Source organism: Orbicella franksi, chromosome 2 (genome assembly GCF_964199315.1).
Source record: "Orbicella franksi chromosome 2, jaOrbFran1.1, whole genome shotgun sequence".
In the NCBI taxonomy this organism is placed as follows: domain Eukaryota; kingdom Metazoa; phylum Cnidaria; class Anthozoa; order Scleractinia; family Merulinidae; genus Orbicella; species Orbicella franksi.
The window spans coordinates 35,628,075-35,912,589 of record NC_138146.1 but is presented as its reverse complement, the minus strand read 5'-3'; the positions used below and the strand labels follow the sequence as shown (position 1 = coordinate 35,912,589).

General features: G+C 38.6%; 24 protein-coding genes and 2 pseudogenes across 31 annotated transcripts in view; 12 read left to right on the top strand and 14 right to left on the bottom strand.

Moving 5' to 3' along the window:
* LOC145479609 (neuronal acetylcholine receptor subunit alpha-2-like) overlaps positions 1-5,067 on the top strand; it is a 25,500-nt gene extending 20,433 nt beyond the window's left edge. Inside the window, exons 7-10 of the mRNA XM_081458017.1 lie at positions 490-599; positions 1,273-1,353; positions 2,576-2,794; positions 3,486-5,067. Of these exons, the coding sequence (XP_081314143.1) occupies positions 490-599; positions 1,273-1,353; positions 2,576-2,794; positions 3,486-4,302 (1,227 nt within the window). The 3' untranslated portion in view covers positions 4,303-5,067. The remainder of the gene's footprint in view (positions 1-489; positions 600-1,272; positions 1,354-2,575; positions 2,795-3,485) is intronic.
* A 255-nt stretch (positions 5,068-5,322) lies between these two features.
* On the bottom strand, positions 5,323-16,539 carry LOC145479611 (uncharacterized). 2 transcript variants are annotated; one of them, XM_081458018.1, is made up of 16 exons: positions 16,298-16,539; positions 16,177-16,220; positions 15,819-15,882; positions 15,211-15,276; positions 14,581-14,754; positions 13,210-13,349; positions 12,643-12,746; positions 11,809-11,913; positions 11,651-11,718; positions 11,482-11,528; positions 10,911-10,963; positions 10,645-10,728; positions 9,603-9,696; positions 9,168-9,280; positions 7,586-7,645; positions 5,323-6,902 (listed from the first exon to the last, which is right to left on the bottom strand). In XM_081458018.1, the coding sequence occupies exons 1-16, from the start codon at positions 16,332-16,334 to the stop codon at positions 6,794-6,796; spliced, it is 1,362 nt and encodes a 453-aa protein (XP_081314144.1). In that variant the 5' UTR covers positions 16,335-16,539; the 3' UTR covers positions 5,323-6,793. The 2 variants fall into 2 exon arrangements, 1 of the variants encoding a protein (XP_081314144.1); XR_014048437.1 differs by lacking the exons at positions 5,323-6,902; positions 7,586-7,645 and adding an exon at positions 7,741-8,387 and having other exon boundaries at positions 8,437-9,280.
* Positions 16,540-16,568: 29 nt separating this feature from the next.
* On the top strand, positions 16,569-20,451 carry LOC145479612 (GSK3-beta interaction protein-like). Its single transcript, XM_081458019.1, has 2 exons — positions 16,569-16,832; positions 19,156-20,451. The coding sequence occupies exons 1-2, from the start codon at positions 16,650-16,652 to the stop codon at positions 19,369-19,371; spliced, it is 399 nt and encodes a 132-aa protein (XP_081314145.1). The 5' UTR covers positions 16,569-16,649; the 3' UTR covers positions 19,372-20,451.
* Positions 20,452-32,495: 12,044 nt separating this feature from the next.
* On the bottom strand, positions 32,496-47,078 carry LOC145479634 (sulfide:quinone oxidoreductase, mitochondrial-like). The gene is made up of 9 exons (XM_081458045.1): positions 46,793-47,078; positions 41,531-41,701; positions 41,231-41,284; positions 38,843-39,037; positions 37,799-38,020; positions 36,509-36,760; positions 35,976-36,086; positions 35,349-35,416; positions 32,496-33,798 (listed from the first exon to the last, which is right to left on the bottom strand). The coding sequence occupies exons 1-9, from the start codon at positions 46,976-46,978 to the stop codon at positions 33,738-33,740; spliced, it is 1,320 nt and encodes a 439-aa protein (XP_081314171.1). The 5' UTR covers positions 46,979-47,078; the 3' UTR covers positions 32,496-33,737.
* Positions 47,079-47,982: 904 nt separating this feature from the next.
* On the top strand, positions 47,983-63,892 carry LOC145479636 (ceramide synthase 1-like). The gene is made up of 7 exons (XM_081458047.1): positions 47,983-48,193; positions 48,330-48,557; positions 54,067-54,226; positions 55,011-55,191; positions 55,706-55,867; positions 56,738-57,042; positions 59,674-63,892. Exons 2-7 carry the CDS (start codon positions 48,345-48,347, stop codon positions 59,790-59,792), a joined length of 1,140 nt encoding a protein of 379 aa, XP_081314173.1. The 5' UTR covers positions 47,983-48,193; positions 48,330-48,344; the 3' UTR covers positions 59,793-63,892.
* Positions 63,893-69,064: 5,172 nt separating this feature from the next.
* LOC145479635 (ceramide synthase 1-like) lies at positions 69,065-82,092 on the top strand. The gene is made up of 7 exons (XM_081458046.1): positions 69,065-69,651; positions 71,770-71,929; positions 73,184-73,364; positions 74,686-74,847; positions 76,032-76,345; positions 77,809-77,960; positions 80,997-82,092. Exons 1-6 carry the CDS (start codon positions 69,439-69,441, stop codon positions 77,934-77,936), a joined length of 1,158 nt encoding a protein of 385 aa, XP_081314172.1. The 5' UTR covers positions 69,065-69,438; the 3' UTR covers positions 77,937-77,960; positions 80,997-82,092.
* Positions 82,093-85,624: 3,532 nt separating this feature from the next.
* LOC145479603 (folate receptor gamma-like) lies at positions 85,625-94,588 on the bottom strand. 2 transcript variants are annotated; one of them, XM_081458012.1, is made up of 4 exons: positions 94,565-94,588; positions 92,028-92,292; positions 88,492-88,731; positions 85,625-87,586 (listed from the first exon to the last, which is right to left on the bottom strand). In XM_081458012.1, the coding sequence occupies exons 2-4, from the start codon at positions 92,289-92,291 to the stop codon at positions 87,365-87,367; spliced, it is 726 nt and encodes a 241-aa protein (XP_081314138.1). In that variant the 5' UTR covers position 92,292; positions 94,565-94,588; the 3' UTR covers positions 85,625-87,364. The 2 variants fall into 2 exon arrangements, with proteins under 2 accessions (XP_081314138.1, XP_081314137.1); XM_081458011.1 differs by lacking the exon at positions 94,565-94,588 and having other exon boundaries at positions 92,028-92,954.
* Positions 94,589-94,678: 90 nt separating this feature from the next.
* On the top strand, positions 94,679-106,222 carry LOC145479606 (uncharacterized). The gene is made up of 6 exons (XM_081458015.1): positions 94,679-94,755; positions 96,267-96,297; positions 96,454-96,588; positions 98,124-98,312; positions 104,141-104,197; positions 105,133-106,222. Exons 1-6 carry the CDS (start codon positions 94,753-94,755, stop codon positions 105,156-105,158), a joined length of 441 nt encoding a protein of 146 aa, XP_081314141.1. The 5' UTR covers positions 94,679-94,752; the 3' UTR covers positions 105,159-106,222.
* A 22-nt stretch (positions 106,223-106,244) lies between these two features.
* LOC145479607 (serine incorporator 1-like) lies at positions 106,245-110,953 on the bottom strand. Its single transcript, XM_081458016.1, has 5 exons — positions 110,395-110,953; positions 109,142-109,334; positions 108,436-108,632; positions 107,681-107,899; positions 106,245-106,943 (listed from the first exon to the last, which is right to left on the bottom strand). The coding sequence occupies exons 1-5, from the start codon at positions 110,777-110,779 to the stop codon at positions 106,249-106,251; spliced, it is 1,689 nt and encodes a 562-aa protein (XP_081314142.1). The 5' UTR covers positions 110,780-110,953; the 3' UTR covers positions 106,245-106,248.
* Positions 110,954-112,901: 1,948 nt separating this feature from the next.
* LOC145479599 (putative serine incorporator pseudogene) lies at positions 112,902-116,991 on the bottom strand (annotated as a pseudogene).
* Positions 116,992-118,572: 1,581 nt separating this feature from the next.
* Positions 118,573-126,982, bottom strand: LOC145479602 (uncharacterized). The gene is made up of 7 exons (XM_081458010.1): positions 126,492-126,982; positions 124,037-124,064; positions 123,352-123,412; positions 121,853-121,979; positions 120,845-120,925; positions 119,896-120,099; positions 118,573-119,542 (listed from the first exon to the last, which is right to left on the bottom strand). Exons 1-7 carry the CDS (start codon positions 126,768-126,770, stop codon positions 119,300-119,302), a joined length of 1,023 nt encoding a protein of 340 aa, XP_081314136.1. The 5' UTR covers positions 126,771-126,982; the 3' UTR covers positions 118,573-119,299.
* A 3,883-nt stretch (positions 126,983-130,865) lies between these two features.
* LOC145479596 (uncharacterized) lies at positions 130,866-140,115 on the bottom strand. Its single transcript, XM_081458002.1, has 2 exons — positions 140,043-140,115; positions 130,866-137,357 (listed from the first exon to the last, which is right to left on the bottom strand). Exon 2 carries the CDS (start codon positions 137,323-137,325, stop codon positions 133,237-133,239), a length of 4,089 nt encoding a protein of 1,362 aa, XP_081314128.1. The 5' UTR covers positions 137,326-137,357; positions 140,043-140,115; the 3' UTR covers positions 130,866-133,236.
* Positions 138,651-147,835, bottom strand: LOC145479598 (uncharacterized). Its single transcript, XM_081458004.1, has 5 exons — positions 147,671-147,835; positions 145,888-145,948; positions 145,083-145,336; positions 143,541-143,672; positions 138,651-142,402 (listed from the first exon to the last, which is right to left on the bottom strand). The coding sequence occupies exons 2-5, from the start codon at positions 145,898-145,900 to the stop codon at positions 142,244-142,246; spliced, it is 558 nt and encodes a 185-aa protein (XP_081314130.1). The 5' UTR covers positions 145,901-145,948; positions 147,671-147,835; the 3' UTR covers positions 138,651-142,243.
* A 42-nt stretch (positions 147,836-147,877) lies between these two features.
* On the top strand, positions 147,878-159,614 carry LOC145479597 (uncharacterized). The gene is made up of 7 exons (XM_081458003.1): positions 147,878-148,612; positions 150,955-151,324; positions 151,760-152,125; positions 153,048-153,270; positions 155,940-156,049; positions 157,529-157,700; positions 158,983-159,614. Exons 1-7 carry the CDS (start codon positions 148,077-148,079, stop codon positions 159,240-159,242), a joined length of 2,037 nt encoding a protein of 678 aa, XP_081314129.1. The 5' UTR covers positions 147,878-148,076; the 3' UTR covers positions 159,243-159,614.
* A 4,509-nt stretch (positions 159,615-164,123) lies between these two features.
* Positions 164,124-171,976, top strand: LOC145473778 (uncharacterized). The gene is made up of 9 exons (XM_081455074.1): positions 164,124-164,922; positions 165,582-165,878; positions 166,478-166,548; positions 167,058-167,219; positions 167,574-167,635; positions 168,586-168,789; positions 169,237-169,315; positions 169,686-169,743; positions 169,849-171,976. The coding sequence occupies exons 1-9, from the start codon at positions 164,265-164,267 to the stop codon at positions 171,096-171,098; spliced, it is 2,841 nt and encodes a 946-aa protein (XP_081311200.1). The 5' UTR covers positions 164,124-164,264; the 3' UTR covers positions 171,099-171,976.
* Positions 171,977-172,109: 133 nt separating this feature from the next.
* LOC145479595 (uncharacterized) lies at positions 172,110-187,147 on the bottom strand. The gene is made up of 16 exons (XM_081458001.1): positions 186,911-187,147; positions 184,397-184,563; positions 183,824-183,922; positions 182,680-182,778; positions 182,395-182,493; positions 181,645-181,719; positions 180,769-180,808; positions 180,062-180,163; positions 179,249-179,353; positions 178,471-178,581; positions 177,229-177,981; positions 176,718-176,779; positions 176,129-176,341; positions 175,373-175,613; positions 174,621-174,835; positions 172,110-174,154 (listed from the first exon to the last, which is right to left on the bottom strand). Exons 2-16 carry the CDS (start codon positions 184,520-184,522, stop codon positions 173,777-173,779), a joined length of 2,718 nt encoding a protein of 905 aa, XP_081314127.1. The 5' UTR covers positions 184,523-184,563; positions 186,911-187,147; the 3' UTR covers positions 172,110-173,776.
* Positions 187,148-187,518: 371 nt separating this feature from the next.
* Positions 187,519-199,153, top strand: LOC145479601 (uncharacterized). Of its 2 annotated transcripts, none has more exons than XM_081458008.1 (15): positions 187,519-188,169; positions 188,327-188,400; positions 189,264-189,325; positions 191,544-191,600; positions 192,009-192,063; positions 193,610-193,701; positions 194,700-194,813; positions 195,565-195,656; positions 195,741-195,802; positions 196,453-196,505; positions 196,814-196,940; positions 197,043-197,128; positions 197,326-197,439; positions 198,588-198,689; positions 198,834-199,153. In XM_081458008.1, the coding sequence occupies exons 2-15, from the start codon at positions 188,367-188,369 to the stop codon at positions 198,891-198,893; spliced, it is 1,110 nt and encodes a 369-aa protein (XP_081314134.1). In that variant the 5' UTR covers positions 187,519-188,169; positions 188,327-188,366; the 3' UTR covers positions 198,894-199,153. The 2 variants fall into 2 exon arrangements, with proteins under 2 accessions (XP_081314134.1, XP_081314135.1); XM_081458009.1 differs by having other exon boundaries at positions 188,307-188,400.
* A 3,736-nt stretch (positions 199,154-202,889) lies between these two features.
* Positions 202,890-216,356, top strand: LOC145479604 (uncharacterized). The gene is made up of 5 exons (XM_081458013.1): positions 202,890-203,178; positions 209,891-209,947; positions 210,922-211,096; positions 211,764-211,894; positions 213,901-216,356. Exons 1-5 carry the CDS (start codon positions 203,029-203,031, stop codon positions 214,123-214,125), a joined length of 738 nt encoding a protein of 245 aa, XP_081314139.1. The 5' UTR covers positions 202,890-203,028; the 3' UTR covers positions 214,126-216,356.
* A 4,581-nt stretch (positions 216,357-220,937) lies between these two features.
* LOC145469963 (adenosine receptor A3-like) lies at positions 220,938-222,133 on the bottom strand. The gene has a single exon (XM_081453792.1). It carries the CDS (start codon positions 221,952-221,954, stop codon positions 220,965-220,967), a length of 990 nt encoding a protein of 329 aa, XP_081309918.1. The 5' UTR covers positions 221,955-222,133; the 3' UTR covers positions 220,938-220,964.
* A 4,339-nt stretch (positions 222,134-226,472) lies between these two features.
* Positions 226,473-230,539, bottom strand: LOC145469954 (chondroitin sulfate ABC exolyase-like). Its single transcript, XM_081453780.1, has 2 exons — positions 228,406-230,539; positions 226,473-227,936 (listed from the first exon to the last, which is right to left on the bottom strand). Exons 1-2 carry the CDS (start codon positions 230,479-230,481, stop codon positions 226,482-226,484), a joined length of 3,531 nt encoding a protein of 1,176 aa, XP_081309906.1. The 5' UTR covers positions 230,482-230,539; the 3' UTR covers positions 226,473-226,481.
* A 5,563-nt stretch (positions 230,540-236,102) lies between these two features.
* LOC145469946 (uncharacterized) lies at positions 236,103-237,657 on the top strand. Its single transcript, XM_081453768.1, has one exon. The coding sequence runs from the start codon at positions 236,171-236,173 to the stop codon at positions 237,305-237,307; it is 1,137 nt and encodes a 378-aa protein (XP_081309894.1). The 5' UTR covers positions 236,103-236,170; the 3' UTR covers positions 237,308-237,657.
* Positions 237,658-240,513: 2,856 nt separating this feature from the next.
* Positions 240,514-251,271, bottom strand: LOC145479600 (neuronal acetylcholine receptor subunit alpha-2-like). 2 transcript variants are annotated; one of them, XM_081458005.1, is made up of 8 exons: positions 251,207-251,271; positions 249,175-249,283; positions 248,521-248,657; positions 244,833-244,877; positions 244,177-244,286; positions 242,434-242,556; positions 241,779-241,934; positions 240,514-241,645 (listed from the first exon to the last, which is right to left on the bottom strand). In XM_081458005.1, exons 2-8 carry the CDS (start codon positions 249,272-249,274, stop codon positions 241,054-241,056), a joined length of 1,263 nt encoding a protein of 420 aa, XP_081314131.1. In that variant the 5' UTR covers positions 249,275-249,283; positions 251,207-251,271; the 3' UTR covers positions 240,514-241,053. The 2 variants fall into 2 exon arrangements, with proteins under 2 accessions (XP_081314131.1, XP_081314133.1); XM_081458007.1 differs by lacking the exon at positions 251,207-251,271 and having other exon boundaries at positions 249,175-250,666.
* A 708-nt stretch (positions 251,272-251,979) lies between these two features.
* LOC145479593 (uncharacterized) lies at positions 251,980-260,053 on the bottom strand. Its single transcript, XM_081457996.1, has 5 exons — positions 258,581-260,053; positions 255,737-255,786; positions 255,053-255,079; positions 254,683-254,790; positions 251,980-253,540 (listed from the first exon to the last, which is right to left on the bottom strand). Exons 2-5 carry the CDS (start codon positions 255,764-255,766, stop codon positions 253,391-253,393), a joined length of 315 nt encoding a protein of 104 aa, XP_081314122.1. The 5' UTR covers positions 255,767-255,786; positions 258,581-260,053; the 3' UTR covers positions 251,980-253,390.
* LOC145479594 (uncharacterized) lies at positions 257,664-265,713 on the top strand. Of its 2 annotated transcripts, none has more exons than XM_081458000.1 (4): positions 257,664-257,827; positions 262,529-262,570; positions 264,100-264,210; positions 264,912-265,713. In XM_081458000.1, the coding sequence occupies exons 2-4, from the start codon at positions 262,532-262,534 to the stop codon at positions 265,068-265,070; spliced, it is 309 nt and encodes a 102-aa protein (XP_081314126.1). In that variant the 5' UTR covers positions 257,664-257,827; positions 262,529-262,531; the 3' UTR covers positions 265,071-265,713. The 2 variants fall into 2 exon arrangements, with proteins under 2 accessions (XP_081314126.1, XP_081314123.1); XM_081457997.1 differs by lacking the exon at positions 257,664-257,827 and adding an exon at positions 260,179-260,304.
* Positions 265,714-269,236: 3,523 nt separating this feature from the next.
* On the bottom strand, positions 269,237-276,480 carry LOC145479591 (uncharacterized). 3 transcript variants are annotated; one of them, XM_081457995.1, is made up of 3 exons: positions 275,741-276,480; positions 272,619-272,672; positions 269,237-269,455 (listed from the first exon to the last, which is right to left on the bottom strand). In XM_081457995.1, the coding sequence occupies exons 1-3, from the start codon at positions 275,953-275,955 to the stop codon at positions 269,386-269,388; spliced, it is 339 nt and encodes a 112-aa protein (XP_081314121.1). In that variant the 5' UTR covers positions 275,956-276,480; the 3' UTR covers positions 269,237-269,385. The 3 variants fall into 3 exon arrangements, with proteins under 3 accessions (XP_081314121.1, XP_081314119.1, XP_081314120.1); XM_081457993.1 differs by lacking the exon at positions 269,237-269,455 and adding an exon at positions 271,495-271,972; XM_081457994.1 differs by lacking the exons at positions 269,237-269,455; positions 275,741-276,480 and adding an exon at positions 271,495-271,972 and having other exon boundaries at positions 272,619-272,721.
* A 3,674-nt stretch (positions 276,481-280,154) lies between these two features.
* On the top strand, positions 280,155-282,155 carry LOC145473762 (uncharacterized; annotated as a pseudogene).
* The last annotated feature ends 2,360 nt before the right edge of the window (positions 282,156-284,515 follow it).

The window sequence follows — 284,515 nt, the reverse complement described above, 5'->3', positions numbered from 1 at the left end:
CGAATTTAAAGCTGGGGGTAACCCTGCGATGGACTAGCATCCCATCCAGGGGTGGGGGGGGGAGGGTAGAAATACTCCTTGTCGCTTCATGCTACTGAGACCGGGATAAGCTCCGGCCTGATGAGCCACTTTACCTACGGGTTGTGTGCGGTTGTGTTCTTGAGGCCAGACACTTAACTCTCATAGCGCCGCTCTCCTCCAAAAAGTATAAATGAATGATGAGTGAATTTAATATGGGGGTGGAGGTAACACTGCCATAGACTAACGTCATATCCAGGGGGAGTGAATACATCCCTCTAGCCGCAATGAAGACCGGTATAAAACCCAGGTGGTATTTGATGAATGTTAGAAAAGCCAGCTGTGACTTATTTTTTGGCTTTAAAATCAGAATTGGGAATCGCCTGTCCATTCGTATCTAGATAACACATCTTCAGTGTAAACACAGAGGGCGGGAATGGCTGACTGTTTATTTTATTTGTATTGCCTTAGAAATGGAACAATCATCTTCTACGTTGGAATTCGTCTCATTATGGTGGAATCAAGTCAATCAATGTGGATCCTAAACTGGTCTGGCTTCCAGACATCGTGTTGTATAACAAGTTAGTACATCGCTTTATAATAACAAGATCACGAAACCTAGGAAGGCTATTTGGTTGACTATAACATGATGTTATTGAAAACAAATAAAAGGGTCCGTCACAATTGTTGAAACAGGTCAGCTTTATTAATTCCCCGGTGCAACCTAATCAATGTTGCAGACGACGGGAAAATCATGCCGCACGAAGAGGGACTCTGCAGAGAAGAGGCTTAAAGTCGTTGATAACAACTTTTTAAAATTTAGTTGTCAACAATCATAAAACAGCTTCTCCTTTTCAAACTAGCTTTGTTGGCCATAACAAACCCCAAAGTTTGCCACAAACGAGTACGTAAGAAACAATAACGGTAATCTGCAGTGAAGAAAACCAGTAGTACATTTTCAAATTGAAATCCAGGAACTAAAAGCTGGTTTTCATTAGTGCATACATTACCATAAGCAGTAGCAATCACACGCATGCTCAGTAAGGTGCTGCGAAGTAGCGCCTTTTGTTAAGAAATTTTCCCAACAAAGGGGTGGTAATTATCAACATCTCATCGTGTATCTTGCCTTTGCTAATCCTTATACTAACGCGTTAATGAAAGAATATGATGAGGGTCGATAAATCACATATTTAGTCTTGGGAATTTCCTCCGTCGAAACTGTTTCACTGACGCTTGTGATGTTGTTTTTTCCAGTGCGAATACTGGAATAACAAGTGGTAACATGGACCAATTTAAGACCAGGGTAATACTTTCAAGCGATGGTACTAACACCTGGTGAGGTTAAAGCACTTTTAGTTTGTCAGACAGCTTGGTGTTAGAGTGGTTTTCATTTGAGTGTCGAAAAGTAATTGGTTTTGCATCAACTGCGCTACACGATTGGCTGAAAAAACTCGCGCCACTTTATTCATCCAATCAGAAGTAAATCCAGAACCAAACGTTCGCACTCGTTTTCCCGCGCTTCGCGTCAGCTACCTGTACTTACTTCTAGTTTTGATTGGTTCACTGAATTGTTTGTGTCCTTTGACTAGAATGATTACTTTGATTACACTCAGTTGAAAACCCCTCTGATAATGACCAGCTATACACTGAAGTAATATATCAAACACGAAAGACAGTGTTTGACCACATTTCCAAACACCGAGAAGGGAGTTGAAAGTGCGACACATAGCGGAGTATTTTTGACGAGCTTCGAGGTGTTTGGAAATGTAGTGAAACACTGTCTTGAGTATATCTTCTCAATCGAAACTAAAACTAAAGAGAAAACAAAGAATTAAAATCGTAAAAATCTATGCTAATTAAGATCAGATCTCTAAACATCATCACGGTCATGATTTCCTTTGTTTAAACTTGATGAATTATTAATGAGTTTGAGATGGTAAATTGAAACCTCGGCGAATATTCTGCGAGAAAAAGTCAAATAGAATATGCGCTGAGATTCACTGGTTTTAGGGTCTTGTAGTATAATTTCCGGAGGTGAATATCAAGAACTGCAAAATATTGAGATAAAAAATGGAAAATTTTGGAAAGAGAATACGTGAAAGTGCTCGCGTAACTGCTTATTTTGTTTGTTTTTTCTGTTGCCATGTTATCAAATTTTGCATTTCCAGAATGTATATCTTTTATTTTTATTTATTTATTTATTTTTGTTTTGTCATTTGGGGAGGAGAGTGGAAATCAGATTCACATCAATAAATTAAATCCTTTTTTGGCGAAGCTTGTTTGGTCAAGTAGGGGGAACATATTTTTAATTACGGGCCTCGACTGACACGCAACACGACACAAAAAAAAAAAATCTGATTGAGTGTTTCATCGCTGGTTTCATTTTTTGGGGGATTATTGGTTATGTACATATTGCATTTTAGAGAAATTCAAATACGTGTCTTATGCGACCGTATCGCTTTTCCCGGCTGTAAAACCACAGCAAGTACATTCCTTAGGAAGGTAGGAATAACTTTGTGATTTCGCATTTTCTTATTGGTTATTTATTTGTTCGCAGGTATGCTCCAACAATTCTGCGGAGTCGCTGCGCCATCGATATCAAGTTCTTTCCATTTGATGACCAGAAATGTGATCTGCACTTCGGTTCATGGACATATGACGGACTCCGAGTGGACTTACTAAACGCTAGCACGTCAGTTGATCTGGCCTCTTATATGAAGAGCGGAGAGTTTCAAATGGTGGAAGCTCCCGTCAAAAGAATTATTGTTAAGTACAGGTGAGGATCGGTTCCATCTCCGCAGTCATCACTCAGTTATGAATGAGAAACTAATATGAATTAAGTCTAAGAAGTAAAAGAAAACTACAAGACTTGTCATCTATTATGCGGTGTCAGGGACCTTGCCAAGGACGACGCCTAACAAAAAATGGATTTATATTTAACCTATCTGAATCTGCACTGTACGTCAATCGGTCTTAAAAACTTGCTTACACTAAATATGTAATGCCAGTGATCAATTCCAAGAGAAATATGAAAGAGTTGCGGTCGTGGCCTCAGTTCTCCAAAATACGCAGAACTTCAGGTCATTTCTCGTTGTTGATCTGCAAAGGGCGGCTACGAAATGTAGAAAGATTTAAAACGCACGTGCACAGCTATTGGTCTGCTCATTAAACCTTTTATTGGTGACGTTTTCGTTGCCATCGTGGTTTGCTTTAAGCTTCCTAACATGTTGGAACTTAATTCACTGAATTAGCCATCTTACTGACAGTGCTGTAGTAAGCTAATAGATGCAGCCCAGAAAAATACAGTTAAAATGTTCTCGCCCCAGAGGACCCGGGCGAAGGTAAAACATAGCGGTATACCGACATAAGCTTCGGTCGAGCCTTAATACTTAACGCACTAAATTGATCAGTACTACATATAAATAGGGTAATCTCTTAGACTGCCTGTTTTGTGCTTCTCTACTCAGTTGCTGCCCAGAGCCTTATCCGAATGTGATTTACACACTACACATCAGAAGAAAGGTACTGTTCTACTTCAACAATCTGATCGTTCCCTGTTTTCTCATCACGGCTTTCGCACTGCTGACCTTTGTTTTACCGCCTAACACGGGAGAGAGAGTAACGCTTGTGATCACCACACTGCTAGCCATGACTGTTTTCATGCTTATGATCGCTGAGAACACACCGACAACCTCTGACGTCACTCCCTTGATCGGTAAATTCTTCGTAGCCTCTATGGTGGAAATAGGACTGGCACTGATCGCGACTTGTTTCGTTCTTAACATCTACGAAGCCACAGGACCGAGCTCCGAAGTTCCACAGTGGGTGCGCGTTATACTAATCGATATCTTAGCGCCGATTCTTCGTGTAACCCGACCTAAGGAAAAGCCACAGCGAAGATTTAACCCAACCAACATCCACTCGTATAGCCCAATGTTACCCGAACACAACGGAAACAATTTCGAACTGGACGGAAGTCCAAAGGATGTCCTGGTCATCGCGCCGAAGGTCGGCGATAAGGTGCTAACGTCCCGAGACTTCATTAACTCTGTGAATGACAACAACATCCGACATAGGGTACCTTCTTCGCAAGACAAGCTTTTGGAAGGTATCAATGTGCTCACTGAAAGAGCAAAAGAACAGGAAAAAGAAGAAGAAGTGAAGGAGGAGTGGGAATCAGTCGCTAAAGTTATAGACAGGTTCTTTCTGTTGCTTTTCATTGCAACTGTGGCCATATCGACAGCGCTGATTTTCTTACAGCGACCGAGCTATGCCACCATGTAAATGAACTGGGTCCAAGAGTATTCTAAGAGTTTGGGACTGGTGCCCATTTTTCCTCTGTGTGCGAGGAGGCTTGGCTGCATGTCTTTAGTGAAATTGCGAGTGCCTAAGAGATGCTATTGGCAAAGTCACATTGGTTGAGAAGGTTTTCTGTGGTTGGTGAAGAATAAGAAACCTTGGAGAATTACATAAAGAATGAAACAGCTTCACAACGGAATATTAGAAATTGAGCGACCATATTTAGAGTATTGGAGATTTATACGGCGAAATTATTTACGAAAAACGATAGAATTGTATACAACGTAAACCATGAGTGAACCGAGTCCTATTACAGTTACTTGACATAGAGTGATTATCCAGTGTAACGAGAGCAGATATAACCTGATTAATAGTGAGAATTAAGACTTAATTAGCAAATGTTGTTTCGAAATCGTTAGGTTGCAATTTTGTTGGTATAGGTCATATAGCATTGTATTTTAATATCGAGCCTTTCAGAATTTACTGAGGGGTCCGACAAATTTTTCGGCTAGAAGTGTTGAGATTGTTAATTAATGTCCTGTACTTTTGTCTTGTGTAATTTCAATTTTGGTTTCAAATTAACTTAGACAAGAAATCATTGCAGAACAAGACAATCTGGTGTTTACAAAGATAAACTAAAAAAACCACCACAAGTTGTTTAAACTTTTAATTTAAAGAAATTCCAGTAAAGAGCAGTAAAGTCAGTGACACAATTTGACTTATACTGTTTTACATGTTTAAAAGCAAAAAGTATATATCTCTCACGATATTGGCTTTAATGAGTACATACCTTACTTTGAGTTCTTTTCGGACATACACATTAAAAAAAAACTCAATTTTATTAGTTATTAACCAAACCGTAATTCGGTTTATCCAAAAACAAAGCGAAATTTATACCAAAAAGGTTGTTTAACAAAAGACTCCCAGCACAGTTATAGAAATTTAATGCCTATTCTAGCGGGGTTTGCCCGCACTAAAGAAAAAGCAAATCTGGACAATTAAAAGCTTGCGAATATATAAGTGTAGATATGACTTTATCTTAGCGAATGTCCAAAAGTGACCCAGAACTATACGTGTCCTAGTGATTTGTCCAGAAAACCCAAGGTGATTTTAAAATCTGCAGAGTATATGAAAACAACGCACTTCTGGTTTGTAGTGCTGAAAACTCCTTTTAAACCCAACGGCAAGACGGCTGGTCCGTTGTAAACTGTCTAGAGTTGAGATTTGTCCTGTACATGGACACAAGTTGAAGCTTATGGAGCGAGTGCTCTTGGTTTAAAAGCAATGTTGAAGAAGACTCCAGCGTTGCTCGCGTTTGCTTTTTTTGCTTTTGTTTTACCCCCCAAGATGTTAAATAAAATGAAAACTGCACGGTGTTGCTGCTAGTAAACGACAAGATTTATTTTCCTTTTTGGTGTACTCAAGAAGAGTGTTCTGAAGTGAGGGGAGCCTATTCGTCAAGAATCAGACTTTTTCAGAACAGTGCTTCATGTTTCTTAAGTCCTTGTATTTGGTTTATTGGTATTTATTTTGTTTTTGTTTTTTTTTTTGGCATTTTCTGCTTTAATGTTATTCTGACACTTCCTTTCTTGGAAGAAACTTTTCTACACCCTTCAAACCTGATTAAACAAAACACGACAGAATTCCTTTGGAAATTCGGCAGTTACTGTAAAGTTCGTTTTGCAAAAGAACCCCTCTACAGATTAAGAAGGCTTGTGCGGATCAGAACTTCTGAATACAAACTGCTGCCAATATAAACACATATAATATAGCTTAATTCTTTAATTCTCGTCATGTGTTTAAGTTATTTACTGTTCTGACGTCAGAAAGCAGAGTTAGTAACATAGAATGTGACATTTCAAATATCATTAGCTGACATTCACGCAGATAAGATTGTAACACAGAGCTCAAAAGATTATAATTAAAAACAATAGTTGATTTGAATCATTGTTTGGATAGTTTTCCCTTGAACTGCCTCGCTCGATATAATTACCCTGTTTGCTATGAGATCACTTTGAAATACTGAGTGTTACTGTTGCCACTTTAATCTAGGTAACGCTAAGGCCTGGTTCACGCTAGCGACATAGCGACAAAATGACATAAGGGTACAATCACTTATGTCGGTAACGTGAACATCGACATAACGAAATACGGAAAAGATCAGTGTTTTTTCCTTATGCTGTTAAGTTCATGCTGTTATGCGCTGTGTTATGTTGCTATTATGTCATTATGTCAGAATGTTCATACTGCAAACATAACGACAGGACGTCTTTCTTATTTCCTCTATGTCTATCTTGTTATGTCGCCAGTGTGAACTAGGCTCAATAAGCGCTTCATCTTGGAACTAACAAAAATAGCCATGCAACGTACGCGTTGAAGAAAACATACATTGAGAGTTGGCGAGTGCCATGGAAGCAAGAAAGAGCAGACAACTCCACAACGTATTTCATTTTTTTATTATTATTACAAATTTTTTTCAAAAATAAAATTCACTCAGAAGTCCTTCGCCCCTCGTTCTGCTGTTCTCGAGCTTTTCCCTCGTTACCAAGAGCTCTCCTGTTGAGTTGGAGCAGTTCATTCGGTGCCTTAAAATACAGAAGATGGTATCAAATTTTAAAAGCTTGTTTTTAGCAACATTCACTTCCAACCTCTAAGGATCAGATTCTAAATGGGCGAAGAGAAGATCAAACGATCAATGCGATCAAACTTTCATTCGCGTTGAGTTTACCGATGACCTCAACTTTGAATTCTCACGTCCAATTCTCGCCCCTCAGTCAACGAGTAACATGTACCTGTGCTTTGGAGAGGTGTCCAAACCGATAGCCATGAATTAGGCCTAGTTCACTCTCTTGTTCTTGTCGTTACATCGATGTGCTATACACTTATGTCATAAGAGTGAGCCAGGCTTAAACTGAAAGTCACAAGCTGATGCGCGGTCTTCATGGTAGTTTTTTCGAACGCTTGTCAGTTATAATAACAGGTGTAATTTTTTGGTAATCTTTTGGAGGTGATCGCATGAAAATTCAGAGGTGCCAACTGAAGTCTTACAAGTGTAACTGGTTTTGATCTAAGCTGGTTGAAACTGAATTTTTTAACACCATTTTCAGTTGGTTGAACTGAAGATCTGAAAGGAGACGGTGAATTCCCGCTTTATCTTGCTATCAGCGGTTTCGAAACCTAGCCTCGCTGTTGAGTTTGCACCGTGTCGCCACAAACTGTAAAAAGTTGTTTTACAGTAAATTCAAATACATTATTATGCAAGTCTTACCAATGGAAATGTTGCTCGCAAGCCAGAGCGTTTGGAATCGCTTTCAAGCCAGTCCTAGACCTGAAATCACAGACAAAAGGGAGAATTTCCATGAAAACCCTACGATTTAACCTTTGATCTAAGCTGGTTGAACATAGAGACCGTGTTTGTTTAGTAGTCGTTCTCTTAATATTCTAATCCTTTTTTTTTCCTCTGAGCAAGTCATCCCGAATCCCTCAAGCAAATTAAAAGAGAAGGAACAAGAATGTCAAACTCACAGTCTTGAATAAAGTTGACAAACCAGGATAACGCATTACGCTTATTTCAGTAAACAGGTCAATTAACCGTTGCTGTGGTCTTGTATTTGGTACTCAGTTGTATAAAAATCCTCATAGAGCACGCTTTGACCTATCTGAGTAAACGCAAAAAGCAGAGCGTTTTTGTTTCAGCGATTCAAGAGTAGAACAAAAAATATTTAGTTCTTAACCTTTCGAACATTTTCTGGCCAAAGCAATTTGGGTACAGTGGAACCCCGTTAATACGGACACCAAGGGGACATGCCAAAATGTCCGTATTAACGGGGTGTCCGTATTAACCGGGGTCCTCGGAAAAAAGTCAGGGACACGTGTTTTATCGATACAAACACTAAGGCCGACACTTGTACGGCAACACAACGTTTTAATTGTACTGTAAACTACAAATCATTAACTGTGTCACTCTCGGTGAAATTTTGCCTTTGCAACCAGAGCCGGAAAATGGTGAGGACAAAAACGCAGTCGCCGTGCTAAAGGAAAGTCGAGTTATCGGCCACATTCCATATCACCTCGCAAACACCAAAAACCGCACTGGTATAGTCACCCATTTTATTTCACAGCCTACTAATCGAGGATCAGCTGAAGTATGTGGAAACGCAGTTAATCGGGGTGGAGGCCTTGGTATGGCAATACCGTGTGTTTATATTTTTGATGGTCCTAGGAAGCACGTGGATTTACTTGAACAATTAATAGACGTTGGCAACAACCCAGCAATACGAACGGAGGCCGATGCTGATAGTGGCAAGCATAAGACGTCAAAGAGGAAGAAGGCTACAAGCAAGGAGTGTAGCAAAAGACCAAGAAAGTGAAACTTTTGTGTAAGCGTATCAGGCAGAGAACTTTATATAAGGACTGCAGACTGGGTAATGCACCGGAAGAAAGAACTGGTCAAATGCGTCATGCTATTTTATCACTGTTTCATTTAGTAATAAAATTGTATTAACCCGTCGAAATCTGTCATAATTTGACCAGGGTACAAAATCTCTAATTAGCACATAATCATGACAATGACAATAGACAATGCACAGATACAAACAGTGTCCGTAAAGCGGGGTTGACGATGTATAAGAGTTTGTCGCTCGGGACACAGAAAAGTGTCCGTTGTCCGTATTAACGAGTGTCCGTAATAAGCGGGTTAATTTTAGAAAAAATATATGAGCTTTTCGTCGGGGAAAACGAAACTGTCCGTAATATCGGGGTGTCCGTATTAAGCGGGTATCCGTAGAGCGGGGTTCCACTGTAGTTGCACGGTAATTTGTAAAAGTTTATAAGAATGGAAGACTTCTTACCAGGTTGCATTGATCATGGAGTAATGACTGGTGAACGCTCTATCCAGGCACGAGGAGCACATTAACAGCTCGGTCGTATCCATTACTTCACAAGTTGACTTGCAACACTTTATCTGAAAATTATTTAGAAAATAGAAATCGAGTCATAGAGGTTTGGGTGAACGAGGAATGCTTTCAATTGATGTTTCCTCAACTTTTTGGAGTTCTCCCAAACTTTCACGTTTTCAAAATCATTACCACACTGACTTATTTTTAAAGAGTGTGATATTTGTCTAGAAGTATACGTTCTTTCTAGACAAGAGGAGACGATCGTAATTTCAAATGTTTTTTTTTTTTACTTTGAATTAACTTCTATATTAAAAGCGCGAAATGCACCCTGAAAAAACCCGATTATTTCTTGCATAACTCTAACATATTGTATAACGACGTTCCTACCTGTCTCTGAAGCTTGTACGAATAAAGCTTCGTATGACTGGGATATTCCAACAGATGATCAATAAGATGTCCACGACCATCACATAAAACTAATCTGAGAAACAAAAAAACCTAATTGAAAGGGATTGACTAGATCATTAGCACGTAGTGTGTGCCTTGTGACCTCAAACCAAACAATAGCGGAGTTGAAAGCCCTGGCAAATGAAGCCACATTAGTTGACAAAGGTTAATGTCGGAAACATAAACTGACTTGCAAAGTGTTCAGTCGGTTTGTCATACGGAAAACACCGTGTAGCAGTCAGCTCTCAGGCAATACAAAGAGGTCATAATTTTAACTAAAAGGACAGTTCATTAGTCCACGCACGTGCGAATCCATTGTGTGTACTCAAGACAAGACTATCTTCTATAGACCTATGTCAGACGCAGTCAAAGTGAACGAAATTAATTACAAGTACGCATATCAATGCTGGTCAAACGGCGTGGTAAGTCCAAGAAAGTTAGCAACTTGTGTTTATTTGCCACTTGCAATTGGCACAGACTGTACTCGAAGGTCGTAAATCGAATCAGATTTACGAACTTAAATGACATTCAACTAACACCGACGTGGAGTATAAAAGAAGGAGAATGTTAAAAGCATTACACTCCATATACAGCCAAAACTGCCTAGACAGACACCTCCCACGAATTGACACCTCCTTCAAATGGACACTTCCCACAGATGGATACCTCCTGCAGATGGACAACTCCTTCGATCTGAGACACCTCCTGTAGAGGGACACCTAGAAATGGACATCTCCCTCTAATAGACACCCCCAGCAGACGAGCACCTCCCAGAGGTGGACACCTCCCACGGGCAGATACTTAATCAATTCAGGATCCCAGCTACATATAATGTACTTGCAAACACATCGTCTTTGTCCTACAATTATCACCTCTCCTAAGCAGAATGCAACAGACAGCAGTCCCAAAGGTGTCCAGTTACAGGAAGTACATGACTATACATGACTGTACATTAACTGCACTTGTAAGAGCCTTTACTCACCCACACTCAAAACAGTAAGCCAAATTTGACCTCACACCACACTCACTGCACCTGACATCTTTCGATTCTCGAAGCTTTTGGCATCTGGAAAGAAGGGAGAAAATGATTTAGGTGTGCATACACATACCAAATCAGTATTGTAAAACCAGGACGTATTGATACCAGCTGTATTGCTTCGGCAGCCAGGAAATCCATTTCATCAAAAATAAAGAGCAGGGAGGGCTAACACACAATTAGCAAGACTATGGGTTGGTCTAGTCACCCACCTTTTGTAATATTCTTTTAATGAGCTGGAGTAAACTGATCCTTGAGAATTCCTCTATGAAAACAACAGATACAAGCAACTCAGAACATCTGAGTGAGGTGTAACAGTTGGCAAAGCATGTATGCCAATAAAAGTGAATAAATGATCCAATAACCTTGAAATAATTTAACAGGTGACCTTAAGATGCTATCTGTCACGACACACCATGACCACAGATAACTGTTTCACTGGTAAAGAGAAAAAAAATGGGTGGCATGTACCGGTAATAGACATGAAGATTTTATTCATTGATTAGTCCCTGGTAAGTTCTCTCGAAATGAAAAAAACATCTTGAAATCACTATTTTGTAACCTCCTAAGAGAAGATGTGATAAAAAAAAACAAAACAAAAGAAGTATCATGCAGCCACAGACCTCTAATCTTAAATTTAAAGTGTGTGCACATATAATAAAATCAGGCTAAAGCAGCTCATCCAAAAGGAAGACTAGATAAACTAACCAGAGGGAAGCAAATGAAAAGTTGCAAGATATGGAGAAAACAGGAAAACAGTGTATGAATTAAATATAACCACACCTGTTGATTGTGAGGAACCCTGGACTGACCACCATCAAACACTGATTCTACAAAAAATATAGCAAAAGAAAACACGCTGCATCATTTACAACGTGAAAAAATAACATTGGATTCCCAAAACGCTTTTCAGAAAATTTGCTTTCAAAGATAATTTCTATATAGTACATACCTATTGTGGAGTTACCAGTCTTCACAGTGCAATCTTGTGGAAGGTGACCTACACGTTTACACTGCCAGCTGAAAACAGCAAAACACAGATAGTGTATCAGTGTAAAATGATATTTAAATTTGCATCCAGGTTAGTTTTGATGATTTTCTGTAACCTACCATTTATAACTTGACAATGTGCTGATTTGATCTTTATATTTCAGCTTTGTTGAGTCCCAGACCTCTGACTGTTGTACTGGAAGATTTGATTGATAAGGCTGCCCTCTGAAAAGATTCAAGAGGAATCCAAAATTATTAATAATAATTTTTCAAACACTCTTTTACAGCCAGTGGCCTGCTTAAAATGATTGTGCCTACTGTGTCATTTTAGAAAGACGAGTTTTAGTGGGTTACACAGTCATGCGCAAGGTTGGAGTGTCAAAATGAAAAAGGAAGTCCTTCAATATTTAATGAATCAGCCACTAGGTCATTTTAAAAATCAAAACCATCAGACTGTACATGTGCTTGGTTCCTTAGCAACAGAGGACTTTTTCTGTGTCTTCAAAGCCTCATCTAAACATAAGGGGGTTTGGGAGAATTTGAGGCAGTTATGCAAATGTAAGAAGTAGTCGAGGGTTTGCAGGACTTTCAAGAATTCTCCTAACCCCGGCCCCAAGTGTCAAGATGAGGCTCTGTAAACACAAACAAGTCATATTAATAACTAATAGGACTAACCACAATACTAAAATATATCTCAAAAATAAAAGACCAATTTCGATATAATTCAGCCTAACACAATAGACCTTAGTACGAGGCTCTGGGGAATAAACCCCACAAACTCTGTAGTTATTCCCCAGAGCCTTGTACCGAGGTCTATCATTTTAGGCTGGATCTTAATTAATTGAAATTGGTCTATTTGACACAACTATCTTACATACTCTCACCTATTAAAAACACACCTATTAAATATTTTAAACATAATCATACAGCATGCTTGGGGAATGTGTAATATACCTTGACTGCCTTTCCTTACGCTTCTGGCCCGGCACTGTAATTAAAGAAGGAATTCTGCTTGAACTTTCACCAGGTGTTTTTATTGATTTGTCTGATTTCAAGTTCTGTTAAAGAAGTTCACAAATGTACTTTACAATAATTATATCTTTAATTACAGACCTGTAATACAATTTTGTCAATTAAAAAATAATATATTATTAGCAGAGGCAGCGTGGCGGAGTGGTTTAGAGTGCTGGTTTTGTAATCTGGAGGTCCTCGGTTCAAGGCCTTCATCCTGCCACTAACAGGATTTGTTTTGCGGTAGTCCCAAGTTCAAATCCTCGGTCACACTTTCTAAATACATTTGTAGCCAACTGGTCTGCCTCCTGCCAGTTGGGATTTTTAACTGTGTTATGTTTATTTGAAATATTTGTTTCCTTTGTTTCAGTGGCATGACTGTAAACTAGCTAAGCTTAACGCTTATAAAGCTAAGTGCATGACCACTATAAATAAAATTTACATTTTACATTACATTAATATTAAAAATAATGTAGTTAGTATTTCAAAAACAAAAACCCTACTAGTAACCTCCGTTTTGGAATTTAGTCCAAAAAAATCTATATTATCTTCTTCTGTGCTTTCATCACTCTCCATGCTTTCAGATGAAGAATCTCCACCTTTGTCATCTTTAAGATCACTGTCATCTGAGGAGTCACAGTCTTTGTACGCTAGACAGAGGGAAAAGACATGTTTATTAAGTAATATATCAAACATGAAAGACTGTGTTTGACCACATTTCCAAACACCAAGAAGAGAGTTGAAAAACGACGCACAGCAGAGTATTTTTAATTAACTTCAAGGTGTTTGGAACTGTGGTCAAATGCTGTCTTGAGTGTTTGATATACCTTCTCAATCAAAACTAAAGCTAAGGAGAAAATGGAGAAATAAAATCGTGAAAATCTATGCTAATTAAGATCAAATATCCAAACACTGCCACAGTCATGAATTCCTTTGTTTAAACTTGATGAATTATTAATGAGTTTGAAAATAACATTTTTCAATTGATTCAAACAATCATTACACATACAATAACTGACCAGTTGCAGGACTTTTATAAGAATATATTTACAACTTACTGAACATAGTTTTGACAGTGAGCTACATATGGAACAGTCAATCATCTAAAGAGACGACTAATTTAATAATCATTTCTGATATAAGTGGAAAATTCTTGTAAACGATAGTTTTTTTTAAGTCTTTGATGCGAGGCACAGTTGCATCATGGTTAGTATCAGGTGATCTGGGTTCACCCTACCAAGGTATTGCATGATGAGTTCTTGGACAAAGTATTTCTTATCAGTCTTGCATTGTCCCTCTTCAAACAGGTATATAAAAGTGTACTCATCAAATGAATTAAATGATGGGGGTTACATATGAGGCGGTACTAGCTGTCTAGGCCAGCATCCCATATGGGAGGAGTAAGACTCTATGTTGTTCTATTTATATAAATAGAATAGTACAGCATAGGGTCTTACACCTTCCACAGGTTAGCACTCTGTTAGACATATGCATACTGCACCTGATTGAAAAAACATTGCCTGAACAAACGTATGAACCAAATACTATATATGACTTTATAAAATTGTGGAAGACTGAAAAAGCATGAGCATGATCATGAATTTTCAACTGAAGATAAATTCCTTGTGGCATTTGATAATCACAGGTCAGCTGCCCAAGTGGTGAACATACAACTTACACTGTAGATTTAAGCATTTTTTGCAGGGCAAATAATGATCAGAATCTTATTTCTCCTCGAGTTATCAACACAACAGTTATTTCACTTGTGAGAATTAGAAACTGCATGGTCACCAAATAAAAATAAAAATATATACAAGATGGGTATCTAGACACAAGTGATGAGAATTTGAATGCTGACAATTAATGACATTATGCATGTACCTAGCAGTGCTGATGGAATAGTGAGTGGTTCAGAAGGGGTCAAAGGAGAGGAATTTAAGTTTGGCTTCACAACTGTACTAGCAGAATCCAAAGTTTCAGCATCTTCTTTGTTGCTGTTTTGCTTTCTTCTCCTTCTTCTCCTCCTTCTCTTTGCTGGTGGTTCTCTCCTGACATCTGTCAATAACAGAATAAAACACAAGGTTACTCCCTCCGACTTAGGAGATTCTTTCACCGACAAACTGCGCAATATAATAGAATTTACATTGAAGTTCTTATTAACTTATTGGTTCCTCTACTGACTGTTACCAGCCAGGATGAGCATTGGCCTTTGTTCCACTTCTGACATCATAACCTTTGGCCAGAATTGGCATCACTTAATATATACTCCAATTCTACAGGCAGAAAAGGTCTTTTCAACCATTAACCCAGATCAGAGTGACTGGGTAAATTGGGCTTGAGATACATTATTAATAATGCATGAATTTTAGAACTCTCCATTTCCTATCCTTCTGTTTCTTTTGCATATATAGGTAATAGTTACTCCAAACATCTTCTGCAAGATCTCTGTCTTCACAATAAGTACTGGACTTTCTAACTGCCAGGATAGAAATAATCTATTAATTCTAGCACCTTCGTTCTTGGAACTTCCACATGCACTTGTTATGAGAGATCCAAACACTACACCTTCATCTGAACCTACAGTAAAACACAAACAACTTTCTCAGTGATGTACCTAAGATTTAGTTGAATGCCAATTATTGTTTTGTTTTGAATTCTTCTTCATTTTTTTTTTTTTTTTATATTGGATAGTATTTAAAGTAAATGTAAGTTGTCTAGCTAAGCTACTTTCTAGTCATTTTTTAAGCTGTGTTATCAGACTGCAAGAAATATACTACAAGATCTGGTTCAAAGAGATCTAAAAAACAACTGAGCATTTCTTTCACCTTTTTCCCCATTTATGCCTACAATGCAAGCATTCATGCCCACAACATACATATACTGGTCAGCGTCGACTTGAGTTTAACTTGGTCGTAACTTAAACAATCTTTGCTCAACTGTCCGAGGCAAACTCAGTTCAATGCCTTACTAGCTCACTTTGTTGGCTCAAAATAACATCGTCGACACAGTCAACAGAGTCAAATGCAAAACTAATAAGCCACATGCTACTTGTAGCTAGGAATCATGAGACAGTCTTGTTCTGTCGTACAGCAGGACTACTCTATGTCTCCTGTACTTACCATATCTATCAGATACATTTCTAAGCTCTTCCTTACTCACTTGACCTGTGGCAATTTTATAACCCTGTGCACAATCAAAACAAACACATCTATATATTTAAGTAAGTAAAGATTAAGTCTGCATTCAAGCTAATGGGCCATAAGGTGCTAATCTCCAGTGTAATGGTAGCAATAACTTTATTTCTGTGTCAAATACAACTAGCCAAAGGATGAATCCCTTTACTAAAAAGGGACATTTTCTAGAGTAAGACGTACTTACATGATTAAGACAAATACAGGTTAATATTGTTTAATAGGATATCTTAGGGTAACTAAGGGCACCTTGTTATCTGTTATAAATAAAATTTTCTCCACAAACCTGTAAATTTCCAAGAAATTTGTCAAGCTTAAAACCTTTGGCATCTAAAGTTCAACACCAACATAACAAAATCTTAATAAATTGGACTGTTTGAAAAAAAAATCACAGAGAAATTACTTACACATATAAGCCGGTCTCTTGTTGTTGAAAGAGTTCATTTTGACGAAGTCTTTTGAACTGTTGGAGTTGTCAGTACGGTGCTTCAGTTAGTACTATTTTACACGACGTGATAGCACGAGGCAGAAACGACTGAAGACCCAATATGACGCGGGCTCAAGCAAACTTTAGCGCATGGCGGTTTAGATTAACTACTGCTGGCGCATTGTATTGCTGTTACAGAAGGGTCAGTCATTCCCAGATCTCTCAGATCTCTCCCGTTCGTCGTCGTTTGTTGTTTATCTATTTTCCCACGGATCGTTTGCATGTGGTGAGTGTAGATGGAAGGTTGACCAAAGTTGCGTCGCTTTCTGAAAATGGAAGAAGAAGAAATTGACTTTAAAGTGGAAGCGGGATTAGTGATAGAAGACATTGGATTTACGGTAGAATCGATTAGCATTTCCAAGAATCTTCCTTCTTCGCGCGAGTGCGTCTATCTCAATGTGTTGACGAAAGAGCGTAAAAGTCTTTGCGTAGAACTTAGCGTCCTTGGATTTCGGGTGAGTCCAGCTGTTTTACTTTATTGTTGTGCTTATCTATTTGAAGTGCCTAGCTAATTATCTATTTAGCGCTGAAGATATGGATGTGATCGAAAAAATAACTGACAAATCATTCCTCAGCACGTAACATGGACGTCAAGTAATTAAGGTACACTGTAATTCCTCTGAAATAAAAGTGACAATATATTTTTGTTCAAATTTTGTCCACTGAATATTTGTCATATGATAACGTCAATTTTGAAATAAAAAAGGGGGGTGCCCATGCTCATTAAGGAGCAGTGCCATTTGCCATTTTGGTATTATTTAATGCTTATTATGAGAACGCATTCGCAATTCCCAGTAATTGTAAAATCTTTGTGAACCCAGACTCATAAGAACACGCATTAAACTACAGTCAATACATTGTGTCGGACACAAATAAACATTTTAAGTTTGATTCAGGCAGAAAGCTAAATCCTTGATTAAAAATTTGAACCAAATTTCTTGACGTGGTTGCCGACTGCAAAATAGAAAAGACCACAGTGTATCTGCTATTTTTCTTATTTATTCAATTTTCAGCAATAGAAATTATTTCAGTCTTTTCTCAAGCAAAGCTTATGATTAGTTGATTACAATGACTGGAAAAAAAATTGGGGTGCCCGTGCTCGTTGGTGAGCTAGAGCCATTTTTCAGCTGACAGAGCTCAATAGCAAGGCAAATCCGTGATGTTTTCAATATGCGCGTGCACAAGCGCACGCTAATGACGCCATAAATTATGCGCAGTAAGGATGCGCAATGCAAATGTGAGGAATGACCTTAATTTGACCCGTCAAACTGTTATGGAAAGTTAACTCTGTCTGGCAGCCTGGAGATTTCCAAATGTCAGTGAATATTGATATGCAGTTTGGACAAACAGTCAAATACAAGCAACTCAAAAAATTTGCACAAAAATATATGCACCTTACTTACTCTGTTCAATCTGCTTGTCCTTTCATCAGACCACACATTAAAAATAAAAAGTATTTTTGTATTGCCATTTGTTTTATGTTTGACTAGCAGTGCAAGACCACCTGTTAAGCAGGCTATAAACATTCATATAAGGATGGGCTGAGAGTCCTGGTGGGGATTTTCATATAAAAAGGACCGGGATGCCTGTCAGAAATTTCCAAAATAAAACCCTAAGAGGTACAACTGTGTACCAAGATCCTGTTTTGTGAGTGTGGCCTGAAATTTGTTCCCCCATAAGAGGTACCAATTCTAAAACAGCACCATACCTACTGTCACATTTTTTTTTTCCTTGGCGGGGAAGGGGGGGGGGGGGTAAAAAAGGTACCACACAAAAGGCACCACAAATTCTCCCACTGTGGACCTTTTGAGACTGAAAACCCTAAGAGGTATGAAAACTGTATTTGTAACCCCTAAAATGTATGATGAGCACCCCAGCTTCCTTATTATATAGGAGTCCCCCACGGGGTCAAAATATTTAGACACCTGCCAACAAAAATCACATCTACTTCATCGCTCTGCTGGGCTATCTTTCTGATAATTTCTATGGTAAAGGCCAGCAAAAATCAGCCACCCAGTCCAATAATAAATAAAGCTGCCTACTTTAAAAGGTTGTAACAACCCTGTAAGGGATGCTAACTGCTACATTACAGTACTTTAATGCAACTTAGGCTAGGCTTACACAGATTGATTTTGCCATAATTTACAAACGAGTGGACAAATCTGAAATGAAAACTCCCTGGTTTGGTCGTGTCTCTGGAGATTTTGAACCCAAATTTAAATCTGAAAACTTTTGAATCCAGAGAGTTTTGTTGTGTAAAAGACTTGAAAGAACCAATCCGGATATATTTCTGATGCAAACAATGTTGGCATTGGCCACATGTATTTTGAGATGGCAATGATGACATGACCAAAGACCCCAACATAATGGACAACTATACTATGGTCAGTGAGTGGAAAAGAAATTTCAGAATGTCTCACTGTGCCTTTATGGAACTTTGTGAAGATCTTTGCTGTACAAACAAAGATCAAAGACTAGGGGTTTAGAGTAATATACACAGGTCTCTTTTTCTGGTAACAGACATACTTAGAAATCCTTGTCTGGCTACACCTTACAGACTGCAACAGCTACTAATTACGACAACCTCCTTTTCTTTTAACTCCTTCTTGGTTATTTAGACTACTAACTTAAGGTTTAAATAAAGATGTTGTTATTACTGTAGTAGTTACAGAAAATAAAGATGTTGTTGTTGTTACAAAACCATGTACTAAATTTCATTCAGCACAACTCACTCAATACTGCAGGCTCTAATTTAAATTCACTTTTATATTGTTCAAGGTTGTTGGAGATCAGTTTGACAAAAACCAAAAAGGCATAGAGTCCAAATATTATGAAACAATGTATGCCTTGCTAGACACAATAAGTCCTGGATACAGTCAGTCATTTGGCGAGGCACTGGTACGGAAACTAGCTTCACTGCCAGGAAATGTTAGTGAAGAACCCTCAGAGATGCCTGACAAAGATGCTGATAAAACTCACCCAGTCTCATCTTGACAGCAATCATCAGACAATATTCCTACTACTATTATCTAAGTACATGATTTTTTTTTTATTGTGAGCTTTAGTTGGTGATGAAATGTAATAATGATGCAATGTTTTAAACTACATTTTCTTATTTTTATAGTCTTGAACTTGGGGAGGAAGGTTTTGTCTCTCAAGGCAGTGTTTTCTTATTGTATTATTATTTATAAATATTATGATCTAATTATTAAGGTGTATTATTTATTGTAACGAGTTTGAGGATTTATTTGAGGTGAAATTTTCTTAAGAAAACGAGAGGGCATTAAAGGCCTTCTGAACAGATGATTTACCAAAACAACATGTTGGTGCACCTGGGAAGTGTGGCATATGACTGTATCTACTGGCTTGCATGACTAGTGTTGTGGTAATAATAATAGAATACATAATGCCTCAAAATAGTATTAAATTTTTTATCCAATGTCATTTTGAGTCTCAGACAACTTTAAAAAAGTGTATAAAAAAGTATTTTTAAGAATGTTTTGTCTTGAATAGTTTTAAGCCAATACATGAATTGCACAATAATTGGTGCAACTTGAAAGAAAATAACCAAAAAACTTTCAAGTTCTTCATCAGCTGATCATGATGAGATCAGGTCCTAACAAGTAATTCTGCTGTCTTCTTCAATGTTAATCAACAAATTCTCCTTCCTGTATGGTCCGTTATCTTTTTGGTGTGCACCTTCTGCAAACAAATTTCAGAGATTCCCAGTTTTTAACTTTTTATGCTATTGAAGTTTTTGTATATTAGGTACTTTGTTATTTAAAATATTTTTCCAACACTGTTATGAAAATTTGCACATAACCATTATGTAGACAGAAGGCTGTGTAAGTAGCATTTTATAAATTACAGTGCTGTATTTGACATAATTTTTGTTTGTTAGTCTGTTGGTTCTTAATTGTTAGCTTGTATTAAATACACAGTTAATACATATTTAAAGAGAATTCTGTATAAAAAATGTTGGAAACAGAATAGTTTACTATTTTCATTACTTTAACATATAAAATGTGTGTAACTGCCCTTTATAGTGTTAATAAAGAATTGAACTGAATTCAATATTGCATCAGTATTTCTAATATTTCACTACTTCCAATCACTTTGCATCGAGCTAGTAACTCAGATACTTGACATAGAAAGATGTAATAGCATCTTGACTCCCGTGCCGCCCATAATCGGCCGTGGCGAGCAATGGCCTTTGTTCCACTTCTGACGTCATCATCTCTGACCAAACTTGGCATCATCTATACTAAACTTCTGCAGGAGGAAAAGATCTTTCCAGTGATACCCAGATCAGAGTGATCGACTCCATGGAGCCTGAAATATGCACGAAAATCCTCAGAAATTTGAGTGAAAAACTCAGAGCAAAATTTCCTTTGGCTACTCCATGGTAAAAATTGCCCGTCTCGATGATGCTTTCTCAGAGTTTTTTGAACTGGAAGCAAGCCCAGTAGAAGTTCAATCACTGCAGCAAAAGGATAAGAAAAGGAGAAAAAGAAAAGGAGATAAAAAATAATTAAAAGGAAACGAAAAGCCTAAAGTTTCTCGTTCAAAAACGTCGTCGTCGAGTAATTTCAAAATTACTCCCTGAATTGTACGACACGAGGTCCAATTACTAATTAATCGTATCTGTAACAAATTTCGGAATTAAAAATGTCTTTTGAGAACTTCTTTTTAACGGGAGGTTAAAACAAAAGAAAATTTAAACTTTCCGCTCTAATAGTGGTCACAGTCGCTTATAAGAGGTTCCAAATATGGTGATTTGACTTGGAAACTTTTAGTATTTTGGAGAATCGGACTGATCGCTTACGAGAAGTGGTCGCTTTCAAGAGGTTCCAAATATAATGATTTGGGTTGGAAACTTTTAGTATTTCGGAGAACTTGTCGCTGAGGAGAGGTGGTCGCTTACAAGAGGTTCCAAATATAGTGATTTGACTTAGAAACTTTTGGTATTTTCGAAAGCTGATCGCTTACAAGAGGTGGTCGCTACGTACCGGAGGTTTGACTGTACCAGGCATTTTGAGAGGATGAAGGGTGAGAGAGTTAGTCCCCCGCATAAGAATACATTGGTCATCTTGAGTTATTTTTAGATCCTTCCTAGCGTCAAACATTGCTTACGTGGAGGACAGCCCAAGCGGCTTTACACGCATTTTTGTTTCCTCAAAGACATCATCAGTGCCACCACGCGCGTGGTAGCAGTATCCACGGACGAATTATATCTAAAAATAACTTGAGTGATTACCCTGAGAATAAGGCCTACAAGCAGAATAAGTCTTCTTACTCTTCATTCTCTCTTACTAGTCAGTCCCACCCTTTAGAAACGACAGTGGTTACAACTATTTTATCTATCTAACGGAAACTGCAATTCCAGCTGGTCAGTTGAGCCACTTTGCCCTACAATAGCTACATGTTACCGTATTGCTTTTCTTGAAAATTGGAAATAGGAAATAAATATGGAGATGATCCCATGGTCATTTTTTTTAACTTCGGTGGACGATCAGTTTGTTTTCGCATCAAAGCCCGATTTCACGAAAACATCCATGCAATGCGCGAGTAACATCCGCGGGAGAACTGGGAACCGTTTCTAAACAAAATTTGAGAAGGAATACCCAAGGCATAAGGCTTATATAGCGATTAACTCTCTTGGTCTCTCGTTCCCTCTAGCTTCTTGACGTAAAGCATTTATTTAATGATTTTCACCCTCCAGAGCGTTTTCATATCGTTTACCATGCCCTATTCAATATTATGTAGTTTTGGTCTCTTCCTATTTTTCATACCGTGCAATAAAATATAATCTCTGAATACTTGTCTGCTTGGTTGCTTTTAGTTAACTTTCGTTTCAGTTTTGTGTCAGTCATTGTGAAACTGACCTGTCAGAAGATGGAGACTCCTGATTGTATGAAAATCACTATAAATAGTAATAAGATGACACTTGCTATTTAGAAAAATAAATTCAGATGAATGAAACAACATACGGTATTCATATATAAATTTAACCAAGCCTAAAAGCGGAGAGCTCTCCCATTACTACAAATAATCTACTTGACACAATAACCTTCAAAGAGAAGTGTTTGCGATGCTTTTGATGGATGGTAAAGATTTAACAAGATTTCTCATAAAGATTACTTTTCATATATAAAATTTCAGTGCTCACAGTTTTATACTTATATTACTTTTTTGATTACGTTCAATTTGAAATGACAACTCGCCTACCATCTTCCACTCATAAGTTTTCACTGTACTTTTGACTCAAGCAACTTAAACTAGTTTCACTTATTTGCATTTGCAAGACTTTAATGATGGCACGAGGAAAGAGGTTGTTTCAATATTGAAACACTAACTAAGGTGTCATTGCATGGAGTGCATTACAGTACTTTAATGCAACTTAGGCTAGGCTTACACAGATTGATTTTGCCATAATTTACAAACGAGTGGACAAATCTGAAATGAAAACTCCCTGGTTTGGTCGTGTCTCTGGAGATTTTGAACCCAAATTTAAATCTGAAAACTTTTGAATCCAGAGAGTTTTGTTGTGTAAAAGACTTGAAAGAACCAATCCGGATATATTTCTGATGCAAACAATGTTGGCATTGGCCACATGTATTTTGAGATGGCAATGATGACATGACCAAAGACCCCAACATAATGGACAACTATACTATGGTCAGTGAGTGGAAAAGAAATTTCAGAATGTCTCACTGTGCCTTTATGGAACTTTGTGAAGATCTTTGCTGTACAAACAAAGATCAAAGACTAGGGGTTTAGAGTAATATACACAGGTCTCTTTTTCTGGTAACAGACATACTTAGAAATCCTTGTCTGGCTACACCTTACAGACTGCAACAGCTACTAATTACGACAACCTCCTTTTCTTTTAACTCCTTCTTGGTTATTTAGACTACTAACTTAAGGTTTAAATAAAGATGTTGTTATTACTGTAGTAGTTACAGAAAATAAAGATGTTGTTGTTGTTACAAAACCATGTACTAAATTTCATTCAGCACAACTCACTCAATACTGCAGGCTCTAATTTAAATTCACTTTTATATTGTTCAAGGTTGTTGGAGATCAGTTTGACAAAAACCAAAAAGGCATAGAGTCCAAATATTATGAAACAATGTATGCCTTGCTAGACACAATAAGTCCTGGATACAGTCAGTCATTTGGCGAGGCACTGGTACGGAAACTAGCTTCACTGCCAGGAAATGTTAGTGAAGAACCCTCAGAGATGCCTGACAAAGATGCTGATAAAACTCACCCAGTCTCATCTTGACAGCAATCATCAGACAATATTCCTACTACTATTATCTAAGTACATGATTTTTTTTTTATTGTGAGCTTTAGTTGGTGATGAAATGTAATAATGATGCAATGTTTTAAACTACATTTTCTTATTTTTATAGTCTTGAACTTGGGGAGGAAGGTTTTGTCTCTCAAGGCAGTGTTTTCTTATTGTATTATTATTTATAAATATTATGATCTAATTATTAAGGTGTATTATTTATTGTAACGAGTTTGAGGATTTATTTGAGGTGAAATTTTCTTAAGAAAACGAGAGGGCATTAAAGGCCTTCTGAACAGATGATTTACCAAAACAACATGTTGGTGCACCTGGGAAGTGTGGCATATGACTGTATCTACTGGCTTGCATGACTAGTGTTGTGGTAATAATAATAGAATACATAATGCCTCAAAATAGTATTAAATTTTTTATCCAATGTCATTTTGAGTCTCAGACAACTTTAAAAAAGTGTATAAAAAAGTATTTTTAAGAATGTTTTGTCTTGAATAGTTTTAAGCCAATACATGAATTGCACAATAATTGGTGCAACTTGAAAGAAAATAACCAAAAAACTTTCAAGTTCTTCATCAGCTGATCATGATGAGATCAGGTCCTAACAAGTAATTCTGCTGTCTTCTTCAATGTTAATCAACAAATTCTCCTTCCTGTATGGTCCGTTATCTTTTTGGTGTGCACCTTCTGCAAACAAATTTCAGAGATTCCCAGTTTTTAACTTTTTATGCTATTGAAGTTTTTGTATATTAGGTACTTTGTTATTTAAAATATTTTTCCAACACTGTTATGAAAATTTGCACATAACCATTATGTAGACAGAAGGCTGTGTAAGTAGCATTTTATAAATTACAGTGCTGTATTTGACATAATTTTTGTTTGTTAGTCTGTTGGTTCTTAATTGTTAGCTTGTATTAAATACACAGTTAATACATATTTAAAGAGAATTCTGTATAAAAAATGTTGGAAACAGAATAGTTTACTATTTTCATTACTTTAACATATAAAATGTGTGTAACTGCCCTTTATAGTGTTAATAAAGAATTGAACTGAATTCAATATTGCATCAGTATTTCTAATATTTCACTACTTCCAATCACTTTGCATCGAGCTAGTAACTCAGATACTTGACATAGAAAGATGTAATAGCATCTTGACTCCCGTGCCGCCCATAATCGGCCGTGGCGAGCAATGGCCTTTGTTCCACTTCTGACGTCATCATCTCTGACCAAACTTGGCATCATCTATACTAAACTTCTGCAGGAGGAAAAGATCTTTCCAGTGATACCCAGATCAGAGTGATCGACTCCATGGAGCCTGAAATATGCACGAAAATCCTCAGAAATTTGAGTGAAAAACTCAGAGCAAAATTTCCTTTGGCTACTCCATGGTAAAAATTGCCCGTCTCGATGATGCTTTCTCAGAGTTTTTTGAACTGGAAGCAAGCCCAGTAGAAGTTCAATCACTGCAGCAAAAGGATAAGAAAAGGAGAAAAAGAAAAGGAGATAAAAAATAATTAAAAGGAAACGAAAAGCCTAAAGTTTCTCGTTCAAAAACGTCGTCGTCGAGTAATTTCAAAATTACTCCCTGAATTGTACGACACGAGGTCCAATTACTAATTAATCGTATCTGTAACAAATTTCGGAATTAAAAATGTCTTTTGAGAACTTCTTTTTAACGGGAGGTTAAAACAAAAGAAAATTTAAACTTTCCGCTCTAATAGTGGTCACAGTCGCTTATAAGAGGTTCCAAATATGGTGATTTGACTTGGAAACTTTTAGTATTTTGGAGAATCGGACTGATCGCTTACGAGAAGTGGTCGCTTTCAAGAGGTTCCAAATATAATGATTTGGGTTGGAAACTTTTAGTATTTCGGAGAACTTGTCGCTGAGGAGAGGTGGTCGCTTACAAGAGGTTCCAAATATAGTGATTTGACTTAGAAACTTTTGGTATTTTCGAAAGCTGATCGCTTACAAGAGGTGGTCGCTACGTACCGGAGGTTTGACTGTACCAGGCATTTTGAGAGGATGAAGGGTGAGAGAGTTAGTCCCCCGCATAAGAATACATTGGTCATCTTGAGTTATTTTTAGATCCTTCCTAGCGTCAAACATTGCTTACGTGGAGGACAGCCCAAGCGGCTTTACACGCATTTTTGTTTCCTCAAAGACATCATCAGTGCCACCACGCGCGTGGTAGCAGTATCCACGGACGAATTATATCTAAAAATAACTTGAGTGATTACCCTGAGAATAAGGCCTACAAGCAGAATAAGTCTTCTTACTCTTCATTCTCTCTTACTAGTCAGTCCCACCCTTTAGAAACGACAGTGGTTACAACTATTTTATCTATCTAACGGAAACTGCAATTCCAGCTGGTCAGTTGAGCCACTTTGCCCTACAATAGCTACATGTTACCGTATTGCTTTTCTTGAAAATTGGAAATAGGAAATAAATATGGAGATGATCCCATGGTCATTTTTTTTAACTTCGGTGGACGATCAGTTTGTTTTCGCATCAAAGCCCGATTTCACGAAAACATCCATGCAATGCGCGAGTAACATCCGCGGGAGAACTGGGAACCGTTTCTAAACAAAATTTGAGAAGGAATACCCAAGGCATAAGGCTTATATAGCGATTAACTCTCTTGGTCTCTCGTTCCCTCTAGCTTCTTGACGTAAAGCATTTATTTAATGATTTTCACCCTCCAGAGCGTTTTCATATCGTTTACCATGCCCTATTCAATATTATGTAGTTTTGGTCTCTTCCTATTTTTCATACCGTGCAATAAAATATAATCTCTGAATACTTGTCTGCTTGGTTGCTTTTAGTTAACTTTCGTTTCAGTTTTGTGTCAGTCATTGTGAAACTGACCTGTCAGAAGATGGAGACTCCTGATTGTATGAAAATCACTATAAATAGTAATAAGATGACACTTGCTATTTAGAAAAATAAATTCAGATGAATGAAACAACATACGGTATTCATATATAAATTTAACCAAGCCTAAAAGCGGAGAGCTCTCCCATTACTACAAATAATCTACTTGACACAATAACCTTCAAAGAGAAGTGTTTGCGATGCTTTTGATGGATGGTAAAGATTTAACAAGATTTCTCATAAAGATTACTTTTCATATATAAAATTTCAGTGCTCACAGTTTTATACTTATATTACTTTTTTGATTACGTTCAATTTGAAATGACAACTCGCCTACCATCTTCCACTCATAAGTTTTCACTGTACTTTTGACTCAAGCAACTTAAACTAGTTTCACTTATTTGCATTTGCAAGACTTTAATGATGGCACGAGGAAAGAGGTTGTTTCAATATTGAAACACTAACTAAGGTGTCATTGCATGGAGTGCATTACAGTACTTTAATGCAACTTAGGCTAGGCTTACACAGATTGATTTTGCCATAATTTACAAACGAGTGGACAAATCTGAAATGAAAACTCCCTGGTTTGGTCGTGTCTCTGGAGATTTTGAACCCAAATTTAAATCTGAAAACTTTTGAATCCAGAGAGTTTTGTTGTGTAAAAGACTTGAAAGAACCAATCCGGATATATTTCTGATGCAAACAATGTTGGCATTGGCCACATGTATTTTGAGATGGCAATGATGACATGACCAAAGACCCCAACATAATGGACAACTATACTATGGTCAGTGAGTGGAAAAGAAATTTCAGAATGTCTCACTGTGCCTTTATGGAACTTTGTGAAGATCTTTGCTGTACAAACAAAGATCAAAGACTAGGGGTTTAGAGTAATATACACAGGTCTCTTTTTCTGGTAACAGACATACTTAGAAATCCTTGTCTGGCTACACCTTACAGACTGCAACAGCTACTAATTACGACAACCTCCTTTTCTTTTAACTCCTTCTTGGTTATTTAGACTACTAACTTAAGGTTTAAATAAAGATGTTGTTATTACTGTAGTAGTTACAGAAAATAAAGATGTTGTTGTTGTTACAAAACCATGTACTAAATTTCATTCAGCACAACTCACTCAATACTGCAGGCTCTAATTTAAATTCACTTTTATATTGTTCAAGGTTGTTGGAGATCAGTTTGACAAAAACCAAAAAGGCATAGAGTCCAAATATTATGAAACAATGTATGCCTTGCTAGACACAATAAGTCCTGGATACAGTCAGTCATTTGGCGAGGCACTGGTACGGAAACTAGCTTCACTGCCAGGAAATGTTAGTGAAGAACCCTCAGAGATGCCTGACAAAGATGCTGATAAAACTCACCCAGTCTCATCTTGACAGCAATCATCAGACAATATTCCTACTACTATTATCTAAGTACATGATTTTTTTTTTATTGTGAGCTTTAGTTGGTGATGAAATGTAATAATGATGCAATGTTTTAAACTACATTTTCTTATTTTTATAGTCTTGAACTTGGGGAGGAAGGTTTTGTCTCTCAAGGCAGTGTTTTCTTATTGTATTATTATTTATAAATATTATGATCTAATTATTAAGGTGTATTATTTATTGTAACGAGTTTGAGGATTTATTTGAGGTGAAATTTTCTTAAGAAAACGAGAGGGCATTAAAGGCCTTCTGAACAGATGATTTACCAAAACAACATGTTGGTGCACCTGGGAAGTGTGGCATATGACTGTATCTACTGGCTTGCATGACTAGTGTTGTGGTAATAATAATAGAATACATAATGCCTCAAAATAGTATTAAATTTTTTATCCAATGTCATTTTGAGTCTCAGACAACTTTAAAAAAGTGTATAAAAAAGTATTTTTAAGAATGTTTTGTCTTGAATAGTTTTAAGCCAATACATGAATTGCACAATAATTGGTGCAACTTGAAAGAAAATAACCAAAAAACTTTCAAGTTCTTCATCAGCTGATCATGATGAGATCAGGTCCTAACAAGTAATTCTGCTGTCTTCTTCAATGTTAATCAACAAATTCTCCTTCCTGTATGGTCCGTTATCTTTTTGGTGTGCACCTTCTGCAAACAAATTTCAGAGATTCCCAGTTTTTAACTTTTTATGCTATTGAAGTTTTTGTATATTAGGTACTTTGTTATTTAAAATATTTTTCCAACACTGTTATGAAAATTTGCACATAACCATTATGTAGACAGAAGGCTGTGTAAGTAGCATTTTATAAATTACAGTGCTGTATTTGACATAATTTTTGTTTGTTAGTCTGTTGGTTCTTAATTGTTAGCTTGTATTAAATACACAGTTAATACATATTTAAAGAGAATTCTGTATAAAAAATGTTGGAAACAGAATAGTTTACTATTTTCATTACTTTAACATATAAAATGTGTGTAACTGCCCTTTATAGTGTTAATAAAGAATTGAACTGAATTCAATATTGCATCAGTATTTCTAATATTTCACTACTTCCAATCACTTTGCATCGAGCTAGTAACTCAGATACTTGACATAGAAAGATGTAATAGCATCTTGACTCCCGTGCCGCCCATAATCGGCCGTGGCGAGCAATGGCCTTTGTTCCACTTCTGACGTCATCATCTCTGACCAAACTTGGCATCATCTATACTAAACTTCTGCAGGAGGAAAAGATCTTTCCAGTGATACCCAGATCAGAGTGATCGACTCCATGGAGCCTGAAATATGCACGAAAATCCTCAGAAATTTGAGTGAAAAACTCAGAGCAAAATTTCCTTTGGCTACTCCATGGTAAAAATTGCCCGTCTCGATGATGCTTTCTCAGAGTTTTTTGAACTGGAAGCAAGCCCAGTAGAAGTTCAATCACTGCAGCAAAAGGATAAGAAAAGGAGAAAAAGAAAAGGAGATAAAAAATAATTAAAAGGAAACGAAAAGCCTAAAGTTTCTCGTTCAAAAACGTCGTCGTCGAGTAATTTCAAAATTACTCCCTGAATTGTACGACACGAGGTCCAATTACTAATTAATCGTATCTGTAACAAATTTCGGAATTAAAAATGTCTTTTGAGAACTTCTTTTTAACGGGAGGTTAAAACAAAAGAAAATTTAAACTTTCCGCTCTAATAGTGGTCACAGTCGCTTATAAGAGGTTCCAAATATGGTGATTTGACTTGGAAACTTTTAGTATTTTGGAGAATCGGACTGATCGCTTACGAGAAGTGGTCGCTTTCAAGAGGTTCCAAATATAATGATTTGGGTTGGAAACTTTTAGTATTTCGGAGAACTTGTCGCTGAGGAGAGGTGGTCGCTTACAAGAGGTTCCAAATATAGTGATTTGACTTAGAAACTTTTGGTATTTTCGAAAGCTGATCGCTTACAAGAGGTGGTCGCTACGTACCGGAGGTTTGACTGTACCAGGCATTTTGAGAGGATGAAGGGTGAGAGAGTTAGTCCCCCGCATAAGAATACATTGGTCATCTTGAGTTATTTTTAGATCCTTCCTAGCGTCAAACATTGCTTACGTGGAGGACAGCCCAAGCGGCTTTACACGCATTTTTGTTTCCTCAAAGACATCATCAGTGCCACCACGCGCGTGGTAGCAGTATCCACGGACGAATTATATCTAAAAATAACTTGAGTGATTACCCTGAGAATAAGGCCTACAAGCAGAATAAGTCTTCTTACTCTTCATTCTCTCTTACTAGTCAGTCCCACCCTTTAGAAACGACAGTGGTTACAACTATTTTATCTATCTAACGGAAACTGCAATTCCAGCTGGTCAGTTGAGCCACTTTGCCCTACAATAGCTACATGTTACCGTATTGCTTTTCTTGAAAATTGGAAATAGGAAATAAATATGGAGATGATCCCATGGTCATTTTTTTTAACTTCGGTGGACGATCAGTTTGTTTTCGCATCAAAGCCCGATTTCAATCGTTGTACCAGGGAATAAAGAAATTCTACGATCTGTTTTGCCATATGTATTTCATCAAGCCTGGTTTTCACTAGCGACGCAAGCACAAGCGCAAGCACAAGCGCAAGCACAAGCGCAAGCAATAGGGATGACCCAAGTGAAAACGAAATTCGACGCAAACACAAGCACAAGCAAAATTATCCGAAACTTCCGCCATTTAGTTAAACTGTTTAGGCGTGAGGTAATCTAGATCCAGTGTTTTCATGGGCCAAACTTAACCACGTGTGGTAAATATCCTTGTGTTTGTGCTTGCGTCGCTTGTGAAAACCAGGCTTTAGAGAGCTTAAGCAAACCACGACGGCAACGAGAACGCCACCAAACTAAAAGGTTTAATGAGCAGAACAATAGGTGTGCACGTACGTTACAAATCTTTGTACATTTCATTGCCGTCCTTTGTAAACAACGTGAAATGACAAAATTCCGCCTATTTCGGAGGACGCGGCTAATTTTTCGTATTTTCATTTGGTATTGAACGATGGCATTGTATCTTTAGCTTGAGCAAGTCCCGAGACCAGGCCAATAGGCGCACTGGACAGATCCAGATAACTGCAAAAATTCGAAGGTGAAATATAACTTTCTTATTTTACTAGGCGTTGTCCTCGGGGTTGCCTTCGTCGTTGCTTCTTGGATGTACAAACCAATAAAAGCGAGCTAAACAAATCTTAAAAAATATATATGATTATGATATAAATCGCTCTTCAAGAGTGGAGTGAAGACAAGTCAAAGAGAGGACAAGACTTTGAGCCTGGTTTTCACTAGCGACGCAAGCGCAAGTACAATGATTCTTATTTCACCGTCAAAACGGCCTTGATGCAGGTATAAGCACAAGCGCAAGCACAAGCACAAGGCTCAAAATTTTTCCTTTTTTACTGTGCTGCGCTTATGCTTGCGTTTGCGCTGCAACAAGTAAAAAGGTAACCCTCTTGAGTTATTTTGATCCCTCCTAGATCCCAGCGTCAAACATTGCTCACGTGGAAGACTGCCCAAGCGGCTTTACACGCATTTTCTTCCTCCAAGAAATCATCATTGCTACGCGCGTAGTAACATTATCCACGGACGAATTATATCTAAAAGTAACTAGAGGGGAGATTACCCAGAAAGAGAGGCCCATAAGGAGAGTAAGTCTTCTTACTCTTCATTCTCTCTTGCTAGTCAGTCCCACCCTTTAGAAACAACACTGGTCACAACTACCTTATATCCATCTAACGGAAACTGGAATTCCAGCTGGTCTGTTGAGCCACTTTGCCCTACAATAGCTATGCTACTATATAGGTTTTCTTGAAAATCGGGGACAGGAAATAAATATGAAGAGGATCCCATGTTTTTTGAACTTCGGTGGACGATCAGCGTGTTTTCGCATCAAAGCCCAATTTCAGTCGTGGCACTAGGAAATGAAGAAATTCTACGACCACTTTTGCCATATGTATTTCATTAGAGAGCTTAAGAAAACCACGACGGCAACGGCAACGAGAACGTCACCAAACAAAAGGTTTAATGAGCAGAACAATGGCTGTGCACGTGCGTTATAGATCTTTATACATGTCTTTGTCGTCCTCTGCAAACAACGTAAAATGACTTTGGAGGACGCGAACGACGGCGGCTAATTTTCGTATTTTTATTTGGAATTGAACGTTGGCGTTGCATCTTTAGCTTGAGCAAGTCCCCAGACCAATAGGCCCACTGAACAGATCTTTATAATTGCGAAATTCGAAGGTAAAATATAATTTTGTTTTTTTCAAGGCGTTGTCCTCGGGGTTTCCTTCGTCGTTGCTTTGTCTCCGTATCAAAGCCCAATTTTAATCGTAACATCACGGAAAAAGAATTCCCAGACCTGTTTGGCCATATTTCATTCCTAATCAAAGCTCGATTTGAATCGTTGCATCAGGAACAAAAACATACGGATCATTCTAGGAAGACCTTTTCTACGAAACAACAAATACACAAATTCGTAGCTGTTAGTGTTTATTTGATTTCTGTGCAAACCATCCTCTCTATGCTGAACTAATACGTACATCCTAAATTCAATTTTAATGAAATTCTACTTACATTTAGGGTTGCTAGCAGCTGAGTAGCTTACGAATCAACCGTGAGTGAAAGCTTTTAATTGTATACTACAGTAATTGCTACACTACCGTTCAAGCTGTACTGTGCTGTAGGATGAAGGATATCAGAGTTCACTCCCCGTACAAGCCTTACTCCTTACGTAACCCCTCCCAAGTTTATTTCATTGTTTTCAGATCACTACCGGTTTGGAAATCCCAGGAACGTCTTAGAAATAGACAACCCTGTGACGCGAATTTTACTCACGCGGACAGCTGCTTTACACCCAATTCCATCCTACACGAAAACATCCATGCAATGCGCGAGTAACATCCGCGGGAGAACTGGGAACCGTTTCTAAACAAAATTTGAGAAGGAATACCCAAGGCATAAGGCTTATATAGCGATTAACTCTCTTGGTCTCTCGTTCCCTCTAGCTTCTTGACGTAAAGCATTTATTTAATGATTTTCACCCTCCAGAGCGTTTTCATATCGTTTACCATGCCCTATTCAATATTATGTAGTTTTGGTCTCTTCCTATTTTTCATACCGTGCAATAAAATATAATCTCTGAATACTTGTCTGCTTGGTTGCTTTTAGTTAACTTTCGTTTCAGTTTTGTGTCAGTCATTGTGAAACTGACCTGTCAGAAGATGGAGACTCCTGATTGTATGAAAATCACTATAAATAGTAATAAGATGACACTTGCTATTTAGAAAAATAAATTCAGATGAATGAAACAACATACGGTATTCATATATAAATTTAACCAAGCCTAAAAGCGGAGAGCTCTCCCATTACTACAAATAATCTACTTGACACAATAACCTTCAAAGAGAAGTGTTTGCGATGCTTTTGATGGATGGTAAAGATTTAACAAGATTTCTCATAAAGATTACTTTTCATATATAAAATTTCAGTGCTCACAGTTTTATACTTATATTACTTTTTTGATTACGTTCAATTTGAAATGACAACTCGCCTACCATCTTCCACTCATAAGTTTTCACTGTACTTTTGACTCAAGCAACTTAAACTAGTTTCACTTATTTGCATTTGCAAGACTTTAATGATGGCACGAGGAAAGAGGTTGTTTCAATATTGAAACACTAACTAAGGTGTCATTGCATGGAGTGCAAGGAAAGCACTACTTCTTAAGCCCCAAATGAAGGGTCCTTCTCAGCGGCGACACACCTGGCCAAAGGCCCCTGAAAGGTAATATTAAAATCGTATAATTGTTACTACAAGCAAACTCCTTTAATTGAAACAATTAGGAACAAGATGGCAACAGCTCAGTTCTCACAACATTCTGCATTAAGACAAGTTTATTTTTTAAAATTCATCTTGTAAAGACCAATACCCACTTTGAGTGAGTGAAGTTTTGATCATTATTGTTGAACGCTTTACAGGAGTTTAGGAACAAGTAACCGCATCCACGCACGAGAAAAGCCTTAACATGACCTTCTGATGATTTCAAAAATGTGTTGCGTTTTTTCACATGACGCCACAGAAGCCATACTGGTGTCCCACTGGCACTGTTTTTCTCTCAAAACGACCCGGGGATTATGAGGCGAGACATTCCAGACTAGAAGGGATTGGGACGAGACATGGGCGCAGTACTAATCTCGCCCCAACTCTTTTTCGTCCATACCGCCCTTATGCGTTCGTGTTCAGGAGTTGCCGCTTTTCATGTGACGTCATCATTTTCCAAAATAAGAAATTACCAATCCTTCTGAAGGTTTAGTTTCATGAGACGTAAGGTCCTCTAATAACTTGACGTTTTGCAGCGTTTAAGCTCGACAGGGTTCCTCATTTTGAAATAGGGCACGTTTGAATTTCCAAGTTTGTGCGTTGTGTGGCATTGAAATGGCGGCCCGATAAGGTTCTCGAGTAGTCAAAAAGATGAGTTATTGCTCACGTTTTTGCTAATTAAACAGTTGTTGCCCTATAAAAAGTGTTAATTTCAATGTTTTGGAGCTCTAGAGTAATAACTTTTCGTTTCAATGGCAAAACTCGATGACAGATGTTTCTGTTACTTTACGGCCGCCATGTTTGTGTCCCTCCGAGGGGCACAAACATGGCGACTTCATACAAAGCTCTATAAATTTGAGTGATACACTTCTCCGAATAACGGGAGAATGAAAACCTGCACAGACCTAAATCTTGGCGAGGTTGTTTATATATCAATCATCTTTTATATCCCAGCTTCTTGACTTAATTTATCGAATGGTTATGATTTTTATTTTTGATGGCGTGACACTGCAAACCAGCCATAAACACTTATCTGACCTTGGAGAGAAAAAAAAAACGGCTGCCAGCAGTCTACCCAAAACTATGAAACGGCGGCAATGTTGGTGTCCCAAACCAATCCAACTGTAAGGAGATGTAAACACTTTTCTTATAAATGTAAACAATATCATTTGTTCCAATAAATTTGCATGGCTGCTGGCCACGCGTGTGAAAACGCCTTACTTGGTTGACTGCGTGGATATAACTGGGCTCGGTATAACTTAATTTTCATGAGTCAAGGGTAATAAATTCTTTTCAAAAAAACGCAAATACAGAAACAACAAAAACAGTCGTTTGGCTCGCAAGCCCTTCTTACACGTCCGCCACAGTTTAAGCCTCAATTTAATCCAAGGGAGGCATCGACCCTGCCTATCGTTTCCTCATTTTCAGTAGATACCAGCAATCAGGAAGCGGCTTTATAATAGAATTTTTTAACAGTTAAATTGCATTTGACCTCTCAATGACTCACCTGACCAATCCATTCCAGTAGACCTCAGGGAGAATATCTTTTTTCATGTAGTACATTGTGTAACGTTCCTGAAAGCAAACCAACAATAGAAAAACAAGAAATTCCTACATCTTTAAAACCAAGGCCACACTGTCTATTACTGCTTTTTAACAACTGTCTCAAGATGTTATCCACTGTAATAAATTGTGATTGGACTAAACCATCCCCACTCACACCATACAAACAACAAAAATTTGAACTGACAACAGCAAAATGGCGCAAACTCAACCATCACTTGGAATCCAGGATACAAGCTGTTGTTATGGCTACCTGACAAAAAACAAGAAGGCCTAGATCGAAATGAAATGTAAATAGCATCTCATTTTTAGGAAAACCAGGTGTTTCCAGTCTCTCAATGCAATGAACAATGGTACAGAAGATAATAGAGAAAGGTTCAGACATTCCAAAATGCCACGCTCTGTTTCATGCAGATGACGTGATGCATGCGACAAGGAACTGACAAAAGGCATGGCAGTGGAAATAAACTCGCCCTTCTCAACAATCAAAACCTAATTTTCTCTTCTACAAGAAAAAACCATTTGGCAAGAAGGCGGCCAGCCAAACTGCAATTGCTTTATTTACACTGACCTTTCCTTGATCGAAAGGAAACGTTTCCAGGGGATTGCCATTGTAGTCAAATTCAGCAAGGATAAGTTTACCATAACCAGTGACAAGAGGGCACGAAGTGTACCCATCATACTAGACGGAAAAAAATCATATTCAAAATAAATTACATATTTATACATAAAAAGCATAATACTGAAATAAAATCAAAATGTATCTCAGGTGTCTGAGCTGAGTCACAAATACAGAGCCTGAAATGTGATTATCTATAAATGGTCTCCTTAGAGAAAAAGGATGTCATGCTACCCCCCTATCCTAGGTCCAGTTATTTTCGTCAATGGATTTCTTTAGACTGTTCATTTTGGTCACATTTTAGGATCACATATCAGTAAGAACAAAAGGATAACGTACTGTCAGATTTAACAGTGACTTCATGGCAAGCGGCATCCCTCAGACTACCCCACCACTAAAATAATGCAGTTTCTACATTTTTCAGCTTCTTCCACTTTGCCCATTACCAACTGTGACATCAATTTAGGCTAAGCAGCAAATTTTACCTGAGCTGGCATGGGTCGACCATCTATCAGTGCAAACAGGTTTGCCTTGATTACACCAGTCTGACCGGCTACAGCAGCAGCTGTTTTTCCATTAGGCGAGTTGGAACAGTCACCAATGGCAAATATGTTGGGATACTTTTTATGTCTCATGGTGGTCTTCTCAACATCCACAAAACCATTTTGATCTGAGATAGGACTTCCAAGCAGGCAATCTGGTGGTCCCATAGGAGGCGTCACATGAATCATGTCATACTGAAACAAAAACCAGCATACTTCTAGTTTTTATTGTCAAGTGAGCTAAATTGTAAAAGATCAGGTCAAAGCAAACAAAGAGTGGACAACAGAACTTTAAGAAATGAGGGTTGGAAGCTACAGAAGAGTACAGATGCATTGTAAGATTAAGAGTATTGCACAACATTGATTATTAAGGATTGCAAAGTGAGTTTTGACATATGTACTTGTACGCTAGCTCACAAGAAAGGCCCTGAACATCTTTGCTAGCATAATGAACTGATTTTTTTGTGCGCTAATTACCCCACTTGTTCATTGGCTATATATTACACAAAGCTTTTTACAATTCATTATTGATTTATTAGGAAACATTTTCTGTGCACTAGCTGTGCTAAAAGCCAAACCAAGTGAAGTGTACCCCTCAAGATTACATTAATGAATTGATTATTAGCTAGTGAAGTGTTATGAATATGCTAGTTGTATCAAGAATGCAAAAGTGAATTGATTATTGGAAAATTGAACCCACTAGTCGTTCCAAGAATACAGCTAATGGGTTTAATGTTCAAAAAAATCAATTTAATATTGATTTTTGAAATGACTAGCGAGTTCAATATTCAAATAACCAACTCATTATTGCATTCTTGAAACGATTCGCAAGTTCAATATTCAAATAACCAATTCATTAATGTAATTTTGAGGGGTATGCTTCACTTGGTTTGACTGTAAAAATTCTCTTTGCTCACACCATCATTTTGACTGAGTTCACACTGGTTTTGCTTCTAAGGAGTTACATAGGTGCAGCTTTTAGCCCATGCTTTAATCTTGTCAGGGTGTTTTCTAACAACAAGCATGTAACTTAATTAAATCTAATTATACAAGGCTCGAAAAATGTGCTGTCCTGTTGTCCAGACAAGTAGATTTTCCTGCCAGGTAAGAGGCTTTTCAGTCTTACAAAGCAAAATTTTAGAGCCGCCTGTCCGAAGGGCAAGCTGGAATTCAAGTTTCTTTCGAGCCCTGTCAAACTATAGCATTTATATTGGGTACCCCAGCAAAACCTACCTGGTAAGTTTCTAGTAGCTTTTTCTCCAACTTTGAATCATCCAGCACTTCAAAGACTGCTTCCTTGCTGTCTGGTTTGATGGCAAACAAATTTCTCTTGAAGTTCAATTTGATCTCTCTTTCATTCACAATTTTTGATAAGGCATCAGCGTATTTCTTCACACCAAATATTTTATCCAGTGAAGTGTTAAACATTATATTTGCTTTGTTACGAACGTTGTTCTAAAAAGAAAGAAATTGCCATGCCTCAAAATACATGTAGATCCCATTTAGGCACATTATGTGTACCGGGACAGTAACAATTATTGATGAAAGCTAAAAGATAGAGAATGAACTCACACTGCTTATGCTATGTACTGTGGAACATGGTTAATATGGACATCTATCGGGCATTCTTAGGTGCTAAGTGAATAAAGATCAATGACCATGAATTTAGATGGCGAATTTTTGGTGAATTTTACCCTTATTATAAGTGCTGTAGATGGGTGTCTGTATTAAAGGGGTTTGTTGGAATAATTGTTAATGACACATTTTATTGAAACAAAGGCTGCATTCACTCAGGCACCGCGCCCGAGCACCAAGTGTGCCAGACTGTTATAAAGCCTAAAAAATTTAAAGCAAATGGAATGATTTTCAATGTTTTAAATGCATGCATGTACATTACAATATATTGTCAACACAACATGATTTTTCATCCAAGTGCTTGACATACAAACTATAATTCACCTTGCTAACTCAGTACCTCTGTCATTAAGAGCTCATTGTCCAGAGCTAATTTACAGAGATCGAACTGTGCATAACTGGGAGGATTCACTATGAACTCTTACTTACAAGCAGTAGCTTCTTCAAATTGATTTTGTTAACCCAAAAACAGATTGATTTATACATTTACAGACTCAGTGGTATGCATGAATGCAAAACATGTTTGCAAAATTACTAACCAGGTTGAATAGTACACCTACTCAGGTATGCATATTTACGTTTAATTTTCATGGCATGCAGATGTCATTATCTCTGCTGGGCCAAACATTTTGTAAAACTTACCTGTCTAAAGTAATCTTCTGCCAAGTACATGATCTTTTGAGGGGCACCTAGGCACTTTATAGGTGTATTAGGGACAGTGAATATGGCATTCCCTCCCTGAAAGTTTTGTATAGCCTTCCATGTGTCATTCACTGTCAGGTGGGAGTAATTACAGCCAACACCAGGGGTCCCTAATGCTTCTTTTAGGCCATGAACCTATCACATTCAAAGAAAAGATAGATGTTCAGTAACAGCTTAAGGGATTTTGTCTCACTGGTCACATGTTGATGTGTGGGTATACACCTACACAAAGGACACAATTTTCAGAATACATGTATACATTTCAAGCTCAACTAACACATCTGAACATACAAGTCTGAAAAGTGTTATTTCTCAACAATATTGACAAAAAGAATGAGAAATTCTAAAGAGTAGCACCAATTAAGGTTACCGTATACCTTCAGGGGTGTCTCGCGTCCAAGCGATGTAGCGCGTCCGGTTTAAGCTGTAGATACCTTAGCCCCTATATCAAATTAAAGCTTATAGAGCTGGCTATCAAACCATACCAAAAATTTTGAAATAAAATGAATTGCCAATTTTTTCACGGTCACCAAATGCAAGCGTCTTAATCACCTTTTGGAAGGTACAAGTCAAAGCGAATTTTGTTTTTCGCCAATTTATTTTTTTCCTCGGTTTCAGGACAAAAAGCACTAAAAAAGCGTGTCTGCGTTTTTCCTTATTCAATTGTAGTAAAAAGTTACAGAACATTTTCGAAATAGGATTAAAAAAATGTGAAGTGATCGTACAAAAATCGCTCTGGGAGAAAAAATATTTCGAAATAAACAATTCGCAGACACGTTTTTCTTCTTTATATGTTAATCTAGCTACTGTCCAAATTTGAGGGCAAACAAACAAATTCCGTTTGAGTTGTAACTCTTTAAAGTGTCTGCTTCAAGTGAAAAAATTTATCCGAGAAAACAGCGCTAAGAAAAATATCTTACTTCGCAAACAAACTCCACCCACAAACGCCTTCAACTGGGTTCTCAGATCACTGAGCCAATCAGTGCTTGGAAAATTTACTACCATTAACTCGCGGTGAAATTTACGCGTGAATCTGCAAAAAAACCTTGCGTTTCGCAATGCGCTCAAGGCGGAGAGATAATTTTTCTGCAGCTGGGTTTTTCTTGAAGCTGGTTTGGCAAAATGGGGAAGACGAAAAAGGATACGAACGTTAGAGTAGCTGGGCGACGAGAACAAACAAAAGAAAGCGCGGCAGAGCAAATGTGCATGGATAATATTACAATGGATCTCAATGAGTTGGACGATTCATCGGTATCGAACTCAACAAAAGAGTCACTGTAAACATCGCTGTTATCGCTGTCGAGTTCCCAAATTTTACACAACCTTTCTCTTCTCTTGACTCGATCTTTTTGCCCGCTTGATACGTCCGTAGCTTCATCCGCGAGGCCAACTTTCGCTTCTTCACTCATTGATGTATTTTTATTCATTCTTCGCTCTTTCAAACTGGTAAACGGACTTTTCCGTGGTCCATGTTTACTTATAACTTAATAGAATTACATCTAACACGAAAAATGCTTGGATTAACAATGCTGATTAACTGAGTAGCCAGCCAATTCGTGGTATCAATATCGGTAATATTCCCGCGAAAGTAGTCTCGGTTGATTGCATACACGTTATAGGGCTGTCAATCAAGAGGGAACTTTTACTTCCGGCCATAACGTAAAACATCCATTTCTCCGCCAATATTAGGTTTTTTTCAATTTTGTTTTCAGAAATTAGAGATTACTCTTCGACCATTAGTTTGAACCAAAAATCCAAATTTGAAGAAAATTGCCGATCTGAAGGTATACTGTAACCTTAACCCCTTGAGTGCCAGACCACTGTGTAAGCTGTGTGCAACACCATTTTAAAATTCCGTAAGCTTTTTCACTTAAACTATGACTGTATCGACGTGTACATGTACACATTTTCTGAAACGTAGTGTCTCTTCAATGCGGTTACTTTCACATCACAGAAATGGGAAATTAATAGCAGTCTCTTGAAAGACCTCCTATGAATCTAAGGTACCGATAAAAGTTGTTTCCTCTGTGCCAAGAGTTTGACTTAAAATTGTGATGTGCTCAGTAAGTCACAAACATTATAGGCACCTAAGGGGCACAAATCATGATGTACTGATCATGAGATAGTACCATAAATACAGTAGGCACTCCAGGGGTTAAGTATCACTTTGCCAAAAATTAAAGTAGTTATGATAACTGTAATTTCTGACAGGAATAATGATTTGTGCCAAACGTCTTGTGTTCTTTCCTAAATTACAGATCATTCCAGGACCTGCAATTGTCTTGAGTTCATTTTCTAATACAAACACAATGTCATACAGTTGTGTACCATGTCAAATCTAAGCTGAAGTCCAACTGCAACAATTAGAAAGTCATACTTGATCTGAAATAAGAAAGGAAAATTGTAAATAACTTTAAACTTCTTGTGATCTAAATTTATGAACATATTTGCGAATTTATTTAGTATTCATGTTTCCAAAATATTTGAATTATGAATAATGATCATGATAAATGTGAGATACCAGACTTTCACTAACATTGGCAATTTTCTTGATGACATACATGTATTAATATGCCGAAAGAAGAGTTAATAAATAATTTCATATGCAAATGGAAAAAGATCAGTAACCTCATCTCCATTGGCTGTCAGAACAAGATTTTTCTCAGGATTGAATTCTGCAATACTGGTTTTATACCAGGTGCAGCCTCCTGGAATAAGACTGCCAGTTGGCCGCACAGATTCTTCAAGACGGTTGATTCCACCTCCAACTAAGGTCCATAGGGGCTGATAATAGTGATTCTGAGAAAAACATAATCACTTTCAATTGGCTTAATCGGAACTTTAACCTGGACTAAGCAATGAAATTGGGCCAGCTACGCATACAGTGTAAATTAAGATACTATTTAACAATTAGACCTTGAGGCGAAGCTAAATGGGCCATTGACCCGTAGCCCTTGAGGGCGAAGGGTCTAATTGTTTTAGTACCACCCAACTAGTCGGACAGAAAAGGTAAAAATAAAGTTAGCAAATGCAAGTTAAAGAAATATTTATTTGGGAATAAAACGAAAGAAAACGTCATGCTCGATTGCACCAATTTCGCTACTCGAGGACTATTACTAATAGTCCTCTAGTAGCGAAGCCAATTTGAATGCAGGATTTGCATTAGTCCACTAGTTGGGTGATACTAAAAACAGATAGACTGCAGATAGATTAATTGAAGGAGAGCACAAGAAGACTGAGCAGATGAAACCTAAATTGTAAACAGCAGACAACTGGAAAACAAAAGACCAGAGATGTAAGCCTCTGCCATACACTGCAATTTGTATGGGTAGCAGAAATAGACTATGAATTGGCCAAATTCAATTTACAGTTGAACTACTGGTTGTGACCAGTACTTCTCATAAGCGACCACCTCTTCCCAGACCACCTCTCCTAACCTCCCATAAGCGACCACTTGACAGATAATATACCAGAAATTGGCTAATAAGGTGTTGTAGTTAACATTATCGCATTCCTAGCTAGTACAAGAGACGGAAATTTCTCAATAGCAAGTACAGTATTTTTTCTTGAAATTTGACTTTTGACATCAATAAAATTTAAAACATGGGTCTCCGCAGTAACCAAATGATAATGAGGCAAAATTTTGACCCAATATAGTCTAAGCTCTTGTAAGCCACCAACTCCCATAAGCGACCACCGAGGCTTGACATTTTGGGTGTATGGGGCGCCGTTTGTAAATTTATTATTTAGACCGAATTTATGCCATTTTCCCCTTATTTATAAATAATTGGAAATGCTACAAAATTTGTTTATAAATAAGACTCAAGAACTTGTCCGTTGATACGTAAATAATTATTTTACGTACGTTCTGATTTATAAATAATCTTTTACCATAGAGTTATTATATATAAATAATAAACTAAACAACTTCAATTATTTATAAATCAGGTCATCTCTAAAATAGTTTTTTACATATCATAAAGTTTGTAAATCCCATTATTTATAAATAAATTACTTCGCCGGGAGTGTAAATTCATTATTTAGAAGTAATAAATTTCACCTCACCGAGTGTAAATTTATTATTTATAAATAATGAACTTCACTGAGTGTGTAAATTCATTATTTAGAAATAATGAACTTCACTGAGTGCGTAAATTCATTATTTAGAAATAATGAATTTCTCCTCGCCGAGTGTAAACTTATTATTTATAAATATGAACTTCATTGAGTGTGTAAATTCATTATTTAGAAATAATGAAGTTTCATCTCACCAACTGTAAATTTATTATTTAGAAATAATGAATTAAACGTGTGTGTAAACTCGTTATTTAGAAACTCATTATTTAGAAATAATGAAGTTTCATCTCGTTGAGTGTAAATTTATTACTTAGAAATAATGAACTTCACTGAGTATGTGAATTCGTTATTTAGAAATAATGAAAGTATGAATGGCTGACCCAGCGTCTCTTGCCCGATCGATTTCAGAGGCTGTTTCTCGCGTTATAAGACAGTTAATGCTACCCTTGCTCAGGTAGGTATGTAGCCTGAAATTCAGCAGTGGCGGATCTAGGGGAGGTCCCCCCCCCCTTATTTTGGTTAATTGTGTTTAAGCGAGAATCACGCTTCAAATATCTATTATGTAGTTCTTATTCACTCAACAATTCGGCAGCTCACACTGCAACAGGAACAACGACAACGACAACAACTACTCAAAGGCCGAGGTAACGGGTAAATTTTAAGCCAAGAAATTGCTGCATGAAGAAAATGCAGAACTTTTAAAATCGGGAAATCAAATAATGTATTTACATGCTTAGATAATTTTTGTAGCCTGCGAACAGGCTCACGTTGGAGCACAAATGCGCTCGGCGTAGCTGAGAGCGAGAAATCAACGGGCGAAGCCGCGAGAGGAGAAAGTCACTTCTTGGCGCCTCTTTCCCGCCGATCGCTATTCTTCTTCATCACTCGCGTGTTTGATTCAAACGTGAGTTTGCTCGCAGGTTAAATTCTTTGTGACCTTTGTGACCTTTGGACGGATAGCTGTGTGACACACTTTGTTTGGCTTGATCAAGTCACGGCTGGGCAAGTCTATTCCAGGCAAGTCCAAAGATCGTACACGTGGAAAGCTAAATTCATTTACGTTTAAACCATTGTTGAATTTCAATAGAAATCAGAACTTTCACTTAACACGCCAAGCGATTTTTATTCTCTTCATGCAGCAGTTTCTTTTCTTAAAATTTACCTGTTACCTCGGCCTTTGAGTAGTTGTTCCTGTTGCAGTGTGAGCTGCTGAATTGCTGAGTGAATAAGAACTCCATAATAGATAGCTGAGGCAGGGGTGGGGGGGGGGGGAGAACGGGCTCCCCGGGCCCCTCCCCCAGATCCGCCAGTACTGAATTTCAGGCTACATACCGCCGCCGTTACCTACTTGAGCAAGGGTAGCATTAACTGTCTCACTTATAGCGTGAGAAACAGCCTCCGAAATCGATCGGGCAAGAGACGCTGGGTCAGCCATTCATACTTTCAGTATTTCTAAATAATGAATTTACATACTCAGTGAAGTTCATTATTTCTAAGTAACAAATTTACACTCGGCGAGATGAAACTTCATTATTTCTGAATAATGAATTTACACACTCAATGAAGTTCGTTATTTATAAATAATAAATTAACACTTGGCAAGGAGAAATTCATTATTTCAAAATAATGGATTTACACACTCAGTGAAGTTCATTATTTCTAAATAATAAATTTACACTCGGCGAGGTGAAATTTATTATTTCTAAATAATGAATTTACACTCCCGGCAAAGTAATTTATTTATAAATAATGGGATTAACAAACTTTATGATATGTAAATAACTACTTTAGAGATGACCTGATATATAAATAATTGAAGTTGTTTAATTTATTATTTATATATAATAACTCTATGGTAAAAGATTATTTATAAATCAGGACGTACCTAAAGTAATTATATACATATCAACGGACAAGTTCTTGTGTCTTATTTATAAACAAATTTTGTGGCATTTCCAATTATTTATAAATAAGGGGAAAATGGCATAAATTCGGTCTAAATAATAAATTTACAAACGGCGCCCCATATGGGTGGTCACTTACAGGACGTTCAACTGTATTTAACTGATTTTTCCCTTTGCTCCAAACCTATAACACCCCCTCCTTGTGAATTCCCTTTCTATCATAACAGTTCTTCTCCCCTTGTCAGTATTAGTCATAGACAGTGTAGCCAAGGGGGGGGGGGGGGCAGCTGAGGGGGGGCTTTAACCCCTCCCAATTTCAAGCAAAAAAGATATAAAATAATAATTTCATAAATATCTCCAGACCCCCTACAAGTTAGCACCTCTGGCGCTCGCTTGTAAGCCCCAATTCAAAATATGCTCTGCCATCCCTGCTAGTAGCAACTAGCAGTAGAAGCAGCAGCAGCAACAGTAATAATAGTCATCATCATCATCATAATTCATTTTTATAGCACTAGTTATTAGCAGTGGCATTAGCAGCAGTGGCGGATTTAGGGGAGAGGCTCAGGGGCCTACCCCCCCCTTATTTTGGGTGAAAAAAGAAGAAATAATTGAAGGAAGAAAAGCCGGCAGGGCAAGTAAAACAACCCCCCCCCCCCCCTTAGCTCAAAGTCTGGATCTGCCACTGAGCAGTAGCAGTGACTCAGTAGCTAATTAGCTGATAGATGAGTAGCAGTAGCAATAGCAGCAGATGAGGTATCTGGTTTGTAATGAATGACATCAATTTGCATTCCATCGAGTGAAACTTATAATGTTTATAAATATTAGGGTGCTGAGACTGCACAGTACAGACTGGAACTCATCTTTAAGCTTAAAATTAACAAGTTATGCTGTTGCTATGGTAACCTATTCCATCATAAAAAATTACCATAAATTCCTATTGGTTGTCTGGTACTGTACCATTGATTTATCAAAGAAGTGCAAAAACACTAAAACCGGTTGTGAATCACCAAATTAAACTCTATTATGCAGAACTAAAAATTTACTGAGGTAAGCTTACCCATCTACGACGCTTACTGCATGCAATTAGGCTTATATACGATAAAAGCTCAACAAAACACCAGGTTACGCAATTGGCTTCTATAATTACTCCAATGATCATTACTCCAATGATCGAATATCTTGGTTGGGACTCCCTTGAAGATCGTCGACTCCTCTTTCAAACTACTATGTTCTACAAAATCTTAATGGGACATGTTGGTATTAGCTTTCCTCCTGAAGTCCACGAAATAACAAGGGCCACCAGATTACTGAACAGTCGTCCTTTCCAACAAATCCGTGTATCAAATGATGTCTATAAGTTTTCCTTTTATCCAAGGACAATAGTAGCATGGAACAATTTACCTATTTACGAAGATGTTGATATAAATAATTTTAAGACTATTGCTCTTGCAGCCATTAAATCTTTTGTATAGTGTATATCCAGACGTCCTAACTTGTCTCGACGAGATTATACTTAATCTATTTTATCTTATCTTTTACTAACTTATAATTTTTACTGTATATATACATATTGTAATTATTTATTACGTGCTTTTATTATGTTATTTTAAACTCCTAGTATAGTTCCACTGTTTAAGGATTATACTTATTAAAGATTAAAGATTAAAGCTAAATTCGAATCACACGTGTACTGGTCAACAGAAGCATGATCAATAAGCTTTCAATTGGGTAAACCTACAAGTAGCATGAACTTTCGCACGTATCTAGCAGGGGGTAAGTCTGAAAAGTAATCGAACAATATACTTAATTTTACCCCTTCAAAATTAAGAATACATGAAAGGAAATTTCAACTCAAAACTAAAATGCTAAGATCCAGATTTCTACAACAAACGCGGGTCGACTAGTTTACCTCAGATGGTTCAATAATGGCCGTAGATTTAGGAAATTTCCGGCAGAGAGTGGATCCAATCGACAGTCCCCCAGAACCACCACCAGCCACAACGAATTGATAGTGCTTGGTCTGCCTTCGAATCGAAGTGCTGAAGCCCCTGGCACCGAATCTGTAAAGGCCATGAGAATATCTCCGTAACAGCATCTCTCTGTTGAAACACCCTGCAGCACAAATGATACTACGTCTAGTCCTGCCAAGAGTCGCCGTACAGTGTAGGTCCGTTCCGTCCGAAAAGTGACCTATTTAGCTGTCTGGCCGGAAAAGTTTGTGTTAGGTCACGTGACGTCGTATACGTTCTGAAACCACAGGTTCCCCAGGCACTAGCTATGAGATGGCGTGGGGTTTTACGACCGTTCTTAGGAAGTAAAAATATAGTGTTAAGTTTTCATTGAAAATACCTTACCTTACTTTCATAGTGTATCGCTTGTTGTCTGACTGCCTACTTTGCTGAAACGAGGCCATTTTAGCGTGTGATCTATTTGGCCTGGGTTACAAAAACAATGTTCTCTTTTCACCAAAGTATATGTAAGCAGTAAGACAACAAACGTTGCACTTTGGAAATAGAGAGAGGTATCTTTATTGAGAACCTTCAGTTATTTTAATTTCTAAGAGCGGTCGTAAATATTCCCAAACAATGCAAACTCTTCTTTTTGATTCATAGCATAGCTGGAGCTTGGGTAACCTGTGAAGAAAATCATGTTTCAACGCACGAAACAACCAAGATGAGAGACCCTGGGGACGAGGGCCGGATAAGTTACTGGGCAATAATACCCATGCGCTATGCAAGCTCATGCACACTATTAATTATCACCATTATCACTGATACGCAATATAGTTAGGGGAAGTAAACCGCCAGAAAGTAAAACTCGCCTAAATAGCTCTAAACCGCCTCCAGGAACACAAAGACATCGGAGAGACATCAAAATAACGCAAAACAAACGTGAGGTATGCTACTTTTATTTAAATTATTTTATACACGTAGCATTTCCAACAATTATGTTCGAAGCATCCTCATATACATTTTCTTATAAACGGTTAAGATTGTAACGCAATCGTCAATAGCCTAATTAATCGCTCATACGTGGTTATTTTAGATACCGAGGTGGGTATACTATTTTTAATGGCATAAATCTCTATATTTTCTCTTTATTTTGGTACATATACTTCTAGCTAGGTTTGTTTTATGATAGAAATTATATAGTGCGCCAACCCCCATCTCCGCCCCCTTATCTTCCCATCTCACCATTGACCCTAAGGTTTCCGGTTTGCCTCTTTTTCAGAACGAGTCCACGTGCAGACGTTTCATGTGAAAATGACTGAGCTGAGTTTGATTTGCATGAAAAAAGAAACTACAAGCAGGTAAAACAAATATTCATTTGAATGCTTTTACTTGTTTTGCACAAAGACTCGTTTTGACACAGAGGCAGAATGACTGGTTATAGTGCTGTGTCTCCCCTCCCGTAACCTTTTCATTTCCTATTGTGACTGTTTACAGAAAGGCGGTTCCACGATGGAGGTTGGATACTTGGAGGCTTTCAGCAAAATATGGAATCACGCTTGGATTGAATGGAACGAAAGAGGTCCAACAAAAACATTTCTGACGGATTTCATTCACGAGGTTTCCAGCTATGGCTTTATATCGACCAAGGACGTTCTCATTTGCCTTGTTCTCGGGGTCGCTTTCACCATATTGCGTTATTTTTTGACGGCAGTGTTCTTCAAGGTAAGAATTTTCAGGAATTTCAGACATAAAGTTGATAAGTTTTATTTTTCTTTTCTCAGAGAATTGGTTTCATTGCGAGGTTTTTGGCATGACCCTCTGTTACAATTCTGTTGACAAAGCTTTTGAAGCTTAACACATAATCGGATCGATTGCGCCAGATATCGCAGCTTCATTTGAACACAAGTGCTGGCCACTTAGAAATACGAACCGTACGTTATTAGGACATCCGCCTGAAATAAAGGATGATGATCTTTCTGTAATTTTCCGTGCAGAAAGTTTGTCATTGAAAAGAGAATATGTTGTTCAGACCACTGAACCGTGTGTTTTTATTCCAAACCGCCCCGGCGGTCAGAGTTGTTTTTGACCGCTCGATCTGTCTGAGGACTCCTGAAGGCACGACAATATTTAACTGAAATCCTGTACAGTACATTCATCTCCCTCACATCTGACATGCATTGCTAAATTTTAACGAAGCTTTGTAAACAATTATATGGTACACTGGCCTTGAGCTCTTCATCGATCGATCGTGACTTATATGGTATTGTTTCGATTTCGAATATATTACATTTGCCCCAATCCTAATTTAAATAATTTGATTTTGTATTATGAGTCTTAGATTTATGCTAAACATCTAGAACATTAAATCAATTTCTACACTTTGTGGGTGTACAGTTTTTTTGTTTATTTTAAGTTTATACAAAAAATGAAAAGATTCTAGGGAAATTGAATAATAACCACCGTCTTGCTTATTTCCATGTGAATTGTTCAATTTATTCCATGCCATCTTTGAAGGTAGCTTGTAGTCTAGCAACATCACGAAGAAGATTCTTAAACTACATGTAATTAATACTTAAAATACTATGTTGATCCACTGAGCAATATTGTTGTCAATTTACTACGATTATCAGTTGAGTAAAGCGGGACGAAAGTTTGGTCACCAAGTTTTAACGCAAAAATCGCATTGTTGTCATGAGCAACTGGCTCCATATCCGTTGGCAACTTGTTGGCCTTTGACGTCAATTGGCAGCAAAGCGCACGAAATTGTAGGCGACGTGACAGGTGACCAACAGCTGTTGATATTGTTACCAATGGAAACGAGTTAGGTTGCCCGTGACAACACCATAATTTTGAGGCCAAAACTTCGTAACCAAACTTCCCTCATGCCTTATTCAACTGATAATCGTAGTAAGTGGTCCTTTTCAAACCATGCAAACAAACTTACAGAGATGAAAAGTTTTGTCAACTCCTTTGATCTACCATATTTCCTCGATTTAAATGCTGGGGGCAGTTATTTTTCAATAGGGCCAGTTAGATATGGCATGTATTGAAAGCCAGTGTCTATTTGGGCCCTGCCATTTACCAATAAAACTTAATAAATTATAGCGTTTTTTCATCTTTTTCCTAAGTTAATGATTTTTTTGTCATAAATACCTCAATTTCACGTTGCTCATTATTGCAAAATTCAACTTGAACACTTTCAAAGAAAGTTCAAATAAATGTTAAAGAGCTTGTTTAGATAGTCAACAATATTTTAAACCAGTTACAGAGAATTTCAGGTACTCAGTGTACCATTACAAAGTGTACAATTAGATAGACTAACTTTCTTTAATCTTTGTACTGATTAGAATATTTCTCTTTGCCTCTTAAAAATGTAAGTAGAATAATTTAACAGGACACCTCATGATTTATGGGAATCATTTGCATACTGTAAGGTCAACAAATGAAATTGGGTGTAAGTTTTAAAAATTTACAGTCATCTAGACGAGTTCAATTTTTATTTTGTTTTCATGAATTGTTTTGGAAAATGTCCTACATCTAAGCTTATTACTGTGTGATTTTGCAATTTTGAAAAACATGCATTGGCAGATAAACCTCTCTTGTTATTTGAAACATTAAAGATCTATCTTTTGTCACACTCAAATGTGAAAAAGCATTTGGAAATATGTTTATTACAGGATGATCTTGGCAATGTAAACATCTTAGATACCACATAAGGCATTTACTTCGAAATATGCCAAACTTGTGAAATGATCCTTTTCTGCTGTTGAAGTTGGTTGGACTTGAAGGAATCACCAGTAACTTAACTCCAAAATATGCACAATTATTTGAGACAACTCAGAGTCTGAGATCAGGGTCCCTCTATTTAAAATTTTAGCAAATTAAACCTCTATTGTCAGGTGCTAAGTGATATTTACAGTTCATATGGCATTGTGATCAGAAACATGTTAGGATTCACATCAGGTGGTCATGAGCACATCCTATTCAGATAGAAACAAATTGTATAAGTTGAGTTCATGATCTAAAATAAATTATTTTAAATTGTCTCAATTGCACAAGACCTCATTCAATAAGACTAAACTACACACAATATTTAAATTATAATATTTATAGATCTATATTTTATAATATTATAATAATATTATTATTTTCTATACTTTAGGTTCAACTTCAGAATCAGTTGATAATGTTGTTAATCACTGTTTCTCATGACCCCCCTGTGGGTTATGGGCCAAGATAATTTTATTGTATATGAATTATTTTTTTCATGGTGTGATCTGTTATAGAAAACAGCAGTGATATTTAATTTATTATCTGGCGTGACTGACTAAACAATATTAATTTTGATTATTGCTTTCAGGATGCATGAGAGACAGTTCTTGATCGGTTAATAATTATATAGTTTACATGTATTTTAAAGGGTGATGTGAGATACCCACCTATTGTAAATCTTTATGATTCCCAATTTTAAATCAAAAATTTTGATAAAGTAATTCATGTCCTGGTTAATAAACTGCATCAAGCAATTGGCAGAATACATGTCCATGTAGCATTATTTACAATAGGTAAGAATATACAAACAACGACATGATGCAGGGCTCATGTTTTTCAACATTGTTCAATACATATTCAAAACCCCATCACAGGTTTAATTTTGTTTTGTTTTGTTTCACTTTTTTTAGAGAATTTCTTGCAGATGTCATGCACATGGTCTCTATAGTGATGGGTTCATACTGTCGGGCAAACCTCAACTGACCAAGTTCTATTAAACTTACACATTAATTAATAATATTATTACAGTTTGACCACATTAATTCAAACTCGGTTATTCCAAATTTCCTGTTATTTCGGACTTATTACCATTTCCCTTGAATATGACCTTCAGTCATTTTATTTTACTACAGTGAAATCTGTATTAACCCATATTAAGCGGACATCCTCTATTAAGTGGACACAAGCTTGAGTCCCTAACTTTTCCTCCCATATTTACTTTAAAATAAGCCAGCATTCAGTGGACACCTGTGTTAACCAGATGCAGACACCACTATTAAGCCAGTTTGTTGCACAAAATGTGCAATGAACGGACACTTCAAGGGCTTTTTACTTCTAAAAGCTCAGCTCAGACACTTTTAACATTGTTTAGCGATGTCGTTTTAAAGCTATTTAGATTATTCCAGATTGATACATTGACTGTCTGGACATTGTGCTATGAGCAGTCTTTGATCTTACACTTTGTTACAAAAGGGTTAATAATTAACTATTATTGCTGAACCTGTTCAGAGCAGACATACTGTATTAAGCAGACACTAGTGAGGGTCCCAGGGGTGTCCGCTTAAGGTAATTCCTCTGAAATAAAAGTGACAATAGATTTTTGTTCAAACTTTGTCCACTGAATATTTGTCATATGATAGCTTCAATTTTGAAATAAAAAAGGGGGGTGCCCAAGCTCATTAAGGAGCAGTGAGGCATTAAAAATGCCCCATTTTGGCATTATTTAATGCTTATTATAAAAACGCATTCCCAGTAATTGTAAAATCTTTGTGAGCCCAGACTCACAAGAGCATGCATTAAACTACAGTCAGTACATTGTTTCAGACACAAATAAACATTTTAAGTTTGATTCAGACAGAAAGCTAAATCCTTGATTAAAAATTTGAACCAAATTTCTTGACATGGTTACTGACAGCAAAATAGAGAAGACCACAGTGTATCTGCTATTTTTCTTATTTATTCAATTTTCAGCAATAGAAATTAGGCCAGTCTTTTCTCACGCAAAGCTTATGATTAGTTGATTACAATGGCTCGAAAAAAAATTGGGGTGCCCATGCTCATTGGTGAGCTAGAGCCATTTTTCAACTGACAGAGCTCAATATCAAGGCAAATCCGTCATGATTTCAATATGCACGCGCACAAGCACGCGCTAATGACGCCATAAATTATGCGCAGTAAGGATGCGCGATGCAAATGTGAGGAATGACCTTAATACAGGTTTCACTGTATCAGCTTTTTTGGACTCCTGCTATTTCAAACTATTTTTTGTTTCCCTTGAGAGTATAGAAATTCAATATGGTTAAATGAAATTTAACATAGTTAATGACTAGGAGCTAGTCTGGTCAGTAGCATTTTTGTAGGTGGTTGTTAGTGTCTTGACCGTCTGTTAGCGCTTGTTTAGCGTTTGGTGCATTCTGTAGCGTTTGATATAGTTCAATGAAATTTTACATAGTTTATGATCAGGTCAGCCAGTCTGGTCAGTAGTGTTTTTTGTAGGCATTTGATAGTGTCTTGGCCGTCTGTTAGCGTTTGTTAAGCGTTTGGTACGTTCTGTAGCGTTTGCAGCAGTCATATGGTCGTGGGAGTCCTGTGGCTGACATTGTCCAGCGGTATTCTTGGTGTGTTGTCATCCCATGTGCTTGCAGTGTGTTCATTGCTCCATTAGCGTGGCGTGGATTGAATTATAGTAGTTTCGCGGTTCTCGGCATTCCCTCCCTATTCCCCCCCTCGTTTCAGCATTTTGTTTTTTCCACTGAGCCATCTGGCTTGAGTGTGATGGGTGCCTGTAGGGGGCCTGGCGCGGGGGGCTGGTGGCTTGGTTGCGGGTTGGGCAGGCCAGTCGGGTGTTCTAGCGCCTTGAGGATGTGACTGCGGTTGCAGCCCCCGGGCTTCGTAGGCACCTTCCCTCCACTAGCAACTTGGGTGCTAATTTAAGATAAGATAGGAGTACATAGGAGTCATAGTTAGGTTTGTAGTATCACTCATAGGAAAGTTGTAGAATTAGATGTTGTGTTATAAATTTACAATTTTATAACTAAAAAAAGTTTGGTTTGGCTGAAATTGAAAATGAAAATGAAGGAAATCTTTTCAATGTTAAAGTGAAACTATTTAAAGATAAATATTAATAAACATACTTTCAGGAACACAGCTTACAGTAAAGCAATAGGGTTTCACTTCTCCATGCAATATCGATAATTTTGATGGCACCAAAAATGGCGGAGGCTGACCAAGTGTCCTTTAAATCCATGATGGCTGGCTTGGTCAGAAGCGAGTGATGCAATATCAAAAAAATGGTATTCAGAGTGTTCGAAGTTTATGCTTTGTTCAGATGGTTTCAGGTCATTTCTGTTAGCTCACATGTACATGTAAGGGTTAAGTGTGAATACAAACAGTCAGATTCTGTTTTTATTTTGCACACAAATTGTTCAGTTCACAATTCACTTGTAGTTTTTATTTTCAGCCTTTCTTCAGTTGGTGTCAACTCCTTGAGAAAGATCAGAAGAAGTGTCCAGAAAGTGCCTTCAAGTTTTTGTTTTACTCTTCAGCATATGGCTACTGTTCCTACATTCTATATAATGGCAAATATAACTTTTTCCAAGACACAAGTAACTGCTGGAAAGGTTAGTCTTTGTGCATGTGTGATCTGTTAAAAGTATGCGCTTGTTATTTGGTTCTTGTTTAAATTTATTTATAATATCTAAAACAAAATTGAATTTATGATAAGTATTTGTATTGGTAATCATATGATTAATGAATGGGAGTGTAACTGAGAATTTATACATGTGTACACTAATTTTCTCAAAATTGCATGTCGAGCCTTTAGGCAAGTGCAATTTGAAAGTTTAGAATTTTCAAATTATTCTCAATTAATGTACTGTAAGTCCTTATTATTGCTTGATTTTTCATACAAATTAAATTAGCCCCCATCATAAGTACATGTAGTATGACTGAGATAATAGTGATTATATGATAATTATAAATCTTAAATTAGCATGTGCTTGTTCATAACAAGTATCATTATTATAAACAGGCACATGTTAATTTGCATTGCAGATAAAATTTTAAAAAATTAATGATTAAATTGTTCTGCTCACCGGTCTCAGCCAATCACAATGAAGTAATTTTCTGAGTCATATTAATAAAATCATTAATAGTATGCATAATGTCACATATTTGCTAGATTACAATGTAGAAAAAGGTTTCTAATTAATCCAATTTTGTGCTGCTCTTAACAAATTGTCCCTTGTGCTCACCTGCATCTGGTCTGACATGAATGAAAACCTTTTAAGGTTTAATATTAAAATATTAAGTTTGTTCTCAACTTCATGAAAGATACAAGCCATGTAAAAGGAGTTAAATGTTGTATATCATAATGTAAATGTGACAGTTCATGTCTATTTACAGGATGGTACAAAGGAATGCCTGTTCCTCAAGACATATATATGCTTTATATGGTGGAAGCAGGCTTTTATTTTCATTCCATTTATGCCTCGCTGTTTATGGACCAGTGGCGGAGGGATTCCATCCTTATGATAATGCATCACATTCTAGCTAATTCACTTATTCTCTACTCATTTGCAATCAGGTAAGATGAAAGAAAAGTAGTAATAATTGAATGCAGCATACACGGTGAAGGTTAGAGTTTGGTTTTTTGCTTCTACCAGTCCAGTGCAGGGGTTTGAGGATGGACATTTACACTAAACAAGATCTCTTGTGCCACAATGGTAAAAAAATCTAAAATGTGGGCCTCAGAATTGAAGCTACATTGTATTTTAGCTTTAGACTGAAAGAAAGCACAGAATTATCCTCCTAATTGTGACTTAAGAAAGACCTATAACTTGTGAAACCACCAAATGTACATACCTTCATGTTCACCTGGAATGCTACTCTAAGAGGGTGTCAAAAACATTTGGTCATTTAACTCAATTTAATTTAAAACAGTTGCTCAAGACAAAAAGGTCAACAAACATGACAGGTTGAGAATACCAAAACACCTCGTGGTCTGATACATTCAACTTTGCATGTGCGCACTAGGATTACGTACAGCTGTAATAAAATCGTCAGAACATTCAGGGCTTAACCTTTCTTCTACATTTCAGATATTATAAAATTGGTGTTATAGTGTTGTTTCTTCATGATATCAATGATGTGATACTGGAATTTACCAAGCTGTGTGTGGCTTTCAAGTCCCGTGGTGGAAAATATCACCTCATACCGGACATCACCAGTATTGCAGGATTTTTGACTTTTGCATCACTGTGGTAAGCATATTAAGTTACAAATTGACCACGGACAATGCATAATTTCCAAGATTTGAAAAAGGGACTTTGAAATTAAAAAAAAAAAAGTTTGCTCTCATGAAACACGTTGAAATCATTTATTAATATATGTCACAGATGTTTAAATTAATTATTCTATACTTGAACCTGTAGATTTAGGGTTTTTAAACAATATTTTTACAGAACAGTTTTTAGTTCTTTGACCAATATTTGTATCTAAAGCACATATCATTTTGTACATTTTATATTAAGATATATGTTTCAAATTGATATATTATATTTGGAAGTTATTGTTAATCAAAACAAATATGCATTGGGTTAGTGACAGTAGAACACAACTAGGTAGTGTGGAGAGTCTTTGATGCTCTTGGCATTTCTTTGCGTGCTTTGTAATAGAGGAAATCTCCTTCAAGCCTAATTGTCATCTGTTATTTATGCTCTACATTCAATTGACAAACAGGTGTGCCCAGTATGGCATACAATTAGGATCATATGGGACTACAAAGTCTTTAATAGACCATTTTACAGTTGTCTGCTCTGTGACCTGGCCTTTGAATGGCAGCGAGGCTAGAGTTGACCTTGTTTTGATACAGACCTCTCTGCTTTTGTCACGTAAATGAACCTAGTTAGTATTAGAACAACTTGATTAACACATCAAAAGCAGTGAGGTCTGTATCTTCAAAACAAGGTCAACTCCAGCCTCGCTGCCATTCACAGGCCAGGTCACCGAGCAGACAACTGTAAAATGGTCTATTGTTTTGCAGACTAGATTTCAAGAATGTCTGAATGTTGTTAACAAGTTGAACAATGAAACTTCACTCCATAACACTAATTCTATGGATACTGTTTTAGGTTTTATTGTCGTCTGTACGTCTATCCAGTTAAAGTACTTTACTCCTGCGGCTACATCAGTAAGCAGCTCCTTCCTACAGCTCCATTCTACTTCTTCTTCAATGGAATGCTTTGGATGTTGTTTTTTATGAACATATGGTGGTTTCAGTTCATTGTATGGCTCATAATCCGTATAATTATTGGAAAAAGCCGTGGTGTAGAAGATACTCGAGAGATTCCGAAAGAGTCAAAGAAGAAAGGAATACCTGATCAAGAAGCAAATGGCAAAGTTTTAGAAAATGGAGAGCTATCAGCTACAAATCATGGTAAGATTGCCCCATGTGTATGCAGTATGTACAGTCCACAGTATGTCTAAAGCCTGGTTCACACATGTGAGATAAACATAACACAAGTGTAATAAGCACAAGCGTAAGCACAAGAAAAAGAAACATGTACCTTTTTTTTGTGCTGGCATTTATGCTTATTTCACCTGGGTTATGCTTATCTCACAAGTGTGAATCAGGCTTAAATCTTTGTTCCTGTAAATGCATAAGTACAGGGCTGGAAATAACAGTCGGTCATCGGACATTGTCCGACCAGATTTTGAATATGTCCGGCCAATTTCACATTTTGATCGGACATGATGTCCGAACATTTCACCAACACCTATTGTCCATCCATAAAATTTGGTTATATAAATTGTTAAAAAGGCTCGAAGTTGCGAACGGTACGGTCGCCAATGCGGCTAAAATTTCATCTTTGGCGACCAAAAAATTCTGGTTTAGTCGACAACCGAAAATATGTCTGCGTTCACAGGCTACCATAAATGGCGACTACGTTTCTCTGTGTTGACAATAACGGTTACTTTCTCAGTCATTATGTCCTTCCAGAAATACATAGTGAAAGATCTTTGCTTCTATATCATTCCACATAAGAAAAGAAAGCAATGTATCCTTTTGCTTTGCTGTAAAGGATTCCCTCACATCGGAAAACTTGCAAACGGCTGATCGTGTTTGAAATCGCCCTATAATGCATTGCAAACCCTTGAGCATTGAGTACGTAATGTATGCATACCAATTGTGTCTTTTGTACTGCATACACAAAATTAGCGGCCAAAAAAGTCTTGGAAATTTTTTCTTTACAGATTTTATGCATTGAGTTCTTTTCTGAATAAAATTCCCCTTGATTTTTATCACTTACTCGCCAAATGGCTACTCAAGCATTATTTTAAACTTTGGGCCCTTGACTCTGCACTGACAGTTTGAGCCATATCCAGGAGCCCATTATGGGCTTCTGCCATATCATAAAGCAGAAGTGTTCATCTTTCCTGTACTTGCCAAATAAAGTACTTTTCAGAAATCGCCCTATTATCCATTACGTGGATTGCGATATGCTGTTAGCCCTTCATGTATGTACCTAGAGTCAACTTTGGTCAGGAGCCCATCATTAGGAGCCTGCAACTCCCATATGTCACAGTATTTTTACAGACCAGTCTATTTTTAGGCTTCTTTTCCCTCGAAAAAGGTCAGTTCTGGTCTATTTCAGCGCGCATCGGTAAGGGGAAAAATGGAGGCCTCAGGTGGACATGGCAACCTGATCTTCTGGTGAAATTATAAAGTCTGTGCTTGTGATTGGTTACTGAGGTTGCTTCGGGGGTTGAATTCGCGGTAAATTCAAACTAAAAATAGATCGGTCTGTGAAAACACCAGGACAGGAGTAATTGAGGAAGTTGCACACTCCTAGTGATGGGCTCCTGTGTGGAAAACTAGGTTTGCTTGAAGAACATATAATCAGGAGATAACCAGGAGAGATTGGTGCAGTCATCTAGTAGATAAAGTCATGTAGTTAATCATAAGTGATAAATAAATCAAATTTAAATACAGTTTTGAACGATTTGTATTGAAAATCTTTGCAGTATGCTAATAACTTTTCTTATGCTAATTAATTATGCTAATCAATTATGCAAATTAATGTCCGGTTAAATTGATAAGATGTCTGACCAAAATGAAGATTTGAAAGGACACATGTCCTGTTAAAGAAGAAAAATTATTTCCAGCACTGTAATTAGATACTAACAATTAATTGCTACACTCTAAATCCGGAAGATAAGTGTTTGCTTCATACATTTCGTAAAAGCTAATTAGTTTGCAAGTTTTTAGTGTAATTTTAAAAAAAGAGTGTTTTGGTAACTTCAAAAGTTGTCATTAATCCTAGTAGTGATGGAAGTCTCCTGGCCACTTTTTCTTCTTTTGTGTGGTTAAATAAATAAACAAGTATACTAAGTAAATGAACAAACAAACGAAAGGAAGGAGGGAGGGACAGAGATTGAAAAATATAAACTTGAGGGAGGTAGAGAGAGAGAGAATGAAAACTAGAAACATCAGTGTAAAGGTAAACAAGAAAGAATTTGTTGGATAAAATTTGTATAGACTGATTTTTGTTAGCTAAGCATAAGCACAAGCATGTATGTTTATGACGCTGTGAAAACCAGTCTTTAAGCACTGAAAACAGCCATCTCATGATTGAATATGTTCCATATTGCAAAACACCTTCTGGAAGGTTTCCGCAAGGTCTGAACCAGACTTAATGTATCACTATGTTGGAAGATGTTTAGTTTAGAAGACGTCTGATCACTGTCACTGACTGTGTACAGTGTATCTGAAGTTTAATTTTCGTTGTGCCAACTGACTGTTCGCACAAAGAACCATGAAAAAGAGGGAAATGATGTCAACAATATCCTCACTAATAAGAATGTGGAAAATACACCACTTGGGTCCAAGGTGAGTTATTTTGTGCGAATTGTACGAGTGGTGTATTTTCCAGTAGAACACGTGTCTATATATGATAACAGACTAATAGTATATCAATTGATGATTATTGATTATCGCTTGTTCATAACTTTGCTGGACCTTCCAGCTACAGAGCATTGTTCATTGTGCTTTTTTGTTAATTTTCAGCCATGCAAAGGAATTATAGCAAAGAGGATAGCAAGAGAAAGCTAGAAAACGGTGCACAGAAAGATGGGAAAGAACAATCTCGTCGTCGACAGCCACGTACCAAGCCAGCCAACCCATAGAATGGAGCATACTCAAAAAATAATAAGTACATACATGTAGGTGTTATATTCATCATTTATAAGTGGGTCATATGCTCTTCATTTTAACTTGAAAGACTCCAGAAACTGTCTACCGAGACAAACGTACATTGCTTGCTTAAACTTGTCCACACTCGTGGATAATGTGTAGTAAGTTTAGGTACTTCAAACGCAGGCATGCAAAGCGGTGAGTAGTGAATTTTGCTAATACTATCACATTTTCTCGTGTAAATGTCAGGCCTTGTATGAACATCAAGTTTTTTGGAAAAAAAAGCCGGGTCCGCAAGGTTGAGATTTAAATGAACGCCCCAGGTGTTAATTCAAGGCTGGTAACGTTGTCTGGTCCGCGTCCTGCGTTCATTTTTCAAAACCCAACGATATGGAACTAGAACTCTCATCGATCAATAGGTATACTAGGCTCATGAACTGGCCTAGTTAGTTCGATATAGTTTGCACACTCCACACCCTATGAACAAACTTTGCTGTATGACAACCAAGGAGAGCTTTGTCCGGCATTCTGCCTACACTTACGTTAAATCAACGAGAAAATGTGGTAGTATTTGTAACTGTGAGTCTTTTTTAAAGTTACAAGTTCTTCATTAGAAGTTGTTTTTATAACATTGTCTAGCCTAGAGCATAAACAGGCAAGTTAAGTTTTCATGGGGAGGGTCTGTACTGTTTCCTCCAGGGCAGTTTAACTGCATAGCCCAGCCAGGTCAGAACAATGCCCCTATCCATGAAAAAAATAGAGGTAATGTTTATAATGTACGGTTGAAAATAGAGGTTGCTTCTTGTGAAGGCTCAGTATAATTGTATTTGGTTCACCTAGGTTTCTATTTAAAAAGAAATATTCTCTTTTCCTGGTTGGGATATCCATAAACGCCCGCATTTCAAATGTCTCATGTGGTTTTCCTACTTTACTTCTTTAAAAAAAATGTTTGAAAAATGTTTTTCAAAATCTGTGTTATTTTTCATATTGAACGGTTAATTCGTTGTTGCAGTGAATCAATTTAAATACGTCCTTTGCCAACCTAGCAGTCATTTTTACAATTATTCAATTCAAATTTAATTCAGGCTCCTCTGACTTTGCCATCTCTGAGAACAAGGATGCAAAGCTGTGAATTTTAACAAATTATGCTTTTCGTAACCTTTTCGTAACCTTTTTCGTTGGTTTTCAGCGATACCGGTTGATTTCACATACAGACGTTTTCAATTGATGAAAGTGAAAATGTTGACCATAACATGCCGATAATAAGGCTTTAGTTCGAAAAACTTTTCTTCCGGAGTAAATACTGCCATTGTTGCGAAATACAAAACAACTTTTTTACCATTATCCAATGAATATCTTGGCTTTCACTTTTGACTCTATCATGTCATTGTTGGGTTACTGCCCCTTTCAATAACATGCGGACTCTAAAATTCAACGCTCAACCGACAAATGCGTTTTTCGTTTCCGTCAATAAAATGTTCGGCGGCTCCTCCCAGCTTCCGACTACTGCCGAGCACTGTTTTGTTGATTACTGCGCGCTCGGCAGCAGTCGGAAGATGGAAGTAGCCGCCTCGGGAACATTCGATTGACGGAAGCGAATAACGAATTTGTCAGTTGAGCTTTGAATTTTAGAGTCCGCGTGTTATTGAAAGGCGCAGTACGTTTTCTACGTAGCAATCAGCCTTGCTTTATAGCTGTTGATTGATTGATTGACTGACCGACCGACCGACCGACCGACCGACCGACCGACCGACCGACCGACCGACCGACCGACCGACCGTCTGACTGACTGACTGACTGACTGACTGACTGATTGATTGATTGATTGATGGTATATAAGGCTAAAAAGCTCCGAAAAGTGTCAAATTTGTTCTGCTAAACTAAACGTTTGTTTTAGCGCGCGTAAGTGTAATACGCGCTAGACCCAGTGTCATATTACGGTCGCGTATTACAGTTACACGTGCTAAAACGGGTGTCTGGAAAACCCGAATGGCGAATAGCGAATAGTCGCGAACAGCGAATAGCGAATAGTCCCGAATAGTGCGAATAGTCTCGAATAGTGCGAATAGTGGCGAACAGTCGCGAAAAGTGGCGAATAGTGACGAATAGTCGTCAATAGTCACCGCCTTAGGCCTAATATCCTTGCGTTAATTAATTATCCAAATAAGAAACAGAATTTAAGTGAATTTATTACCTTTTCCTCTCCGGACTCAGGCTCGGGCTGTCCATCGCCGACATTAAGAAAACAGAAAACACAAGGATAACCTAATAAAGACGTATTTACGCTTTTCGAGTGGTTAAAACAGAAGAAATTACGTTTAGAAACACCTTTGGTCCTGATAAGGGTCTGTGCCTTTTAGCGGGAAAATCCCGTCCTACGTTGCTGCGAGGTTGACTGCGAGATACTGGGTACCTTATTTGCGACGATTTGCCACTAATTTGCCACTATTTGCCACTATTCGCCACTATTCGAGACTATTCGTACTATTCGCTATTCGCTATTCGGGACTATTCGCTGTTCGCTATTCGCTATTCGGGTTTTCCAGACACCCCGCTAAAACAATGGTTTTCCCATTTGTTTACTTTGTACTTCATGCGCGTGCTTTCCGTTCGTGCGTACGCATACAGTTTTTTGTATGGCGTGGCTAAATCCACCTACTGAAGAAGGGCTAAGCCCGAAACGTTTAGTTTAGCAGAACAAATTTGACACTTTTCAGAGCTTTTTAGTCTTATATACTATTTTTCGGCAGTGTCACGTATCGTATGAGTTTTTTGCTCATTCCTACTGATTGATTGTTTCACTTACTACAATACGGAAGGGAGAGAATGATAAACAAAACAATACTGTCTGTGTCAAAGTTGATAGGAATGAATATTTCTTGATCATTTACATGTCCTTAGTTCATGATAGTAGAGAAGGCTGAGTGAAAATTCTCTTAATCAGGTCATAGTTACCAACTATGATCAGGTGTACACTTTCGCACTTTTAGTGACTAGTATTCGCATTCTAAATTGCTCCGTCGTTCCAGATGTATAAAGATTGGATCAGCTGAGAGCTATAAACGAAGGGATTTGACAACATCTGCTTGTTAAACAAGCGAAAACTCTCGTCGACTCGGAAAAGTAGAGAGCACTAGATGATATTTAAGGCCGATATTGCTGACAGGGTTTTTGTGGTTTTGGTAACTCTATATTTATAAAGGATACTGATATTAGTCTAAAATATTTTTATGACTCCAACGAGCGTAAAAGTTCCCGCTTGAGAAACGCCCATAAGGTCTTAAATGCTTCCAGGGAAAAAATTTTTCGCTGCAAAAGTTGTCATTCCATACTGCTGAAACGCTCGGTCAGCTTGGATGGGCGTGGCCCCAACGGGAACTAACAGCTCAATTTAAGGGCGGGGGGTGGGGGGAGGGGGGAAGCGTGGTGCGAAATTACCCATTTTATCGATAGTAGCAACTGAATAGTCAGGAAGCTACTTAAGAAGAATTTGTAGTACTTTTAATAAATTCTCATTGCAAATTGATTTTGCGATTTGAGGTCGAAGCGGTTGAATGTATTTAAAGCCGCTAGAATTAAAGTATTTAATATTGACCACTAGTGGGGTTTCTATTTAAAATATTTATGGTGTAAAATTTTAAAGAGTTATTTTTAATATCAGTATTGACGTGATTATATCCACGTTAAAGAGGGAATTGTATGACAGTTGAACCACGCTTTCGCGAACTCTTAAAAGGTAGAAAACAAAGTTCGAGATTCCGGGGGTATTGCAGCGGGCTTTTGGGAGTTGTCACGCAATCGTTTCTCCCGAAGAAAGATTGCGTGACGTACCCGAAGAGCGTCTGCATAGGGGGCTGGGGTTGAGGTAGCCAATAGTAGATAAATGATTCAGCGAATGATTTGAGTTAAAGGTAACGGGGAGATTTAAGCGCGCGTTGAAAGAATATAAGTATGCTCTTAAACATCTCTATATATTTATTCTTACCCTGATTCAATTCCTACATTATATTCCTGTTATAAACAGGACGCACATCAAGTAGAGTACTTATGCTAATGAATAGGATACTGCCAGCTCAATAAACATTTTAATACGGGATTGTACTTGTCACGTCCTTGATTATCACATATATTTAACCACATACCTAGGCGTCTTAGACATTTCATTTCCTTTTGCTTGTAAGATGTGTGAAAGAGATCATTTCGCGTCAAAATCCGTGACGTTGGTCAAATTGAAAATAAGGGAATGCAGGTAAATATCAGTCTATTCTACAAATGTTTTTCAGAAATTTAAGTCTTCGGATTTCTGGAAATACATGTATTCCTAGGCCATTTTCGTACCACTACCTCCCGTTTCCAGATTTTTAGGTTTTTGTTGGAATGCTTGGACATATGGGGCGACTCGAAATCCCTGTCGCAGCTGTGGCTCATGTTCGTGGGGAAGACTCTTTACTGGGTGCCTCTCTTCGACTATCTAAAAGTCCTTCCCAATATTTTTCCTAGTCTGAAAAGCGAAAGTAGACTCGTGGCAAGACTTTTCCACCTGCAATAGTTGTAGAAATGGGTACCGACAAATATAACATTGCGATGGTCTAGCATCCTATTCCGAGGGGGGAGTACAAATTAATACTTGCAGTCGCTAATGCTACAGAAACCGGGATATCTAACACAATCATCTGAAAAATTTCAGGAGTACTTGGAGTACCGGCAATCGGATGCATGGAAAATATATTTCCGAGAAGATAATTTTGAAAACTTCGCGTGTACCTGGCGAGGTTGTCCTCGTCAGAATCTATTCCGCTTTAATCAACTCAGAAAATGTTATCCCATTCTGGAAATCTTTGCAAATTTAACGGCATTCATGGTTTGATGGAAAACACGGCCCCTTTGTTTGTTCCATTTTCAATAAAATGGCGCGCGGATTTCACCATCAACATGCCTTTTCCATACTGCACCCGAGGGAACACTAGAATCACTACACCGGCTACAAGCCAGGATTTCTGCAGTGAACATAGAGAGAGATGCCACAAGGCAGTTATCTCGATCTCTTTTCTAAGCTCAACGGCGTAGGCTTGTGAGTGCCGCGTCCATATCTCATCCAAATTCCTTCAAGTCTGGGAAGTCTCACCTCAGTAGTCAGAGGGCCACTCTAAGAACATTTGGAAAACTGACCCAGAAAATGGAGGATCCTGGGTCATGTGCGTTTGCCTTAGTAGCGAAAGGATCGGAGGTAGGGGGGAGGGTGCCATTAGAAGAATCATACAGGAAAATGGAAAATTATCGGCACAAACGATTACATTTACTACCCTAAAAACCTTCATTGATCCTATGAGGAGCGGACGCACTCTAGGCCTAGCTAAGAAAATAGAAACTTAACATCGTTGCTATTGTAACCGTCCTTTGCCTAAAGGAAAGTGAAAATTAAGCCGGCGGCGCTGACCAAGTAACAGGATTTGTCCCGCGCACCTCGCTCGTGTACCACCTTTTACGCTTTGCCTGTCCTAAAGCCTGAAGCAAAATACAATCCGCAACGCTGATCGAAAACGAGCGGGTTCTGGGAACAAGCCTTATATAGCGGAGCTCCTGCGCGCCGAAGGCGTACAAGCGGAGCACTATAGGTTTTCCGGAGGCCTGGTAAATTTGGTGATTGTCCGTCCGTGCGTACGCACGCATGCCCACTACCTACAAGTTTGCAAGCTTTCAAGGTCTTTTTTTCTGTCAAAAACACAGGAAACTAACTCTTTTGGCCTTAAAAAGGAATGATGAAACATCAAACAATGTTAAAGAGGCACCAAAGAGGAAAACCATGAGGTAGAGAGTCATAATATTGCTGGTGAAGAATACCAAAAGATTTTTTCATTCCTTTGTTTGATGGCAGCAAAGACACAACGATCAGTGTGCCTTTAAAGGTGTTTTGAAGAAAACAAAAGGGTTGCCACTTTCCCTAGACATTAATATATGCCAAATTATATCATGCATATACCGTAAAACATTGACTTTGCACAACTCCCCATGAGTTCACCGGCCAAGTGATCAACGACCGGGAAATCATACATGTTTCGTGCGTTTAGAGAAATTACAAAACGGTAAACACAGCGGGAAAAGAGGTTAATTCGTTGATCTTTCCAGGATTAGTTCAGTTCAGTCTTCACAACTTTTGCTAGATTCTGTCTGGAAGACTTCACACTGACGTGAATTGCCAAATTGCGGTAAGCGACTCTTTGTTGTAGAAACTTTCGTCGCGTTTTCAATAAAAATTGTCAAGTTGCTTCGGCGAGATGTCTTCTATGGAACGCCAGAACTGTCTTATGATACTTTTTTTTTATTATACTGGGTGGTTATGTCATTATATTGAGTAGTTATGTTATTATATTCGGTGATTAACTCATTATACTCGGTGCTTATTCCATTATACTCGGTGCTTATGTCTTTATATGCGGTGCTGTCTTCATTATATTCGGTACTTATTCCATTATATTCGGTGCTTCCCTCGTTATATTCGGTGCTTTCTTCGTTATATTTGGTGCTTTTTTCATTATATTCGGTGCTGTCTTTATTATATTCGGTGCTTTCTTCGTTATATTCGGTTCTAACTTTGTTTGGTGTTTTCTTCATTATTACGGGTATTTCTTCCTTATGTTCGGTGCAAAGGCCATTATATTCGGTACTTCCTTGTTCGGTGCTTACTTCATTATATTCGGTGCTTACTTCATTATATTCGGTGCTTACTTCATTATATTCGGTGCTTACTTCATTATATTCGGTGCTTACTTCATTATATTCGGTGCTTACTTCATTATATTCGGTGCTTACTTCATTATATTCGGTGCTTTCTTCGATATGATCGTCACCAGTCTTCGCAAGGGGTCGTACAATTTGGAGATAGTCTAGGGAAAGCCGGGAAAAACGGGTGTCACGAAAACTCAGACCCCGAAGCCTCAGACCCCGAAAACTCAGACCCCTCGAAATTAAAAACTCAATTGTTATCACCTGAATTGCTCTATGGCCACAATGGGGCGAGATGTTTATCTTGTCCGGTTTATGTTGTCGCGTCGATCGAACGGTGAAACACAAATATTTAACTTCTCAGGTTTATCGCTGTCGCGTCGGTCAAACAGTGAAGAACTAACAAGGTTTAGAACAGCAGCCGACACTGCTTTTCAAAACAGACCTTTTTTATGCAATCGTATGCAGCAAAAAAATGTGTTGTTCTCTGAAACATACTCGTTTGATCGCAATCTGCTTTTGAAAGCACCGAATATAACGAAGAAAGCACCGAATATAACGAGGGAAGCACCGAATATAATGGAATAAGCACCGAATATAATGAAGGCAGCACCGCATATAAAGACATAAGCACCGAGTATAATGGAATAAGCACCGAGTATAATGAGTTAATCACCGAATATAATAACATAACTACTCAATATAATGACATAACCACCCAATATAATAAAAAAAAAAACTATCATAAGACAGTTCTGGCGTTCCATAGATTTACGTTTCAGCGTGAATAATTATTAAGCTTGAAAACCGCAAGTCTTTAAAATTTTGGACGTTTTATCCGGCTTGTGTGGACAAAACGTGGGGTAGGTTATGGCCTAGGCCAGTGGTGTAGGCCATGGCCTACCCTGTCGCCTACCCTATGGCCCACCAGTGGTCAGATTTTTAAAAACATTGACAAAACATGAGTAAGAGTCGAACGAGTTAGCTGGCATAACATTGTATCCCTCGTGGTTCTTGTATCCCTCTAATAGAGGTATACTAAAAAGCCACTAACTAACATTAACAGTCACTAACGCCATTCATTACATGTTTACACTAGCACTCCACTCTATGTCACAAACTGGCAGCCGGTAAGGATCGCGGAGCCGCCATTTTGGATATTCTCAGCGACCACGTAATAGCGGTCCTTCCCACCGCTGGAGGGGAGGGGGGGAAATCCCATATATAAATGACGGGGGTTCTTGCCATACCTTTTAGGGGTTAAAAACGCAGTTTTGGTACCTCTTAGGCTGTTTAGCCTCAAAAGGTCCACAGCGAAAGCTTTTGCGAAATGTGACAGGAGATAATGTCTTATGTAAGGATTGGTACCTCTCTGCCGTTATGGTTGATTGCTTGGCTGGGGATGCTAGACGTCGAAGACAGCGAAAAATAGGATGTTTCAAGGCTGAGTGCTGTAAGGTTTGCATTGTTTCGTTCCCTCTGATGTTGATAATCGTGTTAGTGACTTTTAAGCATACCCCTATTAGAGGGATATAATTTTATGCCAGCTAAGTCATTCGACTCTCACTGATGTTTTGTTAATGTTTTTTGTTAATGGCCTAGGCCATTGGCCTAGACTATGGCCTACCCCACGTTTTGTCCACACCCCTTCTAAATGCCTTCCTTGGCTTTACCTTGAAGAGAGCAGCATCACAGTTCTTTCATCCGGTCGAGAGAGTATTTGCTACTTGATACTCAGATGTGGTGATCTGCACATTGTGTTTATGTAGATTTCCTCGTGTTTTTTTTTTTTTTTTTTTTTTTTTGGTTCAAAAGGTTGTAACGTTGAGTAGATGATTACAGTCGAACCTCTACTAAGCGGCCACCTATTAAGCGGTCACCCCTTATTAAGCGGCCAGTCATCAAAGTCCAGAAATATTTGTCAGTAAAATACTATAAATAAAGACTACATTAACCGTCCACCACTATTAAGCGGCTGCGGCCACCTTTTGTCGCGGTCGTCTCGACGAGGGAGTCCTCTATGGTCCTTACCCCTTTTAAGCGGCCACCCAAAATGTAATACACGTAGTTTGGTTTTCTTTCGGAAAAGACGATGACAGATAAGGGGTCGAAATCACGTTTGTTTTGATTGTCTTGACTTGATTCTATGATGACTAAGCATGAATCGGAACCAGATCTAAAAACAAATATTCAAAAAAAAAAACCCCTATTATATGCGGCCAGCCCCTATGAAACTACCGCCTCCCATTTCCCCGAGGCCGAGGGTGTCCGCTTAATGTTCGACTGTAGCGTTGTGGGAGCTCCGCGCTTAAGCTTGGCTGAATCTATATATTACCTGTTTATCAAACGTAGCTGCCAGCCCCCCGTGATCGGAAACGATAAGGGATTTCTTCATCAGCACCGTGGCCTACAGCAAAAGAAACAAGTAGTGTGTGTTTTTAGAAGCTCTTCAAAAAGAATTGATACAATAGCGCACGACTCGTGACGGCCTCATGGCAGCCCGGTCAAAGAACGATAAGTCCGTAGTCACGGGCTTACGGTGATCTATGGTCGTGGGCTGGGCTGGGCTGGGTTGGAGTATTACCAAAAAAATACAATCCTGCACAAAAGAAACTGATGAAACGATTTCGTGCAAAGCGGGCCATAAGAATAAAAGATATGGAACCAATGAAAAAAAAATTAATTTTTTTTTTCTCAACCAGAAATAATGGTACGAAAACTTCTTTCCCACCCCACCAAGCCCCTGTCATAACTGAGAAAGGCATCAGAAGGTGGCATGATTTCCGACGTCACACCACCTTCCATCCACCCCATCCCCCTGAGTGTAACTGTGCAAGTCTCTTTCAAACCGCTAAAACACTCCCCTTCTACCCCTCCCCTAACATATTCTGATGTATTGTGCTTGCAGGTTCCACAATGGAGGTTGGATACTTGGAGGCTTTCAGCAAAATATGGAACCATTGTTGGATTGAATGGAACGAAAGAGGTCCAACAAAAACATTTCTGACGGATTTCATTCTCGAGATTTCCAACTACGGCTTCATATCGGCTAAAGACATTCTCATTTGTCTTCTCCTCGGTGTCGCTTTCACCATATTGCGGTATTTTTTGACCGAGGCGCTTTTCAAGGTAGGAATTGTACGTAGATTTTTTTAGTTTTCCTCCGGGATCGCTCCTTTGGAAGTTCATTTCACTGAGGGTCAACGTAGCTATGGTAAAGCTTTAGATAGTTTTAATTACGAAACTTGTAGGAGGAGGTTTATTCCCAGTATTATTGGCAAGATTATTGAATGTTTAGTTAATCTTATATACGCTTGAGGTCAGTACGGTTAAAATATGAATCGTTTGGCTTCCAGAACACTCATATTAAACTGACACCTTCTAAAGCAGCCTTTTAACTGTTGAAAAACTTTGTTTACAGGATCAAATACTGTTGTTTCGATCGCTGAAACCGTGGGTAAGCTTAGGTTTAACATGAACCCCCAATTGTTCTGTGGTCTTGGTTGATTCGGTTCACGCAAAACAGTAAGCTCACTAAATAAATGTATAGCCTGTGCATTTATTCCTGGTTGTATCTTTTAAAGATTTATTTCTTTTTGAGTAAAACTATGCTAATATTAAACGACACACTTAAAGAGACTCTGTCAACATTAAAATTTTGTTGTTGTTTGTCAAGAAGTTTCGATCGAATACACAACATCTTCTCTGGCGCAGATGTTTAGGTATAAGCTTAGGAATAAATTCTTTCAGGTTCAAAATTACCTTGACGGGCACTTTTAACGAGTTGGCGGGATGATAATTTTCTAACACCTTCAGTCAATTAGCCCTTTACAAAAAGATGGTTTTCAAGAAGGTTTAGCAAGCTTAAAACCCGGACATACATGTAAGAGTAAATTATTAACACCCTTTTGTTAAAGTGAAAATTAAATTAAACTACTTTTGCCAAAAACAGATTCCGTATTAAAGAAAAAAAAAACGTGATGGACTTGCTTATATATGCATTACACTTATAATGCAGTTTGTGTCAATTATACAGGTTTCAAAAGGTTGGGGGCAAACGTGCATAATAAATTTCTGTTGTTCAGATAATCTGTTCCTTGAAACTTAGGGAAGTAATCAAATATAATTTTTCCTTTTTACATTTTTCTGTTGCATTAGCTGACATCTCTTTGCTATCTTTGAAATGAAATTTTGCAGAATGGATCCCAGTCTGTCAAAATCCTTTTAGCAAAGGCCTGATTTTCACTCGCAGTGGACTTGGTCTACTCACGTACAAAACAAAAAAACAGTGTGATCAGCAGAACGTGACCTGGGCTTGGCCCTAGGCTGTCCCGGTTAAAAATGTGTTAAAAAATATATGAAATATGCATTCAACATGGTCAAAATACACAGTCATCATAATGAAAACCCTTGGGCATTAAACACATCATCTTTTCAAGCTGCCCAAAATGCTACTTCTCAAACATAATATTTAGTAAACAAATGAATTTTCACGACAAACCAACTCCCCCTCTGGCATACCCTGGGACTAGTTGATTGTACAGTATGTTTCAATTGCATGGGAAGGGGGCAAGAAACTTGATGTGGAAAGTCTTCCTGGTGACAAGGGAGAATTTGAGTGAGATGGGGAAATAACTGGAAGCAGGGTGTGAAATCTTACTTTTAAGGGAGAGGGGGGTGGGAGAGAATGTGGCAGGAAGGGTACATACTTTTTTCTACATTGTGAGATACATGTACAGTGAATGTGATTGTTCAGCTTTGCTAGTTATGTTGTAAATGAAGATGTAGCCTTTTCTCATGAGTGGCAAAACATAATTTAGCCTGATCAGATCAGGCGGATTTCAGGATGGCCACTGAATGCTCCTTGCGGTCTTATATGGGGTATTTGCTGGGCTTTTATCTGTCATTTACATTTCAGCTGAGTGAAGACATACACTTGCTTCTTGGAAGCTTTGATACGGCTTGAGAATTATATAGCTTGCATGTGAATTTTGTAACAGCTGGTCACTTGTTCTTTCAATTGTTTGTTACATGGTATGAGAAAATATCAAAGGTGTGTCTTTATAAGTAGGTAGGTAGGTAGCTTGCCTTTATTTGTACATGATATGTATGAAAGCTGGAAGCTTGTGGGGTCATGTACATGTACAATACGTTACTTCTAGACGAGTTCAGTGTTAATGCCCCTTGTTAATTTGAAAACCAGCACGTAGGTGATATAAATTTTACAACTTGTGGTTGTATTTTCAGCCTTTTTTCAGTTGGTGTCAACTCCTTGAGAAAGATCAGAAAAAGTGTCCAGAAAGTGCCTTCAAGTTTTTGTTTTACTCTTCAGCATATGGCTACTGTTCCTACATTCTATTTAATGGCAAATATAACTTTTTCCAAGACACAAGTAACTGCTGGAAAGGTTAGTACATGTGTATATTCTTTTTGATGTAAAACATCAGTGACATACTGGGCTTTCGCCTCCTGTGCCACTTTTTTTTGTTCTTACCACATTTTGATGTCATCTGCAAGATCTATTACTTACATGTATAGAACAGATGCAAGGCAACATAATTGAATCTGTAGTTTGTATAGTGTGATCGTCCGGGTGAGGGTAGTTCTGAAAAGAGCTGTTGTTGGTGACTGACATTTCAACAACTTGAGCGGAAGTCATCTTCAGAGTCAATAGTGTTTGTCAGTCAATAATGTTGTAAGTCTGGTCCGTTGAATGTGATTGGTCAGTTTAGCCATGATGGTATTGGCTGAAAGACTTGTGTAAAGTTTGTCATCAGTCACTGGTCGGTTTCGATCCATTTATTGTTAGTCAAATTGGTCGAATTTTGGTCCCTGTATTGCTAGTCAAGTTAAGTCAGTCTGTTAGAAGTCTTTTTGTTGGTTTCATTTCTGTCATGGATAAGTCATTTGTGAGGTGCCAGTAGTTGTTGACATTAATTAAGAGGTGTTTGTTCTAGGTTAGTGTACCAGCTCTCCAGAGTCAGTCGCTGAAAATAGTTTTTACTGTAGGTTAAGCACTGAGCAGAGTCCCAGTCAATGTTGTGGTTTGTCAGTTGATGATGTACAGCAATGTGAATCAGCTGGTAATCAATAAATACGTGCTCATTTCTGTGATAGAGCCATGACATATCCTTGTACTGCCAGCTACTCTCCTCAAAAACAATTGGAGAGGGGCATCTTTGTGTTACAGATGATAATCCTGCTTCTTGCATAAATTATCCATCATCATTTCAGTGTGACAATATTTGACATGACATGTGGAGACAACAAAGCAAAATTCTGCTCTCTGCCTGTGATCTTTGCATGAGACAGCTGTTGGTGATCTTTATAGTTTGCTATGTTCTCAGAAAAAAATTTTAAACTTCAAAACTCTCTCACGAAATGTATTAATTGTACAAATTTCCATCGTTGTCTCGACAGCTGACTTTTGAGAAAAATCAGATGAACTTGAACATGATTATCAATGTTAAGACAGATGCCCTTCCTCAATCTTTCTAGAGGAGTGTGGGTGGCTTTACTCAGGCTTAAGACCTGGTGGAGCCTCTATTTTCATTTGCCAGTTGTAAAATATTACTTTCAGCAGTCTATTGTTTGAGGCTAGGGAGTTACATGCCTTTTGGTGTATGCTTAATATGACTAAGGTCTGACTGTTTATCTGCAGGATGGTACAAAGGAATGCCTGTTCCTCAAGACATTTACATGCTGTATGTGGTAGAAGCAGGGTTTTATTTTCATTCAATATATGCCACACTCTTTATGGACCAATGGCGACGGGATTCCATCCTTATGATTATGCATCACATATTAACTAATTTACTTATTTTCTTCTCTTTGGCTATCAGGTGAGATTGCTAGAAATAATTCATGTACATGGTGCTGGGTTATTACATGTATCTACATAATTTTGCCATGGGATGAAAAGCATGCAAAAAAAGTCATGCCTGACAGCTCGGCGTGAGTATAAATTATCCAGCCTTGTCTCATAAATTACATGTAAAGCTAACAATTATGTAAATTAGCTAACATGTAAACTGACAAATTCCGCAGATGCCGACTTAATGTGGCTCAGGGGAAGGGGGGATGATTACCCAGTTTAAGAAATTTGGCTGAGCGAGACTAAGTATTGAATTTGTGAAATACAAACGTGGCCTATTTCCGTGAGTGGGAGGTGTTTATAAAGTTTTGTAGACATTTTGCATTTTTCACGTGCAAACATCTTTAAAAGGAAAAGTTCCACTTTCCCTACATCTAAATGTTGGACATTTTGAGGCATTAGGGATAAAGATTCCAGTGTAAACCTTTTAGCAAGAACTTTACTACATGTTCAAATAAATGTTGTTGTTTCAGTGTGAGCCAGATTTCAGTCATCATCGTGTTTTAATATTTCATTCAAGCATTTTTTGCTGTTGTGGTGACATATCAATGGGATAAACTGAAGTATTAATAAAATCTGTATTTCCAGACGCCATGATGGTAAGGGTTTCTTTTTCTGAACAGCTTTGTGACCCTTTTGTTTGCACTTAACTGATATAGCAAGATTTATAGTGGATCCAGTGATGTGGGTAGGGCACTTTTCTGTTACATTACTACAAGAGGTCTGTTTCAGTTTCAGGCAAAGTGTCTGGCATTATTTATCAAAGTGAACACTGGATAGGTCCCCTGGCAGAATTGTTAGTTGTAGTTTGCAAACAGATCTTAACAAAAAATACAGTCAACTGATCAGAATATTTTCAACATATTCCAGGAGAAGTCCCATGGTGTTAAACACAATAGCCATCTTCATGGTTAGCTTTTCTCATTTTTCAGCACAATGTAATAGAACATGAATGCAGGCAATTTCAGGCAGAAACTACAAAATTGTCTCACATACATGTGGGATTACTTTGTAATGCCAGTGAGAAATGTTGACCGTGAAAAAGGCTATTGTCCTGGGCAGGTTACTTGCCCTATCGGTGACTTTTACTGTCCCATATGATACAGTCATCTCAAGAGACATCAATGTCGACCAACATTTTGATGTACATGTAGCAAACTGAGTAGCAGGCTTATTTATAGTGCTGTCATCCCTTATGATAAATAATTATAAATAATTTTGATTCCGTAAGTTAGACTGCTCAACATTTAAAGTGTACTCTGACAATGAGACTTGACTCTTCATTTCAGGTACCATAGGATTGGTGTTCTGGTGCTTTTCCTTCATGACATCAATGATATTTTTCTGGAGTTCAGTAAACTCTGCCTTGGTTTCAAATCACGTGGTGGAAAATATCATGTCATACCAGACATCCTCAGTGTTGCAGGAGTTTTGTCTTTTGCATCACTATGGTGAGCCTTGTAGTGACATTAAGTGTATATCCTAATTACTGTTTAGCCCATGATTAAGCTCTGAGAAATTTAATCCAAAGACTTAAAGTAATATATCAAACATGAAAGACCGTATTTGACCACATTTCCAAAACACCGAGAAGAGAGTGGAAAGTAAAACACACATACAGCAGAGTATTTTTGACAAACTTCAAGGTGTTTGGAAACGTAATCAAGTTTGATATACATGTATCTTCTCAGTTGAAACCTAAACTTAAGGAGAAAAGGGAGAAATGAAATCATAAAAATTTTTGCTAATTAAGATCAGATATTCAAAACACTGTCACAGTCATGACTTCCTTTGTGTAAACTTGATGAATTTTTAATGAGTTTCGGAAGTACGGTGTATACTACACCCTGTATACAGTAAAGTTAACACAGAGTAGTTTCTGTGGAAATGTAATTGTTTGAAGACAAGTTGTAGTGGTGGGACGATTTCACTCCATCACTCCTTCACTCCTTCACTTCCTGTTAGACATTTGGAAACCCGGAGGGGGGGGGGGGGGGGGGGGGAGGGGACTCCCATATGAAAAGGTCAGGGATGCTCATCAGAAAATATGAATTTAACTTCTAAAGAAGACTAATGTGGGCATTACTCAAGCTTCATAAATTAGATCCTAAAAGACCACTTATAACGAAAAAGGTTCGATTACTAGCCACTGTTTGAGAAAGGATCCCACACGCTTGTAGACCCAACTTGCGTACTCGAGAGATCAACAGAAAACAAATGAGAGCATTTGTTTTATATTTATATTTATTTATTTGAATGCACCCTAAAGGATACTTTGACAACTAAGAACGATGACGTTTCTTCATCGACACCCTAAGTGAGACCAGAATCCTTGATTTGTACCTGAGACGACGAGAATCCCTAACCTCTTCATAGAGGAGCAACCCCCCCTCCCCCCCCCCCCATTTTTTTTCCTCTCAAAAGGTAACAAAGTATGAAGAAAAAATCACTGATATCGCCTGGGAAAAAAGGAAAATGAAAAAAATAGGAATGAAAAGAGAATCAGAATTTTCAATGGTGTGGCTCATAGCCACTTTAATTTTTATTTCAGTCTTATCGTTGATCTAACTAGTAAATCTTATCTTTTTACATCTTGCCTTTTACAGTGCATCTAATTCTACAGATTGTGTTTCAGGTTGTATTGCCGTCTGTACCTCTACCCTATTAAAGTACTCCACTCCACTGGCTGTGATGGTCGGCCATACGCTCCTACAGCTCCATTCTACTTCTTCTTCAATGCCATGCTTTGGATGTTGTTTTTCATGAACCTATGGTGGTTTCAGTTCATTGTGTGGCTCATAATCCGTATAATGGTTGGGAAAAGCCGTGGTGTAGAAGATACCAGGGAGATTCCAAAAGAGTCGGGAAAGAATGGAGCACCTGGAAAAGCTATGAATGGAAACATTGGAAAAAATGGAGAACTGTCTGTTAGCAATGGTGCAAATCATGGTAAGGCTGGGATTCAGTAGTTGCCTGTTTGAAATATCTCACTCCTATAGTTGGGGTATACACCTGCATGTAAACCGCATGTGTGTCTACCTTAATTTGTAGCTCTTGATGGGGTTATAATGTCAAATAATGTCTTGAGCATTTAATGGCATTTTGAGTGAGAGGTTAATTATATACAGTCAAACCTCTATTAAGTGGCCAGTTATCAAAGCCAGAAAATTGTTGTCAGTAAAGTACTGTAAGTAAAACCCCTATTACACCAGCCACCATTATAAAGCAGCCACAGCCACCTTTTGGTCATCCCAATGAGGGTTTTTCTATTGTCTTTATCCCTATTAAACGGCCACCCAAAATTTAAAAACTTTGTTTTGGAAAAGGTGATGGCAGATAAGAGTCCGAAATAGGAGGTGAGGAGTGATAAAAAAGTTCAAGCATACATTTATCATGATTGTCTTGAAGTGACACCATGTTCACGAAGAAATTAACCTGATGGTGAAAAATATTCAAGGTACACCAACGTTTATTGAGCGGCCAACCCCCATTAAGCAGCCACCTCCCATTTCCCCGAGAGTGGCCGCTTAATAGGGGCTCAACTTTTTCATAGAAGGAATGCACTTGTAGCAAATACAAAACTCCCAGAAAGAAATTTGCCATTTATGCATTACAGGTATAGTATGATGAGCTTCATACTTCAACCATGAATAAGTGACACAATGAATCACAATCTTGAGGATGTAGTGCTTTCAGTACAATTTGAAGCAGGTCTGTCATTAAGTCTTGAGTCACCTGCATCCTTGATCTTCTCACTTGTAACAAACTTGTTACTTTGTGGGTGAGTTGTATCAACAAAAGGCAATTTCACCCTTAACATCAAAGGCCTATCAAGCGAAGTCAGAGCCCTCTGTGACAGGTGTTAGAGGAGTGCTCTTAATGACAGCCATTTAAAGTACAGTGCAGGTGCTGTAGACTGTGATCCTGAGGCAGCACCCATCAGAGAGCAACAAGAGAGGCCCATGATCTAACTTTCTTGAGAGAGTTAAGTTTTGAAAACTGCCAAAAATGATAGCTGGCAATTCACAACAGAATACCAGCCTGAGTTCTGGCAGGTGCTGGGTCTTGTTGAAAGCACTGAGAATGATATGTAATTTATATGATATGGAATGTGCCAGTCGTGGATTGAATTCAGACACTGGATGGTTTATGTAGTTTATGTACATGTAGTGAAAGTGTCACCTGAAGTTGCACCGCATTGAACTACAAGAGCAGCATACTCTTTGGAATACCACAAAATTCCCAAGTTAGATGTTGATTGAACATTTAGTTGCACAGAACATGTATTCAGGATTTGTTGAACTCCTTTAATAGGTAGTATAGTGTACAGTCTTCGACTACATGTAGTTACTGGACAGGTGCTGTCCATAGCTTTGATGTATTATATATATTTGTCTGTTTCCTTTTTGCAGTCATACAAAGCAGTAACAGTGCAGAGGACAGCAAGAAAAGAGAAGAAAATGGTGAACATCATTTCAAGAAGGATAGCAAGGAACAATTCCGCCATAGACAGCCACTTACCAAACCAGCCAACCCGTAATCAGTGAGAACGTTTACCCCATATGTAAGTTTCACTGTGATGTTTGTATTTAATTTTAATTGATATATTAAGAGCAGCTTCGCCTAAATATCAACTAGACTTGGAAATAGCGAAAAAATCGAATTTCTTCAAACTCGCCCAGAATGAAGCCCTACGGGCACTAGTTACAAAAATATCGTTTTAAGTTCGATAAATCAAAAATTATTTTTTTCCGCAATTTTTTCATTTCGATGCCCCAAATCGGCCAAAATCCATTGAAAATGAGCGGCATATTCAGAGGCTCGTAGACTCAAAAGCAAAAATCTTCATAACAAACTGATTGCACGTCGTATTTGTACTTCCTTTCTTGTCTATTTAGAGCTAAATAGATCGTGATTTGATTAGAACTTAAATATTTGACGAATTTTTTAAGTTAACGACCCAAGACAGCTTTACAAGAGGTCTACATTTAGCCTATTTTCAAATGCTAAAAAGGCGTTCTGGTACACGGCTTTTCCCGAAATGACTAGTTTGGTCTGAAAGAGCATTGTTTCTTCTTTAAATTACTGAAATAAAATTTTTGGGTAAATAAAATCGTGAGCGCTGAGATAGCGAACTAAATGCAGCACTTCGTCCTGAAAACGTGACCTTTGACCCAAGTGTAACGAAACCAATTACTGCAAGAAAACCCGGAAGAAAAGCAAACGTTCCGTTATTTTGAAACAATTTCTAGTGATATCTCTCCGAAACCATGATTGCAAGAAACTATTTCCAGATATGAAATCTTGCAGGGTCAAAGACGGAGCTAAAGGGCGCATTTTGGCACAATAACTTTGTTTGCTGAGAATTGAATTGCAGTCAATTCCAGTGAAATTTGCAAACTTGACATATGTTAGCCGATACTTACCTGAATATTTATATTAATAGAAGAGTCGCCTTCTTGGATTAACCTTCAAAAGAGGCTGGACCCAGATTTGGAAACCTCTAAAAGAAGAAATGTTTAATATTCCGTGACCTACCCGATGCTATAGATACCATGCACATGCCAACCGTATGTTTGTCGTAAAACCAACTGAACTCCACTGACAGTTTCCATGGGCAACCCCAAAATAAACAATCCCCAAAAATGTAAAGTGAAATTGGCTGTCTTCATGAACAGTTAGAAGCTAGAGTCAAGTTCTGTTGCCTTTAAAAAGTACTTGATTTTATTTGTTTGCGTCGACTTTGTTCACTACTCTCACGTTCGAAAGCCGCGAATCGGTCACGCCAAAACAGTGGAGACCGTGCAGACTGCAGACACTTGTTTGGGCTTTTCATTGTGACTCCTTCTTTTGGGTCTAGTTACAAAATAGTGTTAAATATATCTGAAAGTTTGTCATTTATCCACAGGCTGCACAAGCGCAGTATTTGACTTTTGATTCAATAGACAAAAGCGTACAAGACTTTGTATGGGAAACTTACTCAGTCTGCACGGTCTGCAGTGTTTTGGCGTGACCGATACTACGCAGTATTCGAACGTGACAGTAACGACTGAGTGAACAAAGTAGAATCAAGCATTTTTAAAAGGTAATGGAACTTGACTCTAGCTTCTAACTGTTCATGAAGACAACCAATTTCACTTTACATTTTTGGGGATCGTTTATTTTGGGGTTGCCCATGGAAACTGTCAGTGGAGTTCAGTTGGTTTTACGACAAACATGCGGTTGGCATGTGCATGGAATCTATAGCATCGGGTAGGTCACGGAATATTAAACATTTCTTCTTTTAGAGGTTTCCAAATCTGGGTCCAGCCTCTTTTGAAGGTTAATCCAAGAAGGCGACTCTTCTATTAATATAAATATTCAGGTAAGTATCGGCTAACATACATCAAGTTTGCAAATTTCACTGGAATTGACTGCAATTCAATTCTCAGCAAACAAAGTTATTGTGCCAAGATGCGCCCTTTAGCTCCGTCTTTGACCCTGCAAGATTTCATATCTGGAAATAGTTTCTTGCAATCATGGTTTCGGAGAGATATCACTAGAAATTGTTTCAAAATAACGGAACGTTTGCTTTTCTTCCGGGTTTTCTTGCAGTAATTGGTTTCGTTACGCTTGGGTCAACAGTCACGTTTTCAGGACGAAGTGCTGCATTTAGTTCGCTATCTCAGCGCTCACGATTTTATTTACCCAAAAATTTTATTTCAGTAATTTAAAGAAGAAACAATGCTCTTTCAGACCAAACTAGTCATTTCGGGAAAAGCCGTGTACCAGAACGCCTTTTTAGCATTTGAAAATAGGCTAAATGTAGACCTCTTGTAAAGCTGTCTTGGGTCGTTAACTTAAAAAATTCGTCAAATATTTAAGTTCTAATCAAATCACGATCTATTTAGCTCTAAATAGACAAGAAAGGAAGTACAAATATGACGTGCAATCAGTTTGTTATGAAGATTTTTGCTTTTGAGTCTACGAGCCTCTGAATATGCCGCTCATTTTCAATGGATTTTGGCCAATTTGGGGCATCGAAACGAAAAAATTGCAGAAAAAAATAATTTTTGATTTATCGAACTTAAAACGATATTTTTGTAACTAGTGCCCGTAGGGCTTCACTCTGGGCGAGTTTGAAGAAATTCGATTTTTTCGCTATTTCCAAGTCTAGTTGATATTTAGGCGAAGCTGCTCTTAATTACCTCCAATTTCATTGGAGAAATCAAAACTCAAATCAAAACTCTGGCAAATATTTGGCAATTTGCTTCCGTCAATCATGCGTTCCTTATATGGTGTTATAGAAATGCCTCTCTTGTTTTCAAAAATATGGCATCCACTGGTTTCTTGTTCTTCTTCAAGTTTATGTTGGCAAGTGGTGTATTTGCTCGTGTAGGGGTTTAATACCGTGAGCGTTATATAGCAAGACTTCTACAGAAATACTTCTACAATTGATTACGCGGCCTAGATGGGAAAAGCAAGACAAATGGATGGTTGGCGAGAAACGAACTGCATGGTAGAAATATATCATTTATAAATATACTAGACATTTATTAGTCTCTTATCTATTTAACTCTTTATCTGAAATGTCTGAAATGTGTTTTTTTTTTCCCATCAGTTTAACTCTGGGCTTCATGCAAATCAAGATGTACACAATCAAAGCAACATGTACTCTGTATGTCGCATCAAACAGTAGAAAAGGATTGAAGGCGTGAAGACTCTTTCATTAATTATGCAAATGGTAACAAGTCATTAATAATACTTCTGTCAGTTATGATTTCTTTGAGCTACAATCTACGATTTAGTTTAATTTACATTTTGAAACTCTGAATAAGTGACAGGTGTTAAAGTAGAATATATATGATGAATGACCTATTTTAACTTACACTCAGTATAGATATAATTATATATTTTTTTGACTGATGCATTATAGAATAACAGTCAGACATAATGAAGCTGTCAACTTGCATTTACCGTCAATTATTATATTACTAACAGTTGTATTATATGAAAAAAACTATTTTTGGGAAAAATATTTAATTGTGCCCAGTAGTGGAAGGTAGTGATAATGCACATCATTAATTCAGAACTAAGTCAATCAACGTAAAGCACTGCAAAATTGTAACTTTCTGTTCATCTTTCATACTAAGTCCAATAATTATTATTATGCCTAGCTTTTGTGCAATTGGAATGCAAAATGAGAACTTGTGTTTAACCATAATTTAGTGAGAGTTGCTGGTACCTACATGTACTGATAGCTGTAAAAGCTAGACACGTGCGACAAATGTCACCCAAGACAACTGGCTGGAAGAGGCCAAAAGATAAAAACCTCTCCAGTTGAAATAACTCTCGAGTACATTTTCGCTAAATTGTCAGCCCATGAACAGGCTCACATTTAGGGAGTTTACTCATGTTTAGGAGCACATTTTTTGGCCACCAGACTCCTCCCCTCCAGATTGTCTCACTAGCCAACTTACTCTTCTGCATGTGACACAACCTTAAATTTGCATCTGCATGGTTTGGAAACTATTACAGTTGTCAGCACTTGGATGTCACTTTTTGTATTGGTTATTTTACTTGCTTGTTTTCCGTTTACGACTAATACTTTTTGTCATAAAGTAGCATTAAGTAGGCATAGATATGAATTGTACTGTACATAATGTAATTATGTGCTGAAGTAGTATTAAATTTAATTAAATTGTTAATAATTATTATCACTGGGTTAAACCAGGTGCAAAAACCTTTGGCTTATAAGTTACATTATTGTTAAAATTGATTGGTTTTTTTTTCCATTTGTTTTGCCAAGGTATTGATTATACAGTCAATCATGTTATTTGACAAGGTTAATTACGAAGGCCATGTGAATCATAAATTACTATGCAATAATTCTGCATTGCATCTATCAGTGATTACCAGTATAATAAGAAATGATTTAATGGTATTTCCCATGATGAATATGAATGGAAAATCTTGCCAGGTCTAGGATTAACTACTGTAGGTACCAAGATTTGTTTTTGTTTCTTTGTTTGTTTGTTTGTTTTTTGGTTTTTGGTCTTGTTATTGTTTTTGCTTTTGTTTTTATACCTTGGGAGGACAGAAGTTTAGAATTAGGGAGAAAGAGATGGTGGTAATTCTCATAACTACCAGGGCAGCATCAGTGTGACATTGGTTTACATTTTAGTGTCACTGTCTGCCTATACATTTGAGTGTTAAAGAGTTATACAGTGATTGCTGCATAAGACAATTCTTCACTTGTCTTTCTTTTGTTCATAAGAAACCTGACAATAGCAGTTTCGTAGCTAAGAGGAATACAGGGAGATTAGTGATTAGAAATCAAGGAAAACACTGGGGGAGATTAAAAAGGTTCACACATTCAAAGTTTGATTTTGTGATTTTATGATACTACAAATTTATGAATATGTATATTTAATTTGAATGGTTATAAATTGTCGAATTCAAGGGGCATATTTCCTGCTTAGGCGCAATCATAATAATTAAGAAATAACTGTGGAAGAGAAGGTCAAACATATGCATGTTCTTTTAGATAATGTAAGCTTGTTCATTGCAACTGGAAGTGATTTTTCTATCCAATCGCTGTATAAATTTCATCGTCCAGTGGGAAATATTTTATGATAATGATTCTATAATTATTATGTAGAAATGTAATCACATAGCGCACTACACAAATCCCTAGAAAACTGCACAGTAGAAAACTACAAATTCAGAATTGCATTGCATATGAAAGAGGGTAATTGGCAATAAATTCAAGTAAAACAAATTGTTTATTACTGCAAAATTAATTACAATTATGTCAATGCTATTGAAAGGATTCAAAAAAATAAGTCATCAGTTTACTTTGGACAGTATTTTTTTTTTATTATTTTTGCCAATAGATAGGTTTGTTTAATAAATATTTACATACAGCTTCAAACGCGTCAAAGTTACCGTGCTGTGTGGCAAGTATTTTTACCATGAGACGGGTTTGTCCAGTGACTCATGACTGAAGACTAGGAAGTAGTATGTAAGGCGGACAGATGAGGGGTGATACAACAGGTTTATAATGGAGGTTAATACAAAACTCACAATTTTACATACTAGAATATAAGAACAGTAACGTTTCACTAATTTAGGTTTTGATATAATAATTGTAACAATGCAAAGGACGTATTTGTCTGCTGTTAGCTTAAGTAAATGATGATCACTGTTCATTGGGTATAAAAAAACACAAAGGGTTACAAGGGATCACAGAAATAGTCTGGGATTATAGAATTAATAGACAAGTAGCAGTCGGGTATTATAGAATTTAGAGACAAGTAGCAGTGCAGTGTGACCATGTTTTCGGTATATAATATGAAAGTGAATTAAAATACTTTTTGGTGATATATTGGTGTCTAAATTTCCTTCTGGTAGATTGCACGGACAGACGGAATGAGTGAATGACCGACCGACCGACCGACCGACCGACCGACCGACCGATCGACCGACAGACCGACAGATAGACAGACAGACAGACAGACAGACACACTGGTGTTGAAGCGATAGATATTATCGTCATTTCTTGTCTTATCTAGTTCAGAGGTTTTGCATTATTACGAGTGACAACAAAAAGAACATAAATAAAAAAAAAACCCTTTATTTGCCCTCGGCGGTGTTTATAGCACAAAGGCTAGTGGGGCCGAGCAAACAACAAACTAATAATTCAAATTGAACATAATATTGTTAAGAATCCCAAATGGGCGGAGGCAAACCAGTTGTCCATTTACAATCATGACCGAGGCTCTGGAAACCGGGACCGCCGGATTGCGAGTCCGACGCGTTGAGAATCATTAAATACACAATTTACGGCTTACCGGTTTCATCTAGTAAATCGAAAAAAAAAAAAATCAAAAAAATATGCCCTTACTAATCTTGCCATATTCTTTGGTAGCAAGCGAAATTTGGAATAGAAGTTCTTATCAACAAAACCACGTTCAAAGGAGGGCTCTTATGAAAAAGAGAGACGTTTACTGGAAAGGGGCTGCTAAATCGAATCATTACGGACCTCCAGCCTGCTCATGTACATACCGTATATCGTGCCACACCCTAAAAAGATCTCTGCAAAATAGAACTATTCACCTCTGCGTTAGCAGAGATAAAGTAAAGACAATGCCCAATCTCTACCTTATCTTAAAATGTACGATATAGACACAGAAAATATTGTGAAAGAGAAGCCCACTAGTCAAAGGATGAAGCACTCCATTATCACAAAATATTGTTCAACCTACCTGCAACGGTCTTCTGTGAAAAAATTAACTGGCAATTGCAGGCAAGCCTCGGTTAAGGTAAAATGATATCTAACCGGTTGGGCATCGGCAAATAATTAACTGCTCACCGTTGACACGTCACGAAATTTTGCTGAACCAGTCATCCAATATGTGTTATCACTGGCATTCAGATGTCGTTTCATAATAAGTTTATTATGACCCTAAGCATTGTAAACTTCCGGTACCATCAATTCGTGTTTAAACTGCGACTACACAATATATCTGTAACGTTTTGCTAACTACACTGGAGTGCGTTCTCTATGTATGATTCGTGTTAACTATAGATGTATTTTAGGCGTACTTGCAGGTACCTGATGAATCCCTAGGGGCTCGTAGGCTATTTAAGATTTTGTAAGTTATGCAAGAGCCACTTGAAGGTATCTCTTTCAACTTTGCTTTTTATTTTTTCGGTTTATTCACTGCTGTATTTACTATATGATGATGTACCGCTTGCTATATCCTGTATTAATAAACGAGATGCCCGCTGCTGATGCTGTGTTTGTTACAAAATATGTTATAATCGTTTCAGGGAGATTAGAGTATTAAAAACGATTGTAAGAAGACGTGACTTGGTCTGTTGTCCCTAATTTGCTGCAAGGGCCTCCAGTATAAAATTACCCCAAACGATTTGTATTCTTACCGTACCCAAATCCGGAATTAGCCTATCAGAAGCCGTGTAATATCACGTCACTTACGCTATCATGCTTACTTGGTCGAATATGGGTACGGTCAATACCGAATCGTACCTTTTTGGTACGCCTCCGCGCGGGGAGGCGGTGTATCAGGCTCATTTGGTCTCGCCATGGGTATTTTGGCTTGACTGCGTCTCCGGCGCCAAAATAAGAACCATGGCTCGACCAAATTTAACTGATATGCCGCTGACGCGTACCATAAAGGTACGATTAGGTATAATAACATATATGTTCACCATGAAGAGCTCAGCCATTGTTTAACACTGTTTATTGAATAAACACAGTTTAACATCGCTCTGTGCATAAAAATTAAGACGCTTAACATTGCCCTGTGCATAAACGTTAAATAATGAGGTTTAACATTGCTCTGTGTGTAAATATTAGATACACACCGAGAAGAACAGTCCACGAGTGATTCAGGCTTAAGACCGAGACTGGACCCTCCGGGTTTTACTTGTAAACGGTGACAGAAAAAAGGTGCTTTTAATAAAACTGATTAATAACAAATATAACAAAATTTTATTACGCCATTCTCGTAGTGCCAATTGATTGATTTTCTCCTCCACAGATCTTAGTGGTTCGTCTCATCGTTTCAACAAATTTCTACATAGTTTGCAGCGTAATGTGAAACGATTTCATATGCAAACGATGGGCCGTATAAATAAAACTAAGACGCGTCAAAGCTAGCAGATAAAAAGTGGTAAGTTCCGAAAATGACAACCTTAGCAGCCTTCTTTATTATCGAGGGCGCTTCTTTTATTTGATGTATATGGGCCGATTGACATAATAAAAACGTGAGAGTGAAAAACGAAACAAATGTTATGATTAGTTATTCACGGTCCTTTACAAGTTTACTTACAATAAGTTGACAGTATAAAAAGCTGCATGCAGTCCATCGGTGTTCCTCCCTTCCCCCGATCCTAGCCTCCAGTAATTGTTGCGCGCTCCTTTCGAAATGTACTAACCATTAAAGTTTTATCTCCACTCTTGGAGACCGTTATCGGCTTTCGGGACTTAATTTAATTTACAGTATTAATTTAAAATGTACTATGTCAAGAAAGGATAAAGGGTGGGAGTGTTAATCCCGTTGCACGGACATAGGAAGTTTAAGCAACGTCGACGGCGAGGACGACGCCAAGTTAAAACTGAATTTATATTTTACCAGCGAAATTCGCAATTGTCTAGATTTGTTCAGTACGCCAATGGCTCAAAAAACGTGCTCAGGACCAATATGAAATGACAGCGTTCAGTTCCAAATGGAAATACTCAGACCACGCAGGACTTGGTCATTTCACGTTGTTGTCTTGCAAGAGAACGGCAAAGAAATGTACGAAGATTTATAACGCACGTGTACAGCCATTGTTTTGCTCATTAAACCTTTTGTTTGGTGACGTTCTCGTTGGCGTCGTCGTCGTGGTTTGCTTAATTGGGCTGCGGTTCACGTGAGGAAAATCTGCGTCACAGGATTGGCTTCTTGTAGATCCCCCTCCGAATTTCTGAAGTTTTGAGTGAACTAAAAATAACTTGAGATGGATTACCTTAGGCCTGTATGGGGGATTAACTCTGATACTCTTCATCTTCTCTTGACACTCTGCATACTTGGCTTTCAAAGTTTAAGTTAACTTTTGGTTTGAAAGTGCATAGAATAGAGGTTTTGCGCGGCAGCCATGTTGCATGACAGGAACAATGAAAACGTTTTACATTAGAAAGAACGCTTTTTCCCATAGGAAAAAGAATCTATTGATCCTGCCATGCAACATGTCTGCTGTGCCAAACCTCCATACGTCATAAATAATAACAGAATATTATTTGGGTCATGAACTTGGCAGCGGCAGTTCATCGAAAAATACACGCATTTGCACAGCTCACGTTCTGCCGGCAATAATGATCGAGGAGCACTGGGGAAGGGATTGATCAAGAATGGTCCAGAATTACAAAATAGCTAGTGCAATTAAAAAAGCAAAAATTAATCAAAAATGCTAGTTTGATGGCTAATTACTGCTTAGCAACAAGATGATTAGGCTAAGAATCAACGCTGGACAGAGGAACACGGAGCAGCAGATTGCAGCATTTCTCGGGTTCGGCGGGTTTGGGGTCACATCTCCATTGGGGTTCTTCCCATCAAACCACATCACCATGCAGTTGTCGCTCTTTTCATACTTAAACGATTTTCCCCACATTTTATCGCACAGTCCTTTGCCATCAGTATAAATCTACAAACAAAAAGACAAAGAAATGTAACAATTATTTTACCTCATTATCCCATTCTCAGCCATTTTTAACCCTTTTGTATTTTGTTTGCCCTATAAAGAACAAAGACAGCTTTCTCTTGGCTGAGTGAAAAAAGAATCACTGATTCTTTACCTCAAACTTGCCTTTTCTTGTCTGACACGAGCTGTGTTTTTACAAGCGGTTTTTCAAGTCGCTAAGCAAGTGACTGCCGGAAATCTCGGGAAACAGTTAAAAGCTGATAGTCTAGTCTGCGAACGCAGACGTATTTTCGGCTCGCAGGCTATTGGTCTTCCAACTAGCTTAAATTTAAGCGAGTCGACAATAATCGTTATGAAATTCCATCATCCCGCAACATCCCTGATAAGTTTTAAAGGACTGATGTTCAAAATCTAGGGAATTAAAACTTTACAAGATCCGCCCGGTACAACCTTAGTATCGCGCCGTCTGTAATTTCGTTACACATTCACCGTCATCCATCAAAGCGAATAAATGAACAAATTATGAAAAGGGTCAACAGAAACCTTTCTGAAGGTGGAGCCAAACGTTTCTTGCTCGGCCCTTCTTCAGAACTGATGCTCAAAATCACGCGTTCAAAACATGGGCACAGTGCCACATAGTATTTTAAAGTCTTCCTCTTGTTATCAAATGAAATGAACTACAGTCGATCCTGTATAAAACGGCCACCCTCGGGACTTCAGGAACTGACCGCTTAATACAGGTGGCCGCTTAATATAGAATCACTAAAAATACTCAATACTTAATAGAGGTGGCCGCCTAATACAGGTAACAAATGCAGCGTTTGTATGGGCGAAAAATCGCTTCACAGAGGGTGGCCGCTTAATACAGGGCCGTTATATACAGGTTCGACTGTACTACTTGAAGTTACCTGGCTAAATTTGAGACACTCTGACGCTGCTGGACAGCTGTAGACATTAGACGTGTAATTAAAATCTTCAAGCCAGTTTTCAGCGCATGTGTAGTCATCTTTGCAGGCGTCAAACCAATTGTCACAGTACTCTGCACATATGGGAACCCCATCCAAAGCACCTTCTTTGACATGCCATTTGATAAGGTTGGGTTCACAACTCCAGAAGCATTCCTCGTTTTTTATGTACCTTTCGCAGGCCTTTACGAGAAAACAAACTTAATTAGTATGGGAATATAGTGATGAGTGAAATTAGGAAATAATTTCATTTGCTTACAATCGCGAGCTTTTGACTTGCATTGTTTATTGTATTGCGAAATTTCGCGCCAAACGTTGCCATGACAGTTGTGTAATTTCACATCTGTGAAATTATGAATTAACGTTGCAATTTCGCGCCAAAATTAAGGACTAATTTGTCATCCATGATATTATAACAATATTACAGTTCAACCCCATTAAACGGCCACCCTCGGGGAAATGGATAGTGGCCGCTTAAAATTGAAAAAAAAAAAATAGAGGCAAAAACAATAGAAAAGCCCTCATCGGGACTTCGATTACTGGCCGCCTAATGAGGGTAGGTGTTTCATAGGTGGCCGCTTAAGGACGGTGCCTACAAAATACAAAGGTTTTTGCGCTGGATTAGGACCATGTAGGAAAAGTAGATATTTGTAAGGGTTATTGGAATCCACAAAGAAAAATGGGGGTAGCCACAGATTTTAGCGATAATTAACCCTGTATCTCAAAAGATGCTGACATCAGCGTTTTTCTGAAAAAGAAGGAAAGAATTCGCCTTTACATACAGAAAAGCAAACACATTTACCTAGATCTTAAGACTACAGGGTAAACGATAACAGAAAAATCATTCTTGTATGTTTTAAATAACATAATCGTTGCAACAAAGCTTTTATCGTCTCTGACAGCCTTCCTTTTGTTTAGGTAGAACACAGTCTAAATAGCTTTTCCTCCCAACCAGAAACTAATCATGTGTTGAATAGGCTTGCTAATTCCATTTCATACAATAAAATGTAGGGGTAACCATGCGTTTTTTGAAGTTATTCATTTTTTTTTTTTAAACTTTTACGGTGCCCGTTACATTTTTTCCTCTCACCTCCCCAATAAGTGAAACATTTGCGTATCTCGCACTAGTTTTGCGCGCGCAATACGCCATCTGCAGGTACATGTTTACAACTGGATTTCAGTATAATTTTAGACAGATAACAGCTAGTTTTTCAGCTGGAAGCCGTTAACAGTTAGTGGTTAGCGATACGTTGCTGTTGTGGTATTCCTCATTTTAGTACAGGTTCATTAAACTTGATTTGGTCACAGCAGCAAAATTTTGCCCGCGCCTGCTTGGCGGTTAAACCATGCCTTGTGTGGTGCGCAGAACGTGTGCGCACTTACAAAAGAAGGAGCCGTCCTTAATAGGAGTTCGACTGTATTTCAAACGCTTCGCACGGTGTCTAGATACAGTGTAGGCAGTGCACATGCAAGAACATAGAGTGGTTTTCTAAAACAGTGTCGAAAAGTATTAGTTTCGCATCACTTCGCTACACGATTGGCTTAACATACTCGCGCCTGTTTATCATCCTATCAGAAGTAAAACCAAAGCCAATCGTGGTTCGCTCGAACACGTTTTCCCGCGCCTCGCGTCAGCTGCAGGTATTTACCTGGAGTTTTGATTGGTTCTGTGTCCTTTGTGATGTGCTCGCGTGATGAGTTTGCTTTTGGTTTTACGGTACTCATTTGGAAAACCACACTTTGGAAGGTGCCGGGGGAAGGTGGGTGCCGTGAAGCCTGCGAGCAGGCTCACCGTTGAAATCCTTTGAGTCACACGCACCAGTGGCGAAGAGCAAAGCGATCCGGCGGGAAGGAGTCTGGTGAAGAGGCGCCAAGAAAGTGAGCCTGCCCTTATCTATGTAAAATTTTCTTTTCTACTTCGCCTGAGCGAAGTGAAATATTAAACATTTGTAGAAAAGTGGGAAAGGCGAAAAAATTGTCAATCTATTATGTTTGATGAGGAGCTATAATGTTAGTATAGATCCCCACGAAGTCAATAATTAACCGCGCGTTCTCACAAAAAAAAAAAACAAAAAAAGAAATGAAAGCATGATTGATCATCGCAGTTATACACAACTTAAGCATTTGTGAAATTACGCCTGAAAAAAATTCAGGCCTGAACGGGATTCAAAACCATGACCTCTGCGATACCGGTGCAGTGCTCTACCAACTGAACTATCAAGCCAACTGAGAGCTGGTCACGTTGTGAGTTCGTAAAATGTATTTTTTTTTTTTTTTTGGCTCATTTTTTCCGCGGTTTCCGGGATGGAAATGAAAAATTTGCAAAGATCAGAGCTTCGCCCCTCGATTTCGCGCTCGGGGCAACGCCCCGCGCGCTTGTGCTCCAAGGTGAGCCTGCTCGCAAGTTATGATCACTAAATATAATTTTCACGTTAAGTTGTTATTGTAAGATAGTTGTGTGCCGGTATGTAGATTCGTTGGTATGCAGGCTACATATTATGCTAAGAAGTGAATATTTAAGGAGTTTATCCGTTAGGAGTTGTCACTTGACGGTATCTCCACTTTTGATCACTTCATTCTAGAAATTTTGTTTTAGTTAAATGTCCGTGTTTTTGTTTAGTACATTTGTTGTATTAATAACTATCTTAGGGCCGTTTACGTTTGCTGTAATAAACTATGCTAGGGCTATTTATGTCTGATCAATAAACGAGATGCCTCTCCTATACGACTGATGTTTTCTTACTTGTAAGGGGTCTGTAAGTTAGAAATTATTTTGTTTTCGTTTCACTACAGATTGATTAGACGACATATCTTGTTTTCCAGTTATCACGCCTGATAGAGAGAATTAGAATATGAATAGAATTCCTTTTCGCGATTGAGCTATTCAAAGAAAGCAATTACTCTTCAATGATTACATTTGAATTGCAGATTCTTTGATGTTTCTCAGTTTTTGCCAGTAAATGACAAAAGCACTCCCGAACGAATTACATGTGGATTGAACACTTTGAATGGCGGATTTTCTAGGATTGTTTATGAACCCTTGTATGGTTTTTTTTATTTCGAAAGGGGCTTTACCGACGGATTAATGGCCAAGAGAATATTTATCACTAAATAAATACACTGGCAAATAAACACTGATTGTTTATGTCCGATCTGAAGTCGTTGAAAAATTGGTAAATTAGGCCAGGGTGGTAATCGGACTTCAAGTGATGTATTTTTACCAGCGCAGTTCCGCAATACGACCGAAAACCATCAAATTTGCTTTTATTTGGTAAACATTGATATTGGTTTATAGTATAGTGTAGCTTCACGGTCACGCGATTTGCACCCAGCCTCGCTTAAGGTTTTTCTCGTCCAGACCTAATTCGCATTGCATCACTCGGTCACGAGAGTTTAAGCTGAGATCACCAGGTCTGAAGGAAAATACGACCAAATGAAATTCACCACATTTTTATCAAAGCCTGGCATGCATATCTTACCTGCGACAAATTTGCACAGTGATTCCATGAAAAGTTGTACAAAACTTCCACATTGTTACGCTTGAGTTCGGCGGTGAATTCGGCGGTACAGCACGCATTTTCCTTCCAAGGTTGACATTCAACGTAATCTGCGCCTTCGGGAGAGGGTTTGTCCTTGTGGAGAGAACCCTTGATGCATTCTTTTACTTCGTTCTCTGCCAGGCAAAATTTCCCGATAACTACTGCAAGAAGCAGGAAAAATAGAGCTCCATGTGAACGCGCCATCCTGCAAAATGAGTGACCGTCAATGAACATGATGAAATCATTAAACCACGTTGCGAACCGCAAATCGAGGCATCACCTCAGTACGAGGCCGAAAATAATTGAATTATTCTTACAAGGTCATGAATATTGTATTGCCGGATATATGGGCTGATTATGCTTGTCCAAACGAGATAAAATATCAAGTTGATCAATTTTCACGCGAAGAACTGTTTTCATTCAGAAAAACGCAAAAGTTACATACGATTTTGTTCTATAACTGCTTCAAAACAATTTTTTCTGGTCTTTTCTGGATAGCGAGCGATTATTCTTTTAAACAAGTTTTAACCTTGTAAAAAATTGGTCATAAACCCCAAGCGAATGGACATAATTAAATTTTTCAAGTTGCGCACATTTTTATATATCAAGTTGCATCGTGCACAATATGTGACAAAAAAACTATTGACCCTGAGAAGCCGTTCTTAAAATCTTCTAGACCTCAGTGTTCAGGAGAGATCTAAGACGTTTATGAAGCCAACGTTTTTCACTTTTTTATCTTCCCAAAACCCTTATCCCATTTTAATAGACGAAAATCTTTGATTTTTCCTGCCCTATTAATAACCTGACCAAAAATTTGATACCCTATTTAACACCAGGGGCCTGTTTCTTGTACTCCTCGGAAACTTTTCAGGGCCGCAAAGCCATTTTTAGTTAATCTATATCTAAAAACAGAAAGGTATATACTCCTGCAACTTCTCGTAGGGAGGGAACTTCTGGTCATATTACGAATATGTAAATAAAACAGCTTTTATAATCATAAGGTTTGAGATTTTGCTACAGCTTTCTGGCCGCGAAAACTTTTCGGGACCTTAGAGAAACGGGCTCCTGACCCTTGAATCGATACACCATATACGACCTGCCTTATAATTAGTTCCCTAGTTCAGAACGATGTCAAAGACGTTGTGAAGGGCTTTCGTTGATGGTCTCATCGATAATGATGAAAAAAGCTAGCTTCTTCTAAAATATACATACCCAATTCAAGACTAGAGTGTAAAAAACCATACCCTACTTGAGATCGAGAGGCGCGGTGGCGTAATGGTTGGTGTGCTCGCCTCCAGATCGAGCGGTCCGGGTTCGAGCCCTTACCGGGATATTGCGTTGTGTTCTTGGGCAAGACTCTTCACTCTCACAGTGTCTCTCTCCACCCAGGTGTATAAATGGATACGGGTAAATTTAATGTTGGGATAACCCTGGGATGGACTAGCATCCCATCCAGGGGGAGTAGAAATCAGAGAAATACTTCTGGTCGCTTCATGCTACAGAAACCGGGATATTAAAGCTCCAGCCTGATGGGCCACTTGCAATTGGCTCGTATACATTTACCTTACTTGAGACCAACATGACTAGAAAAGGAGTTTGTGCTCGCAAAGGCAAAAGAAAGCGCGTCCAAAGAAATTCTAGATGAAGGGCATAAATTAAACAACCAGACAAAACAGGAAATCAAAACCGAAGATAAGGAAATAAGCCCCCAATTGAAAAGAATTGAAAAACAGAAAATGAACCCAAGCAGCCCTCCTTTTATTCCTAACACGATTCCAGATAACTTTGCCAGCAACCAGCAAATAGTATGCAGAACTTTGAACAATCATCTGACATAAATTTTACCCTTAGTTAACTTGTCAACCTGCAAGCTCAGCGAACCAGACCAAGTAACAATCGGAAAGGCGATTGCGTGACATAGAGAGAAATACATGTGAAGTATGCAAAGATGCTGTTTTGATCTCAGTCTGCACTTTATACTTAGTTTTGCAGTTTGCATTTTAAACCAAGACAACATTCTATACCCAGTTCGCAATTTGCAGGCTGCATTTTATGAATGTAACTTAGAATTGCCCTTTTTCGAACGATGACTGGATGACCGCAGGATCGAGGGATCGCCCTCCTAAGACCGTATTGCCGATAAACTTGCCCGAGTGAAATAATAGTAATTCCTGCTTCACAGTACAACCTGGGTTTAAATTGTTACTCCGCTCCTAGAGGAAATCCACCTGTGTTTGCAGGCTACTCCGCTCCGGATACAATCAAGTCATATTCAATGCCGTGACTGCGTCAATGTTCCAAAACTCGTTCCCGCAAAGAGCCTGCTCGCAGGGGGACGAGCGGGCTAAAACATCGTTCACTGGGTCAAAACGCCACAGCCATAAAGTATGTTATTTGCGGTCGATTACTTTTTATCTCCTGTTACTTAGTGCCGCAAACAGGGATTGCACCTCAATGTTTAAAACTTCAAACCTTACCTTTCTTCGACCTCTTTCCTTTGCCTCTTTATCTATCATCAATTTCTTTCCCAGTCTTCTACTAATTTCAAACTCGAGCAAGGCTGGGTACCATCTTTCATTCTTCTCATATAAACAAAACCAAATACACATCACTCTTTCAAGTCTTTTACACCAGCTTGTTCTTCACCTTTTAACCCTTTTTTAACATGGTGAGTATTATGAATAATATCAAAGTATATTTGTCGTTTATTAAGGTCTTTACACGAATGGTATCACACAAATTTTTCTTGCATACAATATCTCAGCTGCCACCTACCAGTGCGTCAAAACTGAGTTCATACGATAGTTTTAGCAAAGTTTTCGCCAGCCAGACAGAAATAACTGCATATGTTCCTAGATGTCTACTGTAGATTGGTCAGAACCTGTACTTGATTTAGCCTGTACGTAAGCTAATTCAACAGTATTTGTTTTACACTGGGCATGAAACTTTTGTATTAAGCTTGGTAGATTGTTTTGTTTTTGTTTCAAATCCCACGTTTTACTTTCCTGAGTAACACACTCTTGCCTCAGGTAGTGGATTTCTTATCCAGTCTATAACCTTGTCTTTGTCGTGAAAACAAAATATAAAATTATAATTTTATTATCAAGTTGCTTCTCTTAGGCCTCCCTAGTTGTTCAAAGGGCGAGTAATGCAATCCAGAATATTATAAAGAGGGGGGCCAAGAGGGGGTCTTTTCACAAAGTCACGACAGTAAATTTTCGATTTCACGAATCACTAAGGTCACAGAAAAAATCTGATCACAATGTAGTGACATTCAGCTACGAATTCAACTTTAGACATTCACGATTTATTTCCTATCTATTCACAATTCACAGCCAACGACATTTCACGCCTCACGGAATACACTTCAATCACGATTCATGGAACAGATTTTCATCAAATCACGATTCACAGAGCACCAAAAAACCGGATCACGGTGTCACGAAAATACCCTTGCCCCCCCCTCTATAAATTACTATCTGGTGGATAAATGGTAACAAAACAAACCAAGCCATCCACTGGATAGTGATTTGTCTGCTGGATGATGTTATCCATAACCCAGGACAGTAGGACATAACAACAATCAATGTCATCGTCATCACCTATTGTTGTTGTTAATGAACAAGCCAATTAATTAATAAGCTACAAACTCAAGTTTCCTCTGAGTGAAAAGGCAACTAGTTGTTGCTAAAATGAGAATCAATGAGAATTCACGAATGCTATGGATGGCTAATTGCCATGATTATGCAGGTGAACTAAACAGCTATGAACTAGCTGTGTGAATATAATTTCACTGGTAAGTAGTAAATCTGATCAGGGTGTGAGCTGTAATAATCTTGTTCTAAGAGCACGATGGATTCGGATAAACACAACTCCAGTAAACAACATCCAAGTTTTTATTCCAACATGGCTACCGAGTCCCGGTACAATGTGCATGTCTGTACTCTGTACTAATACAAAATACCGTTGATCATTACATGAGCAATGTGATATTGCTCATGGGGTAATTTAGAAAATTACAAATTACTCTAAATTACTCCTGACCTGAGTAAAGAGACTGAACTGGCTTAATAAGTGCTTTGTCCAGTGAACAAAATTCTGTGCCCTCAGCATCACTGCATCTCATAAAAGTAACGTCATTTACATCCTATTTAGTCAAACTTGAATTTTTTTTTTCAGGCGGAGCGATTTACGGAAAGTCAGATTGATGGTACGATATAACATTGATTGTGCTGATAAATTAATTATAATTATCATGTAGCATGAATAGAATACTGAATTTTGTCAAATTATATATTAATAATTGCGCTACATATTCATTTTCCATAACCATTGTTTTCAGTAATTCTGTTGCTGTTTTGTCTAGGGTTCAAAGAGTGCTTCTGTTTATTTGATGGTGATAGTGATGGTATGGTTACAGAGAGTGAATTGGCCCTGATTATGAGATCCTTAGGAGAAAATGTAACACATAATGAAATCAGAGCATTTATGAAGAAAGCAGGTACGTTTTCAGGCTTCTCAGCAGGTTTGAATTCTCAGTGAATCAAAACTAGACAGCTAAATATTACTGTAACAGTGCAATGACTTCAACCAAGAGTTTGTTTGTTATCTCATATACATGTCGTGCAGCTGTCTGATTGTCAGTCGATGTAACAATTGATTTTGATTGGCTGCTAAAAAATTTCAAATTTTGTTGACTTCCACAGCACCCACAACAAACGAGCTTAAGTAACTTTATTTGGAACCTGAACATGTAGAAAACAATTCTTGACAGTCCAGCAACAAAAAGAGTGATCATTGAAATCTAACAAATACTGTAGTTTGAAAAAAAAACTATTCAGTGACAAAAACAACTTCAAGCAGTAAAATAGTTTTAAACTCTGTCTCTTTGTACTTGGCAACAAAAATTTTTATTTTCTGTCTAGTGACTTAATTATAATTAATAACGATTGCAAACACCAAGTGGTTATCACAACCTTAGCTAAAGCAAGCTGCAAAAGTAATGTTAGACATTATTATGACATCAACAACGGGACAACTGTGAATCAACACCATTACAAATTTGAAATAAATTTCAGCCTTGTGATAATAAAAAACAATTAATACGAAACCCAATATTATTGAATGCATGGATGGCAAGTGTCCATTGAAAGTGTCTGCACTGTGTTGAAATTAGGCTGGTGCTCAATGTTCGTTGTGCTGTACAAGTCAATGAGCTTTGAATGTAATGATTTGCAGCCAATGAAAATTGTATGTTCCAAAACATGATTGGTGAGAGCACAAATAAACTCAGATTCCAGTGGTTTAAAACTGTGTGCTGACGGGTTGAAAACACTCAGGTGAGCCTGGTTGAAGGCATTGCACTGCAACTCGTACCTCTTCTGGTTTGTTACATGTAACTTCCCGTTGATGTTTATCCATGTAACCATCTGTCTTCAGGAATCATTTTTGCACACTTATTATCTAAGTCTAGGTAACAATTGCTTGCTTGGTCTCATCAATTAAAGTTTCTTTTAAATTTGACCCTGATTTTATCAAGAAAGTGGCCTCCTTATGACAAGATATAAAAGCTCAGTAGTTGACACCCAACAACTCTCAAATCCCCCTCCCCCCTCATCCCCCCTCTCCCCAAAAGTAACTCAAGTCTAATGTGCTAACTGAAACCAAACTTTTCAGAAGTCAACTGTATATTAATTATATTACATGTATTGTAGACAGTGTACATATTCTTGGTAAGCCTAAATGTACTGTACACTGGTGTTCATTAAGTAGTTAACATGATTGTCTTCATGATAGTCTGCTGTCGAGAGTTTAATTTTGTACTTTGAAAAATTGAATACATGTATACAATGTATATTCATGAACAAGGTAATAAGGTTAGTGTGACAAGCAACTGAATTTTTTTCAGTGTGTAATATTTGAATTTAATAATTTTGTTTCTGAATTTAAGAGCTCCTCATTGGGGAGGAAATAATGAAGATGTACTGCAGGCATTGCCTTTTAAAGATTTTGGCAACAACACTTTTTCTGTTTCAGGGAAACAAAAGGTGCGGTTCCCAGAATTCGTAAGGATGATGGCAGAACAAGAAGGCAAGAACATCAATACAGAGCATGAAATTCTTGCTGCTTTTGTGGCTTTGGATAGGAAGAGAACTGGTTCTGTGACGAGGAAGCAACTGCAGTGTCTGATGACAGAGACTGGTGATAAGCTTACCTCTGGAGAATGTAAATAACTCTTTTAGCAAATTTGAATTGGAGGCCTTCGGGCAAAAAGGGCATATATAGCATTTTGGGCCGATTTTTATTTTTTACAGGATCCAGCTAATTTTTGGCAGACTGACTTGTTTTGACATGAAAAGCATTGTGGCGTAATTGTTTTTGTTGATTTGCACTTCGTTTTCAAGAAATAACGTATGCAAAAAAACTCAGTTTTCCAAGGGTATCTTTTGGAGATCTTTTGTTGAGTGAAAAACAAAAGAAACCTTTTGTCTTGCTAAACAATGAAGTCACCGAAGCATGGTATATGCCCCTAGTTTTATTATTCATATAATTACGCGATTCTCTTACTGTTGCATCGTTAGTGCAAGTGAATAAGGCACTGAACGGGCTGGATTCATGTTTGTCTTGTCGTGATACCGGTTAGATAAGAGGTCAGTTGATTTTTTTTTCTGGTCTATTTCTCTATGTCTTCCAAAAAACCAGAACATCTATTTAAAGGAAACCGTGCTGTCAAAGCTGCTAAAAGTAACCATTCAAGTTCGGGCTGCGTCAAAATCCACCTTCAAAGGAATCACTTTAAAAGATGCCAGAATGAAATATGCGAATGCAGCCATAACACTACTGGAAAAATTACCTGAAAAAATTTCAGGCTCTGAATGGGATTCGAACCCATGACCTTTGTGTTACCGGTGAAAAAATTTCAGGTCATTTTTCCATTAGTGTTATGGCTGCATTCGCATCTTTCATTCTTTCATTTAATTGCTACTGTTGGACATCTATTACCATCAAAAGATGCTGCTCGGAAAACTGAGTTTTTTTTGCATACGTTATTTCTCAAAAACGAAGTGCAAATCAACAAAAACAATTATGCAACAATGCTTTTTGTGTCAAAACAAGTCAGTCTGCCAAAAATTAACTCGATCCTGCAAAAAATAAAAATGGGCTCAAAATGCTAGATAATATACGCTCTTTTTGCACGAAAGCCTTCAATTAGTTTGAAGCAAAAAGTTTTCGCAATCATATGATGTTTTTAAAACATGAAATACCGGTAATCATTATTAACTTAATATATTTTTTTTTTCTTTTTTCTTTTTTTTTTTTTAAAAAAAAAAGCTACTTTTTAATCGCGGACAATTACTACAAACTTTTACTACGGTTACTAGAACTAGTGAAAACTGCAAAAAAAAAAAAAACAAAAAAAACAAAAACAAAAAAAAAACAAAAAATGACAAAAAAGCGACAATTTACAGTATATTTAGCTATATTTACAGTTTAACTTGCACCTTTGCTCTGCTAGTTTCTATTTCTATTTTGTTTTTAAGGATAGCCAAGAAAGCGTCTAAGAAATAATCTTCCTCATTTTTTGAAGAGGTGTAAATATAATATTTTGCAATTATTGTACAGAGGTTTAAACCGAGACACAGAGGCACGGTGTCTGTGATGCCGTAAAGTATTTGTGCTTCAGAGAGCGTGATTACAGTATTGTTTTTTCTGTACCACCAATCAGTAAACTCTGTCCAAAACAGCTGGACGTTGGGGCAAGTTATGAAGAGATGTGTAATTGTTTGCTTTTCAGCACATAAATGACAGCGGTCGTGCTCTTTAATACCAAATTTATGTAATGCAGCATTGGTGGGTAAAATATGGTGTACAATCTTGAACTGAAACATCGAGAGTTGAATGTCTTTAGTGGCCTTGAAAGGCATCATGTACGTTTGATAAATTTGCTGGTCATTCAAATTAGCTCTTTTCAGTCTTTTTTCGGCGGTGGCAGAAACGAACTTCTTTTCAACAAGGTAGTTAGTAGCAAGTTTGCAAGAGAGCTTCTCAAGGGGAATTCTATCCATGTTTGTAGGTTCCTTCGAATGCAGCTGTAATATGCCTTTCAAAGTTTTAATCCAGTTAGATGGAATTGCTTGGCATAAACCGTAATAGGTTAGAAAGTTAGTTTTAAGGGCAAAGTGAGAGCAGAAATCTCGGTAAGATGTAAATGTGTCACCGTTGAAGATATCTCTAATTTTTTCTACACCCGCTTCATGCCATTCTTTGTAGTACACTGAGTAGTTACCAATCCTGATGAATCTATTGTTCCAAAGAATTTCATCAAGTATTTCCTCTTCTGAGGACGGAGTAAACAAATTGATTGACTGCCAAGCCAACAAGGCTTTCTCGTAAAATTTGAGAGGAATTCTTACATTGAGATTTTTGAGATCAAAATTGCACTTAAGGAGAAATTTGCCACCACATTTTTCTAACATGGTAACAGGGATATGCGTCCAGCTCGTGGAAGGGTAACCGTTATCAAGTCTTCGGATCCAGGTCACTTTGAGAGCGTTGTTTATTGCATCAAAATCAGGCATTCCAAGACCTCCTTTTGCTCTCGGTCCAATCATTGTGGTTTGCTTTATCTTTGGGGTTTTCTTGCGCCATACGAATTGGGATATAACTTTATTAACATTTTGAATGAAATTAGATGTAACAGGGAGGACAGCGGTGTTATAAATAAGTTTGGAAAGGGCTAGTGCTTTTAGGATGACAATACAGCCATGTAGAGTTAAGTTCCTAGGGTACCACAGGTTAAGTAGGGAAGTCATTGAAGACAATTTCTGTTCAAAGTTCTTTTGAAAGGCAGCCTCTTCATCATAGGAGAAGTGTATACCGAGCGCAAGTATGGGATCTTTTGGCCATGTTATGTCTAGAGGTCACAGTTCCTCCAAGTTGTTTTTGTTTGCGCCCAGCCACATGCCCTCTGTTTTACTTTTGTTTACTTCGAGACCTGAGCAGTTTTGAAAGGCATTGAGCAGTTGGAATAAATTTTGGGCAGATATACTATCGGAAACAAAAACAGTGGTATCGTCTGCGTATTGTGAAATTTTGAATTCTTTTCCGTAAATATTGATTCCTTGGATACCTGCATTAGACCTTATTGCGTTAGCAAGAATTTCGGCGCAGAGCACAAACAGGGAGCCAGAAAGTGGGCACCCTTGGCGAACACCTCTTTGTAGATTAAAGAAAGCGGAGGCGTAACCATTATTTGTTACACAGCTTGAACAGTCAGCGTAAAAGGTTCGAATCCACTGTTGTAACTGAGGGCTGAAATTTAAAGCCTCCAAGGTCTTAAAAAGGAAGTTCCAGTCAACGGTGTCGAAGGCTTTTTTAAAGTCAATAAAAATCGCCATGCCGGTTATCTTCATGATGTCATTGATGAGTCTAATATTCTGTCCTATGTAGCAGCCCTTGACATAGCCAGTTTGGTCTTCATTTATTAATTTGGGAAGGACTTTAGCGATTCTGTGAGCTATTGATTTTGTTGCTATTTTATAATCAACATTAAGTAACGTTAATGGTCTCCAATTTTCTAAATACAGCCGGTTCTTTCGTTTTTTTGGTATGACCTTTATTATACCTTGTCTTTGAGTGATATTTAGTTTTCCTAATTTATGGGCGTAATTAAAACTTTCTACCATTTCTTCGCCGAGTAGATGCCAGAAGTGCAAATAAAACTCAACTGAGAGGCCATCACTGCCTGGGCATTTGTTTTTGGCACACTGTTTGAGGACATTGAAACACTCGCTTTTAGATAAAAGATGTTCAAGCTCATGCAGGTCGTGCTCTTCTAACTTAACCAGGTTAGGGTCTTGTAGGAAGGCATTATGTGTGTCACTATTGCAGGGGGCCTTTGCATACAAATTTTCATAAAATGCTCTTTGCATTTCTAAAATTTCATTTTCACAGGTAGTTTCCCTTTCTTCGTCCGTTTTAAGTCTAGTTATATGTGTTTTTGTGAACCTCCTTTTTTCGAGATTTAAAAAGTATTTGGTGTTTTTCTCCCCTTGTTCATGCCAACGTATTCTGCTTCTAATCATTGCTCCTTCAGTTTTATATTCAGCAATCTGGTTGAGTTGGGCTCTTAATTGGTAAAGCTTCGCAATGTTTTCTTTTGATCTATTTGATTGCAGTAAGGTCATCATGTCGTCAATTTCTTTTTGAAGGTCGTGTTCCTTATTTCTTTTTATTCTATTTTTCCTTTTTGAATATTGGACGCAAAATCCTCTTATCTCCATTTTGAGCATGTCCCAGTACAGGCCTTTGTCAGCGAGATAGCTGTGTTTATTTTTGTATTCGGGTATTTTGCTTTTGAGCTCATTAATGAAGTTTGCGTCTTTTAACAACGAGTTGTTAATTTTCCAAAACCCGGGTCCCCATTTAGCATATTCTTTGGATTGTAAAGTAAAAGCGATAGCACTGTGATCGGATATTGTGGGGTTGATGATGTTTATATCAATGGCAGACGGCAATTCTTTTGAAACAAGCCAGTAATCCAAACGACATTGCACTTTCAAGGAATTATTGCGCCATGTGTATTGTTTTTTGTTGGGATGTTGATCTCTCCAAATGTCTTGAAGTTTGAATCGTCCGACTAAGCCTTCAATCTCATCAATGACTTTTTGTTTCTTTTGAACCGGAGCTCCACCTGTTTTATCTATAGGTGCTAATGAGCAATTCAAGTCGCCTCCCAAGATGATTTGTGAATCTGCATACGGTAAAAGAATGTTGTCAAGGTTACGAAAAAACGCTGTCTGAGCGGTAATGTCATTTGGCGCGTAAATATTGCTTAGCAAGAAGGACGATTCAAACATGTTGGTTTTTAGCAGCAGATACCGACCTTTCTTGTCAGCGATGGCGCTTTCGATTTCAAAATCTAAATTTGGCTTGAACAATACCATCACACCTTTTGAATGCGTGGTACCGTGGCTATAATAAATTTTCCCTCCCCATTCATTAACTTAATATGTTCTGCTGTAATTGATCCTAATTTTTCCTTGCTATACTGAGGGCATAATCAGCAGACGTGAGTCAAGAGCAACTGCAAAATCACCAAATATTTAAGTCAGAGTAGCAATAAATGATGACATTGTTTTCAATTGATGATCTACCTTGCACTAAATGCTTGAAACTTAGTATTATGTGAATCAGCATTAGAGGAGAGTCTAGTTTCAGACTTCACTTGAGACAAACTAAATTGGAATTTAGTGGATCCAAACTGGTAAAGCTTGACTGTTGGGTCAAACGTCGAGCTTAATTTGAATTTAGATTAGCGAACATGTTCTATCCATCTGAATTGGATGGATAGACGGACAAACTTGGTTGAGTCATACATCAAATTTATCATGAACTTAATTCAGTCAGTTTAGTTTTTCTCATGTGAAGGTTGATGTTTGATCTGGGCCTTAGACCTACATTTAGAATTTAACTAGAATTTAAAGGTTGTACTGTAATTATGGGTGGGTCAATACATGTAAGTGGGTAAGCTCCTTACACTGGACTCACAGGGATGCTTGTCACACCCTTTCTCAGACTGAGCAGTAATAATCATTATGAAATCATAAAACACTTTAAAACGTTAACCCATGATGTGTGGAAGGTGTTTGACGCAAAGGAAATATGAACTTGAGCCACACCCACTGAACAGGTTCTTGTACATCCTTTCGGTTCTTGAAAGTTCTTGACAAGCAGCCTGTTCACTTTTATTTAGGTGTCCTCCCCCCTGAGAGGCTCTCTCTCTCATCCTTTTTGAACTCCGTTTTCAGTGATGCCAGAGTCATGGTTGGTCATTGTATTATGGGCATGTTTAAGTGTCACTGGCTTTAGTTTGGCGGCAAAGCTAAAGTCCCTGGGGAGAGGGGCTACTTAATAAGCTTGACGAACAGAAACTGTTGTGTAGTTCATTGACTAGTATATACTGATTAATCTCCCACAAAGAGAATTGTTCTGAGAAAGTACCGATGATCAGTTGGTTTCATATTCCTTACAGGCATTTTGATTTGTTGCAGTTGAGCAAATGTTAAAAGACCTAAAGTTGGACAACAGTACCACTATAAATTATGCAGGTTTGTAAGCCAAATACATGTATCAAAGAGCCGTTTGTGAGTGCCTTTTGAGATTGTTTCAGTGTGTAACCTGGTATGCCCCAAACTTTTCGTGAATAAGAATTCAAAATGATGTTTTGCATAAAACCCATTTTAAGATGAAAAATGTCAAATTTTGTACTCATGGTGTTTATGCAAATCAAATTATGCACAATTTCTCTCATAAGAATTTAGCCCCCAAAGTTTTGGAACAGAGGTCACTTGGAAATTGCCTATAATGTGTCACCCAGCCTTGAAATGTATCCACCTTATATTGTTGCTCATTTCTTGATTGCCTATCATCACACTTCAAGTAGCTTTAATGGTGCAGCACTGTATGTACACCGTATATAAAGTATTAGACATCTGTGTCAGTAAGGCCCAGTGTAGACAACACAACTTCATTGTATGTATTACAAGCTTATGATAGCTTTGTATCGCAAATTGTTTCATGTCAATTGATCAAACTTACAACTTTCTTATAATTGAGGTGTACAACACTCAAAAAAATGACAGCTTCTCCAATGTTTTTTTGAGCCCGTTTCCCTGATGGGTCCTTGAGACCCTGAAAAGTCCTGAAATTTTGTTTTGGTATTTTCCAAGGCTTGTTAGTCCTGTAAATTTGTGATTTAATTTCTCATTAACTAGAGAGGAAAAAAAGATGTTTAAAAAATGAACTTTAATCTAAAAGTATGGAGAACTGAGGAACCACTCACAAATTGCAAAAAAATTAATGCTTCTGCATCGAGGATCATTTACATGTAGGTTGTTCAGTTGGAGTCTGGAAAAAGTCCAGGCAAGTTTTAGAACATTGTTTCTGAAAAGCAATGTGAATGTTGACATGTAAAGTATTAAGTATAATAAGGACTGGAGTCCCAGTGCCGTGTGTTTTACCCAATCAACTGCATTATTTGCAGATCTTGTACGAGCTGTCACAAACTGAGGAGGAGATTGATTTCCACAATCAGTACTTTTACACATTATATTCCCAGGTTTTCTTTGTTCTCACACAGACTTTTTTGTAACACTCGCTACTAAACTATTTGCAAGGCTAAAGGCCTCACCTTGTTCTAAATATGGTTAAAGGTGTCCAGTTAAAGGTTTGTGGTATTTTCGATTCATGACATTAGTATATTTTATGTCTTTAAAGCCTTGTATTGTAAATAGTTCCCCTAAACAACTATGATCGCAGAGTGACTCTCACTACTAGCTAAGTTGGAGTAATCAGTTTTGCAAATCAGTAATTCTGGTCATCAGATGCTAAAATCTCATAATATTTATTTTGAGAAATTGGACAATAATCAGCACACCTGCGATCAAGTCACCATTGTTTTAGGAGCTTATTTATTTGAAATGTTGTTGTAAGACGTAACTTTATGGGAACAGTTTTAACAAATGTAACAAAGAGGAACACTATTTAGTAGAATCAAATGTCAGTCAAACCATGTAAGGGTTGAACATTTTCTAGACCCGTGGATGTACGGGTAATTAACGTGGTCTTTCATTTAAATGTTCTTCTAGAATAGCGAAATAAAATTGATACTATGACAAACGGCGAGTCAAGGTGTGCTTAGTGAATAACGTATCCCTCTGTGTGTGTGTGTGTGTGTATTTCAGTTTGTTGACCCAAACTGGTGCCGTACGGTACCGCTAAGTTGCATTCTTCATGAGTTCAATATCATTCGATTTCTGCCAATTTTGAAATGAGATTGATATCAGATTGAGAGTTTTCACTGTCTTTTAGCTGTCTGGTGCTGGTATACATGTACGTTCCTAGGGTGCCGTGAGCGGATACCCTTAGGAGGGGAGGGGACGTTTGCCGCATATGAGATTTCTCTTGTCTTGAGCTTTCACGACTTGATGGTATGGAAACAATTAGGAACCGGCATGTCTATCAAAATGGGTACAAAATAGTGCTTTATTTTAAGTTTATCATCTATTCCCTATCAATTCTAACCACTATACAGGGCTTAGAGGTGACCTTAACAGGCCACATGGATGTACCATCACCTTCACTGCAAACACCGAATTTGCTATACATTGAGACCTTGAAGCTCGGCTACTTTGTGTTGTAGCTTGGCTATTTTCTCTTGCAATCTTATAACCTTGCCCTGAAGTCTCAAAACTTCTTTGTCTGCCTCTGACAGGGGCGTCTTTGTAGTATCTGTAGTTGCTTTATGTCCTTTTTCGTTGTTAACATTGTTCTTGACCTTATTGTCTTCGCTATTGCTTAATCTAGACTCTGTCTGCAGATGGTCCCTAACACGCTTAACAGGCTCTTCCGGTTTTGTTTCGCTATTTCCTGACTTTTGAGACTCTTTCGTAGCACGTTCTACGTGGGAATGCACGCTGACCGTATCAGATTGAAGTTTGTTACCCTTTTCCTCGCCATCGACGTAATTCTTAAACATTGGGCGAAGCACTGGGACGAGTAATCCCCATATATAGAGGCACAAGCATGCGCTACTCGAACCCATTTTGATCCAAACCGCTGGCCATGAGCGTTCGAGCCCCCTAAGGTTTGTGGCATGTGACGGGCTGTACCAGTTTGTTAGTGTCATCATAATGTGTAAAGAAGCAAGAAACATGATAAAATGGAACAAGGAGTAGTTATAAGCCATATGCTCGTCGTGTTTATCGACAGATTCAACATCATCGCTGCGTTTTGTAGGCGAGTTCTTGGCCATAGTTTTGAATTCATCTTCATTTATGCGAATGCGCCATCTGCCTGAATAAGTGAGAAAATGACGGCTAATTAAGAACATTGCAAATAATAACTAAATAAATTAGTAAAGAATGACCACCACAAATTAACGAAAAATTACGACTAATCCAGAATAATAAAATTACGAGTGAACGAACGAACGCAAAATTAAACGTCATTTAATTGAGATGATACATAACAGTGCAAAGATTAAAAGCCTGGTGCCTTTTCTCGCTAAATCGTAAAAATTTTCAACTAAAACTTAACAGGTTTTAGTAACAGTAAACTAACTTAAATAGGCAATTCCGTTTTGTTTTTCAAGAACTCTGAGACTGCTGTACTCTGAGTTCTTTGTAAGGTAACAAGGAAAGTCTTCGTTCTAGGGCAGTGGCCCATAAGACCGGTGCCTATCTCTTGATTCTGTAGCATCAAGCGACTAGTAATCCACTTCCCAATGGATGGAATGCTAGTCCATGACAGTGATGGTGTTGCCGGTGCGTGGTTGCTCTCGGGCTACCCCAAGCCATAGTTAGTAACTATGCCGCAGCATTAAATTCGCCAATACCCATTCATACACCTGACAGGAGAGTGGCACTGTGTTTTGTCAAAGAATACAACACAATGTCCCCCGCCAGGACTCGAACCTGGACCGCTTGATCCGGAGTCCAGCGCACTAACCGTTAGGCCACCACGCCTCCCAAGACTGAGTTCTTTGCACTATTGCACTTTCCAAAACGAAATACGGTGTCCTGTAAACTTACTTAGCTTTGAAGCACTCATAGCTGTACTGAAACTGGCATAAATGAGCATGACGAATACGAATACACCGCTGACAATCCCCTGCATACTCAAGCCTGTAGTTTGATCGTAGCCGGATATGACGTAGCCCGGTGGATTACAGAAGTCATCCGGCTCGTGAGAGAGAGCAGACCATGTGAGATACGTTGTGTAAGTTATCACCACAGCGGCTTGAAACAAACCTGAGAAGAAATGAACAATGGTCTTCAGCCATTAAGTGATGGAGATCAAGTAGAAAAATTGAAGGAAAGACAGCAATAACGAGTTGAAGCCCATTTGCCTTTGTTCTTATACCAGGCGTAGTAATATATCACAAGGGAGTTTAAGCAGTCACGGCAGCCGTAGTAGCACCAGCCGTAGTGATTTGCTTAAACTCCCTACAGTCTCGATTATTCCGTTCCCTTCCTTTATCCCACAACCTTATTTTATCATGCCAGGTTTCCCAGCAAAATGCTCCTTAGTGCACAGTTTGACGAAACGAGCGACTCGAGAGAGTTCTGTTCCAAGATCGATTTTCACTGGCTTTAAAAACAATAGAGATAACCGCACAAAAAAAGCAGCAACTACAACGCTCGCTATAAGCTCGCGATGTTTGATTGGCAGTTCGATATTTTGGGACTTCGAATCAGAACTTTCATGGCCGGGCCGCTCGTCAAGGGGCACGAAGACTGGGAACAAATGTGAGAATATGTTGTTTTTATTTTATGACGTCACTTACCCGTGCCTGACTGCGCCTCTTGAACTTTGGGAAGTACGCTGATCACAGTGGCTGCGACGCACTGGCACAAGCTGAATGAGACGAAATATAAGTTTGTCCGGCATTGGGCGTCGTGGGTGAAATACTTGAAGAAGAATATCATAGCCACCATGGAGAATATGAACAACAGGCCGGTAGACGACACGAAAGTTAAGTACCTGAAGATAAAAGAGCAGATTATCACTTTGAACCTCGTTCCCATGGTCTCCATTGGAAAAGAGGGGACGAGGTCACATGGTCTCCTTGGGAACGAGGTCACTCGATCTCGCTGGGAAAGAGGTTGGAGGTGAGACCCTGGCAACGACGTTGAAGTCGGAGTTAAACAGACTGGGGTATGCATGTTACAAAGGAAAAACGAGAATGGTTAACATTGGGTAACGTCCAACCATTCCATATCACTACAGATTTAAGTTTAAAGTACTATTCGCCATGGTTCTTTTAACATCTGGATGATTTATTACTGGGAAATATAATGTTCAATTGTAAACTGTTTATACCATTGTTAATAGCTGTTTTCCATATAGTAAAATTTAGCTTGGCAGCGAGGCCTAGAGGACACAAACAAGGAAATTGAAAGACAGGTTTATTCATTTCTTTTGTTTGTGTCCTCGAGGCCTCGCTATCAAGCTGAATTTTAACATAACGAAAGTGACCTATTGTTACCCACCAGCATCTAGAGCGGCATGAGGTCGAGGCTTTCTCCATCTTCTCGACCCAGTTCTCGCTCCAGGAGTGAGACATGTCAACCAGTAGAACAAGCTGAATGAGAATAAATAGAAATCCACCGCCCAGTCCAAAGTACATCCACACACGGTTGAACGAGAGGGACTGGGGTATCAACAACGAGCACGTGATTAGAGCTATAACAAGAATATGCAAATTAATCCTCAATGCTGTGACACACGCAATGTTTTGTTATCTTTTGTGGAAAGGTATTTACCGAGACCAATAGAAGAAAGAAAAGCGCTTAGTTCATAAAATAAATCATAAAAACACTTGTGAAGGACAGTTTGGGATGATTTGAAGCAGCTATGAAATCAGAATGTAAATACAAGGCTGTCTTGCTTGTTCTCTACGGGTTATCACAGTTGCCAAGGTATGCTAAAGATAAAGGAAACATAAAATTAATCAGGAGTCGCCGTCGATAATAGCATAAAAATGCTCATGATGATTCTTATTATTCTGACCATCTTCAAAAAATAGTGGAGGAAAGACCGGCAACAGTTTGAGTTCTCGTCAATAAGCCAGCTTCTGTTTTTAATTGAGCAAAAGAAACACTCGGACTGCACTTGAAAATTGGATTCGTCTTCGAAGTCATCTTTAAACAATTAAATGGTCTCAGAGGGGCTTGAAGGGAAAAATGGGAACTGAGATTTGCATTTGGGTGACTAGGACTGCAACTCAGAAGCTAAAAAGGGAATAGAAAGTCATAAAAAGGCTGGGAAATGAGATTTGTGTGAAATTTGTGCTAAGAAATGAGATTTTCCACCCTCCCCCTCCACCTCTCGTAGCTCTCGTAGCGTCCAATCAGTGTGCACGTAATCAGAAACTGTCATTTTGTAAAATCCCGGGTGAAATGTTTCAGGCAAGCGCAGCTGATCATACACGAAGACATATCTTTTGGATAGAAGAAAACTTAAAAACTTAAAAAATGACGAATAGTATAAGCAAAGGTTTAAGCAAATAGTTCATTTATATGGCGCACACATTCATCATTTGCCCGAGGTGCTTTACAAACCTATCCCTAAAAACTACAATTTTACTCTAAGAAACTTAAAAACTAAAAAGACTAGCAAAATACCTACAAAAACTAGAATCTAAAACAAGAATTAAAAATATGATAAAGAGTTGCTCTTAATAAATTCAGTAAAAAAGGAAGGTCTTGATTCTTGAATAATAAAACTGTACTGGTTTACTAACCAATCAAGAGCAAACACTTAATGTACCAGAATCCATTGTGAATACGCCCTCGAACTTCCTCCGCACTTTTCACACCGAATGCAACCCCAGAGAGGACGAGATAAAATATGGCTGTACCAAAACATACACGATATACGGCCGTGTAACCCACGAGATTGTCGCAGCTTTTCGAATCTACCATTTCGTTGCAGAAATGTGGAATAGCGTTCAGCTTGTCTCGCATTCGCGGAACTGACAGAACAAAACACAAGACAGTTACAAGCAGTAGGAGCAGAGTGTAGTTCACACGTGTTACTGTCGCTCTCCCAAGTCTGCCGCAAACGCAGCAGAATGAGCAACCTCTCTGGTCGCACTGATTTGGTCGATCTTCAGAATCGTCTTTCATCCTAGCAAGCTTGTACTGCTTCGAAAGAAAACAAATGTTATTTTGCCTTCTTTTCTGGTGGCACTATTATATCGGTATAACGTCATCTGGTAAATGTGTTTGTGACTGAAATGATAATTAACAAGCCCTCTTCTAACACGAATCAGTGGTAGCAAACACTACTGGAGTTTATAAAACTGCAGTGTAAGAAGTTGAATAAAACGACCGATCTGAGAACAGAATGGTGAAATTTGTTTTTAAGGTTTACTAACTTTTCTGTAATAGAAAGGAGTTTAGCACACCTCTCTCTAACATGGCTAAATAATAAAACGGCTACCCCACAGTTTAATTACAAGACGCAGATAAAAGGTCCTTTAAAATAGTTTATAATTTCCTTTTTACAACGGCAATCTAGTGACACGATATATATGTGAAAGTGGCATAACATTTGAATCGTTAGCTGGATTAGATTGCTTGTGTTAGAACTTGACCTTACTTATTCATAAACAGTATATCTTTGTTCTATTTTTATGTTTCTTTTCTTACTATTTTTCTTTTTTTACATTTTTACTTTACTTTTCTTATCCCAACACATGTTTTAAGATCTGCTTTACAAATTCAGTGACAAAGATATTTTCTCGGGAGTGACGTGGAAGACACTCGAACGCTTGCTAATGAATCTTCTCTTTTTAATTTCAATCGAATAAGTAAGCTATGATTTACTTATCAATACAGTCAGAAAGGGAAAATTACAGAAAAATGTCAACCGGAAGGTATTTTTTTGATTAAAGAATAAATTCTCAAAACTAACATTGAACGAAATGTATATGGGAATCGGTAAGGAAAACTGATTTGTTTGATCTTAGGACAACTAGGAAATCTCAGGACTGAAAGCAGGAATTAAATGACTTGACTTCTTAGAAAATGTATTCCTGTGCTACCACTGCAGACACAGTTATTGCTAAATCCAAGCTGATTTGAATGAATGCGTTTGAAGTTTTCTTGTGATTGCTGCATAAAACGATGGAGTTTGGTCTCGCCATGGGTATTTGGACGAGATGAGGTCTCGCCAAAATACGATCAATGGCTTAGCCAAACTCACTTGATATCCCGCCAAGCGTAGCAAAAGGTACGATAGTCCAGTTTCGAGTTAGACATGACCGCTGAATAAAAGCACTGAGAACGCATTTGCACAGGGTTAGCCTCGACCTAAAAAAAATATTCACAAATAACGGTGGGAAGGTGCCACAAATTTGAAAATTAAACAATACACAGAGCTGTAAACAGGTCATCTTCTCACTGGAATTTGTGAACATTTTACTTTAGGTCGAGGCTAACCCTGTGCAAATGCGTTCTCAGGGCTTTTAATCAGCGGTCATCATGATGGCGAACTCGAAACTGGGCTATTAAGTATAAAAACACAATTAGTTGGTCACTATATGGTATAAAAACAACAGAAGCTACCAAGCAGTTATTGGATTAAATGTTTTTTTTTTTTAATTTCATTGTCTTCACTGGAAATTCAGCTTTCGTATTCCATATATATGTTTCAATATAAGTTTGATACAAATTCTTATAAAAAGTTTTTTGCTCATGATACAAAATAAAAGTCACCGAGTGAATATTAAGGCAATGAAGGCCAAGAACCGTTACAATAACCTTTGCAGGAACTTCATGCTAGCATCATTGTAGGACGTGATTACATGGCACAAATAAAAAAAAAAGCAATGAAAAGGTAGTCTTTGAATATTTACAGTCTACGTACAGTCTTTTTAATACCGAAGCGTCACGAGAATTTATGAGAGTAACTGAGCACATATTTCCGACAAACGTTCCTCTTTCTCCATAATGCCTGCGAGACAAACTTCAAAACTATATACAGTCAGAGTTGGCGCGAGTGAGTAGGGGGTTGGTCTTCTCTATCCGGAGTTCTGGATACCGAGTCCCAACGGTTCAACTCCTCTGCCAGACCAGGTGAAAACCCAATTGCTAAACCTATAGGTCTGCCATTCTTGTAAACACAATCCCACAAGCTGCAAATTCTAAATACACATTCTTTTCTTTTCACTTTAACCCCTGTGACGCTTCAATTAAACTATTTTCTAAGCTGATTTTATTAATAACAAAGAGCTATAATTCAAAGTTACCCTCTTTTCGAAATGTTTTCCATCCTTGGAATAGTAACTTCTCCTGTTTCCTGTATAGATAAAATTTTATGCTGGATTTTCACAATTTTCGCCTGAAATCTGAGAATTCTCTCTTGAAGTCTGAGAATTTCCTTGGAAACTTCAGGTTGTTTAACGCTGTTCTTGAAAACGCTTTCTTGTGTTATTTTCTCGAATGGATGATCGATTTGTATTCGAACTGGTAGTGACGGATTTGGAAGTTTTATTTGTTCCTCCGGAGTTCTGTCGGAAGAGCATGAATCCGTCCGATTATTTACCGAAGTATCGCGAGAAAGAAAGCAACTATCATCTGTCGAAGCAGGTTTAACTTTGTGTTTATCAGTTCGTTTTTCAACCGCTTTTGCACTCGTACGTTCATAGTGGCTTTTAGTTTCTATTTTTGTATGCCTCACATCACTAGGATTTTGAACTTCTGTCCTCTTTTGATCTAATTCCCTAGCGCTAGACTCCAGTTTGTTTGTTTCGCTCACAACAGAATTCTGGTCTGTTCGAAGATTTTCATTTCCTTGCAAGTTTCTGTTCCTCGCTTTACTGTTTTGCTCGATCTGTTGCTTAGGTTTAGTCCTATCAGGTGTAGCTTCAGATGTTTTCAATTTCTCCTTAGCCTTCTTGAAATCGTCTCTTAAACGCGCTGCGCTCGCCCGTCTCGCACTAGGCAACCTAACAGGTTCCAAATCTAGGCCGATATAGTGACCCCACGTGCTGCGTATTAACGGCGCCACAAGAGTCCATATATACACCAGACAACAAATATAGCTTGATGCCATTTGCACCCACACCGCTGCCCAGTTTTTGACCATTTTCTTGAAGTCGACGTTTTCATCTGGACTATGCCAGTTAGTCATAACCATCATTACATGTAATGACGCTAGAAAAAGAACAAAGTGGAAGAAAGAATAACTATACGCAACGTCTTCGCTTTCTTGTTCTTCGTCGCCGTTGCCTTCTTCGTTGGAATCTTTATTCTGTTTTCGACGTTTCGCGTTTTTCTCGGCGCTTTTTCGCAAGAATTCAGGGCTGTCAGACAAAGACAGACCCAGTTTCCCCAATTGTGACGTACTAGCGCGGACAGTGCACGCAAACGCTAGCAAGGCGAACATTAAAAGCGTTCCGAATATAGCTTGCCCGTTCACACCAGAAACCTTATCGTATTCCAGTATGACCGCGCCCAGCGGATTACACTTAGAGTCTGGCTGAGATGAAAGAGTGTTCCATGTAAGATACATGGTGTATATCGTAATGACCGAAGATTGTAGGAGACCGGCTCCTGTTGTTTCTTCTTGAATACGAGGTAGCACGGAAATTATCGTGGCCAAAGCGCAATGTCCCACGTTGAAACTGATATAAAATGTGTTTGCTTTACACTGCGATATGTCATCTGGGTTAGTAAAAAAGAGGTAAAACATAACAGCAGCCGTCACAGATAGGGAATAGACTAAAGCTGTTGAAAACGCCAGCGAGAAATACCAACATTTCGTGTCAAGTGTGTCCATCTTCTCTGCCCACGACACGCTCCACGAGTGACCAAAGTCAATCACGAGAATTATTTGAATGAGAATAAACATAAAGCCGCCAGTGAGTCCGATATACATCCATATCTTACTGAAGGGGTCCGTATTCGGCAGGTAAAATACGACTCCTATTATCAAAACAAACAGTGACAGTTTGATGTACCAGAAGCCGTTGTGAATTCTGGCGCGAAATTGCTTCTTCGAGTGTACGTTGTACGTGAGAAGAGAAAACAGCAAGAAGAACGCAGACATGGCGACTGAAACTTTGTACACCGCTCCATACCCCACAAGGTTGTCACACACTCGTTTAGAAGCAAGTCTTGTGCAAAGAAACGGAATTTTATCCAGGTACATCCGCATGTTGGGAGAAAGCATTACAAGACAAAGAATCGTACCCAGGATTAAAAACACGGCAAAGTATAGCCTCGATCTGATGCCACCGACTTTCTTTTTGCAAAATAAACTGCACGCTGCTGAGCCTGCGCAACAAGCGACCTCACTCGCTAATTCCGCTAAGCCCAGAGTCTGTAGAGCTGCTCCCATAGAAACCCATAAAGAATTGTGGGATAGGTTGAACGATAAGCAGATGAATACTCAAAACCATTCAGCTCTGTCAGGTCTTCTTGGGTAATGCGATGCCAAAGAAAACTCTATCACTTTAGCCTTGATTTTCTTTCTTCCACCTAGTAACCAATAGTCCAGGCTCTTTGCAGCCAACAAAACGCACTAAATAGTCGACAATGGTAATTTCTTTCGTGTTTCCTGATATTTCACACCTTGTGTGTCCGTTGATCCAGTTTGGCAACAATTTTCTCAAATTTGCTTGGCAATGAAAAAATTCTTTGGGTGTAGAAGAAAGTTTCCTCTCAACCAAGATGTTCCTGCGCAGAACTGAACTCGTCTGCCCGTAAATAACACTGTTATTTTCTTGTGGATTGACAATTTAGTTAGTCAACAGGTGATTGTTGTTTGGACAACCCATTGCTTGTATGTTTGATTGTCCATTTTCCATTAACTCCATACAGTTTTCAAACAAGGATATCGTGATGTGAAAATTGGTGTGTCTTTCTTACTTCCTGCTCAAAGTTCGTTCCGTTGTCCGCAGATCTTCACGACGAAAGTGCTATCTCCAGCTTTGGAAACGCCTTATAATTGAGTAGTCGCCCACTGCCTGAAGTGTTTGGTCAGTCGAGCGTATAATGAACTCAAAGCAACACAATCCACAACCGGCCGAGCTCTCCAAGTAATGTGGGTTTTGTGTAAAAGCAACAGAAATATTTTCTTTCCGTAAACCTCCTTAAACAATTTTCGGATATCTTGCTAGTCCACCCAGAACTTTTCTGTTTCTTCCGAGCTATCTTTTGCATGGAGTATATTGTTATTTTTGGTCATGACAGGAGTGAAACCAAATTACGCCACCAGCCAACAGGTGAACGAATCAATAACCGACCTCGTGAGCCCGCCATACAGAGCCAGTGAGGACAGCGTGTGGCGTTGGCCAGAAACCATTTTAGACAAAACAATTGTGTGCGCTTTTCTGCAGCTAGCGAACCTAGTGGGTTGTTTTATTCCAGTGAAAAATCTCGAGGAAAAAAAACGCTAAATTATAGCCAAGCTAGTCTATTCGCAGACCCTCTATTTTGTCTCGAGTTCGCTGAGATCACAATTAGTACTGAAAAGTGTTAACCGCAAGGGGATTTGAAAAACCCGAAAACAAGGGCATGGCTCTGGAGAAAGGCAAAATTAAAGTTTTGTGCCCGGTTCGCGGCCGCGCACGCTCAAAGAAAGATAAACCGTAGCCAAAAATTAAAATAGACGTCTATGGACAGACTATCGTCACCCAGGCTAACTAGCAAAGATAGAAGGCGTTATTCCATCACGGAAAGATAAAGTGCTTCTCAGCTGATTCACGGTATTTCAGGGTTTGTGGTTTCATTGGGGAAAGGAAAAGCAACATAAAATACATGAGAAAAAACTGCTGATACGTTATACTGAAACTACTAGAAAACAAAAAGATGCAAAAAAAAAAGAAAAGAAAAAGAAGGATTCCAAGCCATTAATTGAAACTTTTTTTCAAGCAGGTCGAGTTATAAAATGTAGCCAAAATTTTACCTGGGCGGAAGAGAATTTCAGTAAGGGGATACCCCAATCTCACCCAAGGATACGATTAAGCCCTCGGGTTTTGTTCTAGAAAAGTTAAGGGAACAGCGCCCGAATGTTTTCACAAAGCGATCTGCAGTTGACAAGGATACAAAACGTTACACTGGGTACACATCACACAGTTTTGACTAATCGCGTATTTTAACTGATGACACAGCAAAAGAGAAAACGAAAAAAAAAAATCATTAATAATCATTAGCGCTGGAAAATATTGATATATCCCAGTCATTTCTAAATTCATTGGATTTGTTGTTTTGGATCGCTATTTCTAACTGCTGCGCTGGTTAAGATAATGCCTTACAGCAAGAACTGAATGAGTTTGCCGTTTTCAACACCGATGTTACTTGGAATCATGACGTATTCTCATTGTGCCAGAGAACAAGGACATTCTCCTTATGTCTAACAAGGGATCGAAAAAAACGGTTTGTTTCCCGGAATTAATATGCGCTCCATAAAGCAAGGATCACACACCTTTATATATGGCTTGTCACGCAATATTATACATATTTTTTCAAAAGTTCAAAAGAAGAAGGTTTAATACTCTTCTGTCAAATTTCATCGTCATATATTCCACTAACAAGTAGCTACAACTGTGTTGTGTAATACTGCGAAGGAACCTAGGATTACTCGTTTCCTCAAAAAATCTCCTGACGTACAAGTCCTGTGACAGGTCATTACCGAGGTTCTAATCAAATGTACAATTATCAACTGAAAGAAGCTATGAAAATCTGTCTTTCTACTATCTACTTATTTGTTTAATTAATTATATCGTTAATTTAGTCAGCTGACAGAAAGCTATACCACCATAAAGAGGCACAGTTGCCCCTCTCCTCCCCCCCCCCCCCCCACCGCCCCAGCTCCCAAGGAAATTCTTTCATGAAACTTGTCTTGTCTTCGGAATGGCCAATTCCCCCTATGAGACAGGCCTGCAGTGAATCATGGTAGCTGTATCCATGAAAACAAACATCCAGTCTAAAATGATGAATACAACTATCATGATTCCCTGCAGGCGCGTCTCATAGAGGGAGTTGGGCATTTGATTAAAATCAGGATAACTTTTCACATTATATTTGGAAGCTTTTGTCCAAGCTTTGTTGCGAGACCGGTAAACTAAACTTTACCCGTTATAATAGCTACGTAATTACATGTCTCCATGTACAAATTGACAGAAAGTAAATAAAAAGCAGAGAATAAATGAAAAATGTAAGCGGATACCTCCAAAACTAATCGTAACTAGTACAAGCAATTGTAATTACTTTCCACGATTACCACAATAGTTATTATTTCAGTGATCTGCTGGCTTTCCTATCAGATACACAAACTGCATCTGCTGCCAGTTTCCTGTCTAGTTGTGAAAAACGACCTAATACTACATAAAAGACTTGATTTACCTTTACAAATAAAACTCAGTGCTATAAAGGCATGAACTGGCCAATCTCAGCTACAGCTTGCCATTCGGTTGGTTGGGTTTTTCCGTATGCACTAAAGGGAGTGATATGTGAAAAGCCTATTTCGTAATAATTAGGTATTCTATTTTAATATTTCCCACTGACTACATTCTATGATACTGTGTCCCCCTCTCCTCCCTGGGGCATCGCATGTTCCATACACAAACCTAGAAACGTTAAAATTGACGCATATTTTTGATTACTAGCTATTACTGAATTCCTCTTTGCTCATCTATTAGCTATTTTATGTTTTATAGTTTTAGGATGATCCATTGTGCTTTCCATTTTAACCAGAAACAACCAAACTAATTAAGCTATTAATCATAACAATTACAATTTCCTCAAATGTGATTGGTGCATAAACTGCTGTATTTTGCTCTGATTAATTTGCAATGTTGTAAATGGACCGTGTAATCGGACAGTTGCATAAGCCAATCATTTTAAATCACTAAATTCACCAATCACAACATTGTTTACAACCAATATAGTAACCATTTCGAGAGAATGACTTTGTAAAATTGTGGAGGTTTAGTCTCCGGTGAATGTTTTGGAAGAAACTTAACAGCCTTTATGCAAGCTACTCTCCATACTTTTAAATATGATATTTAAAAATGACTATTAAAAGCGCATTTTCAAATGAAAATTTTTGTGGGAAATTGTAATGGTTATGATTGGTAACAGGACATCGTGTCGTCCAATTCGGTTTGTAATCATACTCATGATTTACAAATCGGACTGCCGCTTCGCGGTCGTCCGATTTTGTTAGTCACGGGTATGATTACAGACCGAATTGGACTCCACTCAGTCCTATTACCCTTATTTATTTAGATAACATTAAGCAGGAACCCTTCACTGAGAGCGTGCAACTCCCATACTAAACCTCTGTCTACATGACCGCGCATCGGTAAGAAAAAAATGGTGGCCCGCTCAGGTGGACATGTCGGCTTAATCTTCCGGTGAAATGATGACTTCAGTTAAAAATTTAGTCTTTGCCTATGATTGGTCGCTTAGGTTCCTGCGGGGGTCTGAGTTCCCGGTAAATTCAAACTAAAGAAAGATCGTTCTGTGAAAACCCCGTGACAGAAATATGGGGTAGTTGAGCTCCTGCATTAATTTTGCTTGCGCTTTTTAAGGACTGTATAGGCGATTTACTTCACGGTGTTTTTAGCTCGGTCTATTTCTTCCAAAGTACAAGACACCCCATAACTTTCAAAATACCGTATTTTATGATGTGAACTATTTAAGTAAGATATAACAGAATGCTTTAATTGTTTTATTGCCGTTATCGGCGCTAGCTGTAGCCTCGTTTCCACACGTGTTGTTAGTGTCCATTCCTCCGCTGCTCCCTTCGGTTCCAAACCCAATCCGTGACATGGGTTCGCCTTTGCAGTCCTTGTATCCTATAAGTCCTATTCGAGCTTTAGCGCCATTTGCTCTCCTGGAGGCATGAACGTTAAACCCTTCCTTGGTACATGAATTCTGAAGACAATAAAGTTATTTTGTGAACAATGGATTTTCTATGGATTAAACTGTCGACTGTGTCTCTGGTTTGCATAACTTTCGAGAATTCTCCCAGCCCTCCTCGTGTTTAGATGGGGCTATGTAAACACAGAAAAAGTGCTCTATTGCCTAAATGATGCACTTTCCGGGAAATTCGGAGACATTCAGCTGAGGTGAATCTCGGCTGCGCCTCGAACAACTTGAAGCTTCTCGTGCTCCAAACATCCCACGTACATCCATAACTCGATGAAGTATGGTAAGGCATGAATCAATAGTTAATTTTAAGCAACCAACAAATTACTGAAGGAAGGTCATCCAGCGCTGCTACTTACATGTATAGATGATCCCTCAATTAACGACTTCCACTTCGAGCGGCCGACAGTGAGTGTCACCTGACTTGCTCCAGAAAAAATAGCCATTAAGTTGGTGTTTATTTTGGTTAGCAATAGCCATTTAGTATGACCCCTAACTTTCATTCCAACACATAAGCCTTTTTTGAAGGTAAACCCACCAAATAAAGGACCCATTTTTGTTTCCTGTAGAGAAGGATGAGCATACATCAATATCAAATCATAGAAGTGCGTTTAAAGACGAGAGAACTGTACTGGCGCGTGGACTTTGTTAGGGATTTTTCCTCTTTGATTCTCAGTGGTTTTGAAGTCGATGATGTCGGTGGACCCTACTGAACGATTTCATGGGAAAGCTAAAATGCGTGTTTTGGTACCATTTTGTGCTCAAATCAAATTCGGTGTTCTCTCATGAGGTTAATATGACGTGCCGAGAGGTTCTAGATTGAGATCATGCGCCATCAATTATGTCAACTCAAAATTGGAAGCCTGCGACAAAAACTGAATCCTGTAGCATTATAATCATTCAGATGCAAATTATAAAATTTTCAATTCCTTCCCATCACTCCGTCCATTAATTGTCATTTACATTTATACAAACCGTGAGTATGAATAGCGCCTCATGTCTAAATAAAAGAAATAAATTACAATACTTAGAGAGGCAGCCACATCAGCCTTAGCTGGTTTTCAAGCGGGTTCTCTATTCTGGTGGAATTGGAATTTGGAGATATTGGTTTTTGCGGAGGGAGGAAAACCGGAGAACCTGGAGAAAAACCCTCGGAGCATGGCGTGAACAAACAACAAACTCAACCCACATATGGCGCCGGGCCATAATCGGACCCGGGCTAAATTGGAGGGGGAGGGGGGTTTGGGGCGCGGCGAGCGCTCTTGCCACTGCACCATCCTTTCTCCCCAAATACAGATTTTTCACTACCGTGTCACTGAAATCTCTTCCTCCATCTTCATTGTAGGAATCTGTGTTTCCCCAGAGAGGCTTGGAGTATGCAAACGTTGTCTACAAAAAAAGGTACCGCAATTACACTAGCTAACACGAGAGAGTAACAGGCTCACACAAAAAATATACTACTTCTTTAGACATTTCGCTAATCACAAATGAGTATCTTCTTCCTTCATCGTCACAAATATTGGAAAGCACCCGAGATTTTCTAGAGCTTCTCTATCCTGGTTCCCAACATTTACGAGACCCAAAAGGTTACTATAGCAACAGAGTAACCGGTCAAAAACATCCTTAATTTTAGCTTTAATGACTTGTAATTCAAAAACGAGTAAGATGAACCCAATGGCTTTATCGATTTGTGATCAACATGTCGATGTGCAACTCTTTGCTAGAATTAAAAAAATAATTGGAAGGGGTTTCAGAGCCTCTTTATTTTTTTCAAAACGTTTGGATTACTCTGAATCCGCTATCACAATTTTTTAACTTTGTAAAAAGTTGAATTTTTGCACAGTTATTATATTTTGTAATTAAAACTTAGGGTTACCGAACTCGTTCTTGGGCAATAAGCACTTTAAGCTAAAATTAAGAGGCTCTCGTCAGGTCAACGTTTCCATGGTATTTTGTAATGCAACGAAGATGTTCAGAACTTGTTTGCCATTGATAGGGCATTAGCCTGATAACATTATTTTAGCGTCAACTTTAAAACAGTAGTAGTATGAAATCTATCGACATAGAAGTGCTGAAACATTTGAATTTACAAAACGTTTGTAATCACCAGCGACAAAGGCCCCATTGTAGTTTAGACATTTTCGTTCCAAAGTAAGTGTCTCGATCTTTTGGTCGACGGTAGCCTGAAATGGTAGCCCTTAGTCATGTCCCCGAGCGAGAGACCGGTAGTTTAAGGTTGCCATTTCAGACTACTATCGTCAGTGGTATAGCTTTTAGAGGAATCAGTACGCTGTGGACACGAAAACATGTACGTACCTTACTGCCGTTTATTTTCATAACTAGTACCCAGCCTCCTTCGCCGCATGTTGTATTTTCCATTTTACAATACACCAAGTGTGCTTTGTCACCGATCTTAATGTAATAAGCACCACTCGGAGCACTTCTACATGTAACAAGAAAAAAAAACACAGAGAGAGCGTACAGCTAACTAAACACTGGTGCACGATTCAATCGATGCTTTCATTATGACCTCCATATGTTCATATACCACTTTCTTTCAACATCACGTGTTTTTCAAAAAAAGGTCCCTGTTCGCCAAGTCACCAAGTCACTTTACCCAAAGCAAGGAGGGCCTTTGTGTTTTCATTTTGATTTTGATTCTCTTAGTTTTTATCCTCGAGACGAGAAAGCCATTTTGACAAATTTGCTTTCTTTTGTTATGTTTCTAATTGTTTGTTAACATTGCCTATGTATTTTGGCCAAACTTCTCAAATGCATTAATAATTCATCAAGTTAAAACAAAGAAAATCACAACCGCGAAAGAGTTTTGGATACCCGGTCTAAATTGGCGTAGATTTTGACGATTTTACTTCTCCGTTTACTCCTTTTTTTTTTTTTTTGATTGATAAGATATATCAAACACTCGAGACGGTGTTTTATCTTCAATCTCTTCTCCCGATGAAACACTGTCTCTCGTGCTTGATATATTACATCTAGATATTCTGTACTTTTTGTGCCACTGTTCACACCAAAGTAAGAAATGTTGTTCAGTTTTCGCAATTAAGGCCACAAAATTGGAAATCAGTGACACGAACAAAAAATAAGAGCCAGAAGAATATACACCGGCTTTCAAAGGTTGTTATGACTAAGAAAATTACCTCTCGCAATTTTCTTAGTCATTTCCATGACTAATCGTATGAAAGCTAGAGGACTCAAGGATTAACACTACTCGTGATGTTTGGAAATTCGTTCAAATTGCACTCACCTAAAGGCTCGTGCAATTTTGAGAGAATTTCTCAAATATCACTTGTAGTGTAAATCCTTAAATCCACTTGCATTCATACGATTACCTATACTAATTTGTGAGTGTTTTTTTTTTTTTTTACCTGGGAAACGTTTCATTCAAAATGAAAACGTCACTAACACTCGTTTGTTTATATTTAATATAGTTTTAAACTATTTCAACGTATCCTAAAAGAAATACAAACGCTTAACACGACGTCTCGGCGGCGCCATCTTGTCGCTATCTGGCCATTTTAAGAATCTTTGAAATTTTGTACGAACGATGCACGCAAAAAGGATAATATCCATCTCGCGTATTAACAGATCATACTCGCATTCTCGGTATTGAACTGGAACTAGCTTGAAACCGAGGCTAATGCGGGAAGTCTTGTCAAATCCAAATAGCATTTATCGGCCCTTCTTAATGATATCTCCCGCATGAACTTCCATTGCAAGCTAGTTCCAGTCCAAAACCGAGAATACGAATATTGTCTGTTTAGCAGTTAATAGTTATCCTATGTCATGCAGTTCACCTCCTTTTATTGAAGATTTCTTCGCAAGTCTCGGCTGCTGTGCTAGGATGATCTCCTAATTCTTTAGGTGAAAGGAACAAAAGAAAGAAAATCACTTTCTAGGAATATATTGAAATAGTTTCGTCTTTTAGATCATTGGCGCACGGCACTTTGGACTGCGTGGGGGAGTGGGGGAAGGGGGGGAGGGGGAGGTGACTTTCTTGCCACAAAAATTTACCGTGAATGCACGAATGCGTGAGTGTTGAAATCGGGACACAGACGCACTTGAACTGCAGTAAAAAAAACGAAGTTCACGTACTGTTCCCGAATCATAAGCGTGTTGCCTGGAAAAGTTCAAAAGTTTTCGAAACTGGGGGACTGCAGCGCCCCCTCCTTCCCTCTCCAGCTTCCCTAGTCCGTACACCTAAGCCTTAGACTAAATTTCTTTCCATGTTTGGAACTGCAAAATAGCCGATTTCAAAAAGTGGCGAAACTAATGAAGGTTGATCTAAACGGGACCAAAAAAAAAAAAAAAAAAAAAAAAATCAAATGATGAAATAATAGAATAAATAAGTTTACCGGTTTTCGTAGCAATCTGTTGGCATTTCTGATAAATATTTTAGCCTCTGCCTTTTGTTTGCAATTCTGTTCTTTAACTGCATTCGCAATTCTTATCAACACTTATATATTAAGTAGATACATTTACCTGGTACAGGTTTCTCTTCCGGAACGGGCTAAAAAGGTGACAAAAGTGAGAAGATGAGGATTAATTCACAGACTTTCACCATGCGGACTAATAAGTAAGTTGATACTGCAAGGTTATATGAACGCTGAACATAAAAATTTCAAGTTATCACTTCTGCAAGAAAAACATCCTGCTCAGGTTTCTTAACATCCACTGCCTAGAGACTGGGTACGAGATAATGTCAGGCTTAATAATCATTGTTAAACCGCGCCCCTACAATCTAGGTTATGATGTAATTCACGGCTTGTAATAAGCTGAGGTAGCGTCTAGTCAAACACTGAGTTTATGATGTTACCAGTTGTTTTCAATGGCATGGTTAATTTTGTGAGGATACACAAAGCTTTTTCCATTTTTAAAGTCAAGCATGCGACCACCTTTTACATTTATGGGCAGTTTGATATTAAGCATAAAATAAGCAGTCTTTGCTTCAGTGTGATGCACTCTCAAAGCTCGTCGTAAGGACATCTGGTAAAGAAATCAATAAACGAGGGCAAACCCAGAGATTTCCGGTAAGCGATTCAAAACAAGAACACCGGATTTTCCATATATGTCGTAAAATTATTATTTATTTAATCATTTATTTAAAATTATAATTCTATTTTCTTGTAATTCCTGCCTTCACTGCAGTATCATTAAGCTGAGGTGAATTGCGGGTGCGAACTAGCAAATTTGAGGAATAATAAAGCAGGAAAAACAACTGGAACAACATTTTGAACTAAATTTTCTCGTGTTTTTTGTCATAGCATATTACCATAATTTTGAAAAAATAAACACGATGCAATCCGACCACATGCTGACCCAGGGTTTCTAATTGCTTATGTTCCTAAATTTTACATGATCATATAATTTCAAATCTGTAAGCTTTAGGGACCTACATCCTAGTTTCGGAAAAAGAGCTGTGTTATAGGAATCTTTCTCTCTTTCTCTCTTTACGTTCCTACCTTTATGAATTTTTTTTATCTCGGGTGCTTTTAAGTTTCTCTCCACGACAACCAATAGAATTGCTTTATTGCTGTTAAATAAATAATTCAAAATTCTTCATAAAATCTTCCTTAAAATCCAAATATTTGCTTAATTTTTCCTTAGACGTTGGTACTGTAAACATAATCATAGTATTCAGGGTACCAATTGCTAGGTTCTACTCGAAAAATTTGACACATTAGAAACGTGTTTTATTAAATTGACTTTAGACGCTATTTTCCGTGGATTGCATAATTTGAAGCGGATAGAAAAAGAAAATCGGGTTTAATAAATCATCGGATATTTAAGCCAGTTTACACAAATTTGATAAGTGCAGGTTGCGGCTTCGGCGATTGAAAATTCTGCCTTCATCGGAAATAACATTATCATATTACAAATGATTTCGTATTGCCCATATCACAATTCATTTTACCAATTTATCAATTAAAGAATACAACGAAATTAGATTCTTAAGTTTTTTTCTTTCTCGGTTGAAGGAAATGAAAAAAATTAAACCTTCTGCATTTATTTACTCGTCTTCTGATTATCGCATATTTTTTCAATATTATTCAATTTTATCGCAATAAATGAACATTATTTGTGAGTGGCAAAGTACCTCGCGTAATCTTTACCGAATGTAGTTAGTTCAATATGTTTAAAAAGGCATAAAAGCGACTTAAGGAAATTCCGGCATGTTTTAGGCAGCGAAAAATGAGTGAGACATTCATCTTTTTACGGGCTAAGAACTGCATGAAACAGATGCGAAATGTGGTGCTCCGAAAAAAAATTGAAACAGTTGGTCTTAATTTTCCGGTTCGATATATTCTTAAGAGCTTGACTATAGAGGAGTGCTATAATACTTGTTTTGAATTTTCCCTCTTTACCTGCTGTACAGAGAATATTGCAAGAAATTTTTCCTCCATAACATTTTTATTTTTTCATATCCTTGTTCGATTTTGAACTGTTCTTGGTCTCCATCTCTCGTGACTAGGAAGTTATGGCAAGCCATGTAGGTTTGGCTAAAAACGCTGAATGGATAATGTTGTGTCTAATGAGAATATATATATACCCAGATCGTTAAATTATTTATGCTTAGTGCATAATGTGACAGTTTAGTCAAATTATCATAAACTTTGAAATAAAAGAAAAATCCAGGGCGAGTGTTACAGTCTTGCTGTCGCAGCTTCAAACAAATACGTTTAAAAATCTTGCAAGTCAAAAGTCAAACTTATGTTCTTTGAATGGGGTCGCGTATTTTGACTTTGCGTTGAATACGGCTGCGATATACGAAGCTCACATAAATTACCGCCTTATTTGCACCATATGTTCACCATATTTCAGTTTATTGCATAGCGCAGTGGCACATTAATAAAAGTTTATATTGAGGTGAAGCTTTCGCCCAACTGACCTGACGAAAGCACTAAAAGTTCTTAACAATGCATCAAAGTTCTCTTACTCTTATCTGATGGAAGGTCCAACCTCTTGAGTATATCTTCGACCTGCTGTCGCATTGTTCCTTAAGGCCATCGGAGTTTATCTCGCATGTGTTGTTGTCTTTATGGTAGTTGTACGAGATGCATTCAGGATGGTTGTGGCACGCTTGGAGACATGTAATCCACTCCACATTGAAAATCGTTTCTGTTACGTTTCCTGGGAAGTAGGTATCTTCGTGCGTTCTGGAGACGCTGGGAGCAATGTTATACAAAAACAAGAAAAAAACTGCCTCTAAGATCATATTAACCACTCTTAGTGCGATTATACTCAAACGAAAGACATCTCTGCATTAAATGTTTTTCATGATGTCAAGGTATCTCGAAAGAATTGCTCGCTATTACAAGAAATTTAGAAGCAACTCAGAAGCATAGCAATTCTTAGTTTCCCGTCTTTTCATAATGACCAATCAACATTATGTCCCTATTGTTCATAATGCGCACTGCTGTCTTCCACGAATGTAAACTGAAAGCCTTGAAAAGGAACGCAGAAGTTAACTGTCAAATCAGAAATGGCAATTGTCAATTTCCGACAACCTTTGCTCTGACGTAACAAAAGGGCTCTTTACGCACTTTACACAAATCAATAAAATTGATTGTTCCATTTTGTTTTGGCAGCCGCGTCATATTGTGAATGATACTCAATTTATATAACAAACGTGAGAGGAAAACATAGCTTAAGACTACGAACAGTGCAAATAATGTCACTACAAAATACGTTTTCGCCCAATTTAGGTGAAGAAACGGTGGCCATTTGTTTAATAAAGACATACACGGGGCAGGAAAAAATTGATTAAAGTCTAATTAGGGTAGTTTACTCTTTGGGAAAGAAATCATGTCGGCGTTAATAAAAATTGGTGTTTTAGATGAAAAATATTTCGCTTGACGGGTGAATTAGGTTTAACTATTTCGCTCGCCGGATCAGTAAAAATGATATCTTAATAACGCCTGCACCGGAGGTCTTTAACAAGCACCCAGAAACACTCTGCTCTAAAAGGTATAGTAACGCATCATCTTTAGAGCATTAAAACTCTTTAGTAGCCTGGTGGCGGCTTTCATTATAAACGACTATCAAGCGACGTGATCGGGACAGCATCAAAAGAGTCTGTGACACTTCGAATTTGCTACTTGCAGAGTTCCATTATTATTATATATGCATTATATGGCGTTTAACTTCCTCGGCGGATTATTTTCTGTAAATCTTTTTTCATCGTAGGAAAAATAAAAAAGAACTTCACTAACTACAGGTAAATTGTTAATGAGTTCATAAATGGAATTAAAGTAAAATGAAAAATGAAAAATGATCTTCACAGATATCTTGGTTTGCAATTTTAAGCCATTTCTCAAAAAAAATTAAAAGATACTTAAAAAATTTGGAGCAACTCAAGGTTCCGTCTATTTCAATTTTCTCATTTAAAATTAGAAAGGAATTTTTTTAGTATCTTATATTCCCGTCCTTAAAACCTATGTCAGTCGTTATTGCGAACTATAATCCATCAAATATTTTCCATCGCGCGCGATTGGTCTAAACGCGTCACGTGACTGAATATGCCCCTGCTAAAAATGGGGACTATCCGATTGGCATTCCCCAATTTTCAAAACTGCGCGTGTTTCGAAAAATATTTGAAGGATATTAAACACGCTCGAGGGAAACTGTGAGATTTGAGGAACAGATAATGTTCAAGGAAAAATATCCGAGCATATTTTCGCGCCAAGTAGAGGCTATTGTTTATTTATTCTTGTCTCCATAGATGCCGTCTTTAATATGAATCTATCAGTAAATTTATTTCTTATTTTCATCCTGATTACTCAAATTTCAAGCATGCCACCGTTTTCAACGTAAAAGCCGTCTGAATACTCCCTCGTATAATTTCAATATAATTTTTTCAATATAATTTTTTCGAGATCGTTTACATCTATATTTAGTGAGAATTGCTGTGTTTGGGCAAGTTTTTACTGCGGGATAAAAAATAACTACGACCAAAAATAAGCTGGGCGATTCCACACACTAAACCGTCTAGTCGTCATTTCTTATTTATCGCTTTTCTTTCCGGAAATCTACGCTTTATTAATTAAGGAGAACAAATGAAAACAAGGTGCTACCTTGTGCATTACGGACAATGCATTGAAAGCTATTATCATGTACAATTTGTATGATTGCTTCTGAAGGACCATAACATGGTCTTTTTAGTACATTACTGCAAACTTTTCAATCAAAACAGAGTTTGTTGTACATAGTGGGACACACAGTGATTTCAATTCGTTAAAAGAATTAAGTGGAAATTACACGCAAGGCGCAAAGGACTCAACAACATTTTTGCTATCAAGAACTTCTTCCTAAAGGTCAGAATATGCTAACTCGATGACATCTCTCCCCTGAGCCTTGGCAATACCCAACATGAATACTGCATAGCAATAAAATAATTACACAAAATAATTACATAACAGAAAGAATAGCTTCCCAAAATGAAAAAAAAGTCGATTGGCGTTTTACGGTCACACCCTATTACCCTAGTGGGCCTAAAAAATACACCGATAAATTTTACAGCTCAAAACTCCCGATGTTTAGTTTTAATTTTAATTTTTTAAAATTATTTATTCGCTTTTTCATTTTACTTTGATAGTATTCTATAATAAAACGCGGGGAAGGGGAAACAGTTAAAATTTGAAAATCCTACCGATTTTTAATGTAAATCAAGGCATTTTTTTGTTAATAGGCCACATTCGATATATCAATATTCTAATGTGGCTCCGGGGCTTTCAGAACAAAGTTGGCTGTGTTTTTTTTTTTGGAATTTAAGTCTTTTTTGGGAGCTGAGGGAAAAAAAAATAAAAATTTGCAATTTTGTCCTGAATGCCTCTGAACCATGGGAGAGTTTTAAAATATCGAACGTAGCCTATTCTTAATGTGGAATAACATTATGCAGGAAGGACTAAATAGCGTGCTTTTTTCGCGAATGTTTTTTGCATTGTAAGCTTTTAACGAAATATTCTGCTTGAAAAACACATATTTCTCGTGATTGAAATGAATTTTATTGTGCGGACTTTCTTTGCCTGTCTATCAGTCACAGGGTTTAGTCCAGTCCTTGAACACTGGCTTCCCCGCCCCAAAGGGGTTGAACCCAGGCGGGAGTAAAGCAAGTCCAGCATAACTTGCATGCGCATGCTCAGAACGAACCAATCAGAGCGTGGTGTTGACGCGCGCGCAAGTTCAAATGAAGAATTTGCCCTTTGCAGAATACGATCACATGGTATTTTTACAATAACTGTCTAATTTCTCACGCGCTGATTGGCTCATGTTTATCATCAATAGGAGCACAGACGGATAAAATTTTAATTTATGCAAGCTTTCAAGTTCAACTTTCAGCTGTCAAACTGTCAACTTTTTTAACCAATGAGACTTTATGGACTTTTTTAAGTAGCCAATCAAAAAGCGAGAAAAGCTATTGACAATGTTCGCGTCAGTTTACTGCGGAACTACAGCCACTCTGACAATGTTATGAGGCAATTTATCATCAATAAGAGGACAGACGCAGAAAAAACTGACGGCAGTTTGTTAAAATGATGGATAGATGGTATAATGATGGATGTTTTGGATTTCTTAGTACGCAGTTTACCATCCAGCAAAGGGCCTATTCAACATGTTTACTCGCGTAACCAAGAACAGTACTTAAATGCAAGAAACGTTGTCCCGAATTACGTAAAAATCTAATTAATAGATCGGTTTTCAATTGAGTGTCGAAAATCCAAAATCAAAGTAATCACTGTAGCCAATCACAAAGGACACAGACAATACAGTGAGCGTGGCAAAACAAGTGAGAGCGAGTAAGGATTGGTTTTGGTTTTACTTCTGCTTAGATCAAAAGGTGGCGCGAGTTTAGTTTTTGTTTAGTCCTGTAGCGTAGTTGATGAAAATCTAATTACTTTTCGACACTCAGATGAAAACAGCTCTAACGAACATGTACTAAAACCAGGAGCATCGGAAAAGTTCAAAACACTCTCAGACATTTCAACCTAACCACACGACTCACCGATAACAGATTTACTGTCAAGTACTTGATGTCGTAATTCCCGTGTGAAGTATTCATCAATCGAGAGAGTGATTTGAACTCCAGCAAGTAAGTACAAATAACGAGCTTTCCATCATGAATTACGCAATTCGAAGGTAGCAGTGAATGATTCTCTTTTGGCCCTAAGTTTTTAATCAAGGTTAAACTCTTTCAAGGGTGTTTTGGTGTTCCTGCTTGTACTTAATTCATGGCCAATGTACCAGGCGCGCACGCTTCCACGAGTTCTTCTATAGATGGTTTTTCTCTTTTTTTTTTTTGGAGGGGAAGGGGGGCGGGGGGAAAGATGGCGGCGTTCTGAGCATACGCATGCAAGTTATCCCGGACTTTTTTTTCTTCAACCTGGGTTCAAACCCTTATTTAGAGTGCGCGGAGAACAGAGATTTCAGGGACTGGACTATCACAGGGTTACGCCCAGCAAAAATAAAATGTTTGTACCCATTGTAGCCTGCGAACAGGCTCCCGTTTGGTTTTAGAGCGAGCTAGCCGAGTGTAGTATAGGGCGAGCGGGATGAGCCGAGAGCGGTCTGGTGACGAGGGAGTGCACGGGGGAGCCTGTAGACATTCCATTGATGCCGCGGTTCCATGATACCAGCTCCTGGTATCAAGATCTGATTGGTCGGATCGATGACAGATCTTGACAACTGCATGTAAATTTGCATAATTCTTGCCGCGACCGACAAAGAAGGCTTCTGCGCGCAATGTACAGTTCACTGACGTGGAATTCGAGGTAGCTTTTAGCAATTCTTTGCAACATTTTCATCACATCTCTGGTTTGAAACATGAGCAGAAGCTATGCCTGGAAACTGTGGCACAGAAGCGCGATGTTTTCGGTATTCTACCTACTGGTTTCGGGAAGAGTATTATTTTTCAATTGCTGCCGTGTCTACTGAAAGACTTGTGGAAACTACAAAGTGCTTATGTCTTAGTTGTGACGCCTTTAGTTTCTATAATGAAAGACCAGGTTGAAGAGTTGACACGTCTAGGTCTGAGAGCGTTTGCCATCGGCTTAGGAGACGAAAAAGGAGAGAAAGAACTGTTCGCCGGTGGATTTGAACCAAAGTTTCGCACTTATTGTGTAGGCACTCGTCGAAATGAGGAACGGCTCTTACTGCAACGTCAGACAGATCGATCAAGAAGAGCGCTCCATGTGAAGCGCTACCCTCCTGAAAGCTATGCTTCTTGATCTCTTCCAACAAACAAATCAGTAGTTCAGTTTCTCTGGTTTGTTCCGTCCATGACACAACCTTCGCATCGAAGTCGTCGCCAAATTTCTCCTGCATGCGAATAGTTGACTTTTGAGACATAGAAATAGACAAGTGATGACACCTTTGCAATGTCGCCGCTTTCACGCCGCCATGCAACAACAACAGACCATTTCTGTAGTGAAAGGCGCTTAGCTTCTGGTTGTACTGTTTAAGGCAAATACAGGCAGCAGCACAAAGAGCATACCTCGTTTCAGGTTTCTCATCAAAGGCGTTTGGTCCGCGGAGAATACTTTTTCCGACTGATTTCGGTTTACCAGACTTACAAACCGCGGCCAGGAAGCAAATTAAATGCGGTAGAATACTATAAAAAGCCGATATATCAGCGCGGGAAAAACCATCAATTTTGACAGGTTTAATTACCTACTTGACTGATTTCTAACAGGCTAATCACCAAGGGGCGGAACGGCGTATCAAAAACAATGTCTACAGGCTCCCCCGCGTCCCACTCGCTTCGCTCGCGGATTCACGCTCCGACTCCCACTCGCTTCGCCCACGGAATCACGCTTTCGCTCGCCGAATTTTTTTCCGCCCTCGCTGGGAGCCTGTTCGCAGGCTATACCCATTGATGCACCAGGGAGCAGATTGGCGCTTTCAGGGTAAAGCCCTGGCCAAACGGACTCCCAAGTAGAAGCAAGTTGAAAACGTGGGTCTACTTGCGAGTCCGTTTGGCCAGGGCTTAATACCCAAGAACACAACATAATGACGTTGGACACGGCTTCCATTCGGTCCGCTTGATCCGGAGTCCAGGTGGTTCAGGAAGCCATATAGTTGCCATGAAAACGTCCTAGTCACGAAGCTTCTCGATGTTTAATTATTAGGCATAAGTATTATTGAAGTCATATTTTATCTGTTGTCCCACCAGACTTAATAAGTTCAACACTATTTTTGATCAAAATCCTCATAAAACAAAGTTATTATTGCGGCTAAATACTAAAAATAGGGCTAATTAAAGAGACTATCGAATAGTACAATATTTGAAATAACTCAATCAATACTCTCAGGTAAAAAGGGAATACACTAATTTGATATTATGTGATGTTTTCTGTCCCTACGAGTAATATTCTTTACAGACCACTATGAGATACATCATTCGCTTCGTCATCTAAAATGACATACTTTTTTCGCAGTAAAAATCCTTGTCCAAAGTACATTGGAGGTTTTTCTGACAACCATCCGGAATCAAGCCATAGCTTGGACGTATGTACGTCACGTTCCCTGATTCTTAACGTTAAAAGCTGCTAGGAAATAATCGAAGGTAGCGAGCACGTTCTTTAATAGCTTGAGTGTTACATTACGGTAATAACCTTCCAAAAAGGCGTTAACTGACGACAAGGCTAGCGATTGCTCTTACTTTCCAACTCGGCTCAGATTCCGCCCTACAGTAACGAACAGCACTTGCACTGAGGAGAAGAAGGTCCACTTGCCTTTCCTTTCTTCTGTTCGTTTTCGTGATCACCTTTCTCCTCCTCAGGCGCCAACAATAACAGCACGGGCAACGATTCGCCGGAGCGATCTTCCTTTTCCACGGAATCACCAACGGCAACATTAGCCTCACCCGGAGAGTCTGCAATAAGCTTTTTCTCGTCCGCCACGTCTTCATAAGGTTCTGTCTCAGACGGAGTAGCAACTGACACTTGTGGTTTGTTAATGGGCGTCCAGTCCTTCTTTCGGGAGTTGTCTACAAACGTAAACTGCTCCTGAGACTCCAGAATTCCACGATCCTCCGACGCAGCCAAAGGTGCCGAACCATCATTCTCTTTTTCTGGGAGTACTTCGGGAGCCGAGAGCCTCTTTCTAAGCACGTGACGCAAAAGCTCCTCGTCATCATCCCTGCCGTGTTGATTGAGTTTGGTGAAGGATGTTGATGCGCACGCTTCTTCTGTAGTACTCGTGTTTGAGTACTCCACTGTTTTCTTTTCATACGTTGTCTGTACCACATTGGTTTCCATCTCCTGCGTGGTTTCGTCGCCAGTTCTTTGATTAATGGTGACTGTAGAAATGACTTCTGTTTTAGTGATGACTTCACTGCGCTTCGATTCTTTTACTTCGTTACCTTTCAATTCAGGTACCTGAACTTCATCGTCAAGAATTTCTGTTTCACGGACCTGATTCCCCTCTACTTTAACCTCCACGGTCGTGTCGTCTGGCTTTTCGTCTTCTGTTTCCACCGTCTGTAGTAGTTCATAGTGAAATTCAGGAGCCTTTCTCTCCACAGCAGAAGCGACAGCTTCTTGTACAGAATCCTCAACTTCCTTCACTTTCTCTACTTCAGGTATGTCTAATACATGTACTGACGATGGTTCTTCCTCGGCAACGGATTCGTTTTCTTGGCTGTTATCGATAGGTGTCTTCTCTACCACAATTGGAGGAGTTTCTTCAACCGGTTTCCCTACTTCAGGACCTTTCTCGTGATCAATCACAACCTCTAAGTGAAGTGATGCAGGTTGCTTTTCTACGACAAGGGGGGATTCTTCTGTTATCGTCTCACTTGTATCAGTTTTCGTTTCCTCTTCTCTTTCACGTTTCGTGGCAGCTGGTTCATATTCCACCTCCACAGACTTAGTATCAACGTTTTTATCCTCTACCTTTTCTTCCAACATGGGGTGGTAATGGAATAATCTAGGCTCTGTTTCCCCTGCAACGGCGGAAACTTCTTCTCTTGGTTCTTGGACTTCATTGCTTCCTTCTTCGTTAAATACTTGCTCCATGCGAAGCGACACAGGCCTTTTTTCTATGATCTCCTGAGGAACTTCTTCTATAGGTTCTTTAACCTCTTCTTTGGGTTTAAACACAGCCTCCATGTGAAGTGATGCAGGTCGCTTTTCTACGACAAGTGGGGATTCTTCCGTTATCGCGTCCATTCCTTCAGTCTCCTTTTCACCTTCGAAATCAAGTTTCATGGTAGCTGGTTCATATTCGACTTCAACAGAGTTACCACCAACGTTCTCATCCTCTCTAGTTTCTTTCAACATGGGATGGTAATCGCACACCTTTGGCTCTGACTCCACAGCAACGGCGCAAGCTTCTTCTATTGGTTCCTGTACTTCAACGCTTCCTTCTTCATTAAACATTTGCTCCATATGAAGTGACACAGGTCTTTTTTCGATGATCTCGATAGAAGCTTCTTCGATTGGTTCTTTAACCTCTCCTTCTTCCTTGTGCACAAACACAGTCTCCAAGTGAAGTGATGCAGGTCGCTTTTCTACGACAAACGGAGATTCTTCTGCTATCACCTTCTTTGTTTCAGACACCGTCTCTTCTTGGTTTTCAAGTGTCGTGGCAGCTGGTTCATATTCGACTTCTACACAGTTACCATGAACGTTCTCATCCTCTACAGTTTCTTCCAACATGGGATGGTAGTCGCATACTTCTTCTTCTATTGGCTCTTTAGCGTCTTCCTTTTGGTCAAACGCAGCTTCGATGTGACGCCCCACTGGTCGCTTCTCTACGACAAGTGGAGATTCCTCTGCTACTGTCTCCCTTGGTCCAGTTTCGGTCTTTGTTTCCTCTTTTGTGTCTGCTTTCGAGGCGACTGGTTCATATTCAGCTTCCACAGAATTGCCATGAACGTTTTCATCCTCTGCCCTTTCTTCCAACATGGGGTGGTAGTCGAACAACCTAGGCTCTGACTCTACTGCAACGACGGAAGCTTCTTCTATTGGTTCCTGTACTTCATTATTTCCTTCTTCATTAAACATTAGCTCCATATGAAGCGACACAGGCCTTTTTTCGATGATCTCGTAAGGAGCTTCTTCTACTGGTTTTCTAACTTCCTCGTCTTCCTTGTGGTCAACAACAGCCTTCATGTGAAGTGATACAGGCCTCTTTTCTACGACAAGTGGGGATTCTTCTGTTATTGTCTCCTTCGTTTCAGTGTCCACTTCGTCTTTGTTTCCCGATGTCATGGCAGCTGGTTCATATTCGACTTCTACAGTGTTGCCTTCAACGTTCTCATCTGCTACAGTTTCTTCCAGCATGGGGTGGTAGTCGCATACTCGAGGCTCGAACTCCACAGCAACTGCGGAAGCTTCTTCTATTGGTTCCTGTACTTCATTGTTTCCTTCTTCACTAAATATTTGATCCATATGAAGCGACACAGGCCTTTTTTCGATGATCTCGTGAGGAGTTTCCTCTATTGGTTCTCTACGTTCTTCATCTTCTTTGTGGTCAAACGCAGCCTCCATGTGAAGTGATACAGGCCTCTTTTTCACGACAAGTGGAGATTCTTCTGTTATCGTTTCCTTAGTTTCAGTCTCCATTTCTTCTTCGCTTCTAGGTTTCGTGGCAGCTGATTCATATTCGACTTCCACAGTGTTACCATCAACGTCCTCCTCCTCTTCAGTTTCTTCCAACATGGGATGGTAGTCACACACTCGAGGCTCTGACTCCACAGCAACTGCGGAAGCTTCTTCTATTGGTTCCTGGACTTCAACGCCTCCTTCTCCATTAAATATTTGATCCATATGAAGTAATACAGGTCTTTTATCGATGATCTCGAGGGGAGCCTCTTCTATTGGTGTTCTAACTTCTTCCTCTTCCTTGTGGTCAAATGCAGCCTCCATGTGAAGTGATACAGGCCGCTTTTCTACGACAAGTGGAGATTCTTCTGCTGTCATCTCCACCGTCTGTTCTTCGTTTTCATGTGTCGTGGTAGCTGGTTCATATTCCACTTCTACACAGTTACCATCAACGTTCTCACCTTCTACAGTTTCTTCCAACATGGGGTGGTAGTCGCATACTCGAGGCTCTGACTCCACAGCAACGGCAGAAGCTTCTTCTATTGGTTCCTGGACTCCAAAGCTTCCTTCGTGTAACACTTGTTCCACGTGAAATGACGCGGGTCTCTTTTCTATAACTATAGGAGAGGATTCTTCAATGGGGTCTCCCCGATCTAACGCCTTTTCGTCCTCTGTATGATTGCCTACCCCATTAGAGTTCAGCACCTTTTCACCCTCGTGTGAGTCAGGGACATCCCCAGCTCCTTGCTCTGAGACAGATGTCTCTCCTAGGATTTCTTCTTCCTCGTTGCCTTCTGCAACACCCGAATCAAAAGTCAGTTCCATCTGTAAGGACACAGGAGTCTTTTCCACTGCTATGAGTTCAGATTCTTCAATCAGCTGCTCATCGTCCAGAGCGACTGCTGTGTTTTCAGGCCCTTTCATGGGAAACAAGATAGGAACCTTCTCCATTTCTGCCGCCACAGACTCTTCGACCGACTCCGTACTCTTTACAGGAACGCCGTTGACAATTGTGGACTGCATACGGAGCGAAACCGTTTTCTTTACGACCACAGTAGGTGAATCGTCTCTCAGTTTATTTGTTACTGTGACTTCCACAATGTTTTGCTGTTGTTCGAACGTATTAGCTTGTTCAGAGCCAACTTGACCATTTGTATAGAGAGACAAGTGATTCTCCTCGTGAACCAAAGATGCGTTGCCTTCAGACGCCACGGCTTCTTCTTCCATTGTGGTTTACCAGCGTATTGCTCTTTAATTCTCTAAGGAAAAAAGGAATTTGTCATAAAATAACGTTATCAAGAACGCCTGTTGCAAGAGACTGTACAAAGTGACTTTTAGATGTTTGGTCAAGCCATAGTTACTAGAAAAAAATGGTTATCAAGCCGACAAATTCTTTGAGTGTTTTTGCTCGCTTTTTCAGTTGGCCTTGACCGTGCACAAATGTTAATTGTTTACTTGTGACCGAGAAACCATCCAATTGAAACGTCTCGGATAAGCGATTCATGCATAGTGTACCATCACAAAACAAAGCATTGTACATTGAGGTTTTTGGACCTTCCTACATAAATCTTGTCACGTTGGCTTGCTTCTTTGAAATTTCCCAGGCCTCATAACCATGCAAGCGGTTCCCTATCGTCTTTCTTCTAATTGCTTCTTGAAGCAACAGGTGGAAGTGGAGAAATCCTGGGAGCGAGTTCAGGGTCTCTTATGCTATCTAAAGCTATACCTGAACTTTATTGAAAAAGCGCAGCCCATCAAATTCGATCGCAGATTGTCCGTCTACATATGTATCCGGTAGTAATTGCCTGGAGAGACTAAAGTGAAAAACCTGAGTGCATAGGCAAAAGTTTCTTAAGTTTCCCAGGCTTTTAATATTTAGAGTCAATACTCGAGCGATGAAATTTTTTCTCGCGCGATATAAACTGAGAAATATTTTTTCGACTGGTTTTTAAATCATCGACCGATAGCTAAATATTAAGTTATATTATATTATTATTATTATAGCTACTGATTCTAACATCTCGTGATCTTCACAGGGCTAAATACCTCGACAGGAGCCCGTTGTTTCCAGAATTTTTCAACCGCTTGCTGAAATGACACGTGGCCTTCTTGGTCCTGACCATGAACCCTTGTACAATAATCATGACCACTTATGCCCAATTCATAGGATCTGAACACAGTTTTCATTCAACTTTTGCTCGTTGAAATGGAAAATTTTTAATAATGGTAAATCAATAAATAGTTTGGGTAAATACAAAATGTTTACGGGTTTCCTTTTGTCCTATGCACCACTGGAGGAGAAAGGATCTTCGTTCAGGCTCTTATTTTAGCACAATTCTCTTCAATATAAATATCCTGTCGCAGGTTTATTGTGGAAGGTTGAATTTTAGGATAATTATGAGGAAGTTTTGGAAGAGCAAAAAGGGATGGAGGATAACTGGATATGAAATATTAAAACAGGGAGAATAGTCCTAAGAAATTCATCTTGATTATCACGCCATAAAATACTCCGTGTTCTCATGCATGTTCGTCGCGGCCTATTTCGAGGTAAATCCGTTTTTTTTTTCTTTTTCCTATTTTTCCTCCGTTGATGGTAATCAAATTTCATATAAAATATAGCATAGATCATACGAAGAATGAAATATAGATCATGCGAACAATGTTAGCGCTAGCGTGACGGAAATTACAATAACCCTATAATGGAACTGAACAATGTAAACATGAACAAAAGAAGGTAAGATGAAAGTAGCGTAAAATCTAATTACTCGAAAGCCGGCTGATCCGTAGACTTAAAAATAATTTAATCGACCTAGACAAGTTGCATTAATCGTCAGCATCGTATCAAGGCTACGTACAGTTCGATGCATAGTGGATGCGAAGAACACATCCAGACATTTATTAGGAAGAGAGAAAGTCTTGTTAATTAAATCTATTTTAAAACAAAATTACTGTCTCACAAATCAACACAAACAAAAGCTAACTAAACAGCGTAGCAAAATGAACTACGACTCGATGAAAGCTGGAAAGCTGTGAGTGAATCGCTGAAATAAACATTGCGCTGGAAAAAGGAATGATGCACATATTAAACAAAATAAATATTTAAGTAATAAGTGTATAAACCACTTGTGCATGATTTCTATGTTAAGAATGAAGAAAATGAACAGAAGCTCAGAAATGCCGCACGGACATTTACTTACCCCTAAGAAACAAGCAGTATTATTTCATAGCGAAAAGGTCAGTGAATTTTGCGAATGATTTGTTTTCAAAAAATATTTTTTCAGCATCCTCCTCTGAAAGTTGAAAATTCTATCATATGTTATATTTTAAACAATACGGTTAAACTCTACGCGCAAATTTGGGTACCTTTGCTTCTATTCGATCCGATCGGTAGCGACACATACGCCATAAGCGATAAATTTTCATGGTCATCTGTCAGATGGTCTGAATAAAAAATTTAGCTTTTCATAAAACTTCTGGCTCTAAAATATGGCGAACAAATGTCTCAATAAAGCCGAGACTACTGAACAGACAAACAACTTTAAATCGGATCTCTGGCCATCGACCGTTCTGGAATGAGAAATTGATTCCTTCCGAAAATTCTGTCTTTATGTAAAGAAATACGGTATGGCTTGCATTCATATAGCCTGAAAGCTGTTCCTGTCAACAGAACAAGCGATAACAAAGTAACTTCCTGTTCTTAAATGCTACATGTAAAACGAACAACTAGTAGAACTTCAAGATGTTATTTTGACTGCGCGTATCGAACACACCCGCAATGTGGTAACTAGAGCTTTCCACGGGAATATGTTCTCGAAAACGTCTCTTTACTTTGAATATAAACACTGAGAACACACAATGAAGGTTTCCGAATAATAATAAAAAAAAACCTGTCGGGTGTCTTGTGAACATAAACATCTACTTGATCAAATTTTCAAGCCACTCACCTTTTAGTAGAGGTCTCAGCGTAAGTCTACGATCCGCGAAGAAATAAACAAACTAATGTTCGCAGTACGTCGCCTAAAAACTGAAATATGATGATGTGTTTTCGATGCCCCAAAAAGATAATGATTCTTCGAATTTCAGCATTCACCAAAAGTCATTTGCTCTTTAACGTGGAATCCTCATTTTGCCGGCCGCAGCTATAATTTTCTCAGCAGGGTAAACATATATAGTTTCCGCTACAAGTCAATTCTCAACATATTTTTAAAATTCCATTTCAATATTGACAGTATTCATGTCTCTAACAAGATTACCGCACGCGGTTAATGTTTCGCGCGTGGTCTGGCGTGACGAATCGAATCGATCCTGCGCGCGCGTGGAACGAAGATGTTGTGCTTGTCACGCAACCTCACCTAAACGAGGGAGAAGCTAAACTTTCACATTCATGCAATAAAAGTCTACACATCAACTGTCTTGTTATAAATGTATTTTTATACGCCTTATCTGACTTCCATGAAAATTCCCCCCTTCCCCAGTGACTCCCATATAAACAGGACAGGGGTCCTCAACTGAAATGTTGAAAAAATAGGTAGCAAGATCCTGATTTGTGGGTGTGGCTTGAAATTTTTTTTTTTCACCCTCAAGATGTACCACAGATTTATCTAGGATGTAAATTTAACAGTGATAAAGACAATTGTTTCTAAACACCTTCTACTCATAAAAGTTGATTGCCAAATATCTCCTCTCATATTCTTTTCTGCTCATATCCTAAAAGGTCCTGCGAAACCTCCTGCTGTGAACCTTTTGAGGCTGAACACCTAAGAGGTACCAAACCACTCTTTTAATCCCTAAAAGGTATGATGAGCAACCCATCTTTTTTATATGGGAGACCCCCAGGGGAAAATTCAGCATTATAATTTACGAGTAATCACACGCACAATTTACACCTGACCCAACCCGGTAAAGGGGAACAAAAACCAGTTTTTTTTCTTCACAAAATAATCTCTGCTGAACCGAATAACGCGAGCACCCAGTTGTCATGCCATCATGGTGTGAATGTAGCTGTTTAACAAATTAATGGTAAAGCTGTGACCTCGTTCCAGTCTTGAAGACTGGAATTCATCAATCAACTGGTACTCGTTCCCCTGACTGAAACGTTTGCTAGAGATAGTATTTATCACTACTGCAACAAAACCAATGGTATTAACCACAAGCACAATAAAGGTGAAGAAATTCTACCTACATTTATAGCTGTAGCAATAATTAAGTTTGAAATTTTTTTAAGTCTATTCACAAACAAAACTCACTCACTCACTCACTCATCCTCCTTGCTCTTGTGAGTAGAGCATAAGGCTATGCAAATAAACAAAACTAAAATATTTTAAATCATGAAGACTAGAAACACATACAAAATGTGTTAATATTATTGGCTGAGGGCTCAAGTTTGAATGATTAACAATAACCTGCATGCCCACCTTCTACATTTACCAACAAAAAAGTCCAACATTGTACTAAAGATTAAGTTTCCATAAGAAAACAATGACAAAACATAAACCACAACTGAAAAGCTAGCCAGTATTGTATCTGTTTTGCAAAACACCTTCTAAATTAGGGTTTACAGATCACGTCAGGTCTCGACTTTTTTGTTGTCAATCTTCAGAGTTGCTTTTGACAATAAAAATATCATGAAAAAATTGGAGAAAAAATTATAAAATATAACAGTCATGCTTTTTCCCTTGAAACAAATGTTTCCACTAAATAAGACTACAGGTACATCACACCATCCTACTTAAATATATAAGTTAAAATTTACACACCATAAATTATTAAATAACTTGATTAGCCCATATTTTCGAACAAACTGCCTCAGTTGATCTAACTAACAAAATAATGAAAAAATATGTGAATTTGATTCCAAATTAAAACTACTTCACTCTATTTTTCATATTCCGAAATTTTGTTCACCACCAGAACTGACATGTAGCAAATAACATGTCTGCCAGCCAAAGGTTTGAAAAAATTTTGCAATGCATTTAACTACCTCACATAAATTGAAATAACTACATAATTAGCATTTGAAGTTCAACCAAAACCACAAATTGTAGCTAGCTAAGATAATGAAAAAATATTAAATACTAGTTATCATTAGATTTGCACTTTTGATGACAGTTTGTACTTGTTGACTCAGTGAGAGGCTTGACTTAAATTAGTGGACACTCAGAAAAGCGAAAATCATAACTATTGCAATGATGTACATGACAAAAAATGTAATTCCAAGACCAATAGCCATATAAGCAAAATTCCGTGCTGAGTTTGAAGCAATTGTGGCAGCATTGTAGTCACCTCGGGCCACGGAGTTCCGAACCTAAAAACAATTTAATGACAAATTATGACTTCTTGCTGAATGACATGCTATTACATGAAAGGAATACTTCATGTGTACATAGATGTATAGCTTAACACACCTTGCATGCACTGCTTGAAAGTATATAATCACAACTGTTTGTAAATTACTAGGTAATCTTATTATACACTTTAAACCCTTTTCAACACTTATTTGGTTTACAGTGCAACTATATACAGACCAAGCCACCTAGAAAACTAGTTAACCAATCAAAACATAAACTGAGAAAAATGAATGAACTGGTACACTGTAACTTCTCATGACAGCAAGTAAGGACCTGTTTGATGTGAAAACATTTTAACGCTATTGACTCCTTGAACTGCCCTAATACAGTGTACAATGTCACTCTGAGCTTAGATATTTAGTCTTTGACAGCGAATTATCATATTTATGTAATTATAACTCTCGCCTGAAAAATTTAGCTTAAAAACTCATTTGTCACTGACAGCTAAATCAAAACTGTTGAAAAGTGTACAAAATTTAGGATCAAAACTAACCAATCAGCAAACGGCAAAGTTTTCTGAGAGGTTTGCAACTCTTTGCACTTTGTTGGGTTTTCAATTTTGTTAAAGTGCTACTGCAATGATATTTACACTTTTTTTAAATTCTGTATATATGCTTCAGAGTCCCCTTAAATTTTCAAAAATTTAAGGTGGCTTTGGACCCCATGTATAGATGTTTTTAAAACTTTGCCAAAAGTTGCGTCTTATCGTGCTTATTAAAATTTGATAATACAAAAAAAATTCACCATGCCGTTTTTGAATTATAAGCCTCTCAAGCTGTAATTAAGGGTGTTTTTAGAAGGTCATACTGTTGCTATGGTAAGGTACTGTGTCACGAAATTGATGACAACGGGCTCACCAATGATTGGGCAGTTTTTTGATACCATGATTGTAGCATCAAGTGATAAAGAGTGGTTATAATGACCCATCCAAATCTAACTGCTGGAAACTGTTTTGAGCCACCTTAATTGGTTTATTCGAGAAAAAGATTGTTAACCTTTAATTACAAGTTCTCTAGTGACATTCTGATTGGTTGGCCCGATTCAAGTAGCTGCACTGCACTGTAAGTGTACCTAATAGTAGCCAAGCTTGCTTACCTCATTAGATTTTAGTATTGCCACAATACCAAGAGGCCAGCAGCAACAAAGGCAGGCAAACCATGCCAAACCCTGATAGTCAGGGGGAGAAGCTTGTGGCACTGGTTGCACCATGTAGGCTGGACCAGGTTGCTGCAAACAATCGAATCAGATGTTATGATCATTATTCACAGTCATTTATGCTCTTAATTATTTCCTTTTTTGTGAACGGCTATCAGAGTGAAACAAAACACAGCTCAAGCGTTACTAATATGTGAGCTAGCAAGGCATGCGAGGCATGTGAGCCAGGATCCCTAAACATAATAAGCTCACTAAGCTAACTTAGGCTAACCAGAGAGCTGTTTAGAATAAATGTAGTGCTAGTTAGGCTAAGAGGTGTGTTATTTAGACTAACCAGCAAGTGAGCCGTATAAGCCAGTAATCCTTACTGGCTCTAAGCTAAGGCTAGTACTGTGAGCTTTTATGTAGTGGCAGAGGTGGTGGTGGTGGTGGGCTATTTAGGTTAACTATATTTTATTATAATAAGTTAATTTGACTGTGCCAAAAAGAATGGCTTGCATGTACACTTGCATGACTTGCTGACTCACACTTCATGCAGACCCAAACACCAACAGATCTCATTAACATGATAATGTATACTGGTATATAGTTTTCATCATTCTTTTTCAAAGACATGGTAGTAAAGTTATATACAGTGTATCATTTCATATTGAATCATATTGTAAACACGGTCTGTACACAAGATCCAAACAACAAAAAGCTCAGAGCCATTTCGGTGCTCAGACATGTTATCCAACCATGCTGTACACAAAATTAGAAAATGGACAATTTACACTGTCTGCAAATTTTAGTTGGACAATGTCAGATGACCGACGTATACATATATGTACATGTATGTGTGTAATTAAAATGCGATTGATCAATTTAGCGAGTTGTACATTCTACTACAGGAAAGCTGCTTGTCGACAAAATGTCTTGTGATGGGCCAATTTTTACTAACATATGGTGAATAAATGTTTATAACTTTTGTTTCCTTTTTCTCTTTTTTCTCTCAACATGTATTTTCTAAGAACATTTTGTTTAATTACATAATTCATGTCTGACTCAACCATTTAAAGCCATTCTGCATGAGTTCAGGAAATGGTTTCTCTCATCTGTCAGATACAAAGATGTACAGTAGAGATGTTCCACATAGTACTAGTTTAAACCTAAGTCTCCTTGATCCATCCCATAAGTTATGGATCCCTGTTTATTTCTCATTGATTTAAAGGCTGCATGCTTTACATGAACTTAAGACCGAAAACTTAGACAACAGACCTCAAACGTTACTTAGTAATATCAGAACTTCCCCTATTTATACAACAACACACTTTTTGTACAAACTGTAATCAAACATTGCAAAAACTAAAATTAAGCTAACAAACTCCACATATTAGATACCATATACCAGTCATAACTGATATAGCTATTAATTATTAATAACATATTAAACAATCAATTCACAAATTATTAAAGTTAAAAGCAGATGAATGCAAAACATACAGCTGTTGAGACCATGAAGCCACCCACAGGAGCACCAAGATACATAGGTTGCCCAGGGTAACCAGGTGGTGCGTGGTAACCAGGTTGCCCAGGGTAACCAGGAGGTTCTGGGTAACCAGGCTGGATTTGTTGAACAGGTTGCCCAGGGTAACCAGACTGCTGAGGGTATGGGGGTGGGGCATCTACCGGATAGCTATAGGCTGGTGGGGGTCCATCATCTGTTTTGTTGTTAGTGGCAGGCTGAGAATCATTGGCTGTTGAAAATGGAAAATAACAATATTTACTAACAAATAAATAAAGGACATTTTTGTTATTTCAATACTGACAGTACTGAGCACATTCTAATTGGCTACAGGGCTCCTTATGTGTTTGTTTTAATCAATATCACAGCATAGCACATTGTACAGTCTGCTTTTACCTTTAGGGGCTCTCACAGTTTTTTTGGCCCTATAGTTTGAGTACTGTGAATCAAGGAGTTTTGGTTGTCAATGGACAAGCCTGCACATGAACCTGCTGGAAATCATGGTATTTACAGTATTCATCAATTTGAAAACAAATAAGATGATGAATACAAAGTCTATCATGATTCCCTGCAGGGGAATCTCATAGAGGGAATTGGGAGTTGGCAGCTATGACGCTGAAAGTGTCAACAACAACAACAACAACATGGTTTATTTGAACTGTAAAATTTCCTTAATTACTAATTAATAAATAAATACAAGTACAAAGAGCAAAGAGAACATTCACTTCTTCCTTCTTGAAAACTTTCCCTGTACTGATTATTGTTCTTGGGCTAATCGCCTACCTTTATCTGCCATTTCTTAAATGACCAAGTCCACTTCACCAGCAATGCCTCCAGATCAGATCTATTTATAATACCAACAATTGAAAATACATGTAGTTGCATTATCTTCAGAAGCCCAAATTGTTCCATGATTTTGTTCCTTTAAATAAGACTTTAAATTACAGTACTTGATGATCTCTGCTGAAAGAAAACTCTATGGAAATCTAGTTAATATGGATGGAGAAATGAAAAGAAGACTTTGTCAGAGTAGGTTCTAAGTAAGGTATGAGGATTGTGAGACACACATGACCACTAAAAAATAACAATACTGAGAGAACTGTGAAATTTGACAAAACCTTTGCCAGACACATTCTTTTTGAAGTACCATTTTTTATCAAGAATATTATTTGGTGAGGAAACTGTGAGAGGCAGAACAGATTTCTATTAATTAAGTAAATGGTGGTCTGATCTTCTCCCTTATTAGACCTTCAAATACCTAACAGAAACCTGTAGCACTCCGGGCAGCACTTAGCTATTTGTCAACTTGAAGAGTTAAAACCGCAAGAATCAGTAATTACGTGACGCTGCTCTTTTGAGTGTTAGGTGTTTGTTAGAGCAACTGTACATGTGAAACTAACTAATAAAAGAAACTTGTATAGGGTCATTCCAATAATTAATCCTGACCAGTATTTTTGTTTCACCCCAGTTTTATGCCTGCAGGTAACATTTCTGGAGTTGAATGCCCAGGATTTTTGTCTTTTTACTACCCAAAGATTTTTTTAGATGTCTCCCCAAATGACTTTTGAAATATTGTAGATTCCCAAAGAGGTTCTGACTTAATTGCTGATGACATTGAAAGATTTCCATGTAAGTTGCTGGACTCAAACATGATATTTGATACTAGACTTTTACTAACTAAGACTTTTTCAAGATGTGTACATAGTTAATGTTTAATAGCAAAATTAGATAATTTATCCACTTTCAGTTTGCCAAACCTGATATGTTACTAGAATTTTAGATGAACTGTACATGTATTTATCATGTATATACTTTGTACAAAGTTTAATTTAATTCAATTTAATTTCTCATGCACGACCCCATAAGCTACTAAGCTTCAATATTTATCATGCTTAAATAAAGGTTGTCTGTCTGTCTGTCTGTCTGTCTGACTATTTTCTAACAAAATGGACACTTCTGCTCGCTTACAATGCGTTATTGTTGGCAAGCATACAGTTTGTAGATTAAGTGGAAAGAAAGTACCGTGGTGTTAATTTACACACTATGGTAATTGTAACAGCTACAGCAACACGGACGACACTATGGCAAAACTTCTTGACGTCTTGTACGAGCTTCAAGTTGTATCCGATACGGACTCATATTAAATGGAGATAGCTGAGGGGAATAGACCCGGCAGTGGTTGCTCGACTCCTATTAGCTAGTTTTTACTGAACGTTCAGTCTTTATGGTAGAAAGAAGCTTGCATTGTTCAAGTCATACAAGAGACTTATTTTATAAACATGGCCAGGCCAACGTCATGCAATTTTGTTTGATCGTATTTTTTAGGATCAACAAGGACTGTAAAAATAAAATCAACTTAGCTTAAGGATGCAGACAAAACACTGAGATTTTGTTGTAAGATTCCTGAATAAATCGTTTATTTCACTTCTTGGTGGATGGAAAATATTGAATCATACGACGTACCAGATGAAATGTAAGAGTAAAGTTCTACATCGCTTGTGTTGATATTTGTAACCAGCATGACTGTGTGCGGACCAAAACAATTAAGACTCTAGACTTCACTTACCAGCATACAACAGGAATGAGTAATGTTCCTCTACTTGCCGTAAGAAGAAAGTTCTTCCACGATGGTTTTAAAATCACCGCAGCACGATTGACACGATTGAAGGAGTTCGAATGATGTCACAGCTGTGAGATACCAATAGTGTTGTGTAAAACAAATGAAGTGTAACAAGAATGCTTTTCGTCAATACCCAAGAGGGTAGCAGTTAGGTGCCAGGCAAGAATAGTTAATTTTTTTTTGTTTTGTTTCTGGCTATCTTTGAATGCGAATACAAAAGATTTAAAAGAACTTTGTTTAAAGATAATGTTTCGATTAGCTATGCTAGCTGGTTGAAAATATCTTTCATAATTCTTTCTCAAAGCACGACCACTGTGGTCGCGACAGACACCCCGACATACCCACCCTGGGAATGGTCTATAGATTGCCACCTGATTTCCGCGCGCTTCACTTGCGTTCTGTAGCGCGCGTGAACAAAGCAATGATGGTGAACATCTCGTTCCTGATTCTTTTCTGCTTCATAGCAGCAGGCTTGCAAGTTGTAAACTGCAATCCACCTGTGGGTCAGCCAGTAAGTGACAGCAATGTTCCAGCTCCCAAATTGCCAACGTTCCCCTCGGCATTTTCGGCGCTTATAGAGGTGAACATTGCGAATAAAAACTACACTGCCCTCTTCAAAGAATTCTACGATCTGGAAGCAAACCGGGGTAGTATCGAGAGAACAAAAGATGGAAAGACACATCGCTCTATCTACGACTACAACTTAGACGAAAAGATTTCTATTGACTTGAACGCTAAGAACTGCACTGTTTATTCCATTAGTGGTGGCCGGGGTTTCAACTTTTTTGGAAACAACAACTCGCACATCGAAAGTGTGGCCCAGCTGTTTAGATTCGCCAAGCAGTATAATGAATCTTACAGGGGTGTTGTGCCCGTCCGAGGCATAAGGTAAGTTCATGTAATGCGGTACAATCATTGTAAGTTTATAACTATGAAGAACTGTGTTCTGCTCGCAACTCGATTTTTAGGTGGTTAGTTTCAGTTCTAGTTTCGTTCAATTCCCCAAACCGTGCAACGTTTTATCTCCTTATGAAGAGCGAAGTGTTTGCAGAAGCATAAGCGTAAAAAAGATAAGCCTTCTTGAGAAACATTTTGCGGTAAGCCGCCGGAGAAAGCTTATATGTTTCCGTCAAGTGGGTGTTGAGCTTTATTTGATGTGCACTAATCCGCCATCTAAATAATTAAAATAAAATAATGCATAAGTTACGTAATTACACGATTTGAACATTCTGCAAACATTATTGTGTGTCAACTTTTCTGTAGCCCGGTCCTCACTTGCGACGCAAGCATACGCATAAGCATAAGAGAAGCTTACGCGCTATTGAGGACTGCCGGACATAAGTTAGATAAACATAAAAGAATATCAAAACCTTTCATTCTTCTTATGCTCATGCTTTTAATGGTCAATGCTGCTTTTGTGTCCAGTGGGGACATGTTGGTATATTAAGGCATAAGCATAAACGTAAGCGAAAGACTTTCAGCCAATCAGCGAGCATTTTATGCTTATGCCAACCATGTCCTCACTGAATATAACACTGACATACAAGCAAGCATAAGCATATTAAGCTTATGAAGAAAGTGTATGCCTGTGTCGCAGCTATCTGCATAAATGCATAAGCTCCTCGTGTGTTTGCTTACAGTTTGCATCCTAAGTGAGGACCAGACTTTAAAACAAATTATTGAAGCTTTGTTATCATTTATAATTACTTCTACAGCTGTATCTACACTGTATGTTTGGTGTACAAACAGGGCTGAATATTATTAATGGCTCAATATTTTAATGCTCTTGAACCTTTCAAAATGTGGATATGGATCAGTAGTTTTATATAAAAGCCTATCACGGCAATGACTTAGCAAGATTTATCTGACAAATTAAAACTTGCTGTGTCACTGCTGTAATATTTAAAAACACTGAACCGTGAAGTTGTTGCCAGTTGCATGTACATTGTATCTAAACATTAACATACATATTGGAACTAACTCATGCACACATGCATGCATTCATGCATACATCTATCCACATAGCATAAATAGTTACATATTGATATAATTTAGAAAACACTCTTTAGGAAAGTGCGTGCTAAAAGCTGTATTTGGACTATAACTCAATAGAAACACAAATTGTTAATGTAGTGATACATGGGGCACATTATATTAACCAAAGAGAATAATTTACATTTTGATGTTCAAAGTAAACAAGTCTTTTTCTTCTTTTGTTTTTATTGCAGTGTTTTCTAAAAGAAATATGAAACACGCTCACCCTGTTTCTGTATTGTATTTAAACAAGACTGTTTCTGTTGAGGAATTATCAGCTGATAGTTGTTCCACAAAATTTGATCTTCATAAAATAAATATTTGGTTGACGAGAAGTGATTGAAGCTTCAAGGACAAATATGCTAGTTTTAAGAACATCAAATTTCCAAGGGCAACTACATGTAACATACCAATAGTTCCAAGACATAAACACTCTAATTGTCTTAAATGTTCACCACTAAATTTTCTTTTGTATGCCAGTTCAAATATTGTGTTGAATTATTTTCAACTTTTTTTTAGATGAAAGGCATGAAAGGCAAATATAAAATTTGAAAAAAGAATGCATGCAGACAATTGCTTTTCCCATTTTTTTCTTTAAGCCCACTTGTTTTACAGAAAAATTTTCACAGATTAGTACTTAATCCATCTGGGTATTTTCCTTGGATGGGCACTGTGTGCTGATGGTGTCTCTCCGATGATGAACACTATTGTGTCACGTGATCAATTTAAACCAACACGAATTGGAGAAAATTTAGTGGAAAATTTAGTGAACTATAATTAAGGAGTTATAGAAACACTCGTGAAAGTTTGGGAGAATTACTCAAAAAAGATGTGGAAACACTTGCGTTTTGGCTCCTGTTACCACAACTTTCTGGTTCTATCAAACTTCCACTCGTGTTTCTAGAACTCGATAGAAACACAGAACATGTTCTCCATCTGCTCAATATTATCCCCTCTCTGACACATTAGACCCATCGCAAAGGGAAGGGCAGGGGGACTAATAGCCCCCTTTGCAGGAATTAAGTTTTGTTAGCTGTTGCTGAAAGTTTTTTTGCAGCTTTAAAAGGTGAAGATGTACGCTTAGAGTCCATAGTGTGCTGCATTATTATTCGTTTCTGTTAGTAGTTGAGGTGGCCAGTGAAGAGGTTTTAAACTGATATTAATACTGATCTGTGTTTTTTTTTTTTTCATTGTAGATGCAATCACTGGAGAGCTCAGATTGTTCACAACCACAGTTCTTATTATTTGGATTACTATTTCTCAGTGCCCGACTGGAAAACAACTTGGCAGAATTCAACAGTAGTGCGTGCTGTTATCAACGGTACAAGCTCTCCAAGACCCCATGCCAGTGCACATGCCTTCTTTCATGTTTATGACTTTATTGACTTTCACCCTGGCTCCCCAGACTCATCCAATTTTCAGTTTCCTGCTGGATATTACTGCCGAGGACTTAAAGGTGAAAACAAGACAGTTCCTCAAGTTCCTTCAGCTTTCAGCCTGGAATTTGAAACAGTTACTGTATCAAGTAGAAACAGTTATAGAAATTACACAGTGTCAACCCAGAAGGTAGGTGCAATATGTGATATGTTACTTAATAAAGTTGCATCATCGTCATCATAATCATAGTTTTTTCCAAGGGGACTTTCATCTACTGGTTGCCAAAAACCTTTCTAGTGTGCCTATAATTGTAACCCCTGGCAGTGGACTCCAACATGGGCAGATTGAAGAAAGCAATGAACTATTAGAAGAGTGAGTGTGTTTGGAGAATGTTCTGTGTAGTGGGTCACAATGCTGGACTCGCCCAACACATTGCATGATGAAAAGCCTTATGTTTGTGTACAGCTTGATCACAGTGGGACATGGGTGATGGCAGTATTAAATTTGTTCACTTTTTACCGCTTTTTTCTTCTCATCTGCCACAAGTGATGAAATATATATTTTATTAGCTAACCCAGTAACAGATCTCTGCCTTTAATATACGTTTATTTCTCATTGTAACAGGAAGTTTATGATCTTGAGAAGAAGCTTGTTTTGGTGACGCACCCCAACCGGTTTTATCCTGATGCTGGTCCAGTGCTTACAATTCATGACTTCAACACGGGCATTATCTACAATATCTCATCTGGCAAGATTGGAACAGTGTGTAAGGTATCTTTTGAAACTCTCAATAAGGACAGGTGGTTTGCAGAGGACAGTGAACATCATCACATTCGCATGAAGACAACCCAAGAGCTGTTTAATGTCCCACAACGAAATGGTTCTTCTCCACTGGTATACAAGGGGACAACCTCGGTGCGGGGCATCAATGCTGACATCTGGGTTGGCAAGGCTATGATAACGAGCAGGAAAACAAATAGATCACATGAGGTGACAGAAGTATTCAAGATCTAATTGTTTTATATTACTATTAATAATTATTTCCCTGTTCTGTCCAGCCGAACACCTGTCTTTCCACTTTTTCATTCCTCTATCCTTTCATCCATTCATATCCCTCCATTCATTTTAATACTGTACATGTCAAGTCCTTAGTTTGGGCAAACTAGGAAAATACATGTAAATGTTGAAAATGAAAACTTTTTAAAACATTTATTCAAAATCATAGTTCTCAATGCATAAAAAACTGACTGTTAGTAGAAAGTTGTGTCTGCAGTCATGTAATGCAAATTATTGTCATTGTGTTGATATAATTTGCACATCTGCAGTGTACATGCATTTTTAAGAAAATATTGTCCTTAGAAGAGGTGGGGTGCACACTAAAAATGCTGAGTATAGAAGAATACATGGTCTTTCACTTGCCAATTGATTAAAACAAGCTAGATCAGAAATTATTTATATAACCAATAAATTTTATGCTGTTAAATGCAATTTAACAAAGTTAACAACAAAAAGTAGCTGGTATTTCTGGTCAGCCATATTCATATGGTATTCCATGCTCATTGCTCTTCACCATTGTACTAGCGTGTTCCAGCGTGGTGGTCCTTGGAAACGTCATTTTGGTCTATTTGTTGACGTCTCTTTGCTCCTGCCCTCCCCTCCATGTCTCCACTCTGTCTGTTAATTATAACTCAGTCTGACGGGTGCCTGGAAGACTGCTGGGGGCTCATGGCTGGGCTGCGGGGATTGCCAGCCATGGGAGCATTATGCTTATGCAGTCTAGGAGCCAGCTGGTCACAGTGGAGGCCCCTGGATATCCCAGGCACTCATCTTCCATACAGCACGTCGATGCAGTTTGTTAATTGGCAATAAATCATTTCTGATCTAGCTTGTTTTATTTCTCACTGTATTTTAGGTTGTCATAGAGTTCTACTTTTCAAAACCAAACTGGCGTTTCACGTCAGGACCTCAAAATGATGAACACAAGGTTCCTGTTGGAATTAATTTTTACTCAGAATGGGGCCAATCTGTGATGAACTTGTTCAACTTTGATGCTGAGGCTGCTGAAACAACGGCTGTTGATGTGAAACCTTGTTTCAGTTGGGAAGAGCAGCGCTTTATTCAGTTTGCTTTGAATGGTGAGTGTGATATATGGTTGTGTAACTTGTTAAAGGGCATCAAGAACATTCTAATTCTGAGGATCTGGCGAACCTCATGGGTTGATCGTCAAGTCCAACTCTGGTTGTTTAGAGCATGAAGCAACTATTGAAGATTTAATGGTAACTTCTGGGTGGGGTGGCACTCAGTTGTAGGTTAACCCTCTCCACCTCCACTGAAGCTTAGAGGGACTGTCATTAAGGGTTGTTTAATCCGTTTTATTAAAAACTGTATCATTGGATAATGCAATTCCAGAGTTTCATCAACTGGCTTAGCCATCACAACCCTCCAAGTTGCGACCATTTTAGTCGCCAGCTCGGCGACTAAAGTTAACGTGACCTATGCGTTAGGAGCTTGAGCGGACTATCATCCGGAGCGAAAAGAAAAACATTCTGAGCATTAAGAATTCACTTTGCAAAGTTAGTTGTTGTGGGATTTTAACCCACAGAAATGGAGACTGAATAAAATGAAATGTTACACGTAAACAAAGATCAAGGAATTGCATTCAGTTGAGCTTGGGACGCGACGAAATTCGTTCCACTCGACTGAACTTTGGCACGTGACAATTTTACCTGGAAGCGTGAGACAACGCACGCAATCCGGTCATTTGCCATTGAAAAGAAGAGGAATTGTGAGAGCTTGGAAAGCCCGACGGTGACAGGATCCACAATATATTTGAGAAACATCCAGATGTATTTGAGAAACGTATTTTGTTTCAGTGGACACGAAAATACTTGACTTTACAGCAAACTTGATAACACAAGCACGGGGGATTCTATAAATAAAAAAAACTGTGACGAAAAGCGGATCGCAGTTGTAAATAAATTTCACTTGTGTGAACGAACCTGGGTTTATTTTTAAATTGTCAAAGATTTCATCAATAAAAAGTATCCGTCTTAGTGATTGCCCTGAAACTTGTGAAAGTATTTTCGCGTTGAGTATTCGCGTTGCGCGGTTCGCATATTAAATTCAAAACGACAAACAATTTGAGCGTGAACTTTTCTGTCCATTTCAATAGTCTTTAATTTTCAGATGAAGTTTTATATCGTTTGCTTATTCAAGCAGAAAACGAGGTTGAACATTTAAAAAAGATCATAAGCGATAAGGTAAAAATAGTGTTCACTTTATGGTCTCAGCAAGAATTTGATGCTGCCTTGATAAACATTGGAAAACTTTCCGCCGTTCAGCTGCGAATGAGGCTATCTTATTTTAACTTGGTATAATCTGTGTCGTTTGCACTGCTCCTGTTGTGTGAATTAAAATGACATACACAAATATTTTTGTGTTTTGTGAAGCGACTTTTTTTCTTAATTTTCATCAAATATTTTCGCGGGAAAAATGGCGGTAAACATACGTTTCATTCATACATGCTCACGCAAGAGTTTATAATGAAGATAGTCTGAACCTTTGGTTTTTGATATTTGTAAATCGATGGAGCTATTTGAAGACATGTACATGTGCATTATTATAACCATTGTAAAAGATTTATTGAAAGGGAAAGCCAATCAATTTAAAATGACTGAATGAGAACTGTGATCAACTCACAACACTGTTGCAATATAGTACTTTTTCATTGTGATCAGAAACTATTTCATTTGATCATCAATCATTCCAATAAAAGCATATTTGAATCAACATTAGGTAGTTCTTTCACTGAACGGGACTTCAATTTACTTGGAAATAATACAGTTAGGTAATAATAAGATTATTATTTATTATTAATTAATTATTAATTTATGCATATATTTTGGCGACTAAAATTTTTCACTGGCGACCAAACCTGAACAGTCAGTGGCCAAATGGCCACTAAGGAAAAAAGTTAACTTGGAGGGTTGCATCATGGGTTAGGAGCCATAATACCATGTGCTAGGAATATGATAAGCATGCGTGTGATCTTTTGGGGTATTTTTATTTGTTTTTTAGTTTACATCTAATTTTCTATTTTTTTGGGGGTGTTTTTAATAAAACAATATTATTATTCCAATCGCACTTGTTGGACATGAGATGATTGTAGCCAACTCGGCGCTACACACCTTGTTCGCTATCTATCATCTCGTACCCAACACGTGTTTGATATAATATTCCCCAGGTGTACTTTTTTCTGGCCTCGTTTTGGACTAGTGGCTTGTCCTGATGGACTAGTGATTTAGTTTGCTTACTAGCCCACTGCCTAGTATCCAAAAACATTAGGTGTTGAGCAATGAACAAGTGGCTTGTAATGTAATGATAGCCCTGCTTTGTCAGGTTGACAATTTGCAGGTACCCATTAATATAATTTTGAGGCACGCCATGAGAATGAATTGTGTAATAACCAAGACCTCAGCTGTTGAGCCTGGCCCAGTTCAGATGTCTTGGTTAAAAAAACATGAAATTTTGTAACTATTGATAGACTGGCCTGCCTAGACTAGCACTAGCTATCCACGGGCTAGTCCAACTGTGAAGTGTAACTGATTATTATAAGAAATAAATTGATTGATTGATTTAATGACTGATGATGCAATCATTTGATGATGCATTAGCCCACCCTGACTCAGAAAAGCAGCAGTGGAGTGGTTATTTAGAGACGTATCAACATTGGTAAAAAAATAAAATATGATTTTGCAATTGTTGTCTCTAAATGTCGACAGATAATGTGTTATTGCACCTGTAGACAAATACCAGTATGACAAGTATGCAGCTTCAAGGCAGTTCTTATTGGCTGTCACGAAGACCATCAGCACAGTCGCTAATGTGTCAATAATCAGAGTAAATGGCATTCGGGTAAGTGCATGCACTGGATTGTGTTGCTATTATTAATTATCTTTGACACTGTTTGACAACCTGATGATTGACCTTGAGTATGATGACATGACTCTGAAATTACATAATTTGCACACAAGGTTACCGTGGTAAATTAAGTTGTAAAATGCACAACATACATGTACATGTACATACATGACTGACTGATGCAAAAATGATAATTTTGCAAAGCTCATGTTTGCATCCCCATGCTACAGTATTTACAGATTTACAGGAGACAGCCTGCTGCAAGCATAAGACTGAGTCTGGGAGAAGTTGAAAGTTTTTGTAATGCAGTGTTGGAAACTATTAATTTTGACAGTACTTGCTATTTGGGCAAGTCACTCCCAAAATGCACTTACACGGTGTAATTTTCACTTGCCCAGAAAGATGTCTCCTCTCCCCACACCCCCAGGGCTGGAAAAAAACCCAGGCCTGATTGCCCAGCTGGGCAAGCAAATTTTGCTCTTCGGGGCAAGTGAAAATTGAAATTGAACAGTGGCCCGGTGGGCAAGTGAAATTAGCCTCAGTACTCCTGTCAGCTTGATAAATGATAATTTCCAATGAGACCTAAAGATTAGTTAACCATTGAGTTGAGAGCATGGATTAGTTAGGAATCTAAGCATACTTTGTTCACATTTGTCCTCTGATTTCCATACTGGCTGCCTCATCAACAAGTAGCATTTTGGCTGGGGGCAAACAAAAACTGAAATCTACTTAAGTAAGCCCACAGGGCAAGTGGATTTCATTTTTTTTCCTGCCCTGCTGACCCCCCAAGACAAAAATCTTCACAATGAATCACAAACCACAAGTTAAATTACTGATTACTGCTTGCTCAACTAGGAACCAGCAGTAATACTTCATACAGTCATGTGTAACCGCTTTGTACACAATGTATCATCACTGCAAGGAACCCGTATCTCATTTTAATTGTCTATTTATGAAACACTAAGCTAAGTCATATATTACTGGCAAATTATTTTGGAATCTCAAAAGATATATTAAAAAATTTAATTAATGCAGAACTTTGGTAATTTTTCAGTTGGTAAGATATTCTTGCCAAAATGGAAAATAAAAGGAGGTTTATTTATTTAATATTTAATCTTAAATAATTTCCCAAAAAATTAAAATCTTACTCACCTAACGGGTGAGTGATTGATGATCTGTACTCGCTTGATGCTTTTCACACTTGCATGGGGGAGCGTTGAGAGCACTAATTTCCAACACTGGCAATGTCTCACTGTGAACAGCAGTAATATAAATGGTATAAAGCATCTAACTGGATGACTTCACAGAAAGCACCATGTAGAAGCACTGCTTAATCCAACAATGTAAGTTTCATTTTCTGACTGAGAGATTTAGTTAGAGCTATCCTAAAAAGCATATTAAATAACAGTAAGTAGTGCACTGAAGTACATAATTGCATTAAATAGTTTAGTATAGACATTGTTGACATTATAGGTGCAGAATAGCAGGGGAGGAATGGTAGTGACCTTCATCTTGCTGAACAAAACAAAGCCTGTGAGGGGTGATGTGGAGGTTATAGTGTATCCTGAGAAAGGACTAATGGATGCATTGAATGCCCTAAAGAATTCTGTACAGTCTGGACAATTCAAAGTGGAATTCCAACAAGGTAAGGACTGTAACAATAAATATGATTATGATGATGTGTCAACTGGGTTGGACACAACAGCAACAGTGTTGGATTTTGATTAGGAAAAGAAAACCAGAGGACCTGAAGAAACATATCCTTGATACAAATGTTGAGAACAAACAACAAACCTAACTCTCTTTGTTGGATTCCCTGCCCACTCTCTCTGTATGTATAATAACAAATTACATCCCAACTGCAGATTGATGACTGCTTTACAGCATCTCTGTGAAAGTTACTGTATATAACTGGCGTGAGTTCATTACCTTCCAGTCAGCATCAGTAGCTCGACTGTATTATCATTAATTCAGAAACATATGAAGGACAGTTACAGTAGTCTAGTATGTCTTTTTAGAAAACAGCCCTAAAAAAGTACGCACGCTGATTGGTTGAAAATTGTGTTTCTATAACTCGATAGAAACACAGAACTAGCACAAGCTGTTGACGTAATGATGGTGCATGCAAAGAGAATTTACATTTTGATGATCAAATTAAATGAGTTGTTTTCCTTTTTTTCATAACAGTGTTTTCTAAAAGAAGTAGAAACATGTTCTCTGTGTTTCTGTCGAGTTATAGAAACACTCATGAAAGTTTGGGAGAACTCGAAAAAGCTGTGGAAACACTTGCCTGCGGCTCCTGTTCCCACAGTATGTCCTGTTCTCCCAAACTTCCACTCTTGTTTCTATAACTCGATAGAAACACGGTACATGTTTTCTATTTCTTTAAAAATGTAAAATTATGGATTCTAATTATTCCCTTAATTTAGTGTTAGATCATGTACCACCTTTTGGTGATGAAAACTGGTCAGGTGACCAGCCATTTTGCATAAGTTAAGGCTTAATTCTATTTAAGGGGTCTACTCTCTAGAAACACAATCTTTGTGATGGAATTCCAGGGCCAATTTAACCAGAATCAAATTATGACTTCATGAAAAAAAGTATGACTGCAGGGGCATGTCCATGGTTAATAAAAATTATCTTCCTAAGTGCTTAGCGTGTTTATGATGTCTATAAATGACAACAACAACAAGAAATGACAGCAAAGTGCCTTGGTTTGCCTGTTGCTACATGTAGCTATGGCCCTGGATTCTGTCTTGCTTCCTGATAATTTGACTCTTTTTTTCCTAGAAGGCTTAGCTCATTTTTTCATCTAGTTTAGAATCCATTTGCTCTTAGTATGATCAGTCTTGTAAACCTAAAATGACTGTTGACCTACCTGGACTCTTTATGCTGACAATATTATTGGCATCATTTTCTCTTGACAGAAAAAATCTATGCTACTAAGTCTTCATTCTATGTTGGGTTTTGGCCATCCTCTCCTCCGCACTCTGGGTCTCCACTTACCACTGCCAAACCATCAAACCAAGGAGGCAGTAAAATGAAGACAGAGGGTGTCTCTAGTGGTGCAGCAGCAGGAATTTCCTTCCTCATGCTTGCAGTTGGAATCTGTGGAGGCCTGCTTATTGCACATGTGATCATGAAGCGAAGGGGAACCAGCTTGTTTCAGTATCAGAGACAGGAGTAGCTTCATGTATTTCATTGCTACTGTACCACGGGGGCTTATTTCAAGATAGGGACCTAGATGTCATATAACATGAAATTTTACTTTGCGATATAACAACTTAATTTCATTTTGTGGAACTTAGTTTTCCTTAACTTACTTGAGCCAGTTTGTGAAACATTTTTTCAAGAAAGCACATGAAACTAGACTTTTTCTATGACTTCAAAAACATTTCCACATGTTAAAAAAAGAATAATGCAAAAATTTCAGGTTATGAGGTTGTAAGTAATCTATGTAAACCAGCACAAGAGTTAAAGTGTTCAATCACTCCTGCCCAGATAGGAATAAGCCTAAATTTGCAGGTACTAGACAGGCATAATGATAGCACATTTGTTATCATAAACAAGGGTTTCATTGAGGTTTTGATCAGGAGCGCAACTGGTTTTAACAGACTGGCAAAACAAAAACTATTTGAACAGAACATTGGAATGAAAATGTTCCTCTAGATGTTCAAACCAGCTGGCCAAAATTGTCCTAGCAGCCGGTCAATTTTCCCAGTGCCGGGACCTTAATGAAAACCTTGTGATCATAAAATTGAATGATTTATAACTGCACACTCAGTAAAGGGTGCATAACAAAGTTATTTGATGAGCTGTGTCCATGTAGAAAGTGGGGCCAACCCTTTTGAAGGCTTATAGTTGCAAGTATTGACACCATACAGTATTTCGAGAAACCTTTCACTAGCGAGGGTGAGTTAGTGTTGGCCTTTTTATGGATCTGATGATCGTTAATTGACTAGAAACTGTGTAGTATTTACTCACTCCATGCATCTTACAAGTGTTAGTAGGGTGTTCCATAATGGGGCACATAAAAGTTACTCACCAGGAGCTTTGTTCAGTCAAGAGATTCATAAAGACTAGCATGCTTACATGCATTGCTGATGATAAGATAAAAATTCTCCCAACTCATTTTTATATATTTGTTACTTCCAGTTGGGAGAATATCTTTAAACATCAGCTTAGACTATCTCAATGGTCGAACCATTTTGTTAATTCTCCTGACGTTAATTAATGTCATTGTAGTCTGTATTCACTGTGATGGCAGGGAAGTAAGAATACCAGGTAGTACACTATTTGTGAATAATATTTGAAAATTCTCTCAAAATTGCATGAGCTGTGTGGGTGGGTGCAATTTGAAAGAATTTTCAAATATCATGACTAGTAGTGTAAATCTTTTAAAGCTCTATTAATCTTTCATACAATTACTCATGATTAAGAAAATTGTGAACACGTGCGATAATTTGCTCGCAGTGCAAATTAAAAATTAATGATTAATTGGCCTGCTGTCAGCCAATCACAGTGAAGTAGTTTTTGCAATCATATGCATGTGCATCTAATTAAAGCTATGTTGTAATAAATAATAGTAATAATACAGGACTTGGTATTCCAGACCACCGATTTAAAGAAAGGTTTTCCAAAGCTTATGTGGCAATGCTGAAAGGCAATCTGGGTAATAGTCAATTAATTTTAGTAAACACCCTGGACTTGAAATGTTTCCAGTTACATTGAAGATGTATGATGGCATGCAATGTGCATGGCAGAGTGATTAGGATGTAGTGTTGATGAACTGCTGTGAATCGTAATCAAGCACAAATACCTTTAATATCCTAGAAATCCTCTTGCCCAGTGCTTTTTATTTGGAGCACCGTTTTGGAAACAGCTTCATGTATAATATTCAGGGTTTTTAATCAAAGAACATTTAGTTTTTTAAGATAAAGATATTTAATATTATTGTATTTATTATTGCGACTTGAGATGGAGGTTAGAGGGAGATATGGAGAATTTGTAAACTTGAGTCAAAAGTGAGGGATTTCAAAAGGGGTGAAAATTCTGGGTGGTGAACAAACAAGCCCATATTTAAGGAGCAATTTTTTTAAATGTGTTTCAGCTGGTAGCCTTATTAGTCACAGTAATATTCTTATTTATATATATTTAATCCATGCATATGCAATATGCATATTTAATCCATAAAATACTTTTTCATTTGAACCTTTTCTATTATGTACAGTAATTAAAAGTTGACCTAAGAGTCCAAATGTTCTACATGGTCTTGGTTGTTTCTTGGTTATTTCTGATGTTCTGCCGGTTAACGGGAAACATTGAAGACTTAACTTAATTATCATCTTGCAACTACCATGTCACGATGAGGTCTTGGCTCAAACACGGGGGTCCAGGCTAGACAGGTGACAGGCAAACATTATGGAATGTGCCGTTAGAGTTGCGTTTACTTAATTTAGTATCTCATGAACGAAAATTAGCCGCCTTCGCTATTATGAAATCCTATTTAGTAATTCGAGTGCTAAAAACAATAATAAAATAAAATAAAAATCAGCAGAAGGCTAAGGAGAAAGCGTTTTTCTGAAAGAACATACCCTCCAGTCCCAAGGCCCCATAAGGGAAGTGGGGGGGGGGGGGAGGGAGGGGGTGGTCTGAGTATTCCACATCCTATTAATTTTTGCCAAAATATCCCGTATCCTGTTAATTCCAGTTGCAGACATTAGCGATTTTCCTACTCGATATCCCGTGTTATCTGATCTAAACATCCCATTGATTTTCCCCCAAGTATCCCGTTTATTTTTTTGCCTTAATATCCCACATCCTGAAATAAACTTCAAAAGGCCGATACGAGCTGGCTGGCCAGTACAACTCTTCAAGGGGCTGGCTATGCACCTGCACCTGTTGTGGAGTGGATTCGTCAGTTTCTAAGCCCGTGTGATCTCCGCAAGATCCCAAAGGAGTTTACCCTTTTCCGCTCTGTAACTCTCGCCTGCATGTGTAGCAGGCGTCGTAGCAGGGTTTTTGTCGAGCTCGCCCCAATTTTCACGCGACTACCTAGGTATTAAACGAGGCTCGTAATCACGTGATTACTTTTTGGCGGCCATATCTAGCTGTGCTGTAGGTTTACCCTTGATGAAAGCCGAGTTGTAGAGAGTTTTAGCCTATAAGTAAGCTTATTAATCAGGGAGATACTTTTAAAAGAAGAATGATCATTTGCACGAACAGGCTAGAAATCTAAGTACGTCTGGCTTTAGCTGAAAGGCATATAGAGAGCGGTTTAATGTCAAAGAAAAGGTAAGCTTACCTATCAAACCTTGCATGAATTAATGAAAAATTGTGGTTGAGGTATTAGCTTACGCCTTGGTTGTATTTTAAACAGAAATGGACGAGACTGAGAAATCTATCGACAGTTCAGTTTCTCAGGAATCTTTCTTCGATTCCACAAAAGGTAAACTACACTCTGAGTCTACGAAGAAACTAAAATTTGTTTCCTCGTCAAATTCTTGCCGAGTTGAGGTTGACCTCGACCTTGATAATCATTATAAAAGGGACGCTTAATCACTATTCTATCGGAAGGCTTAAGTTTAACTCACTCTTTGATGTAAGGTTTTCTAATGTTTATTTCTGCAGGAAACCTCCCTTCAGCTCATATCACATATCCTGATGAGGAAAAATCTTTGGCAAAACACGTTTTAGACACAATCATGGTGAGTCTGCATCATGTGTAACATTGAGAAAAAAAGAAACTTCTTCCCCAGAAAATTTACCAACCCGGCTTATTTGTGAAGCAAATTCAAGATTAGGTAAACTTGCCCATTGCGAAATGCCCTGTATTACCATAGGCTGCTGAATTTTGAAAATCCCCCACAATTGCTTTGACACAAATTTAAACCACATGAATTAACATAGTGTGCTGAGCCATTTTTAATAGTTCCTAAGGAGAAGTTCGTGAGGCTTATATGCTTGAAATCAGAAACAAAATAATTTCTTTCTCCGATTTTTATACCAATTTGTTATCAGAACTAAGGATTTTTTTTGATTCCTCCCACTTGTATATGTTTGAGTTGCATCATATTTATAAGTACTCAAATAAATTTACAGGCAAATTTTGATGTTAGGCTAGACTAATAGACACTAAATATTATTATCCAGCATCAAGATCACAGAAGAGCTGAACTTTGTTGCTCAAACGCAGAAGTAAGTAGCGCTGATCATTCAGGGAAAGTAACCTCAGCTGTCCAACAAAATTCAGATGACTGCCCTGAAATATCAGGTATGACTTGCTAGTGGTAACTACTGTTAAGCAGAGATCACTGTAAGACAGACACTGATGCCTGGTACCAGCCAAATATCCCATGTTTTTCTCTAATATTTCTTTTTTAAGGTACTAGACACCCTCTAAGCTGTAGAGTAGACACTGGACATGCACTCTATGCATGACAAATATATCATGCATGAGATATTTATTTCACGTTGACTAGTGATCAGAAAATAAAAATGTGGTCATCAACACTGGCCTCCAAGACATAACACATTTCCAAAATTTTTAATTTTTCAGACTTATTCATAGCTTATGTACATGTACTGTCCATGGATGTGCAATGTTAAACAAAGGTCTTACCCATGCCTTTGCGACTTGATTCAAACCTGGCGGTTTTACAGATCAGGTTTTAAGACTGTGAATGCATGGCCAATTAATTGTAGCTCACCTTGAAAGCCACCACCCCTGCACTTCTGTAACTTCTATTTTAGCTTCACACTTTCCTTTTTTTTTTTTTTTGACTCCTGAGGTGGCTTTGGATATTTTCCTAGAACTGCAAACTCTTTGTGGTACACACCTGCATGGGTTATGGGCTGGTAGCTCCATTTTGGGGATGAGATGGAGGGCTGTTTGAAACAAATTATACCTGTATGTTTTCAAAAAGAAGAGGTCCAAGAAAACATTCACTCCTCTCACAAATTCTTTTAATGAAATTAAGGAAATATAGATCATTAGTCCTTTGGCTTTGATATTTTACCCTGGTGAAAGTTCTGTTTACACTAGTTCTTGTTCTGTTTTGTAGATCACAGTGTACCTTGCACTCAATCATCATCATCTATCTCAGCATCATCACCTGTTGCTGCTTTAGTGCCAACAACAGACAACAGTGTACCAACACAACAAGTGCTGGAACAAACTCTACCAGAAGAAAAAACACCCTCCTCTAATATGGAGGTGTCCAATCTAAACAATTCACCATCTCTTGGTTGCCAAGTCATGGACTATGCCAGTGAAAAAGACTGTAGTGATAACTATTCCTTCACAGTTAGTCAAGATGAAAGTTACCATGCCCTGACTGATGAAGACTCATGTGATGCAAGCTACTTGCAAAGTGTTAGTGATTCTGCTGTTGCATTTAACCAACAGTACCGAGAAAAGAGAGCTGAAGAAGAGTCCTCCGTAGTGGCAGACCCATTTTCTCCAGAGGCATTCTTTTCATCTATTCCACTGTTTAATAAACTTCAGAAGAGACCAGCGACAATACTCCCCAAACTGTACAACACAGATTCTTCCAGTTATTACCAACACGAGCAGGCAGATCAATGTTTTACAATAGAGGATCATGGAGTGATTATGTGTAACAGTGAACCAAGCTCTACCCATGTGTTGCATGGTAGCAGTCAAAGTGTACCCATTGCACCCAAACCAGATCCCAATGCTAAAGTGTCATGTTATGTCCTTGTGGTCCCAGCCCCACTGTATTATAAAAATTTTACTCCACAAGACAACCTGCAAATACAACAACAACAACACCAAGAAGATCTTCCTGTGACTTCCCCAACTGAAGCTCATCTTGCAGTAACAAAACTTGATGCCACCCCTGAAGGTAAGAAACAGCAAATGAGATTTTCCCTTTTTCTTAGGACCTGTGCTGTTTGATTAGTGAAGCAACATCTGTAACTTCATACTATAGACAACACCGACCATATAAATAATAAATTACATTTGTTATCTAAAAGCTGGCAAAATGAAGTTTAAATTTGCTGGTATATGCATATGTAAAGGGCTGTGTGAAGAATGCGTTTAGCTTTACTTGCTTATTACAGTCATTCATCTCAACTATATGCAGTTCAAAACACTGAGTGTGTTTTTACCACAAGGAGTACATTTGTCCATTTTCAAAGAAAAATAATGTACATACATAAAAAAACGTGAATGATACAATAACATATGGTAAAATGCTGATTGGCTGAGTCAGTGACCATATGGAGTGGTTGTTTTCTCCACTGACTGTGCAGTTAAATGTGGCATGATGAGTATCAGTTCAAAGATTTTTTCTGTTAAGTTCAAGTAAGCTCATGTGACAAGACACTGGTCTTGAGTAGTTACTGAACTTAAGAATGAATGAAAGTTATCTTTTAGAATTTCCCAGGTGTATCTATTCAAACATCAGTAATGTGAAGTGAAATACAAACCTGCACCTGATTCTCATATTGGATGTCAGTTGCACAAATCCATTAATACTTTATCCATGTAATTTCACAGCATTGCATCCAATACTCATACATCCCCCTGAGTGGACTCCACAACCACAAAAGCCAGCCAGGACACCCTTACCTTCAACCAGGATACGAGTGTCACCAAGCCCTAATAAAGGTAGTAGATCCTCCCCTCTTATAACTGTATCGACGACGTCAACTCCAATTCAACCCCTGCAAGGCAACAGACAGCAGTATGTCATTGTTCAAGGCAATAACAGGCACTTGAAAGGGATTGCAAGGTACAAGGACAGTTTCAGGACTCCCTCAGTAGAGGAAAATCATCAACCTATATACCTACAAGGTAAGGCAAGAAGATTGCGACTTAGTGTGCCATACTGAGATATTGAATAAACACAACATGAAATAAATCACATGGAGTTACACCTCCACTTGGGAGCAATCTCATAGGTGGGAAGTTCCCAAACAAGGAGACCTAGTTATTCTCCCAGCCACAAAAAACTCAGAATTTTAAACCTTCCATAAGCAGAGAACTCCTTTCTGGTCCCAAGGGTATACACGTAGGGTAGGTTCCACTCTATGCAAACTGTAGGGGAAAAAACAAAAGAGAAAATTAGCCAGTCCAATTGGATTCAATTGGATTTTTCATTCCCAGTTCAAACACTACCCTCAAGAAATGAATCAGCCGATTATGCAGGCCTTAACCATCTTATTTCAGTTACATCTCAGTCACATGTGTTATGATGCCCTGTTATGTCCAGGGTAAATGTTCCTACATGTAGGTTTATTGCCACTCCAAGCTATATATCCTTTTATCCGTAAATGCGTTTTTCACTTCAACAATGTTACACTTTTGTCACTTATTGTCGAGAATGAAATTTAGGTGAGGATCACGTTTGGCATACAATTCATTGGGTAGCTAATTGAACCCATCTCTGATAGGCCTGCCACCTCAAGGTTTCAGAAGATTTTGGAAGAGTAAGGAAGGCTCTTGTACTGAAAGGACCACCAAGGTGAATTGTTTTGTGTTACTGTTCCTTGTTAGATTTAAAACACTTCTCATCTGCTTATTTCATCTGTGGCACCATATTTAATAAAGGGGGAATAGTTAGGAAGGCCAGTGAACATCAAAGAAGCAATTAAACAAACGGGCCATAATTTATGTTGGAAGGTTCTTGACGGCTGCACATCTTTTGTTTTATGCTCATTGACTATGGATGAGTTACAATAGCAATGCTTCTGTTGGTTAGTTGTATGAAGACACATAACAACCTTTTGTATTTTGCCAGGTTTTGTGTAGGGTCAACCGACAAAATAGCCAACAAAATCATACAACAACGATTGCTACGTTTCATAACCATTTCTCTCTATTAACTATGGTGGCACTATGCATGATCACGCTATGTGAATTACCTTCTCGTTAAATTACCAGCAGCGTGAGATTGAAGAACAAATCTTTCAGTGTGAATTTTCAGTGAGCTTTACTAACAATTTACCATGTGCCATTTGTGCTGATTTTCAGAGGTCGCTAGCGCCACTTTTTTCAAACGTTTCACCGTCTGATGGTCAAGAAGCTACTGTTCCACAGACAGAGAAGTCTCCACTGACATGCGTCAGAAGCAAGCTGCCTTGTGACAGGGAAGTGCCGCAGACTGATAGCACGGTGAGGTTTTTTTATCATCAGGTCACGCTTTCTTAGGTGATTCTGTAACAGGAAAACTGGTCCTAAAACTGAAGAAACCTCTCTAGACCTAGAGCAACACAGAAGAAATACTTAGATATCCTAATGCAGTATAGGTGAAATTAAGTTTACTACGAAAATCAGTAAGCCGTGGAATTGGCTCAAATTTTTGTATAACGACCTCTCCCGCTTTCTTTTGCTGATCCGCCCACATTCATTTGTGTTGTTGTGCGTTGACAATAAGCAAAGTGTAGTGATGGATACAGGATGAGAATTCAAACTAAAGGTGGGGAAAGGGAAAGAGGCGGATAAACGGCTTAACATATTTGTTTGCCTCTTCCCATTTCCCATCTTTAGTTTGAAATTCGTTCACAGTCAACTCACAACGCAAAGGATTGTGAGCGGGTCAGCAAAAGAAAGTTGGAGTGGTCACTGTACAAAAATTCGAACCCATTCCACGGTTGGGTGATTTAGGTATTAGCTCAGGCACCATCAAGTTAGTTTGTTATTTCGCTGAATTGAAAACTTCCTCTTTTATAGGGTGGAGGTGACAGCAAACTTTTGGCCAGTGAGAGCACAAACACTTTAACATTAAAACCATCTGCAGAGGAGGAAGGATCTCAGATCTCACCCGGTAGGAGGCACTCCCAATGTCCGTCTGGCCTGCTGTCGCTCCAACTATTAGCATTAAAACATGCTCTGAGCTGCATGAAGTCTTTTAGTCCCAATTAGCCATCAGCCATGTGCCATTCATTGATCCACATTAAACTGTCCCCTTCTGGAGAGTCTGGGTCTGTTTAATTAAACAGGGACTTAATGCTGTTTTTGTCCTATCCGGAAGTAGAAGGGGAGCAATTTGCATAGGCGGCAGTGAGCATTCAGAGCCTCCAAGGCAAGAAAAAAAAAGGAGAAAAAGGGGAATATGATTATATGATTTCAGTTTTTATCAGACGCCACTGATTTAATGCCAATGCATCATCTCGGCTATGTACTTACTTTACTGAACACCACAGCCAGTATTAGTAACACAAATTACGAGGAGAGCATTTTTAAGTGATATACTCATCATGTCATGTTACATGACCATAAATGAGCCAAGAGTTGTTCGCTCATCCAAACGCCGCTCACTGTCCCTTTACGCAATTTTTGTCCCGTAGCTTGTGTCGTTTTTGGGTTGTCAGCCATTTTTTTTTTGTTTTCAGCTTATCGAGGTATCTTAAGAGTAGTCGACTCGACCAGAACTTTCATCGGTCGCTGATGCTGACGGAGAGCCCTGTGACCTCGACCTTTTACGTCTATGACCAATCAAATAACGTTTTCAGTGTATTTGCGACAGAATTCCGATAGTTCTTGGGTGAATTTTGGTAAGGAGAGAAGTGCGGCATGTCACGATCTCTTCAACTAACCGTGGACCGTGTTTCCTTACAGCTGGTACAGTGCAGGAATGTCATAACGAGAACGAGCTAGAGCTGCCCTTGGACCCTCAAAAACTTAAAAGTGATGAAATTACTACGACGCCAACCCCTAAAACTAGACACGGAGAAGACAGAGAAAAGAAAAAGATCAGAGACAGGTTCGAAAATAGTTTCCTGTAATAGCTTCTAGTAAATTTCCAAGTGCCGTTACTTAGCAAATAAAGAAGCCTAAATCCCAAATTTCTTCAAAGAAAATGTTTTTCGCCATCTCTAACAAAAATGCTGACTAAAGTTAATGGGCGAAAAACAATAAAACACGCTTTTTCCATGTTTTATACCCTGATTAAACATGGGCTTTTGACCAATCAGAGCGCGCGCAGGGTCCTATCTATATTGTAAATCGTTTTATAATTCGCCGAGGTAATGTTCGACAGTTTTATTCCTCAATTTCTAATTGTAGCAAACTATTTAATCAGCGTTGTTAGTAACAGCACTGTGTTCTCAACGACAATATTTTGAAGCCTCTGTTGATAATCCTTTTCACAAATTGCAATTGAACCTAGAAATAATTGAATATTTAAATGAGCGCGTTTGTTTTCTCGTAGGCGATATGACGCAGAACTCAAGAAAGCCTTTGATCAGCTTAGACAATTAGTGCCCCGTCTTCAGAAGAGTTCCAGTAGGGTATGTGTAGATGGCCTTCATTAACTTAAGTGGTCCTTGCGAAGCACCAGATCAAGGGTTGAAATAGTGTTAGAGTTTGAGTAAGGTCTAATTCAGAGTAGTTACGGGTCAATGTGTAGCGTGTTTTCAGCATCGTTTTTGTTCGCGTTATCCCTCACAGACTTAGCGAATGCCGTGCGCATGGTTAAATCATGCCTTTTTGCGATTTAGTTTTTAGCTAACAGGATAGGGATAATTTCAGCGTCAGATATCAATCTAAGCTGTCTAATTAGAATAAGAATTCAAACCACCACAACGCCTGGTTAACCTAAGTTAGCCGCGTAGCGTTTTTGCTCCAACCAAGACATCGATTGTTTGGTTAACTTTTCAGGGACTAATTTTACAAGAAACTATCAAGTACATTGGATTCCTCGAGAAAAAAGTTTTAGGTAATGTCATCATTTTTAGCTTACTCCTTTTTGTGCCCTTTTCTGTCAATCGGTGAATATTTTGATCATTTTGATTTCGGATTTTTTTTTATCAATTTAATACAGGTGCAGGTTTGTGGTCTACTTTACAATCGGCAGAAACTGCTGAACGCAGTACTCGGTTGGAAAATGCCACTCAAGGAACAAATGTCGATAAAAAGCAAGGAGTTTCCGAAAAGTCCTCTCCTTCTGTCATAAGCTGTGATGTTACTGATGTATGCAATGTGGCTGCTAACACAGAAAAGGAGCCATTGACAATATCTGAGCAAGAAAAATCAACAACTGTCTTAAATTCTCCTGTAATTTTAATTCCACCAATGTCCCTGTCAACAGAAGAACTTTCGTATTCGTTTGTTAGTCGCGAAGGATCTGTTGTCGCCATTGATTCCGTGGATACTAATGAGGAAGGGGTAACAGTTGAAGAAGTACCTTTGCCGATTCCATTCCAGCAAGTCCAGCTCTTAGCCGTGGATCAAAGAGATAAAAATCCGGTATTGACTCCTCAGTCACCAGACGAGCCCCAATCTAAAGAACCCCACACCAGACTTATCCCTGTCGTTGAAATACCTGGCTACACAGAGAGCGGCGAGTACCTGAACGTGGTTGACGAGGGTCACATCTCTCCCCAATGGGACGTATTTCTGAGCGCCATGACTACAATCAGCCAAGAGGGTTTAAATGACCTTGGAGTCACTCTCTCGCCCCTCCTTTCCCCCTTGGGAATTCTGCTCTCGCCTGGAGAAGACCGTAGTCAGGAGCCTACCATCACGGCTGTGGTTGAGTGCGAGGAAAGTGCCGAAGCGGAAGAAGCTATTTCAAATTCATGCACCGAGGATGACAGCTTTGCATCCAGCGGTGGGATGTCAGGGATTTGCACGGACATGACGTCCATAGCAGCCTCGGTAGAGATTACCACTGAAGAGCGAGATAAAAGTGTGTCCTTATCGACTGGCAAGACAAGAAGAAAATCGCGACCGGCACAGATCGTACCTTCTGTATCACCTCTGCAAGTTAGCGATGACGGCTTGACATGTAGAACACCTCGCAGCAGAGACAGGGCAATACTACAGGATCACAGTAATTTTACAGACACCAAGTCGCCTATGGTCGATGATGGAAAAGGACGTCAAAGAAGGCGGAAAGACCACTCACCCAAGCAATCCTTTAATGACAATGCTGACGAGAACTCTGCTATTGTCGCCAATCAAAGCCGCACTCCACCTGGGAGAGTGTCCAGTGTGCTACTTACAGGGAAGAGGAAGACTTCCCGCAGTCCCCGTGGAGGAGTGGGGACGAAGAGAGGGCGGCGCAATTAGATGCAACATTATACCTATATATGACCTCAGTGACTCAGTTATAGTGGCGTTAAAATGTTCCAATGTGTGGTAAATCTTGCACTTTTGACATAGTCACTTGAGAGTAAACCTGTAGCTGCTTATGTTAAGATCGGAATACAAGATTGGAAACATGAACTGACAATTTAATGTGATATGGATTCTGCGCGGAATGCGAGCCGAGGAAAGCAGTGATTTCATGCAGTGTATTTCAAACCATGTTAGTCATCGAAACCAAGGAAGACGTTTTCTCCAAAGAACTATGTATGACATCGTTAATAAATTTGAATCGATCTTTATTTCCATACGTCTTGTTTTACTTATCAGAATAGAGCAATCGCATGGCTTAGAGAGTTTTGCTGTCCACAAACAGCTCACAGACATCCCTCAATATAAGCCTTCAAAACTCTTCTTGTTGTAACTGCATGTAATAGTGACATTCGGTTCCAGGATGCATGACATTTGCCATTACTTTTGGCATCTCTACAGTAAAAAGCTCGCCGAATCTGTTTTTTTCCAACTATTTTTTTTCCTTTCAACTTTGACTCGCCTACCGCCTATTTGAAGATTAGTCGATGTTAGCAACACTTGCCCTGCTTTTCTTCTACTAACAGATAATGTACGCGGACAATTATCCGAGCATTACCCAAGTGGAGGCTATTGTGTTTACTGTCTTTCAAATATTTTTCGCAACATGCGAGATTTGAAAAATTAGGGAAAATCCGAACACATTTTCAAACTCACCTGGGGACTAGCGTGTTTATTCTCCTTCAAATATTTTTCGCAACCCGTGAATTGGGGAATGTCGCTGGGATATTTCCCAGCTATAGCTGGAGCATATTCAGTCACGTGACGCGTTTAATCCAATCGCATGCGAGCGAAAATACCTGGTAGATTATAAAGGCTGATAACCGAGATTCAGTGAACCAGTCACAAAGCTAGAAATTAAATGCATTACGCGAGGTTGACAATTACACGATAACGTTTAAACCAGATTTAATCTTGTTTCTCCTTTATTAACTTTGAAAATCATGACAATCAATGGTAGAGATGTTGTGGCAATAGCACAAAACAATGTATTTTCCATCATTAAAATCACACTAGAGCGATATGTATTACCTAAGTGTGCCCCACGTATTTACAAGTATTTTATTTACTACGTCTAAAAACAACCCTGTGATTTTTAAATTCCCAGTTAAAGCTAGTTTACAGGTCGACTTTCAAATAACCGTCTAACTGCCAAATCGGAGTAATTCCATCTAGTCAATCAAGAAATGAAGACGATGTCACAAAAACCTACAAATGGTACTCGAGTCCGGAAAGGCGGGATTTTACTCTGCTAGGTCAGAGCATGTCAGAAATAACAAAGTTCAGAAAAAATAATAAACTCGATATTCTCTTGTTAACTAAAAGTTCTAAAGGTAGTAACATGGCCGTGTCTAACACTTAGATGAACTTCACAAGCAAAGGTTCGACCGGTACAATCACATTTTCCGACAGTTCTTTTATATTTATCGCAGGCCTGGATAATTATTGCCTCTCTCGGGTATTCGAGATAACGACAGCTGAATCAAAACATATTTCATTCTGTACAGAACCTGAGTAGACATAACTTAGAGATAAAAAAAAATAACGCAAATTGTTGTTTTGTTAACAAATGAATGAAATATTGGCTCTGCGATGCTTTGAAAATAACGAACACATTAAAGTAGTTATCTCGCTGCATACCGTACAAATAAACTGCGTATATTAATACTGACGACAAATACTATACCAAATAACTTACCGAAACAATATACATGAATGTACTTTGTCTTCCGCGAATGGACTATATACATTCTTTACAATATCAGTTTAGTGATTAAGAACCGTTCTCGGCAAATCGTCGTTGAAGAACCCGAACAACTTTCGATTACTTTCACCCAATCAGAGAGGATGCATAATCCGAAAGGTTTTCCGTCAGTTTGTCGCCACGTCATGTTACTTAGCAACATCCCCGTCGGAATGAACGCTTGCTCAGCCAATTCCCGCTGAAAATAGTACTTCTTTTGCCTCCCATACTGAGGAATGCTTAACCACCAATGATTGATATATTATATCCTTGCAACTTGCAATGAAAAATAACGTAAAATCCATTGACATTTTTTAACTGTACGATGCAGCATGCATTTAACAAACCTCAACATGCTCAGCACGTGTAAAGGGTATAAAAGTCGAGTCAAATTTAGTCTCCGAGAGTTATAGAGTGTTTTCATATGACGTGACGGCAGCCATATTGGAATCGGCGGCCATCTTGGTGTCCCAGAGTTGAAACTCTTTTCTCACGTAAAGATTTCCTTTTGTTCCAATACATTTGTATGGCTGCTGGCCCCCCACGTGAGTGAAAACATTCTATTATGACTTAATTATCCCTGAGTCCTGATTTAAAGGCTTACTGAAAAGGATAAAAGGGTTAAGGCCCCTTCAAATTTTTCCCCGTTTTTCATGTGTTTCTTTTTTCCCTCTTATTTTTCTCACACTATACTACTAATCTAACTCCAAAGAGCACACGACTGAAAATTTTCATGCACTTGTTAAATTTTTCATAGTGAGACAATTTTTAAGGCCGGATGTGTTCACTCACTAAATAACACTACGTTTTAAAAACAGAACAACACGCTTTAAATTAAAGTATTGCTGTCAGTTTTGGCGGTAGAGCTATTCCTATCCTCAGTGCTGTCTGATGCGGCCGGCTGTTTAGCAGCAGCTTCATATAACTGATGGAGCCTGGAATTTTCTTTCCGTTCTACCTCTAATCGCCCCCGGTAGTTTTCCGCTTCCTTCTGCGCATGCTCGAGCTCCGTGCGATATTTGTCGCTGTCTCGTTGAAGAGCGTGAACCTTCCCTTCCAACTCCTTTCTGATTTTGTCTTCCTCTGCCTGCCGATGTTCCAGCAGCTTCCGAAGGTCTTCTTGGACTTGCAGTAAAACTTGAGGACCAATTAAAGACTGTTGTTGCGACTGCTGCTGCTGAACATCGACTGTTGTTTGGACAGGACTCTGAAGATAAAATGACAAAAAAAAAAACAAAAAAAAACCTGTCAATCCAATGCCTTATGATACACGCCGAGTACCTTGCCTCAATTTTAGAACGAAGCCTCGCAGAAATTCATTCGCCCCCAATCATTTGTCAGTTTTCACTGAGCGGCCAGAATCATAATTCATCTCATACCTCATCGTGCCCCGCAGGACACCTAAGACCATATAATCATAATTGACAGCAGGTAAAAAGTCAGTTGCAGGGAAACGGTAGCACTAGGTAGGTACCGTAATTCACAGCAGCACAAAAACTACGCGCCAGTCAACAGTAAATGAGAGGCAATGTGTGAGTGTTCATGATTGCATCTATGAAATGTGTTTTTCTTTAAGGAAAACAACAAACTGGTTCACACCGGTTAAGACGTTCTGCGAGGACAAGGGCTACTCCCTGTACCCCATAAGACTAACAGTAATCATAGCTTGTCACCTGGCCAAGCTGAGCCACGTAATTCTGGGGTAACAGAGTCCTTTGTGGCACTGATTGAGCCAGTAATTGTTGAGTGATGTTTTGATGTTGTTGTTGCTGCTGCTGCTGTTGCTGTTGTGATCCTGTGGCTTGCTGTTGTTGTTGTTGTTGTTGTTGCTGTTGTTGACGCTGCTGTTGTGAGTTCTGACTAAGCTGAGGCATTTGCAGCTGAGTATCTAAAGCAAATACAAACTCCGGGTTAAGTAATAATATTGGAGGTAACCAGCAGCTGGAAAAAAAACTGTATCGGTAGAAAACCCTTTATGGAAACAACTTGGAAATTTCCCACGTAAGTTCTGAATTTCTTTTTGCCAGTCAGTCAGCGGCACAGACGTGTGACATGGGCGTTGTAATACATGCATTCATACCATCCCATAGAAAATACAGCCACAGAATACAGGAAAGCCGTTGTATATTAGACGGTATAACATCCAACCTTCCCATCATGCGCAGCGTGTATGCCGCATTGATTGTGTTGGCCATTGTATTTTCCATGGCATGGTATAATATAGTTATGCAGTGCTCTCTCGTGTGATACCGCGGAATATCCCACTTGTCAATAGTTTTTTTTCCTGGTCTACACACTCGCCTTAAGGCTCGAGTGTAGACCATGAAAATACAAATGACTCGTGGGACATTCCATGCTATACCACTCGAAAGCGTTGCATACAACATGTAACTGGTATGTAGCATGGAGGATGAAGTTTACTCACTCGCTAAGAGCTGTATCTGTTGTGGAGTGAGAGTAGAAAACGTCAGCGGCAACGCTCCATGGCCGACGCTTTGCATCAACTGCGCCAAGTTTAACTGTTCCTGAGGAAGCTGCAACTGAACAATCGGGGCCTGCGGTGCAGTTGAGCCAGCAGTTTGCTCCTGTGTAGTCTGCGCACTAGCATCGTGTTGCTGAACAACGGTGACCGGGTTCTGCTGTGGCTGAGCTGCTCCAGATGTTTGCTATGTTCAAACAACAAACACTATTTTAAACCTCGCAATATGAATACATTGTACAGCAGTCAGTTGACCAGCAGACCAGACTAACGAAAATTGCCAACTATGACATAATTGATACACCATGTTATAACATCCTATAAGAACTGGCTGCGAACAACTTTGGTCAACAGCAGTGGAAAACGCCTTTGAGCCTCATCAGGATCAACGTCTCGCTGCCTTTAATCTATGCGTCAAGCCAGTAATTAAGTTAGACGAGGAGTTGCAAAAAGTATGCTTAAAAGTGCACTTCAGCGACATGCCATTAGTGAAACCAGAAACCAAAACGCGCAAAATCGTTTTGCCCTGTGGTCTCGATAAGTAGACTGCAAACTGGTCATTTCTCTCACGAGTGGATAGTGGAGCAAGCATTCAAAAGCACTTTTACGCAGCTAGTTTTCTCGCTCGCCTTTCGCTCAACAATCCGCACGAGACAAGGCAGAATGCTCACATGCTGACAGCCTGTGATCTCAAAAATGTACCTGTTGGGAGTCCTGCGCAGCCACTTGTTGAACAAGCTGCACCTGTTGAAGTGCAAAGCTTGGATCTGTCAACAGCTGCGGCTGAACATGCTGCAATCCTGCTGGAACCTGAAGCGTTATAAACAGTTCCTGTGTTCCTGGAATATTCTGTCCATTGATGTCATCTTGTTTTGTTTCACTGCCATCTTGCTGGAGCTGGGTGTGTGCTACTTCCTGAATGGGTGTGACAACGATAAAATACATGTAAATAAAACATTAAACATATATAGCAAATCTACGGAGTGGCACAGTATCCAGATCGAAAATAAATTTAGAACCGTTGGTTTTTGTGGAGAGTGGAAAACCGCCGGAGAGCCTGGAAAAAACCCCTTAGAGCAAGGACGAGAAGCAATCATATGATGCCGGGTTTAGGACACCACTCAAACTTGAGCCACATTACTGGAAAGTGAGCACTCTTACCACTAAGACAACCACAGGGAGCAGGGCCACCTACATAACCTCATGCACATGCTAACATAGAAATTACAATGCCAACACGAATGATGTTAATCCAGTAAATCTATTCTAATCGTTTCAAATCTTTACATACCTGTGACTGGTTTTGGCTTTTTAACAACTCCGCTGCTTGATTCTGGTCAACTTTCACGTGAGCTATAACAAAGAAATGAAATAATTTTTGAATCACTGACATGGAAGATTTACACTCGATTGATCAGGCAGGTAATGAAAATCACGATGAAATGGTTCTGTTGACGTACATTTACTAATCGCTATTTCAAATTACGAGGTTTGATGGTAACTATTAGTGGTAAGCTAGTGGCCTTGTCGCAAAGTTATAAAACAAGAAGACGTGTAGAGACTGAGTGATGGAATGGAAATCCGGTACAGTACACGTATCAGTATTAAGAACAATTTGTATCGTCTCAATTGGAAAATTATCTTGCCTAGTTCCCATACATTTGCTTGGTGCACAGATTACTTACCTAGTGTTTACGTATTTGGTACAATTGATAACGTATGGAAATACTTTTTTCCTTGGGTATTCTGATTTGCATTGTAATGAGGAACAAGAGGTTAATGAACTTCATCATCTTCCTCACCTATTCCATCCTTGGTTGTTGTTGCATTTAGCTCGAGCACAACTGAAGGCTGTACGCTTTGCATCGGAGCAAGCATCTGACTTAATGCAAGCTGTGTCTGGAGCTGCGACTGACCTGATCCACTTGGTAGCTGGAAAGGAGCCACAATGGTCTGTGGAAGCATTGTTTGTGCAGCTGTGTTAAGAGAGTGTGTGCCTGAAGTGCCAAAGGTTCCACTCTTCACTGCACCAGAATCTGCTCCTGCAATGGTAACACCCGCACTTGCTGCGCTTGTTGATATAGGCACATGTACATCTCCCGCAGTTGTCACTGGAGATGGCGCTTGCTGTATTGACATACCAGCTGCATTGGAGAAGAAGGGTGCACCAGTTTGCATCAGAGGCATCAGCTGCGCTCCTGTTGAAGCCACTTGCTGAGGCGTCATCACTGGCATTGAGAATGACAGTGGCAGGGGTGAGGTTTGAGCAGGTGACGATAATGAAGACAGGGCAGAGAGTGCAGCTAGCGGGGATGGCATGGGGAAAAGACTTGAAGGAGTCAGTGGAGTGGTAAAGGTGGGCGTCGTTGGTGGAAGGGTGAGTGGTGCAATACCGATGGGTCTGCCAGCCATGGCTGTAACTTGCTGTGGAGGTGTCGTGGATGTTGCAGATGTACTGTGGCTTAAGGTAGCTGTAGCAAGAGTTGCCAGTGTGTCCAGAACACTGGAATCTTGAGGTTTAGTAGTACTTGAAGTGCTTTTGCCCTCAGACAAAACTACAGAAAATAATGAAGAAAACAAAGAAGGTATATAAAACAGTGAAAACTATTGCACAATAGCAAACACATACAGTGTTGTATTTGATGCAAAAAGGGGAAGCTCTACACAAGCATTAATATATAATAAAGGTTTTGGACAAATTTCCTACCACCTTACCCATAGTTTGGTCAACTACATAGTAGAGTATAAAATTATTCTAGGTACATTTTAAACTAGAAACAGTTGCAGATCTTAAGTTTGACTAGAAAATGGAGGGTTTAAGATGCTTATTTTCTTACCTAAAAATGGTTAAAAGGTGATATTTTTCAGGCATTTATAGGGCTTTACACTCTTTGATAAAAAAGGGGAGGGGGACTTTGACCCACTTAAAAAGCTGCAATGACAAACGGAACACTTAAGGATTGTTTTGTAACATGTCAGGTCAATGTCAGGTCAGATTATCTTGGAACAGTCTGCACCTGGAAGAGCATGAATTGTCCGCTTACCAGTTGACATGTGACACTCTCCTTCACTTTCAGATTTAGCTTTTACTATGGCTGCTGCAGACACAAGGGAGGCAATAGAGTTCTCAGTCGGACTTCGCAGGGATGGTGAACCTGGGAAACATAGAGAACAACCAATTGTCAATTCAGTGTCAAAGTGAACATTACAACCAGTACATGTATAAGAGCCTGCACAGTCACTTCCAAAATGCACATTTATTTGTAAGTTACATGTAGTGCCTCATTAAAATTGTTTCTGCATTACACTGTATTTGAGTATTTGAATTTGTTGTGATTGGCCAGTCCTTACAAAAACACCTTTAGCAGCTATACTATAACTTTATGTTCATTAATTATGCACAGTTTGGTGATAAATTTTATTACCAAACTACCCCACAAAATGGAGGTTGAGTGACTGAGATGTCTAGAAGCTTCCACCCATAGCAGCCGGCTCCTGGCAAATCCTGGCAACCAAGCCATGAGCCCCCTTGCAGAGGTGAGAAAATAGGCACCTGCCACACTGATAAAATAATGGAGAGAGAGGGAGGGAAGAGGGAAATGCTATGAGAATAGCCCCCTTACTCAAGAAAACACTACATAAACACTAATGAAAATGTTCCCTAAAAGCAAACTGCTACAGTGCAGTTTAGTCTAAGAGCACATGGAATCCTGGTGCATGTGCAGTATCTACATCCCACTGGCTGTAAAGGTACATGCAAGACAAGTGCTCCTTGTTGTTATTAACTCCAATAAATTGCATTCAGCAGCATTTACTTAGTACCTGCATTAGGAAACTGGGGAGGTGCTGACACTCGTCTTCCTCCACCAACTGCAGACTTTGGCACTGTTCCTGGTGTAGTTGCCTTTCTACGTGACTTACCATTTTCTGTGATAAATGAGCCTTAAATAAATACATGTATTATGTTTTGGGGTTCAAGTTTCAACACTGATTTGTGACAGTACTGTAACTGGACCAAATAGAAGTAATCAGGCATTCCAAGTGGTTTCACAATTGGACAAGTTCTTAGCTTGAGGCAATTTGAAATTTGCGATTTGCGATCAAGAAGGTTTGAAGATTTTCTCTCAAGTGAAGAAACAAAATTCATTTAGTACCATTTGTCATAAGTTTTACAAACAATTGGGAAATAGAGAAACACCACTTAGGTTTAACCAATTAACTGTTTGAATGGTGTAGGTGTCCAATCACAGTTACCATTAAATTGAAATGTAATTTTAACTTTTAATTGGATATCTGTAATTGGACACCCACATCATGATCATGCACCAATTGTAACATTACAAATAGACGTATGGAGAAACATTCAAAATTGGGAATTTTGTTAAGCACAGCAGTTGGCAAATTTGTCACTCAAGAAAAAAAAAGCAAACTAGTATTGCAAACCAGGGAGTAGCTGCAGTCTGTGATGCTTTGTAACACTCAGTGACAGAACACCTTTGCACACATTCAAACACAGGGCCAAGGCTGTTTAATAGGCTTGGCTTAATTTATAACATGTGCATGTAGCTCTGAGTATTACTTGTACACATATGTACTGCTACAAAGAAACTCCAGAAGTGACGGTACAGATCTTACCTGTAGGGCCTTCTGGGCCAGTCCAGGACCCAGCTGTCATGGGAAACTTTTTGGTTCTTTGTCTTTTCTTCATCGAGTTCAATGAAAGGTTGTTACGATCAGCTATACAAAAATAACAATTGTATAATTATAATTACATAACTCACTAGAATCTCGAAAGTATTTGCATAGATTGCTAACAGATTTTTCCTTACAAGAGGTCTAACCTGGTTCACAACTATGCTCTGCAATTATTGCCAGTAGTGACAGGGGTTCAATCATTAAAGTTAGAAGGAAGGCAATCGGTCCTAACAGGCAGGCAAAACCTCTTGAACTGACTTCTTTATGAGAAAAATAGTTTCTCTAGATGGTCAAATCAGGCAGGCAAAATTGTCCGAGGCCACAGTTGGTCAATTTTGCCTGATGCCTGGCCCTTATTGAAAACTCTGTAGTAATGATTCAAGAGCAGTATTTTGCACTATCCAGCCTGGATGCATCTTATGCAAGGCATTGGTGGTTGTTGACATGAAGACTGCTGCAAGATTTTATGCACCTAGGGTAGTTAAATGAGTTTAATGCTGTCTGATGAAATTACTTATTATTAATAAGTGTTGTATAACACCAAGCCCATAGTCAGGACAGACCTGGAGGAGAATGGATGTCATACACTTCATGGAAGAGAGGAAGGTATAAAAAGTAAATTAATTTAATTTGTAATATTATCCTACCTTGTCTCTTTGGAGTCTTTGTTAGTGTTAAATCTTGATCCTTATGAAAGAGTAATTAAAACAAAATTTAAAATCACATGATTACTTAACAACAAAAACTATTGTTTAACAGAAAGCTTGATCACACTGTGAGCTCTAATGCAAAGGCAGGAAGTGTTAAAATATCACCCTTTCTCTACATAAACAAGGAAAACAAGCAGAGAGATGATCCAACTTCAAAATCTACCCACTTTGAGTAAATGCAATTCCAGTTCCAACTTATGCTGTACTTTATTGTGCAGCAATAGCATGTGAAGGGTTCTCCCAAAAATTTGAGGTAGGTTGAGAACAATTTGTAGTAGCCGGCACAGAACTTTCAGCAATATGATTTCAGTTCTTGTCACATGCACTAAATTTAATGCCAAAAGTATCATCTCACTCGAAATTTATTTAACTATATGCAGCATTGACAACTGCAAATCTAAAACTATGGTTGCCACAAGGAGAAAGGAATTGGGAGCACCAACTCGTAGACTGGCATGCATGTAAGAGATTCATTGTAAATGGTCAACTGGTCTACCTCTAGTCAGTTGGGATTTTTAAACATGTTATGTTCACATTATTTGTTTCATTGTTTGTTTCCAATGGCCCTGAAGAGCCCCATTAGGGAAGTTGTCAATTGAGAAATGACCATGTTGTTCTAATCTGTGACTGTGGGATTTTTTCAAAAAATCATCGTCAGTCACACATATTCATGCAATAAATCTCTTATTGAACTGGGAAATTCTCTGAAACAATAAGTTAAGTTACTGATTGCTAGCTGTTTAAAAAAATTTTCATCTCTATGAGCTCGCATGAGTGGTGAACCAGTTTGGGAATTTTTCAGTCTCAACTGACCTGATCTGATGATAACACTGTCAACACTTCAGTGTAGCCCTTAGCTCTTGCAATATCAACGGGTGTCTTGCCAAACTGAATATCAAAAAACATGAACAGTGATGTCAATACTACACTTCTGGATGACTGAACTTTCTAAGTTACCGACATTCAACAAAGTGGCCCAAACTAATAAGTGTTTCTTGTAAAAACGTGCCAAGAAACTCCAGTTTGGGATGGAATGGCGTGACTTATCCAGGGTCATCAAAAGGTTTGGGAGTACATGAACATGCAGGTGGCTTTGCTTGTAATTGGAGTACTGCTAACAGTAAGTGGCTTTGTCCATATCTTTCCATCTTTTGAATGTATTTTTTCACTAGCCCAAACATGTATAAAGTGACAGAGTCATAGGTGGAATCGGTAATTGCTTCTGACTCCATCAGTTTGATTCTCCTAGATCATGTTGCTCTGCTCTACTTATTACGAAGCCTGCCAACTATTGTATGACTCCATCACAAGTGAAAACCAGTCTTAAGTCAAGACTGTTTTGAAGGAGAATTTGCCACTTATTTGAAGACCTAAGTGAGGCACAGCACTGTTCTCATATTTTTCATTTGAAAGAGACAATTGCTAGTACCAATAGGCCCTTTGCACGATCCGGTCACATGGTACAGAATTAATTATGCTGGGTCACAAGTTACACAGTGGGACTTCCAAAACAAAGGAACTCGTACAAGTCCAGCTTGACTTTCCATTGTTTTGAAACCTTACCTTGCTCTTGATATCTATCTTGGCTCCTGCTCTGAGAAGAATCTTGACAATGTCAACGTGGTTGTGTTCACAGGCCCAGTGAAGAGGAGTCATGTTCAACTAGAGTCAAGTAAAGAAAGAACATCTGTCAACTACATGTATTAAACATATTTACAGTCTAGTATCCTTCTAAAATATAGAGTTATGGTGACAAATTGCTGTCAAAAACTTCCAAGAAAAATTCTACAGTATTTGGAAAACCTTCAGTTCAAAGTAACACACACTTTAGTGATGTCAAGTGCTCACCATGTCAGTGTTGTTGGCACAGGCTCCAGAGGAAATAAGCAGCTCTACCACATTTGTGTGACCATGTTGTGCAGCCATGTGCAAAGGTGTTCTGTCCACCTAGGAAAAAATAATCAGTCAAATTAAAATTACTTTCAAGTGTAGTGTGATACTTCAGGTAATTCAACTTCTGGACAACACCATAATGGGATTAAAATCTGATTAACAATTGCTGGAATTTATAAATCAATTAGACAATGACATGTACATGCACAGTTAGTTCTCAGAGCCTGGGTAAATAAGTGAAATCAACAAATCAGATTGCTTCTTTACCCATCCAATATTATGATATATATATTCTGTACTTGAGCCTTGGATCATCATCAGGCACTTTGAATTCCTTAATGACACCCCCCCCCCCCCCCCCTAAAACACTCTGAATCAAAGATGTTTTATTACAGCTATTAATAGTAGTTTTGTAGTAGTACAGGGATATCATTATTGTTTTCAGCAATTAATTGCGGTTTACACACGAGCAAAAGGTTTTGAACTGAACGTCTTTATAAGAAAACTTCCCTCAAGATGATCAAACCAGATGGGAAAACTTGTTCTCACAGCCAGTCAATTGATACTGGGAGTTGGATTGGATACACCTGCCAGTATTCTCCATTTGTTGAGAGGCAAGGATGAAAAGTCAGGGTGGGTTTCATGAGGATGTCAGGACTTTTGAAGAATTCTGAAAGTTGGCCTACACTTCAAAGACTAAATGATTCCTAAAATTTATTCCGACTTGTTATGAAGTCTGTTTCCAGTGATTTAACAACAACACATCCTCTTTATTACCCTTTTCTTTTTTCATTAATTAATATAGAAATATATAAAAATATTGCTAAGTATTAGGGTTCTGGCAACCCAACATAACCACTAGGTTAAAAATGCCGGGTTGCCAGTTTACAAATTGGTTAGTCAAATTGGTTAGTCAAATTTTGTCATATTTGTAGTGGGTGAACCCCTTAGCTACTGTAGGAAAGGTTTCTCTGGTAATCAAAGAGCCAAACAAAGAATACACAATGGGTTCTACTCTAAGGCTAGTTGAATTCATTTGTATTTTGTGGTATTGTAAAAGGTCTGAAGGAAGTAATTATTATATACTATCACAAGTAACCTTTGTCCTGGCATCTCTGCTGACCCCAGCCCGAAGCAACACCTCTGCTGTCTGAGTGTGACCATGCTGGGCTGCCAAGTGTAGAGGTGAGGTACCAAGCTAAACAAATACATTACGAATACATGTATCAGTCAACTAATAAATCATCCTTGGGAAAGCTGGGAATAAATTACAATTTGCTAGTACAGATCATCTTAATGCAAAAGGTGAATATATCATTCCATGCATCAGTTTAAAGAACTTTACAAGCTGGCTTTATTTGTACACCAGTAATTCTTTGGCCCTGAAAGGTGTCATTGTCTTTTTTTTTTGGTTCCTCATTTAATCATAATTTTTAAGTACAAGTGAATAATGAAAGATCTGCAGCGCCTAGCCACTATGTAATCTTGTAAAGTAAGCTATAAAGGCTATTTACATATATAAATACTCAATATTACTGATCAGTTTTATACATGCAAGAACAAAAACCTCTTTCTGACAACCACCTCCTCCACACCATGGAGGCCACCATGAGGGAGAAATATTTCCTTACACTTCAAACATAGAATTTTCTCAAACATAGTATTGTCTTACCCAGTCTGTGGTAAAAGGTGCCCCGGATGCCATGAGCACGCTAACTTCTTCTGCATGTCCTTTACGAGATGCTTCCAACAACCTCTTCCCAAGGTCTACTAGTGACGACTTTTCCTTCTCTTTCATACTGAAGTCAGGCTATGTGCAGTATGTTATGGCAGGAAAACCTAGAACAAATTGGTACAGTGGAGTGAATAACTTAAAAAGTCCACTCCTGCATATACATAGTATTGACAGACAAACCTGGAGTAATTTAGTTTTAACCTAGACATAGACAGTTTATTTTACTTGAACAACACACTTAGCTGTGGTAACCATGTGTCCCATAGACTTGATAAGCAGAGTCTACAGGATGCACCAGCTAGTTTACAGGTGCGCCAAGAAAACAAAATAACAAAGTAAAAGTGTATGTACACACAATTGGTTATAAATATTAATCTAAACTATCTAAGAATATATAACTACTCTAAAATATGTGAGAATGTATAAGAATATAAAAATGTATATAAATTGTACAGATAAAAACTATGCATAAGTAAGATTAGAAAATGAAAAAAATTATAAGTTTAGATAAGGCAGCTGATGTCAAAGTCACTAAGTACATTTTTAAAAGCCGTATAGTTTGCCAAGGATCTAATTGAGTTCGGGAGGCTGTTCCATAATTTAGGTCCAAAGTATTGCCATGATATTCCCAGGTTTTATTATTTGGTGAGTGCAGGTGCAGGTATGACTAAAGTCAAGTGGTAATATGTGCAATGTAGTATACCCATCAACTTTTTCCTGTCCATGGGCATGAAATCTGAGAGTGTCACCTGGATTTTCAAACAGGACCCCACATATCAGAACAGGTCTGAAGATTATACTGAGAATGTTTCAAAGATATCGAAAGATGTTTTAAACATTTCCCAGTCCCCAATGAGTCCAGTAAAATGACTTTTGCCAGAAATCAGAATAGCTGCAGAATTGGGGAAGGTTCAAATGATTGGAATAGCAGAGATAGGAAATTTGTCACATTGCGTTGATGTTTGAAGCAGGATGTATCTGTGAGGTGGAATGTTAACCAGTAGACTGGCCAAAAGAAAATGATAAAGATTGGTTCTAATCATCTTCTTTACAACCTCTAGCAGTTTACCCTGAGGGAAATGGACTGTGGCCGGTGATATGTGCATTTAAGAAAACAAGATGTATACTGTGATATCACAAAACAAACTGCGACTAACCACCAGATTTTTTGTGTGCAAGTATTAGGACTTTTTACTATACAAGTTTTTCATGGAGAAAACTTAACTAAAATATTAAAAATACAACAAAGGGCTGGCCAAGGGATGTGTAACTTTCAATAACTTTTTTTGTTAAAAATTATACTACAAAAAATGAGACTAAAATTACATGGTGGCATTGTTTACATAATAAATAAGTCTCGCTTAGTTTGAGAAGGAATTAGACGAGACATACATGTGAGGTGTTGTCTTTAATCAAAATTTAAGTAATGCCGTACACGAAAACCGTTTTATTAGTTTTTAAATAAAATTCAGAGGTACAAAGAGCCGCAATAAGAAACTGCAGAGCAACAAATTTATCCAAAAATTGTAGGAATAATAGGTAAAATAAATACATTCTAAAGTTTACAAGTAAATAACATGTAACCATACATACAATGCTATCATAATTCTCCTATTTCAAACGAATGTTTTTCAGTTCATATTTAGGAAAATTAGATTTTCATCTTAACGAAAATCACAACGGACCCATACTCCTAAGACCATCTGTACACTTAAAAAAAAATTGAAGATTGCTAACTTTTCTGATTGTCCGGAAGTCAACTCCGCCATCTTGGCTCCGTACAGTGTACATCAACACCAAACAAAATTTACACTAGATACGATAAACAAGTAGACAATATAATACTTAGATCCAACCAAAAGATTTTAACATGACAGAAAGATTCTATTTGGGTTTTGTTTCAAAGTTATCCATATCATATTAACTAATGAGAAAGACGAAATTTGGAATCGGAGATGATCGATCGAGTAAATACACATCTTTCACGCTGACTTCACAAGTACGAATTTCTACAGACAGCAGCCCAGACTATCCGCGAAAAGGATAAAACATATTGAAATTCACAAGAGAAGATATTTGAGTCAAGGTATAAATCGACAGGTGCAAGGCTGGGTGGATTGGACGACGATGTAGAAAACACACGCCAACCAACGTTTTCACATCCGGAGTTCCTAATTTATGCAAAAATAGAAACGCGTCCACAACAGCCAAACTACCGGTGCACAAAACTCCAATTTGCGCGGAGAACTTGCAGAATCTTAGCTCAAAAAATGACGGAGTTGATACTCAGTTAAATAAACTTTCGAATCGATCTATTTGCCTCAAACACAAACTGAATAACATAATATGACAACCGCCACTCGAAGGAAAAGAACAACAACACGGAAGCGAGAATTTTCCCTTCAAACTTCTCCTCGGTTACTCTGGAAATTACGACTGGATTACACATACCTTGAAGCTTTGATCCCTGAAATGATCCAAAATGTCCTGGAAAATACTACGAGAAAATAAACCGAGCCATCTAAAGTTTACAGGCTGCAAAAAAGGCCGGAAACTAAGAGCGGAAGCACATGGTTGGTTCTCGTCGCTCGTTTGGAACTTCCTTTGCTCCTTGGACGCCGTTCAACGCATAATCACGTGATACCTCCGCAACAAGAAAATGCATGTGTGACACGTCCCCTGTCACAAGGGAAACTTCTTCCGTTTGGCTAAAGTTCAATTTCTTTGGCCCTTGAATTAAGCGTTGTACTTTAGGTCAAGATATTTCAACTTCTATATACTATAGTGTGTTTCTTTTAATGGTTTTTTGGATGGTTCAAGGTAGAAATCGTTTTGATTGCATTCAAGTTTCTCCTTACTTCAATTAATTGACTTTACTTCTAAGTTCCCGTATGTCAAAGCCTTCCCGCCAGAAATGCAGTTGTTTCAGTCATTTCAGCGTACTATAATTGCTAGTTTCGTATATCCATGTCGATTGTAAAGAAACTGTTTTGTGGTTTCTGATCAAACCATTAAATTCTGTCATTAAATAGTTAGTAACCAAGGAGCTGACCGGCGTTGTAGCTTGTAAGCACGCCTGTTGAAGTTTTGTGCAGCAACATTTATATGCCTAGTACACCTAGGATGCTTCGCAGCTCTTCGCTCATTTTATAATTTTGTGAAAAAGTTTTCCGCAATACTTATTACTTAAATCGAATCAAAATTATTCAGTTCGATTGAAGGACGACACGCCTTGTTTTTTGTGACCTCCTTCCCCTCCGGTTAAACACTGGTTATACAGTGGGAACTGGCACTGCGCAAAAACCAAAGACAGGTGAGAAGGAGGGAGGAGTGTGGACTTTCAGTAGCTTCAGTATAGGGGCATCGGAGGAAAGGAGGGGACGGAACTTTGTATTCAAACAAAATTTGCTTAAATCTACCGCAAAACACTCCTGAAGTGGCAAAATTAGCGGGCAGCAACGGTTTAAAACCGGGCTTTACGTTGTAAAATGTAATCGTCCGACTTGCGCGCTACTCATGAGCCGACCTCATCGATTGGCCACATGGTGGCCAGCGGCTACTGCTCCTTTACCATTTTGTCGATACCTTTCCATACCTTTGAGAATTTTAGTTTTCTTTGTCAGTTTCTCTCCGATTCTGTAAACTTTCAGTATCGTTCATGCCTTACTGCTTAAGAAAACAGAAGGAATCCCTTTGAAGTCTGGATGCGGGTAAGAGCAAAGACATTCCTTCACTACCTTCGATCGCTTCGATCTTTGGACAGATAAAGCGTTTTTTTTCTTCACCTAAGCCTAAATTACTAATATGCTTACGGTCCTGAAATTTAAAGCACTTTACTTAACCGCAGAGTTAACCGTCATCTTGCAGCTGCCGGCCCATCTTTTGTGAAATCCTTAGACCAAAGATAATGGCATCAAAACCTTCAGTTCTTGTACTTGGAGGTAAGTGTCTTATCAATATTTCACTGTTTTAGTCAAGGGTCCAGTCTTGAAACAGTTTGCGGCCCATTCATCGATCCTAATACTGAATAAACCTTGATCCATCCTCTGCTTTATCATACAGATTATATATTTACCATAGCTGTCGATTATCTTCCCGGTACTTAATTTTACTTATAGCTACTTATTGCCATTTATTATTTTTTTTAATAGCCGTAAACAATTGTGTCGTTTTCCTCATTACATACTGTACGATCACTCAAGAAGATCTTTGTTGTGTACTCATTAGTGTGAAGCTGGGGACTGGGGGTAGGTGGGAGGGCTCACTCTTCTCTGCTCATTTCTTGTTGTGTTGTTGGATGTTAACAAGATACATTATTTGATCATTACCCTGCGAATGCAGATGTATTTCTGACTGTTGCTTGCCTCTGCCAAAGATAACGTCTCCAAACAACCCAGACGAGAGATTGATTTCAGTGACATGAGCTGGAAATACGTCTGGGTTAGCAGGCTAAGGAATCATGTCCTATTCATGCAACTGAACCCCTAGTAGACTTACTTTACAGCTCGCTCCCTATTTTCTGTGTGTTGGTTGTTGAGATCACCATGCACACATATTTCAACTACCTGCTCTCTTGGTCTCAAATTGCAAGTGCAATCTGGTAGATTTGGTGTTTCTCATGACAGTGGGCTTGAAAAACAAAATCAATTAATTAATTAATCAATTTATTAAATTATTTTAAAATTAATTGATTAATTAATTAATTAATTAATGTTAGGAAAACAGTGTGAGTAGCCATGTCCTGTAGGAGTGTGTTGGTACCTTTAAACTAAGTACATGTTTTTTAATCTCAATAAACTTGCAGGTTTGGGATTTGTTGGTCGTAACCTTGTGTGCTACCTTGTTGAGCATGACCTGTGTTCTAAGGTAAACAACTGTAAATGAAAAAATTCACTGGATCACCAATGATTTTCAATTGATAGTATATCGACCAACATTCTTCTCCATGTCATTTTGCAAGTAGACTACAAGTAGTCTCTCTTTCGCCTAGTCTGTTGTGCATGACGCGAAAGAAAACCGCAAAAAAAAAATGGCTGCGCAAAATCCTGGAGGCATAGCTTGGCAAAGCTTTCCGCCTCCAACCTGACTGTGAGTGTGTTAGTAGTTTCGCTGCTCAACAGCATCGTCCAAGTCAGCGAATATAAATTCACTGAGCTTGTCCTTTCTGCTGTCCATTTGAAAGATTGAACCGGACTTTCACTTGAAACTGGACATTCACCTGAAACTTTCCGCTGCTATCGGCAAACAATCGGCAAACATGTCACTGCAGTTGGATGATCTCCTATGTCAAATACGTAATAAATTCTTGTTTGAAACTCTGCATTTGAAATTTTTGCAATAACTTTTAGATTTACACCTACAGATGCAGAATATTGTTACATGATGCCTCATTGACCGTCTTCTTTTTAAAACGTCTTCTGCAGTTTCGCTGAATGAACACTGAACGAAGATCTACTTTTCACGGCATATGTTTTTGTCTGGCTTCTTGAACTCCTTGAAGAGTAGTGTAGAGCAAATTTAATTAGGATATCTCCTGGGGTTATTGACAACAGGCAATAATAAGAGGACATTAAGATGAGAAATCCTACACCAGAAAATCATTCAGCTGTGAAAGAGCAAACTCTTGGGCTTAGGCGGTAGCCCCTCCTTTCGTGCGCTCCATGCCCCCAGGATTTTGCGCGACCATTTTTTTCGCGCGGTTTTCTTTTGGGTCACTCACAACGGACTAAGCGAAAGAGGGACTACTCGTAGTCTATTTTGCAATTAGTGTAATTTTCTAATACTGATTGGCAGTTAGTACAAGCAACAAGTTTTGCAAATGAAATTGACATTTACTTGATCTGTGGTCAATTTCTGTAGAGTTCTGACAAGTTCCAATTTTCAAAAGACACGTTGGATATACTTGTATCAACCAAAGGTTTCTCCCAAATCTTGTTTTGTTTATAAAGTCTTCTATTGGAATTACTTGACAAAGGGATCTTAGGGCAGAAAGCTGCAGAGTAACATTAGAAATTTGACACATCAAACATGGGCTATACTGTATAAAGTGAAACAACATGATACCATGTCTGTCTCAAACAGAGAGAATTACTCTTCAGTGGACTGTTAATGAATAAACTATGAGAAATCAGTGACCACTTTAGTTCACATGGCCAAACATGGAACCTAGATTATGAGTGGTCACTCTCTCACTTAATAGTCTGTTGTGCATGATGCAAAAGAAACCATGCTTCTTGCCCCCCAGGATTTCACACAGCCATTTTTTTCTCACAGCTTTCTGTTACGTCATATTGGATGGACTAACAGTTAGTCCAGTAACTGGACTAACTGTCAGTGAACAGCATGTGTTCACTAATGATTTGTTGTGTTTACCATTTTCTGCTTGTTTAATTCTGAAGTTATGAAAAGAGAACTTTGTTTCTTAACTGAGTGAAGCTGTTATTGTTAAGACTAGGAAATTCAATTGATGGTTTACAGAATCACAAGTGTTCTTCATGTTTCTATGAAAACATACAACTCTGTAAAGGCGTTGCTTGCCCTTGAATTTCTGTACCATCAAATAATCTGATATTAAAAAAACTGATTTGTTTATGTTTAGACCAGTATGAGAGACACATTTAATATTGAAATACTCCTTTTGTTGTATTTCATATGGTCATCATTGTTGTGGACTAAAGTGGTGGATTGGGATAGTTGATGGGCTGAAGGGAGGCTATCTTTGTCCATCAAAGTACTATTGATTCTCCTATTTTTCTCCTATTTTTTAGACAAAGTTTCCTATTTTTTCCTATTTTTTCAATCCTGAAATTCCTATTTTCCTATTTTTTGAGCAACTTTGTCACTGGACACCCTGCTAACCTAAAAAGGGACTGTCGGTACTCATAGTATACAATACGTTTTTCACACATGCTTTGGTCAATTTTGGCAGGGGGGAGTTGGGGAAAATTTGTGATATTTGATACATTTTGTGGCCAAATCAACACAGCTCTGACTACTTTAAATAACTTTATTTTGGTTCAAGAAGGTGGAATTGGCAATCTCTGTACATGTAAATAACAACAACTTGTTATGGTATGATTTATAGATTCGAGCTGTTGACAAAGTCCCACCACAGACTGCTTGGCTGAATGAAAGACACAAAGTAAGAGTTTCTTGCTCATCAAGTTGGAATTTGTATGCAGTAGATTGCCAGTATTTTCTATTGTCCTTAGAATCTATAAGACAAAAGCATGATAATTAAATGTTGTATTTGCTAATTAAAAATACAACTGTTGGAGGTACATGTACATGTACTATGTTTTTAAGAAGTACATTAAACCTGATAACTTGAACCTCCAGTGGAAACAAATGTTGGTTTGAAAAATTGGGTAGTTTGAGTAATGGGTTTAAAATTCAAAAACAAATTAAAATGACTTTTGGTTTGAGTTATCACAAGGTTTCGAAAAGTCAAGGGTTCCAGAAATCAGGATTTCTCTGTACTTCAAAAGTTCAACTCTGAAAGATGATACGGTAGTTAGATTTAAATACTGTACTCTTCACTACCTAACAGGAAGCCTTTAAGCACAGCAGTGTTGAATTCAGGAGTGCCAATCTTATTAATCCTGGTGAGAGATTTATTTGTTAATAGTTTGCCAGAAGTTAAATGGATTGCATGAAAAAGAACCACTGTGAGGAGGATCAGTCTTACTATAACTTACTATGATATCATTCACTAGGTGACTGAACACAGTTTTTGATACCTGTGTTTCATTCACCTTTTTCTCTAAAACCCTTGATCCCTCAATTGCCAAAAATGGCAGCAAGCAAGTAAACAACACAACCTTTGGTTTTTTGATGATTAAGCTGATGTATGTGTCATTACCATGACAGCATGAATAAATATAAACAGGCCTTTAAAGTCGGGTTTGTTTATTTGTAAAAAAATCTAGTCATTAGATTTTCTTTATAATTTGCATGCAACAAGCTTGTAATGATTCTCACAAGTTAACACCATTTTGCTAATAATTTAATAGAGAGATCTTTCATTATCCCTTGATGAAGGTTCACTGGAATATGTAGAATTTCCTTTGTTAAAGTTCAATTATTTGTAATATTCCAGTTACCTACCTCCTAAAGTATTTTCGTGCCAAATTTCGTGAAATTCTAGTGAGTGGTTCTCAAGAAATAGACATATTTCCGCGAGTGCAATTTTTTCATTCAATCGCAATTTTTTTACTTACTACGCATGTGCTACATTTTACTGGGTTCTTTTGGATTCTTTATGTAACAAAGAAAAAGCTGACAGTTGCTGGGCTCTTTGCATTGTTACCTTTTCTAACATAGTGTATCTTTGTAATAAAAGACTAAAGCCATCAATACACTGCGTTTAACTATAGAGAAGTGTTGAGTAAATAAAATGATTGCTCTATTGACGGCGTGTTTGTTTTTTGCAATCCTTATGCGCGCGCTGAATTGCATCAGCTAAAGTGCGAAGACTGTGTTCGGCCACCTTAAATCGTGTAGAAAAACTGCAGACAGAACTTCTTTCAAGACATTCTTTCTGAAAGTGTCATTGATTATCAAACGGTGATTGCCGTTCTTCCACATACAATATATACATGTAGTTTATCAGGAGGACACACTTTTAAAAAATTAAAGCTATTAAGTCCAACTGACTCATAGCTCTCAGAGCTCAACTGCTATGTCTGTAGCATGAAGCAGTTAGGAGTATTGCTATTCCCCCTGGATGGGATGCTAGTCCATTGCTTATTACTGCCCAGCAGTCCATCAGGGTGCCCCAACAATTCACCAGTACCTGTTGAAACAACTGGGTGAAGTTCGGACTGTGAGGGTTATTGTCCAGGAACATAACACAGTGACTGTGGGGTGGCACATTAGGTCATAATTGTACAAACCTGTAAGATGTCACACTTTAAACAGTAAGTGAAATGATGAGCAGTACAGTGCTGGACGTAACAGTCAGTCATCAGACATTGTCTGACCAAACTCTGAAATTGTTTACCAAGTGCATGAGAATAAAACCATATGGATTCGTGTTTTGTTTTGCTTTAATAGCCTGTTCAGACTTACATAAAATGTGAAATAAACATGCACTTTGAAAATCCCCTCATGATGCATAAATGAAATTATGACTTTTTTTCCTTTGTTCAGTTAGTGTGGAGAAAGCATTTCTGGATGCTGACGGAGATTTTGATGTTTGTATCAACTGTGCTGCAGAGACTCGATATGGACAGTCTGAGGAGGTGAATAATGCCAAGGATTAATTCATATGTACACAGTTATTTCATTTGTGTCAGAAAGTTGTCAGTAGTACTGGTTGTCTTGTTACTTGAATTCTGTTAATAATGATACCATGGAAATTGGTGTGGCTCAATACAGGCTACCAACAGCATGAATACAACACACATACATGTGGGTAAAACTGTAAAATGTGTTCCATTACTACTACATGTAATTATCTGTGTGAAGCCTTGGAGCCAACTGGGTCATAGCTGCCGGAGCTTATTCTGGTTTCTGTAGCATGAAGTGGCTAGGAGTATTTCTACTCCCCCTGGACGGGATGCTAGTCCATCGCAGGTCACTCCCCCACAATTTGTTAGGTTTCCCCAACAATTCACCAGTACCCATTTATACTCCTTGGTAGAGAGAGGCACTATGAGAGTTAAGGATCTAGCCCAAAAACACAACACAGTGTACCTGGCCACAGCTCCAACTCGAACCGCTCGGTCCAGGGACAAGCACACTAACCACAAGGCCACTGCACCTCCACATACATGTAATTATCTACAGGGGAAAAATTGGCATGAAAGATGGCAACGATAAAATCATTGGCCATACATGTACATGTATGTGTGTATGGCAAGTATCAAAAAGTCAGTTTCATTGATTACCAGAAATGATTATTATTTTGAAGTATGTAGTCTAAAGGAATCCAGGCTCCCATGGTGTTTGAGTACTTTTATTAACAATAATGCTGAATTAATTAACACAATTATAACACCAAATTGTGCTTGAAAAGTCCATGAAAAAAGGCTCTGAAGTTAGTATGAGGTGGAGCCATGGAGTCATGTAAGCTCAAGAGCCTGTCCTTTGCTCAGGGTAAATAACTGTCCCTTGCTTGTCTTGTTGTCTTGTTCCCCATGCCATGCAAGTGCTGCTAACATGAATCAAGAATAAGTCTAAAGGTTGAACCCTTAATAGTCCAGCTCACTCACCTGCTTTTTAACTTGACTGTTTATAGGTTTATGCAGATGGGGTATTTAAACTTAGCATGAACTGTGCAAAGCAAGCAGTAAAGTGCAATGTGAAGAGGTACATTGAGATCTCCACAGCTCAAGTCTATTCCTGTGACAAGGTACTGTGAGATTTGCCTAATAAACATTAGAAGGTTTCAAGAATTTATTGGTCAGGAGTTCTCTAATTAAATTGTATTTATAATCTATCTTTCATTAATTCTGAAGTTTAGAACAAATAACAAACAATTGCACATTATTTTTTATAATTAATATTTACACTTCCATCAATTATTGTGTGATCAGTCGTCAGTCAAATGTAGTGAAGTCAGAGGTTAACTGAACAGTTTGTAGCTGTATGAGCTAAAAACTAGTAGGAAACCTTTAAAGATTATTTCCAGTCTGTACTGTGAAGTGTCAGCACCTCAATGTTTGTGAGTCTCGATTAATGGGATGCAAATCGACCTTGTTATTCATAGACCTTGTTATTATCTTTGATGCATTTTAAATTCTTTTCCCAACAGTTTCTTTGACTATTACAGCTACAAAGTTGTTTCACGTAGTGATATCAGAAAGGATGATGCATAAAGCATCACATCCATGATGGCATTTGACATGAACCTTTAATTTACCTCACATAAGTTCTGTAGACTTTGCAGAATGTTACAGTTTGTGATGGCTTTTATGAATCAAAAACAAAGACCTAAACACACTCTCGTGAGTGCACAGGACCAACGGGAAGTCATCTTTGGGAGTTGTCATGGGGGACCATTTGGGACAGTGCCTGGTCCAGTGCTTGGACAATAATGAATTGGCTGATTTAGTAATTCCCTGTCAACTGACGTAGTCACTGTATGGTTTGTTCATTTGCAGGGTGTTAGTGATGAGGAGAGCAGGACATCTCCTTGGACTTACATTGCAAAGTACAAACTGATGGTAGAGGAAGAACTATCTAAACTTGATGGGTATGAAATCAAATTAGTCAGTCAAAGAGTATTATTATCCAAAGACTACTCACTTATTGCTTTTTTTCCCATCTTCTCGTCTAGATTAAACTATGTCATTGTTAGACCAGCTGTTATTTATGGACTGGCTGACCGGCAAGGACTAAGTAAGTTGCTATGTATGATACATGTCAGATAGCTGTGTTGACAGAAAGACTTAGCCAAGGGGCAGGTGTTGTGTGTTAGGACATGGAACATCCTATTCTCTCATTTCAGTCTTAATCATGTCACAGTGATGAAGAAAATTTATTAAAAAAATTTAAAAAAGAGAGATGATCAATATATGAACAAGCAAGTGGCAGTTGAAGAATGTGGACTAAACTATGAAAAGACCGGTGGCTGCAAACAGACACGGCATTCATTAACTATAGACTATTTAATAAATATTTATCAGAGACCAAAATTAGGGGAATGTGCCCTCCATTTCTTCCCTTTGTCACGGTGGGAAGGAGAGGAATGGTAGTTACAGGAGTCAGAGGCTTCAACCTCTTGTTCTCTTCTGTGTAAACAATGGCCTGTCATCCCTCTGGTCTCCTGGTAATTGAAGGTAAACTGATTGTTAAATAAATTAAAACGAAAATTGTGTTGTTTTTCCTCTACTTTCTGGGTTGTCAAAAATGAAGCTACTTTAACCATTTCCTCACACACATCCCTTAGCTTTCCGTTCTCTTTGAACCGTAACTTTGTGGTCTTTGGACTCAAAGTGACTTACAGTAATTGATCCTTCTTCTAACAAGGACATTTTTATAATTTTCAGCTCCAAGATTGATTATTGGTGCTGTCTATAAGCAAATGGAAGAAAAAATGAAGGTAACAACACTAACCTGTACGTTCAAAATGGATGCAGGTCTGTTTATTGTCAGTGTTAAATTGACTCTATGCTGCTGACCCAAAGTTTCACCAGTGACAGTGTCAGAATAAGAGCTGGTGTGTTTCGTAGCCCTCATCAAAAAAAATGCAAATTTCATTCAATTATGCTGATGGCTCAGTTGTTCAAAATGCTAATAACACTAATCTAGTATTAAAGTTCAAAACTAAACTTAACGGCTTGCTTGCACTGCAGCTTGTGATTCACAATGTTGACATGGACTCTTCTCAATTTCTTTCTTTTAACTTAGCTACTGTGGACCAAGGACCTGAAAATGAGTACTGTTCACGTGACTGATGTTTGTCGTGCATTGTGGCACCTGACCAGCCATGGCAAGAGTGGTGACGTGTTTAACTTGGCAGACAAGGGTGACTCCAGTAAGTCCTTTGTTGAAAGGGTTCCAGTAAACTGAAGCAGTCACTTCTGTGTCCTTCAAGTTGTCTATGTAAATCTTATTGTATTTAATTTATTTTTTCCAGCTCAGGGGAGTATCACAAACTTTGTCTGTGAGATATTTGGAATTCAGCACGACTACTTTGGAACTGTATTGTCCAATATGGCCCGGGTGAGTTGGCAGACAGCATAATAATAGTTATTTGGTCTCTTTTTGGTGTCAAGAAATGTGGCCAAACACGCCTTTCATATTTGATTCATTACGTCAAACCCAGAGAACTTTGAATATTCCTAAATTCAAACACCAGTGGATTTATCCAGTTGTGCAGCTCTATTAATTGACTCACTGGTACATATTATTCTCATCAGTTGAACATGGCAAGTACTGTGGAAGACTCGAATGAAAAACACTTAGCACCTTGGTCAGCAGCTTGTGAAAGGGATGGCATCCACACTACTCCCCTTAGTCCTTATTTAGATCAGGTAAGTCAAGTAAGTCTGCACGGTTATCATATGGCTCCATGAGTGGGCAAGATGAACCAAATCCTGTGCTGTGATTGGCTGCCTGAGCAGGCAGGATGGCGCGATCTTGCCGGTTCAGGACTACCTGTTGTGTCCCGCAAGAAAATAGCGCTCTTTTTCCTTATAATAAATCCTTTATTGACCAAGCTTGTTTGGTTAAGATGGCTGGATATTGGTCTCTTTTTTTGCATGTTTATGGACCTCGACTTCGTCTCGGTCCATGAACATGCAAAAAAAGAACTTGGCCAATAGCCTGCCAGCTTGATCTCACGCTTGGCCCATAACCCATACATATTTTGACATGATTCTGAAGCAAATTTTGATTTGGCAAGGAAATATTCAGTCAGACAACTCTGCAGTGGAGTATAGCATGCACGTGTGGTTCTCGATAATACCATGCACATACCAAAGCACTTTGAACTTTTTTGCTGTGTGGTCTTCGCTGTAAGGATTTATATCCTGCAACCTCCGCTCCCTTCCCTCCTCGCTCAGGCTCCAACTCACCCGCACGTCGAGCGTTATCACTGAAAAATAAACAAGCAGCATGAACTATGAGAGACAACAATTATTTGCGAGAGGCAAGGGTGCGTTATGTCTAGTGTTCTAGACTACGAAACGGACTTTCCGGGTTTTAAGCCCTGGCCTCGGTCTTTGTGTTGTGTTCTTAGGAAATACTGACGCCAGCGAATTCAATTTTACAATCGTGGACAAAAGTCTTTGGGACACTTACGTAATTTAACGAATTGTACGTGTTTTACTACTGAAGTTTGAAAAAAGCGCTGCTTTCCTTTTGAAAGCGAGTTAATTTTCCCCCTCCCCGCCCAATACCAGGTTGAAAATCAGAAGAAATTGCAGGTAGTAGTTTTCAACATTGTATAGGGGGTGGGGGGGGGGGGGGGGGGGCGAGGTTAGGCAGGTGAATTGTATTCGCGTCTGGCGTGTGTGCAAAAGCGCCAAAAGTGCAAATTTGTCCCAAGACTTTTGTCCATGATTTTACGTTTAACCCTGTGATGGACTAACATCAGATCCTGACCAGGAGAAGTTACACAAGGCACTTTGGATTGGCTACAAACTTTAACTTCAATCTTATTTTTGTGCATTTTTACCAGGAACTTCTGTACGATAATCACCTGTGTATAAATGGATCAAAGCTGGAACAATCAGGTTTTAGCTACAACTATCCTGAGCTTACTGTGGAAGGTCTAAGAGAGGCGAGTGTTTTAAGTCCTTTTCTCCCTTCAAAAGTGTCGCGATTGTTCTTATCATGTCGTTGGTCGCTGATAAATTGAAAGACCTCGATCATAATGTAACGGCAAGTGCTCACTTGCTTTTTAAATCTTGATTTTCTTGTCTAGGTGCTTGATGATTATGTACAGACAGGACAATTTCCTCCTTCACTGGCCCAGCCAAGATGATGTCTTCAACAGCATGGACGCGGGTATTCCACTTAAAAATGGCGTAGAGAGAAATTAAGAGAATTTGAAAAGAATAAGTGCAATGATTGCACCTTTGACATTCTAAAATGAAAACCACATTATCTGGAGTGAGCCAGAAAGGATTTAGAATGGCTAGTAGTTTTTCCAACTTTATTGTTCTTAACCTGTCTTAAACCATCCTTGCATGTTTAGATAGCTGGACACCTTTATTAAAAAGTAAAAAATTAAAGGTAAAATTTCAGGGTAGTCCCTTCAGGGAGCTTACAAAGCATATCTGCTATCAATAGGAGCCCTGAAGCTATTACCTAACATAGATTACACAATAATAGTATTTTCAATTGGAGTTTTCTGGCTTTTATTTAAGTTTCTTGTAGTTTGAACGTAATTTGTACTTCGTGCTCGGCAATTCTTCGTTGAAGCTTGCAAGTGCTCAGTTTTCACTTTTTTTCGTCCAATCAGGAAAGGATATAGTTGGCAATTTCCACCGAGCTACACTGATAGATTGATGCTTCCTATCAAATTTTATTGGTGCAATTTGTAATTTAGAATCGGTATACCCAGGGCAGAAGTGATGAAGAGAAGGTGAAGACATGAGGGGAAAGCTAAAAGGGATCTTTTTGGCGCAAAGAAGTCCACAGACCTTTTTTTTTTTTGCGCGCTTCGCGATCGTTCTCGCGCTAGCGCACTCAAGAAGAAAAAGCGTATGTGGACAGACTAGACCAAAGAAGTGCTTGTTCCTCCGACGGCAAGGACTTCAAACTTTGAATGTATGTAACGAAATTTCAAGAATATCGTCAGATTTTTGCGAGACTGATGAGGTATTTTTGGTTCAATAGTAATAGTAATAAGTAATAATTTTTTTTAAAGTCGCGACACAGGAAGTGGTTGCCCATTCTCCCGAGCCAGGGGCTCATGATAAAAGTGCTTGATGAAGAGAAGATGGATTAATTTTGAAGCCTCCTAGGCACATATAATTTATTTCAATTGCGTTATTATTATTATTCTGACAAGCCGGTCCGCCCTTAATTACTTGATGTACCGGGCGTGGTTTCAGACCACAATAAAATTACAATAAAGAAATGAAAAAAAAAAACACTTTTACTCTTTGAAGTCTTCTATTCTTAACCCGACTTTGAATCTCACGAGCGCAGGAAATGACTTGTTAGGGCATGAAATCAAAGACCTCAATTCAATCTTTGAGCCGTGACGAGCCCTGGTTGGTAGAATCATATTTTTCTCGTAGTTTGTTTCTAGATGGAGACTAAATTGTGTCAAGAGTGGCGATACCACAGAAACAATGAATTCCAGTCATCTATCGCGAAATGTTTAACAGGGAGTTGTTTGTACATTCCTATAGCTTCATTGCCTAGTTCCTCTACTGCTTTCTTCCCAGGCCTTCGCGGTCAATTGATTCGATTGACCGTGGACAAATATGGAGGACTTGGAACTGGGCGCTCTGAAGCACTGGTTGTTTGTTGGATAATAATAGGGGACTTTAGATAGGGCTTGCCACAAGTTGCTCGGCAACTTTTTGGCAACTTTTCGTATTTCGAGCAACTTTTTTTGTTTACAGCAACTTTCCGCATTCTGAGCAATTTCTAGTTTTCTGGATATCGGAGCAGCGTTTAGGGTTTCAATTGGCCATGCTTCTATATTTTACAATGTTTCAGTGGACAATTTGTGAATTTCCTGTGAAAAAAGAGCAGTTCCTCCCCCCTGCGGCAGATCATGGGTGAAAGGGGGCGAAAGATGTATGCAGCCGGGCTGTTAGGTCAGCGGTTTTTTAAAGAAAATCCAAAATGGCGGACGAAGATTCACGTTCCCCTGATTCGAGTGTTTCAGGTTCCGAAGGTCATTCAGATCCTTTGAGGGTAGCCGCATAAGCAGGGGCAAGACTGAGTACTCCAACGAAATTGAAAATGGTTAGAAGTCTTGACCGTGAACAGCAACGACAATTTTATTGGCGCAAATAGAATTTTTAGAAGACTAATATTGTTATATTGATATTGATGCGTAGTATTTACTCATACGTATTGCGAACAAATTTATTCAGCGACGCTGCTTACAACGCAAAATTGCACAAAAATGCTTAGAAAGTTTACTTTTGTTGTACAGATTGCATATTTTTGCATCAAACCAAATAAAAGAAGAGAGAGACAAAAAGTTTTTGCTTTTTGTAGCAACTTTTCAGCAACTTTCGTTACAAAAAACAACTTTTGACTTTTTTTTGGAGCAGCTTTTGAGCAGCTTTTGAGCAACTTTTTGAGAAAATTCGGGGAACTTTTTGGGAAATCTCGAGCAACTTGTGGCAAGCCCTAACTTTAGATTTGAGTACGAGAACGAGGTCGAGACGAGAACGACTTTTCAATTCTAGTTTTCAGACTTTCGCATTATCACATCACATACCCATTTCATCCCGTGAGCTACCCTCTCTGCCTAAAACCAACATGAAGAGCGAGGGCTCTGGAAACGTCACTGATTTGAAAATCGAAAATCGTACTCGTACTCAATCTCGTCAGTACTCGTAGTCCAATCTAAAGTTCCCTAATGATTTGGACAATCCGCCTTAAATGCCCCTTTTGTATATCACCAGTCGTAGCTGCATTCGCCCTCCACGAAGTTTTCTTTCGGGGAGGGCGGCCGTGACACAGGCTCCTTATATTTATAATTATTCTGTCAGGCCAAAAATAGCTTACAAGAACACGTACGATTTGTCGTCAATTTTGCAAACAGTCCCGATAGTATATCTTAATTCGAATATGTGTCAAAATTAACAACTTATTTGGACAGCCATGTGAGTAAAGTAATTAACAGGTAATAATTATAATACGACTACTTTCTAGCTCAATTTGGAATTAATTGCATTCAGTCAAATATTCCTGACTGTCAAATTGGACTCGGCGTGTAATGTCTGGTCCAATTTTTGGCGTCCTCGGAACTTTTTTCATCCACTGATAGTCCTATTTCATCGACTGACAATCACTCACTTATGAGCTTGGATCTCAGTGTTAAATCTTCTATCTGCTTAGTTTTCACCCTAAGATGGCCCCATAAAACGTGACTTAGCCCGCGTGGCAAGCGTTTCCGTAGGGAGAGCTTATCCGCATTCCAGTCGCGCACAAATTGGAGCTTCGTTGTTTGCATTTATTTTGAACATACATTTAAATACGCGATCATACTACTACGCCGGAAAAATTTGAAAGCGGCGTTTTCGCTCTGAAAGCGCATCAAATGTTTTCTGTCCTCACTACGCCGGAGAAATTTGAAAACGCACCGTTCACCGGTCATTCTGGATTTGTGTTTGAGGAGGACTTGGCCCGGGAAATATCACGATTATCGTAATGTCATCGTTTTCGGAAAGCTCCGTTTTCAAACTGTTTTCCGTCCACACTAAAACGCAAAGTCGGCGTTTTGAAATTCCTCCGGTTTGAAGAGCGTTTTCGAAAGCTCCGTTTTCTGGGCGGATTAGTGTGGACGGTAGGCCTAACCGTGGAAATAAATCTGCGAACGTTGTCAAATTTCTCCGACAAAGTGCGGAAATGTTTGTCGGAAGTAAATGCAAATAAAGTTTTTCCTTTTAGTTATCAATATGGTGTTGAATATTATGAATTTACTTTCGTCGCTTTGGCAAACAGAATTACGCACATTTACCGTACTTTTCACAAGTTTAGTCTGAGAAAAGTCTAATATATTGTGAATGAAGTTTCTCCTGCGGGGCCCAGCTGTATGCAAAATCGCGTGACCCAATGAATCAGTTTCGCGTGATGGTCGTTTCCTCCAGTATCAATACCAACAGTCACGCTAAATATACCACTAACATTAGGGCTCGTTTCCAAGGTATTGATCAGTCATGTGTTCCGATTGGTGGGATTGCAAGCCCCCCACACTGTAACTTGTATGACTGCTATTGTTTTTCAATATAAATAAAGGTCATCTGTCTGTCGTCCAACTCTCTTCCTATTGATGCATTTTTGACGGGCTTCAAACAGGTTTTACCGGTTCTGCATGCGTAAGTCCCACCTGATCAAAGTCTGGAATATTTGCACGCAAAGCTTCGCTTGCACGCAATATTTGGTCTTGAAAAACGCTAAAGGGACGACAACCAGGCGCTAAAATGGGGATGACTAAAGGACACGGTACCGCTGCTGTGGTTATTGGTACTTTACAGCTGCTTGTGGCTGGTGGACTGATAATCGCGTCGTTCATATTTGCGAGTTATGGCAGTATGAGCACTTCGCAGACTCCATACTGGAGTGGGTTCCCGGTGAGTATACAAACTCCTGAACGATTGATTATTTTGTTGCCTGCTTCGAGAAATAAGCTTAATTCGAGGCATTTCTTTAATTTACTAGTATATGATGAGGTTAGAAACACAGATTGCGTGAGGGATTGTTCACAACCCGGGTATTTTTCGTTCTGTCTGCTTCATGCTCCTTCATGGTCGATTAGTTTCATTGTCTGAACACCTCAATGCGTAATTACGGTTTTTCAAGGGCTGGGACTGAGATCGAATTGTGTAAAGCTGGTATTCCAACCTGAGGTTGGGCTCTTCTCTTTCCCTCTTTATTATTGTGACTCATAATTTCTATATATACGTTATCACAGAAACTCAAAGACAGAAGGATCCCATTTCCTTACAGGAAGAGCGGAAACTTAATTAACGACGCAATGTGTATTTTGCAAACTCCTTGATATGCTGTATAAGCAAAATCGATTCTAACCTCGAATTCAGCGATGAAAGTTGTTTCCTCATTCATGTAGAATGACGTACAGACTTAACACGAAAGCAACCGTGGTGGCAACCGTTGCTAAGGGTCGATCCGTTTCCCAAGTTTACGAACGCGAGTTGATTAGACTTTTAAGAAGCCGAACTTTTTTCCCAATATCTTCAAACCTTTTTTTTTCCATAAGGTTTTCTCAATCATTGGGAGGAATTGCCAGTTTGATTCAAGATGCACGATAGGATTCGGCCCGCCGTTCTTACATCGCATTTCTGCCGTGTCGAATTCAATTCAATGAATTAAATTCGACAGAAATTCAACGTCTGAATCGGCTGCCGCATTTCTGCCGCACGTTCGACCGGTCTTGTCGCATTATCCGACAGAAATGCGACACCGATTCAGACGTCGAATTTCTGCCGTGTCGAATCTAATGCATACATTATGTTAATGTATTGAGCATGTGTAAATGTTTTCCCGCCAAAGAAAAAGAAGAGATTTGGCCATTCTCGACCCAATGCAACCTTAACATATTTCAACACATACTGCTCCATCGTCAGCCTTCTCCTTCTCGTTCCATTGGCAGACAATTTTTCACAAAATTAAAGTCCTTCATCGCTTGGTATTTTCGTCCACCATATTGAATACTCTACGTTTAAAGCATTTTCCGCTGGTCGACATACCCGACAGTATAAATTCTGAATTAAGTGCGACGCAAGTGCAACATATGAATCCACAGTTTCATTTCTGTTGCACTTAATTGAATTGAATTCGACATGGCAGAAATGTGACATATGAACTGGGCCTTAAGGTCTTTGTTTAGAAATGTCAATTAATTATATTAATTGATTAGAAGATCTTTGTTTAGAAATGTCAATTAAGGTGGCCGAACACAGTTTTGATACTTGTGTTTTATTCTCCTTTTTCGCTAAAACCCTTGATCCTTTGATAGCCAAAAATGGCAACACACAAGTTAACAACACAAACTTCGGAGTTTTGATAGCTAAGCTGACGTATGTGCCATGGCAACATGAATAAATATAAACACGCCTTAAAAATCGATTTTGTTTGTTTGCAGAAAATCTAGCCGTTATATTTTCTTTTTCATATGCATGCAACAGGATTGTCACATTATACTCACAAGTTAACACTATTTTAATAATTAAGTTTAATAGAGAGATTTTTAATTATCCTTTGTAGAAGGTTAACTGGAATATCTAGAATTGCCTCTGTTAAATAATTTTCAAGTTTTTTCAACATTCCAGTTACTTGTTTTCTACGGTATTTGTGTGCCAAATTTGGTGAAATTCTAACGAGTGGTTCTCGTGAAATAGGCGTATTTCCAAGAAAGCTATTCCACATTCAATCGCAAATTTTTGCCTTACTAGGCACATGCTGTACATTTAACTGGGTTCTTTCAGTAAAAAAGGAAAATCTGAGAATTACTGGGTTCTTAGCATTGTTACCTTTTCTAATATACATTTTTAATAAAAGAGTAAAACCATAAATACACTGTGTTCAATTATGAAGAAAGAAAGCACAGATAGTGCGGGCATTGACCAAATAAAATGATCACCGTGTCAACGCCATGTTTGCTTTGTGTAATCCTTGTGCGCAGGCTGAATCACATTAGCAAGAGCGCATGCGGAAATTGTGTTCGGCCATCTTAATTACTCGGGCTTCTGTAGGAAAGCCCGAGTCGTAGAATGCAAACCATTCTTGGTTGCCAAAAGGAGGGTCATGGTCCCAGGCATTCCTAGAGTAGACCGGCGAAACTGGGGATGAGAAGTCAACATCTTTCTGTATCGTGTGCTCTCTCTTTGTAAACAACATATTATACAGAATGTGGTGTTTTGGGAAGAAAATTTTGGCAAGAATTACGCCTTATTATGTTCATCTCACATACAAAGATATCATTCAATCATTCTCGGAACGAGTTGGTCTACGAATTACATTGCTCTAAAGCCTGCCAAGTAAGCAAAGTTTATGCTCGACTCGTTCTCACGAGATAACAAATGAGCCATGTATGAGTTCGAAGTACGCCGAAAACACTAACAAAAAACTATGACTAGTGACTTAAAAAGAAACCATTTTGCTGAGACGTGTGCCTCCGATGTTGAAAAAAAGAAACAAGAATCGTCGTAAACAGAACTTGGAAGGTGAGGCAAACAAATTTATATGCGATTGGATAAAGAGGACACTCAATGAAGCAACTTGAATAGTAAATATCAAAGTGTAACACTGGCTCTAGGGATGAGGCCAACTTTCTTTGGTTTGTTTGACTGTGTGTTTGTTTGTTTGTATTTTTGGGGGGGGGGGGTGGGGGGGGTGGCTGTTTAGGCTTACCCAGTTCTATTTAGGCTAACCAGACTGTTTTTTTATGCTAACCAGACAGTTATTTAGGCTAACCGGACATCTTGCAGTCTTGACTTTTTATACAAGGCTGTCTTGAAGTCTAGATTTGTGTAAGGCTCAGGAAGTCTTGAAGTCCCAAATCATTTGTTTGTTTTTATAAATGACATATATCTCCTTGTCACTTGGCTGTGAATTTTGATAATGCAGTTTTCAAATTCCGCAAGAAAAGGTCAATCTTAACTTTTCATTTTATCTGAATGAGAACTTTAAGAATTTTAGGTGTCTGATTGCAGTCTTGCACTCACACTTACAACACACTGAAGTCTCGGTCTCGCAATTTAAGAATTCAAAAGTCTCACATTTTGTAGACTGCACAATGAGTGTAATTTTTTTGCATATTTTAGGTAAACAGAGGCGAAACTGAGGCGAGCGCAAAGCGCTAGTCTTACGCGAGGGGAAGAGCACGAAAAAATAACGCCTGTACACATACCATTGTTCAAGCTGTTCTGGCGTTCAAATATGAACGTGACTACCCAATTGGTTACTTTACATCACATGATCCTTGCATGTTTTTCAAATGCAACATGGCATGGCAAAAGCCAAGAAAATTGAATGTGCAAAAATGAGTTATTAAATTCTGACAACAAAATGAAATGAATAAAACTGAATTTCCATTCTTTGACCATAACAAATGACACATCGGAAAAATAAAAGCAAATGAAACAAGTGAAACCTAATTGAAAAACAAGAACTCAGATAATTTCTTGGCCACACAATGAAAATAATACAGTGCAGAGAATGAAAATCAAAAAGACGAGAAAACAAGCCAATTTTATTTAGGTATAAATCAAATTTCAACTGTGTTAAATTAGTGCCCTGACGTAGTTCTTTTCTCAGGAGTTCTGTAATAGCTGAATAACACTCAAACAAATGTATTTGAACAAAGCAAATAAACTAAACAAACAAACTGTGAAGGTGGTTGCCATAAATTAATTATGCAGAAATCCAGCATGCAAAAAGAATGTTCACTTTTAAAACCTAAAATTCCCAAATAAAGGCAACCAAAGGAAAGAAACGTGATAGGAAGTTCAGTAACAATAAATTTTCATTAAAGACGTAGATGAGGTAGAGAAACCTGTCTAAAAAAATGGTTAAAATTTTGCAGACGTGCATCACTGCATGAACCACATGTTCAGATAAATTTTCAGGCTAAAGCAAAAGCTTCAGTCTTTACCAATGACTTTTGCAATCATTTTATCTGCTGTGACCTTACCAATCATTCCAGAAGTTGAATTCAACTTTGAAGTAATACTGCACATTACCATTTTCACTTTCTAAAGTCCAGGAAGCTGCTTTAAATCCACGATCTTATATAAAAACTCACTTGAAAGCTCACTGATCGTCATGCTTTCACGGCAGTAATGAAGGAAAAAATTGTTCACCAGAAAGGTTTGAGGACTCTGTACACATTGATATTCCACTCTGAGGCCACCTAAACATTGATTTGTGTTTTTTCTTTCCATTTAAGTCCCAAAGTAATTTCTCTATTTTCGGGATGAAAACAAGACCTTGAAAGTTTGCAGATTTGGCCCTCAATGCAGCATGATTACCACTGTTGTTGTAATGCTGTAATTGGCTGGTCATTTAGGCTGTGTCTGGGAGCAGAACAGCTTGAACAATGGTATGCGTACAGGCGTTATTCTGTGCGACACCTGTGGCAGGCCATGGTATTAGCTTTACCTGGGGTTCCTTTTTCATTGTCGACGCAAAACGACAAATTTGATTGACAATGAAATTACGTCACAGCTGGGACTACTTTTATTGGGTTAAACTTGGAAGCACATGCAAGATGACATGACTTCAGGGGCCCGTTTCTCAAAAGCCCTGTAAACTTTTCGGGCCCGTAAAGCCATTAAGCAAAATCTCGAACCTTACGATTACAGAGCTGTTAAATTCACATGTTCTTAATATGAACAGAGATTCTCTTCATACAAGAAGTTTCAGTCGCATACACTTCTCCAATTTTAGATACAGATGAACTGAAAATGGTTTTATGGGCCCGAAAAGTTTCCAGGCCTTTCAAGAAAGGGCCCCAGGACAGGAGTAAAAGAATGTAATTTCGAAAGATTCTGCAATTCTGGCAAGGAGTAGCTTGTGTAGACATGCAGTGTAGTGCTTGTAGCAACGTGTTCATGTTCAGGAAATAAACTGAAGATAAGACATTTTAGAAAGTGTTTTGACTTTGTGTATTGAATCGAACTGTGAAAATTGCACAGAGTTCGCAGATCATCCGTTCCGTGTTATGCATCGAACCAATGTCAGTTCACTGTTCACTCGGCCTGCCAAACCAACCAGCGAGTTCAGCAACCAAACCTGCATGTTCATCTGGCCTACGTACCTAATGCTTAGTCTAAACAAGAAGTTTGTAGTAACTTTGACACACGATATTCACTGAATCAGTGTATTCAAAAATCAAGGAGTCCATCACTGGAAACATTGACACCAACCATTTCAAAAATTCGCTGAAATATTTGTTGGTTTACAATTGAAGATATTTAAGCCTCGAGAGTTTTACTTTATCGAACCTTTCACAGTTCAATCCATGAGTCGACAGTCATGCTACGTGTATGTGTAAGGTTTTGTGTATTCTTGCTGACATTGAGCTTACCTCTTTACCAGAACACACATGTAAATAGTGTTTGCGAGAAGGATTATTCCAGTCAATGTTTATTTTGTTTTCAGTGTTCCACTGTTAACATTTTATAAATACAAAGGGAGATATTTATTAAGAAGAATTCCTCGTGCTTCTCATGGAAGCTTAATCCTTTCGTTATCTCGAATAAACAAGCACACGTCATTACCAACCAGTTGCATTACGTTGTGTTATGTTGCGTTACGTTTTCCTCTCACACATTTCTAAACACCGCGCATACTCTCGTTCCATGTTGTAGATCACCCGGAAAGAAGAAATAGGAGCCAGGGAAGGAGGCTCTGCTCACACAGTAATTTTCTGCCTACCCTATTTTCCACTACAAGCACAGTGATGGTTTCTTCAACACTTTCTACAGTGATTTCTATGGCTGATCTAACTGACTAATCATCGCACTTAACTGTAACTTCACAATTCATTCCAATGCTATGCTCTCTAGCCAAAGCATCCCACAGAACTGCCTTTAGGCGTCTTGTTTTTTTCATGCTCTTCCCCTTGTGCGCAACTGACGCGCTTCGTGCTCGCCTCGCTTTCACCTCTGTTCGTCTAAAATACGCAAAAAAAATTACGCCTGTTCTGCAGGCTACACATTTTTTTGTACTGCGTGACAAAATATTTCAGAAGAATTTAAAAGATCACATAAATTTTGACATGTTACACTTACATAATATATATACATGTACATGGGATCATTAAATTACAAGTATTAGAGGTGGGTTTATCAGGGGTGAATCCAGAGTAGTTCAAAACAAGTGATTTCCAGAAATCACACACTACAAATGTTTCTACATTTGTAAATCTCTCAGAATGTAGGAAAACTGCATTCTGAGAGAACCAAATTTCAAATTTTCATGGGAGAGCATGCCCCACTAGCTAAGTGGGTGCAAACACCCAGTTGCTTGTAAAATCCTGGATCCATCCCTGATTCTGGTCTGCTTGTAGTTTTTTCCTCTAAAGTCAATTCTGTAGTTATATTGTAAGTTCATGTCAATGTCATCTGGGGTGCCAGATTTGTCTACCACAGGGGTGATATTGTTGGGGACCTCAAGGTCAGTGATGGCATTCCAACAATTGCCTGCTTTTTGTTGGGTTAAGCATACTACAGGTTTAATTTACATACCCTGCTGTAATAAATTAATTGATACAAAACTGTTAATTAGTTAACATTCTTGTACTGGATCTTTTACTTGTAGTTTCTCATCACTGGGGCATTTGGAGTTGCTGCTGGCATTTCAAAGAATCAGTGCTGTGTAAGTATGTCTGAATCATTATGCAGTTATCTTTTGTGGGCTACCAGGATTAATTTAATAAACACAGTGCAGGACACTTATGGCAGAGTGTACTTGAAAGAGTGCCATGGCTGTTATTTAAGTTATCAACTTGTTGATGCGGCACTTTTCCGTGAGGCTGGCACTTATTCAGGGGCATTACTTAATATTCAAAATTTTTCATTTTTTTGAAAATCCTTTTTCTTTGTTTAACAAGAACAGTAAAGTAGTTTAAGAGTGGTGGAACAACTTTAAGATCCAAACTAATGCACTCCTGAGATGAAACTGTTCTTTAAAACTCTTCAAGTTAGCATTCGACAGCTCTCTGCAACTTATTTAATATTTAAAATAATTAATAAACCCAAATGAAGCACCACATTCTAGGTATGGTAATTATTTGAGGATGGTGCTTATTTGGGGGCGGGCCTTAGTAAGAAATTTACATCAAAATGGGGCACTTAATATTCACGGATAGTGATCGACTTTCTCCTAGCAGTATGCACATATAAAATAATTTATGAACATTAGCTGGTAAAATTATGGCCCATAGCTCTGTGGTTTGGGAATGCCCTGCAACCTGTCTAGTTTCTTAGAGGTCATGGGTTCAAATGCTGTTGGTCGGGACTAATATTTTTGAACATTTCATCTTATTGTAGATGATATTACAGGTAAAAGGTATAATTTTAATATCATTTTATGTGGACAGCACAAGGCTACATTTTAATCCGGAATGGAAATTCAAATTACAGAACCCCTAATCTTAATTGGGCATCCAGTGTTAAATTAACAGGTCATGCCAGCTTTTTTGAATGAGGGCAGTAAGGCACTAAATTAAAAGCGAGTGAATAGTGTCCTGTTTGAGTTAAATAATTATGTGTCAATGGCCTCTATTTGCTTTGAAGTCACAAGTTGTTTTGTGGCTAATATGTAATGTTATGTTCTGTCACTCATTTTAGATGGTTACATTTTTGGTGCTGAGCATTATTATGACGATTGTGACAGCAGGTGCAGCTATTCTTGTCACCATTGCCGTATCCATTTGGAGTGCTCTAGTAGTCGATATCAGCAACTGTGAGACTGTGGCCGGCAGTTGTGTTTGTTACAATGACTATAGTGCAGAAACTTATAATGGTAAGATTACAGAATTCATGCAGACACAATTGCGTGCCAAATTGTACCTTTACTGGTAGATACAATTATCATTCAATTGAGAAATGATTCCATAAAACTAAATTTTAATTCTTGGTGTCCTTCCAAGAAAAGCAAAGAATGCATGCATGAGCATGACAACAAAACCGCACGGTGTATTATTGAATTATAATAGGTAGGATGATATTCAACTTTTCATCATCATCAGTTCTCAAGGCACCAGTAGGCGCGTAAGGCCATGTATTCAACTTTTGGCAGAGTTTAAAAAGCATTCTACGCCACCTTAAAATATGTGACTGTATATTATTAAAGACTTATAGTTGAAATTACGGGTGTTTTTAACAGGTTATACTGTTGCTATAGTAACATAGTGTCAACATTGTAGCATCAACTAATAAAGAGTGGTTATTAATGACCCATCGAAATTTGTGTCTTGAAAAGTACTGGAAACAGTTTTGACGCCACCTTGACTCAAAGCTTTTCTATCTGCATGCCCATATCTTGTTTCTGGGTGGAACTATTGTACTACAGAAAGATCTAGAAGTGTAAGCTTGCAACTGATTTAAGCCAATTATGGGTACATACAATGTATATTGTGTCAATGATCACTAATTGAATTTTTTTTTATATTTTGCCTCTGTTATACCAGTTGACGACTGTGATCTCTTGAAAAATGTCTTGACTGTTTTTTATGTAATCTTGGCTTCTTGTTATGCCTCCGCTATTTTGGCCTTCGCCGGATCCGTTTTGGGTTGTGCTGCAACTTGTTGTGCTCCACCGGTAAGGACATTACTTTCTTAATAGTACTATAAACATAAAAATCAAGCTTGACAGAAATGAAGGGTTGCATTACTCTCAGTTTGGTTAGAAATGTGATAAATTGTGGGGAAAAAACTGGGTCAAAATACTGATATATGAACTGACTAGTTATGTGCAGTCACGGGTGGGAAGGCTACAAGTACTGTATAATTTACTGAAGGATCAAGTCAATCATAAGTAACATGTATTGCTGATGAATTACAGCTGCAACGTAAAATAGCAAAAGAACATCATCACCACTGGTGTCTGGTCATTTTGATACAAAATTGTTTCAACACAGGTTGTTTCTATGGAAGTGAAAGTCAATTAGATACACATCTTAAGTCGATTTGATACAAACTGAAGTCAATTCAATCCAACCTCCATTTTACCTAAAGTATTTTGATTCGCTACAGAAACTAAACTAAATACCCAGCAGTCTGAAATCATTATTAATATAGAATTTCCATGTTTAGAAATGCCAAGTGATGTTACTGTGAATAATGTTTTTGTTTGATAGTGGACAAATGGCTCCACCATGAGGCTCGTCTGACTTCCCTTCAAATCTGGCTTGTTTCAGAGAAGAAGCTACTGTGTATTTAGCAGAAAAATTTCCAAGATCTCTAGATAAATGTGTTCTTCTTCTGGGATGAGTTCGCAGCTCCGGAAACCGCATACTTTCAATTGATCGCTGTCATAATATGCAATGCAAAGATGAAAGCACTTTCATTGAGATATTTCTTGTACTTTACTTTTGCTATGACACGACTTCAGTTTATATTGAATCAACTTTAGATGTGTATCGAATCGACTTTGATTTGTATCGAAACAACTTGTATTGAAATGACTTTGTATGACACAACCGTACGTAAACCTCCACTGCGAATGTAATTTGTTACCTTAGGCAATTTTGTCGTTATTGTCTATAAGGTCACTTCTGACTGCATCCCAAGAAGTTTGCCTCCCCATTCCATTTGGAGTCAACTTAGTCTTGTTAGCTGATTAATTAGAATACTCGACTTCAATGAATAGGCCATTTTACAGTTGTATGCTTAGTTACCTGGCCTATGAATGCAAGCAAGGCTGGAGATGACCTTGCTTTGATACAGACCTCTCTGCTTTTCTCTTTTGAATGTCAACTAGTGAGCATAAGAACAACTTAATTTACACAGCAAAAACAGTGAGGTGTTTATCAAAACAAGGTCACCTGCAGCTGTGCTGCCATTCAAAGGCCAGGTCATTGAACAGACAACTGAAAGATGGTCTATTGCTCTTGATATACAGCAGTTTTGACAGAGGTTGCCCCACAAATGAGTATTACTACTGGTATTATGGGTAGTAATATGCACAATGTGTCAGCAACAAGAATAAGGAAGAAGCTTAAATTTATGTATATGTTTGTATTGTTTCCTTCTATCACCCTGAAACAGCTTCAGCTTCCATCAAGCACCACAAACCACCATTACCCAGAATAGCATTCAACATTGCCGTACACTCTTGAACCACACTTTTGGACGGCTATATTTCAAAACTTCCATATGTACATGTACTGGTTTTGGTTCGCTTCAATTAGATTTGAAAATTCCTCTCGGAAGAACAGGCATTCAAAGATGGCTGACAACTTCAAGTGTGTTACTGCATTCCATGTGCTTAGTCACATGACATACATTATGACTGACTGGGGAGGGGAGAGTAAACCAGCATTTTATGTCACACCTCTGACTGCTCAGAATATAATCTTAAAATACTATTCGACAATTTTTTAAATTTTACATCTGTCCCATCCTGGCTAATGTCCTTTCCTGCCTCCCTAGCCTTTCCCACCCATTCACTTCAGAAAACGCAGTCAGCAGTGAGTGCAGGGAAAAATTTGCCTGTGGTTGATCTTGCTATTCATCTGCCACCGTAACTTTATTAATGTTTCAAATGGATTAAATCATGCATAAATATTGCATTTTCCACTCACTATAAATCATTGTTCCTTACAGGATCCACCCATGGTGATGATAGCCCAGCAACCAATGGGTGCACCCGGGGTGGTGGTGTCCCATACATCCATGCAGGTTGGTGGAGCAGCTTATACCCCAGGTGCTCAGTTGCCAGCTTATAACCCAGGTGCTTACGGGCCGGCATATCCATTAGATGCTCCTGGACAAGCAATGCATCACGAGCAAACAATGGCGAGTCATGATAAGGCTCCTTTGGTGGTGTGAGCCATCTTGAACCAGCTATAAACACTGCTACTAGGTGATGCCTGCAGTGTACTTTTATTTTATAACTTCATTGTCAGTAGTTTGCAGCACTTTGTTGATGTTTAATTTGTGCAGTTGTAAAGAAAGAACACTTGTTGACATGCAGTAGAAAGAAATTACATTTATGAGAGGATAAAACTTTTCAAAGCATTATTGAAACTCATGATGTATAAGTAGTGTAAATTTATAGAGCCAATTATGTAAATGGAATTAAGTCTGGGTTAAGGATGTGATGGCTTTGACCGGCATTTAGGCTACTTTAGAGAATTGAATTTTTTGATTAGATGCTTTGCTGTATCTGAATGGTTGTAAAAGAATATTTTGTTTCTTTTGTTCTTTCCGGTCACAAAACTCAAATATGATGTCTTAAAAATGTTTTCACACAGCTCTGTACTACACTATTTATGCAACCCTTCTGAATAGCAAGACCGTAGGAGTAGGATGCATGCTGACTCCAAAACAAAAGCCACATTTTCCAGATTACGTTTAAACGAGGTCTTCGTGAACTCTTGCTCATTTGTGTTCAAATAATTCAATTCTGACCCCACCAAGCTGTTGCTTTGGAGTTGTCATGGAAACCTTGCTTTAGCACCCATTCACCCATACTAGGACCCATCCTGGACCCATTCTAGGCTTCATTTTAATAACTGGCTCATAGGTTTTGGACAAAAATGTGATTTGGCTTGTTTGCTTCCTGGGCAGGTTCGTATTGTGAGCCTCTTATTTCTGTTTGTAGGAAAGTCAGTTTCAACATTTTATTTCCAGGGTATACACTTTTAGTTAAACTCTAGGTTCGTACCACCTGTGTTATAGTTTAAAGTGTTAGGTAAAATATGTAGTTACAAAGAAAAGCTCAAAAGCGTTTTGTTATCATTTATGTTATTTTCGCAGATAAAATACATTTAACAGATGTGTTTTTGACAGGGTACATTCTAGAGATAATGGAATTTGTAAGGAGACCACTCAGGGGGTGACGATGAAGACCTCACATTCCTTGAATGCTTTTTATCTGGTAATGCCTGTACCCCTCCTGGTTAGTCTCCTCAGTCGATCAAGATGGTAGAAGTCGTGCACAAGCTAAAGAAGTAGTTTTCACTTGCATGTACATGTGAATGCACAAGCATAGTTGTTTTTTAGTTTAACATACACAGGTAACCTTGTGTAGCTTTTGAAAAATCCAGCTACGAGGAGAGCAGTAGTTTTAATAGAAAAGAAAAGGCCACTTAAAGGTCTTCTGGCTTTTAATGATCCTCTCTGTAAGGCAAGTAATAGTGCTAGTGGCTTCTGAGTAGACAATAGTATCTTTTAGTCTGTGAAGAGTTCCTCTCTGTTTTATTCTTGACAAACCAATCCAGCACAGAACTGGATAATGGGAGCACGGGAGAGAGATTTTTGGTGGAGAGATTTTTTTCCAGAACTGGAATTCCTTGCATAGTCATCGGCAAATTTTAGCATCGACGATATCCTCGTTAGTTTTTCTTTACTGTGGATTTCGTGCTTTTTGGACAAGGTGATGACGCAATCACATTGATCAGTTTGTTTAAAATCTCTGTTGATTTCTCAGGCTGGGCGTCTCTGCCCCATATGCGCTAGTGGTTTGTCCTCGTCCAATATAACGGAGACACAGGGAGCCGGAGACGAACTCGTACACATACAGTGACAACCATTTAACTCTTGTTGCTACAATCCCACAAACGGGACTCGCTAGCTCTGTAAAACGTATTGTGATTATTTTTCGATGAGGGCGGCTGTAATATGTACACAGGTTAAAGTTTAGTTGTCCCCAAAATTATGATTATAATCTCTTGTTAATCTCTTGGTGTTTCTAAAAACTGCGTCACAAACCATAGAGAGCGCTTTTGAATCAGTTGTACTGCTAGTAGAATAAATATGCTTTAAGGCGACTAAATGGCACTGCTGTTTTCATCGTTGAATTTTGGTGGTGGTGAGGGTAACCCTAACCCTTACAGATACTTATCGTGCTTAAACGATTGTCTTAGTTACGACACTGAACAACAATAAGACCCAAGAGAGTATGATCCGTTAGGGAGTTAATCACCCATGTAATCCTTGTTCTCAAGACAATCCCGCCAAAGGTATTATTAGATATGGTATCCAGTACTCCTGCAGACTGTTGCCACGTGGCTGTTTTCGTGGAGGACGTGGAAGATGCAAAAGTAGGTAATTACCTTTTAGATAAGTCCCACGTGGAGGATTTACTTTCTTACCCTTTGGCTTTTCATCTTTTCTTTAAATGATATTAGACTTGTAGGAAATGAATCAAGTTTTTTTTAGTTATCTAAACTGGTGGTAAGTTTTCTAACAATTTTTGATAAATCCATTTTGGCACTGTGTTCGAAGAAATGTCTAGGTAAGCACTACATATAATTCTACTTATGCGTTTACATCTTCATTGAACTGTTAGCGTTCATAGATTTTCCAAAACTCCTTTGGCAATATCGCTACGAATTGAGCATCTCTGCCATCATCGCAAAGCCATTTCACTTCACTTCACTTAGCTTCTTTGTGCCTCGTGGCACATAAGGCCTCCACAGAATGCCTCCAATTTTCTCTGTTGGCTGCAGCAGCTCTTGCCTCATCCCATGTACGCCATCCTGCGCTGTTCCTCTCTCTCTCAACTGTTCTTCGCCAGGTGGTCTTAGGCCTTCCTCTCTTCCTTTTTCCTGCAGGTGTCCATGATAGGGCTATGTTGGTATGGCTGTTTCTGTTTTGTCGTAGGACATGCCCTATCATCTTCCATCTTCTCCTCTTAACCTCTTCACTAAGGAACTTCGTCTCTGCCTTCTCAAGGAGCTCTCTAGTGGTAACGTGATCTTGCCATTTTATTTTGAGAATCCTCCTGAGGCATTTGTTGTGAAACACATCTATTCGTTGGTCATCTCCCATGTTCATCTTCCATGTCTCACATCCATACAGTAGCACCGGTACAACTAAGGTTTTAAACAGTCTAAGCTTGGTCCTCTTCATGATGTTCCTTGAGTTCCATATTCTTTTGAGTCTGGCAAATGTGCCTCTCGTCTTGGACAGCCTGTTTTTCAGATCTTTCATTCCTCCTCCCTCCTTACAAATGGTAGCCCCCAGATAATTAAACTCCTCAATTTCGCCGATATCTTGCCCATCTACTGCAACCTTCTCCTGACTCTTCCCGTTGATCCTCATCACCTTTGTCTTTCCTTTGTTGATTTTCAGTCCGACCCGTCTTGCTTCCTCATTCATTTTAGTAGTCTTGTTCTGTATATGCTGTTTAGTAGAAGACAAAAGCGCCACATCATCTGCAAAATCTAGATCATCGAGTTTAGATGTAAAGTTCCACCTGATTCCGTTTTCTCCTTTTCCTACAGTCCTTCTCGTAATCCAATCCATAGCTATCAAGAATAGAAATCCAGACATATTGCATCCTTGCTTGACGCCTGTTTTGATGTTGAACCACTCACATGCTTCTGCCTGATCTTCTACAGCACAATTGAAGTCTTCATAGAACACTTTTACCATCCTTACTATCTTGTTCGGGATTCCATATTTCCGCATAATTAACCATAGACTTTCACGGTGGATGGAATCAAATGCTTTTTCAAAGTCTATGAAGTTAATATATAAGCTTGCCTGCCACTCGTTTGCTTGTTCAATGATGTTCCTTAATATGAAAATCTGTTCTGTTGTTCCCCTGCCTTTTCTATACCCTGCTTGCTCGTTCCTCAGTCTGATATCAACTCCATTCTGTATTCGATCAATCACAATCCGTCCAAGTATTTTGCCGACTACTGAAAGTAGAGTAATTCCCCTCCAGTTCTTACATTCTTTGAGGTTTCCCTTCTTTGGCAATTTGATGATCAACCCTCTTTTCCATTTGTCCGGGATCTTTTCATGTTTCCATACTTTCTCCAGTAGCTGATGCACTTTCGTTGCCGAGAATTCCTTGTGCGCCTTTAACAATTCAGCCGTGATGGAGTCGACGTCTGGAGATTTCCCATTCTTTAAACGCTCAATTGCTACTTTTACCTCGCCAATTGTTGGTTCAGCGATCGCGATTTCTTCAATCAATTCGCCTAGCTCGAACTCACATTCATCTTCCATTGTTATAGGATCTGTTGGTTCTTCTCTGTTCAGTACTTCTCTAAAATGCTCTGTCTATCTTGCCTGCATTTCTTTCTTTCCGCTCACGAGATTACCGCTCTTATCAAGGATGGCTGTGCTGCTCTTAGGTCTTTCATTGCATAACACTTTCGTCAATCCGTATAATTTTCTCATTTTTTGTTTTCTTGCAGCATCCTCTGCCTCACTTGCGATGCCATCCATCCACTTCCTTTTATCACTCCTTATGCTCTTCATAACTTCTTTACTCTTTTCCTTGTATTCTGTTCTTAGTCGTTTCTTGATCCTCTCTGAACGAGTACTTAGAATCTTCTTGTTTATCTCTTTTCTTTGGTCCACAAGCGCCCATGATTCTTCTGTTATCCATGGCTTTCTTTTCTTCCTAGGACGGCCTAATACTTCATCTGCCGTCTTCGTGTATGCTTCTTCCATTATATGAAACTCCTTTTCTATCTCGTCCTCCTCCTCTCCATCCGGTGACTCCTCTTCCAATGCCTGATATCTATTCTGCAAAGTGATCATAAAGGTTTCCAAAACGTTCTTTTCTTTCAACTTGTTGGTGTCATACCTTGCCCTTATACTTCCCTGTTCTTTGGGTTGTTGTTTTCGTAGTCTTAGCTTCACTTTCGTGCATACAAGATGGTGATCGCTTCCAATGTCTGCTTATCTATAGACTCTGGTGTCAATTACTGAGTTACGAAACTTCTTGTTTATCAGCACATGGTCTATTTGATTTCTCGTTTTTCCATCCGGCGATACCCAGGTGGCTTTGTGAATATCTCTATGTGGAAACCACGTTCCTGTTATTATCAGTTCATTCATATCACAAAATTCGCAAAGTCTTTCTCCATTGTCGTTCATTCTCCCAATGCCTTGTCTACCCATGATTCTCTCATAACCTCGGTTGTCTTCACCGACCTTTGCGTTCATATCACCTGTGACTACCAGCATATCGTGTTCTTTTTTGTTATTCAACACATCCTGTAGTCTCTCGTAGAATTCGTCCTTTACAGATTCTTCTGCATCCTCTATTGGTGCATATACATGTGCAATCTTCATCTTAACATGCTTGGAATAGAACCTGGCTGTAATTATCCTTTCGCTTATTGGTGTCCAATCTATGAGTGATCTTGCTGCGAATCTGGTCATCAGTATTCCTACTCCGCCTCTGTGGTTGTCATCTTCTCTGCCAGAGTATATGATAGTGTCTCCCCCCTCCAGTACTGCTTTTCCTTGTCCTGTCCAATGTGTCTCACTAATTCCCATGATTTCAATACCTCTCTTCTTCATCTCTCTTGATGCCTGTGCTATGTTTCCACTCTGGTATAGCGTTCTCACGTTCCAGTTTCCTATCTTCATGACGTTCTTTGGGTGGACTGGTGATCTCATCTGCCCAAGGGCCTCCGTTTGGCTTTCACCCCCATGCGTCATCGATCCTCTCATGGTGTGAGGAGTGACCACGACGTCCCCCAGATCATTTGAAATTATTCTGCTTCTGGTTTCGGTAATAATATGTTTTTTACAGGAGCGGGTTATCAGCCCGCAGCCCAACCCCCAACCTGGAGGACCAGGGAGCCTCCTCGTCTGACCCCTACCCTTTGACCTGTTCGGCATGGGTGACCCTACCAGGTGCACATGGCACCCGCCGACATAGCTCTAGGGGTCACTGGGGCACGCAAACCACTCCACCACGATCAGGTGATGACTCCATGGAGTGGAGCCATCATGCTGTCTGCATTTTCAAGACCTCGGTCACAGTTTTTCACTATACGGACCTCCCAGCGGGCAAATAACATATATATATTTGCGCGACGGAGTTACTAATTGTTCGACAAGATCTCGATTTACAGGAAATGAGCGCGAAAACTTGTATCGGGAAATGTGATAAAACACCCGCCAAGGGGTATCGGGTACGGTGATTGGTTAATGATGACGTAAGATCAACGGAAGTTCCCGTGGTGACTGGTTGGTGTTATACTGACAACGCATCCTCAAATCAGTATCCCGCAGAGTCAGGAGCTTCTTGTAGAGTAAGGAGTGGACTGTTAAGTTGCCGACTTAATTTGAGATACATAGAAAGTCATAGAACTGTTCTTTTCGATTTCGTTTTTCGTCTAATTTAATAACGTCTGGTAATCAAAGGGTAGGAAATTTATTTGTCTGATAGGGGTAAGGTAAATTTGTCCGCGGATTGTTTTTTATTTCGCTTCGTTCGGCCCATTAGACAAAATTCGTATTATAAGTAAAGGAGACAAATAATGGGAGGGAGGGGGCCGTCAGTAATCGAGTTTATTCACAAGAAACTGACACACGTCGAGTTACAAAGCAGAGAATATACACGAAAGAGTTAGATACTATTTTACACAATAATAATTATAACAAGGAAAAGTAGCCTGGAGTAAACTGGTCGGCGTCAAGTGGTGTGATATTTAAAAGGAGTGGTTTATAAAGGTCTGATTATCCCAATGGGAAACAAGACAAAACAACCTTATTTAACACCTAAAAGAAATACATTTACTTTGGGAGTAAGTCTTCCATGGAGGATTATCTCTTTTATTCTGCATCCTGGCTCTTTTGGCGAACTTAAAAATATGTTGGCCAGAGAAAACGCTGGCGATGGTCTAAGGTCTAAGGTTCTTTTATGTACCCTTACACTTGAACTAAAGCTTACTTTTACACTATATTTTCTAGTTACCATGGCTACCAGCAAGAGATGGTGCTTGATTGGCTTGATTTCTTGCCCTTGTATTAGCCAATGGTGTAACGCCAACTCGTCGGAATGGACGATTGCGACAGATGAGCTCTCGAATAGCTCCACGAAATTCAGGAATTCTTAAAATATACACAAGTGGATTCAGAAAAGAATTAGCGAGGTGCATAAACATGCATATCATAGAAAGACCATTGAAAAGCTTAACATTCGAAAAAACACACTTCATGCAGAGGTTTATAATGCTTAACACAATTGTATAAGGCAACCAGGTAAATGGAAAAATGAAAGAGGCGATAACAAGTGTGATCGCTAGTCGCTTGTTCTTTTCTCTGCTTCTTTCGTGTCCAGATGTGTCGCTTGTTTTTACCTTAAACCAAAGCGTTATGTAAGCTATGATAGTCACTACAATTGGAAAGGAACAAGATGCTAGTATCACTTGAAACATGAAAAGGTGTGGCAATAACCGGAACATGTCAAACAAGGGCAAAGATGCCACTATCAATGCAAGAACCCAAGGTACTGTAACGAAAACAGCGTTTGTTATCGGTGGAATAACTCTGTGACGAAGAGGCCATCCCATGGCAAAGAGTCGTTCGAGTGAGACACTTGCCAAAGTGAATATTGACGCCATCCCTGATAGGAAATCAAAAAACCAGATTGCAGCTCTTGCTCGCAATGTTAACTTGGTAACTCCCAGGGTGATACAGATATATAACGGTACTGATATGGATGCAACCATGAAATCAGCACAAGCCAGTGAGATAAGTAAGTAATGAGGAGGTCGTCTGAGCCTCTTTTGGGTGAAGGCGGCTATGGTCAGTACGTTTGTGACAAGCGCTACTATTCCGATGACTCCGAGTAACACACTCCATGTTATCACGGCCCATGTTTGTGGAGAAGGGAGAAAGTAATATGTTGAAAGATCAATACCTTGGGTATAGGACAGGTTGCTGTTGTTGGACATATTTGCTACCTAAGAGACAAGAAAAAATCCAACTGAGACAAGAGTTGTCAAAAGTTGTCTTTATCAACAACAAAGAATGTTTCAACAAGCCGACAACGAAGTGTTGAATAGAAAATATTCCAACTAACATTCACGTTAAAGAACTAAATCACCAGTCTCTTTGGTGCTTAACTAGCTATTAGAACGTAACTGCATCATTTCCGTCCATCGGTGCTTTCTCTAAACAATATTTTAACATTGGTGTTTTCATATATGCCGATATTTTTCATATTATCTGAATCAAATTTACAAAAAGGACTTTAAGTTTGATCTAAAGGAAACGACTAGATGAAAAAGCGGCAAATTAAATCGGTGGAGTGTTGACTGCGTGAAGTGAATAAAAATTTTGAGGAAAATTTTTTTCCTGAAATTTAGAAAATTCTTGTTTGCAAGTTTTTAACCAATCAAGATTTTAACAATTGGGTCAAATTGGCAATTCAAAATGTTAAAACTAACCGAAATAGGCTGAGCTAGGAATGTTTTAAACTGCCTGAAAATTACCATGCACAGTGATAAAAACAACTCTCTTAATTGATTGCACGCCATGCAGTTATGACAGTTAATTATCTCAGTTCACAAGTCAAATGGAGGCAGGTGTGACATATACTTGTCTATTGCCCCGATAACTAGAAAATTAACCGCGTAGAAACTTGAAATTGAACTCAGAACAATTATGTATGTAGACGAAGCTTTACTGATATTCGCTGTCGGCAGTTAACTATTTCGTACCAATCCTTGCGTATTACTTACTGGAGTTAATGACAACATTTGTTCGTTTTTCTAACGGGTGGATACTCCGGCCGTTAATTAACCAAATTTTGAGAAATTTCGTTTTAGGAAGAACAAAATTTACAGCATCGTTAATACACCAAATTAATACAAATAAGGTCTGCTGTTTGTTAAGAGCGGACAAGATAACTCCAAAATCAATAGAAAAGTTAGAAATTCAATAACAGATAATTTGCATTTAATATATAAACGCTTGATATCGTCCTATTGGAAAAGTAGCGCGGACACCTGAGAAAATAAATGAAAAGTAAAAGAAATATTCCTTTGAGGTTTCTCGATATGAGCAGATCCAAAATTCGGACGCATTTTTTCATTTGCAATCCTGCAAGACGTGAAATGGAAACTGTTCTTGGTAATTAACCGAATCCGACATCGAGAAACTTGTGTAAAAATATCATTCAATTCTTTACAAAAAGCCTCTGTCATTCAAAAGCGCTCCCGGACAATATAGTAGTTAACCCATAGTTTTCCAATCCTTTTCTAATTTTTTTCTTTTTTCACACACACTAGCTGCATACAAAATTACGACCATTCTACACTCTAAAGAGATCCTGTAAGAAAGAAAACTTTGTTCCAGGCTTCGAATTCCATTTTTTGCAGCATGTATGCAAAAAACGTAAGGAACGTCAATAGCAATAGCAATTTCTCTAAAACGCAGAATATCTCTATCACTCATGGACAATTTGAACCTTATTACATCCCAATTTAAGGCGAGAGAACTTCAAGGCTTAAAAATCTTGTTGAAATACTTAGGAGTATTAACTCTTTTCTCTTTTCCAATGTCCCACACCGAAATTAAAAGACTATACAAGTAAAATGATAAAATTGCTATTTAGTTGATGTCTCTGCCCTAAAGAAGAATATATTTTTGAATGGCCCACATCGAAGTTAAAAAACTACAGATAAAATAATAAAATAGCTATTTTTGTTGCCTCTGACACGAAGAAAAATTTAACGTTGTCATGTCTGTATTGTGCATTTTTTTTAAATCCAGTATAACTTACATTGATCTTTTAACAGCGTTTGACAAATACTTACTTTCGCTATCATTCAAGCCTTAGAAGGCCTTACTTCTGGTGGTGCAACTGGTCGCCTGTGGACATCAGTCCATTCCTCACTACAGCTACAAAACGGATGGTGCCAAAGAACAGATGGTTTTTATAATAGCAAAACTTATCGAGCACAGGAAACAACGTCAAAATTACACAACATCTACATTATTAAAAATAAAGCTCCCATTATTAGAGTTTCCTGTGTTTCCTTTACGCTCTCCGTTTTAACGCATCTTAGCAAGAAAACTGGAGATCTTGATGAAAAATAAGAAAATATTTGCTAACATCAAGATGGCAGTTGATGATCCTTTGCGATTCATTTAGGTTTCCAGTCAAACCTGTATGCAATAAGGACCTTTATCTCAGAGTTAAAATCGCACTGGTGGCCTTGTTATTGCTGGTATGAAAATTCTTTAATCTAGTTTTAATTTGGAGAAACGCTCAATTGGCCATTATCAGGCTATCCGCTTAATATGACGAACTTCAGAAGGGGGCGAAATTGTTTTGACTTAAATTGTAAAAAAAAAAAAAAAAGTACAGGGGCTTCTTAACATGCTGTCGTTGTTAAACATAACTGTGTTCCCTTATTATGGTTGCTTGAGCTTATTAGGTTAAGGGATTGGCAATAACGCTAATGGATACCGCAAAATAAAGAGCTTAAAAAGCGCCATGATAAACAAAACGATTTAAGCTGGAAGAAGACAACTCAATAATGAATTACTGACAGTGATAACCAGTGGTCACGTCGAATGAGGACAAAGTAATTAAAACTGAATGTCACTTCGGACACTCACAGTTAGTTTTGAGCATATTGGCAGAATCTGTTCAAATACTGAAAGGTCATACACGCAATAATGTAGGGAATAAAGAGTGAAAAAAATGGCGGACAGCCGCAAATAACACAATGAATTAAGCCTAATAACCACGGAAATATCTCAGATTTTCCGTATCCAACACCAAAAAAATATTTTTAGCTCAGACAAACTTTATTTCCTTTCAACCCCCGAAAGAAAGCAATAATTAGTCAACAGGGAGCCAAAACGGAAGACATGATCAGCATATAACCCCAGCGCCTGCAGAACAGAGTTAACTGGCCCCATATATGCCTTCTCCCCAAGTTATCCCACCTGAGTAAATTATTTTTGTTGGCACGCCTATGAGCGTGCATTACTTATGTTTTTTGGCGTCTTTCCACTAGCTCATTTTTCATCACTTTGCTTCATTGTACTATGCAGGTTTGCAAGACAATACTTTTAACCCTATTATATTTATTACACGAAAACAGTCATACATGTATCAAGTACCCATGCTATTTCCCACAGCTATCCTTAAACAAAATAAAATTAGTACAGTCCTTGTTTAAAAGAGTGCTGCAATTAACGACATCGTTTCATGCTTTTCGTAAATCCTTTAACTACTAACTGCTAGCATCACACAAATAAAACTTATTTACTCAAGATGGTTACATTGTGCCAAGACTAGTAAGGAAAAAGGTCTTGTACTATACTGAAGCAACAAACTTCCATCAGACTCGGCGGGGTATGTGTGTACAGACGTGTGCCCAGAGAAAATGTAATAAGTCAAACTCATTCAATTGCAGTACTGATCACAGAATCTGAGTCTCCATGACCTGACTTTCCGCCGCATTGGTAAATGCAATACCCCAACATGCAGATCGAGATCATAAGTATTTTTTTCCTTTTCCTTTCTCAGTTCATCGAGCGCGAGAGAATCTCGTTTTCGAGTCATCCCTTAAGATCTCGAGTAATAAACTGAAGCTTTCGCTTGTGATATTTCCACTTTCCCATTGATATTTGTAAGCAAATTCCAATCTAATAGCTCTTTTTCATCATAAACTTTGTTACTGAAAGATGCAGGAGGTTGCCGAGTGTCTCATCAACAAACTGTACCTATTTGTCACGGACGAAATTGGCGGAGATGGTCTTATCTGATTCAAGTGAGCACTTGATATCACATATATCAGTATAGCGTGATATTTGAGTTATGTATTTTCCCAGCTTACATAATTTATTAAGGTACGTTATCCGTCTATTTAATTCAGCTAGAAGTCTTTTTGTCATATTTATCATACGGAAAAAGAAGCTACATGGTTGAGCAATTTTAGGCGATGAATGATTGAATGGGACTCTTTAACTTGTATAGAGAGTAGCTGGGTCGTGAATGAGATGTCCAAAAGAAACCATTTAGGTTACGAAGAAGAGCATCAAAATCCAAGAGGGGTAGTTTTTTTTTACCCACATGCCCGCGAGGTATTAGAGCTGGAGGGAGAAATCAATTTTTATGATCAAGAGAGGAGCACAGCAAAGAAACTATCAAACGAGTGCAAGTGAATCGATAACAGTTTTTATTTTTTTCATTAATGATCATACAAACATCGAAAGAAGAAGGATTATATCTGCATTGTAATTTGTATTTGCATTGACATTTTTAGAATTTGTTTTAACTAGTAGTATTCAGTTACCACTCTAAATCAGATCTACGCAATCTGCATTTTTAAGATCATCAGGCACTTTTACACCTTTTTTTTATAGGTTACGTCTTTGTACAGACCAATGTAAATGCATAAATTCATTGATTGATTGATTGATTGAATGATTGAGATTGGTTTTAAGCTGTAGTAGATTACCTACGAGACAATGTTATTATTCTTCTTCTTCAATTTCACTTCAACACTAAAGCCATTTTTGAGATTCAGAAAACGAACGATTTTGCCGTGATCATCGACCTTTACGATGGCGTCGTAGGCATCTGGTTTACCGTGGACTTTAACATCGTTAGTTGTCGTTTCCACTGTTTTCTTAAGCGTCACGTCTATTTCTCTTTCTTGACTGGATGACTGGTAAAGCAACTCTACTCCCACGTCATTGGAACCATGTAGAGGACCTGATTTCGTGTTGAGATTCAAGTCTGGCGAGCAAATACTGAGGTATATGGCGTCCTCAGTTTCCTCGGCCATGACAAGACAATTATCTTCATTTACTGCTTCTACTGGGCCATCCAGTGGAAGTGACTTTGCTGCTGCAAACATCACATAACCTGTGAGAGGAAAGTTGAGGTCTGACCCTGCCAGCTGCTTTGAAGGAAGAAACTGGACCACATGGGCAGTCGAATCTCTCTTCAAGACTTTGTAAATTTCACTACCCACGGTTTCTTGGGCCGTTGATATGTCATCTGCCAGTTGTGAATCATTCGACATGGTCGGTATTAAGACAGCATATTCGTAGTCTGGATGTGACTTGTCATGTTCAAACCACGCCGTACCATAATGCCCAGATGTTTTACGTTTCCCATTATCTGTCTTAGAGATCTGGTTTTCAACATGAACTTTTAACATTGATCTGCTGGATTTTGGTATGTAGTAATGGTTTCCTTTGGCATCAGTGAGAGTTGTATGATTTCTGTCTAACAACGACGGTGTCATGGCGGAGAATGTTGGTGAGTACCTTCTGGGAACCCCATCAACCTTAATAAGTGAGGAATTTACTCCATCGACAAGCTTGTCTTGGAAAAGGGTTGTTTGAACAACATTCCCCTTAGTCTCTTCTGCGAGAATGTTACTACCTAAACACACCAGCAAGTTTTCAAAGAAGAAAACTGACTTCTTAAACTCGAATATTATCTTTTTTCTCCAGTCTTTCAATCCATACTGCGGTTGTCTAAAGTCCATGCCAAACAAGCCATTTTCCAAGTCTCTGGAACCCTTAAACGTGAGTCCTCCGGCTAGAGGCCGTGGGTTGTAGAACCTTCCTTTTCCTCCCATGTCTAAGTCATCTAGAATTTTAGTCGCCATCGCAATGGTCGTTGCCCCAGGGACTTTGGCCCAATCCCATCCATGTTTAACGTCATGCACCTCAAGATCTCTTTCACTGTTTGCAACCAGGAGCGCACCATGACTGGCGAATAATCCGTAAATATTTTCGCGGGATGAACTTTCATAGTCCCAGAGGAAACGGTTAAAGCCTTTGACCGTTACAGCCCAGTCCTCTCGTCGATGGACGGATAAAGCGGCAAAATTCTTGGACCAGTGCCCTTCAGGGGATTTTTCAGCAGATATGCCTAGAGACGCAGCAGTGGAGTTTACCTACCAATATAACAAAAAACGTTTCATAAGATTCCAGAAACCTTTGTCCCATAATTTTCGATGATGCTACTGATGCGGGATATCCGAATATCATGTTGATAAAGAAATCTGTTACAATTATAGCGCTATAGAAACGTAATTATTATTATTATTATTATTATTATTATTATTACTATTATCCACAAAGGATGGGAGCAAACAACCTTTGTATAGAGGCAGCCCATACTCAATTTGAAATGTTTCCAAATTGTATTGAAATCATACTTTTGTGTTAACGTTTTCCTTTGCCTGACAAATGCTCGGTGGTATAACTGAGTAGTTTGTAAGGATAATATACTTTGTTGGAAAGTTAGATCGAGGTACATTCTTTCTTCAAGCCCTATACTATAACTTGATAGCCAAGGATGAACGCTACAACTGCTGAGAGAATTAGCTCAATTCAAATAAGAAAGAATGATAATGTACTCACTTTCTCCATAATGTCCAGAGATCCCAAACTGTTTGGATAGTACTTGCCCTTATCTGATTGTCCATCTTCTAAATAGTCGTTAATAGAAGAGTCGTTATATAACCGCAAAAACATTTGCGGCTCTTTCACATCGATCACTTCTATCCCTTTTGGTATCGTGGAAGGTAAACTTGAAGGATGGGAAACAGCGATGTAAGCATAGCCTGGTAATACAGCCTTGATGAGTGCATGGTTAAAGTAATGTGGAAAACGTCCATTGACACTGTTTGGAGTTGAATACTTGAGAGCTATAAGACGCAAAGTCTCCAGTCCTCTTCTGATGTTGTTGATTGATGACTGTGATAAAGCAAATTCAGTTCCTCCAAGAAGGTATTGAATCATTGCTGCCTCGTGTAAGGCTTGCGGAACATAAGCTGAGGCATAAAACGCTTTATGGTGAAATCCTGTGAAGTCAGGCTTTAAGACTCCTCCAAGACCTTCATTCACAGTCAAAGCATTCTCTATCCACTTTACTAAAGCGTCCATGTCACGGATTTTAGCTTTTACTTCATCTTCGTCATCACTTGGCATAACCAGCACAGTCATCAGTCTGTACAGCGGCAGTTGAATCATGCGGTCTGCAGTGGTTCCCTTGAATTCGAATGTCGGCGATTGATAAATTTCTCCAAATTCGTTATACCATTTGGCTGTGTTTATCAGATCCAGCAATTTGCTTTTGTTGGAAGGAACTCTCAGAGAGTCACTAATAAGAAACAGAGCGTGCATGAATCCAGTGTCGTCCCTGTTCATTTCATGATCAAGTGATCCGAGGCCACTGCCATCTGCAAATCCTTGTTGCTTTACATATTCCAGGAGATTGGTTATCTTGCTTAGTCGATCAAGGTTTAACGTGTTTATTGCAGTCTCAACTTGACTTAGCGTCCACGTTTTCGAGTTGGGCAGGTACCTTTTAAATATCGTTTGCATGTTTTTATCTTCACCTGCGATAACAATGTGCGCATCTTTCATCCTATCCGGGTCCCCAGAGTTAAGCTCGGCTAGTTGGCCTGAAGCAGCATCCGCTACTTCATTTGCACGCGATCTTAGATAATATTCCAACGCCAGCGGTAGAAGAATAGTTTCCATAATAAAACCATACTTTCTCGTCTTATCCGTTTTGCTATATTCCCCATATCTGCAGTTTCTGCAAAACAAAGGTGGTCCAACGATTTTTCCTCCGTCAAAAATTAAGTTGTCGTATTCTTTATGCGCCTTATTAACACTGCTTAAAAGGGAATTCCACCTTTTCTTCAGGAAGCTTCCTTTTGAGAAGCTTGAAGTTGTTTTAGTCTCGTCGCAATACCAGTTTCTGAGTCGGCTTTCGATATGTTCCAAGCTCTTCTTCTTTATTTCGTCAACTGCCAAGGGTGACGAAGGAATTGGTTCTTTACTCCACTTTTGAGTTCGCTGAAAAGTATTACTCGCGTCATACACTGCCAAGCCAAGTGGACTGATTGGAGGAACTACTTTGTCACGTGACTGTTTAGCAAAGCTTTTCTGAAACTCGAGCAAGTCTATGTAGATGGTGTCGGCGTCGCTTAGTACAAAATTTACTTTGTCGATAACGGTGCTTTTTGTTACACTCCTACGTGACACCTTGCATTCTGAAAATTTCACCCAAATTCCTCGCCATCCTTGAAAAGTAAGATTGGCTTTGAACCTACCGACGATTTTGGACGAATGTTCGTACTCCACTTGTAACGTTTTTCCAGGAGAACTTTCCCTCTTGTAGATCCAGACTTTTACGCCGCCGCGTTTAAGCCAGTCGTTAGGAATCGTGAATGTTGAAGCCTGTAACTGCAGCTTTGACACATTGTCCGCTTTCCACATGAGCGAATTCTGCCCGTGCTTTACAGTTTCGATGTCAGTGGACTGGTCCACGGTTCCCGGTGACTTTGGAATTGGGTGAAAGCAGCTTTTCTGGTTTGGATCCTCAAAGTCATAAAGAGTACTATGAAGACACGAAGAATTGCCTACCAGGTGGAAAAAAGCAGATACAAAGTTAAATACCTTGGATCTCACAACAAAATTGTTCATTGTGGGACACAAAACATTCCAGAATTAACTTTAAGATGCCACCGTATTTCCCTTGGGAGTTACTAACTTGGTACCCCCTATATACTTTCAAATTTGTTCTACGGGTCTGCATCAATTTTTAAACCGCTGGGCCAGTGAATTTATCTTGTGTTGTTAGCACCTAAGGGTCCAAATTGATTTGTGTTGATTGCAGTCTTTTCGTGCGTAACGAGCATCTCGTTAATCATATTTTCATATAGCACGATAGAAAACGAGAAAAATAATTGTACCTAAAAAGAGGGTATGTAGGTTTTTTACTGCGCTGTCTAATTGTCCATAGTGGGAAGAATAATATGATATTTGTAATAACATTTATAACCTCCTTACTTAGTGACGAATTAATTCAACATTTTCCAAAGATTCAAGCAAGGTTCTGCCTGCTTTTTAACAGAACAACTTTCCTCTTTAGATTGGGGGTTCGCTTTTCCCCCGGGGGAGGTACTTTGGGAATTTCTGGGTGGGGATGTGCCGCTGGAACCCTGGAACCCTTAGCCTATACCAGAGCTAGTTCAGCTGAATTTTGCTGCTACCCTATACTAGAGTAAACTCCCCAAATCCCCCCCCCCCCCGCCTCATCTATCGACACTGTTGAGGCTGATTTGCGTAAACTTAAACTTGCTGATTTGATTTTTTTTTATATTTTTGAGTAGCAATTCCTGGTTTCCTTAGTCTAGATAAAATCTTCAACCAACTAGTCAGTTTTGTGAAAAATTATACCCTATTCTAGAGCCAAACGCTCTGATTGATATACCCTATCTTAGAGTAAACTGCTTGAAAACCATACCCTTCACAGCGGCACATACCTATATAGCCCATATATGGCAGTGCCCCCCCCCCCGGGGCTTTTCCTTCGTTGGTTTACTATAATATGGGTAAAACCATGTACATGACATTGTTTTTGAGCAACTGGCTAGCCGTGAAATGCCAGAATTACAGCAAAATCATAACATAATTTTGTCGCATGTATTGAAAACTGCCTTCACCGAGATATGGCTCGAAGCCTGACGAAGCTGACGAAGATTTATACCAAGTTGGTTGGTTAATGTAACTGTTTTCAGTCACTTTGGATTATACTATGGATAATGGACTTTTACGAGGAAGCTATTTAACCAGCCTAGTTGATGTGTTTCTTTTTCTTTGCTACATTGTGCTGAGTACTTTTCTACGTATCTCTTACTCTAAGAGTTGAATAAGATGACATACCTGAAGTAGGTATTGGTCCACAGCTCCACAACAGCAAAAAGATTTGTTGTAGAACAAGGAAGGTAAGCATTTTATCTCTTCCTTTCTCCTGCACTAATGAAGCAGAAACAAAACAGAATCAACTGTTGGTTAGTATAACCTTTGTAGGTAAGTCATACTACTATACTAAATTGTAATAATTTTTTTCCAAAGGGTTCTAGGTGTGAGCAAGAGAAATTCTTTCAATTACTAGCTGATTTTTACAAAGATCGGTAGCCTTACCAAATTATTAATAAAGCGCTAGTAAAATTACATTAGTCTAAAAAGCTTCCCGAAAATAGTTTTAAAATAACTTTGTAATAATTGGTCTCATCGGATTGGTCTGAAATAGGGTACAACAACGAAGAGATAGTCAACGAGCAGCGAGGCCAAAGCACCGAATAAAAAAAACACAACTTGAAAAAAAAAAAATTAAAAAGGAACACAAAGTTTTTGAATACTTTAAAACTGTTATGAGATTGCATGTTTCTTGTCTTATTGTAACTATTCTTAATACCTACCTTGAGGCCTGCTCTAAATGTATTCTGTTCAAGACCAAGTCTGTAGCAAGATTTAAGATCAGTTGGTTGTCACATCAGTTTATCTACGTTTGACTTTATTTCTGTGAAAATGATAAAATATGAATAAGACCTCCTCTTGAATTGGAAGACCTGCTCTAGCAAGGGTAAATACAACCCACTTACTTGGTTTTGAAACTGAATTTTACCAGCTTGTCAATTATTGTCAATTATCAGCGAGTTAAATATGAAGACCTCTCAGGAGTTTTTAAGAACAAAGGAACATGGGCGTTTTATCAAGGAAACAAAAGATTTCTTTCGGATTACTTTCAGGGAACAATGGAAATCTCTACTATTATAGAGAACTCAGCAACAAAATTTTAGGGAACAACTGAATACTCTACGGGAACCAAAAAGGTAAATAAAATACTATTAAGAGGGCCAGGAAACATGTACCCCACACTCCGCGCATTTGCTAGCGCTTTGGTTAAGTAAGTATACTGTTTTCATATTGCGGAACCGCATAGAGACACTGCCAGGTCAAACCAATCAAGTTTGAACTTCTTTATTTTTACGAACACACTGACAATCACCAGTCATCACCGGTTTACATGCCTTCAATTCATACACTAAGCATGGCTTGTAAATTTATGTCATTGACCTTTGACCTATTTCCCGCGAAAAATCTTTAAATGCTCTGATCTGCCGAGGACTAAGAAACCAAGAAGAAACAATATTTAGACAAGAGACAGCAATGACAATTTCAAAAATTAAGTTAAAAAATACTGGGAATACCCCGATCGTAGCAAATGAACTTAGCCACTCCAGTGAATTGACAATTCTCAGATTGACAAAATAGCTTTTTTGGGAAGAGGGTCATAAGATTTCGACAAAAGAAATTCATTGTACCTTTCAAAAGATAGTTTCGACCCAACTTTTAAGAGCACTTGTCCATAAAAACCAAACATTGAGTGGCAAACTTGAACATTTCGAAATCGCTCAAACTCTGGCTATTAGTAGTCCATATTGAACTATTCATTGCTAAGTGGTTCATTTGCCAAATGGATTTTTATTTTGGCAGAAAATGGCGATACTAGATTTCAGGGCCAATATGAAAAATTTAGGCTTGAAAATTAGCCATTTTGAAGAAAACTGCATAAAGGCAGAAGATATCCACATGCAATCAGCTTATGCTACAACTTTTCCAGTTTTACATTGTAATTTATATAACATTTGAAAAAATTCTGACATTGTGCGAAACCTGGAAGAAACCTCCATGTTTCTCTATGGAAATCACTATCACTATCTACCTTTATCACGAATTAAACGAAATTTAGAGATGAAACCCCTTTAGGGATGGGCTTTTAAAAGCTATGATTTTTGTTCTGGGGAAATTAGGCCGTGGCCTATGAGAGAGTGCTTAAAATTGCACATATTCTCGAAATCAAACAGATTGCGTGAGCGATCGTAACAGACAGATATGAAATGGTTCCCGGGATCCCACCATAAATGATTCCCGCACCGGAAATGGTTGCCTCGCCATAAATGATGGAAATATTTGGACTCAGGAATTTGGATGGATTTAAAATTTAAATAACTGATTTTTTTTTTTCTCACTGTGAAGCTCAGAAAACCGTGAACACTGATTTGATTCTGACAGTTCAATAGTGTGCTGACCAAGTACAATAAAGTTCAGGACACAGGAGGAAACCTCAAAACCACAAACTAATTACCGTTGCTGTTTGCGGTCGGTTTACTTTTCTCACTGGCTATTTCCTTGCTATACCATATCATTCCATAAAAATGTCTGGCTTTCATGTTAGTTTCCCAGTAATAATGCAATATTTTGATACAACATTTACTATATGTAACGCAAGCAAAATTTGAACGATTTGAATGCACATCTCATAACTTTAAAAATGTTATCCAGCGTCCAGCTAGGTCTTTCCGTGGATGTTTTTATTGGGTCACTGGAGATGTATTCTACCACAGGATGCTCACTATATCCTCGAATTTGGAGACTACTGCGAACTTCCAAGAAAGTTGACTGCATTTTCGCGTATCCGTCGACTTTTCATGGAGTCCACGCCATTCCTAGTAATTTTCGGTATCATTTACAGGAATGAAAGCATTTTTTGGAAAGCATTTTCAAATCGCTGGGCAGGAAAATTATCCTCTATGTGCTTATCCGAAGTTTACTTCGAAAATAAGTCTTTTCATTTCTCTGCATGACGGATTCACGTGAGGCGCAATGGCTGCCAAGTCAAATTTCGCCAATACAAATCCTGCACAGAAAAAACTGATGACTGAACAAAAATCGTGCATGGGAAGCCATGGGGAAAATATCGAGCAAGTTCTAATTACTATCATTTTTTCTGATTCTTGATGTTACAAAATTATTGCACAAGCTATTGCCCACCGAAAAACAAAAATCATGCACAACCTGACGGTGAGAACAACATTTCATACCCCCCAAAATTTGCCCAACCTCCCCTCAAAAGAAGGATCCTTCCCTAAACCAAACCCCTAATGTTATACGTCATTTAAATCGAACAATCACGTGTCTTTCCTAGAATAGCCTCGCAGTATGACCACGCGCTAAAACTAGATTGAAAAGATTATCATCGGAAGAGGCCCATGTTTGGGGGATGTGTTCTCTTAGATCATCATCTCTTGCTTCAATCTTTTATATTCTCCAGGCCAATTTGCAGTGATTTTATTCAGTGAAACAAACAATGTTTGTGTGTGCGTTCTCGCTATTTTTGAATCTGTGTTTTCGATTATCTCCTCAAATTCCCTTAATCCCACTTTGGTCAGCGGAAAAATGTCATTTAGTGGCACTCCCGGGGTGGCAATGAGTGGCTGACAGATAATAGTCCCTTAAGAGAGTCAGATTTGATTTTATTTTTATCAAAGGGTACTGACCAAAAGTATAACGTGATACTGCCATTTCTGAAGGGAAATTGTTCTCGTCCTTTTTCTTGGTTGTGTGGGTGTGGTCGTTTAATGATAAGCCCTCTGGACTACGGATCAAGTGGTCCTGGTTCGAGCCTTGGCAGGGGACATTATGTTGTATTCTTGGGAAAGATACTTTACTCCCACTGGGCCTCTCTCCACCCAGGTGTGTAAAAGGATGCGACAGTCTGTTAGCTATTTTATAAACACTTTACTCGAACCCATTACTAGTGCAACCAAAACTTTGAGAACTCAACACAATTGCAAGGTTGGTCCTAGTGAGAATTTTCCGTGAGGGTACAAAAACGCGAAATTCATTGATCCGTCGTTGAAAACTGGTCAAAAAATAACCTGTACCAAGCTGTCACATTTTTCTCAGCAGGAATTGATATGTACCTGTTTCATTTTCAACGGAAGAAATCTGCTGGCAATAAAAAAAGCCAGGGAAACTGCCAGAGAAAAATCTGAAAAAGATATATAATTTATTATGTTGATGTTTACTGAGTTTTTTCACACCGTCACATAGGGAACGCCGCAGAGGCATGGAGCGGAGCATAACGTGAGACAAAATAGCAACCTAGGTAAACGCTATTGACTCTCAAATGCGTGAATTGTCAGATTGCCTCAAAAAAGATTTGTGTAAGAATTTAAGATAGTTTAAACATAAAGCCATAAGCCTAAACGATAACTATTATCTGATGATCAGAATAGTGATTCCATTAGTTGATCCTATACCAAACTATTTTCTTGAACTGTTGAACTGAAGACATAGTGCCGGTACGTACTGTTACAGTGGAACTCTGCGTTACGGCCATCCCGTTATTACGATCGTTTAAATTACATTTGTTTGGAAGTTCAGCTAAACTGGCTTGTAAATTGTGGTTTGTTTGATAAGCTTATTACCTCTTAGAACTGATCCATGATGTATTTGAATCGTCAGATCGTCACCCCACGAGATGCCAAGGACATCAAAAGGCGGTCCTTTAGCATCCAAACCTTATTACGTTTCCACGGCGGTCTTGTTGGCCAGAAACACTGTCATCATTTTAGCCATAGCACTGTTCTACGTCAATTTGGTTGTGGCAGATGAATCAAAACCAATTCCGCCAGGACGGTACCAAAAGCTGGTAGGTCCGGGCTTTGCCACAAACTGGTTCAAGACAAAGGGGCCCATGAAGAAATATTCCGAACAAAACATTAAAAACGTCAGTGATAAAGGATTTAAGAACTTAAGGCTGCGATGCAGGGCAGATTTCTACTCATACGATTACACAGCCACAAACTTTACTTGGTTTCTTGGAAATTTGACCACCGTTGTTGATCACTGCTTAAAGCACAAGGTCATCCCAATTGTGTCGTGGATTCACCACCACGCCGAGGCCTATGCTACAGAAGAGGACCATGATGCTTATGTGGCTTGGTGGACAGCAGTGGCGCAGCAATTGAAAGACAAGCATTTCAAATTGAGTTTCAATCTTTTTACAGAATTAGGAATAGACGAATGTGGGACAAACTGCGACGAAAGTCTTCGCAAAAGAATTGATAAATACAACAACTGGACCGCAGATGTGGTGGCAGCGATTCGTGGAACAGGTGGCAACAACGGTCAGCGGATACTGATTCTCGGATCGCCAGGAAAGACTGCGAAGGACCTGGAAAACATCGAAAGCACAATTTATAGCAATGATTCATATATGATGGCGGAGTGGCACATTTATGCCTCAGGGCCGAACAAAAAGAAAGATGGGCAGAAATACTGGAAGGGAAACGGTACCACCAAAGGCCAAGAAAATGTCAAAAATGCGATCTATGAGGCAACTAATTTCACGGAGAAATTCAAACTGCGGACATACCTTGGTGCCTGGATGCCTCAAGACAACAAAGATGGAGACTTGAATGAAGATGAAGTGATAAGCTTTGCACGCTTTTTTGTGAGTGAGCTTCGCAGTGTAAACATACCATGGTCGTTATACGTTTTGGATCGCTACTACGATACCAAAAAGAAGACATGGCTGACAGAGAAACAGAATATCCGGGGGCGAAACCTTAACATGTCACGGGTGTTGGACAATATCCGCGAAGTAATGCCCTAAAGGGTAACGTTGAACACTATTGTTGTTTTATCAGTTCTCAAGACAAGGTCAGTGTAGACCTTCCTCAAGAACAACAATTAATATAATAACACTGATAGTCCTTACAGGCAGGTATCAGAGGTATGTTTTGAACATGTAAAAGGGGTAGAGCAGGAAAATGCTGAAAGGGATATAACCAATAAGTTATGGTAAGTTGAAAAAACAAAACATAAAGTGAATCGAATAAAACATATAAAACTGATATGACTAAAAAACTTTCGTTAAATTTGAGGACCCACTTTTGCGAAGCAATGACAATCCATTTGCCTGGTTTGAAATTAGAGTCTTAACAAACTTATTGTGAGTCTGGTGATTCCTCAAGTAAATGTCGTCGCATGTATCATTCATTCTGTCAAAAGCCACAGCCGTTAATTGGTTACTCAGAGGTCGTCTTATTGCTTTCCCTGAAGTGGCTGAATTGTAAAGCAACTCTTCATCCACGTCAACCGAGTTTGTAGGATCGATGCATGCATGGTTCAAGGTTAGGTCGGGATAGGTAATACCAAGGTAGATAAATTGAACTGTTTCCTCGGTCACCTCAGTACCTGTAAACACGACATAATTTGCGGTTCGGTGACTTTCGAACTTGGGCGATGCTCGCTGTATCAACATTATGCAGAACTTTGTAAACTTCATTGCAAAGCTCTACTATCTTAAATATTTCAATGCAATGACTGAACACGAACAAGAGAAAAACGATAGTTTTTTCTTACAATAGATGCATTCTTCTACGGTTTATCCTGCAATTTTGGCTAAGGGGCTTGAAACGGTACATTTACTGTAAATGCTTGAGGTTCGGTGACAGATAATTCGATCAAAATTTACGTTTAAAATTAAATAGAAGGCAGAGTTAATGAGCAAAAGATCTTTCCCATCGAATTAAAAGGATATAACTCTGGAATCCTATTTACAATTTTCAATATCTATGTAGAGAGAGGAATTTTTTGCGCGGTTTCTTTTTAAGGTGAAAGAGAAAATGTAGTATATTCTTTGCTATGAATGTGTCGTGAGTTTGTGAAAAATGATGGGAAAATTAAATCTAATTAATGCATTTGAATTTGATTTTGTTTGAAAAAATTGTCCAGAGGAAATAACATCTTCGAAACCTTTAGACTAAATGTAATTCAAAACTTGACTTATGTCACTTATTGTTTTACCTCGTGATTAGAGCTAAAACCTTTACTTTTCATTAATTAGAACCCGCCTCTACTGGTTGAATAGGGGCGAAGGGACTTATTCGAAGCGACTTATTCGAAGCTTTTAAAAAATAGATTTGTTTTTTGCATATAGATCTCGAGACCGTTCGACGTAGGCATATGAACGGTTAAAAAAGAAAAAACAAAGAAAACTGGTGAGACAATCTCAGATAGTGCAGAGTGTAATGTATGGCTGTGACGCAGTACTCATAACACAGTTCCTACACAACCCCTGGCGTTCACTCCTGGTTTGTATTGACCTTACTAGTCAGCTAGGGATTTTTGTTTCATGTATGTATTTTTATTCACAGTCCAAGTATAACTAACAATTAATTACCCTTTGTCAAGACAGCTCTTGAATTTTACTGTGGTGTTTTACCCCGATTTTTGCGCATTTTAAGTAGCAAACGTGACTATGTTACTTTTTACGCCAACGTTTGTAGCTTGATACTTTTGTTTTCCTCGCAAAGGAATTTAACATGAAACTCTTGTTTTCTCGAAAACACTTGGAAGAAGTTCCCGTGTTTTTTTATTCACAGCTGGAGATAAATGGAAGAAAGTTGAGTGTCTGCCAGATGAAGAAATCGAAGAGGAAAGATTTGTTTTACTTATTTAACACGCAAATTTTCTTTTCACTGATAAACAAGAACTAATCTAATTATCAAATTGTCACGGCTCATCACGTTCTGTTGCCACCTTTCGCGATAACAATAAAATCACTTATAAATTTAATACACACTGATATCGATTAATACAACTGAGCAGCGATTCAACTCGAGAAGTAGCGCTACTTGACCGAGATTAAATCCTTCATTTTTGAACGAGTCCCCTCAAAGACTAATGACATTAATTTACGCTTTCAGTATAGGTACCACGAAGTCTGCAGCAATATTTGACTAGTTTCAGTTTTTTTTGTACAATTTTTAATGCCATCGGGAAAGTTTCGGCTACGGTTATGAACTTTTTGGTCTCTTTGATAGAGACAGTTAAAGGATGAACTAAACGTACTAGCGTAGTTTGGAAACAACAGATGATATTTCTTGAACCAAGTTAGGCGTAATTCCAAAAGATATGCAGTCACAGTAGCTCTCTTGTATTATGCTAACGACGCTAGAACGCATGCGTATGACATGTTAGGGTTCTACCACAAGGTAAAGCACTCAGCGTTAGCGTGTGATCTTGTATGAATGTATCTTCCACGTAATATGTAGTTGACACTAACGCATATTAATCTGCACATGCGTTTAGACCGGACTAGAAGCTTCTTTCTCTAAAATTCCTAAGGTGCCACGTTATAGTAATCACGTTTTTCTAAGATCCTGATCATATAAGAATCCACTACAAACTGCTGACTCACACCTGAAAACCACATGAATTGGGTAAGTAGTTGGAGGTTTGTCCTACACCTTATTTCTTGTCAGTTGCTTTGTCTTAATGATTTAACACAAATCTTTTGATAGAGACCATCCAATGATATAACAATATAACCAGCTACCGATTAGTTCATGAGATTTGCCCATAATGGCCAAGTTTAACAAGAAAAGTCTGTACAGTCTGTATAAAATCTTCGTTTTCTGCCAAATCCTTATCTACCGCCTTATTTTCTCCCAAGAAAAGGAGCCAATACTTACGTAATTTCTCTTCTAAAAGTCCATTATTTTTCCGAATTAGACTTTTCATAGAAGAGAAAAAAGCTTGACGTCGATACCGAGATATCGATATCCTAACAAGTCTCTTTCTTGGCAGGATTGTTGCTATTGTGGTGCTCAGTCACAAACATGATAACCAGTGACACTTCTGAGCAAATTTGGCATTGGTTTCTAAATAATATATGCCACATATTGCGATTTCGAATCATTATTTTGAAATTGCGATAAATAAGTTATAGAAGAATTATAGTAACCTTCTGTCTAACCGAAAAGGTAGATACATTTGCCACAGGAGAACATTTTCACTGTCTATACGCACGGGATGCAACATTCGCAGCATGCTTGTTGTAGCACGAAAACGCGTCGTACGATCATAATATATCTATATGAAAAACAGAAAACAAATAGAAACGGAGAGCAACGACGCGCGGTATAAATCAAGTTTCGCGACCTTTGCAATAAATAATGGGGTTTTAGATATGCAGTTGTTGGTCGTTGATCGACCATTGCCAAGACGATACGTAGGCAGTTGGGACACGTTTTGTGGCTGTTGCCTTTGTGGAGAGGTGGCCATTGTAAAGAGGCTAAAACAGGAGTGAATGTAAGGCCGTCCAGCTAGACAGTATACAACAAGATGGCCGTAGTTTAAGTAGTCAAGCAAAGAAAAAGATTGATTTTAAACAGCAACGTAATGGAGCATGTAACGTGAGTTGCTTAAGTAGTGAATGACAGTGCGTAAAAGCACTCTTGCTATTCATATTTTGTGCTAGGAGGGGGTTGGAATATCCTGGTTATGTTAAATGCATTGGTAAAGGGTTTATTCTCACTTTCTTTTCTTTTACTGATAAATATCTATCACAACCTAAAAATGAGGAGCTTGGTAAAAGAAACAGAGTGACATGATAGTTATTATGAGTGCAAAGAAAGCCATAAAGAATTTATCCAGTATGTGAGCAGCAGTTTTCCATTCATTTCTCTTTAAAATGTCATCACTTGTTATCATTCGCCTTCTCTTTCCAGAATTTTTGTTTGATGATCCAAAAACTCTTCCGAGGCAATCTAGAATGATCAATCGAACCCACATCGGCATCTCACCATCACAATGGCGACCGTACGAGTAGTTTAGCACTACACAGGTCGCGGCTAGTGAAAGGGAAATCAGAAACATTGTGGCGATGTAGAACTTTCCTAAAAGGGGGGCACTGTTGGAGGTGGAAGGAAGGTTCTGGTAAACCAGCTGAAGAAACACAATCATGGCCAGCAGCACAGTGATGCCCAGCTGCATCCTCTCTCCCGACTCTGGCGGCAGGTAGAAGCCAACAAGGACCATGGCTGTTATTATTATGGCAGGGACAATCAGGTACAGAGTATAAAACAGCGGCTTCCGGCGGACATGAATAGTGTATGTTATGTCGACGTACGGTTTGGGGCAGCAGTCGTACAATTTTGATGTCCTAGAAAACGATAGATGCAGATAAATAACATTTTTGTTAAACCAAATTTTCGAGGATCACTCAAAGAAAGCGAAAATCATCCTTTTGAGCATGTTATGACTTTGAACTGCCTAAAAAGAAATAACAAATTCACCTTTTCTGCTCCAGTCCCAGTAGCTGCCATTCGCCATGCTCTGTGTAAATATCATCGCTAGACGCATTGGTAAGAATGCGCATGTCTAAACGTGTTTCGTCATGAGTCCAGCTTCCAAACTTCATCGGGCATTTTTGATCGTCAAAAGGGAAAAATCTCGGATAGGAAACAAAAAAGTGAATTAACTATCAAGTGGAACAATTAGTGATTAAAACGAAATGAACGAAATGAGTAGGGACTCATATATCTAGATGGATCGATAGATGGGATGCTAGTCCTTCGCAGGGCTACCCCCAGCATTAAATTCGCGGGTACCCATTTGTCCATTTTCTGGGTGGAGAGAGGCACTGTGAGAGTTAAGTGTCTTGCCCAAGAACACAACACAATGTCCCCAGCCAGAGCTCGAACCCGGACCGCTCGATCGAGAGTCGAGTGCTATGACCATAAGGCCACCGCGCCCCCACTCCAAAAGAGACTTACGTATTAGTACGAATTATGACAAATAGGACTGTAATTTTGAGTTGGTATTTACGGCCAATAACATTATTCTGTACGATTAAATGTTATACTGCTAGTTATGTAACGCGAAGACAACAACTTGTAACTTATCGCTTCTACGGCATTACGGATAATGCAAAACACTGGCAAGGTTTACCTGACATCTAAGTGACAGACTGTAATGAACATGGCAGGTGCAAGCCAAATTGAGCTTCCATTAGCAAAAATAATGACGTCTGTCTTGTACTTGTGAGTTCCCCCGGAGAAGGTAAACTCTGCGCTAAAATACAAGAAATAAAGAGAGACGTTCCATAATGTTAAACAACTCTTGTGGAGAACCCAACCGTATTCAGCCCTAGCCCTAAGTTTTCTGGCTTCTCAACGACAGGGAAGGAATTTTTGGCCCTCCTCCGTAACTTTGGCAATTATAGCATCAAGGCAAGTGATGAAACTTGGAGAGCTCGAGTGTATATTAAGTTTGTCCAAAAAACGTTTTCGCTCAGGTCTGCGACATTTAACAAATTGACGTCAGTTTTCCATCCGTCTGTCCTGTTATTGACTATGAATTTCGTCATAACATTGTGAAAGTATCTCTGGATCACGAGGCGATAGCCGAGTGGATCCGCAGACTACTTTGACAATGTTATGACGAAATTCATTATCAATAACAAAACAGACGCATGAAAAACTGACCTCAATTTGTTCTTTTACGATAACAGATTGTCAAATTGTCCGCTATCGCTCGTTGACGCATCGCATAAATTATAAATTCATGTGTCTGTCCGCATATTGACGATGAAAATTAGCCAATGAGTGCGCGAGACTTTCTGCAGTTATCGTAAAAAAAATTATGATGTTAAATGCTGACTTACAAATAGTACAATCAAGGATCCCCACAACAATAGAAACCCACAAAATCCAATTAAACCATGCCAAAATTAACTAATAACTCACAAGTCACATCAACAAAGCAAACAACATGGATAATTACACGAAATTCACGACTTCGGCTGTTTAATTCTTAAAAAATATGATTGCCATGGAAACATCAGGTCAGACTGTGAAGAATGGCGTGCACATTACAGATATAACAGCTACAAAGCTTATTGTCACTTGTTTTAATACTAAAAGAAGTTATTAAGTTTATATAAGTGATTAAGACGGCCATGAATACCAACTTCCTCCTCCTCCGGTCTAAACACAATTAAGCCTACAACAAGATTCATCTTTTCGAGATGTCTAAAATCTACACAGCCATATGGCAGGTAAGGCCAAGTGGGACTCTGCGACCCTTTTTTACGTGCAAGCGTCAACTATTTTCTTTGCTTCCTTAATTAACTGGCTTAGCTCAGGTAGCAAGTGTCAGCTACTTCCTTTCCCTTCCTTCACCCTTCTCCTTCGTTCGAGCGTCCATTGTGCTCTTTCCTTTCCAACGACTCTTCTCCTGACAGAAAGCGTTAGCCTGAAATGCCAGTTATCTCCCGCCCTCAGTCTACTTCCTCGGGAGATAAAGGCCAGCTGCAGGGGCCCGTTTCTCGACATTTCAGGCCCGAAAAGCCATTTTTAGTTAATCTGTTTCTACAAACAGAGAGCTGTATATGCCTGAAGCTTCTTGTATGAAGGGAACCCCTGTTAATATTAAGGATACCTGAATAAAACAGTTCTGTAGGCATAAGATTTTAAGACTTTGCTCTCTCGTTTCCGAGTGTACTTTCGGGACCTTCGAGAAACCGGCCCCTGCAGTCTGAGCGTTATGATTCCGTCCGGCGACGTCACTTACTATTTCAAATATGTAAAGTATTTTCTGATTGGTTTTCAGTTCATGCAGGATAGATACAAGTTTCTTGCTGTTTAAAACGAGGTACAGGCTATAATAATAAGTATTTTTATTCTAGAATACCTGTTGTAGAGCACAATATCTGGAACCCAAACTTTGGAGGCATCTACGTTGATCTCGTCAATTCCACCGTATTGAGATTCATTCCATGTCAGTAATGGATTATTCCATTCCTGGAGAACATTTTACCCCGTCAAGGGTCAGCAACAACATGCAACATAAGCAATAATCTTGAAACTAGAATAGCTGTGCGGGTGGGGGGTATTGCACACAAAAGTTTCCATGGTTTAAAATTTGTATTGCTGGATCGCTACAATTGTTCATTTCAACTCAGAGTGATAATAAATTAACGCTGTTACACAGCAAATGTCTGTGCCAGGTGGGAATGATTGAATACCTCTGGAAGAAGTGCCGGTAATTCCCCCCTTGTCGGTGGATAGGATGCTCGCCACGGGGTCAGTTGCCCTCATCACTTTGTAAGGTTGACTCAATAAAACAACACGAGGACAATGGTCAAGGCTTGAAGCCATGAGTTCAATTAAGTTATCCTTACGTCAATGCAAAGATTTATCCAACTTGTATCTCATTTGCTAAAACCCATGAATTCCGCTAGGCCGGTTCAGTTCGAAAGAAGACAACTAAACATGTTTCCAAGGATAAGTAAAAGTTTAACACTGTTTACCAACATTTAGTATGAGTGATAGTTCTGATATACTGACCTGATATGTATAAAGAATGACCTGGAGGAGTTGCTCGTTGTCCTTCTAGATTGCATGCATAAGAATTTACATGAAAAATTGTTATGAATTAAATCAGACCCTCCCTAAAAGCATCCCCATGTGAATGACATTATGTTTAAATATGTGTCCTCCTAACATTGTGTTGAATACTTCAGTCCAACAGAAAGCAAGTTAAGGCCGACTAAGAAGCGTGTAAGCACGTGTGTAAGCGCAAGCGTAAGTATAACCTATAAGTCGGGCATGCGGACTAAACTTGGTCTATACACATGGCGCAACCATTCTGAAGCATTAGTGTAAGCATTAGTAAAAGATAATTATTTAATTTTAAGAACAAGAAAAAAAGTTCCTCCTTTGAATTTGGCTTGTTGCTTAGTTAATCAATCAATCAATCAATCAATCAATCAATCAATCAATCAATCAAACCTTAGGTGAAGAGGGTGATACTTCAAAGTAAAGAACTAATGAACTTGTGGCCCTCTGAAAAATAGCTAAGTACAAACACATGTGATTGCAGCTATGCTTAGGCGTCAACGTTGTATCTCCCAAGACGAGACAAGCGCAAGTGGAAGTCGGCGACCTTCTCCAGTTAAAGATGGTTTTGATCAGACACGAACAACGTAAATGAGCGTAAGCATACGCGCAATGCTGATGAACATGTAAAGCACTAACTATGCATGTTTACGCCTTGTTTTTGCTCACATCACATGTGTCAAGAATACACTTGCACTTATGCCTGCTCTGATGCTTACATTAGGTCGTACGTGTTAAGAGCAGCTTCGTCTAAATATCAACTAGACTTGGAAATAGCGAAAAAATCGAATTTCTTCAAACTCGCCCGGAATGAAGCCCTACGGGTACTAGTTACAAAAATATTGTTTTAAGCTCGATAAATCAAAAATTATTTTTTTTCCGCAATTTTTTCGTTTCGATGCCCCAAATCGGCCAAAATCCATCGAAAATGAGCGGCATATTCAGAGGCTCGTAAACTCAAAAGTAAAAATCTTCATTACAATCTGATTACACGTCGTATTTGTACTTCCTTTCTTGTCTATTTAGAGCTAAATAGATCGTGATTTGATTGAAACAAAAATATTTGATGAATTTTCTAAATTAACGACCCAAGACAGCTTTACAAGAGGTCTACATTTAGCCTATTTTCAAATGCTAAAAAGGCGTTCTGGTACACGGCTTTTCCCAAAACGCCTAGTTTGGTCTGAAAGAGCATTGTTTCTTCTTCAAATTAGTGAAATAAAATTTTTGGGTAAATAAAATCGCGAGCGCTGAGATAGCGAACTAAATGCAGCACTTCTTCCTGAAAACGTGACCTTTGACCCAAGTGTAACGAAACCGATTACTGCAAGAAAACCCGGAAGAAAAGCAAACGCTTCGTTATTTTGAAACAATTTCTAGGGATATCTCTCCGAAACCATGATTGCAAGAAACTATTTCCAGATATGAAATCTTACAGGGTGAAGGAAGGAGCTAAAGGGTGCATTTTGACACAATAACTTTGTTTGCTGAGAATTGAATTGAAGTCAATTCCAGTGAAATTTGCAAACTTGAAGTATGTTAGCCGATACGTACCTGAATATTTATATTTATAGAAGAGTCGTCTTCTTGGATTAACCTTCAAAAGAAGCTGGACCCAGATCTGGAAACCTCTAAAAGAAGAAATGTTTAATGTTCCGTGACCTGCCCGCTGCTATAAATTCCATGCAGATGCCAACCGCATGTTTGTCGTAAAACCAACTGAACTCCACTGACAGTTTCCATGTGCAACCCCAAAATAGACAATCCCCAAAAATGTAAAGTGAAATTGGCTGTCTTCATGAACAATTAGAAGCTAGAGTCAAGTTCCATTACCTTTAAAAAGTGCTTGATTTTATTTGTGTGCGTCGACTTTGTTCACTACTCTCACGTTCGAAAGCCGCGAATCGGTCACGCCAAAACAGTGGAGACCGTGCAGACTGCAGACACTTGTTTGGGCTTTTCATTGTGACTCCTTCTTTTGGGTCTAGTTACAAAATAGTGTTAAATATATCTGAAAGTTTGTCATTTATCCACAGGCTGCACAAGCGCAGTATTTGACTTTTGATTCAATAGACAAACGCGTACCAGACTTTGTATGGGAAACTTACTCAGTCTGCACGGTCTGCAGTGTTTTGGCGTGACCGATACTACACAGTATTCGAAAGTGACAGTAACTACTGAGGGAACAAAGTAAAATCAAGCACTTTTAAAACGTAATGGAACTTGACTCTAGCTTCTAATTGTTCTTGAAGACAGCCAATTTCACTTTACATTTTTGGGGATTGTCTATTTTGGGGTTGCACATGGAAACTGTCAGTGGAGTTCAGTTGGTTTTACGACAAACATGCGGTTGGCATCTGCATGGAATTTATAGCAGCGGGCAGGTCACGGAACATTAAACATTTCTTCTTTTAGAGGTTTCCAGATCTGGGTCCAGCTTCTTTTGAAGGTTAATCCAAGAAGACGACTCTTCTATAAATATAAATATTCAGGTACGTATCGGCTAACATACTTCAAGTTTGCAAATTTCACTGGAATTGACTTCAATTCAATTCTCAGCAAACAAAGTTATTGTGTCAAAATGCACCCTTTAGCTCCTTCCTTCACCCTGTAAGATTTCATATCTGGAAATAGTTTCTTGCAATCATGGTTTCGGAGAGATATCCCTAGAAATTGTTTCAAAATAACGAAGCGTTTGCTTTTCTTCCGGGTTTTCTTGCAGTAATCGGTTTCGTTACACTTGGGTCAAAGGTCACGTTTTCAGGAAGAAGTGCTGCATTTAGTTCGCTATCTCAACGCTCGCGATTTTATTTACCCAAAAATTTTATTTCACTAATTTGAAGAAGAAACAATGCTCTTTCAGACCAAACTAGGCGTTTTGGGAAAAGCCGTGTACCAGAACGCCTTTTTAGCATTTGAAAATAGGCTAAATGTAGACCTCTTGTAAAGCTGTCTTGGGTCGTTAATTTAGAAAATTCATCAAATATTTTTGTTCCAATCAAATCACGATCTATTTAGCTCTAAATAGACAAGAAAGGAAGTACAAATACGACGTGTAATCAGATTGTAATGAAGATTTTTACTTTTGAGTTTACGAGCCTCTGAATATGCCGCTCATTTTCGATGGATTTTGGCCGATTTGGGGCATCGAAACGAAAAAATTGCGGAAAAAAAATAATTTTTGATTTATCGAGTTTAAAACAATATTTTTGTAACTAGTACCCGTAGGGCTTCATTCCGGGCGAGTTTGAAGAAATTCGATTTTTTCGCTATTTCCAAGTCTAGTTGATATTTAGACGAAGCTGCTCTTAAAGGAGCTAAGTCACGGTATGCACGTCTTCACAAGTTTAGCCTAAATTTTTCTAGTTTGTCATTTGTAATCCGTGTTAATCTTTTCCATCCTTTATGATTTAGTAATATCTCTTTGGTGTTTTCCTATCTTTTAAAAGAAACAATATTTGCAGGTTTCTTTCAATTTAAAGGTAATTTTGTTCGTGGCCAAAATAACTCAAAATGCCGTGACATAGCTCCTTTGAGGGGCTTGTGGCGTCCCAGTGTGTTTCTGTTCTGCCGGGTAAACAACTGTATCTTTCCCACCACTGTTTCTAGATTTGACTGTGCTGACTGACATACTCACCAAGTCAATTATTTGTTTGAGTTTTGCTCTGAATGTGACCACGACCTGGTCATTTCTCCTCATCACAGGGCGGGAATACTTGCTGTAGTTTTGAAAGAGGTCATGCAGCAGCCTCTGCTCTTCATTAGGTACTGCCGCTATTAAATGATTACATTTAACAAAAAAAAAGTAATTAAAATTAAATGAAATAAATAACTGTTCAAGTGTATTTAGCAGTGTTGGGTTAATTGGGGACATTGTAAATAATGAAACAAATATTGAAAATAGAATGTAAATTATTAAGAATCCCAACTGGTGTAAGGCTGATCAGTTGGCTATTTACACACCAGGCGTAGTCAATCAATAAAAATTGATATCGGAAATCAGTTGATTCAATCGATGTCAATCGCCGATTGCTATCGATTGATATCAGCAATCGATAACAATCGAGCTCACAGAAAATTTCTTTATCGATTGCTATCGATTGGCAAAAATCGATAACGATTGATAATTACCGGATTTAAAAGTTTTCTCTGAGTTTTAATTCAGATTTCAGCATAAGTGTACTTCCGTCTTCAGGTAACTGAAAGTATTTCTCATTGATTTACGGTTGAGACGAAAAATACGAACCATTGATGTTCCAGAATTACAATTTTGAAAGCGGAGGATACTTACCGTGAGCTGTTGTTAAGGAGTCCAACATTAACAAACATACAAGCCCGATGTACGATTCTTTCAACATCTTCTTCCTATGCAGAAAGGCATAACAGCTCATCCCAAGAATCTGGAAAATAAATGGAAGAAAGCACGTGCACCGTACTATAGTAAACCGTATCTAGGCCAGGTTAATTGCATAAAAGAAGTTATGTGCACTCCGTTATTTTGTTCCGGGACATCTTGCATGAATTTGAAGGAGGCAGCGTGGCCGAGTGGTTAGGGCGCCGGACTTGAAATCCCGAGGTTGCGGGTTCAAGTCCCGCTCTGACCACTAAGTTGGAGTTGTTTCGCGGTAGACCCTAGTTCAACTCCTCGGTTATGCTTGTAAATAGCCAACTGGTCTGCCTCCCGCCAGTTGGGATTTTTAAGCCTGTTATGTTTAGTTGATATATTTGTTTCTTTCAGTTAAGTGGCATGCCTGTGAACTAGCTAGGTGTAGCTAAGCGCATTGACCACTACAAACAACAACAACAATTTGAAACTGAAAATGGTCAAGCGAGAACTTCAACCCCCTACAAATTGCTTTCACTACTCTAATAAAAGAGATGCAAGCAGGAAACACCAATACTGATCACCGGCCTCAATCTTTTATTGCTCAGAAACGTTCTTGTGGTAATAGTGAATAGAATACGTAGTTTTTAGAATGAGCATTTACAGTGGCTGTGTGCAAAGATGGTCAATAACTGAAGTCGAACTCGTTAGAGTGGTTTTTAATTGATTGTTAATAAAACAAAACCAAGGCATTCAAGATGGCCAACTACAACAAAAGTATACAAGACAATGAACTAATCCCTGAAGTCAGTAAGGGCTTGATGCCATTACTTTCAGCGGCGCTACCCGTGGAGAAAACTGAGTGACCAAGACACAAATAGCCTCAGTCTTTGTGGACCATAATGAGGTTTAGCAAAACAAAAGTAAAGCAATGTGTTTGAAATTACTGTTTATAGAGTTGAAAACCGACCTATTCTGGACTAATATGAATTAAGAAGGAGAACTAAGGGGTTGGCTTTCTTTTCCGGGTCGGAAAACCAATTGTGCAACGCAACAAATCAACACTGGATCGAAGTAAGGTTGGATCAGAAAAACGACCCAAACGATGAACGGGGTCGTGCACTCGTTTTTGCACATGTTATTCTGGAACTCTGGTTGGATTTTGACTGATTGATGTAAATGAAAATTTGAATGGTCGTTTGCCCATGCATTAGTACTAGTTATCCTGCTTTGAAAATAAACCATATGCATAGCCAATCACTTCTCGAAGATGATACACTTATTACAAAATTCAGCATTATACCGTGCATTTCTTTGGTTTGGTCTTTCAAAAAAGAGGTTGTAGAGCTGGAACCAAAGATAGCTTACCAGCTTTTATACATATGTTCTTGAAAACAAAAGTGGCTTATCCTGCTGATAACCCCATGGAAATATAGTTATCCTTTTCTTTTTATTTCGCCGAGATGATAAGTCATTTGCTTACTTGTTTCATGATAAATAACAATTGAACAATTATAGCACAAACACCATGAGTCTTCATTTTATAAAAAAAAGTATTTCAGAATAAATACTATTCAGCTGAATATGAAAAGGCAGTACTAAGCAGCTGCCTTTAATAATTACAAAAAATGCAGCCTAGGCAAACACAATAACAGAGCAGAATCCTTATCAAGTGCCATGTTAAGTACATTTTGAGTGTTCTCATTTTGTCTCCTAGGGAATTTTAAATAAGCGAAAACATTTGACGAAATGCACAGTCTGATATCTTACGGCGGAAGCTGGAAACGTTCGTATGTTACTGATCTTAAAAATGTTTCACGACTTTTGAGGGAAAAATGAAACGTGCGTGTATTTCATGTTGTGATATTAACTAGTCAGAGATTAAAAGATTTGTGTTTCTAAAACGAGGGCTTGGAATATAATAAGTTTATTTTAAAACATGGTACCTTGCTTTTTTAAAACTGTATTTTCCCTAACAAACAGTTACGAATATTCTTACCTCTTGTCAAATGTATCTGCCGTTTTGGTTCTAAACCTTCTTCAGAATCCTACCTACCTACGTCGAAAACGCAGATCGAAACAACATATGACGTTTTCTGAAATCCCAGACACCTTTTAATCAGCTTATTCAGGTCGTTGCTTTAAAACGTAAATGCAAACACGGTATCACATTTTATTGAAAACTCTTTAATTATGGAGGAAGCTTTAAACTACAAATCGAACGTTATCATGAAAGCACTGAAACGTTCTTCAAAAAATTGTTTTTTAGCTGACAATAACTCGTTAAAAACAGATACGAAAAAAATACGTCCTTGGATTAGGCCTTTTAAATAACCAAATATTGGACTTCAAAGAGGAATTTGGTTCGTGGTAAATCCCTCATAGCTTTCCTTAGAGGTGTTAGGCCTTAAAAAAGTTATGAATATTTGATTGCCGTCTGTAAAAATATCGATATATTTGGGATTTTGTTGTAAATTACCATGAAAATCCACTACAACTTGCACGAAAATGTTGTTGGTAATTTTTTTTAAGGGAGAAATATGAATGAAATCGCTGCATAGTAAGGCGGCAACAAATATTGAAAGCACGAAATAAATGGTATATTCTGAGGCACAACCAAAAATTTAGAGATTTCTGTTTACCTATAGATTAAATCAGTTTTGTCACTTCTCTGCATGTATAGCGAGTTACGATAGCGCTTTATATCAGCTTTCGAACTAATCGTTAATCTATTTTATTACATGGCTAGCTCCGCCAGCGGGCAAGATGAACCAAATTACTGATGCGCTCTGATTAGTCAACGTAGCGGGAACGATGAGATTTTTTCCTGTAGGGATCATCTCCTGTTTCCCGGACGAAAATGTTGTTGTTTATGTCATGTAATATATCCTTTATTAAGCAGACCAAGTTTGCCCGGCTAAGATGGCTAGATATTGGTCGCGATGTTTTTTTAGCGCCTCGGTCCACAAACACGTCCTCTTGACATAAGGCTTGATCAAGCCGTGAAAGTGATGGTAGCGTAGCGCAAAGAGTACCTCGCAGAACTGTTTCGCTGAACAAAACAAAAAGCAAGCAAAATATAAACTTAACGAAATTTCTTTGCCCTTCTGTATTCGGTTGCATGTCAAAGTTTGCTCTTCAATTTAGTCCCTCCAAAAATACAATACAATACAATCAATTTCATTATTAATGTCAATACAAGGGGCGAGTTTGCACTCATGTATGCCAGAAGCTCGTGTGAAAAACGCAATCGAATTACACTATAAATTTTTATGTTCTGATGGATCGGAGCACAAGATCTTTATACATGTAAGAAATGTTAGCTTTATTTTTGATGTTTGTTACAACGGTTACACAACGGTTTATTTGCACAATACTGGTTATACACCACGTAGCTTTCATTCCCATGCTCATTTAATTTTACTTATTTAAACTGAGCAGTGGTACATTTCTTACAAATGTATATAGGGATAAGAAAAACTGATTGCACAATCCACTCTTAGAACTATAGTCAGGTTGTTATTGAGGCAAACTAAACACGGAATAACAAAGTTCTACTTACTTAAAAGCTGATTACGTATAATTTTTCGGTAATTCGTACTTCTTCGATTAAGCGCCCGGTACTCATATTTTTAACTATACAAATATGATCTCCTTGTCAATCTCCATAATGATTGAATCTATTGGATTCATATTCAATGTTTTTGTTTTCCCAGAATAAAAAAATTGGAGTAATACCGTCCTCTCTTACTACATACATTCATTCATTCACGCATGCTGGCGGCTTTTTCAGGACAGGGGTGGGATTATATTTTGAATTTCATGATTGCACGGGGGTGCATAATCGAAGATGGCAAATGAAATGTGTGTTATTCAACAGATACAGTGAAATATGAGTACCCATGCCGATCGTTTCCGCACAGCTTCAAAATGTTGTACTGTCTACATTTTCTGATTGACATTTATGTAATATCTTTCGCCGGTGCTTTCTATGAAATGAAGTACTCTCCTGAGAAAAAAGTACCTATGATATGCACGTGAGCACTTTAAAATGCACCGTTGTTGCTGAGCCAACAATGAGTGCTTTACTTTACCTAAGGCGTTTTACTGTTATGACTGTTTTTACCTCCTGAGTTAATTACTTTTTTGCTACCGGAGACCAATATATGTGCCAAGGCTATTTCTAGGCAAATGTTGGCACGATTAACACAATGAAAATAAAAAAGAGTGCGATGGCAATTCCAAAACCAATGGCAAGAATTGCTGAAAATTTTGTATCTCTGGATGCGTCCGCAGCTCTTTTGAGGTCATCTTCTTCATAGCGCTGATTAGTCTGAAAAAAAAATGTTACTTAGTTATTTAGTTTTTCGACTACAGAGATTCCTACTAACAGAGCTTCAGAGGAAGTGGGGGACCCATGCAAAGCCATGGTCCAAAGCCATGGTCTAAAGCCATGGTCCAAAGCCATGGTCCAAAGCCATGTGGCTCACAGTAACTATGCATGAGTTAGGTAATCCGTACAACAGAACATTACAGTAATCCAAACGACTAGTTACAAATACATGAGCAAGAGTTTCAGTTGAACCTTTGCCAAGATATTTCCAGGTCCGATCAATGTAGTATAACTACTAATAAGATGCTAGTTTGTAAATCTTATTGAGTCCATTCACAAGAGACCATGACCTAGACGATCGTCTTAACTACAGATATTCCAATCAACAGTGGGTTGATACCAAGCTTATTCAGAGTTGCTGATTGGCACAAATCTGAACAAACTCGGTCTTATCATCATCAACATCATTTACTACGAGATTATCGTTAACCATCTATCATCTCAGGTGGTCGATGCAAGCTTCCATGGCAGCGACCAAAGACAGGTGGGAAACAACATCGCCCAGTCTGAACGCAAAGTACTGAGAGCTGAGTATAATCAGCGTGACAACGCTCCGGTGCCAAAGGTTTACCAACAATCTCTGATAACATACATGCAAAAATGTAATTATGCTGATTGGCTGATAGCACCTCAATAAATCAAAAACAGTGCAGAAAGTTGAAATTGAGAACGGAAAGCCGAGATTGAATTGCATGTACATTATTCGGTCTTATTAAGAAGTAGTCTCGAGCATTTGGAATAGATAAGCACTTGTATTTTTTTTTACTCCCTGAAAAATTACTCCAAATTGCACGAAAAAATTACTTGATTACCTAAACGAACAGCTTACAAGAGTGCATTGTAAATAGGAGCAGACTGAAGCATGGGCCTTGTGGAACACCAAACTTAAAACTTCAATTCGGACTAGAACACTGGAAAAAGGTCAGGAGTTATGTACTGACTTTTGGGGTATTTGTGAGTTAGCCCCCGGCATTTTATTTCTCTCTTCATCCAGGCTCCAACCCAAGGATTTCCCCAGCAGGTAGCTGTATAACTCATATTCTGAGTTGCTATGGAGTAAATGAGTGAGTTGTTGTACCTACCAGAAATGACATGACAAGTGCCAAGAGGCCAAGCAGTGGACAGAAGAATATTGACACAATGGCCAGAACGCGGTAATCGTTCGGAGGAGCTTCCCTGAGTGGTCCACGCTTGGAAAATGTACAAGAAAGGCCATTTTAGTAAGACATCGGTCAACATACAACTAGTGACCCCATTCTAATATATATTACTTGAAAAACGGCGGCTAGAGAGCTTTAAATAATAATATTATTAATTTGGTTAAACATTTTGTTAAGCTCCCTGTTTTAGCAGATTACGTTAAGGAGAAAATCGCCACTCTTGAAACATCTGGAAGACTGAACTTGCTTGGACTAAAGAGAATAAGATGTAGTAAATGCTACTGATACTCACGCTTTCCATCTGAAAACCAACTGGTACCTAAAAATTAATTGTTTTTAAATAAAGATAATCAGCAATAGATAAGAATAGTGTATAGTATGTAACTCAAAGTTATAAACTTTCTTGTCTGTAAGCCAATCAGGGAAACAGTTGAAACGGTGATGAACTAACGGTGCAATCTTACATCGTTGACAATGCATCATAACCAGTTATTATGCGGCCAGCACCATTCCACCCGGGGGAGAAGAAGGGGGAGGGGGGGGGGGGGTGAGAAATTCCCTCAGCAGCTTTTTGCTACAGCCAATCCTGCTTTCGTTGGATGGGCTACATTGACCCAAGTTCAAATGTCGGCGCAAAGTACAGTACCCGTTTCAATATGCCGATTTTCCTTACAATCTTTCTCATTAAAGTAGTTCAGTCAAAAGTCCATCACAGGTCCGCTCCTAATTGATCCTTCCCGCGTTTGATCAGGCTGCCAAACAATTCTGCTTCGCGGTATAGTGGTTCTGGTTACAGAGAGGCACTGTGACAGGGAAGTGCCCAAAAGGACATCGGGAAGAGAAAACAAGGGCCCCCTTATTTTCTCTTTCAACAAACCAATGGCCAGTTTTCGACCCCACACCACTTCACTCAAGAATCAAATGCCCTAATCTTATTCAGGCATGTGCGATAGTTACGTTTAATGTATTAATGTACCTGGTAGCCTTGTTTGTTACTGCCCTGCATTTTTAATATCGAATAAACTCCTGACAACAAACAATTAATAACAATTGTTAGTGAAATGAAAAAAGTAAAACATTAATAATTAGAAGAAATAATAATACATTAGCAGAGCTAGGGTTCAATTTTTTCAACATATTTCAAACAGTTTAAAAAGTACTTAAAAGTCAATAATAGTCAAATGTTTACTGTATTTTATTCATGAACTCCAAAGCAGGAACACAATTAGCCTCCGTAGCAAGCGTTTCCGTGTGGTTTGGTAGCAAAGAAAGACCGAGGAACGGGATTTTCGGTGTTTTGTCTGCGCGGAAAATGGGGCGAGAACCAAAAAAAAAAAGAAGGAGGGGGGTGGGAGAGGGGAAGGAAGGAAACGCTTGCAGACAAACCCCTGGATTTTGAAAACCTCCGTTCGCCAGCGAACGGAGCTCGTGATTGGCTGGGCTAGTCCAATATTATTGACATGTGTCGATCAAAGGTATTTTAATACCTTTGAGTGCCAGACAAAAGGGGAAGACGCGTTCGAAGCTTGGTTACAAAACGCTTTAACTTTTCTCGCTGAACGAGGATTTAGTCGTCAGCTTCGACAGTACGGTAGAAATCCTGTAATGCAATGCCGACGCTTTGGTTTTTCGAAGCCTGCACATTATTGCAGAAGCAGGCGCGACACAATTTGCAGCTGTTCCTTTAATTTTAACATCACTTTCTTGAATGCCACATGCGCCAAGGACAAGATAATAAACCACGGGACAGAAAATTAGCACTACTGCGTGGGAAAACTTAGTGGTTTCGTCTGGCTTGTTACAAGGCAACATGTTGTCGTAGGTACTGCGACATTTCATTAGAAGCATTTTTGTTGACAGCATTTAGAACCTCTGGGTACAATTCTGAATGATTTGTTATAGTGTTACTGTTAGCTGCGGCATGCCAGTTTTTGTCACATATTTGCCTTACCAAAAACTTAGTCGTCTCGTCGCGGGGAATTCTTACGAGGACATTTTATAAACAACTTTGACTTGGAGGTCGCCTAGGGGAAGATTATCTTTATTCAGTTACTGGTCAAGATTACCGTTATTTCTCCTCTCAGATGTTTGAAGCCTCTCCTGCTCAAATTCCAAAGTTTGCCGGGAAGACTTTCCGTTGTTTGTTTTTGTTGCAGCGATAACAATCGAACCGATTTGCGGATCTGGCGTTTCCAGCAAACGCTTCTTTACTGGAATTGCCTTTGTGAGAGTTGACTTGCTAATTTTACTTTGTATCGATTCCTGGACGAATGAATACAGTGATCCAAGATTTCGAATCATGCAAGCACAAGGATTACTAACGCGACTGGAATACTTCTCACAGTTTAACTTTCGGCCAGATTTGTGCTAAAACTTCACCCTTGCAGTCCTTCCTTTTAGACGGATGAGTAGCTTGATTAAAAATTACCAAATTTAATTCATCGAGATTTCTCCGTTCCCACCGTGCGCTCGTTGTTTCAGACATATTTTGACAAGTAAAGTTTATTTTGGTTCAAAGTTCACTTCCGCTACGGAAGGCCGAAGATTTTATTGGTTAATTTATGACAGCCGATGACAGCACGAAATCTCAGTGTGCGCGCTCAGGCATGAAAGTTTCCAAATCCAGGGTTTTGTCTGCAAGCGTTTCCTTCCTTCCTTCCTTCCCCTCCCCCTCCCCCCTCTTTTACTCGCTCCATTTTTCGCGCTGTAATTATTCTTTGCTCCCGAACACCACAGAAACGCTTGCTACGCAGGCTAGAACACAATATTTTTTATTGTTTTTTAAATATACTTTGATACAAATATTAAACAAACTAAACCATCCGTGACATGGCTGACAGAATGTGTCTTTGAGGCTCATTATTATAGCATTAGGTCGGCTCAAACATCAGGATATAAACTTTCAAACAAGTTCCCACAATGCCCCAGACAACAAACGTCTCACAGCGTAGGTCTCGAATAAGATGTCACTGTCTTGTGCAAGATCATTACAAGACACAACATCAATATAATTGGCACACTGAAAAGCTAGAGGAAAGCACGCTATTGGTTTAGGCGGGTTTGTCAGGTACGTGATATATACCAGATTAACGTAAATTAAACAATTACGCGGAAACGTGGAAAAGCACGTTGAATACTAATAAATGTCAGTCACATTTGTGTTCAATAACAAACATGTTCAAGCGGTAAAAGGCAGTAAGAGCGACATACTAAAGCATGTCTGGCATTATTGATATGAGATGTATATTCAGAAAGAATAACAAAGCGATTTAGTTCTCGTAAAAACAGCCTTCTGACTTGTTTACATGTACTACGACTCACGAGGAACAGTGCGGAGTTATAAGCATCATCATGATGTGGAATTTTCAGCACTAATAAAATGGCGGCGGTAGCTGCCACAAATCACCCGTTCGCTAATCTCAGCAGCTAGGCAGACACCACACACCTTACTATATGAATATGCTAAGTGGCGTAAGTGAACGATCGTTCCTGTTGCGAACTAGTCGAACAACTGCGTCAGAAGCGTTTCATAGGTATAAGCCCAACGCAAACTTTGCGAGAGTTTACATCACGTATGTTCGTACTGAGGTCAATAATTAATTCAATAGGATGGAGGAGTAAATACATCAACTAATATTCAGCATACTTCTGGATCGTCGCCATATGAAATTGACGATCATCTTGTGATGTTAGTTTTTGTCAACGCCAGCAAACCGTTATGTAGAAACTGCATGCTAGCAAAATTGTCTTGTCCGATGTTACGTGAAAGAAACAACATCTCCTAGAACGTGTAAATACGTAAAAAAAACTGTGAGCCTACCTCAAAGGTAACGAAGTAAGAATATGTCCCGTCTTGTGAGAATTAAAAGCTATTCAGCTCTAGACTGTTGAACTAATTCCAAGCCAGCTGATGTCAATTTACTGTGGTATGCCGGAGTATCACTTACGGCCAAACGAGGTTTAAACTCACGGAAAAGTGCGCGTAAAGTTTCACGCTCACACGTCGGTCAGCCGCGACAGTCAGTGATCACACTATTGAGAAGTTTACCACAACATAGCATTCATTCTATCCATTGTTCTTTTAAAATATTAAATATGCCAGGTCACGAAAGTTGATACCGTGAGTTCTTAACATTGTAAACAGGGAAAATGCCTCGCGAGTGAGTAGAAGTCCTATTCCAATAATCTGTTGTTCCTATGTTTACAATCTTAGGAAATAGACCACCAGAAGGCTTGCTTGCTCAAGTTTAACCATTTGTTACTGCGATCAGCACGTCATTTCCCTTCATAAATACAAAGCCGATCAAGCAAACCGTTTAAGGAGAAGAAAAGTTAACTTACGCGCCAAAACTTAGAAATTTAATAATTGTCTGAGGATTCTGGATATTTTACGCGAAAACTTCCCTTTCTATAAGAAGATTTACAGAGGCCAGTAAAATGTTTCACATGTTTTGGATCACATAGTTGTATAAAATTCTCACCGATTGCAATAGCCCTGAGCCATTTTAGATCATCTTGGAGTGCTGTATCGCAAATATCACGAATCCGAAGAACACCACAAAATGTCACGTTACCCCGTCTGCACCAGACACAAACACATTGCGAAGTAATGTTTTTTTCTCTTCCTTCTCTCAGGCAACACTCCTGACTTGATGGATAAAACACTGATTAACTGCAGCTCAATTCAGAAAACTGCTTATCATGATTAGATTTACGTGAATACATGCGACTTGTTTAGCAGAAGGAAGAATGGCAATTGCGGTTCGAGAAATCGAGTTTTCTCCTAACACTTTGCCTAGGCAGTCAACAATTGCTTCGAATAACAGTGTGGTTGTTCAAAAAATCGGGATTGTACAATTTGAGATTCGTGATGCTAGAAATGCAATTTCTCTTTATTCAGAAACTAAAAATAAAAGTATAAAATGGGAGAAATTAGTTTTCATTGTAAAGCAAATTTTCCCAAATCACTGTTGATGTGTTTTATTTTCCTGACCGTTTACGATAATATGGAACATTTTTAGGATCAATATATAAGACTAGTTAATTAACCTTTCTGACAGCAGGAGGCTCAGTACGCTAGCCTATTGAGTAATATATTTTTTACTGTTCTTCCTGGTTTTGCCTCTTTCTCACGATATTCTGTTTTGATTATATATCAACCTTTTCAAAAGCTCACTCAGAAGTCGTCTGTGTAGCCCTTGAATTGATTGATGACGCCTCTTGCAACCATCAACACTAATACAATAATTCATTATTGATTTTTTTTTTTTTGTCATATTATCATTTCCTTCTTTTATCATGCAAATCTGTCATTGAATGTTGTAACACAAAACCCCGAAGAACATTCCAATCATTGAAATGCAAACGAGACCGCAAGGTCACGCTTGATCCTTGAGCGGTGTACGTTCGATCTGTGCTTCGCTGAACATCTAATGCTCTCTGCAACGGCTTCAACGTAACTCCAACAAGGAACCCTGCCCTGAGAAGGAATCTGATAAAGTGAAATCACTTCTATCTTACAAGAAGTAATAATTTTCATAATAGGTAAGTTATAGATTCCTTTGCCGCAGTACTGACCAATTTCGAGACAAAGGCTCGTTGTTTAAATATTGCTATCCAAGGTTGGAAAAGAAACGTCATATTTCAGTTCTTTTAGCTCCAACACCATCGTAACACTAACTAAGATAACAGGTACAGTGGTGTTATTTATTTCTGTCAAGCTTGAAAAACTGAAGTTTAGTCCAACTTCGATGTAAATGAGCAATGAACAGAATGATCATATAAGTCAGTCGAAATCAATCATGTGCTATAAACAAATCTGACAGCAACTTTATCCTCAAGTTTGTGGCGTTAAGATTCCTCAGCCGCATTCGTTTGTTGCTGGCAATGCATTTAATTGTATCTTCTTTCACGTGTTCAGAATCTGCTACTCAGTATGATTTACTAATTAGTCCTCAGTTAGTACGCAGTGCTAAATGCGTTCTTGTGCAATTTATTTGCAAATTATCGATGATCGGCGACCTTGGACGACAGCAGAATGATCAACGTCCTCGAGGGTTTTAGCACAACACTGACAAATAAAACGCCCTTCGAAAGTTGCGGCGCCCATATTCTTATTAGTCTTGATTAAATTCACGGCCTGAAATTAAAGTTTGCGCATATTCAAATTACTTGTGACAATTCAGTGTTACTGCAGTTTGAATTTACACTCAGTTTTCATCACTGCGTAAGCTAGCGGGGTTAGTACGAGTTTTTTCGCGTCTGTGTTATTCTTACGTCGTGTTGTCATTCCATTCGCTGTGGTGAACTGTACCGCACAATCAGCCGAAATATAAATGCAAATGGAATCAGTAACGTTGTTAGTTTCGTTTACTCCGTAATTATTCCCCCCTATTAAGCTAAAATTTTCATAAAATAACCACATCTTAAGTAGTCTGAAATGGCAGGTGTAACTTCCTCATATAATGTTACACTGGGTGTTTTTCAAACTCATCGGTCTTGAGCTCTCTTAACAGTCGTGCAACAAATTTCGCAATGAAGCTTGGTGTTTCACGTGTTTTAGTCGGGCACTCATGTGTATCCTAAGCTGACTGTTTTAGTGGATGCTTCCTACAATTTGTTTTATTTTATATTGTTTTATTTCTTTAGCTTTGTTGTAATGTACTTTCTTACGCAATCAATCGGCAAGTCTACTGCTTTAAGTCCCTTTATGTTTTGTTAGCCGAAATCGTCATGCAGACATATGAATTATTTTCAGCCAGAGAGGTTAACAACCATTGTGCAATGTCTGGAATCGATTTTTTTTGTTGTTTTAAGTCTGTAGATACAAAGATAACATTTCAATTTATAGCATGCTGTGTGGACCTTGCCTTGCCTGTTCGTCTGGAAACGTTTTGTACCATTTGTGAATTCTGTATAATTGTATAACTTATATAAATATAGATAATCACGACTGCTGCTCGTGATATTTGAAAATTCCTTTAAAATTGATCAAGCCGTTGGGCGACCACAATTTGAAAGAATTTTCAAATATCAGTAGTAGTGTAAATCCTTAATTGCTCGAGCTTTTATACGCCGGAGGAATTTGGAAACGGAGATTTCATCCTGAAAACGCGTCAAATTTTTTCTCCGAGCGTTTTAGAAAAGCTCCGTTTTCTTGTGGACGGTAAGCCAAACCGTAGAAATAAAGCTGTGCGCGTTTTCAGATTTCTCCGGCGTAGCGCGGACGCTGCCTAATTCATTATGTGACTCTGAGACAATTACGAAAGCACATGTATCAATTTGCAACTCAGTGCAAATTCTAAAGACGATAAATTGTCCTGCTCTCAGCCAATTTTCTCACTTATATGATGATGCATGTAATTTTCCAGGCCCAAAAACAAACTAGTGAGGTGTTTGTCTTGTCAAAGTAAAACCTGTAAGTTCAGCAAGCCAGATGGGAGAAAGGTTGAAGGCAGGCCGTCCAATTGTCTATCAGCAATGCCAGAAAACACGCTAAATATGCGGCTAATTAAACCAAGTTTAAACTATTTTCCTCGAGACTTAATGGTCAACCTTGACCGCTAAATTTGAAAATTAGACAGGCATGGTAATGAGGTCCACAGAGCATGCAATAAATTTAAATGTTATCTTAGTATTTACAGACAAGAAATCAATTCCAGCCTTTGCACAATGGTTGTTAAATAGTTTTACGTAACTATTATCCTAATCCCAGTAACTGAAAATAAAACGAATTGGCTTTTAATTTTTATTTTTATTCCTTACTAAGGAAATGGAGATAAGCAGGACCGAAGAAGATGCCGCATACCGGGTACAGATGTTAATTAAAATCGTAATTTTAATTTTAAAATACTGTCAGTGCTTCTCAGCACTGGTGGAAGTACCATGACACCAGTTTTTGACAATTTGTTCCTATTGAAATCATAAATGACGAACAATGATATTGGCAAACAACAGTGATTTCCGAAAAAAAGAACTGATACAAAAATCTGTTACTGATGTTTTATTTTACTGCTTTATTGTTGTTCTTCTCTATTATTGGTAGTGGTAATGTTATTTTTGTTATTGTTTTGTTTTGTTTTGTTTTTTTTTGTTTTGGCTCTCTTTTTTTTGGTAGTGGTACACATGTAAGAGGCTATGTAAGGGTTTTCAGAATTAGTTTTGTCCTCGAGAGGCCTTGGCTATGGCGTGATACCTTACGAGGGCGCATCGCGCATAGCAATCGAGAACGAATAATCTAATTTAGTATAAACCTACTAGTCTTTCAAAATTTTATCTAAATCCTCTCAGTATACAGACACTTCGAAGTGACCGTCATTTTGTTAACAACCGCAAATTGCTAGGATTCTCATTATCTACAACAGAATAGATTCTGAGTAGCATAGGCCCGGGGGGGGGGGGAGTGGGTACTCCCAGAGAAACTGGGTGGGTATGTGCGGGCCGCCTCCCAAAACCCTTACCCTATTTATGACCAAAATCTGCGATATTCCCTACCCTATTTATGACCTGACCAAAAATTCGAAACCCTATTTATGACCTGACCCTTGAATCAAAACCCTGTTTCAGACCTGCGTTAAAATTAGTTCCCTAGTTCAGACCAATGTAAAATTGCCGTAAACATAATTTGTCAAGGGCTTTTGTTGATTTGTCTTTTCGATAATGAAGAAAAAGTGGTTTCGTCTTAAAAACATACCCATATGAAGACAAGAGTACAAAAACCATACCCTATTTATGATCAAAATGGCCAAAATCAGCTAAAATCGATACCCTATTTATGACCGAAACGGCTTAAAAACCATGCCCTTTGGGGCCGCACATACCTATATAGCCCATATAAGGGAGTACCCCTTCACCGGGAGCATAGCCAATAAGAAAACGGCATTCGTGATAGAACGCCAACAATATAATCAATTAACGTTAACATTAACTGTCCAATCATGATAGTAATGATATCGTTCGAAAGATATCTTCTTAAGAATGTCAATGGCTTGTTCATATCTCATTATCTGAAGATGCATGAACATGTCTCAATAACGAAGTGATTTCTTTGATGAATGTGGTTTTATTCGGTTTTATTCTGTTTCATTATTATTATTATTATTATTATCTGTATTATTATTATTATTATTATTATTATTATTCATATGGTTCTACGAGCACTCTTCTAAAAATGTTGGCTATTCAAATCAGACTTGATTCGAAAGTCTAATATTGATTGGACTTTTTTCGTGTAGAACTGCACATGAAAATACGAAAAAAAAATCCGAAGCTTTTATCCCATCTAACAGAATGTATGTTATAACTGAATAGTAAAACGATATACTTTTCATAAATTTCCAGGAGGCTTGTAAGAAACTTTTGTTCAGTGATGGCGTACGAACAGCACTGGTTATGATATCCCTGCTCACTCTGTTCCCTGTTGGAATCATATCTATCGTGTTTTGGATATTGGTAAGTACTCAATCTATTTTTAGCTTGCCATTTGTTTTGCTTCAGAAGATCAAGTGTATATATATATATATGTTTGTCATTTATTCACTCACTCGCAAGTGCGCTTACATATTTTTAATCCATCTTCCATTTCAAATCAAGCGCCCCTTCCCCACGATGCTGACGTGAAAATACTCTTTACATATGATTGCTATCGCATCACATACATATCATAATATAGCTTATTTATATCTTTATTAATGAAATAACATAACATAACATAACATAACATAACATAACATAACATAACATAACATAACATAACATAACATAGCATAGCATAACGCAACACAACACAACACAACATAACATAACATAACATAACATGACATGACATAACATAACAAAACAAAACATAACATCACATGGCATAACTGTTTATTCACAATTCAAATTCAAATTCAAATGAAATGAAATGAAATGAAGGTTGAAAAGGAGACAAGAGAGGTTATCTCTTTCGTCTTTGTCTCCTAGAATAATTAAAAACGCGAATTCACATCTGAATAAAATTCACGGTAAAAAGTTCAAAAATTTCCTAAAACATTAGTAAAATGGCATCTGAGCCTGTTCTTCATAACCCCAGTTTATTTTATTGGACATTTTTTGGACACAATCGTGTTTACTCATCTTACTGACCTCTATTCCATTTGAACTCTGTTCAGGCGCGCAAGGCTGGGAACGAGGGACGTAAGAGGCGGGAAGCAGACAATTATCATGAGGCTGAGACCATGGCTCTGACGTCAATCTCGTTCGGACTGTGTGCTGTGCTGACCATTCTCATTTGTATCCCTCAGCTGAAGCGTGGCTTTGATTACGATTAAATCCCGTCGAATTCCGATAATAGGCTCCACCACCCACCCCCCTTGCCCCCAATCTTAGACGTCAACAGCTAACCAATCAATAAACGGGTATGCCTGAAAATACGTTCACTAGATTTGCCTTAACTCTTTTTCTTCTTGACTCTTTTTGGAATTATTAGTTCGTTATTATAGAACGTGAGTTATATTCTACATCCTCGCGGTATGTTAAGAGACTTCTGATGTTCACTTGTCGACTGTCGAGTTGTTTTATTTTTGTGTTTCTTAAGCTTGCGTTAAGAGAGTTCCACCATATAGTGTTCTTATGTGTAGCTAATGCCTTTCCAAATTTAAACGTCCATCTCTCTATTTTAACTGTGAAATCCTTCTGACCAGCTTCTACGTAAATAATCCCTCGAGAAACCGAGACAACCCCGGGAGCCCACCGAGGGAGCCAAATACCCAGGGCTTATTATCGGAATTCCACGGTAGTCAGTTTGATTTAGCAAGAAAAACAAAACTCATCTATTTGATATGTTACGGCCATGTAGACTTCCGTAGTTAGGGTTTTAAACCAAGAGACTGCTTTGTTTCTTCCGTATAATTTTGTATAATAAGTTTAGAGGAGTGAGGATTTGCTGCAATAAAATAAAGGCAGGGAAGCGTCTCGAGCTGTTTCAATAATATTTCAGATATCCTTAATTAAGAACTAAACGATTGACTTAAATGGGGTCAAGTTATGCTGTTTGTAAATGATTTTCTTAATATATCACATAAATACATCCATGTGCAAGTCCGTCAACTTCTAGTCTCGGGAGCATGCGATTAAATCAGTAAAACATCCAACGGTAATAAAGGATGTAATTACGACTAATGAGACACATAGTTGAAGAACAAAGACCTAATTGTTAATGTGCGAATCGTAGGACTAAATGAATTACTCAGATATGGACAAAATTGTTTCCTTTTATGAAAAATTACAGTCAAATTTGAACTTTTTAAGTTTCATGTTATAAACCATTCCGAAACATTATTCGTCAAATGACCTAACGTTAACCGACAGCCGTCAAAACGGCTTATTTTAACCTTTAATCGTCAAAGGCCCCTCCTTTTCTCCGTTGAGACTCTCGTGTAGCAGTCGTCAACAACAAAAGAAGATGTATGATTTTGGAGCTTCCATTAACTACGCACTCTTTGGGAGAGAGCGGGTCTGTCGGCAGACTATAGCTAGTGTCGGAATATTAAACTGACTACAAGTATTATCGTGACTTAAGACTAAGAAGTTGGTGATTTCCTCTGGTGCTCAGCATATTTCATAAGGGTCTAATGATCAGATCAGGAGCCCATTATGGTAATGGGCTCCTGTCAGATATAGAACGTCAAAACTTTAAAAAGTCGTTCTACCTATAATTGCAAGCACGTTTAACCACTTAGCCATGTCTGAGTTCTTCCATGCATGCTTTCTCTATAGTCCAACCAATCATTACCATTCGGTGCGAGATTGTCCGGACAGGGCCCGTGCTGTTTCGCTCCTAATGCGTTGAAGTGTATCAGGTTTGACTTGATTTGGCTTGAGATCCATTTCTCCTAACTGACGACGGTTGAAGTATGATCGTTTAAGGCCGCACGCGACAGTGTGGAGATCTTTTCTTATAGGTTTTCTTGAACTGGTACTGTTGGAGACTCATTCTCTTCAGCCTACGTTCGAGCCTTGCTCAGAGGCTTCTTGAAGATCGTCCCTAAGGGCTGATAGTCCGGGTGAACTGTGATGTTACTCTTTTCGTAAAGACATCGATGCCATTTTTTCATACAGGTGACTATCAAGAGGCATTCCTTCTCGATTTGGGCATAGTTTCTCAGTTTCCCTGGCGTCAATAGTATGCGATGTAAAACACACTGGTCGATTGTCCTGTAAAGGCACGTTCCCTGAAGTAGAAGCTTCAAAGCATTTCGCATGTGTTTGCAAGGTGTCTCGATGCCTGTGGCCTTTACGGATCAGTCTCACACGAAGTGTTTCGGATACCAAACCAGTGATGAATTGGTCTCTAGTGAGCTCAGGGACGACCTCATTTGCGGATTTGAGTGTCCCGCGAGGCAATAGATCATCGCTTTCCTTTTGAATAGGTCAATGAATGTCTGTCTTTCGCCTGAAATTCCGATAAAACTGACGCAATAAAATTCTCTTAGCGCAGCCACGACAATGTCAGGTTTCTTTTGATTCTCTTCGGTCAGGCTCAAGCTGTACTTGTACATCGATCTTGCAGCTGAAGACAGAGATGCCCGAAGGCAGACCATCGCCTTGTGCGATTTGATCCATTTCTAAGAGGCGTCGTTTTCGCCAACTTAATCTATTCTATTCCATGCAAACATTGCGACAAACACTACATCGGGGAGACCAAACGGAAATTCAATACTCGGCTCAGAGAACACCAAAAAGCGGTCGAACTAAAACATCCCAAGAAATCCGCACTCACCGGAATTGTGGGAATCGTCTACAATATTACGCACCAGCACAAGTTGGCGAAACCGACGCCTCTTGGAGGCTTGGGAAATGCCTCAAGAGTACAGAGCTTTGATTCTATTGGATAAGAACTAATTTTCTAATATATTCGGTTTTTATTAGCAACTACGCGATCTTAAATATACTTGTCACTTCATTATACTTTTTATTACCCCTGAAGAACGTTTATGTTAATAGCCGAAACGTTGGGTTTTTAAAGATTATTAATAGATTTTCTCAACCAGTGTAACATTTTTATATTTATCACGGAACCACCTGGTTACAAATCAGTTTTTAAAATAAAAATAAATTTTGAGGCAGTGAATCGCCTCGAGCTGTTTTACTGTGATTCTTTAATTTTTCATGAAGATTTCTTCTGGTGCTTCATCTACAAGCCACTAACGAAGGGGCTATTTCTGTTTAGTATCACCCAACTAGTGGACTATTGCAAATCCTGCATTTTAATTGGCTACGCTACTAGAGAACTATTAATAATAGTCCTCGAGTAGCGAAATTGGCGCAATCGACCGTGACGCTTTCTTTCGTTTTAATGTTCTTTAATCCCAAATAAATGTTTCTTCAACTTGCATTTGCTAACTTTATTATTGCCTTTTCTGTCCGATTAGTTGGGTGATACTAATTGATAATTATATAATAATCAAATCAATGCGCGCGCTCTGATTGGTCAATCAGCTATGGTTTATTGTGCCAGTAAACTCACGGAAATTTCGCGTGGTCTATAGGCTGATAAACCACTTGGGATGTTGGAAGAACACTCGAGGAATTCCTAACTCTTCTCGTGTTCTTCCAACATCCCACGGGGTTTATCAGCCTATAAACCATAGAAACTTGTGGTCTATCGCTTAAGCATAACATTGGATGTGATATGGCATTGTCGATCCGTCGTCAACGACAAAAGAACATGATTTTGGAGCTGTGAGTAGCCACGCACTCTTTGCGAGAGAGCTGGTCTGTCTGCAGGCTAGTGTCGTAATATTAAACTGACTACATGTATTATAGCTAGTGTATCGGGAGAATAACAATGACTAATGACTAAGATGTTGGTGATTTCTTGTGGTGCTCAGCATATTTCATAAGGGTCTAATGATCAGATATAGAACAACGCAACCTAAAGTCGGTCCACTTATAATTGCAAGCACGTTCATCCACTTAGCGATCTCTGAGTTCTTCCGTGCTTTGTCATACTGTCCACTTCTGTAAGAATCATTAACCTGAAAGAATAAACAAATGTTAAGGTTCGATTTCCTGGCTCTCCCCAGTCAGATCTCTCTTTCGGGGCATGGGCTCATTTCGCCGAGCAGCAGTTGGTAATGCTTCTCTATCCTATCGTAATTCTCTGTCTTTAGAAACGTTACACGTGCATGTACTAAAACTGCATTTTAGTCATAGAGCTTAGGCTGCTGGTGACCCTGATTGCCACTGAATCTCCCATCGACCTTCATTCAGGAAAAAAAAACCTTAAGACCAAGCAATAGTACTTTTTTCTAAAGCTAGATTGAGTTTTTTTTTAGAAAAACAAAAACCTTTACAACTTTTTCGATTTCCACTAATGGGTGCCTTCTATCAAAGCGATAAATTAACCACTCTCACAATTGGACCAACAAGAAAAGGCCAACCCATAAAATGTTTCTTTAATCTCACCATTTGACGTATTGGTATAGGACATAAACCGTTTTCGGTGAAACAAGTCTGACACGTTCGACAGGTAGACCAAGCAAATGAAAAGTACTAGAAGTAAACAAAAATGCAAGCAAATGAAACTACTTACGAGAAAAGAGAACAGAAGAGCAATTATTTCAAATGGGAGCGTGCAAAATATCACGGAAAAGATAGATAATCCCATCCAGTTTGAAGGGGGAATCTGAGGTATGACAACAGGTCCCGGCCTCTACAATTACACAAACATGAAATTAGTAGCAAATCTTAAAAAATTGACTTTGTAAAATGTCAAATCCCACTTTTTGTTCCTCCCATGGAGGTCATTTTGGATAAACTAAAGTGGCATTGTGCCTGGTTTCTGTAGCATGCGGCGACTCGGAGTCCTCTAACCCCCCGCTCCCGCTCTGGGTTCTTGTCCAATGCAGATTACCTCCTCCTCTTCACCATCCTCCCCCTCCACACAGATACGTCCCGTTTAGGCGTCGGTATTTCTCTACAGTTCACTAAAACCCGTTTATACACTTGCATGGATAGAGGCCCTTCCAGAGTACCGAGTCCTTCCCAATTCTTTCCCACAAAAGCTTGATTCAGTGACTTTTGCAGCAGATCTTGCGTCTAGAGTAATTAGGAGGGACCAAATCTGTTAATCGGAAGCCCAATGTATATTTTCTCACTTATATTGTAGGAACAATTAGAGATATGCTTGGTACTGGTCCTTAGATATCAGCCCATATAACCCAGCAACATCATTACCCCTTTGCCGAACCACGTTCTTGATCTTGTCAGTAAAAATGTGGTAGAAAGTGCACAGTAGTCAAACGCACTGGTCACCCGCACTTAACTTCAAAAAAACGAGCGCTTATAATTTGATTCGTAATCTGATTTAACACTGCTCAAGAACTGCTCCTTTCATAACGTCTCGTTTAGAGATAACTAGAGTTGACGTTTTGCCCTTGACCGCTATGTAGGTATAAGGTGATAAGATGTGCCGGAAATAAAACGTAATCAAGTAGTGAGATTGCCAATCAGTCGAGACCACTGATTCTATGGCTTTACAAATTTAAACTGGATTTGACTGAATCTGAAACAGCTGCTGGGGTGGCGGTACGTCTTATCAATAAGTAACTGACCCTGATCGGGTTCTATCAAGGGCTAACTGACCAACATCATGCAAAGCTCAGAATCATTTGTTTAGTTTGGTAGTGCCATTCATTCATTTATATGATACTTTGCGAATTGCGTTCAGGTACATTAACTTCCGCGTGGAAAGGAACATTAGATGCAAATCAAACTAACTGCAATTGGCAAGAAATAGATGATAATTGATTATCATATAATTAGGAACGTTCAATTAAGCTAAAAGTGTATCATCTTACTTGAACAGGCATGACTCCACTGACAACAGTGGTGGTCTGCTGAACATCATTCATTGGTTGAACATGATTCATTGGTTGAACAAGATTCATTGGTTGGACATGATTCATTGGTTGGACATAAAGGCAATCCTTGATGTTTAACTGAAATAGCAGCTGCAAGTGGCTGCTGGATGTGAATAGGTTGGGCATGGTAGCCAGGCTGAACTTGATATCCAGGCTGTACATGACAAAGTATAAAATAAGATTTCAACGAACTTGAATAAAAAGGCCCTTGGATGTCAGCTCTTCTGATTATGAATGTATGAAGACGGAGAGAAACGTTTTAACAAGAACACTTTGGATTCTGCTTTAGCTGTTTCATATTAGCGATTTATGTAAGTGAGAAACACCATCAACACAAGAAGATAACATTCGTATCCCCAAGCAGCCATGTAATGCTCTGTCCATTACGTGGATGAAACATCTCTATCTAAGACATCTCAGTGTTTTTTTTTTATCATTTTAAAAGTATCGAAAGCGGTTGTCGTCATAACTGAGGTCGGGACTGTAATAGAAAATGTGTTAATTAATATGACAACCATTTCAACGTAACACAAAGATGAAGTACGTATTCTCAAGAGAATGTTACTCTCTGTGTTAGAAATGTCAAATTCAACTTAAATGATGTTGAAAAAACGATTTTACATGTCCGAAATCATAGCAACGTCAACATCCTCACTTTTGAAAGACTGCGCGAGAGAAGGAAATCAAATTTACGGAACAAAACTCCCGGTATTTCATAAATATCCAGATAATAAATAGCAATGGCATACATTTCTTCGTAACAAGTAATGGGAAAACAAGCGTAGGTAACTTTCTTTCCTATAGCAGGAAACAACCGTGTGTGCACTAAACGAAAGAAAGCATTGCCCTAACGTATCATTGTTAGAAAAGAATACGTAAGTTTTCCTGACAGGTAGTTCCAACACTAGTGATTGGGTTTTTAAATGTCTCAGAAATCCTTACATTGTTAAAGGCTGTCAAAGAGGAATGCAACGCTTGCTGAGGGGGAGTTAAGGTCTGAATAGGCGCGCCAGGTACGCCAGTTGCCCCAGGGGCGCCAGTTGCCCTAGGGGCGCTAGTTGCCCCAGGTGCGCCAGGTGCCCCAGTTGCCCCAGGGTCATCAGTTGCCCTAGGGGCCTGCAGCACACCGCCAAGTTGATTTGTCCGTGGAGCACATGATTGAGGTAACTGTCTAGTTAAACGACTGGGAATCTGAAGTTCACCCATTTCTGGCAACTGGGACGAAAAATCGCCACCATCTTGGAAACAAGTTTCAGGGGAAATATCCAAGCTAAGATCTGCTACGGAGCTCAGTCCCTCAGCGCAGGCTACAAAAGAATTATGATGATGAAAGTTAATCGCTGAATGTCTTTGACAGGTTCTAAGTGAATAATTGGCTATAATGATTCCTTCTATAACAACACAAGACCGCGGTTACTTTAGTTTAAGAAGAAGTGTTACCGTAAGGTTGGGTATATTTTACTGCTTAGAACAATTGATCCAAAAGCAAATTTCATGTCGGCCAAACACAAGATCTTATTCGTTTAAGAAAATAATTAACTACTCGAACCAATCCAAGAGAAATGTCAATTGATAGTGACCCTTCTCCTTGAACTTCATCCACATGTTAGAAACAAGAAGGACCACCATTTAACTCTTGAATCATTTACTCCCGTAGCCAAGTAGATACAGCTGCATCGTGGTTGTGAGAGTAGTCCAACCTCTGAACTCCCCCTTCCCCGGCGGCGCGCTCTATGTAAGGGTTGAACACAGCCGCGGGAAGAGAGTCACTTTTATCCGCCTGGATTTAACCCCTATAGGTGAGAGGAGAGTGGTGTAAATGTACCTCGAGTGGCGCACGGACGAACATACGTACGTACGGACGGTCACGTGACAACAAAAATGTTTTGAATCGATGGGTTACCAAATTTTTTAAGGTATGGGGCTCCGCCGCGTGCTCCGCTGTAACATTACCTGATAAATCCAATTCTATATCCTCCATAGGTCAATCTCAGAGAATCTATTCTCCTGAAATTAGTAATAATGCGTCTTTGCGTTAAACAGCGAAGAAAACAAACGATGTATACATAACAAAATGCTCAGCTAAAGGAAAACAGTTAAGAATGATACCCTTACGTTATTTAAAAAACAAAATTTTAATTATCTTAACCCTTTAAAACCAAAACTTTCGCACAAAATGCCGTTTTTAACCCTTATGAATCTGCCTGTTGCTACCATGATGCTAAATGTTATTAAGTTATTTTTTTTTTACCAAAAAGATAGATTTATCGAAGATAATTTACAAAAACGTACAAAATTTTTTATTTGGTACATGCGATTGTTAGTTCCGAGTTTTTTTCTTGTCCCTTTCCTGTCCTTTTTCTCGGCCCTTTTACTCTCGCTACCTTTTGCGTTTCATATTCTTTCTGGCTGCCGTAAAACGTTGGGTGTCAATTGTGCGCATTTTCTCTTGTTGTGGACAAAGCCTGAAAATGGGACCTTGATCAATTATAGGTATAATGGGCCATTTTACCACCTTTTTGGCACCAAAACTGTGAACGTTGTTTTTCAATTTGCTAAGTCAGAATGCCGTCGATATCCAAAACCAATAGTTGTGCGGATAGATCTATCCTTGCTCTACTATCTGCTTATCAAGAACACCTGATGACATTTAAGTTGATGACGTCACAAATGGTACAAAGAGTACGACCATTAACAACGCGTATATACGTGCTTGGGAGTTAAAGGGTTAAGACAGGTAGGAGCAGGAGTAGTTGTCTTAGTAAGCGGAAGTTCATGTCATCGGACAAAGTCTAGTCCAAAATGAGTCAGTGTTACAGATATCGTTTTAGCCCAACGCTGACAACGGTATAATACACAGTAACGCATCATAACAGCAATATCCTTTGTGGTGTTGTGAGTCATGCAATGTTTGATGAATTCAGCAACATGAAGTGGAATCTATTTGCTATTCGCCATTTCTTAACGAAGTAATTTTGAACAAGCTAAAAGAAGTAAAACACTTGGCGCTTAAGCTATGACAAAAACAATAACAACTACAACAATAACAACAACAACAACAGAAAAAACACAAAACAAACAAACAAAGCAAACTTGCTCAAGATCAACTGTAGGGGGATTACGAAAGTTCGAACAAGACGAACACGGCACTCCAGCAAAACTGATGAAGTTGGTGATTTTCCAATACACAAAGTTTAATTTACTTCCCAGTTTCACTTTCGTTGTTTTACCGTTCCTGATTTAGTGATCGCAGTTTTCGCTCTCACCGTTAAATTGCAAACTTAGTTCTTTATTTTGTTCTCTTAACGGTAGCTACACTGAAACTAGCGTATTTTAAACGTATTAAGGGATCCTTCATATAAACATTTTTGCAAACTGTGTTTGATAATCTTGTCGAGCGCTATGCGACACAACTCGTCTCTGCGACTGTCATTCTTTGCTGTTTCACCATCACTAAGACTACTAAGTCTGCATACGAGCCAAGTGGCCCATCAGGCCGCAGCGTATCCCGGTTTCTGTAACATGAAGCAACTAGGAGTATTTCTACCCCCCCCCCCCCTGGATGGGATGTTAGTTTCCCAGCATTAAGTTTGCCAGTACCCATTTATAGACCTGGGTGGAGAGAGGCATCGTGAGAGTAAAGTGTCTTGCCCAAGAACACAACATAAATGTCCCCGGCCAGGGCTACAACCGAGAAGAAACGAGCCACGGCGCCTCCCACCAGACGACTAAGGTCTGAAACAAATGAAATATATTCGTAGCATTGTGGTATTGGCTTTTCGAAATAAATGATTAACAGAGCGTGAGGGCCGTACCGGCAGTGGCAGTACGAACAAAGTACAGCGAGGTCCTTACAATGTTCTCCAGTACGGCTCAAGCAAGCAAGGTTAGTAAGTAGTTTATTATGTAGTACTTGTTTTGAATTTGCCGGCAAAAACAAAAACAAAAAACAACAAAAAAAATGAACGGCTTATGACCGTTTCCGTAGAAAACAAAATCCGCAGAAAGCAAAATCCTGGCCAAGAAAGAACCAATCAGAACGCTTGGATTTACCCCAGGACTGCCTTGCCATATAAAAATTTTCAGTATTAGCTATTCACTTTTACTAACTGCGGGATTTGAATTGTTTAAGCAACCCTCGTTCAATATTTCTTAATTAGTAGATATGTTGTTCAAATTGACTTCCGCTTCTTAAAATCTTAATAGCTAATTATAGCTTTTTATGCTACATAAAATAAGTCAACATTTGTTTCTAACGGTGTAAAGAAGTATTTCATGATTGTTATCGACTATTTTTGGCCTTCAAGTCAATAAAATCGTGAAAATGGAGGTTCCTTTCTGTTCAGCTTTACTAGCCACAAACGATTTCCATTCTCACGGAATATCAGATCATGTGCCTAAATAAAAATTTGTATGAACGGATGGCGTCCAATAAAAAGGTAATTAAACCGCTCAGCGTTTCTGGAAGACGTCTCCAGTTGTCCATACAAAGAAGAACAAACCCAGCCAGTTATTATCCTTATGCCTTCTTCCTGCAATAGAGCTCACCTGCTGAACATAGTTGTTGAGAAGCTAAATTTGTTGATTACTTTAACTGTTAGTTTTAGTCTGTCTGGTATCAGTCGGCACTAACATCCAATTCGCTGTTCAACATGAGCATAAGTACAAAATGTACGAATAATTTAATTTACTTTTCATATTCTTAAAATAATATATGTTAACTTGCAATGCGGCGTTTCTTAAAGTCTGATAACAGAATAAGGGAAAGTTGTTTCTTATTATCACTTCTTGTGCTAGCTTTCACTCGGCGCTTCCTTGCGCTTAATATATGCTTGCCGCTAAAATGATCCTCCCCATTTAAATGCTTGTGCGCTCTTACGCCTATGGTGAGCTTGAATAGCTGGCTTTATAGGCTCGCCAAAACTGAACGACTACGCCATCTTAACTAAAACACGTACACATTCTTCCGTTGTGTTATTGCGATCTCCAACTGAACAAAAGTGTACTTCCCTCCCTTTCTATGTTTTAACTTGTGAAAACAAAATTATCAATAGAAATAGATACGTGTAAAATACCTGAGGAAGCGGTCGTAGGCTAGACGATGAGCAAAGTTTGCGTCTGCAGCAGAAACTTTCACATACAGGAACTCGAACAAGGCGCGCGTGCAAGATAGCGATAAGTGGGTTTTTGAAATAACTAGTAGTGATCCGTCACATTTGATCGGACACATCATTGTCTTTAACATTTTAACCTGATACAAACAAAGAACAGAAACCAAGTGGAAAGGCATTTATGAAATATTGCTGCTGTGTGTTTCAGGGGTGAACGGTATAGTTGAAACACAACTGAAACATCAATACGTTAAGATCGAACCCCCGGGGAGGACTCCCAGAAAAATTAGGTGGGGGTGTGGGACCCGCTTCCCAAAAACCCCTACCCTATTTATCACCAAAATCTGCGATATTCCCTACCCTATCTATTACCTGACCAAAAATTCAAAACCTTATTTATGACCTGACCCTTAAATCAAAACCCTGTTTTAGACTTGCGTCATAACACGTTCCCTAGTTCAGACCAATGTTAAATTACCGTAAACATAATTTATGAAGGGCTTTCGTTGATTTTCTTTTCGATAATGATGAAAAAGTGGCTTCTTCTTAAAAACATACCCATGACAATGCTAGAGTGCAAAAACCATATCCTATTTATGACTAAAATAGCCAAAATCAGCTTAAAATCGATACCCTATTCATGACTGAAACGGCTGAAAAACCATACCCTTTGGGGCCGCACATACCTATATAGCCCATATATGGGAATACCCCCCCCCCTCCGGGAGATCGACATTGTTTCATATCAAGGTGTTTTGATGACTAGTGTATGTTGTACATTGAAAAACATACTTTCCTCCCCAAGGCATCTATAGTTTATACTTCTTATGTCTGCTGGCAGTTTCCGACAGCAAGCATATTATAGTTTTCTTGTTTGACTGTATTTGAACTTGAGATTGCTAAGTTACAAGATACGTTTCCTGAAGCTGGCCAAGTTGCCATGGGTTGACGGCTGCGGGGGGTGGGGTGGTTGGAGGTTACTGGAGAGAAAACATAACAGTTTGTTCTTGGCACTTTTATCTCCTGAAAATTCAACAAACTAAATCAGATTGTGATGACGCAAGCTGTACTCTTTACAGTATTGCTGGTTTTCAGTGTCACGCAATTAAAATTAGATCAAAATAAAAATCAAAACCGGTCAATAGATAAAGTCCAGAATCTGGGAAATGAAAGAAGGTAAATAGGCAAAGACTCTCGCCAAAATTCGGGTCACAAGAATTTTTCTTATGCGAGATATGCGCAGAAATTTTTTTCCCAAATTTAGAGAGATTTGTATGGAGACGCCATCATGCTGGTGCCATCCGTATGGGCACCAACATGGCGGCCGGAAACCAACAGAAACATCTGTCACTGAGTTTTGCTACAAAACCCTGAATTTATCCCTCGAGGGACTCTAAAATATTAAAATAATACTTTTTCTAAGACCTGAACTGTTCAGATAGCCAAGTTCCCCGAAATAGGTCAGTTTTTTAACCCTCATGACAGCTCTCTAGGCCGTCATGTAAATGCCGCGTCACGCAAAAGCTTGGAAATTCAAGCGTAGTGTATTACAAAACTAAGAAACCATTCAGAGCGAAAATTTGTATGAATATTAGTTTTCAGCTGCTCTTATACATCATTAAAGTAAAATCTCAGGGAGATCAATAGTTTTGTAGTTCGAATTTTAGTGACGTCATGTGAAAACCAGCTATTAGCTCGATGATTACTGCGGTCTCTAAATGTAAGTGATAAATCTTTGGCTTTATTTTGATGACATGTTATGACGTCATCGTTCAGGTTTATTTCCGCTACCAGAAGAAGAGCCATAATCAAAATTTTAAACTTTAGATTCAAACACAACAATTTCAGCGAAGTTATGGGATTTGGTTGCCAGTGTCAAATTAAATATATAGTAATTTGCATTATCCCGCCTTTTTAGTCCGGATCGAGCAAGCTGGGTTCAAACAATAGTCAAGGTCATTATATATGCATTGAGTCTGCTTCACAGTGCAGTGAACTTGCGTTCCATTTACAAGGGAGTAGCAATACTGTAAAAGACTACTTAGAACTTAAATACTTAAAACACTTGTTTCGGTATGCGATGCAGGGCTTATTAGTTGATTTTAAGAAAAAACGTATATTTTCACCTTGCCTCAAATATGTACAACTACTTATAACCTTAATTGCTTTAGTTGATAGGCGGCCATATCAATATTGCACTGTTACAGATTTCAAGATCTTTCGCTTATTTCTATCATTATTATTATTCATTATTTAGCTATTATTCTTATTAATGTTATATTACATAAATTTATCTGCTTTGTTCTAACTTTTCGTTCATTATTATGATTTGTAACATTAGGTGGTAGCTGGAAAAAATCAGCAGAAATACTAAGTGCTCCGAAGTTTCGGGAGTAAATAAAGTTCAATTTGTGTATGTATATATATGTTCATAACACTGAACCGGAGAAAAGCGCTTATTGGCTAGCTCTCAATGGGGTTAACCATTAACCCTAAAACGGGTCAAAAAATTTAGCCGTTAGGCGTAAAAGTTTGAAAATTTTATCCTTTAGCCATCAAAGATGTTAACCGCAAAAACGTGTTAGCCACGAAAGTGCAAGTCTCAAGATCTCTTGTCAAGAATTTTTTGGTGTCTTGTATGTCTTGTGGCTTGTTAATATTTACGGCTTAATATGTACGACTGCATTTATGAAAATCGTGTTAAAGATTTTGCACCAGAATAGCCATATACACTTTGATTTCACAATTCCACTGAAATGGCCTTAAAATTACCCTCAAGGGATGAAAAAATAAATAGAGGGAGGAGAGCAAGAAAAGGAAGATAAGAGTGTGGAGGAAAAAATAGATCGGCATTCCTTTTAATTTTTTCATCGTCTACTTTAGAGAAATAAATAAATAAATCCAGATATACACTGTATATATAGTAAGTAGCAAGCTATGCTAGTTTTCAATTCTTATAATTGAGCTGTATTTCAATTGAGTGTCGAAAGTAATCTAGTCTGTGAGCATGCTCACCTTTGAGTCACAGGCGCGAGCGGCGAAGAGCAAAGCGATCCGGCGGGAAGGAGTCTGGTGAAGAGGTGCCAAGAAAGTGAGCCTGCCCTGATCTCTGTAATTTTTTCATTTCTGCTTCGTCCGAGCGAAGTGAAATACCATTGGTTGAAAAGCGGGAAAGGTGAGAAAACTGTCAATCTATTATGTTTGATGAGGAGCGATTAAATCCCCATGGAGTCTGTAATTTACCGCACAATAAAAAACAAGTCGTCCACATTTGGAGTCAGAGGAAGAGTTGAGTGCGCGTATTACTGATGTTTTAACAAAGTTCCAGTCTACTTCTGGTTAAATTTCAAACTAAAGAGGGAGCAGGAAATAGCAGTTGAAAGCATGTTAATGAATCAAGACCTACTTGTCGTGTTGCCGACTGCATATGGGAAGAGCTAAATATTACAAACGTATGTGACTGCAAGCGGGCAACGAAACAACACGAAGGCGTTTGCCCGTTTACCAGCATCTTCAAAGACCAGATTGCCAAAGCAAGATCATTGGAATCAAGTGTGTGTCCTTAGTAGACATAAATTTTGACAGTTTTTCTTCGGCAAAACTTTATCAACAACGGATATCGCGCCTACAAGTTGCTATGAAAAAGATATACAATTTTCCCGAGAAATCTGAGCTGCCAAAGTTCATACTTCCGTTGAAAATTAATTGACTTATTCTTTTCTGCGGTTTCCGGGGTGGAAATAAAAAATGTGCAGAGATCAGAGCAGGCTCACTTTCTCGTCTAGCGGCTTCGCCGCTCAATTTCGCGCGCTTATGCTCCAACGTGAGCCTGCTCGCAGGCTAAAAGTAATCAGGAAATTATTTTGCTTTTGCTTTTGGTTTTACTACGGTTTGAGATTGACTGAGTAGTCTAATTGGTAAGTAATTTGTTTGGTTTTCGTTTTACGACACTCGGTTGAAAACCGTTCTAATACCTTTATCCATACCGGAATGGTACTAAGACCTTAAATATGTTTCACAGTAATCAAACTATTTGTTTTTAACTTTTTCAAAGGATGAAAGTTAATTTTTAACTTTCCAAAATTAATTATTTTTGCAATTATTTTTAAGATTTCTGCTCACCGTAAGGAAAATAAATTAACCGTTCGCTGTAAACAACAACAACAACAACAACAACAAATAAAAAGCCAGAATAAAAGCCGCCACCACATTGAGACCCTTCTACTTGGGGTGGGGAAAAGCGAAATTCTTCCAAACTTTCACTAGCAGGTAAAGCTGTATATACTTTTGACTACATGTACGAATCATTTCAGTTAATTCCTGCAAAGTAAGGGATAGTTTTTCTGTTGTTGTTGTTGTTGTTGTTGCCATATGCATAATGGGTAAGAAGTCGCCAAGCCATGTTCACGATGCAATCTTTACAGTTCAGCGGTATTTCATCCGTCCAAACATAGTCACCATGCTTTCATGATTACCATAGAGTACGGTTGCTTGCATTTGGCTTTCACGCTTTTCTTCTAAAAGAGTTGAAAATAATTCAAAATGATTTTCTGGCGCGCAGAAGAAAATTTAGTGGTGAACAACAAAGACAATAAAGTGTTCATGTCTCGAAACTATCGGTCTGATGGTTGCCCATTGGAAATTTGATGTTGTTAAAACATGCATATGTTAAAACTAGTTTCATATTTTCCGGAGAAATGAGGGTTCGGGGGCAAATATTTGTCTTTCAAAACCATTTTAAAACATAAAGAAGTAGTCTGTATGAGAAGAAAACTGCTGTTTACTATTTTCAAATATCTCTTTTCGTTCCAGAGATTCCAGAGATTTAAAATACGCAAATTAGCCAAGTGATGACGTCATGCACTCTACCAGATTTTGATCTGAATATGATGAAGGAAGATATCACAGCCAATTTGTATCAGAAATGTTTTATTCTTGCAGTAAGATTCTCCACAATACGAGCTTGACAGTTTTGTTACCATGGCAAAATACTGGGTTCTAGACCTCCCCAATATTTCTATAATTTCCTCCCCTATTTCTATAATTCCTGTTGTGACTAAGGTCTTTGAGAGAATCTTATACAATCAATTTTACGAATATTTAACTGAAAATAATCTAATTTCCTGTAATCAGTCGAGGTTTCGTTCACTTCACTCCACTGCTACTGCCTTACTCGAAGCCACAGATAATTGGGCTTTCAATACCGATAAAGATAATGTTAATGCAGTGACAGTTTTCTAGATTTGAAGAAAGCTTTTGACACCGTCGATCACTCCATATTGCTATCTAAATTAAAAGCCTATGGTGTCGGAAGCAACTCGTCTAGCTGGTTTAAATCCTACTTGGATAATCGTACGCAGACATGCTTTGTAAAAGGCTCTCTCTCGAATAGCCAACCTTTAACTTGCGGTATTCTTCAAGGTACAATCCTTGAACCTCTCCTCTTTAGACTCTATATAAACGATCTATCAACTCACATCCTAGAATGTATGCGGATGATACTCATTTGACCTTTGCCAGTAACGATGTTTTGCATCTAGAGGAAAATATGAACGATGATCTAACTAAAATTACTGAATGGTTAACGGCAAATAAACTCACTCTGTGATAAGTCAAAGACTGAATTTAAATACTTTTACTAGACTCCAGTCTTTTACTCATCGACAGTACCTCTGTAAAACAAGTAGAATTTACGAAATCTCTTGGAATATATATAGATGAAAACTTAACTTGGAACGTACATGTCGGACATATTTCCAAAAAAACTGCCTCCTACTTTGGCATCTTGAAGCGAAGCAGGTCTTTTGTTCCTTTTGAGACGCTCTTATGCATCTATAATGCTTTAGTTCAACCTCATTTCGACTACTGTAGTGTGGTATGGGGGAATTGCGATAAATCTCTTTCCATTAAACTACAAAAACTACAGAATCGCGCTACGCGTATTTTGACCTCTTCTTCATATTATGCCAATGCGGATGATCCCTTTGTTAGACTTGGCTGACAAAAACTTATTCTTCAACGAGAATTAAAAACAGCCACTATGGTCTATAAATCTCTTAATGGTCTAGCCCCTGGTCATCTGAAATCAATGTTTACTGACCTCAGTGCAATATCTACCTATTCTCTCAGGAATTGTGAGGGCAAACTAGCTTTTCAACTGCTCCGCACCAAAAAACCGTTTCAGCTATACTGGTACGGTGATGTGGAACAGCTTACCTACCAATCTGCGGCAAGCACAAACTCTTGCTAGTTTTAAATCCGGCTGCAGGGGTTTCCTTTTTGATAATGAATAAGTTAATTTATCACACAGCATTCATGGAAAGTAGGCACTTTGTTATTGTTTTTATTTTTGTTGTTATTAGATTTAATTAGTAGTAGATTAGTATCTTAACATCGTAATTAATGTTTTACTGTTTTACCCGTGTATAAATAAAGTTGAATAAATAAATAAATAAATAAATAAATAAATAAATAAGTAAAAAAATAAAGGCTTTTCTGGCCACCTTTGGCGTTCCATTTTGATATTTGCTAATGGTGCCTCATACACATGCATGATCCAGCAAGCATATAAATATGTTAGCTCGAGTTCGTGGCCTTGGTTAATGATTTTCGAGCTGAAAATCACTAACATATTGAAATCAAGTGGGTGGGGACTGGAAAAGAGTGAATTTCCATGGGAACAGTATTTTTTATAGCCGTAGGTGTGTTTCCTGTAGGACTCTTAGCTGCAAATTGGCCAAGGACGGCTCCATTTATATACTTGATATAATATTGACATCACCAGTCATCTCATTTGCATATTTTACACATTTTTCAAACTTAGTAATGTAGATATTTGCAAACGGTAACGGCGTTTTTATTCTTTCATGGAATTCTATGTGATACACATTAAAAATCACGGGGTAAAAATTTCATCATAGTACCACTTTAAGTATACTATCAGCCGATAGTTTCTCGTCAGAAGCACTCTATTGTTTAATTATTATTATTATTATTACTATTATTATTATTATTATTATTATTATTATTATTATTGCGTTCGCGTTCGACGAAGTAGAACGCAAGCCTAATTTTGACATGTGGCTTTCCAGAGTTGGTTGCCCTGTGCATGGTTATATGCTGAAAAATCCACATTCCTGTAAGGACACCAAAATGGCCACCCCGCTTGATTTTTGCATGGGCATGTCACGGCCAGTAAACTGGTACCGTTACTAAGGCATATGACAAGACATGTGACGGACATACGGAGCATGTGGGCAGGCCATGTGTGCTCGTTTTTGCGGTTGATCTTTGGTCTTTCTTTCCATGTGCTCTCAGCGTTAACTTTGGACGTATCTTTTGCGGTGGAACTCTGTATCTTTTGCGGTGGAACTTTGAGAGTGGGTACTGGTACTGTTTACTACTAAGACATGTGAAGAGACACGTAGCGAACATGTGAGCTCGTCTTTCCGCTGGATCTTTCTTTGATTTCTTTCTATTCAGTCGCCGTACGCTTCGCTATTTAATATGTGCTCGCAGCGTTGTATTTTGGTAAATTTAAACGCTTCGACGGTGGCATTTACCGAAATCTGAGGGAATTGTCCTCGTTTATTAACACGGCTTTGAGTCGCCTGGGCTTTGGGATTTTAACCGTGGGAACAGCTATATTTTGATTGCATTTGTTGATTAGTTCCAGTCGCGACAGATAGCTCGGTACTCTGAAGGCAAGATCCATAAGGATGAGCCTGAGCCAAGGAACGGCAAATTATGTAAATATGGTCTACTTTATTCATCAGGGGAAATACTCGAATCAGTCCCACGGAGTTTGTTTACGATAAACGAGCACGCGATTGCAAATGATAGCTTAAATTTGTGCTTTACGTAATTTAAATATACTATTAACTTATTAATCTTGCGAGTCTGGAAACTCACGTCGTCACCCAACGTATCAACAAATCGTGACCTCTTCACTAACATGGACTTTGACACTATGCATATCTATCTGAAAAACCTTGGTTGCTGAAGAATGTTGATTTTAGCAATAGACAAAGGTAGAAAGTCAGCTAGTGAAATCATTTAAGGTATATATTTTAAAGTGACGGCGTCAAACGCACTCTCATAATCTTTGATTATTCAGTTTAATTGTTAACGCCTTCCAAACTAAAATGTGGCATTCCAATTTGGAACAATTCCGAAGGGTACTGGTATTTGATGCGGAAAAAGTTTGTGTTTCCGAAAGGTTTTGGCTTATTGGAAGGAGAAAAAGAAGTGTTCAGTTGAGTCCGCCAGGGACAATACATCCAATTTCACCAAAATGTACAATTTAATGTAAAAAAGATCGTGCACCCATCGCGCTTTCCTTTTTTGAGAGATTAAGATTTTCTGATCTCCCGGCCCACAACTTATCAGAATAAAACGGTCATCTATCTATGATTCTAAAAGGATTCAGAATTTCTGATCCCCCAAGACTTTAATAGATTCAAAAAACTGATCCTCAGTCCACAACCCGTCAGAGCAAAACAGTCATCTACTTATAATTCTAAATGCATTCAGAATTTCTGATCCCCATCACTTCACGGGACAAAAACGGCTATCTGTTCATGGTTCTAAAAGTATTGCGAATTTCTGATCCCCCTCCCCCACCAAATCTGCTGACATGATAGAAAGAGCTGTCGATTTATAATTCTACAACAATTCAGAATTTCTGATCCCACATGACTTAAAGGGATTCAAAAATTCTGATCCCCCAGTGCATAACTT

Excerpts from the sequence above, each read along its gene's own strand:
- LOC145479611 (XM_081458018.1), bottom strand. The coding sequence starts at position 16,334 with ATGAACTCTTTCAACAACAAGAGACCGGCTTATATGT. Across the intron at positions 15,883-16,176 it reads AATTTCTTGGAAATTTACAG|GGTTATAAAATTGCCACAGG; the intron begins GTTTGTGGAGAA and ends GATTGTGCACAG. Across the intron at positions 6,903-7,585 it reads TGCGAGCAACATTTCCATTG|GCACCGAATGAACTGCTCCA; the intron begins GTAAGACTTGCA and ends CTGTATTTTAAG.
- LOC145479612 (XM_081458019.1), top strand. The coding sequence starts at position 16,650 with ATGGAAGAAGAAGAAATTGACTTTAAAGTGGAAGCGGGATTAGTGATA. Across the intron at positions 16,833-19,155 it reads TTAGCGTCCTTGGATTTCGG|GTTGTTGGAGATCAGTTTGA; the intron begins GTGAGTCCAGCT and ends ATATTGTTCAAG.
- LOC145479634 (XM_081458045.1), bottom strand. The coding sequence starts at position 46,978 with ATGCTGTTACGGAGATATTCTCATGGCCTTTACAGATTCGGTGCCAGG. Across the intron at positions 41,285-41,530 it reads TGACAGCCAATGGAGATGAG|ATCAAGTATGACTTTCTAAT; the intron begins GTTACTGATCTT and ends TTCTTATTTCAG. Across the intron at positions 35,417-35,975 it reads TTCCTTTCGATCAAGGAAAG|GAACGTTACACAATGTACTA; the intron begins GTCAGTGTAAAT and ends GTTTGCTTTCAG.
- LOC145479636 (XM_081458047.1), top strand. The coding sequence starts at position 48,345 with ATGGAGGTTGGATACTTGGAGGCTTTCAGCAAAATATGGAATCACGCT. Across the intron at positions 55,868-56,737 it reads TTGACTTTTGCATCACTGTG|GTTTTATTGTCGTCTGTACG; the intron begins GTAAGCATATTA and ends ATACTGTTTTAG. Across the intron at positions 57,043-59,673 it reads GCTATCAGCTACAAATCATG|CCATGCAAAGGAATTATAGC; the intron begins GTAAGATTGCCC and ends GTTAATTTTCAG.
- LOC145479635 (XM_081458046.1), top strand. The coding sequence starts at position 69,439 with ATGGAGGTTGGATACTTGGAGGCTTTCAGCAAAATATGGAACCATTGT. Across the intron at positions 71,930-73,183 it reads CACAAGTAACTGCTGGAAAG|GATGGTACAAAGGAATGCCT; the intron begins GTTAGTACATGT and ends GTTTATCTGCAG. Across the intron at positions 73,365-74,685 it reads TTCTTCTCTTTGGCTATCAG|GTACCATAGGATTGGTGTTC; the intron begins GTGAGATTGCTA and ends TCTTCATTTCAG.
- LOC145479603 (XM_081458011.1), bottom strand. The coding sequence starts at position 92,321 with ATGTTCATTGACGGTCACTCATTTTGCAGGATGGCGCGTTCACATGGA. Across the intron at positions 88,732-92,027 it reads ACTGTGCAAATTTGTCGCAG|GCCTGCGAAAGGTACATAAA; the intron begins GTAAGATATGCA and ends TTTCTCGTAAAG. Across the intron at positions 87,587-88,491 it reads AGTGTCTCAAATTTAGCCAG|ATTTATACTGATGGCAAAGG; the intron begins GTAACTTCAAGT and ends TTTTGTTTGTAG.
- LOC145479606 (XM_081458015.1), top strand. Across the intron at positions 96,589-98,123 it reads AGCATTTATGAAGAAAGCAG|GGAAACAAAAGGTGCGGTTC; the intron begins GTACGTTTTCAG and ends TTTCTGTTTCAG. Across the intron at positions 98,313-104,140 it reads TAAGCTTACCTCTGGAGAAT|TTGAGCAAATGTTAAAAGAC; the intron begins GTAAATAACTCT and ends GATTTGTTGCAG.
- LOC145479607 (XM_081458016.1), bottom strand. The coding sequence starts at position 110,779 with ATGAAAGACGATTCTGAAGATCGACCAAATCAGTGCGACCAGAGAGGT. Across the intron at positions 108,633-109,141 it reads TCATGCCGCTCTAGATGCTG|GTACTTAACTTTCGTGTCGT; the intron begins GTGGGTAACAAT and ends TTTTATCTTCAG. Across the intron at positions 106,944-107,680 it reads TATGAGTGCTTCAAAGCTAA|GCAGATGGCGCATTCGCATA; the intron begins GTAAGTTTACAG and ends TCACTTATTCAG.
- LOC145479602 (XM_081458010.1), bottom strand. The coding sequence starts at position 126,770 with ATGATCTTAGAGGCAGTTTTTTTCTTGTTTTTGTATAACATTGCTCCC. Across the intron at positions 121,980-123,351 it reads GAAATCTTCAATAAAAGGAG|AAGTGCTCCGAGTGGTGCTT; the intron begins GTGAACTGCATG and ends TGTTACATGTAG. Across the intron at positions 120,926-121,852 it reads TGAAAATAAACGGCAGTAAG|ACAACGTTTGCATACTCCAA; the intron begins GTACGTACATGT and ends CTTTTTTTGTAG.
- LOC145479596 (XM_081458002.1), bottom strand. The coding sequence starts at position 137,325 with ATGGAAGAAGAAGCCGTGGCGTCTGAAGGCAACGCATCTTTGGTTCAC.
- LOC145479598 (XM_081458004.1), bottom strand. Across the intron at positions 143,673-145,082 it reads GCTTCATGGTCTCAACAGCT|CAACCTGGTCCAGCCTACAT; the intron begins GTATGTTTTGCA and ends GATTGTTTGCAG. Across the intron at positions 142,403-143,540 it reads CAATACTAAAATCTAATGAG|GTTCGGAACTCCGTGGCCCG; the intron begins GTAAGCAAGCTT and ends AATTGTTTTTAG.
- LOC145479597 (XM_081458003.1), top strand. The coding sequence starts at position 148,077 with ATGGTCTATAGATTGCCACCTGATTTCCGCGCGCTTCACTTGCGTTCT. Across the intron at positions 151,325-151,759 it reads ACACAGTGTCAACCCAGAAG|GAAGTTTATGATCTTGAGAA; the intron begins GTAGGTGCAATA and ends TCATTGTAACAG. Across the intron at positions 153,271-155,939 it reads TATTCAGTTTGCTTTGAATG|ACAAATACCAGTATGACAAG; the intron begins GTGAGTGTGATA and ends TTGCACCTGTAG.
- LOC145473778 (XM_081455074.1), top strand. The coding sequence starts at position 164,265 with ATGGAGGTGTCCAATCTAAACAATTCACCATCTCTTGGTTGCCAAGTC. Across the intron at positions 164,923-165,581 it reads ACTTGATGCCACCCCTGAAG|CATTGCATCCAATACTCATA; the intron begins GTAAGAAACAGC and ends GTAATTTCACAG. Across the intron at positions 168,790-169,236 it reads AAGAAAAAGATCAGAGACAG|GCGATATGACGCAGAACTCA; the intron begins GTTCGAAAATAG and ends GTTTTCTCGTAG.
- LOC145479595 (XM_081458001.1), bottom strand. The coding sequence starts at position 184,522 with ATGAAAGAGAAGGAAAAGTCGTCACTAGTAGACCTTGGGAAGAGGTTG. Across the intron at positions 182,494-182,679 it reads GTGCCAACAACACTGACATG|TTGAACATGACTCCTCTTCA; the intron begins GTGAGCACTTGA and ends ACTTGACTCTAG. Across the intron at positions 174,155-174,620 it reads ACGTGGCTCAGCTTGGCCAG|AGTCCTGTCCAAACAACAGT; the intron begins GTGACAAGCTAT and ends TTTTATCTTCAG.
- LOC145479601 (XM_081458008.1), top strand. The coding sequence starts at position 188,367 with ATGGCATCAAAACCTTCAGTTCTTGTACTTGGAG. Across the intron at positions 195,657-195,740 it reads GAACTATCTAAACTTGATGG|ATTAAACTATGTCATTGTTA; the intron begins GTATGAAATCAA and ends CTTCTCGTCTAG. Across the intron at positions 195,803-196,452 it reads GGCTGACCGGCAAGGACTAA|CTCCAAGATTGATTATTGGT; the intron begins GTAAGTTGCTAT and ends TATAATTTTCAG.
- LOC145479604 (XM_081458013.1), top strand. The coding sequence starts at position 203,029 with ATGGGGATGACTAAAGGACACGGTACCGCTGCTGTGGTTATTGGTACT. Across the intron at positions 203,179-209,890 it reads CATACTGGAGTGGGTTCCCG|TTTCTCATCACTGGGGCATT; the intron begins GTGAGTATACAA and ends TTTTACTTGTAG. Across the intron at positions 211,097-211,763 it reads TAGTGCAGAAACTTATAATG|TTGACGACTGTGATCTCTTG; the intron begins GTAAGATTACAG and ends CTGTTATACCAG.
- LOC145469963 (XM_081453792.1), bottom strand. The coding sequence starts at position 221,954 with ATGTCCAACAACAGCAACCTGTCCTATACCCAAGGTATTGATCTTTCA.
- LOC145469954 (XM_081453780.1), bottom strand. The coding sequence starts at position 230,481 with ATGAACAATTTTGTTGTGAGATCCAAGGTATTTAACTTTGTATCTGCT. Across the intron at positions 227,937-228,405 it reads CTCTGGACATTATGGAGAAA|GTAAACTCCACTGCTGCGTC; the intron begins GTGAGTACATTA and ends TTATATTGGTAG.
- LOC145469946 (XM_081453768.1), top strand. The coding sequence starts at position 236,171 with ATGCCAAGGACATCAAAAGGCGGTCCTTTAGCATCCAAACCTTATTAC.
- LOC145479600 (XM_081458005.1), bottom strand. The coding sequence starts at position 249,274 with ATGAGCTGTTATGCCTTTCTGCATAGGAAGAAGATGTTGAAAGAATCG. Across the intron at positions 248,658-249,174 it reads CTCCTTAACAACAGCTCACG|CGGCAGTACCTAATGAAGAG; the intron begins GTAAGTATCCTC and ends ATCATTTAATAG. Across the intron at positions 244,878-248,520 it reads TCAAACAAATAATTGACTTG|AAGGACAACGAGCAACTCCT; the intron begins GTGAGTATGTCA and ends CATGCAATCTAG.
- LOC145479593 (XM_081457996.1), bottom strand. The coding sequence starts at position 255,766 with ATGCAGGGCAGTAACAAACAAGGCTACCAG. Across the intron at positions 255,080-255,736 it reads GTAACAAACAAGGCTACCAG|GTACCAGTTGGTTTTCAGAT; the intron begins GTACATTAATAC and ends ATTAATTTTTAG. Across the intron at positions 253,541-254,682 it reads CACTTGTCATGTCATTTCTG|ACTAATCAGCGCTATGAAGA; the intron begins GTAGGTACAACA and ends TTTTTTTTTCAG.
- LOC145479594 (XM_081458000.1), top strand. The coding sequence starts at position 262,532 with ATGGAGATAAGCAGGACCGAAGAAGATGCCGCATACCGG. Across the intron at positions 262,571-264,099 it reads AAGAAGATGCCGCATACCGG|GAGGCTTGTAAGAAACTTTT; the intron begins GTACAGATGTTA and ends ATAAATTTCCAG. Across the intron at positions 264,211-264,911 it reads CTATCGTGTTTTGGATATTG|GCGCGCAAGGCTGGGAACGA; the intron begins GTAAGTACTCAA and ends AACTCTGTTCAG.
- LOC145479591 (XM_081457993.1), bottom strand. The coding sequence starts at position 272,646 with ATGGAGGATATAGAATTGGATTTATCAG. Across the intron at positions 271,973-272,618 it reads TATAGAATTGGATTTATCAG|CCTGCGCTGAGGGACTGAGC; the intron begins GTAATGTTACAG and ends ATTCTTTTGTAG.